The 219,729-nt window shown below is 35.0% G+C and overlaps 12 protein-coding genes across 21 annotated transcripts; 7 read left to right on the top strand and 5 right to left on the bottom strand.

Annotated features, from left to right (window-relative positions):
• Window positions 1–1,843: 1,843 nt before the first annotated feature.
• LOC126777024 (transient receptor potential channel pyrexia-like) lies at window positions 1,844–18,398 on the top strand. The gene is made up of 11 exons (XM_050499849.1): window positions 1,844–1,947; window positions 6,685–6,805; window positions 6,928–7,122; window positions 7,977–8,194; window positions 13,337–13,518; window positions 14,678–14,859; window positions 14,939–15,164; window positions 15,246–15,404; window positions 15,800–16,915; window positions 16,999–17,259; window positions 17,505–18,398. Exons 1-11 carry the CDS (start codon window positions 1,932–1,934, stop codon window positions 18,366–18,368), a joined length of 3,540 nt encoding a protein of 1,179 aa, XP_050355806.1. The 5' UTR covers window positions 1,844–1,931; the 3' UTR covers window positions 18,369–18,398.
• Window positions 18,399–26,894: 8,496 nt separating this feature from the next.
• LOC126777126 (uncharacterized) lies at window positions 26,895–30,427 on the top strand. The gene is made up of 5 exons (XM_050500023.1): window positions 26,895–27,030; window positions 28,149–28,230; window positions 28,733–28,833; window positions 30,124–30,287; window positions 30,384–30,427. Exons 1-4 carry the CDS (start codon window positions 26,986–26,988, stop codon window positions 30,274–30,276), a joined length of 381 nt encoding a protein of 126 aa, XP_050355980.1. The 5' UTR covers window positions 26,895–26,985; the 3' UTR covers window positions 30,277–30,287; window positions 30,384–30,427.
• Window positions 30,428–35,286: 4,859 nt separating this feature from the next.
• LOC126777089 (KH domain-containing, RNA-binding, signal transduction-associated protein 2-like) lies at window positions 35,287–42,566 on the top strand. 3 transcript variants are annotated; one of them, XM_050499975.1, is made up of 7 exons: window positions 35,287–35,618; window positions 36,919–37,043; window positions 37,431–37,540; window positions 37,824–38,029; window positions 39,653–39,822; window positions 40,122–40,376; window positions 41,958–42,566. In XM_050499975.1, exons 1-6 carry the CDS (start codon window positions 35,408–35,410, stop codon window positions 40,350–40,352), a joined length of 1,053 nt encoding a protein of 350 aa, XP_050355932.1. In that variant the 5' UTR covers window positions 35,287–35,407; the 3' UTR covers window positions 40,353–40,376; window positions 41,958–42,566. The 3 variants fall into 3 exon arrangements, with proteins under 3 accessions (XP_050355932.1, XP_050355929.1, XP_050355930.1); XM_050499972.1 differs by having other exon boundaries at window positions 40,122–40,348; window positions 41,958–42,565; XM_050499973.1 differs by having other exon boundaries at window positions 40,122–40,361; window positions 41,958–42,564.
• Window positions 42,567–47,648: 5,082 nt separating this feature from the next.
• Window positions 47,649–48,655, bottom strand: LOC126777129 (dynein light chain roadblock-type 2-like). Its single transcript, XM_050500026.1, has 4 exons — window positions 48,560–48,655; window positions 48,416–48,494; window positions 48,209–48,309; window positions 47,649–48,028 (listed from the first exon to the last, which is right to left on the bottom strand). The coding sequence occupies exons 1-4, from the start codon at window positions 48,560–48,562 to the stop codon at window positions 47,918–47,920; spliced, it is 294 nt and encodes a 97-aa protein (XP_050355983.1). The 5' UTR covers window positions 48,563–48,655; the 3' UTR covers window positions 47,649–47,917.
• A 298-nt stretch (window positions 48,656–48,953) lies between these two features.
• Window positions 48,954–62,947, top strand: LOC126777072 (guanine nucleotide exchange factor rei-2-like). Its single transcript, XM_050499942.1, has 10 exons — window positions 48,954–49,139; window positions 49,640–49,831; window positions 50,715–50,900; window positions 50,986–51,107; window positions 53,096–53,277; window positions 53,933–54,108; window positions 54,859–55,090; window positions 55,271–55,403; window positions 55,580–55,721; window positions 62,383–62,947. The coding sequence occupies exons 1-9, from the start codon at window positions 49,089–49,091 to the stop codon at window positions 55,698–55,700; spliced, it is 1,395 nt and encodes a 464-aa protein (XP_050355899.1). The 5' UTR covers window positions 48,954–49,088; the 3' UTR covers window positions 55,701–55,721; window positions 62,383–62,947.
• A 5,693-nt stretch (window positions 62,948–68,640) lies between these two features.
• On the bottom strand, window positions 68,641–116,862 carry LOC126777079 (zinc transporter 2-like). Its single transcript, XM_050499960.1, has 10 exons — window positions 116,523–116,862; window positions 82,876–83,004; window positions 78,872–79,034; window positions 77,325–77,516; window positions 76,684–76,849; window positions 75,608–75,701; window positions 74,212–74,336; window positions 73,826–73,941; window positions 73,502–73,680; window positions 68,641–72,429 (listed from the first exon to the last, which is right to left on the bottom strand). The coding sequence occupies exons 1-9, from the start codon at window positions 116,652–116,654 to the stop codon at window positions 73,529–73,531; spliced, it is 1,269 nt and encodes a 422-aa protein (XP_050355917.1). The 5' UTR covers window positions 116,655–116,862; the 3' UTR covers window positions 68,641–72,429; window positions 73,502–73,528.
• Window positions 116,863–120,155: 3,293 nt separating this feature from the next.
• On the bottom strand, window positions 120,156–133,788 carry LOC126777050 (phosphatidylinositol-3-phosphatase SAC1). The gene is made up of 14 exons (XM_050499903.1): window positions 133,588–133,788; window positions 132,745–132,839; window positions 131,674–131,792; window positions 130,552–130,644; window positions 129,779–129,910; window positions 129,589–129,697; window positions 128,481–128,596; window positions 127,865–128,089; window positions 127,266–127,433; window positions 126,860–127,066; window positions 125,768–125,935; window positions 123,746–123,847; window positions 123,248–123,384; window positions 120,156–123,079 (listed from the first exon to the last, which is right to left on the bottom strand). The coding sequence occupies exons 1-14, from the start codon at window positions 133,623–133,625 to the stop codon at window positions 122,998–123,000; spliced, it is 1,791 nt and encodes a 596-aa protein (XP_050355860.1). The 5' UTR covers window positions 133,626–133,788; the 3' UTR covers window positions 120,156–122,997.
• A 235-nt stretch (window positions 133,789–134,023) lies between these two features.
• LOC126777040 (probable ATP-dependent RNA helicase DDX27) lies at window positions 134,024–152,593 on the top strand. The gene is made up of 15 exons (XM_050499887.1): window positions 134,024–134,234; window positions 134,506–134,592; window positions 135,260–135,398; window positions 144,143–144,243; window positions 144,881–145,076; window positions 145,528–145,676; window positions 146,469–146,552; window positions 147,145–147,272; window positions 148,399–148,596; window positions 149,802–149,946; window positions 150,222–150,404; window positions 150,777–150,957; window positions 151,271–151,474; window positions 151,575–151,720; window positions 152,259–152,593. The coding sequence occupies exons 1-15, from the start codon at window positions 134,142–134,144 to the stop codon at window positions 152,574–152,576; spliced, it is 2,352 nt and encodes a 783-aa protein (XP_050355844.1). The 5' UTR covers window positions 134,024–134,141; the 3' UTR covers window positions 152,577–152,593.
• Window positions 152,594–154,178: 1,585 nt separating this feature from the next.
• Window positions 154,179–171,296, top strand: LOC126777027 (uncharacterized). 8 transcript variants are annotated; one of them, XM_050499854.1, is made up of 16 exons: window positions 154,179–154,685; window positions 157,276–157,512; window positions 157,810–157,917; window positions 158,856–159,077; window positions 159,522–159,790; window positions 160,355–160,452; window positions 160,541–160,688; window positions 160,763–160,917; window positions 165,034–165,205; window positions 165,319–165,435; window positions 165,550–165,695; window positions 166,041–166,194; window positions 166,350–166,670; window positions 166,883–166,978; window positions 167,068–167,406; window positions 167,732–171,296. In XM_050499854.1, exons 1-16 carry the CDS (start codon window positions 154,526–154,528, stop codon window positions 167,855–167,857), a joined length of 2,868 nt encoding a protein of 955 aa, XP_050355811.1. In that variant the 5' UTR covers window positions 154,179–154,525; the 3' UTR covers window positions 167,858–171,296. The 8 variants fall into 8 exon arrangements, with proteins under 8 accessions (XP_050355811.1, XP_050355812.1, XP_050355815.1 ...); XM_050499855.1 differs by having other exon boundaries at window positions 167,068–167,346; XM_050499858.1 differs by having other exon boundaries at window positions 167,068–167,286.
• Window positions 171,261–180,213, bottom strand: LOC126777070 (trifunctional enzyme subunit beta, mitochondrial). Its single transcript, XM_050499939.1, has 12 exons — window positions 180,167–180,213; window positions 179,974–180,085; window positions 179,403–179,574; window positions 175,335–175,522; window positions 174,807–174,994; window positions 174,210–174,384; window positions 173,564–173,694; window positions 173,298–173,399; window positions 172,676–172,789; window positions 172,376–172,450; window positions 172,051–172,128; window positions 171,261–171,529 (listed from the first exon to the last, which is right to left on the bottom strand). Exons 2-12 carry the CDS (start codon window positions 180,035–180,037, stop codon window positions 171,395–171,397), a joined length of 1,422 nt encoding a protein of 473 aa, XP_050355896.1. The 5' UTR covers window positions 180,038–180,085; window positions 180,167–180,213; the 3' UTR covers window positions 171,261–171,394.
• A 272-nt stretch (window positions 180,214–180,485) lies between these two features.
• Window positions 180,486–217,256, top strand: LOC126777021 (putative vitellogenin receptor). Its single transcript, XM_050499843.1, has 36 exons — window positions 180,486–180,559; window positions 180,862–181,055; window positions 184,159–184,319; window positions 184,444–184,561; window positions 185,043–185,207; window positions 185,479–185,730; window positions 186,292–186,389; window positions 186,572–186,679; window positions 187,455–187,639; window positions 188,182–188,374; window positions 188,861–189,023; window positions 189,272–189,418; window positions 189,587–189,736; window positions 191,623–191,748; window positions 192,179–192,323; window positions 192,835–192,944; window positions 193,289–193,381; window positions 193,478–193,630; window positions 193,930–194,247; window positions 194,694–194,795; window positions 199,878–200,037; window positions 200,493–200,578; window positions 201,054–201,202; window positions 201,968–202,044; window positions 202,375–202,562; window positions 203,867–204,016; window positions 204,171–204,372; window positions 209,754–209,906; window positions 210,655–210,766; window positions 210,990–211,109; window positions 211,396–211,619; window positions 212,925–213,249; window positions 213,592–213,743; window positions 214,921–215,004; window positions 215,501–215,585; window positions 216,216–217,256. The coding sequence occupies exons 2-36, from the start codon at window positions 180,863–180,865 to the stop codon at window positions 216,309–216,311; spliced, it is 5,343 nt and encodes a 1,780-aa protein (XP_050355800.1). The 5' UTR covers window positions 180,486–180,559; window position 180,862; the 3' UTR covers window positions 216,312–217,256.
• A 684-nt stretch (window positions 217,257–217,940) lies between these two features.
• LOC126777082 (26S proteasome regulatory subunit 8) lies at window positions 217,941–219,332 on the bottom strand. The gene has a single exon (XM_050499963.1). The coding sequence runs from the start codon at window positions 219,213–219,215 to the stop codon at window positions 218,007–218,009; it is 1,209 nt and encodes a 402-aa protein (XP_050355920.1). The 5' UTR covers window positions 219,216–219,332; the 3' UTR covers window positions 217,941–218,006.
• Between the last annotated feature and the right edge of the window lie 397 nt (window positions 219,333–219,729).

The following is a 219,729-nucleotide window of genomic DNA, read 5'->3' on the forward strand; positions in this document are numbered from 1 at the left end:
TAAGTAATAAACTTTTCAGCTATACAATCAGGCCCAGACTTAGAAATCCAAGGCCCCTTTGACATTTGAGACCCCCTAATAAAATGTTATTATTTTTGCTGGGTTGGGCCGTTGTTTATAATACTAGTATAAATAAGTGGTAACAGAAAACCTTCCTTAGCCACACAATAGCCGATAAATAGCAAAGCAATATGCGTCAATCATAATTATTTCTACCTTACCGATATTGTGGAGTATCTCATCCTTATCACAGATAAGTAAGTAACCATAGACTTAAATAAAAAACAGACATGGGTATAAATATGTTGCTTGCATTAATTGCGAGATTAATTTTATCATTACTGATAATAATTAGCACTTCAACTATTATAAATAAATACTTGTTATGTCTTTCTGTTTGTTTTTAAAATATATTTTTTTGTTTTTGTACAATTAACCAATGTTACCGAATAACTTGGCACGTTTCGGAATTGTTTAACTTTAATTGTTTCCTCATAGATATAATATTAAGTTAAATGTTAATAAGCTTTTCTTTTCAGTTGTTTTTTAAGGTTGATTTAGTTCGTGCAACGGACTAGGGGGGTTCACAGTACCCTGGGAACCCTCCCTAGAGAGAGGTCCGCATAGGCGAGTCGGCCGTCAGAGCGTCACGGTAGCATGTAAAAGCAATCCCGTGGTGGTCCTCGTTAAGACGGAAAAGGTACCGCTGGTTTTTAGTGGGTATTCCGAACATCCCCACTGGGTATGGGTATTCCCCACTAAAAACCAGCGGTACCTGTTTCCTCACAATGATTTCCTTCACCGTCAAGCACGAGTTGAATTATAATCACAAATTAAGCACATGAAAATTCAGTGGTGCTTGCTCAGATTTGAACCCACGATCATCGGTTAAGATTCACGCGTTCTTACCACTAGGCCATTTCTTCATAATGTAATAATAGACATTAAAAGGCTTATTATCTTATAAATCTATGATGCATTATTACAGTTTAATGACTCACTTCGTATTTACATTGTCACGCACACAAACACAATAGATCGTATATTACTATTTATAGAAGCATTTATATGCTAATTGTTCAAGTTTTTTTTACATATATTCCAAGTATGGTAATAAGCTTCAATATATATCTTGAAGCAAATATATATTTTAAAAAGTTACGTTAATAAGATCGATATAGAAAAATTTGAAATTGTATTTAGTTAATTTCTTAAAATTAAATTAAATCTTTTTTATTTTTTTTACGAAATAATAAACTTTACTCAAAACGAATTTTATGATATTTTTTTTAAACTAAGTAATAAACCAACGAGCCTTTAAAAAAATATATAACACCAGTAGTTTTTCATGATTAATATCTTGTCGCGACTTTCAAAGCGATCTTCAATGCCGTGTCTTCTTCTTTCAAATGTCAAATCAATAATGAAAGAAAGAGATGAATCGGTGTTCAACTAAACACTCGCTATAATATTAGTATATCGAAATTTAAATTGAAACCAAAATTTATTTCTAAATCACAGCAAATTTATCTCGTCCTTGTCTTAATTGTATACAATAAAACGTTATAACATACATTGTCAAAACTGTATCTGTATTATTCTAAGATAAATAAAATCACCATTAGAGCGAAGAGCAACACGAATAATTTGTTTACATTGCATAACATGCCTTATTAATATATATAGACATTTCTAATTCAAACGAGACAGTATAAGGACTATAAGTATTTAAATATTGTATAATTTGCCAATTCTGAACATTTTAAAGGCACAATTCTGATGTCGTTGAAGGAAATTGATAAGGAACGTTCCGTTACTTCGATACTTGTCACACGATTAAACATTCGAATTAAACACAATTCGAACGTGAGCGTTACGCGACGTGTTATTATTTGTGTAATTAATGTTATTAAACTACAAAAGTACGTAAGATGTCTACATCTAGAGGTACGTTGTTTTTTATTTTAATGATATTTTGTTTTCTTTAATATCTAAGACAGCTAATTCTTAACCATTAACAGTGTTGAATGTATTAATCATTTTTATATTTAGTAGTAAATAGTAACTGTAAATGACCCACTGCTGGGCTGATCTCTCCTCTCGAGGGGGTTTGGAGGTTATACCACCACGCCGCTTCAACGAGGGTTGATAGATACACGTGTTTCAGTTTTTCATCCGACACATGCAGGGTTCCTCGCGATATTTTCCGTCGTTCTTCTTCTTATTATTATTATTAAACGTCCTTTCTGTTCTTATTATTAAACATTCTCTACATTATTTACCGAGTTAGAACTTCAAATTACTTATACTTTAGTAACGTTTCTGTGTACTTTCTTAAGGATAGTCTTTTTAGACAGTGTAAAAAAAACGACTTGTTTGCCGATAAAAAACCAATATATATAACTAGTTTTGTCTCGCTGCTTCGCTCACATGGTGGGTCTCTGTTAGGTTCATCGAAAATAGTTCAGTGGTTTAGACGTGAAAGCGTAACATACAGACAGAGTTACTTTCGCATTTATATAATTTATATAGACAGGAACATATATAAAATGTCACAGCTCTATCGACGCCCCTTAACGATATGACTGTTATAAATACTATAAAGGTCTACTACACAGTAATTTTTACGGTTTAACACCAACCATTCTGACCTATTTCGTAAAAAAAAAAAATCAGGCAGACCAACTTATATTGGACGTAATTGACTATTAACTTATCATGTGAAGGTTCAATATCGAAATAGATTGCTAGTCTTTTGTACGAGTAAAATGTGATATATTTGAAACATGCCATCTCAAGAATCTAATATCGATATGATTAAAATTGCTACTTTTGGCATTTATTCTCTACTACTTACCTTCGCCCGCGTGGGTAGGGGAGGTATTGGGGAAGGGTTTTAAATAAAAGAGCTCTATAGCTTTGGTTCAAGTTTGCTTCATACTAAATTTCATCAAAATCGGGTCAGTGCTCTAGCCGGGAAAACGTATAATAATAATATTAGTAAGATGTCACTTCATTAATCACCCCTGAAATATAAAAACCGACTTATGGCGATACGCTTTGTATTTCGATGCGCTTTTTCTTGAAGTGTTATAACTATTATGGCCAAAGATGTTCTGACATTCCACGACCGTTTCCTGCGATGCGTTTCGAGTTTATTCTTACACAATAGCCTTACAGGATAGAAAAATAATGCTGTTTTTTTTAATGTCAACTTAATGATTTGTAAAAAAAACAAATCAACGTTTAACTAAACAAAAGTTATACTAAGTTACATTATAATAAGGTCCGTTATATTCAAAATCTTCTTAATTAATTTCTAAAACGATAACTCATGCTAATTTATTTCCATAACTTACGAGATGTAATATGATTATTAATAGTAATACCTACAATAGATTATATATATCATACATAAAACATATATATACTATGTCATGTGATATGCGACATTGCCTATAATAATTATACTATTTAAAGGATAAACGGATCAAAATAGCGTAACAACGTATGTGAGTTTTTAACCTTTGGCGTGTGAGATACGACGTAATTTTTAACAAAAATATTTCAAACTTGGCCTATTAAAATAAAACATTGAAAGGTAAATAAGGCTTATTATTATTATTATTATTACTGTAGAAGACTATACAGATGATAAATGGTTTTAGTAATCTTAGATATTGTAGGCAAGATTATTTAACAAATAATTAAAATGTATTTAATTAACGTGCCTATTTATGTATATTGTTTTTTTTATAGAATCGGGAAGTGGACGAGCATATGGGCCACCCGATGGTAAGTGATCACCAACGCCCATAGACATTGGCATTATAAGAAATGTTAAACATCGCTTACATCGCCAATGCGTCACCAACCTTGGGAATTAAGATGCTATGTCCCTTGTGCCTGTGAATACACTGGCTCACTCACCCTTCAAACCGGACCACAAAAATTTGAGTACTGCTGTTTTGCGGTAGAATATCTGATGAGTGGGTGGTACCTACCCAGAGGAACTTGCACAAAGCCCTATCACCAGTAACTACTTAGTTTCGCCGGTTTTTAAGTAGAATCTACATTCCGAATAGTAGTTAGATTTACATTTAATTTAATCCTGTAATATGACCAAATTGCTTATTAAAGCCTACTAGAACTAAAAAAAAAAATTTTAAAATGTATACTTAAAAAATCTTTAAAGTTTAACTTTGATCCCAATTCAATTTATTTTGTAACACGATAAGGCCTTAAGTGCGAAACCATTAACAGAGTTAACATACCACTAAAAGCCGTAAACCACTCTACACCACTCCTTAACGAAATGGTATATAATGGTAAAAAAATACATAACTTCATTGTTGTTAAAAAAGGTGCAGCGTGAATACATTGTATGTATTGAAACAATGTGTGTGCTCTGTGATGTCGTTTCAACATTTTTAAATACAGATCAGTGAGATTAGACAAGTTATAACACAGCTATTCTTTAAAAATGAACTCGATAATCACCGCAGAAAATGACTGTGCATTATCATATAAGTATAATAATTATATATCTGCGTAATTGACGCTATTTTTATGCGATTGTTTAAATATTTCGCGAGTGAGATACGATCTGATTTCTTACAGCATGCTGTGTCCCTGGGGTGAGTTTTTAAACGTATTCGATAGCTTAACGTTAACTGGGGTTTGGGTGGAATTCCGATTATTGTCACCAGACGGCGCTGTCCTCATTCGATACAAACAGTTAACGACAACACTATCGAATATGTAAAAAAACTCGCACTAGTTACAATCGTTTACTAATTATGTTAAAAAATAACATATGAGTTTGATTTACCACGTGGCTAAACATTAACGAATAACAAACGATAGAAATCGTTTCGACTCCAATCGAATGCATTTTTTTCCAAATTCGCAAAAATCCTGAAGCCTTAGCCCAGCCATGGGATATTCACAGGATGTTAATTTTCTTTTTTTATTAATGTACTTAATATCAAAGCGTCCGCCTCTGAGCAGAAGTGCCCTTCCTTCTAAAAAGGTTTCGAACTAATTCAACAATGATGAATTATTAACATAAATTAACTATATGAAAACGCAGAGACGCCTGCATAGATTTAAACAATTCTCAGTTAAGATTCAAAAGTTTTATTCACTACCTCGAATCTTTGCCTTTCTTCTTTCTTTCTTCTTTATTTAATGCAACTTTCCTATAAAAGGTTCTTTATAGCTTATTAGTACTTTGTATATCGTGTCAAGCCAGCTCGAAATGTAGATTCTAGCGAGAACCGACCAGAAACTGAGTTATATGACTTACAATTAATTATTATTTCTTATATATAAGTCAATCAATATAATATTTATTCTATCCTCCTTTCTTTAAATTTGTCAAGAAAACATATTTGCGTTTGTTATTAAACAAATGTTAAACATCAAATCTGTTAACATAATGGCGTTTAGATGATAATATAATTTACGTGTACAAGTAAGCGACTAATAAAATATGTTTGCGATACATGCTCCTGCGCATCTCTATCGCGACCTTCGCTGGCCTGTTTAAGCAAATATTTATTTCCGATTTAGTCACGCGATAACTTTAAAGAGGTTATATTCCAATATATGCTAATAAAAAATAAAAAAATCATAGTGAAACAGTGTTATAAGCAGTTCACGTTCAGTTATGTAGTGAGCCATACAAGTGCTTAGTAATTTTGTGAGTCACAATGACATCTTAGCTTAAAGCGAACAGTAAATTAAAAAATTAACGCATTTATATGTTTGTTTGTTTGATTTATGAAGTTCAATTAAATGTGGAGGAAAGGAAGATTCGCAAGTTTATGTTTTAGAGGTAATAGTTTAATTTATATTTTAATTGAAAAATTAGGGTTTGTCCCATTTTTTTTATCAAAACCAGCGGCACCTACGCCGTCTTTGCGGCAACGGTACGAGGTCGCTTGTGCTTGCTACTCTGATTTTGTCCCCTGTACGTACACACAAGAGACTGTTTCATCGGTTAATGACTAGCCTTATAACTGCAGACGCAGAGATCTGGCAACAAAGAGTTATTTGGTTTTTCTGACGGGATCTTCTCAATTGCAGCCAAGAGTCTGACAATTGGCTATGTGTACATCCCCGTAGAGGAAATAAAAAGCACATAAAGCAATTGGTCCAACACCTTCAACCCGTCTATGTCCCATCGGATTATGAAAGCGAAAGAAAACAGTGCACTTGTGTTTGCGCCCCTGTGAACTATAATAAGTTCTGCATGTTCTAGTCTCCCTTGAGAACCCCAATACTCAAGGAAGGAATTCTCAAGGGAGGAACGGCCGTAACTAAAATATTTAATAGAACCTTTTTATCATCGCTTACTTAAAGTATATACTCTATATCTTCGCTGATTATAAATTGGCTTAAAATGATAAATGCAGAATTAATTGAAAAATAACTCAATTGGGCTTTCTATTTGAAGTTTAGTTATTAATAAAGTAATACTTAAAACACTTACAAATTATATAATTAAATAATAACGATGATAGTAATTGGCGGACAATTAATATGTCTTTTTTCATTTCTCATTTCACATGTAAAACCCCAATATACACAACAGTAGTGGCAGATTAGGAATATGTAAATGCACAAAAACATTTGAATTTTCCTGTACTGTTAAAAATAATTATAAGGATAACATTCCAGATGTAGAGAAGGGACCACCGGAAGGAGATGAGAACGAAACGCCGCTACTTCCTCCAAACGATAACGGTAGATTGCGACCTATCAGACCACAAAAATCACACGTAAAAGACAATGGAGCTTCGTGAGTATAAACGATAGGAATCTTTGATTTTGTTGTCTGTTAAAATCCTATATTAAAATAAAATAATTATATAAGACATTATTATATAATTTAGTCATTAATTCTCAAGAAGTTATTTACAGATCACCCTCCCGTCATCCTGCCTTAAAAAAGCTAAATTTGGAACCGCCATCAGTAATATCCACACCAGACGACACGCCAGCCCCAGATACGTGTGAGTGGCCCAAGAAATGGAGACGAAGTGATAGGAGGCTAAGGCGGCTCAACACTGAATTACTGGAAGCGATCGAGGCTCATAAAGTAGAAGAAGTCGAAAGGTATGAACAATCATTATAACTCTTGCTTATGATGTTGATTGATGATGGCCGATATCAGAAATAGTGATACTAGCCAACTGAGCACCTTCTCGTGTTGTATCCTGGGAATAGTTGCTAGTAGTTTTTTTTTTAATATCCTGGGACATTTTTCACACACGGCCATCTGATCCCAAATTAAGCTTGTACAGAACTTGTACTATGGAAACCAGACAACTGATATACTACATATACTACTTTTTTGTAAATACATACTTATATAGATAATTACATCCAGACTCAGGACAAACAGACATGTTCATGCAAACAAATATTTGTCCTGGGTGGGAATCGAACCCACAACCTTCGGCGTGAAAGGCAAGCATCCACCAACCACGCCAACCGGCTCGACACAAGTAGTTAATACTCTTCAGCGCTTGCTGACTGTGCCGAACCCTCTCAGCTCAAGCGTTTCCTTGTCTCAGCCCTATAGACACATAACCTCCCACTGTGCGATTGTGCGGTCTCACGCATCTTACAGAATGACACCTATCACGTGATAGGTATATATATATATATATTTTGTTATAAGTTAGAAAGTGTTAACATGTATTCCTTGTTATTGTTATTAGGTGTTAGATGTAGTTGTTAGGTTGGCATGGTTGATAAAAAAAAACGCCGAAGGTTGTGGGTTCGATTCCCATCCAGGGCAGACATTTGTGTGCATGAACATGTCTGTTTGTCCTGAGCCTGAGTGTAATTGTAAAAGTAATATATGTAGTATATCAGTTAACTGGTTTCCATAGTACAAGCTCTGCTTAGTTTGGGATCAGATGGCCGTGTGTGAATAATATCCCAGGATATTATTATTATTATAGGTTGCTGAGAGCTGGAGCGAATCCAAACGCAACATGCCGCCTCGATCTCGTATCAGCATGCCACTTAGCGGCCCTAGCGGGTGGCGATACCCTGGACCTTCTCATCAAACACGGCGCGGAAAAGAACAGACAGGATCGACTCGGCCGAACACCGCTACACTTAGCCGCCTACGCGGGAAACGCGAGGCAGATGGCGATACTGTTGGATTTTCCAGAAGGTATGTTGAATTTTTTTTATAAGCCATACATATAAATGCATATATAACTTTATTTATTTATTTTATGTATCTTCAATTCTTCTTCGGATATTCCAGTAGGCTCTTGTGAGCACTTTTGAGTCATTTTACAAAATAAAATTACCGGTAATGCTAATGTTATGCTACAGTTTGGAATTTAGATTCAACCGAGAAGAACCGCCAAGAAACTCGGATCACTCTTTTACGACAATGGAGTTACATAGATAATTAAATACAATTGAATTATTATTTATACTGCATGGATCAACGAATACTCAAAGTGTAAATAAAAAAATAAAAATAATCACATATAAAATATAAAGCGACTACGTGTAATGATGTATATGACTACTCCATACGTAGTGACGTATTGAATTAAAAAAGATTTTATTAAATATTGTATGTAAGAAATGTTATGAAAATTGAATTAGAACGAAAATATTCCAAATTAAATTGCTTTTTTTCTTTAAAAACTTAATTTCAAAACCACACGTGAAAATCAATACGGCCCGTGCACACGAGGTATTTTGTTCAGGGCGATTATATTTAAACACTTCAATAATACGTCCTACGAACATGTGTCGATCTCACTGTGCATACGGTCATTGATTAAAAACGCGTTTACGCCACTTTTTTTTTATAGAATAGGAAGGCGGACGAGCATATGGGACACCTGATGGTAAGTGGTCACCAAACGCTCTTAGACATTGGCATTGAAAGAAAAGTTAACCATCGCTTACATCACCAATGCGCCACCAACCTTGGGAACTAAGATGTTATGTCCCTTGTGCCTGTAATTACACTGGCTCACTCACCTTTCAAACCGGAACACAACAATACCAAGTACTGCTGTTTTGCGGTAGAATATCTGATGAGTGGGTGGTACCTACCCAGACGAGCTTGCACAAAGCTCTACCACCAGAAAAATAATCAAGAAAACCAGACAGACAAGTCCCACAGAATATTATACAAAAATGAACTAAAATGTTCGCCAACATCCTAACCTTCGGGACGACAACGCGATTAAAATTGTACTCTACAGCGCATAAAAAAACGCATTGTGTTTCACGCACAATTTATAATACAAAACAGGTGTTATAATAGATTTTAACGCACTAAAAAACATTTCGCAATGGGAGTGAATGCTATGTGTGCAGCTCCTAAAACTAATGCTTTCAATTGCGTCTCATGACCACGATTAAATGGAATTCGTGATCGGGTGCCACCACAGCCTCCGATTTCCTTGTCACCAACCGCAGGACCATCAACTCATCCGTTACATCCTGCAACCGTTACAGACAATATATGATCATTACTTGAATTAGACGAAACAAACACTAAAATGTTTGGTACATTAATAAGTACAATATAATTAAAATCATAGAGTAAATAAACAGTCTTATCAAATATAAATAAGGTACCACTTATTTCATTATTTAAATTTCGAATTAAGCCTTTATCTATATATATACGACAGGTGGCTTAATGGTGGTTTGTTCAGCTGTGTGACTTGCGAGTAATTGAAGACATGAGATTGAAGACATATTTTATGACATATTACAGATGTTATGTCCCTACATATATTTCCTTACGATTTTCATTCGAATTATATTAAAAAATCTGCTTATTTCGTCACTAAATATTACATTAATTTATTTTCTATTTGTACAAATACACGAACCGACGGAATACGGTTTTATGTTCTTATTATTTATTAATGATTTTTTCCGTAAGCTTTATATAATTTTTCACAGATAATATAAATCATTTCAACACTGTTTATGACACAAAATATAATTTCCAAACACACACATCAATTCAAACATTCGCAAAATAAGAATTGAAATATCGATGCTCATTTCTATAAAATTACAAATTGAATCACCTTCATCAGCTCATGTTTTCAATTAATAAAAAAGATATTACTTACGATTTCCTTCAAAGCATTGGATGCGTGATGAGATAAATTTCTCATATGCGTTGAGTACGTGGCTGCTGTCAAACTGTCCAATGTTGTCGTTTCCGGAAAACCTACAATGACCGTTTAGTCCAAATTCATATATTCCTCTTTTTTAAATAAAATATAAAAATCTATACTGAATAATTTTGAATATATGTAAAATAAATAGAGTTCTATAAACAATTTAAAAAAAACATAAACTTTATTCCTATAAGAAATCGCTTAAACGTCATAAGCATGTAAATATATAAGACGAAGAAAAATGTTATCAAAGAAAACGCTATTTAGAAAAACGATAAAATAAAAATTAAAATATTCTTTATTCAAATAGAATCTTAAACGCAATTTTGAATCGTAACGTTACAGTATTAAGTTGAAAAAGATATCACCGATTCGGATTAAGTTAAATATGTTTTTGTTGAATTTAAGTTATTTATGGATAAAGTAACTTTCCAATGGTGAAACAAATATTAAAATCAGTTCAATAGTTTCAGAGCTTATCGATTATATATACAAAAATCTTTATTTTTTATAACATAAAAAACACAAAAGATTAATTAGCTGTTACGTTTGAACTAACCTTCACAGTTAACTATAATAGAACCGACGACGTTGCCGTTTTCGTTAATCCTCATCATTGTGTTGGTCGCTAGATTTCCCTGCAGTAATTAAATCGGATAAAAGACATGAATAAAATCAAGTTTATTTAACATTGCTTAAAACGTTTTCACTTTTGATAAATAATTTATCACAAAGAACATTAATTAAAAAGTGAAACTAGTAAGTCCCACTGCTGGGCATTTACGGGTCGTTTGGGCAAAGTCCTAAGAAGTCTGAATATATGCATGTCTGGATATGTACCCAAAAGATTCCGTCAAATTTTACGTCTTCTAACCTCTACGCCATCTTGGATCAATAATGTTATTTTGCAAGACATTAAACTAAATTAGGCTTACCATTAACAATTTTTAAAATTATAAATGCATAAGTAATTGTAGCTGTTCGTTCTTAACACGACTAAACTACTGAATTTATCGTAGTTAAGTTTTACATAAATATTGCCTGGAACCTTTAAGAAGAACATAAAAAATGCCATTAACAAGAAAATGAGTTTACGAGGTATTCGCAACGATGAGCCGGTGCTAAATAAACGAAGTGGTAGTATTAAGTTGTATTGCAAAATTTGGCTTCTTAATTAAAGTGGAAAATAAAAGTTTTAGAGGCCAATAACGTTTTACAATTTAAAATTTATGATACTCTTAAACCACGAAACGCGTTAGACTTTCAGCGATACTTACCATGAAATTCTGGGCTATTTCCATGATTTATTATAAGAAAGCCTTAAAGCTTTAATAAAAATTCTACGCAATTTATGTAAGTAAATGTTTTCTGCTGTGTCAATCAACTGTCAAAAAGTAATCATAAAATTTATGGTTAATACCGAGCTCATTGATATAGCACATATAGATAGCCAGCACTTCAATTATGCCACTTGGAGTATACCGTGATAAATCAAATACTAAAATAAGTTTTTATGTAAACATTTTTTTTTTTAGAAATTTTATTATTGAATTAAAATTTTAAAATAATGCTTACGCTATGTTTGGGAACTCAAAAAGTAAGGAACACACCACCACTGTATGTAAACTCCTTTATTCTCCTCAATTTTATTCACACCGATACAAATCGCTACCGAGTATAAGGTCTAAGAAAAATAACTTGACAGCGCGATTTAACTGGCATACAGCGCCATCTATTATTGCCTTAAGGAACTAAAATAAAATTAATATATTAAATGAACAAACACGCTAACTTCTAACTTAGAAAATAGATCGTTTAGATTAATATTTTAGATAAAAAATTATATACAATTAATATTTATCTGTATTATTATTATTTCAATACTACAGTTACCATATTTATATACGTTAAACTTTCGCTATTTATGTTTAAAATTCATCCATTACTTTCCAAGTGCGAGTATCAAATGCGAGTTGTTTTACTTATTTGATAGCGTTGACGTTAATTTGTATACAACTAGCGCTTTACCCGTGGTTTCGCTCTCGTCATAATTTAGAATTGCTAAATACCAATTTCTAAAGTTATTTCCTCAAAGATGAAAGATTGTCAACTTTCATCGCTTATAACCCTTAAGTTAATTCATAGTATTAGTTCCAGTGCCATCCATTGATATGTTAGTCAGTTTTCAATCAATTATATATATATATAAAGTTTCCGATTATTGTCACAAGATGGCGCTGTTTTCATTCCATACAAATCGCAACGTAAACGCTATCGAATACGTAAAAAGCTCGCACAAAGCTCATAACTATGACAAACAAATATAAACATAATAATATACAGACGTAAAGTATATACATTGTGGTTACGAGCGCACCTCTGTCGAAATGTCGGGCGAAATAATAAAACGAAGGTACGCCAGCGAAGGTCTCTTCCATAAAATTTATTATTTTAAGCGGTAAGAGTATTAAATAATTTTATAAAAAAAAAAATTGAATGTCTTTGTTAGCATTATTAGACTTATTCATTAAATTAAAAAAATGTATAAAGACGCATTAAGTTCTTATATTTCTCTGTGTAATTTATATAATCGTTGGTGAGTCTGTTAGTGTCGTGTAACTTCTAAAAAAGTTGAACTTGAACAATTTTTTTTTTCAAGTCGTTGTTTTTAAGTTATCAACGAATTATATGTGTGTTGAATAATATCCGCTATATCAATTGGCTTAATTATTTCCAAAATTACAAAGCTAGGTTCGCATGGGTATGTCCCAAATTAAAAATATATAGCTCTTAATTTTATAATTTCTGTAGCAAAAATAGATTTAATCATAATGAAAGCTTAATAAACTTCAATAATTCATCATCATCATCATGTCAGCTGAAAGACGTCCACTAATGGACAAAGGCCTCCTCCAAGGATTTCCATGTTGGCCGGTCTTGCGCTGCCCGCATCCAACGGCTTCCCGAGATTCTTTTTATCGGTCGGTCGGTCGGTCCACCTTGTCCTGCTCACGCTGCGTCTTTCGTTTCGCGGTCGTCACTCGTGAACCTTTCTGCCCCAGCGGCCGTCAGTTCCGCGGGCGATGTGCAATCATTCACACCCTTCAATAATTAAAAAACATATAACAAACTTAAAATTTCAGATATTCAAAGGCGTGTAGACAACGACGATATGTCGTCGGAAGCCGAAGAAGATGTTAAAAAGATAAGCCAACGTACCAAAGAAATGGTCAACGTGGGCTGTGACTTAGGCGATGTGGACATGATTCTACCCAAAACTTGGAAAGACAATATTGATCATAATTGCATGGACATCAAAGGGTCTGTAAGTTAACAATATGTATTTCAACAATAAAATAAACAATAGAAAATTATCCGTAATTATAATTCACCTAAGATTTTTTTATTACATAACGATCTGATAGGATTAAATCCCCTGTGAATAAAAATGTGTATGTCCGTCTTAATAGTAACCCACCAGGTTCTGCAAGGTCCTGCTATTCTATAAGAACTCAATTGAAAATCGATTTACGGTGATTCGTTATTTTGACGTGTTTGCCATTAATTGTTATAACTAATACAATCAATAAAACTTTCTGACATTACTCATTCTGCAGTAAGTTTCAAGTTTGTGTTAAGAATATGTCAAAACTATAGAAAGTATTAAAAAATTTCTATAATATTATCCCGATATCTTTCATAATATTGACAGTCCGCCTCAAGGCGTCTATTGTCAGTTAACCTAGTGACAATTAATAATAATAATAATATTGTCCTCCAGACCAATTTCGGCCACAGTGACCAATCTCAAGAGAGCCATTAGCCAAAAATGGGCAGGAGATATTATAGTGCACAAGAGTGTCACTCAATCACATACTTCACTCTAATAATCCGATGGGACGGCAATCCGACACGACCGGAAAGAGTTACTTACGTGTTTTCCGAGGCACAGGAGTGTACTACACACTTTCAACTTTCAAACTTCGGGCTGCTATTTAGAATTTTCGACAGAAAAACTCAATAACTTTTTATTGGCCCTACCTGGAACTTTAACCCAGGACCTCCGGGTCGGCGGCTTTACCTCAAGCCACTAGACCAAAGAGGCAGTCGACGTAGGCGACAATTAATACGTAAATAGTGTATAGATGACTAAACCAAAACATAAACAATTAGTAACGATAATACAGTTTGTTCTCACAGAATAGCTATATTGTATACCATACCGAATTGCAAAGAGATTATTCAAAAAAACGTTATCGTATGTTAAAAATCAAACTGATTTTATTATTAAAATAAATTTGAATATATGTTGGAGACAGGGATATATTTTATGTATTATTTAAACAGAATACATAAGTGGTTATGTACAAAACCAGAGTAAGTTTTTTCACGTCTCGTGCATTCAAACATTAGGCAAAAACAAAAGGAAACCTTTAATCGATACGTTATTGATAATTTTGAATAAATAAATTCCTTACTTTCAGCTTCCATTACTACAACCTGGCTGGACGCCTCTCCACGTGGCCGCGTCGTGCGCTCGTAGACACTGCACTAGATTGCTGTTAGCAGCTGGAGCTAACCCTAATGTTCTAGACCTCACGGGCCGAACACCTTTAGATGTAGCAGGTCTAGCTCATTATCACGAGAAAAATATCAACTCTTCAAAGTAAATATGTTTAAAAAAATAATGTATTAATTAGAATTTACACCAAACTCTGTAACATAAACTATTAATATATTTGTAGTTTTACAGAGGTTGTAAAAATGCTCCTTAACGCTGGTAGCCAATACAACAGCATGAAGGGTAATGGCTTAAACGTGGATACACCCTTACATATAGCTGCTGAGCTAGGAAATCTCGATTGTATTAAAGAACTTTTGGATGCTGGCGTATCCATAAATTGTCTCAACTCATCTGGCCAAACGCCTTTACATGTTTGTGTTAAGAATGAGCTGGAAGAACCATTACAGGTATTTATGAAATATTTAGAAACTAAATGTTTAAATCAAAAAACTTAAATTCAGAGAATTATTATTCTAACATTGTTCCAGATTTTAGCTAACTATGCAAATAAGGATGTGGATCCTCTAACAGCGATGGTAGATGTTAAAGATAAGGATGGGTATACTGTTTTGCAAGCAGCTGTAAAGGCGGCGTGGGTGCCAGGCGTTTGCATCGCTTTAGAATCAGGAGCAGACGTTACAATGAAGGTAACATATCTGTTATCAAGGATATAAGGAGATTCCTTATAATAAATGTCTTAAATGTATGAGAACTTAAGCGAAAATGGTCTCGTACTAGTGATTAAATGAGAAATAACTTCAAAATATCAATAAATAAATAAAATACCATTTAAGTTCACTCTTTCGGAATATTCATAGAAGTAAATTCTAGTAAGTATAATCTTACAGACCACAAGCCATAACGTTCAGGTTCGAGCGGGAGCTGGCTCACACTATAAAGCAAAGATGTGAATAGTTTTCGCATTACTGTATACATTAATTTGGGCAATAATATCTGATATGCTCCAGAAGCGGAACAGCTACTTCTCCTTAGTGTGATTTATTATATTTACAATGTCTATCAGCGTATTTTAATATTACAGGCAAACGACGGAGAAACTCCCATACATTCAGCTGCAACGCTTGGAAATTTAGACGTTCTTAACGAAATACTTAGTCTGGCGAAACAGAAAGATTTTATTGATTATCAAAACGAAGAGGGCGAAACACCGTTAATCAAAGCAATAATAAATGGACATTTAAATTGTGTAGAAGCTATCCTTAATGATGGAGCGTCTATCAAATTAACAATGAAAGGTGATGTAAACGTATTACATATAGCAGCTGAATACGGACACATAGATATATTAAAATTTTTAATTGAGTATGACGAGAATGCCACGGATGAAATGATCAATGCTTTAACAACACCCGATAGAAGAGGATTTGGTCCAATCCACTTTTCAGTATTTAACAACAATACAGACTGCTTAAGTTATTTAATATCGAAAAATGCGGATATAAGATTAAGAACAACGTCAAGCCCACACAAATCATCAACTCCTTTACATTTAGCGGCGATGAAAAATTATGAAGAAATTGCAAAAATTATATTAAACAATGACAGGACTACTCTTCATGAAGTTAACAGTATAGGTTGGTATCCTTTACATACTGCTGGTCACCACGGAAGCAGAGATCTCGTAGCACTTCTTTTGCGAGAAGGAGCTGATCTATCAGGATACACTGATGGCCCCAAGAAGTACAGAAGAACAGCAATTGATATGATTATAAACAATATCTCAAAACCAACAACATTTTTCGAAGACATTTTCGATTCATATATATCTGCGAATTCGAACAATTTTCAAGATTCTAAATGTGAAGTGACTGTAGACTACAGGATATTAATGCCAACGATCTGTGAAATGGAACAAATGAAAGTTATAGAAGCTCTCTTAAAAACTGGGAACAGGCACGGCCAGAGAAAACTTCTAGTACATCCTTTAGTGGAAAGTTTTCTGTATCTTAAATGGAAGGCCTTATTACCATTTTTCTATACCATAATAGCTGTATATTCCCTTTTTGTGAGTTCGCTTACAATTTTCATTATAGGAGTATTCTTTTACAAAGATACCAATGCAAGGCCACCACCGTTTCTTAATCCGAATATATGGGGATACATAGTATACACCACGATAGGCTTAATAATAATACAGGTGAGTTGAGTTATATATATGCTGATAACTTAATAATTATATACTTATATAAATAGCAAAATATTACATTTCTTTGTTTATAGGAATTATTCTACATGAATATAAAGAGCACGAGATATTTTTTACAACTTGAAACTTGGATCAAGTTTTTTTCCATAGCGTTGTCAGCCATTCTTCCGCTAACTATTGCTCTTGTCTCATTGGCAACAGCTGAGTGGCCTAGACATGTCGCTACTTGTGCGTTGCTGTTGTCGTGGATAGAGCTTATGTTTTTGTTATCGAGATTCCCAAATTGGGGATACTACGTACTTATGTTTGGAAAAGTTGCCGCAAATGTGATAAAGGTAATTGTTTTTACTATATTTATCAGACTATATATGCTTTTTATTTAGTTGTTATTGTATGTAAGCCATTATGTTATATAAATGTTTATGCATATATTTACAGATTAATTGCTTTTGTCCACCCAAAGGTAGTTTGAAAGAGACCACTGTTTAGCCATAAGATTACCTATATATTTATATTATACAAAATTTAAATACATAATATAATATTTATCACTATTAATATTTATGACTTTTAATTTCAGATTCTTCTGACTTTTGCCTTTTTAGTTATTGGATTCTCACTAAGTTTTATGATACAATTCCATTCAGAAATACCATTCGATGGTCCTTGGGCTGCCATAGTCAAAACGATGGTCATGATGACATCAGAATTTGATTATTCAGCCTTGTTCGACAAAGAACACACCCAAGAACTCGCAACGTCATTAATTATAGTAAGATTAATTTTTGTGATCTTTCTTATTTTGGCTGCAATCGTCCTCATGAATTTAATGGTTGGTGTTGCTGTAAACGACATCAATGATTTAGAAATATTAGGTAACATTCGAAGGCTCGCAAAGCAAGTTGAATTTCTGGGAACATTAGATAACTTGGTATATAACAAATTCGTTGGTAAGATTCTACCAAATCGTTTAAGTAAAAGTATTAGAAATAAAAGAAAAGTTATGGGCGTTATGTCGTTTTGTCCGGGAAAACCAAGATGGCGAATACATAAATCTTTACCAACTCGCATACGTAATGCTATCATGGACAAAGCCCAGCAACAGAAGAAACAAATGGAAATGGAAACTAATATGGAATCATTCAGAATGAAAATTGACGAAATGTATGAGGCTATAACGAAGAAGAAAGAAGAAAAAGTTAAACCAGAAATTATTAGGAGAGAAGTTAGAGGAATGCAAAGACTTAAATACGACGAAATAATGGATCGCCTTAATAATTTAGACGAAGGTGTTACAAAAGTAAAGGGCCAAGTTACAGAATACATAGAAGATACAAAATGTCCTATAGAAGAGATGAATGTCAAAATGGACCAAATATCTTTAGAAATTGAAGATATTAAACAATTCTTAAGAAGATTGGAGGCAAAACTTGGCAGCTTATAATTGTTATTTAAAATTACAATAGAATATTTTTTATAAAAAAAAGATTTTATTTTCATTTCATTCTTCTAATTATAACTTTTTATAAGCGGAATGTACTTGTACATTAGGCATTATTTTATCTAATAAATTGAACTGTAGCATCCGAAACTTCGAATATATTGATAAAATATTACTTAGAAAGTTTCACACTGACACTACGGATCCTCATATATAATTCGAGGTCTTGGTCAGTTTTCTTAAGACAAGCTAGCGTCTAGCTCTACCTTACAATCGATACTGAAGTTTTCATGTATCTAGAACTCGAAACATATAAATTTTTCAAGACATCGCTGTATTCTTGAAGTAAAATATGCTGAACGGTGAATTATTAAATGTTCATTTCGTTGAGTTTTCTTTAAAATGCAGAGGTAGTACGCCGTGTTTGTTTCTTATCTTGATATCAAGACAAGACAGATAAATAAAATTAATGGTGTTTTTATAATCAGCTTAGCTAATGATTTTAACATATACCACGTTTATAGCTACGTATGTACGCATACACATATCTATATAATATACATATGTATGTTATTCGTAAAATGACATGGATACAAGTATATATACATCATAAATAATAAAAAAAAACAGAAAAAACTAATATAAATACGACCGAATCCCAAGCAATTTAATTAATTGTAGTAACTTCGACACCGTTCAAAGTAGAATTTGACCTCTTAAACTTTTCTGTTGAGAAATTTTAAGTAGCAACCCGGAGTCAGGTAGTGTTTTCTTTCCCGTGCTTCGAAAAGTACGATATAACTTTTATCAAGCGCTTAAACTCTTCAATCGACTGTTACACATTGAAATATTGCGCTTAAATACGACCTTTGAATATTATAATTCTAATTGTGCCAAAAAACTCTCTTCAAAACACTCGTTATAAAACATTAATAACAATAATAACAAACGTACTCGATTTCACCGAATCTAACTTTTCATCTCAATAACAATTCTCAACTTCTCTCCGAAACTCGTGAAAAAGAGATAAAAAATATTTCGACCAACAATTACACCATCTTTCACGGATAATGGCGCAAAGTTTACACAGCAATAAACAGGAACTCTTGGGGAGGACGCTGCAGACTTAAACCACTACATTAAAACATCCATAAAATTGCTTTAATTAAAGGAACTTAGAATATGGGCTTGTAAGTATAGCAAACTAGTTTCTGGCCGCGATTTCACCTGCCTGTGCTGGAGGGCAAATATTTTGTACCCTACGTCCTTTTCTGTAAATAAAAACTAAGTATTAGCCCAGACAGCTGTCTGGGCTAGGCACCAGTGATTAGAATTCGCGCGAGGAGTGTCGGAGGTCGAGATAACTTTCGCCCTCAAGGAAAGCTTCGCTCACTCACGAACGGATCACAGCACGGGAATGACTGCAGGTGCTTTATATCAACACGATCCCACAGCCTCTCAGATGCGTGACGAGGACGGCCATCACTGTGATTTAAGTGGGTAAAAATTCTACTCATCCCGGGTATTTCTGACATCCATCCACTGCATGAAAAAATTAATTAGAATGAAACCCAAACACCACTAAATTTTCATTTGCTCAATTGCTCGGCGGTGAAGGAAAAGACCGTGAGAAAAGTGGTTTTTTATGCAGCGTTATGGAAAAAGGTCCAAGTTGCGAGGACATTTACAGGCTTGTTATATTTAACGCACTTTTAATAAAACATATTCAATTATTCTATTTTTAAATTCTCATTAGTTAAGGAAAACACATATAAACCCTTTACTGCATCAAAGTCGCAATTAGTCGCTGTGACTGATTCACTTCCAATTATATGTCCCATTGGACATTGAGACAACTGATACTTCACTTGTGTTATGTCCTGCGTAGTATACGGTGCATTTAAAATTGGACCAGAAGAACTATAAATCACTACATATTACATAACGCCGTTACCAAGTCGCCGTTGCCGCGTTTATCTGTCTCTCTGAACGCAATAAACTCAAAAACTACGGAACGGATTATGACACCGTACCGTACGTGTCCCACTGCTGGGCTAAAGGCCTCCTCTCCTCTTTTTGAGGAGAAGGTTTGGAGCTTATTCCACCACGCTGCTCCAATGCAGGTTGGTAGAATTCACATGTGGCAGAATTTCAGTGAAATTAGACACATGCAGGTTTCCTCAAGATGTTTTCCTTCACCGTAAAGCACGAGATAAATTATAATCACAAATTAAGCACATGAAAATTCAGTGGTGCTTGCCCGGGTTTGAAACCACGATCATCGGTTAAGATTCACGCGTTCATACCACAGGGCCATCTCGGCTTTTTTATTATGACACGGTTTTTACCAATGGACGGAGCGATGTGTGAGAAAGGTTTAGTTGTATAATTAATTAAGTGTTGTGCAAATTTTATGTAATAAAACGAGGATTGTTGAAGATATCGGAAAAATACGACGACTAAACGAGGAGCTTTATAAGCGTACGCCGCGTAAATCAAAAGATTTCTATTGGTTAGCTCTATTGATTAGAACTACATATATTTATTACAATAGTACATTATTTTACTCGATCGATATCAATATAGTGACGAGCCGGTTGGCGCTTGCCTTTCACGCCAATGGTTGCGGGTTCGATTCCCACCCAGGACAGGTATTTGTGTGCATGTCTGTTTGTCCTGAGTCTGGGTGTAATTATCTATATAAGTATGTATTTACAAAAGAAAAATAGTATATGTAGTATATCAGTTGTCTGGTTTCCAAAGTACAAGCTCTGCTTAGTTTGGGATCAGATGGCCGTGTGTGAAAAATGTCCCAGGATAATATTATTATATTATAATATACATAGATAGTAATACGATATTAAGTAGAGTTCAAAAGGTTTATATCTTGTAGATAAAGGAAAACGGCTTCTTAAAGAAATAATTCTACTACATTAAATCATTGCTTCATCTTTTATTTTGAATTAATATTACATAGTACAAGTAGCTAATATTGCTTATAAATTTCTAACATACACAGTGAAGCTGATACAAATTGAATAACGCCTTGGTTAGTTCCTCACCACTTACTATATTAGGACACAGGTGCAGCCTCCGCCATCGATCTATTACAAAGGCAATCATAACAATCATAATATCGTTCCCGATTTTACCCATTATCAATATTGAAAAAAGATTTGTTTTTAAATGCCACGTATCGATTATTCTTTCAAAACTGGTCTAAGCTTGTGTAAATTACTATGAAGTCATAGAATGTCATAGAACTTTTTATTTTGAAGGTTAATGCGTTCAATAATTTAATATTTTTTAAATAATCCGTAATTTTATAATTATCAGCCGTAGTGTTTGGATACAATATAATTCAACAATAAATATATAACAGAAGCTTTACATTTACCTTGCAAATAACGGAGGATCGACAAAAGTTTCGTCCGAATTAGTAGGTAACAATTTTGACGTTTGTAACTTTTCCGCAAACGACGTCGGTTTTAGAAGATTTGACGCCGCAGGCATTATCGTGCAACACGCTCCAGGGAAAAATAAATATTAATTTAGTATAAGAAAATAGTAAATGACTTTTTCTCTAATAGTTCATTTGATTATTGTGCAAGCCCAGGTTACTACAACCCACTCATCATATTTTCTAGCGCCAAACATCAATACTTAGTTTTGCTGTGTTCAGCTTTGAAGGGTGACTGATTGAGAGCCAGTGTAGATACAGACAAGAATCACATCACAAAATAACTTAATTTCTCAGATTGGTGATGTAATGACGATATAAGGGATGGTATATATCTTACAGTACCAATGTCAATGTGAAGTGGTGACCACTTACCATTAAGTGGCCCATTAGGCGATCTACCTACCTGTTTTACATAAAAAAATAAATAAAAAAGTATGTTGCTATTTTCAAAAAATAATTAACTAATTACATATATAAAAGAATTCTTTTTATTTTTACGTAATCAGATTACTATATAATAAGCTGTAGGTAACATCGTTTTACATATTTATATGCTCAATGGTGACGACATAGTAAGAAAACTGCAGTCGAATGAAATTATATCTAGTTTATCCACAAACCCTATCTGAAGCAGCTTGGAGCACCACGTCTCCACTAAAGCCTTATAAATATTAGCTTATATTTTGAATTAATTTATAAACATTTATTTATACTAAAATACATGTAATGATATATAGATAAGAATATCCATAGAAAAATATTATACCTAAAACTATTAAGAAACATTAACTCATATTCTAAATAAAAAAAATAATATTAATAAAAAAAAACAATCAATTTATTCAATAATTGGAACGTGATTAAATTCATGTTTTATGATGAGTACTTTCCGTGTTCAATCCACGCGAAGAATAGCGCTACAGTGAGCTTTTATTTATATATATAATATATTATATGTATATTTTTTATTCAAATTTTGTTTGAAAATTTACTATTAATTATCTACATTGTAGCGCTTACAAAAAAAAATTGTCTATGGTTCCCTTTCTTGCTCTTTATTAAAAATTTAAAAATAAAAGAAGCAATGACCCAATATATTCAGATTTAGATAATTTATGTAATATCTTAGTAATAAAAAAATATGTAAGCTGTGGAATAACATTGAAAAGAATAGTGATACATAATTATCGACTCCTGTATTTTATCGAACGTTACAATCATCCACAAACGAATAAAATAATGTAGGATACACTATATTATCTGTGATATTTTATTAACATTTAATATTAACAAGGGCAAGGAATACTAGTAATTTTTATTGACGTTAATCAAACGTGGTTGCCGTATTTAACTGAATTCACTGGTGGTAGAGCTTTGTGCAAGCTCGTCTGGGTAGGTAACAACCCACTCATCAGATATTTTACCGCAAAACAGCAGTACTTGGTATTGTTGTGTTCTGGTTTGTAGGGTGAGTGAGCCGGTGTAATAACAGGTACAAGGGATATAACATCTTAGTTCCCAAGGTTGGTGGCGCATTAGTGATGTAAGGAATGGTTAACATTTCTTACAATGCCAATGTCTATGGGCGTTGGTGGCCACTTACCATCAGGTGAATATGCTCGTCCGCCTTCCTATTCTATTAAAAAAAACTTCCATCACGGATTACAATAACTGACTTGACTGTCTCGTTGGTCTAGTGGCTGGATGTAAGGGCGCACACCTGGAGGTCCTGGGTACAAGTCCCAGGTCGGGCTAATAAAAAGTTATTGAGATTTTCTGCCGAAAATTCTAAATAACAGCCCGGAGTCTGGAAATTGGAAGTGTGTGCACTCCCGTGCCTCGGAAAGCACGTAAAGCCGTTAATCCTGCGCCTGAACTCTTTCCGGTCGTGTCGGATTGCCGTCCCATCGAATTATAAGAGTTGAAAATAGAGAGTGCACCTGTGTTTGCGCACACACTTGTGCACTATTATATATCCGACCGACCGACCGGACCCAGTAGAGCGAGAGGAGCGATCGCTGTAGGCGCCAGATAAAAAAGGCGCGAAAATGACAAAACCAACACCACGGGTACATAAGCGTTGTTAGATTTTTATAAATGTAGTAATTATTATTTATATAACATTATCTGTAATGCAATTTATGTGAAGTTTTAAGTCGACCAAATTCCGCTGAAAGAATCTCAAGAACGGAATCGTATTATCAGACATTTATAATATGCGACACTAATTATAATTATTATAACATTTAAAGTATTACTGTCAGCTTACAATAATTCACAATTACCTCTGTCTGTTTATTTAAGTCCTTTTCAAAATGTACACGAATATTATAAATGCGAAAGTAACTCTGCATTTGTTACCCTTTCACGTCTAAGGCTGAACCGATTTTGATGTTATTTGAAACGCATAAACCCCAACGACGAACACATGATATTAACTGTTCCCCCCTCCTTAACGCGAGCGAAACTGCAGGCGTAGATAAGTTTCTTATAAAACAAAAATAATCATATTATAAAATATAAATACATTCATACGATATTATAAGAATTTATGTTTTTTTTTATCGACAGTGTTGTACGGTTGTTTACGTTACGTTTTAATCAAGTAATTCATTTTTATTGAGCGTCATGCCTTTTCCCGCCGTCTCTCTGGTGACGTCATGTCTCCCTCACGTGTGCGTGGCCCTAGTGCTATATAATTCGCCGCTATATACTATTATAGTTATATAAATATATAGTTTTATTTTATTAACGAAACTTTGCTTATATACATTTATTGATTTTCTTCAATTCTTTTAATAACCATCTTTCTTGAAATAGAAATATTAGCAGAGCCCGTTTTATGAATATTACTAATATTACTATTTATCTATCTAATAAAGCGTAAAGCGTTAGGGGTGGAGACGACAATGCTAGGGATCAGAATCGAACCTGCGACTTTCACATCGCTAGATGAACGGTAAACCATTGCGCTATTGATGCATCTAATCAATTTCGACGCATCTTATTATATCAAATCTGTTTTTGGCTCCATATATATTTTTTTAATCAATGTTTTTTTATACCGCTTCATATCGTGGACAGTGAGCTTTAGGTTCGTTTAAACGAATGACAACTTTCAGAGCCACAGAGCGCCGATTGAAAGCAACGAATATTAATTAAAACTTTTATTTTAACAAAAATTAATGCTTCTCGAACTTTGTTGCCAGTTTATTTGCGACAATAATTATTTTCTATCAATTAAATCAATTAAGTCAATTAAGATACTAATACAGTCCCGAAATTGGAGATCCAAGGGCCCTAAATATTTTCTAATTTTCATTGAATCCCCTAATCCAGTGTTTCCCAACGTGAGGCCCACGCCCCACAGGGGCAACTTGATAGTTAAGGGGGCAATTTAAAAATGGACTCGACACGACTTCTTCGCTTTGTGTTATTTAAATGAAATGCTAGATACCGATATCTAATTTAACAAAAAAGGCAAATTCTTAAACAAATGCTATAAATAATTGTTAGGTACAATTTCGTTTGACGTTACCAAAATATCAACTGGGTAATTAGTCGTCAAGTGAACTTCGTCGGGGATTCACCACAATTTCATAGTGATTTCTTCCTAAAACTTTTCATTTATATTTCTTAAGAGAATAAAACAATTTTTAACGGTTAAAAATTATGTATGGGGAGCATAAAAATTTTAGAAATGTTAAGGGGCATGACACTGCCCTAATCTGAAGAGGTTAGGGTAAAATTATATTATTTTTGGTTCGGGCCTTCGACTGGCGAGGCCCCTAGTCTAGTCTAGCCTTGTAACAGGGATAAAATTAAGGCCGTTCTAATACATATTTATAATATTTTCTGAGATCTATCCTTTAGATAGAGTTAAAACATACTGATTTATGAATATAACGTGTATGTCTTATGTATTGAATTATATATTATGTATAAAAAAACCTATTATTTACTAAAATTTCTTCACAAATGAAAGGTGCAAAATCATTTAATCAAAGTCGGTTTTAAATCAAAACATTTCGGTTTTCTTTAGAATGACAGCGAATTACTAGGATGGGGACGCGACCCCGCTCGCGTGGTGCTATTAACTACCCTGAGTCCTTTTCTGTATGACAATGTGTAAGCAAAAATTCTTGACAATCGTTGAGTAGTTAAGACGTGAAAGTATAACAAACAAACAAAGAACTTTCGCTTTTATAATATCATTAAGGAAGACTTATTGCTATTTAATTAATTATTATAATTTTTATATTAGTGATTATTATGTATTATTAGATATTTTCCGAGCCGCCGAGGCCGAGACGACCTATTGGAAAGAACGCGTGAATCTTAATTGATGATCGTGAGTTCAAACCTGCCCGGGCTTAGGAGCACCACTGAATTGTCTTGTGCTAAATTTGTTATTATAATTCATCTCATCAAAACACGATGTTTACCTTCACCGTCTAGTACGAGATGAAGAAGCACGATCGTGAGGAAACCTGCATGTGTCGAATTTTACTGAAATTCTGCCACCACCAACCCGCATTGGAGCAGCGTGGTGTAATAAGCTCCACACCTTATCCTCAAAAGGGGAGAGAAGGCCTTAGTCAGCAGTTTCATTCATGTAATATTTTTTTATAGAATAGGAATACAAGCATATGAGTCACCCGATGGTAAGTGGTCACCAACGCCCATATACATTGTAAGAAATATCATCGCTTACATCACCAATGCGCCACCAACCTTGGGAGCTCAGAAGTTATGGCCTTTGTGCCTGTAATTACACTGGCTCACTCACCCTTCAAACCGGAACACAACAATAATAAGTACTGCTGTTTTGCGGTAGAATATCTGATGAGTGGGTGGTACCTAACCAGGCGAGCTTGCACAAAGCTCTACCATCGGTAAATTAAAGTAAATTATTATTTATCTTTAAATTTTTACTTCGAATTTTGATACATACCCAGGTATTTATGTACATATCATATAATATTACACCAGTAAGAATTATTACTAATATTCGTTTCTGTTCAGTTCGAATAGGATAATCTTATAATTTATCTGTAGCCGACCAACTTGATTTATAACAATACTTACATTTGTGTTATTATAATATTTTCTGAAAAATAAAATTATATTTTTTATACATTTACTTTTTTAAATAAAATGCCAGCATATAAAAAGAAAATCGCCAAGAAAGACGTCCCGAGTGTGAGATTACATTTTATTAATATCAGTTTTCATCAGTTCATACTAGTATTGTATAAAAGTGAGCTTGCTTTTGCGTTGTTTGTGTCTGTTTGTCTTGGATTTCTGCTTATATCTTGTAATATCTCCAGACCAGATCTGAATTGGGAAGTAATAAATCGCAATCTTTATTAACAGAGAACAGCCGAAAAGGAACTTTATATATGTTAAATTTGAGTTTCAACGACGATCATACATTTTCTACTATATAATATAAATAATAATAATTATGTCCTCCAGACCGATTTTGGCCATGGCGGCCAGAGAGATTAGCCAACTACGCAGGAGATGTTATAGTGCACAGATGCACTCTCTGTTCCCTAACTCTCATAATCCGATGGGACGGGTCTCCGACACGACCGGAAAGAGTTTAGGCGCAGGACCTTTACGTGCTTTCCGACTCCGGACTGCTAGTGAGAATTTTCTGACAGAAAAACCCAATAACTTTTTATTGGCTCGACCTGGGAAATGAACCTTGGCCTTACATCAAGCCACTAGACCAACGAGGCAGTCACTGTATAATATACGATTTGCGTAAAATAGTGAGTTCTTAGTGAGCATCTCCGTCTGGGAGTAAATGTGACAAATTTCAAGTTGATCAAGAGAATAGTTTAGCATACCTCGTGACGAGTGATATTTCGCTTAAATATATATAGATATAGAGAGATATATGCGCTGTCACGATGTGACTTAACAGTCTGTCAGTAAATCCACAATCCATTTTTCTTATATAGAAAAGGCCAGGCATATAGTAAGCAATGTAACTACAGGCACAAGGGACATAAAATCTTTATAGTTCTCAAAGCTTAGTGGCGCCTTTGCTAAGGAATGGTTTATATTTCTTACAGTACTTATGTCGATAGGTTGTGGTGACCACTTGCCATCAGTGCGCCTGCCGATTTCATAAAAAAATAATAATAATAATAGAATAACATTTTTGCGGTGTAATCAGCTAAAAATGAATTCAGCTAATATTTTTCATTCGATTAAATTATTACTACGTCACTAGAAACTTCAAATCCCAAACGTCATCGTACGCGCGCTACGTGAAAAAGATAATAAAGTCACAACATAATTTTCAGGAATTCGACTCGAGCACGGTGAATACAATAAAACGCATTGAAAAAAATTCAAATGTAGTAGGAGTTATGCACTTTCACAGAGGTATGTTTACGTTAAAAAAACTACTACTACTATACTATACTTTCGTTTTTTTTTTAATAATAATTAACGTTTTAACTTAAATTGCAGTCATATTATTAGTATCTTAATTTTATTGTCTATGGTCGATAATGTTACCAACTTCAAGTTTAATTTGCAATAATTTAATTTAACTTATTAGTAGAATCGAATTATCGAATCAACGAATAATCAAATTAACATGTATAATTAAATTACTGTTTTTAAAATGAATTTAAGAAGATCTTCTAATTAATATTCCATAGATTTTTTTAAATTAGCTTAGAAAGTTAAAAAAGTAAAAAAGATTGTTTGTGGTCAGTATTCCACCATCCATACGTAGCCAATCATAAGACCTAAAATGTTACCTATATCTATTGTTTTTGTTAATACACTGGTGATTAGGTGGTACCTATACACAAAAATCTACCACTAGCAAATGTGGTAGGTATATAAGAAGAAAATGTATTCATATAATGTGTTTCAGGTAACGTTCAACTGTGCACTGCACCAGAGAGTATGACACTGATATTAACAAAAAAAATACCGACTTTAACGTCTACCATCCATTACAGTATCGGTGAAATAGTAAGTTATTTGCTTACTAATATTACATCATTAACAATTATTTACTTAAATAATAAAAACATGTTCAATATTTCCATGAAATCATATATATGTTAATGTCCCACTGCTGGGCTAACGCCTCCTCCCCCTTTTGAGGAGAAGGTTTGGAGCTTATTCCACCACGCTGCTCCAATGTGGGTTGGTAGAATACACATGTGGCAGAATTTCAATGAAATTAGACACATGCAGGTTTCCTCACGATGTTTTCCTTCACCGTTAAGCACGAGATGAATTATAAACACAAATTAAGCACATGAAAATTCAGTGGTGCTTGCCCGGGTTTGAACCCACGATCATCGGTTAAGATTCACGCGTTCTTACCACTAGGCCATCGCGGCTTATATATATGTTCGTTTATATATGTTTATATAATATATATGTTTTTTGTTATTCGTTTGATGATCAGTTAATTGAATATTTTGCAAATTAAGAGAATGTAATCAATACGATCGACGTTTTTCGCCGTCGTTTAAATTCTGGCAAGCACCATTGCGTTTATTCTCCATTTATAATTCATTTCGTGCTCGGTGGTGAAAAATATCACGGGGATACCTACATATGTGGGATGTAAATCTGCCACATGTCTATCTGTCTCAGATAACCCCCAAACCATCACCTCAATGTACACGTGTCAGATTAAATTCGATCCATCAATCTACATTGGAGCAACGTGGTAGAATAAGTACCACACTCTATTTTTAAAAGCGAAGGGAGCCTTTGACGTTTTATGTATCATTCACGAACAGCAGTACTATTCTGTAAGAACTCACTTCATTACTCATCCGTCAAATGTTGACAGCCGACTTATGGTGATATACTATTTTGATAGCCTGTGAATGTCCACTGTTGGGCTAAAGGACTCCTCTCCTCTTTTTTGGAGAGAAGATTTGGAGCTTATTCCACCACGCTGCTCCAATGCGGGTTGGTGGAATATACATGTGGCAGAATTTTAGTGAAATTAGACGCATGTGTCTAATTTCACTAAAATTTTCCTCAAAGGTTTCCTCACGATGTTTTCCTTCACCGTAAAGCACGAGATTAATTATAATTACAAATTAAGCACATGAAAATTCAGTGGTGCTTACCCGGGTTTGAACCCACGATCATCGGTTAAGATTCACGCGTTCTTACCACTGGGCCATCTCGCGTTTTCTGCGGTGATTTTCGAGTTTGTATTATATACTGTAAGAGTATAGTCCAATGTCATTGTCTCTTATAACATATTACTGAACATAACATTTGGACATACAGGATATCTTGGATGAATTGGTCGCTTATCGAATCGTGACCAACTCGATTGAAATCATGGCGGTCGCAGATAAAGAGTTCACGAGTTGTGTAATACAAAGGTTAACGAAACAGAAACAACCAAGAAAACAACACTTAAAAGGAGAAATAATTTAAAAAAAAAACAAGTAATTTAATTATAATTAATTGTGACGTATCATTAACCATTTTTACGAAGTATTTTAGCTCGCTAACTTCTTTCCTGGTTTTATTTTCTTTCATAGATAACAATTATGAAAATAGTATCCAATTTATTAAAAGATTCGCATGATGAATGGCTTGTCAGAACCGTAAGTAGCTTTTTATTATGACTTTTACTTTTTTTTTGTGAAAAAAACAATATTTTACGGAGAAGTTTTTTTAAAATGCTTTTAAAGTTATTTCATTTTTTAATTCAGTTAAAAATACGAAGGTATTATTCTTAACAGCCTATTTTTATTTTCATTTTTGAGTGAGTAATAAATTCTACGTAGTCTCTCACTGGCGACAGCTGCGGTGAGAGGAAGTTAGGGAAAGTGATATCGTATTATACATAAGCCACAGTGAAATACCAAATTTGTTCTCGCCCCTCTATCTATTATATACTATTAGGTACAATGTAAATAACATGGTAAAAGTTATCGATATCATAACTGTTGCGTAGTCGGTACTTACCCTTATGGGATACGGATTCACGCCCTTACAAGCAAACACGCCACAGCCATGTAAACAAACCATTTCATGTCACCGCCCATTGAATTTGGCGCCGTAAGAAATATGAACCATTCTTTAGATCAGCTATGCGCCGCCAATGTTGTTATGTTGATCAAAATGTTACGTCCCTTGTGCCTGAAGTTACACGGCAAAGCCCTACCACCAAGGAATAAAATAATATAATCTATAAATAATAATAATCTGAAAAATATGTTTTTATTACACAGACGGCATCCCTGAATGAAATTAATCCTGTAGTTGATAGAATAATGGAAGATGACTCCGTTGAAGGGGTTATCATGACTAATAAAGAAGGTATTAATATTATTTAAGGCTTTATCTCAACATTACACTACTACAATACAATTTACTTTATCAATAGCCAATCATTGTCCACTGCTGAACATAGGCCTCTCCCAAGGTGCGCCAAGTCGTCGTCCCCCATAAACATCTTACCCCCCTACTGCGCTCGCCAACACGCCTGCCCAGCGCGGCGAGTATGGGCAAACCCTCCTCAATGGCAGATTACTTTATTCATTTAACTCTAATCCTAACGTTGATTTTTCTTTAAATAAATAATAATAATATAATTAAAATAAGAATATAAATAATATAATTTTTTTTTAAGTAATTACTCGAACGAATACTAATATTATAAATGTGAAAGTGAGTTTGTTACTATGAGTGATTGTAATCTTATGGGTGGAGATTGGAGAATTTCTTGAGACCCAGGATTTGCCTCCAAAACCTCGGAATCTGTAGCCTTGTAACTTTACCAGTAGACTACCATAACAGTCTGTGAATATCCCCCTACTGGGCTAAAGACCTCCTCTCCCTTTTTTGAGGAGAAGGTTTGGAGCTTATTCCACCACACTGCTCCAGTGCGGGTTGGTAGAATACACATGTGGCAGAATTTCAGTGAAATCAGACACATGCAGATTTCCTCACGATGTTTTCCTTCGCCGTAAAGCACGAGATGAATTATAATCACAAATTAAGCATATGAAAATTCCGTGGTGTTTGCTCGGGTTTGAACCCACGATCATCGGTAAAGATTCACGCGTTCTTACCACTGGGCCATCTCGGCTTATACCAGTAGACTAACGAGGCATCAAACTGGAAAAAATAGTGTTTTATCAAAAAAAAAATCTTACCCAAAAAATCTAACTTATTACCATAATTTAGTAAATGATGTCAATTAAGCTCAATCGTTTTCAGGGATACCAATTTTAACAAACGTAAATCTAATGGGCGCCACAAACTACGGCCTCGCTATGAAGCGCTTGGGAGAAATGACTCAAATGAGTACTAAGGAAATTGTAATAGTCACTTATTATTATTAGTACATATGCATACAGGGCCAGGGTCCCTTGATCAGGGTACAGTTAGAATGTCTTTCAGCGCATTTTGTCGACGCTTTCACTTCACATAAATTGCATTACAGTTAATGTTATGTAAATAATAATTACCACATTTATAAAAGTCAAACAACGCTTATGTACCCCTTGAAAATTATTAATGATATTTTCGCGCCCTTTGCTACCTGACGCCTAGAGCGATCGCTCCTCTCGCTCTACATCAGGGCCGATACTGTACGAATAAAACTTTTATATTACCTATTTGTTGCCTTCGCACGGGTGAAATAATCGATCAATAAAAAAATAATGGATATATTTTTAATCCAACCACGATCGCATCTATTTGCATTTTGCAGCGTTATTTTTAACCGACAACGACGACGCAAGTGAAACTCTCCATTGTGACGGTTTGCACTCTTTCTATGGAAAATATCATCTGTTCACCTGTAGCCCCTACCACCAAAAGCATTCAATTTTTTTTTTTTTATAGAATAGGAAGGTGGACGAGCATATGGGCCACCTGATGGTAAGTGGTCACCAAACGCCCTTAGACATTGGCATTGTAAGAAATGTCAACCATCGCTTATAGCCAATGCGCCACCAACCTTGGGAACTAAGATTTTATGTCCCTTGTGCCTGTAATTACACTGGCTCACTCACCCTTCAAACCGGAACACAACAATACTAAGTACTGCTGTTTAGCGGTTGAATATGTGATGAGTGGGTGGTACCTACCCAGACGGGCTTGTGCAGTCCTACCACCAAGCAATTGTATTGTACTTTACCATAGTGTTAAAACTTTTGATAATTTACTTGTCAGTATCATGGAATAAGCTCCAAGCCTTCTGCTCAAAAAAGGGAGAGGAGGCCTTAGCCCAACAGTGGGATATAACAGGCTGTTACTGTATCGTTCAAAACATTTTGTAAATAAAACGACAATGAGTAGCGTTTGACTAAATTAAATTTCATATTTACGTTTTAAACGTTTTTAATTGAGTTTTTTTTTTCAGGATATTTTTGACAATGTTTTAGTATTGCGGCTAATAACTAAGAAAGTTGAAATAATGGTGGCTCCAAATTTTGAATTTAATATAATTGTTATGCAACACGCAAGAGACTCCAGTAAATCAACAAAATTTGACAATAAAAAACTTAAAAAATAGTAGCAATTTTAACTATTTAACTTATGTACAACCTTATTTTTATACATAAAATAATTAATTATATGTAAAATCTTAAAACTTTGTACTACAATAAAATTATTAAAATGATTATATTTTGTTTACAATTTCTATACGTAGGTATAAACAATATTATTTTTGTCTTTGTCATTGTGTGCTTGTGGCCCTTGCATCGTCGGGTCGTGGGTCCATGTTCGTACTTCATTTTAAAAATTTGAAACAAATTCAGGACAAGCCAAGCTTAGGACGTGTGCTTTAGAACGGAAAGTGCTTCTGCTCGTAGCACTTGGTTTATTGTCCCATTGGTGGGATGGTCTTAGCTGAACTTATAGAGTAGCAGTACACTTGCTTATATAGTTAAAAATCTATCACTAGTTCTAAAAAAATTACCCCAGTCCCCAGATTTGAGAAGAATCCTTAAGAGAGAAAGTTTTTAATAACTTTTACAATTAATTATATATTATATTACATTTAGTACTTGAAACAGCCCAAAGACGATCATTTTGTTCTATCAACTAAAAGTCTACTTTTATAGTAACCTTTAGTATCTCAACGTATATTATATTTATACGCCTTAGATATATCACGAAATTCACAAAGAGTCTGTAATTCCTCCCAGATTTCAAAAATATATATATTTAATGAGCTCAATACCGGCATCGAACATCGCGATAAACCCTTGTGAATTGAAATTATTAAGCAGCCAGCTTTTGTATATCAATATATACAAGCAATCGATAAAATAGTTTTGATGTTCAACTAACTCGACCGGCGATCAATAATCTGACTGTATTTAATAAATGAATGAGATATATTAACGTCAATCATTAAATTATCTTTGTAACTAATATCTACAACTTTATAAACATAAAGTATTTAAATTGAAAGCAAATGTACGTGATAAATGCTAATTAAGTAACCATTCGAAATTCATGGAGATTGAAATTGCCATAAAATTCCAAAAAAAGTTGTCACACGCTTGATAAAAAATGTCGCCTTAACGTGTTGATTATTGAATTAATTTAATGTTATATAATTAAAGAAAATAACATTAATACATTTTTCTTACTATTATTATAATATATAGCAATAAATTATATAGTTTACGCGCCACGCACACGGGGTAGAAGAAAGTATAAGAGAACGTCATGCCGTCTGTCATCAGGGCATACAAGTCGATCTTACTGCAAGGCTTGCTAATAGATGTTTTATTAAAAAAATATTGTCAACTGTTACATTTAATTCGAACATTATAATTTTATTAACATTATAATTGCGGTTCCGCTATTATTAATATGTAGTTTATTTAATTCTATTTACATGCGGTGTATTATACGTACGTACTTCGACCTTGTTAAAAGCACGGATTTCCTTAAAGGAACTTTGAGCCAGACATTTATCAATAATTTAAAATATAAATTATATACAAAAGTTTAGTCTCTTATTAAGAAAAGCTGTTGAAAAGAATCTTCAATAAACATTACTGGTACGGTTCATTGCACTGACAATATTGCAAACTTTTAATTTATCAATTAGGCGCTTCCACGGCATTAAACTTTAAACAAATTTTATTTCTACAAAACTACATCGTTATCCGAATAAATATGATTATTCATATATATGAATATATATATATATATATATATATATATATATATATATATATATATATATATATATATATTACATTGAAACCATTACCAGCAATTCGCACTAGGGCCCGAACACTCACATTATTTTTTTTTGCAAAACAGCCTGTTAAAAATTATTTTCTGGCAACATCAACCGAACCATAACTACTGTGACCGGATATAATGAACTATGACATTGTTATGATTTGTTCTCTGTACCTAGAGTCTATAATCTATATCTTTTGACTTTTCTATTCTCTTTGGTTTAAGCGTCACTTCACTTGGTTAGATAAATTAAAGCTGACATTGTGTCTGTATGACGCATAAATTGTGTTTTTTGTATATAGAACATTTTATCAAATCTTAAGATAAACAAATATACAAAATGGCAGAGAAATACGACAAAAATGGTTATAACAGTAGTGATTTTAAAAGAAATGCGAGTCAAGATATAGCAGAACATGATCACGAACAAGATGGCGAAGAGGGGTCAAAACTTAATGAAAAAGCCGGCGAATATATGAGAGAACTGTTGAGTGAAAAAATTAAATTGAATAACTCAAAGTTTCCTATTTCATCCCGTCTTATTGACGCAGGTTTGTTTTTATTTATCAGCTTTTATTTATTCAATAACTATTATCTAAATTTCAACATTTATACGTAGAAGGTAGAAAAAAACATGCATTATCGTCCATTAGCATTTAATATATTATAGTTAACAATCATAAAATGTAGTTTGTAGTAATTAGTTAGTATGTAGCACGATCATAATGATATAATAATTACAAAATTTGGATCGTGTATTTATTATTATCATTTCTTAGATTTAATTTTAGATAAAACAAATATTCAGCATGTTAAATTGCGTTGATAAGAGTAATGACAAGTCAAGTAAAGTGAGATCATTGACCCCCCCCAAAAAGACACTAATTAACGGTACTTGTTCAGACGCGTTATCAATCACCTCACTTCTATTTGAAATGCAATGTTAATATGCATTTCAATAAGTAAAATAAAATTTTAAGAAATTAAAATATTAACTGTTACTTTTTAATACATACTATGCAATATTATGTATTTACAGAAAAATATTAATGATTTTGTGAGAATATGTGATACTAATAACAATACTTGTACCAAGCACAAACTAATTACTCCTGTTACTCAACTATATTGAGTCAGTAACTCTTTTGTGGTGCGATGTATACGGCTCTACAACAGGATTCCAAAAAGCGTTCAAAATGCCTCAGTTGCTAAATTTAAAAAAAATGTAAAGGAATGCTTGTGTTCTAAAGGTTATACAATTTATGGATGATAACACACCTTGAGACTATCGCTGTCTGCCTTTTTTTACATTTTGTAAATGAAATATGATAAAAAGAAAACCTGCCGAGTTTCTTTTGCTGGTTCTTCTCAGGGCTGGGTGTTTCTTTACCAAACCGGTAGTAGTTTCTAGTTTGACTATCAATAAGTAAATGTTTAATAAAGTAATTTTAATGTGAATTTGATTTGAAAATTTAAATACACTTCTACAAATCGAAAATTGTATAAATTTGTATAGAGAAACAAATATGAATAAACAAGCAGAATCCTTTTTAAATGCATTAATTTAATCCATATATGAAATTAAATTTAATAAAATATAGTAACTTTTCCGTACTAAACATTGTTCAATACCCAAACCAAACCTTGGAAGTTTTATATATATATAAACAAGTATTGTGCCTTAAAATCAATATCATACTGTTCAATTAAGATATTTCTTCTCTTTTGATATTGATCAACCGACTAAAAAGTATAAAAATATTTTCTTATTATAACGAAGTTATTGTGTTTCTTCTAATATAATAGCATTGTTGTAAAAGATTCAATAATAAGCTGTAATTGATGTTTTAGAAGTTGCAAAAGTCCAGGCATCAGGACGTGTTCCGGCAAAGGACTTTAAATATCTAGACGTCTACAAGGAAAAAGCCGTCAAAGTAACGGTCAAAGTGTTAGTACCTGTCAAAGAACACCCTAAGGTAAGTTACGTATATGTTTAGCCTGGAATTAGGGGCTGTGAGATATTATCAATAAAACAATCCTACTCCAAGAATTTAAAAAACTCCATAAAAAAATTATGATAATTGACTGTATGTAACTATAACCACACAACATGTATATATTTCCATCTCTAACAAAAGTTACATTGCATACCTTTTCGTTGTCTTTTTTATTTAACTGAAGTCAATATCTGTGCTGAAACTTACTCATTGCTAACTGACCAAATTAGATTATGCATACCGAGGATAGGCTCTATTAAATCCCCAGCCAATCCAACAAGAGAGGAGTATTTAGCACAACAGGGCCATTCATATTTATTGTATGTTAAATAAAGACTATAATTTAAGTGCCCTTTATGTTATTAGGTGAACTTTGTTGGCAAACTTTTGGGACCGAAAGGTAATACAATGAAACAATTGCAAGAAGAAACCATGTGCAAAATGGCTGTACTCGGCAGAGGATCCATGAGAGACAGGTAAGAACGATATTACTATTATAGTATAAATACATATCTTTGTTCATTGAGGTATAATTTAAATTTTCTCAATGTAATATATATGTTGAGCAAAGTATATAATAGTTCATCCGTGTTAAACATTTCTGTACATCGTAGGTTGTTGTTAAATAGCCTTTACCCTTCCTTCTTGTTCCTTAATAAGATAATAATTCCTTAAAGACAGCTAAATTGAACAAGGTGTCGATTTAAAAATAAAGCTATAATAGGTAAGTTATGATGCCAATTTATTAAATATTTACAGACAAAAAGAAGAGGAACTCCGTAACTCTCTTGATCCGAAATATGCGCATTTATCTGATGAGCTGCATGTAGAGGTATCTGCAATGGCACCACCAGCAGAAGCTCATGCCAGAATCGCTTATGCCCTGGCAGAGGTCAAGAAATACCTTATTCCTGATGCCAACGATATGATCCGACAGACGCAAATGCGAGAGATTATGGAGAGAGGTTTGTATTACTTAATTATATCATACTAGGGGCTCTCCCGACTTCAAATGTTATAAAAGTCAAGTCCAAAGATCTCTACTATCTCTCACATTACAATTACGGTTGAAATTTTCTAAAACCTTTACTTGTAAAATTCTTATTTAAAAAAATAGAATGATTTACTAAATTTTCTCAGTAGGTATCTTTAGCGCAGTCAGGACAAATGTTTTTTTAAGTAATGATTAATTGACACTAAGAGTTTGGAAGTAAGCTGTTGTGGCGGCTTGTTTGTAATTGAGTCGGTTGGCGTGGTTGGTGAATGCTTGCCTTTCACGCCGAAGGTTGTGGGTTCGATTCCCACCCAGGACAGATATTTGTGTGCATGAACATGTCTGTTTGTCCTGAGTCTGGGTGTAATTATCTATATAAGTATGTATTTACAAAAGAAAAATAGTATATCAGTTGTCTGGTTTCCATAGTACAAGCTCTGTACAAGCTTAATTTGGGATCAGATGGCCGTGTGTGAAAAATGTCCCAAGATATTATTGTATTATGAACCGCCAAAAGTTCTTGATTAATCTGTCTTTACTTATAAGACTATACTATAAATTTTATTTTACTTTCAAATTTCCGATAACAACTTCGCCGACATTCAAAATGCCATTTTTTCACAGTTCATAATGAATATCACATATTATTTAAGATCTCGACCGACTACATCACGTCAATTCTATAGCATAGCTGTTAATTTGTGTTACTCCAACAGTGGTTAGGTTTATACGTTATAGGGGCTAAGTCCTATGTATGGTCCTCATCAGATATTCTACCGCAAAACAGCAGTACTTGATATTGTTTTTTTCCGGTTTGAAGGTTGAGTGAGCCAGTGTAATTACAAGCAAAAGGGACATAACATCTTAGTTCCCAAGGTTGGTGGCGCATTGGTGATGTAAGCGATGGTTAACATTTCTTACAATGCCAATGTCTATGGGCATTGGTGACAAATTATCGTCAGGTGGCCCATATGCTTCGCCTTCCTACTCTATAAAAAATAAAAAAACATTACATGACATACGTACCTTATCTATATATGAGCAAAAGTTCTCACTTGAAATCTGGTCACCAAAATAATTTGAATCAGAGGCTCTAAAACTTAACACTACCATAATGTTTTATAAAGTCAATGGCTCAGAAACATCAACATACAATAAAAAAAAACTCATGGAAAAATCCACCTGCCAGATATGGGGAGGAAGCAGCCTTTGCTAGATGTGACCGATAGCAAGAGTGTTGTATACAGTGCTTGCACCGTCACAAAACGTTCCTTCTCCTACCAAGATCCCGTGCTTAGGATGTCAGGTCAGGTCTATTATTATTCCATTGGGATAAATTAGGGGGGGGGGGAGTTGATGACGATAACATTTTGAAAATCGTATTTCTGACCTGGTGTAGTATATGTCGTTGCTTTTAATTATGATGTGTATATGACGCTCCTAATTAGTATTAGAAAAAAATGTATTTATAGTGTTATTATATTGAATGAGAGTCGATAAAAATATGGTAGAAAAAATTAACTATAATTATACACTTCACAAATACACCCATAACCCACACCGCAAATATAAATATAAATGGTCATTGTTCCAGGTGCACCACCACCACCACTCCCAGCGCCCCGCTCTGCGGCGCCACGCATGCCCCCCGCGCCGATGAGGCCCATGCCGGCTAAGACAAAGGTCTTCAGCATACTGGACCGAGCGCGGTCCGCCATGGAGACGTCGTATTCGTATGAAGATCCTTATGCTGTAGCAGAACCGGTAAAAGCTTACATTATATTTATAAATTTGTTGTCAATATAATGATTTCAAGAGAGGACCAAGATGGCTCAATGCTTAAATCCAGGTAAATACTACTAAGTTTTTCTGTCACAAACATTTAGTAAATTATTTTATACCATTACATTGTTTGTTATATATATATGTAACATAATAAAAATATAATGATGTTGTTTTATTTAATTATTGAAGTTGCCTTTTATAATATTATAACTTCTAAAAATTATACATATAGAAAAATACATAATACTATGTGTACTCACTAATTATATTTACATCAGATGTACACGCGCTCCGCGCCGGTGCCGCGCGGACCCCCCCGCGCCGCGCCCGAGCCCGAGTACTACTACGAGCGCGGCCAGGAGCGCTACTACGAGGACGACTCGTACTACAAGGAGGAGCCCCGGGAGTACAAGGCGTCGGCGCGCGACGTGGGCACGCGGCGGCCGGGCCCGTCGCACGCGCCGCGCCACTACGCGCGCGCCTCGCCCTACGCGCGCGCGCCCAAGTAGTGCCGCGCTGTTCGTACTTTACTAGTGTGTGGAACGAGCTCCTAACGATTGACGACTCCGGTATATCTGACGTGACCGTTAATCTCTTGATAGGCCATAAAATGTTTTTAAATTGTCGCGATAACAATTAACCGACTTTCATTTTATTAATAAACGCATTTTTTTTATATCTTCATTTCTGTACATACGGGTGATAGCTTAATACTTAATGGAACCTAACGAGTATAGAATATTATCTATATAATATATCCCCACGAAATAATCATAAAAATACTATACGCTGTGCTAATACTTAATCTAGATCTAGAAAAACTAGGACCAGCTACTACAAGCTGTTGATATAGTGATACTAGCGATTATTATATATTTCGGTCGCGATCCCGCTCATTCTCGGCTAAAAATCGGGCCTAATTTTCGGTCTCGTTCTTATGAACGCCGATAATATCGGCCATCGTCCAGATTGCTCGTGGTCCGACAAATTATTGATTCTGAGGCTATCGCTCCATGTATCGACGCGTGCACAAATTCAATGCACGTTACTCGCGTTTTTGCTACCAAGCGCCGCTATATTAGATTTTTAAGTTATAATATTGTTCTGTTCAATTTTCATTACTAAATTTTGTATATGTATTTCAAATAAGTCTTTTCTTCGTATTATTTCTAGATATTTTTATAATATAATTTTTAACATACTAAATGTTACTGCGTAAAAAAAAACAAAAATAGGTCGAACATTAGCGTTTAAATTATACAAATTAACAATAGTAAAGTACATAATACTATGTGTACTTACTAATTTAATTTGCGTTTTTCTTTTGCGTAAATGCAAAGAAAAAAAGAATTCATGTCAGCGGCATACTTATTATTGTATTTATTTCAAATTATATATAAGCAAATGGTGAGCTAGAATACAAAAAATCGAGACGCCAAAATAATATAAATTCTTATAGAGTGAAAACTCCCCTTCGAATGTATGGTCACGTTAGATATCCACCCACAATGACATTACTGTTTATATAAAAATGGACTTACATAGACATTACTTTAAATTTTTTATTTTGGGACGTAAATATCTAATATTGTATATTTATCAAAATATAGTTATTTCTTTTAATTTTAATATATAGACAATAATATCAGACATTTTTGTCGCACATATCCATTTCAAAATTATGAAATGAATTCACTTATTGAGATTGATAGTTTCATTATAAAAAGATTTTCGAATTGTGTGATTTGAAAATACAAAAAACTGGCTCACACACGAGTTACATAGAATTGAATTCTATTGTTCATGTATGAAATGAATAACTCAATTATAATTTAAGGTCCTTATACAAAGACCATTAGTGACAATTTTGTTGTAAGTGATGACAGATGACCCTTACTAAATCTGACTATCAAAACATTCGACAGTCTCATATCGTTAAACTCTTAGACACGCACATATTTTTTGTTGAGCTTTTTAATAAGATTCTGATTAATTTAATAAGATTCTGATTAATTTTATTTTGCTCGTATGATCAATTTTGATATTATTTGACAAATTAATAAGATATTATTTTATTATAAAATCATATTCATATTACGATGATATATTTTCAGGACAACGCAGAAGAAACATTCACATAAGATGGGTGAGTAAATAACAACTAAACCGGAATGGCAAAAATAAGCCAATAAAACTGGATTCAAAATTCAAAAAAGGATAATATGACAACATCGTTATATCGAAAAACTTAATGTATGACAAAAATACAAAAATAAAAAAAATTGTATCAAAAAGAATATGTAAAATATACTGATTATAAATTAATAATTATAAAAAAAATCAAAATGTGAACTTTCTGTGTCATAATGCATGAGCATTGCTTAAAAATAATTTGATAGAAATTAGTTTGGTTAAAAGAACAAATTCACGTTTTAAGCAGTAGTTTTTACTTGACAACTTATAATAATGTTAAATTTTTAAAAATAAATGTTTCAACATTTTTAATCTAGATATATTAAATACTAGAATTAGTTTAATCGTAGGCTTACTAATCCTTAAATTATGTAATTAAAGTCTTAACAAAACTACTCTTCAAACTCGGCAACAAGAAGATAAAATAATATGTATTGGAGAAATTGTGTGACTTAGAAATAAAATTACTTAAAAAAAAGCAAAGCGTAATTTTAATTTATTAAACTGCGGGAAAATTTAGGCAACCCTTATGTAAAATGATTCAAAACAACAACTTTTTTTCAATAACATATCAATTTCAATATCTAATAATAAAGTTTATGAAACGTTTATTTTCACTTTTATTATAAATTAAATGTTATCTAGAAATAATAATTGAATTAATATGTATAGTGTAAGGAAAATTATAAAGAAAGTGCAACTTTTTTTTCAACGAGTTTCAATGTACTTCGCGCCATCAGTACAAAAATTAATGTTTTATAAAATGGCGGTACACGCTAGAACTTTTTATGGTAAATGGAAAAAAAATTAAAAGGTCTTAAATTATTTTAACATAAATGCTGTACACATAAAAGTTTTTAATCTTTGACTTAATTTTGTAAGAAACCTAGGAAAAGATAAATCAATGTCAATTTTTTTTGTTCATTTTCAAGTAATACGCATACACGTTATAAATTTTAAATAATACACTGTAAAATTTCAAATAATATTTTCTGTCGAAATTTAAGTAAGTAATGACAGCTAAAATTGTGAGACAAGAGTTATTAAATTAAAAGTTCTAACTATATTTAAAAAGTTATAAAAAACTTATACATTCGTATTTTGAAGTAATAAAACAGTCCGAACATCGAGGTGGTCAGAGGACAAACCAAACATGTCTAAAATTTAAAGGTAAGCAGATACATTTTGTAAATTATACATAAAAAGATTTAATCGTGACAAATTTAAATTTTCTATTAAATGTATTTTATTTAGACAGAAAACCTTATAAATTAAAGTTGTCTAAAACCAAAATTGAAAATAATTACAAATAACAAACGAAATAAAAACATTAAAAGTATTGCAGTTTTAAAATATCATACTATAATGCACATTAATGTATATATATATATATATTGATTTAATATTAATATAAAATGAGAAGCATTTTTGTCGGAAATAGTTATACTAATATATTTTTTATTGTATGTAAATTAAGTAAAAAATATTTATATTATATGCACGAGAATTCGAATTTCTAAATTATTTATGAAATTCAAAGATCAGGAAAGAATCAAGAAGACACCCACGGCAAAGAAAAACTTCTACAGATTAAAAATAAACCGATATACTATAGTCCTCATCCAAATAAGGTAAGTAAAAATAATACAACCTTACTGAAAAACATATCAACTTTGACATGAAAGAGTTTCCATAAACTAATTCACATATTTATACATCCGTTTCAAACCACAGCTCAAAACATTTTCATATTCAATATACACTGGCCTCCAAAAAAATCGACCCACCTACATTTTTTGTAAAAAAGCTATCGTATGGTTTTAAACTACCACATATTTATATTTTTTAAGATTGATAATGAAAAAATGCAATTGTAGGATTGTACAAAAACAGAAATAGTGCGCAAAAAATAGGTTTTTAGGTAAATATGTGACAAAACACGAAAACACAAAATTTTACGCAATTTTATTTTTTTGTGTACAAAACGATTATGCCGTTTGTTTTTAAATTTGGGTGCCTAAATCTTACTATAATAGGGAGTGTTTCCTCCTCTTGACCTAATCACTGCCTGCATACGCCTATTAAGTGACCTGATTAGCTTTTTAATGTCTTCCTGTGGGGTCCGTTGCCATTCTTCAGTTAGGGCAGCTTCCAGTTGATTCAGGGTTTCTGGAATTGGATTTCGTGCTCGAACCGTACGTTTTAGCTGGTCCCAGAGGTGCTCTATCGGGTTTAAGTCCGGACTATTGGCTGGTCACTGCATAACTGGAATTTCGACTTCCCTGAGATAGTCTTTAACAATTCTAGCGACGTGAGGTCGTGCGTTGTCGTGCATAAGTTGGAAATTATCTCCAATATATCCAGCGTAAGGCATCACATGAGGCTCCAGAATGTCCGTTATGTAAGTTTCAGCATTAACAGCACGATTACGGAAAAAAACCAGCTCTGTGCGTCCCGTCAAAGAAATACCTCCCCAAAACATTGTAGAGCCTCCACCAAATCGGACTGTTTCTCGACTGCAACACTGAGAGTAGCGTTCTCCTGGCCTTCGCATGACGTTACGTCGTCCATCAGAGCCTAGAGACATTCGGCTTTCATCACTGAACAATACTGTCTCCCATTGGTCCAGTGTCCAATCGACGTGCTGCCTAGCAAATTGTAGTCTTGCTTGTCGATGGGATGCTGTGAGTTTTGGTCCTGTTGCTGGCTTGTGAGGGGTTAAGTTTTGCTCTCGAAGTCTACTTCTTACAGTATTTTCACTCACAGACACTCCACGACTTTCTCGGAGTCTACCTTGAACGTCAACAGCCGAAAGATGTCGGTTTCTTAAAGACGTCAAACCAATAAAACGGTCATCGGTCGGGTTCGTGACACGCCCCCTGCCAGATCCTGGTCTCCGGCGATACTCCCCAGTCTCCAAGTAGCGTTTGTACACTCTTCGCACCGCTGAACGACTTAATTTTAGTGTTCTAGCCACATTTCGCTGACTTAACCCCTCATGAATAAGAGCTACGACTTGAGCAGCTTCTGCTTCAGTAGTATCCATTTTTTATGTTTAAACTTATTAAAATTATTGTTTCAACAAAGTTTCATACACTTAATCAATAATAAACATCGAACCGAGATGACTCCGCGTTAAGAACTGGAAATAAACTAACCATGCACTTTGTGCACAAAGTAACGTTTTCTTATCAATACTTTAAAAATATTCCAAATATCCTCAATAACACTTACAACTCCTCCAAATCAATATCAAGTGGGTAATAAAATGTTAACTGTATGTCCCATAAGTAAAACAATCCACCTAGGTCGTCGCATAGTTAAGATAACAACTTTGTAAGTAAAAAAATACGGGTGGGTCGATTTTTTTGGCGGCCAGTGTATGTTGAAAGTAACTTATAAGGGCAAAAATGTAAGGCTGTTGTTTAATCTACCAGCCACACAACAATGGACAGAGTAAATCTCTTTCCAATTTAATAAAGGTCGTAATTTCTAAAGGAGGATTTAATCGATTGAATTACGTCCGGAAATAGTACTTTCGTCACATAGACAAAATTCAAACAAACCAATTTACTTCTACGTTTGTGTGTTTCTCCATTAACATTCAACTAAGAAAAAAAGTACATTTCATTTGGGCACATTGATTTTGTTCCGTTCAGAATTTGAAAAAAATATAGACGGTTTCATTTAAAGTTCTATCTAGCCTCACAAACCAAATATCGATGTTATTGAAAGCCGGGCTCTGACGTGAGTTATCATGTGTTACATTCATTTTTATTATTCATCTCGAGCTTGGCGGCGAAGGCAAACGTTCCTGAAGAATCCTCCATGGTATGGATCAAAATCTGCCATATATATAATCACATACCAAAATAGCCTTAGCCCAGCTGTTAGATATTCACTGAAACTTTACACTTTTTTTGTATATTATTATGTTTTTCTTATTTCAACCAATATCACTCTTATTTCGCACGCTTTTCACTAGTTTTTTTCACTAGCCTCATTACATAATCAAATTTTGTTATAATTCCCAAAGCTTTCATTATATATGTGTATATTAACTTTCATATTATATATAATATTTTATTTAAAAAAAACTTTTTAATCCATTTTTATTTCATATTTTATTTTTAATAAAAAACATTTTTCCAACATGTTGTTTCATTTACAATCCTGACATTTAATTTTTTTTGTGTATTAATATTCTTACAACAAAAAAGCCGGTGTATTTTTAAATTCGGCGAATGAAAAAATAACCTCGCGCAGCCCTTTACATAAAACACTCCCTGTGTTAACACAATCAACTTGCAGAATCCGGGTTGTTACTAAAAATTTCTTGTCACATGACTCTGGAAAACTAGCCCGTTGGTTCAGTGGGGTTCGTTTCATTATGTAATTATTTTAAATATTCCATGCGATTAATAGCTTTGCTACATTATCCCACAGACTGAATTTTCATTTTCTTAACAATTCGACTATTTCAATTTTATTAAATGATTCGTTTCCAATTATTTCATCGCGAAATAGCCTAGATGGCCTAGTGGTTAGAACGCGTGAATCTTAATCGATGATCATGGGTTCAAACCAGACCAAGCACTACTGATTTGTCATGTGCTTGTGTTTATAATTCGTCTCATGCTTAACGGTGAAAGAAAAGATCGTGAGAAACCTGCATATGTCTAATTTCACTAAAATTCTGCCACATGTGTATTCCACCAACCTGCATTGGAGCAGTGTGGTGAAATAAGCTCTAAACCTCAAAAAAAAGGCCTTAGCTCAGCAGTGGGACATTCAAAGGCTGTTACTTTTTTTTTTTTTATAGAATACGAAGGTGGACGAGCATATGGGCCACCTGATGGTAAGTGGTCACCAAACGCCCTTAGACATTGGCATTGTAAGAAATGTCAACCATCGCTTATAGCCAATGCGCCACCAACCTTGGGAACTAAGATTTTATGTCCCTTGTGCCTGTAATTACACTGGCTCACTCACCCTTCAAACCGGAACACAATAATATCAAGTACTGCTGTTTTGCGGTAAAATATCTGATGAGTGGATGGTACCTACCCAGACGAGCTTGCACAAAGCCCTACCACCAGTAAAAATACTATACTATACTTTACTTGTATATGGCTTTACTTATAAACTGATTTTTCCCCTTCTGTTCTTATTGATTTTACATTTGAAAGAAGACACATTGTATAATTAGTCACCCGCTTAACGTTTCTAAAGTAAGACTGATAGTTTTACTATACCCAAACAGTACATAATTATAACACATTTAATTTATGACTTATTTATTTGAAGTAATTAACTTATTACCTAAACATGAGAACATAAATTAATGAATATGAAAAGTTCTATATAATTAATGTGAATATACGAAAACCAATATATATTTTAATTAGATACATTACACATCTTGATTAATAAATACATCCCTGGTTTTCCCATTTGTTTTATATTACGGTAATGTTAAAAAAAATGTTGCCAGCACAAAAATAAACAGTAATTAAATATTTTTTTAAATACCACATTTTGCTATGAGTATAAATTTTTACATAAATCATTTTTTTTTTATATTAACTTTAAACTTAAACAGCCTTAATCTATTTGTTGATAAATATCTGTATTTTTCTTTGATCTTTTTATCTTTACAGGATGTTGGGGTACACATTGAGAACATAACCGATTCAATTCTTGGAAGTAAAGCCACAAGAAATAGTCATGATTGCAGTGGACTACATACAAAATAGAATATGAAAGTAATGTCAAGTGGTCAGACATGAGAAATTGTTATGTGGCTTTAGAACATGGGTGCAACAATATATTAGCACATGATAATTACATTTAAGCTTAATTAATCTTATATATAAGCAGACTAGTCCAATGTGTTCTGAATGACAATTAATATGAATTCCCGATCCGGTGCAATCAATATCTCGTGCCTTCTACTTCTCACCCTTAAAAATGTCAGCTCATTTGTAGAATCCTGAAAGTTTTGATTTTAAGTTAAACCTGTTTGTTTTTAGTAAAATGCGTAGATTATGTGGGTAATGTATTTTTAATAAATCAATTTTAGAATTTAATCTGAATAAATATGCTTATATTATATATAAGGCTATAATAACTAAAATGAGACAAAAAAATACATTTTAAAAAGTTAATTTACCATTTCACGGACAACATTTTTAGCTTTTTCTGTAAGTTGACCGATTAATCCGGCATACAGAACAGAATTTGCGTTATCCAAAGAACTCTTAATTGGAATACCTGCAAAAGACAGTAAGTATTAAGTCATGAAATAATTTATTAATTTATTTGTTTAGTGGATCAATATTATGACAAGTTACTAAGGTAATAAATAAATTGATCAAACCTTCGTGGTTAACGATGACGACACCGATTACACCTTTATGGGCTTGAATTCTTTTGATAGTTTCCTCTACTTCGGTCGCCTGAAACATAAAACGATGTATTCACATGCAAATAAACGAGTTATTGTTAAAAGTTATGTTTATACCATTTTTAAAATCGTTTACAATCGTAAAGCTTAAAGTTATGTTTGGAATCGGATGTACTCCTGTTAGTGTTACTTTCGCATTTTAATGACAGACACAACGAGAACTGTCACTGAAAAATAACAGTGTTACTAGTTATAATAAGGGTGTATTACTTAAAAAAAAACTTTGAAATACCCCATTACAATGAAAAAAAAAACTATTGAGGAAAATGAATTGATAATAATACTAATTACTTAATTTGAAAAATTTATTTTGAAGTATGTAGTTGCGAATTTTTTTTTTATTAAAATTAAGAATTACTTATAATGCTAGTGGCAATACTCTGAAACTTGACATTTACCATAGATTATAGAAAAAAACAATAAGTAAAACCGCAGGTGGAACGAGGCTTTGTATATTAATTTTTGTGCCCAATATTCGCTTTTTAGCGATGGCGTTGAGTAGTTACATCGAACAAAAGCAATAAACCGTGTATGAAGTTATGCATTGAATGTAACTTTGGCTAAAATGTATGTTATTTGAGAGACAATGAGCGATAGTGCCGCCGAATGCTCTGAAACATTAGATCCTCGAGTACAGGTAAAAGTAATCGATATTATAAATTACTTTAAAACACAATGCGAAGAATAGATTATTTTTTATTGTAGGTGGTAATCTTGATCAATTGATATAAATACGCGGAAGAAGTTAATTATGATATAAATAAACTCATGAATGAGAAAGAATAAAATTGTTATGCAATTACAGGTGTTTTAATTCATAAGTATTTATTTGTTTATAACATTTTAATAACGTTTTTTCTCCTTTGTTCAAAACCGGAGTTTGTGTTGTACACGTACAAAACATTATGCCAATTTTTTATTTAGTGTTTATCTTTCTTATCATTATAATTAATTTCTTATAGTATAAAATAAATAATACCGCAATTATTGTTTTATTAAAGGTAATAAATGCAATATATTATAGCAACTACTAACTAATAAATACTAAATTGTTCTAAAACCATTGCAGATATATTGTAATAAATTAAACAGGTTTTACTTTGTTCTTAGTAGTTATAGTTTTTTTTTACTTCTCAGATTGAGTTGGAGAGGCTTAACACAGCAACAGATGAAATAAACAGACTTGAAGTTGAGTTAGATGAGGCACGTCTTGCCTTCCGTCGACTGCTCGCAGAAGGCCACTTGAGAATACAGCAGCTAACTAAGAAACTTGGCACAAGTGTTCATAAAGCACGGCCTTATTATGAAGCTAGGTTTAGAGCTAATATTGTAAGTATTAAATCAAAATAAAATTTCTATTTAAATAGACTTACAACTTTGCAGTTGACAAGTGATATCATCAACATATAACTAAAATAATTGTTATAAAATATTTCATCAAATGTAACTGTACTGTAACAGCCTGTGAATGTCCCACTGCTGGGCTAAAGGCCTCCTCTCCTCTTTTTGAAGAGAAGGTTTGGAGCTTATTCCACCACGCTGCTCCAATGCGGGTTGGTGGAATACACATGTGGCAGAATTTCAGTGAAATTAGACACATGCAGGTTTCCTCACGATGTTTTCCTTCACCGTAAAGCACGAGATGAATTGTAATCACAAATTAAGCACATGAAAATTCAGTGGTGCTTGCCCGGGTTTGAACCCACGATCATCGGTTAAGATTCACATGTTCTTACCACTGGGCCATCTCGGCATCAAATAGTTTTTGATAATATATAACTATTGCTCGTTTGGCACATTTGTGTCGTGACATTTTAATAATCACTTTTTTTATTTATATAGCAATTTTTTTCTTTCCTGTTTTTAATTGATGAGGCCAGTTACATTATGTACAATATGTAGCTGGCAATGTTTAATCGTAGTAAAAATAACAATTTCTTGGGTAATATGTGATTTTGTAATATTTGTATTATCTAACATATTAGATATTAAGAAACAATGATATTGTAAATGTAAAAACAGATTAAGAACAAACTAATGAAGACATTTTTAAGACCAAAAATATTAGGTACCTTTACAATTATAATTTTTTTGTTTCTCTTTCGCACCCTCATCATATGAGCGTGATAAAACATAATACTGATAAATTTTCTTCAAAAATAGTGGTAAATAAATCTTGACATCTCACATAAATTTGGTAATTGTTCCACAGACCTCGCAGGAGCTGCAAACAGCCAATCTCGCATATGACAAGGCAAACAGTGCCCATGCAGCTGCTCGTGAAATGGTCTACTTGGCAGAACAGGGCTTGGCAAGACTCGCAGAGGGTTCAGGTGGCCTCACACTTGATCCCGCCTGGCAGGAGATGCTCAATCATGCAACCCATCGTGTTAACCAGGTATAGTTTAATAATTTCAATAAGATAAACATAAAATTCCATCAAATATTCAACTTCATAAATTTGCAACAATTTAATTATGAAGGCCGAGTCAGACCGTGCGTGTGCCACGGTGACGCAGCGGTCTAAAGCCGCGACACACAGGGCGGCAGCTACGCTAGTGCAGCAGCTGCAGAATGGCTTAAAACGACACATAGCCAAGTCAAGGTAAGGATGCTAATGTTACTACCTATTAATTTTAAAATCTATCAAAGATCCGTAAAAATACAGCTTATGCCTCATAAAAAAATTAAAAAAAAATCATATTACTTGTATGATTTTTTTACATAATGTAAGCTTGTAATATAAAACTTCACATGCATGTACATATATAGCTAATGAAAGTAACAAATTTCAAAGTAAACAAAAAAAATTCATACATAATAAGCTATTTATTGTATCTTTACTTCTATACTATTATTATAAATACGAAAGTAACTGCAGTCTGTTACGCTTTCACGTTTGAACCACTGAACCGATTTTGATGCAATTTTGTATGAAGCCGTATCACTAACGAAGGACATGGGCAACTTTTTTAACCTCTCCCTCTAAAACGCGAGCGATGCCACTGGTGAAAACAAGTAATATATATTATTTAAATTCGCACGTAACAAAGTGAAACAATAGACAAATGACACACGAATAATGTTGCCATTATTAAAAAAAAGGCTAAAACGTGTAAAACTCTTTCGTCATGCTTCCTAAGTAGTTTGGAGCACTAATACTCACTCAAAGCCGATCTATTTCTTATTTCTTTGCTTGTTTAGTTTGCACATTTCTATTCCAGGCGCTCGGCGACATCGCGTCCAGTTTGGTATATTTTTTTACATTTTTTTTTTTTTGTGCATATTAACACCTTAGTCTTTTCACCTTAATTCGCTTGTAATTAGATCATTGCATGATTTTGAATTTCTTTTTTCTTTAAAGTAAAATTAAAATAGTTTGAAATAAAATTTAATTTTAATAAATACTTAGTGGTAGGGCTTTCTGCCGAGATGGCCCAGTGGTAAGAACGCGTGAATCTTAACCGATGATCGTGGGTTCAAACCCGGGCAAGCACCACTGAATTTTCATGTGCTTAATTTGTGATTATAATTCATCTCGTGCTTTACGGTGAAGGAAAACATCGTGAGGAAACCTGCATGTGTCTAATTTCACTGAAATTCTGCCACATGTGTATTCCACCAACCCGCATTGGAGCAGCGTGGTGGAATAAGCTCCAAACCTTCTCCTCAAAAAGAGGAGAGGAGGCCTTTAGCCCAGCAGTGGGACATTCACAGGCTGTTACAGGGCTTTCTGTAAGCCCGTCTGAATAGGTACCACTCACTCATCAGATAGCATCAGGCACCCAAGTATCAAGTTTGGTGGCGCAGCAATACTTGCATTGTTGTGTTCCTGTTTAAAGGGTAAGTGAGCCAGTGGAAGTACAGGCTTGTCCCTTGTGGGACTTAACATCTCGGTACCCAAGTTTGATGGCGCATTGACAATGTAAGGAATGGTTAATATTTATTACAGCTTCAATCTATAGGCGGTGGTGACTCACCATCAGGTGGCACATATGTCCGTTCGCCTCCTTATTTCATAAAAAAAAATATTATAAAAGAAATCGAAAATTCGCTTACAGATTTATGAATTGTCTACGATTATGAGTATATGTAATGTATCAGAGTTAAACGGCTCGTTACTCGTAAATCAAAAACGATCAGTTACTAAAATACAATAACGATTCGTTAAATATAGGAATCGAACAAAAGTAGCATCTTAGACTTAATCGTTTACTATACATGGAATGGCGTAAAGAGGTTAAAACCAGTCTCTAGATAAAGGTGACCATTCAAAACAATTAACTCGTTTTTCTAGACAACCTCCTTGGAATTAATTTAAAAAATAACCTTTTTTTAAATCATTGTCTTACAATAATTGTCAATTAAATTAAAGAATATCCAATTAAACAATTATATTTTGTTACGTCTATAGTATATTTCAACGGTAGGAGTAAAGATGAAAAAACCTAAAATGTCAATATTTTTCGCGATTATATAAACTACAAAGAATTTTTGATTGATATATCTTTAAAGTTGTTTTTTCATTTTTATTTCCCCTGCCATAGGGATCGAGTATACGCACATTTCTCCATTGATCAACAATATTTTCAGACCCTATTTTGAGGAGAAGGCCCGCATAAATGCCGCACTGGAGGCTCAGAAGGCAAGGATCCAGGCTTTAGAGGAGCAAGTCGCTGAAGCTAAGCAGAAGTATTCGACAGCTCTCAGGAACTTGGAGAGGATATCTGATGAAATACATCGACATAGATCTAGAAGACAGTCTACCAAGAATGGTATGATTTCTGACACAGTAATAGGCGTGTAAATCCCTCAATCCCACTGCTGGGTAAAAACCTTTTCAAAAGATGCTCTTGAGGATAAGGTTCAGTGATGCATACATTGGATACACGTGTGGCAATATTTAACCCGGCACTTGCAAAATTAGATTTATTCTGGTTTTCTCACGATGTTTTCCTTCATCAGCGAACATTAGAAAAATTATAAACATCAATCGAGCACCCGAAAACCGCGTGCTTGTCTGGGTTCGAACACGTAATCTTTTTCAAAGTTCGAGTAAATTTAATAAGAACAACAAAATAGTCATAAATAATACGAGTTGAGTTTAGTCGCAGCAGACGCGGGCCAGTCACCTTCAATCAAAGTTGACAGGTTTGTCGCATACAATGCTATTGTTATATATAACGAGAGTAATTTATAATTGATAAATACCAATTTCCATCGTTCTTTCTTCAAAAATAAAGAATTTTCATAGAAACTTATATGCCCTTTATACTACTACCAAAATATTCGAAAAACCTTCCCTACTGTGTAAAAGGAACCCGTATGCAAATTTTCACGGTACTAGCCCCGGTGGTTTGGGCTGTGCGTTGATATATAGAGAGATCAACAATATTGACGTCCTTAAAATATAATCGTTTACAATTTCAGACATAGACCGTTCAACAATAACGGACACAGCGAGCGAGTCGAACGCGAGCGAGACGCTGGAGGAGCTGTGCGCGCACAATAACGATGAAAACGTGCGCGAGTGGCTGCGCAGAGCGGACCGCAGCGACCCCGACACCTGGACCGAGATCGACCTTGACTACTCCAGCCCCGAGGAGGTCAAACTGCTGTTATATATATTGGATTTTTTTTTTATAGAATAGGAAGGCAGACGAGCATATGGGCCACCTGATGGTAAGTCACCAACGCCCATAGACATTGGCATTGTAAAAATGTTAACCATCGTTTACATCACCAATGCGTCACCAACTTTAGGAACTAAGATGTTATTTCCCTTGTGCCTATAATTACACTGGCTAACTCACCTTCAAACCGGAATACAACAATACCAAGTACTGCTGTTTTGCGGTAGAATATCGGATGAGTTTGAAATTGGAGTAGGTTGAATTATCCGGCGAGGAGAAAATATTCCAATAAAATACGACCACATTATAATTACTCTGCTGTAACAATCAACTTTAATTAAACTATTACAATTTCAAAAAGTCACAAAAGATTGATGAATTAATTCCTGATTGAAACTATTATGGCCGCCTAACACGTGGATGGTTGTACGCGGGGGAATCGACTTCTGCTGCGTCGTCAAATATATTTGTCTTGATCATTATATTTGAAAAAAAAATGTTGAATTAGTAACTATTTAATTGAGTATTCATTGCAAAATATTATATATAATTTAACGATTTATAGTTTCATTTGTATTTGATATATTAAAAAAGATTTTTGAACATACAATTACATACATATACCTTTATTCATGTCTCCTTACACCTCTATAAAACTAGCATATAAGAAAAAATTAATCAAAGATGGTTTAACAAGCAGATGTGAACTTTACTCTCCCACAGATAAGTTTCGAAAAATGTTCGCTACGTCCGCGGTCGTCCCCGGACAAGTCTCCCCCCAGCCCCCCCTCGTGCCGCGCGTCGGCCGCCTCCCCGCGCCGCATCATCCAGCGCGCGCGGGACGCGCGGGACGCGCGGGACGCCGCCCTGCGCGCGCACCTGCAGCACGGGCGCCGGCCCAGCCTCGACGCGCTGCTGCACGACACCGGCGAGAAGGTCAAGGAAATGTTCCAGGGTGAGTCACGCTCCGCGATGAGCTCTCGTGCTCTCCACTCCATCTGTCACTTTAACGAGATTTAATGACCTAAACATATTTAGTGATCAGTCGTCGATGTCTGTACGCCGTTTTTTCTATAGCGACGTCACACGAGGTGTTTTTGAATATTGTAATCGGTAATCGGTACTCGCTCCGCAGGGCTGTCGCTGTTCGGCGAGCGGCGCGGCTCGGGCTCGGCGCCGCGCAGCCCGCGCGCGCGCCGCTCGCCCGCGCCCGACGCCGCGTCGTCCGCCTCCGACGAGCGCTACTCCGACACCGACAGCCTGCCCAGGTACCCGAGCGAGCGGACGCTCGACGAGCACGCTTGCGTCTGAGAATTTGCTAAAAAATACAAATAGTTGTCTAAAGTCACAAACACTCGCCTGCCTTATTAAATGTGACTGAACTCTACTTACTCACTTAAAGTAATATTCGAGGCACACGAGTCTATATCACGCTCTGTTGCAGCGTGGAGATGCTGACGGACGATCAGATAGCGTCGCTGATGCTGGACGCGCAGCTGGAGGCGGTCTGCGAGCGGCTGGCCGGCGTGTCGCGCTCGCCGCACTCGCCCGAGGCGCGGTTTTGAACCTTCCCGCTCTACAATAAGGTATCATTTGCGAAGACCCGAACACCATGCTTTGAGATATAACAGAGCTCCAAGACCGGAGAATTAAAAATTGCCTATAGTTAATACTATTAAAGTAAGAGAAATGATAAATAATTTGTGTAATATGTTTTATGTAAAATGTTCACATTGAAATATACGGTGGTGTAAACCACGATTTTAACCCTTATTAACTTAACGATAAAGTTGAATTTTCAATGTTATAAAATTGACGTATAAGTATGTTTTTACATTGACGTAATAGATGTAGGATTATGAACCTTGTAGTTGTGTGATAACGTTCAATTTATGATGATATAAAATGTCGCAGTGTGTATACGTTGATCCATGTTGGGATTTTTAGAAGCATTTTTAAAACGATTTTATACCTTATTGTTTGAGTGATAAGATAACATTTGCGTTGTATTTCAATGTTGTCAAAACGCGTGTATTAAAAACTTAACATTATTATTTATGTAAAATGAAATAACGCAACTATGAAGGTAGTTCGCGTAATGATTTAAACAAAACGAATTAAACACGCATCGGTGTGATATACCCGCACACTTTTTTTTTTTAAATTGATATTGAATTAATGATTCAATAATATAGTGATAACAATAGTATTCCAAAGCATATCAAGTATTCCTAAATAAAAATCAGTAAAATTGAAACATTTAATAATAATAATATGAACACTTGAATGTTTTAGTAGAGTTAGTTTTGTCCTGCACCTAATCTCTCTACAAATTATCGTACCATGATGGGGGGGGGGGGGCAAATAGAGTGACCTTGTGCTAATCCTGCGCAGTTGGCTAATCCTCGCTCAAGAATATATCATATGTAACACTTACCTAAGCTAAAGTGGGAGTACATACTAGCAACGAATCGCTATTAGGACAACACGCATTTGGAAGCAGTAATCATAGGGGGCAAATGCTCTCAACTTTCTGGAGAAACTTCTTGATGAACTCTTTCTTTAAGAAACAGCCTCAACGGAAGTGGACGTGGCGAAGCCCAGACGCTTTGATTAGAAACGAGATTGACTTGATTATGACGGACAAGAGGCGAATATTTAGAGATGTCTCTGTGATCACAAGGTTCAATACCGGAAGTGATCACCGACTTATACGAGGCACTCTAAATATTGACTACAAGCTCGAGCGCGCCCGTCTAATGAGGTCTACACTCCGACCAAAACTGCTCCAAGCCGTGGAGTCTAGTACATTTCAATTAAAACTGGAAAATTATATATAATTTAATATAAACGATTCGCTGCCTTGGAAACCAACACTGACGTTGACATCAAGCAAGAACTCGACCAAGTGGTGGGTATCCTTAAGGACGAGGGGACGAAATTCTATCCAGCGCAAAACACCGGCAAGAGGTCCAAACTTTCGGGAGAGTCAAAACGACGTAAAAACCCTACAGTCACTTCGTCAGATCTTAATAAAAAAATTTCAAAGCTAGTAAGACGCAACCTCCGAAACTCCAATACACGCTCTATAAAAGAAGCGATTGAGCAAAATCGGGGGTCGAAAGTCTTTGTTCAAAAACTAGGTCGAAGCCATCTGACGAAGCTGACCACTTCCAAGGGAAAAGTCGTCGCCTCTAAGCTCGAGATTCTTAGGGAAGTTCAGGAGTTCTACGGTAAATTATATACATCAGTAGCGCCTCGTCCTCAACCAGACCCTGGGGATCCTAGAGCCACTTTAGCCCCCTTCACAGAAGAGTTCCCAGAAGTAAGCCAAGACGAAATCGTGATGGCTTTGTGAAGACCGAAGAGTATAATCAGCCCCTGTGCTTAGCATTTGTGGACTATGAGAAGGCTTTTGACTCTATTGAGACCTGGTCTGTTCTGGAGTCCTTACAACGGTGCCGAATCGATTGGCGATACATCCAAGTGCTAAAAGGCCTGCATGACGCCGCTGTTATGACCGTCAAAGTACAGAATCAGCAGTCTGACCCTATCCTCTTGCATCGAGGAGTGAGACAAGGGGATGTCATTTCACCGAAATTGTTCACTAATGCATTAGAGGATATGTTCAAGACGCTGCACTGGGAAGGGCGGAGCATAAACATAAACGGCGAGAACCTTTCGCACTTGAGATTTGCAGACCATATCATCATCGTGGCAGAAACCGTGCAGGACATGCAATATATGCTGAGCAGCCTGGCTGATTCTTCTGCTCGAATTGGTCTCCGGATGAACTTGGAAAAAACCAAGATAATGTTCAACGAACACGTCAGTCCGGAACCAATAGCTCTTAACGGAGTTCCTCTCGAAGTTGTTCAGGAGTATGTGTACCTTAGGCAAACTTTGCAGTTGGGTCGAAACAACCTCGAGGGGGAAGCACGAAGAAGAGTACAGCTGGGCTGGGCAGCGTATAGAAAACTCGGTCAAGTCTTTTCGTCACGAATACCGCAATGCTTGAAGACAAAAGTCTTCAACGAGTGCGTCTTACCGGTTATGACCTACGGAGCCGAGACGTGGACACTGACAGTGCGTTTGGTCCACCATTTTAAGGTCGCTCAGCGAGCTATGGAGAGGGCTATGCTCGGAGTTTCTTTGAAGGATCGAATCCCAAATGTGGTGATCCGACAGAGAACCAAGGTCGACCAAAGGATTAGTAAGCTGAAGTACAGTGGGCTGGACACATATGTCGCAGAACCGACGACCGTTGGAGTAGACGCGTTCTGGAGTGGAGACCACGCCTTGGCAAACGTAGCGTAGGATACCCTCCAGCTAGGTGGAGTGACGATATACGCAAGGTGGCTAGCAGCGGTTGGAGATTAAGAGCTGTAAATCGAGCTCAGTGGCGTGCCATTGGAAAGACCTATGTCCAGCAGTGGACGCGAAAAGGGTGATGATGATGATGATGTTGAACACTTACCTTATATATTGGTTATTTACCACTGCCTGACATAATAAAGTAAAATAAAAAGTATATAAAAAGCAATATTATATATTAAAAAATGACCAGAGACAAATTTAAAAGTACGTTTATTTATTATAAGAAACTTATTTTAAGCATAATAAGTAAGGATAAATTTCTTCTAAAATTTATTTCAAGTACATATATAAAATTTATTTCGATGATTACATAGCTAAATAAAAAAATGCGTCGGGAGGAATGTTACACTCGGGCACAATTAAATAATTAACAACATTTGATAGTAATTAAATGACAAATAAAAAAAAATAAGAATTGCGAGTATATTTAAAAAAAAAATGAAAATAAATATCACGCGTAAACGAATACAGCTGTCGCGCACGTCGTACGTTTATATGTAGTATAGCCACTATATACAACACTATTCCGCTTAACTACTTGCGATAGAATATATATATGCAAGACAGCAGTACTTGGTATTGTTGTGTTCCGGTTTGAAGGGTGAGTGAGCCAGTGTAATTACAGGCACAAGGGACATAACATCTTAGTTCCCAAGGTTAGTGGCGCATTGGTGATGTAAGCGATGGTTAGCATTTTTTACAATGCCAATGTATATGTGCGTTGGTGACCACTTACCATCAGGTGGCCCATATGCTCGTCCGTATTTCCTGTTCACTATATCCATAAAAAATCCATTATAATTTTACTTTCAAAGTTTCGATAACAATTTACAACGAAAATCATAGAGTATACAAGATCTCGACCAATGATATCGCTTCAATTCAAGGTCAAACTTGTCTATTGGTCTTAACTCCTCTTGCGGTTGGAATAGGCTATAGACATACAAACAAAAAAAGTCGAGATGGCCTAGTTAGAACGCGTGAATCTTAACCGATGATCGTGGGTTCAAATCCAGGCAAGCACCACTGAATTTTCATGTGCTTGATTTGTGTTTATAATTCATCTCGTGCTTGACGGTGAAGGAAAACATCATGCAGGTTGCATATGTCTAATTTCATTGAAATTATGCCTCATGTGTATTCTACCAACCCGCATTGGAGCAGCGTGGTAGAATAAGATCAAAATCTTCTTCTCAAAAGGGAGAGGAGGCCTTAGCCCAGCAGTGGGACAATAACAGGCTGTTACTATACTGTTATTATACAAACAAACAAACAAACATTACATGCAATATTGTTAGTGTCGCGTCTCATTCACTTGTTTGGAGTGTAACGTGCGTTTAACTTCATTCCAATAAAAAATATATATGTGAAGGTTGTTGATAAAGAAAAACTAAATATTTTAGAATCATTTTTAAAACCACGCTTGTGTACAGTATTTATATTTTATGCGCAGTTACAAACACTCATTTGATATTTCCTATATAAATCTAATCACGCGTTTTATAGGATAATTAGATGTACGATACGATGGAATTGAGCGCTTAATATCAATTGAATAAGGTACACATTAGCATCGCAGTTAGTTTTAGTAATCGCAATAAATTTCGATAATAATGCCATAAGCGTTGCCTATACTTGCCTAGTTTATTTTATATTTATGCTAGATATTATCTTAATATAGATATAAGTATGGCAAATTATATTAGAAAACGAATAAAGAACATTTTTAATTACTAATAATCAAGTTCCTGTAAAGAACCGCTCTCCGTCTACAAAATTAAATCTCTTTAACTATTTATTCGTAAACATTTATTTTTTAATTATTTAAACAGATGAATTAAGCATTAATGCTCCAGGTGGACAATTCTACTAATCTATTTATATAACGATACGTTCCCGATTCAATTCCAATCCAACTTTGGCTATTCTATATTTATTCGGATCGAAACCGAACCGATATGACGTTGATATATACCGTTGTGTCAAAACCAAACATAATTGTTAGCTTTTATGCCAAAAAAAAGCCGAGATGGCCCAGTGGTAAGAACGCGTGAATCTTAACCGATGATCGTGATTTCAAACCCGGGCAAGCATCACTGAATTTTCATTTGCTTAATTTGTGATTATAATTCATCTCGTGCTTGACGGTGACGGAAAACATCGTGAGCAAACCTGCATGTGTCTAATTTGACGGAAATTCTGCCACATATGTATTCCACCAAACCGCAATCGAGCAGTGTGGTGGAATAAGCTCCAAACCTTCTCCTCAAAAAAAGGGAGAGGAGGCCTTTAGTTCAGCAGTGGGACATTCACAGGCTGTAACTTTACTTTTTATTTTTTTATGCCAATAGTCGATAATTAAATTAAAAAATAGAAAAACGAATAAACCGCAACGATTCCGCTTCGATACGATTGCGATAAAGTGACAATTTGTTAGTAGAATTGATCCCCAGTGTTATTAATTCCAAGTAAATTCGTACACTAAAGGTTGACAGCGGAGATAGTAATGAATGAATGATGAACGAATGATCAACTTTTAAAGATAGATATTATCCATTCGTCTATATACCAACTGGAAGAATAAATTGAAATTGAAAGGTTATAACATACGCAAGAGCAGCTCACGTGCCGTAAAAATTTATAGCAAGGTTCCTCCAGGATCCAGGACATTGTATTCGTAGTAGGCACTTGCCATTTAAAATTCTATTAATTAAATGGTGCCTAATATGTAAATATATAAAATACGCCATTTATACGCTTTTAATAACAAGCATGCTAGTTGTAACCCTTGCTCTTTTCGTGTTATATGATAAAAAAACCACAATTTTTATATATAATATATTAAAATTGTGTGTATAGCACGACAAGGTATTTTGACATTCGAATGACATTGACAGGGGCCTAGTAGGTTTAGGGATACCAGTTAATGAAACCTTATTTTTAGGGAACATATTAATCGCTTATTATTGAAATTTGTTTCATTGATGGCATGTTCAGCTTGCTCTAGCGATTCTTCGTAAGTACTTAAACAAACGCCTGCAGTACTATTCTGTAAGAAATCACTTCATTACATACATACATGATATGGGCGGCTACGTGATGAGGCGGATGATCCAGAGGTCTATGTGATGCTCTGGTCCACGTGCCTCATACGCGATCAATTCAATTTCCTATTTTATTTTATCTCAATATATGTATTATTTGCTCTTTTTATGTCATATAATTGGCTCATTCTTAATTTCTATATATTTTAATTATTATTATTTTTATGATTGTGATTCTAATTATTAATGTATATTATGTAATGTTATGTTTAATTATCATGTACCAAAAGTATGGGCCTTGTTGCCTGAGGAATAAAGATATTATTATTATTACTCACCCGTGGAATATTGACAACCGACTTTTGGTGACATACTATTTCGATGCGTGTATTCTTGATATGTCATAATCGTTATGGCCGATGTCGCATATCACTTTCTGACGTTTCACGACCGATTTCTGCGGTGAGTTTCGAGATTTCACTTAAAGAATAGCCATACTGAAAAACGTAAAATATATTCCATAAAATGATAATGATATGAGTGGGAATGTAGGATTCATAATTTATTGCAGCGGCTGTCAAAATATGTAACTTGACTTTATGTCAAAGTGAATAAAAGTTTTGACGTGACAAAATATCCTTGTCGCACTGTACATTACATATATATAAACAATTCACTATTAACATGTAATTCTAAGGTTTATATATTAATCATTAATGTGAAGAGGAATAATAAAAATTGTGATTTTTAAAGGGAAGTAATATTAAAGTAGGAATCGCTAGTTAGCTCAAGTAAGAATACTTTATAAATATATATTATATTTCAGATAACAAATACTTGAATAAGAAATTGTATTGTTGCGGTAGCGGTGAGGGGTTGAATAACCCAAGATGATGATGAGTTTCGAAGGTGTCGAAAACAAAAGATGCAGTAGGTTCTCAATTCGAATTGCATGTAATGTCTTAAGTGAATGTACTGGCATCGAGGAGAAGGGGTACGGGTACAATATTTAAATTTAACCAATCGTGGCCCATGAAAGGTGTGACGTTGTTTGGTATGAGGTATGTAGCTGTGTATCCCGTACCCGAGATGTCGCTACCCGTTCTAAGCTTGAGAGGACGTATGAACAAGTATAAAAGATTAAATTTCGTTTTTTTTTTTTATGTCTTCACAATATAATGAGTTGCAACTTCAGAGCGAGAATGTTACTTTGCGCCTAAATACAATATTACAGATAATAAAAACTATGGAATTATTTAGATATTTTTTTCAGAGAAATTTGAACTAACGACTAGCTGCAACTTCAGGGCGGTAATTTTTATATTGTGTCAATTAATACTATTATAAAACTTTTATAACTTAACCAATTGATATATAAAAACTTTTTTGTTTTAAAGAATACTCATAACGTCTTTAGTATTATTATTTTATGTTCTAACAGTATTATTTTGACATTAAAAACATTACTTTTTATTTGAAAGTTTAATATAATTTATTGTAAACTTTTTAATATTATATATTTGCTTTGTTATTACGCAAATTTCATATAGAATTGAGCAATTATTTATAGATTTAGCTCTGCTATAGCAATAATTAGCTTTGAATTGTCTTATCATAGTACAGCGCTGGCTTTAGCATTACATTTTTAAGACAATTGGCACGATGTTTAGATATAGTGTTAGAATGAGATAAACGATAATTCTTTATTTAAAAAAAAATGTAATTTTGCCTGTCAGTTGTGTGTGTGAATAATAACGGAATACTAAGTAATAAATCCTGTAGCTAAAGCTGGTGCTGCTTCATAAACAATAAATCAAATTAAAAAAAAAACCATTTGTCTATATTAATGGTACCGTCATATATAACTTTATATAATAATAAAATGAACGTCATATTATGTATAAAATTGGATCTCATTGAAAAAAAAAGCAATAATTAAACATATAATAATGTGTTGGCAACAAGAATTATACAAGGTTGCTTAATATTATGTACATGACAAAACAATTGCATTTATAATATATAAGCTCATCTAGATTATTACAATGTAGTGTATATTTGAAAATGATATATAATAAATAAACAATCGTTTTTTAGTTGTCTGTAAGCACATCTTGGTAGCATTTCAAACAGACATATTTTGTATTGTTGTTTCCGGTTTAAAGGATGAGTATGCCAGTTTAACTACAGGCATTAGGAATTAACGTCTTAGCTACGTATTTAAATTTTAAAAAAAAAACGAGACGTTATCATCATTCCTATAAGTTTTTAGGTTACATGTGACTTTGAAATATTTGTAATTTTTTTTATTTATCTACAAATCGTTTGTTGATTATAGTAACCGAATATTAAACACACATATGTACTGGGTATTTTATATTTTTTTATCGTAAATGGAATAATGATAATATATGTATAACTTTAATAGTGGTTTTCTTTTTTTTTTTTAATTGTACTCAGGTTATGTAAGAAGTAAAAAAAAAAAAAATTTCACATAAAATACATAGGCGCCTTGAAAAAATAATTTACTTATATAATTTTTATATTATTCTCCCCTTAATATTAAATATTATTTAAAATGTTATTTATACGAGAAAAATATTAAGAGATATTTTATTTATTTTTGAGTGTCTTCCATTATAATGTTTTATTATAATCATTCAATACGATATTTAATCTGAAATGAATATTATATAAAATCTATGTATTTAATTATATAGAATTAAGTAAATGTATTATATAAGTATATCCGTTTTGAATATATTTCTTAATGAATTAACATATATGTACATGAAACGAATTCATGGTTTAATGAGAACATTCGATTCTGGTATTTTTTTTTTTGTATTTTTATAGAGTATGATTTATTATCTATGTGTTGTTTTAGTGTAGCCATGCGAAAATATTATTTAAAAAAATAAATTCAATATATTAATATTATTATATCCTTGTTTCGCAAATGTTTTGTAAAATACAGATTTCTCTCCTTCTGTCTTCGTTGATTTGTCATTGGAAAGAATAAGACAGCATTGTTTAACAAATCATTTATATGATATTTATTTATATAAAATACAAAAAAAGACAGAACAACTAATTATAGGTAAACAGCGCTTGTAATTGAACATAAAAAAATAAAAAGTAAACAACATCTAAATAGACTGTTACAATCAAAGAAGGAGTAACGATAAACAAACTTCATATTTATATCCACTTTCATTTTACTACCAATATTCCAATAGCAACTTCGAAATTCAAAACGGCATTTTTTCATAAATCCAAAATGAATATTGGAGGGCCGCAGAAACAGCAGAAAGGCTACCGAACAATCAGTTCGGAAATTTCCCGCGTAATTATGATTAGCTGAAAACTGTTACCATACAAAAAAAAAATATTTTTAATGTAATGCCTGACGGCTCTGAATACGAGTCATTTGAACCAGTCGTACAAAAAAATAAACACTAAAGTCATTGTGAATTAAGTAAACGAATGTGATGTGTAATAATCTAATTAAAACGTATTTATTTGAGATACGAATGGAAAACTTACATAATTGTGATTAGAAACGTGTCGCGGGCCGCACAAATGGTAGCCCTGTCATACATTATTCAACCAATTATATCGCGTTAATTCGATGTTCAAAGTTATTCATTTGTCTTTAATCCTCTTGTGGTTGGAATACGCTATAGATATTGTTTTTTTTTTTTTTTTAATTGTTACATTTTAATTATTTATTTATACGTTAAAGAGAGTACAGTGAAAATACAAGTAATATAAAGAGATATATTCAAAACTATTAAGTTGTATAAGACACATTAATGATTCGAACATACCTGGTGAGCGAAGCGCGAGCTTGTAACGCTTTACGCTACGGCCACACCTTGTGCTTGGGTATTGAATTTTTTTATTGAGACTCGAGTTATATGTGTTTAATTAGAACAAGTAATCTTGAAATATTTATAATGTAGTTAATGACTATTCAACGGTTAGTCAGCTGGAATATAATAATGTGAATATTTTGAAATAGCATTGCTATAATGCTTTAGCCATTTAGTTTAAAATAAGGATAAGTTGTATGAAAATAAAAGCATAATATGACAGGAGATGATTAGGCTTTGACACATGAAGCAAAGCGTGGTGAAGTAAGTTCCAAGCCTTTTCGAAAAGGAGAGGAGCCTTGGCCCAGCAGTGGGATATTTACAAGTTGTTATTTTTTTTTACTTCTTGCGCATTGATTTATAATATTTTATTGATAGATTTACATCGCAGTATGTCTGAGTATTTAGATGTGTATCAGAACAACAAGGCTATTTTTTATACCTATACCAGTGCAATCAATATCTTAGTTTCTTGGTAGCACAGGTGTGACCGTACCTTTACAGATATAAAAGATAATGCTTTTACATGTGTGTTCGTTTCCTAATCATAAGGCTCGCTTCATACGCTTTTTAAATTGTGCTAGCACAAATTGTGATTGAATAGTTTATGCGGTTTAAATATGTGTGTTTTTTTAATTAAAGAAATTTGTTGGTTAGTGAAGGTGGACGATTATTGAGTGTATTAAGCTATTTTTTTTAAATTAATATTTGTATTTAATCATTCATTCATTGCAATCAGTATCGACTCAAGATTTTTAATCTCCTATACATTTATAGATATTACTCTTCCCAAACTAAATTAATTTTAGAATATTATTAGCATTTATTTAATACAAAAATGAATTCAATTAAATATTTTTTTCAATTATGGTTAAACTTATCTCCATGTCACATGTTCTCTGATAAAAAATGTACAGATTTATTATAATATACCTAACTACTGAAATTCCAAAATGGTCTCTCTATTAGAAAATATTATTACTATACAATACTCTTAAAATACATGTAGTAAAGTTAAAAAAAGAATTATAACGAAAATAATATTTCGTTTTCATTATAATTGTTAATTTGGTTCTATTGGAATACTTAGATATTTCAAAGAAATATTACAGATGGCGCTAATGTCTGTATCCACGAAATTTTACATGACGTGTACTCCTATATTTACTATTATATATTTTATTAAATACATATGTATAAACTTCTATATAATAAAATGTAAAGCTTATATACAATCAATATTTATTATCGTTCACATTCAAAATTGATTATTTCTAAATAATAAGTATATGAGCAACGGTAACATGGCTGTGATGCCAAAATTACTAATTTTATGTATTAATTTTTATTATTATTGCGACGATGTGTATTTTTTTATTATTTGCAATCAAATTGGCTGTTAATTTATGTATTTTCAAGCCATTTAAGTGTTGTAAGTAACAGCTTCCTATTTTATTCAAGAGTGTAAGTTTATAAGCTAGACATATCCTGTAACTTAAGCAATACTACCAACCCACTGTATTGAAATGAGAAACGCATCTCAACACGAACACGCACACGTGCACGAAATTATTTATGTTTTTCTGTGTGCGTGGATGTGTGTATTTAATCGATGTCAGTGGGGTTTTAACTTTGTATGTCATGAACAGTGAACAGCTCCGCTAGATGGCGCTATTTTATTTTCATCCACAGAACTTAAGCTAGGCCTGTCCAGTAAAAACAAAATAATATTGCCAGATGTAATTTTATATGTATTAATTAATAATTGAGAAATCATATATTCTTTTGGATAAAATTTTGTTTATTTTAACCGATTGTAATCGTTCTAACATTTTATAATAGAATGAGATATGAATTTGTATTTAATTAAAAACATAATGTTTAATGATACGCGAAAATAGTTTTAATATATTATTATTTTCGCCGTTGTGATATTACTCTGTACAAACGTTAGCCATAATACATTAGATTAGATTATTACATACGTGTGTTATGTACATATTGAGTTGAACGACTTGCCTTCAGATGAATAAATATAAACATGTAGTTAACTATTGTTTTATTTCATATTATAATTCCACGTGGACGTGGCTCCCTCAGATCCAAATATTCTAAAATTGAATCTCGGATAAAAAAATTTTCCCCATCGTTTTGCACCAATTGGTCTTTTCTAAATGTCATTGATATTGTATATCATTCACTTTTTATTTAAAACGTACATTCAAACAATGTATCGGTCTGTTTTAATTTTCGGAAATAAAAAATAATAACGGATCCGAACCGGAATAAAGTTCTAATTAATTTCTTATCAGAATTTATACTACAAATATATATTTTTATTTATAAGATAACACAATCTTTAGAAACAAGACTTATCTAGTTTTTTATTTATTTTGAGAATGAGTTTTAGTACTTTCTTCATTCATAATGGAGGAAACCGAATAGAAACGTTCCTATTGGTTAGACGCGCGACTACAGCGCCACATGCATTGAACTAATAGAAATAAGTTACTTAATTAATATAAAATGTATGATTAGTTTTAATTAATAATTTTTAATTAAGATTTCGCCGATTGATTTTTTATTATAACAATGATATTATTTAATTTTGACATTTTTAAAAATTACTGATGATTTTTTGTTACCTTTAATTTGAATTTGATTAGATTGAATCTGGAAGTGCTATGTACACTTGTAATTGACATGCACGTTAGATATACGGTTATTGTTTTATAAATTAATCTTTTCAATGCTTTATATGTATGTTGTAAGTGTGATATTACAAATAAATAAATAAACTAATGGTTTAGAAAATAAAAGCGTAACAAACAAAGAATTTTCCTGATGCAAGCTTTATGCAGGCCCGTCTGGGTGGGTACTACCCACTCATCAGATATTAAGCCGCTAGCAGCTAAGCAGCAATAGTTAGATTTGATGCGTTCTGGTTTGAAGGGTGAGTACACTGTAACTACAGGCACAAGGGACATAACATCTCGGTTACCAAGGTTGGTGGCGCATTGGCAATGTAAGGAAATGTTACTATTTCTTACATCGCTAATGTCTATGGGCGGTGTAGCTGTCTCATTTGCTCATCTGCCTGCCTATAAAATAAAAAAAGAACTTTCGCATTTAGCATTATTTATTTTCGCAAGTCAAGCTTGTAAAAAAAAAACGAAAAATATTTCAATTTTTTTATTAATTACACTACACTTGTTACAACAGATTACATACACGGACGGCAAATACATTGACATAGAACAAAACAGCTAATAAATTATAATAAAATTAACAATTTACACAGCGGCTAATTCGACTGACACTTCATTTAAACCAACATTATAGCACGAGATAAGTTTTCGTACAATAATTTAACGTACCCCTTTTTAACATTAAAGCGTAATTGCTTCGAAACGAATATTTAAATAACAGTCAATATTAGATAGAATTTCATGAAAATAAAATAGAAAAATATAATTTAGAAGAATTAAAAAATAGTTAAATAAAAAACGACTTAAGATTGTAATATAATATTAACATAAACATTGTTGAATAATTATAATTCGGTATGGGATTAAGGTCGAATTGATTAACTTATAATGTCTATCTTGGACAGCGAATCGGAAAATATGTCCGCCTTTTCATAAGCCTCGAGAATAATACTCGTGTCAATTATTTAAGATTCAAATAATCTTTTTTTTTTAAACGCGCAAACATCTACGTCTTACTAAAAATAAATATAATAATACCTATAAAACTATCACAATAAATTCACTATTTGAGCATGTAATTGTATTCATTTATGTTTAATTAAAATGTAGATGCAATTTTACAATTTGCAAATAGAACTTAATATTAGAAAAAAAGAGTAATTTTCTTTGGAAAATAAATAGTCTTATAATGTAATATTTACAGTAAGTACACGATTGCTAAACAAATATATAATTACGTAAATATTTACTACTTAATTAATATTACCAATATTATATTTTATGACCTTGCAATTGATTCATTTCTCTTTAATACTGAATGAAGTTTATAAAAGTTTTTTTTTTTTCATAATAATAATTATTTTCGAATATTAAATTTCGAATAATCGTGAAATTTATATTCTTTTTAAACATTTTTAAAATTACATTTAACCTGACATCGGCGATTATGACAGATGTTCGCGCCAAAACATTTTTGTTTTAAACAAAAATAACAGAACGATAAGATTACTGAAATTCTGTTAAACATCAAATGTTAGTATATAATGTATTAATAATAATGCCGAAATAACTGAAGTAATTAATTTTTAAATAAAATAAATCATCTGACATTAACATATATGTAAGACAGTGCTAGACATATTTTATATATTTGAAAAAAAAAAATAGAATATGTATAAACTCGTCTTTTCTACGACAGAAATTTACAGATTATATATGTATAATCTGAAACGCAGATGAATTATATTTCAGAATATTTTTTTCAAGCATCACATTAATAATTAAGTCTTATTTATATCGAGAACAATTTACTCAAACGTATCGAACATGAACGCACTATATTGACTTTTACATAATTAGAATAAACTCATAAAACATTACATAATATTTTGGTCAAAATCTTTGTACAATTTCAATGTGACCACAATTAAAAATTAACATTCTCAAATTAACATAAATAATTAAATTAAATAATATATTTAATAAAATAAAGTAAATATTTTCATAACATAAATTCAATTTGTACAAAATAAATAAGTACATTAAAACTATGAACATGCAATAATTATGATTGTGAATATATTGGATGTTCATTATTAATGGTGATGTTTGATGATCAAAGTTGGGACGTGTGATGTAGAGGCTGAATGACATATTACAAGAAAATAATAAAGTATGAATGTGAATTACTATATGACAAGAGGGAAAAGGGGGTAAATGAGGATATGACTAGAGACAGTTGAATGGAAGAGAAATACACAATGTTATGAAGTATAAGGGATTTTTTTTTTAAATCCTATTTAAACTAAATATATTTACAGAAATTATGTACTAACAATCAATAATAACTCGTAAGCCTCATGATCAAAATTGTGCGTTCTCATTATCCACTAGAGAATGTTAACATTTAATACTTCAAAAATAATTAATTTTCTTATATCTAAAAAACATTATGCGAGTCAACAAGTGTCTTTAAATTTACAACAAAGCTTCATTAATAATCAAATAGTTATATATTTAAACTTATACTAAATATTCATAATATAATTGTCAAATACATGATTTCCATTACAAACTTTGGCACTTTAAATACTATAGAGGTCGCGCTAATCCACCTTCTAAATAAGGGTGTTTGGGATGTCTCCCCATAAAGATCTCACGAATGCGCCTGGGCGTACATCTTCAAGAAAAAATGTCGCCTTAAACGACAAAGCGATAGCAGTTAAGACTATATGTAATTATTTATCACGTTTGAATATTAATTAAATTTTCTTTGGTGATCTTTATCATGACTATTGCTTCAAAACATTAAAAATATAATTTCAAAATGTCATTTTTTATAACGTCGTTAAAAAAATTGATTGTCACCTATAATTCGCCTAATCAAGAATTGTAGACGAACTGTCAAAGTCAACTGACATTTACAGATCACTATCAACTGACTGACAGAAAGCTGTCAAATTTGACTAAAATTACTTGACACGACTAAAGATATTGCTATCTCTTTCTACAGTTTAAAAAGGATAGCAAGCCTTTTATAGACCTGCCAAAGTTCAGAAACGACTAAACGTGTGTAGCTTAGAATATAAATAAGCACGTTATCGAGCCCAGTACAGGGCGATATCTCAAAACCTGTTATATTAGAAAATTGTTTTATTACTTGCATATTATTACTCTATGGATTGCAGAAAATACCAATATGTATAGACATGACAAGTGATCTATTATTAACAAATCATAGACTATATAAATCGCTTCGAATCGAATCGAATGAATTCGTCTATGCCCGCTGGTATTTGGTAGATATCAGTCAAAGATCCTATAAGTAAGCATGTTATAACTTAGAAATCATCTTAACGCGACCGCACTATTTACAATTAGCAGTTATAAAGAATTACAAAATAACTTGTACTCAGATAAAAAAATAGCTTCTGTGTGTATGAATTTAAAATAAATAGATTTTTAAAGAAAAAATTTTCATTGCACAAGCGGTTTCTATTTGAAATATGACAATTTAACTTAACTAATATCTCGCTACTGTCAATGGAAAAGGTCGTTACAATAATTAAATTCGAATTTAAAACTTGTTAATTAATTAAACAAAAATGCTATAAATATTAGTTTGTATGTATTTGTATGTTAATCTATGGCTAAATATCTCGGAGTGGGTTCTTCGAGTGAGATGGCTAATTAGCCATAAGACAGTCTCTTTTACAATACAATTAAATTTTTATACAAAGTTAAAAGAAGAGAGCAACGGCCTGTGAATTACCCACAGCTAGGCTTAGGCCACTCCCTTTGAGGAGATGGTTTGGTACTTATTCCACCACGCTTATCCAATGCAGGTTTGTAGATATTGTGTTAGAATTGAATTAGACACTTGCAGGTTCCCTCTCAATATTTTCCTTCACCGTAGCACGAGATGCATTATAAACACAAATTAAGCACGTGAAAATTCAGTGGTGTTTGTCAGAGTTTGGACATGATTGCACGTACGACCTTTTACACGAACAGCGACAAAATTTATTTGAAAGCTTCAAATAACCGTCTTACAATTAATTTGTTATATATTAATACTTCTTGGAATGTTCCGTTCCCCGTAACCGTCATTTATCTTACACATAACACATCCAATTTTTCCCCCCATTTGGATCATTTCTACTGTCTCTGTCTCTCTTCAACTTAATAACATATATAATTTCATCTCATATTCACATTATTTCTTATTTATTACTTCTTTGTTGTGTTAAACTCGCCCGGTGGTCGCGCTCAGCCGCATTATTCTACATCCTGTAACGTAAATCTTGTTAAAAATTAATATTAATTAGGGAGGGGGGGGGGATGGCGGCGTAGGGGAATCGTTGTGTTCGGCGTGCAGATGCAAGTGAAATTGGTGATTAGGCTCATCATTTTTTGTGTCTAGAAGATAAGGAATGGCGACGGGTTTAAAACTCATGGTACATTTAATACTTATGTTACTGGTGGTAGAGTTTTGTGCAAGCTCGTCTGGGTAGGTACCACCCACTCATCAGATATCATACTGCAAAACAGTAGTACTTGGTATTGTTGTGTTCCGGTTTGAAGGGTGAGTGAGCCAGTGTAATAATTACAGGCACAAGGGACATAACATCTTAGTTCCCAAGGTTGGTGGCGCATTGGCGATGTATAACCATCGCTGGTTAACATTTCTTACGATGCCAATGTCTAAGGGCGTTGGTGACCACTTATCATATGCTGGCCCGCCTTCCTATTCTATATAAAAAAAAGGCTTATTTCATACTGTATAATTGTAAATGATGATTATATAAGAGTACCTACTGAGTTTCTTGCAGGTTCTTATCAGTAGAATCTAAATTCCGAGCCGGTGATAGTTTTATATTTAATTAATTACTGTAACTTGACGATGCAAAACCTGCCTCTATGACCTTGATATACTTGAATAAATAATTATTTGATTTAATTTGATGTTAAGTGGTTGGTTACGTGATAGTAGTGTCAATGCTCACTTTGCTATCGCCTAGCATAAGCGTTCCCACAAGAGCCTGGTGACAGCGACAGCTGATCATGTCAGAGACATATCAGTGGATTGACAGATGTAACAAGGTAACATGATGGTAGGTACCACTTAGTGTAACTAGAAGAACACTACGACAAGATTGCAACAGTACCAATAGCCGATTATGTGGTGGATTTTTTTTTATCTACGCCAGGAGGACAAATAACTCTACTCCACCTGATGGTAAGTGGTAGTAGAGTCCAAACGCGACGACGGCCAGTACAGACGGGAAAAACGTTCTGCACTGGCCGCCTTCGCCTTGCCGGCCCGCAAGATGCCTCTTCACGCCTCGTTTGTGATGCTCACCGGCTAGCGGCTCAGCGTGCACAGGGGTCAGGGCACGGCGGCAGGCTGCCTGCAGTGCCGGCACGTGGTCATGCAGCTGGAATATCGCTCCACTTGGAAAGCAGCGCTGGCGACATTAAACTGACTGCGCGCCAGCTGCTGGCAGCTATGGAGGACGGCCTCCCAGTCGGCCAGTTCATCTGAAAATAGATAATATAAACTGTTATTATTTTAAATTACATAAGTATATGAATTATTATGAAGTGGTCGAAATAAGAACACAAACGCATGAGTTTTCTTTGCAGAGGAACATACAGACATTTTAATAAAAACAAATCAACTTACCAATAGCAATGTGTGCTGTTAAAACGGTGTGGTGGGTCGACAGAGCCCACGCATGGACGGAGTGTACGTGCCGCACGCCGTTCACAGCTGACAGTGAGGCTACACATTCTCTGTACCTAATGAAAAGATTTAATTTTAGTAATATAATTAATGTGAACGTCTGTAATAAAGTCTGTAATCAATAAGAAAGTGTAACGCTTCTATATTGAATAAAGATTTTTGACATTGACTTTGACTTTGTACGATGACCACAATAACTATCAACATAAACTATCCACTAAGGGCATTTACTATAGACTTTTTTTTGCTAACGCTACCCGCTGTTTACAACGCGTCGTTAGCTCATTCGTCAGGAATGCAAATAAGCGCTCTTGCGCGGCACCCACCGGAAGTGCGCGGGCACGGCCTGCATGAGCATGGCGAGCGCGTCGCGCACCACGCGCGCCGACGTCAGCAGCACCAGCACGCCGAACACGAACGTGCACACCGGGTCCACCACCTTCGCGTCGGGCTAAGGGCACGCATAGTGGGAGGGTAGAGTACAGCGTTGAAAAGGCGAAGAGATAATCCTCACAACACTGATCTCCATGTTGTAAGCAAAATAAAAAACAAAATTAAATTGTGCTCAGCATTTGCCATCATCAAAAAAAGATTTATTAAAAATAAAAAAAGATATCCTGGGAAATTATTCTCACATACCCATCTGATTCCAAACTAATAAGAGTGTGTACTATGGAAACCAGACAACTGATATACTACATATATTACTTTTCTTTTGTAAATACATACTTATATAGAAAATAACACCAAGACTCAGGACAAACAGGCATGTTTATGCACACGAATGTCTGTCCTGGGTGGGAATCGAATCCACCACGCCAACCGGCCCAATAAGTTTAATAATATTAAACAATAATACTTAAAATTACTACACATCGTATCGTTATAAGTCAATTGTCTACAAATTACTTATCATTCAGTCATGTAGAACTGTTTTAAGTTTATGTTGCAAAATTTGAAAATTGAAATTAATTAAAAGCTTGTAAAAATCCTTGAAAGTAAACAAAGTAATTATTATTATTATTATTTTTTTATAGAATAGGAAGGTGGACGAGCATATGGGCCACCTGATGGTAAGTGGTCACCAAACGCCCTTAGACATTGGCATTGTAAGAAATGTCAACCATCGCTTATAGCCAATGCGCCACCAACATGGGAACTAAGATTTTATGTCCCTTGTGCCTGTAATTACACTGGCTCACTCACCCTTCAAACCGGAACACAACAATATCAAGTATTGCTGTTTTGCGGTAGAATATCTGATGAGTGGGTGGTACCTACCCAGACGAGCTTTTAATTAATGAAAACACTAACGGATTTACCAATAAATATTCTTTAGTGATGCGATTAGTTCAACAATGCTGTGTCTTCCTCTTATATAGATATTTGTTAACAGTACAGTAACAGTAACGGCCTGGGAATGTCCCACTGCTGGGCTAAGGCTTTTTCTTTTCTTTGAGAGGAGGAGAAGACTTGGAGCTTATTCCACCATGCTGCTCCAATGCGGGTAGGTGAAATATAAATTTGGCAGAATTTCGATGAAATTAGACACATGCAGGTTTTCTCACGATGTTTTCCTTCACCGTCAAGCGCGAGATGGATTATAAACACAAATTCAGTGATACTTGTCCGGGTTTGAACCCATCGGTTAAGATTCACGCGTTCAAACCACTAGGCCATCTCGGCCTATATTTGTTGATATGGTCAAAACTATAGACTTACATATATTTTGATGAGTACAGCAGCGAGCAGTACCCCGCAGCTCTGGATGAGATCACCGATCACATGGATTAAGGCGGCTCGGAGATTTATATTTCTGTAAATGAAATAATAGAATACAGATAAATTATATAAATATATAATAAATCAATTAAATATCAAGTAAGTTGGTTATCAAAAATAAATTTGATTGATATAAGTTATGTTTGTACTTGTAAACTTTGAGAGTAAGATAAGCTTTCGCTTAATTTCATTCATCTGGTAGTAACGAAGTGGTCCGGACCAAACGACAAGAAAACCGTGGGCTGTTTATATCACTTAAATAGCTTCAAGCAAACTGGAAAAATAATGCCTATGAAAGATGGAAGGGACGGCGGGAGATGGAGGATTTTACTCAAATTGGATCCCATAGTACTATCCCATAGACTAAAAGGCCATACGAATACCAACAGGGTTGATTATATAAACAATGGATTCTTCTTTCAAGCGTCAAATCAGTGATGACAAAAAGAGAAAACTATACACCCGGTAAAGTTGATATTTAAGTTTTTTTTACAATTAATAGGCCAGCGTTTGACCATTGACTTGCCTGATGTTAAGCATCGACACGGTCTAAGATGTAGCACGCTTGCCTAAAAGAAACCTGTTTACTCTGGATTTGAAGACACCAACATTGTACCTATCAGGAAATACGGACTCGGGCAAAGCATTCCATAGTTTTGCAGTGCGAATGATGAATGTGGATTCAAAGCGCTTCGTACGTAGGCGGGGAATTTCCACTGTTTGTGGCCGTTCGATAGTAAAAATAGATAATAAAAAGAATTAGTTCGTGTAATTCCTGAGCACATTCTCCGACATGTATCCGATAGAAGACTGAGAGTGATGCAACCACACGTCGATGTTCAAGACTTCGGAGCCTAGACTCGACCAATGCGTCGTCTCCTATCAACTTTCTGGCACGCCTCTCAATCAACTCTAGAGCTTGAAGGTGGTTCTTGGCAGAGCTATCCCAAAAGTGGTTAAAATTAATTTAATTAAAAGTTATCTTTTAACTAGAATGAACTTCGCCACACACCGACCTGGCCTTGGAGCTGGCCACGTGCGCGTCTGCGCCGGCGAGGTCCTTCATGCCGTAGTCTCCGTTGGCGAGCGCGCCGTTGCTCTGCTTGTGCCGCCGGAACAGCTGGAAACGCCGCGCCTCGTGCGCGTGCGAGCACGCCGCGCCGCCGTGCGAGTGGTGGTGGGCTGCCGATTTCATTTCATCTAAGTTAATGTCTGTCACTGTCCCACAGCTGGGCGAAGAAGTATCGCTTTGAATGATGCTCCCATACTGATTTTTTTAATAATTTTGTTACAAAATTTATATATCATTCGACTAATTAAACTGCAAATTTTTCCTGGATGTTTTCATAGAACTATTGCAAAGAAGTAATAGTAATTTATATCATAATCAATAGTTTATCATACCAAACACAGATACAAAAAACCTAGATAAATATAATCTCTACGTGCGTTAAATCGCAATATGAACAATAAGTAAGTGGTGAACACCGTCCATAGACATTAAGAAACACAGTAGAAAACATTCACTTTTAGTCAATGAATCCGCGTCCCATGTTCTTAAACTAAGTTATACGCTATATATAAGGAACACAATACAAAATATTGCTGTTCATCGATAGACTATCCGATGTGCGGTCCCCCCCCCTTATCAACTCACCAATGTCCGACGCGCAGCCGTGCAGCACCAACGCCAGCACCACGTTGAAGGCCACACCACAGCCCGACACGATCATCATCATGTCGGGCTCGATCTGGTAATCACCCGTGTGTATGCGCAGCGCTGCCACGTACACGAACACTCCCGTCAGGACCCATATCAGCAGAACCGACGTCATTGCGCCCAATACCTCTGGCAATTTTATATATTAGATATAAAAGCAAGTATATTATATTAATAATACTTCATGGCGACCACGACCGCTCTGACAAGAGTGACACGACGAAGAAGAATATTATAATTGCGTTTTCAGGATTGGCATAACCAGGTGCACTCCCCTTTATATATACTCAGTGTTCCCCGAAGCAAAAGTAATAATAATAATATCCTGGGACATTTTTCACACACGGCCATCTGATCCCAAATTAAGCTTGTACAAAGCTTGTGCTATGGAAACCAGACAACTGATATACTACATATACTACTTTTCTTTTGTAAATACATACTTATATATATAATTACACCCAGACTCAGGACTCGAACCCACAACCTTCGGCGTGAAAGGCAAGTGTTCTACCAACCACGCCAACCGGCTCGTCAAAAGTACATTTATATTTTTCGTTTTTTTAATAAACAAAGGTTAACTATGGTAAATAATGTCAGTCACGGTAGCATGCGCGCACAATCCCGAGGTATTCCGAAGTTCGACGACTGGACACAGGCGAGCTCCACATAGAACCCCCCCCCCCCCAATACATTGAGATACGCGTGAATAACGAAACATAAGCGACCTTAACTCGGATTATTATATTTATCACATATGTCTTACAAAGAGATATGTATTAAATATAGTAAATATTTCAAAGAGATATAGATAAGATATAATCCAGCAGGTGTATGTTATGATAATATGAACTGTTAAGAACAAAACGTGACTTCTTTGAATTTGTGCTGAATTGTTAGCTTGTATGCTAATCATGAGGGTCCAGCACTTATCCAGCTACCCAGCAGTGAAATGTGAACCGACTTATAAAGTTGTATAGTATAGTAACAGCCTGATAATGTCCCACTGCGGCGCAAAGGCCTCCTCCCCCTTTTGAGGAAAAGGTTTGGAGCTTATTCCACCACGCTGCTCCAGTGCGGATTGGTAGAATACACATTTGGCAGAATTTCAATGAAATTAGACACATGGTTTTCTCACGATGTTTTCCTTCACCGTCAAGCACGAGATGAATTATAAACACAAATTAAGCACATGATCACCGGTTAAGATTGACGCGTTCTAACCACTAGGCCATCTCGGCTCGACTTATATATGTTATTATTATAATGGCCGATGTCCCCTGTCACTTTCTGATAATTCACGACCGTTTTCTGCAGTGAGTTTGTAGTTTGTTCTTACAGAACAACCCTACAGCTTCCCGGGTTGGACTAATAAAATGTTTTTTCTTTAATATCGGAAAATGAATACTGAAGAACGTTAACTCGAGTGTATAATAATTTCTATGTCGAATGCAATTATTTAACATTATTGGATCTGTTCTTACCAGCTCTCCTATATCCATAAGACATATTCGCGGTAGGCTGTCTGCCAGCGCAGCGGAAAGCGAGAATCGCCAGCGCGAAGCCACCGCAGTCGCTTAACATATGGGCCGCATCGCTCATCACGGACAGGCTGCCTGCCAAGTAACCACCGACCAGCTCGCAAATCTGAAATCAAAAACATGTGTACTATAACTCCATTAAGTGTTTCTCGTGGTTTTGGAGTATCTTTTCCATTATTTGTATCCATGTTATTTTGATTCTCCTGCTATTTTTTATATGTATGCATCTAAGTACTCGGTCGATGGTATTGGCTAATTTAGACTATGGGCGTCAAATGATTTCAGCGTAAGATTTCGAGTGTCATGCCTTTTTTAGTTTTAGACACATTTTTTTTATTTTATTTACAGGCAGCATCACAGTCTAATTTTTGGGATTATTGTAACTATGAAAGTATTAATTGTTCGACGACTTTATTGATTCGGAACGTTGTGTGCCAATTTATTTATTCCCTCCCACAGATATTTATGTTACTTTTTTATGTACCTTAATAATAAATACATTTGTGTGTTGGAGGCAGGAGTAAAAATTAAGGTCGCCCTGTACTAAGGGACTCCTTAGTCCAGGGCTTTTAGATTAGGAACTATTTATTTATTTCATTTAGTTAATAGGAGAAAGGCCAATTGTCTTCCTTAAAGGTGTATTATTGGTTTTCGTGGGATTCTAGATTTCTAGGCTGTTCTGGGTGGTATTCAGACAGTACAGTCTGCCTAGTGCAAGTCAGTTTTTCACGCACGTCGTTCATTTTATTTGTTCAGTATGCGAGTATTTTTTTACTTATTCGAAGGCATTTACGTTAACAGGGACGTTCAAGGATTTGTGTGTGTGTGTGTAATTCCATACAAATAGCTATTTTTTTAATAAGAGCAACAATCGACTCAATTTGTTAGTTATTTTCTATGTTAGTAAGTTAATTTCAACCTTCCACCGTCGTAACCGTTCAACGCCATCGAATATGTAAAAAAAAACTCGCATTCTGAACAAAAAAAAAATGAACGAATTAAAAAAGTAAAAAACTAACTCATATTCTCAATTTATTTCTAGATAAATTCAATAAACATGTACGAAAAGACACCATATAAAATAATTTTATTCATATCGAAATTCATATCTAAGATTTCTTTTGTCTTGACTTCGCTATCAACCGACTTCAAAAATAACTGATTAGGTGTTGTGAATATTTCAATATTATTATTAAGTTTTTAAATTGTCTTCATTCATGCATGTTTTATGTTATGTTAATAAGCCGAGATGGCCTAGTGGTAAGAACGCGTGAATCTTAACCGATGATCGTGGGTTCAAACCCGGGCAAGCACCACTGAATTTTCATTTGCTTAATTTGTGTTTATAATTCATCTCGTGCTTAACGGTGAAGGAAAACATCGTGAGGAAACCTGCATGTGTCTAATTTCATTGAAATTCTGCCACATGTGTATTCTACCAACCCGCATTGGAGCAGCGTGGTGGAATAAGCTCCAAACCTTCTCCTCAAAAGGGAGAGGAGGCCTTAGCCCAGCAGTGGGACATTAACAGGCTGTTACTGTGACTACTGTGATGTTTTAACTAGAATATCTTAACTTTGGCTGTTCAGTTAAACAATTATTTCGCTCTTTCTGTCATCATTGATTTGAAATTCGAAAGAAGAAGACACAGCATTGTATAACTAATCAACGCTACACAACGTTTATAAGTAAGGTAAGGTCTTTAAATAAGTGTTAAGTTTTTATACTTAATAAAGATAAGCTCTTAAAATTACTAATAAAATGAGAGCATGAGGTGTGGTACACCCTCAAAATATTAAATATAAAAATTGACTGCCTCGTTGGTCTGTCGTCGGAGGTCCTGGGTTCAATCCCCAGGTCGGGCAAATAAAAAGTTATTGGATTTTTCTGTCAGAAAATTGTCAGTAGCATCCCGGAGTCTGGAAGTTGGAAGTGTGTACACTCCCGTGCCTCGGAAAGCACGTAAAGCCATTGGTCCTGCGCCTAAACTCTTTCCGGTCGTGTCGGATTGCCGTCCCATCGGATTATGAGAGTGAGGGAAGAGAGAGTGTACCTGTGTTTGCGCACACACTTGTGCACTATAATATCTCCTACGCAGTTGAATAATCTCTCTTGAGCTTGGCCGACGTGGCCGAAACCAGTCTGGAGGACATTATTATAAAAATTAACATATAACGACATATGTACAATAACATGCAACAGACATAAATATTATACAATATCCTCAGTATGTTAAAATAGCGAAAGGGGATAAATCCTTTGAATTCGACATCGCTGATATTCATACGTCTTTATATATCAAAATGCATATGATATGAAGTGCCCTTTTTATACCTTATATAAAAATTACAGTCTCCTAATATTTTACTATTTCGTTTGGTTTGTCAACAACGATTGACTAAATTGTACAGCGTAAAATAAAACATACCAATATATAATAAAATTTTCGTATCATGACAGAAAGACGAGATATTGCAAAATAAATTTACCCCATTTTTCAAGATGGCGGATAAATCTCACACGAAAGCCTTAAAATACGAAATGACAACGATAACTCCATATACCGTTGATTCATTGAGGCTACTGGCAATAAATTAAAAAAAAAAAACAGTCCATCAACAAATTCCATTGTTCAATATAAAATCATTATTCGAGACATGTACGCAGCGAGACAACAAAGACGAAATTACACGGCAATAGAGCGATCGATGCCCGGATTAAATCTCGAAGGGGGGATTCGGGTGGTGGGAGATGACAGACGTTGATGCAAAAGTCACAAGGACGAGGTTGACGTCTAGCAAGAATTAATTAATTCAGAGAGAATCGAAGAGAATCTGTATCTAATATTATAAATGCGAAAGTAACTGTTTGTTTGTTGCGTTTTCACGGCTAAACCATTTTGATGAAATTCGGTATGAAGAAAGCTTGAACCCCGAGGACATAGGCTACTTTTTAAACACCTGCCCTCCATAACTTGCGGACGAAGCCGCGTGCAAAAACTAGTGTCATATAAATCAAAATCACTTTTATCAAGTTTGCTTTTCAAACGTAATTTTAAATGGTCATTTTACAAGAATATTGTTATTTATATATAATTAAAATGCATCGTTGATCTAAGGCATAACGCATACGGCTGCAGGTCCAAATCAAGAAATTCTCAGATGCGAATTCGGAATAGTGTTGTATTATAAATTAAGATTATATTAATCAAGAACTGTTTGCAGTTTATAATATATTCGTAGTAGAGCTTTTAGCGAATCTTATGGAATATGTAAATCTAAGTTTTGTTTATATGAACTTCTTCGACTGGAATATGCACACACTCGTACTACGCAGTAGTGCACCGGGCTCCGGGCTACGTCAGGAAATGTGGGTCAATTAAAATACTAATAAATCATTATACCATACATTTTGGACATTCATATGCCTGTTTATAAATGTCGTTGGATTAAAAACAATAGCCAATAAATAAAAGAAAACCTACGTATATGTATTATTAAAATAAAATACAATAATATTGTAATAATATTTTAATATATGTAGACTGCACGCGCAAAGGTATAAAATCTATTTATTTACTTTAGGTCTCATACTATTTCAGTCCCAGTTACTTTTTTTGAGTTTTAGTAAATTTATTTTAGTGTTTTTTTCGTATATATGTATAGCTAGCGAGATTCCTTGGTCCCTACCACAGTGTAGTTGAAAAAAAAAAAATATGCGCGCTAATTTAAACCGCCATTTTGTTGGTGGACTGAAAGGTACATTAATTAATTCATAATTGACATGACTTGTGTTAGTTGAATGTGTTCTATTGTGTTATTTGGATTTTTAAGAGTAATTGAGTGAGTAATTTTCATTACTTAGAAGTTTTTATAAAATTACTTCTGGACGCTAAATATATATTTTATTTATGTGTCCAATGTACATATTATGTTATTTTTACTTACCATAAAAACAGCGCATAGTATAAGTGCACAGACGAGTTGAGGAACAGCACTGGGAGGTTCAGGTCTCGTCCAGTGACAGTGTTCGTCCGACTCGCTGGGCGGCGCCACCGGCACCTCAGTATAACTCTCCTGCGACAGAAAAAATAATATTCTAAATTTAAATATAAAATGTGAGACAAACTTTACTTCAACTCTAAGACATTGATAAATAAAAGGAGGTATAAGACCAAAGCGGACCTCGAGAGCGGACCTTTGCTTCTAAATTAAAAAAAGTCCTTGCTACTCTAAATTCTAAATTGCAATACTAATTCTTTCATTTAAGTTAAATAAATGTGGTCATCATAGGACGCTCGGTAGTTGGGAGGCGTAACTTATAAATAAAACATAACTTCGTTAATAATATATGTATGTATTTTTTTCTTATTATAATAATAATATATAGCAAGGACCTATAGAGTATATGTGCACCAATCGCCAAGTACGCACACATACAGGGAGAACAGTGGCGGAGAGACAAGACTGCATATAAGAGCGCCATGCTGTTTCATCATTACCCCCAAGGCGCGCCATTAGACGTTTCACATCAAAACATTTTATTATTTATATACTAGTCAATTTTAAGATATATTTTATTCAATATAACAAGTTCAGATGCATGTATGCACAATATTTACGTGCCTATTTATGTTTTGCTCGGACCCAAATCTTTAATATTCAACTAACGATAAAACTCACTTTTTTATATAATAGGAAGGCGGACGAGCATTTGGGCCACCTGATGATAAGTGGTCACCAACGCCCATAGACATTGGCATTGTAAGAAATGTTAACTATCGCTTACATCACCAATGCGCCACAAACCTTGTGAACTAAGATGGTATGTCCCTTGTGCCTGTAATTACACTGGCTCACTCACCCTTCAAACCGGAACACAACAATACCAGGTACTGCTGTTTTGCGGTAGAATATCTGATAAGTAGGTGGTACCTACCCAGACTAGCTTGCATTAAGCTCTACCACCAGTAAAACTTCTACCAATGAGCAATATCGGATCATAGCCGTAATAAGCACGAAGCTGTTGATGCCTACAAAAGCAGTTTAACGGACCTCGAACGGGACGCATTTCATTTTTCAGTTCAACGAAGCGAATATAATCCGTTATCGATTCTTACATTCTAATATTCTCTATTACGATACTGTGTTGATATTATTATGTATTAAGATTTATATAAATGTATATACCATATAGAATACATAAACAGACGTATATGTTTATCTTTATATATATCATAATTCATTATAATATGTATATACAATTGATAAAATTCAGTGGTTCCTAATTGCAAATCGCATTGAATCACTATTACAAAGCAAAGTCCCTCGTCACGTGTGTCTGTCTTTTTGAACGCGATAAACTCAAAAACTATACAACGGATTTTCATACGGTTTTCACCAATTGTCGGAGTAATTCCTAATATATGTAAATTGGATTAAATTTGGAAAAATAAACATGCCGACTGGGAGCTTTAGTAGTGCCCTGTAAACCAATAGTTATATGTATATGATATAAGCATTCAAAGCCGGGGCGGGTGGCTAGTATAACAAAAGTTTGTTTATCCTCATCCCTCATACCATTATTTTAATGGATTGCCATTTGTAAGACAAGCACAATGCGAAACATTTTTATAAAAGTGCTCTGGCTAAATATAAGTCGAAGGCGGTTACTACAAGTTACAACTCATCTTATTTACATTTATTTAAAAGTATAAATAACATTGTTTCCGGTCGTGTCGGATTGCCGTCCCATTAGATTGACCTATTTATTTATTTTGAGCAGATTACAAGAGTTATATATTTTGCACTATACTTTATACTTGTGCACTATAATATCTCTTGCGCAGTTGGCTAATCTCTCTTGAGACTGGCCGCCGTGGTCGAAATCGGTCCAGAGGACATTATTATTATCATGTTCAGAATAATTTGTGTTTGCAATTAAACTCGTGCAATTAGTCAAATATATAACTGTGTATGTAATTCTGACACATGTATGTACGAGTATAAACACCGACCTGCACCGAAACAGACTTAATTTGTGTTTATAATTCATCTCGTGCTTAACGGTGAAGGAAAACATCGTGAGGAAACCTGCATGTGTCTAATTTCATTGAAATTCTGCCACATGTGTATTCTACCAACCCGCATTGGAGCAGCGTGGTGGAATAAGCTCCAAACCTTCTCCTCAAAAGGGAGAGGAGGCCTTAGCCCAGCAGTGGGACATTAACAGGCTGTTACTGTGACTACTGTGATGTTTTAACTAGAATATCTTAACTTTGGCTGTTCAGTTAAACAATTATTTCGCTCTTTCTGTCATCATTGATTTGAAATTCGAAAGAAGAAGACACAGCATTGTATAACTAATCAACGCTACACAACGTTTATAAGTAAGGTAAGGTCTTTAAATAAGTGTTAAGTTTTTATACTTAATAAAGATAAGCTCTTAAAATTACTAATAAAATGAGAGCATGAGGTGTGGTACACCCTCAAAATATTAAATATAAAAATTGACTGCCTCGTTGGTCTGTCGTCGGAGGTCCTGGGTTCAATCCCCAGGTCGGGCAAATAAAAAGTTATTGGATTTTTCTGTCAGAAAATTGTCAGTAGCATCCCGGAGTCTGGAAGTTGGAAGTGTGTACACTCCCGTGCCTCGGAAAGCACGTAAAGCCATTGGTCCTGCGCCTAAACTCTTTCCGGTCGTGTCGGATTGCCGTCCCATCGGATTATGAGAGTGAGGGAAGAGAGAGTGTACCTGTGTTTGCGCACACACTTGTGCACTATAATATCTCCTACGCAGTTGAATAATCTCTCTTGAGCTTGGCCGACGTGGCCGAAACCAGTCTGGAGGACATTATTATAAAAATTAACATATAACGACATATGTACAATAACATGCAACAGACATAAATATTATACAATATCCTCAGTATGTTAAAATAGCGAAAGGGGATAAATCCTTTGAATTCGACATCGCTGATATTCATACGTCTTTATATATCAAAATGCATATGATATGAAGTGCCCTTTTTATACCTTATATAAAAATTACAGTCTCCTAATATTTTACTATTTCGTTTGGTTTGTCAACAACGATTGACTAAATTGTACAGCGTAAAATAAAACATACCAATATATAATAAAATTTTCGTATCATGACAGAAAGACGAGATATTGCAAAATAAATTTACCCCATTTTTCAAGATGGCGGATAAATCTCACACGAAAGCCTTAAAATACGAAATGACAACGATAACTCCATATACCGTTGATTCATTGAGGCTACTGGCAATAAATTAAAAAAAAAAAACAGTCCATCAACAAATTCCATTGTTCAATATAAAATCATTATTCGAGACATGTACGCAGCGAGACAACAAAGACGAAATTACACGGCAATAGAGCGATCGATGCCCGGATTAAATCTCGAAGGGGGGATTCGGGTGGTGGGAGATGACAGACGTTGATGCAAAAGTCACAAGGACGAGGTTGACGTCTAGCAAGAATTAATTAATTCAGAGAGAATCGAAGAGAATCTGTATCTAATATTATAAATGCGAAAGTAACTGTTTGTTTGTTGCGTTTTCACGGCTAAACCATTTTGATGAAATTCGGTATGAAGAAAGCTTGAACCCCGAGGACATAGGCTACTTTTTAAACACCTGCCCTCCATAACTTGCGGACGAAGCCGCGTGCAAAAACTAGTGTCATATAAATCAAAATCACTTTTATCAAGTTTGCTTTTCAAACGTAATTTTAAATGGTCATTTTACAAGAATATTGTTATTTATATATAATTAAAATGCATCGTTGATCTAAGGCATAACGCATACGGCTGCAGGTCCAAATCAAGAAATTCTCAGATGCGAATTCGGAATAGTGTTGTATTATAAATTAAGATTATATTAATCAAGAACTGTTTGCAGTTTATAATATATTCGTAGTAGAGCTTTTAGCGAATCTTATGGAATATGTAAAAGACATTGATAAATAAAAGGAGGTATAAGACCAAAGCGGACCTCGAGAGCGGACCTTTGCTTCTAAATTAAAAAAAGTCCTTGCTACTCTAAATTCTAAATTGCAATACTAATTCTTTCATTTAAGTTAAATAAATGTGGTCATCATAGGACGCTCGGTAGTTGGGAGGCGTAACTTATAAATAAAACATAACTTCGTTAATAATATATGTATGTATTTTTTTCTTATTATAATAATAATATATAGCAAGGACCTATAGAGTATATGTGCACCAATCGCCAAGTACGCACACATACAGGGAGAACAGTGGCGGAGAGACAAGACTGCATATAAGAGCGCCATGCTGTTTCATCATTACCCCCAAGGCGCGCCATTAGACGTTTCACATCAAAACATTTTATTATTTATATACTAGTCAATTTTAAGATATATTTTATTCAATATAACAAGTTCAGATGCATGTATGCACAATATTTACGTGCCTATTTATGTTTTGCTCGGACCCAAATCTTTAATATTCAACTAACGATAAAACTCACTTTTTTATATAATAGGAAGGCGGACGAGCATTTGGGCCACCTGATGATAAGTGGTCACCAACGCCCATAGACATTGGCATTGTAAGAAATGTTAACTATCGCTTACATCACCAATGCGCCACAAACCTTGTGAACTAAGATGGTATGTCCCTTGTGCCTGTAATTACACTGGCTCACTCACCCTTCAAACCGGAACACAACAATACCAGGTACTGCTGTTTTGCGGTAGAATATCTGATAAGTAGGTGGTACCTACCCAGACTAGCTTGCATTAAGCTCTACCACCAGTAAAACTTCTACCAATGAGCAATATCGGATCATAGCCGTAATAAGCACGAAGCTGTTGATGCCTACAAAAGCAGTTTAACGGACCTCGAACGGGACGCATTTCATTTTTCAGTTCAACGAAGCGAATATAATCCGTTATCGATTCTTACATTCTAATATTCTCTATTACGATACTGTGTTGATATTATTATGTATTAAGATTTATATAAATGTATATACCATATAGAATACATAAACAGACGTATATGTTTATCTTTATATATATCATAATTCATTATAATATGTATATACAATTGATAAAATTCAGTGGTTCCTAATTGCAAATCGCATTGAATCACTATTACAAAGCAAAGTCCCTCGTCACGTGTGTCTGTCTTTTTGAACGCGATAAACTCAAAAACTATACAACGGATTTTCATACGGTTTTCACCAATTGTCGGAGTAATTCCTAATATATGTAAATTGGATTAAATTTGGAAAAATAAACATGCCGACTGGGAGCTTTAGTAGTGCCCTGTAAACCAATAGTTATATGTATATGATATAAGCATTCAAAGCCGGGGCGGGTGGCTAGTATAACAAAAGTTTGTTTATCCTCATCCCTCATACCATTATTTTAATGGATTGCCATTTGTAAGACAAGCACAATGCGAAACATTTTTATAAAAGTGCTCTGGCTAAATATAAGTCGAAGGCGGTTACTACAAGTTACAACTCATCTTATTTACATTTATTTAAAAGTATAAATAACATTGTTTCCGGTCGTGTCGGATTGCCGTCCCATTAGATTGACCTATTTATTTATTTTGAGCAGATTACAAGAGTTATATATTTTGCACTATACTTTATACTTGTGCACTATAATATCTCTTGCGCAGTTGGCTAATCTCTCTTGAGACTGGCCGCCGTGGTCGAAATCGGTCCAGAGGACATTATTATTATCATGTTCAGAATAATTTGTGTTTGCAATTAAACTCGTGCAATTAGTCAAATATATAACTGTGTATGTAATTCTGACACATGTATGTACGAGTATAAACACCGACCTGCACCGAAACAGACTTGTGGAATAAGCACCAAACCTTCCGAAAAGCGCAACATCGGGCGGTGAATACATATATTTTTTTATTTACCGTCAAATGTGGGTTCGCTGCAATAGTTTGTTTATCATTGTTTGCAACCAAACTATACTAAAACTACTCCTTACTTAATACCTTATACTTAACCCTTTGCGTAATGTGATATTTTGGCGCAGGAGGTTGATTCGTAATCCTTACAACGAGTTGGCAAGTGAAACGATTTGTTAAGTTTATAATAGAAAAATATATTAGGGTATTAGAATAAAACGTGACAGACGTTCTCTACGTAACATTTAACATACAAAATGGAAATTAAAAAACAAAAAATTAAAACGATGATGAACAAGATCGTTTCCCGCCATAACCTTTTAATCAAAGTGAAGATATCAAGTCTGTAGCTGTCACATTTCAATCGTCCCGAAGTTGTTTGCAATTCTTGCACGATAAATTAACGATATTTTCTTTCGAGATTATATTTTATATATATAAATATATATATCTCTCTCTCTCGTTCTATTTTTAACTAAATAATAATCTAAATATCTTTTTAATATTTTAAATACAACTCAAACTTTCATTCCTTCAAAAAATAATTATTTTGAAGAGTTAGATTATACGTAATACAACATCTTATCCATATTACGATTACTTACCAATAGTGAAGTTGCTTAAGATTAATCCAGAAGACACTCTTCTCCAGTAGAAAGTAACAAGTTCAAACATACATAATATTTCGACAACAGAGTCGAACCCGGAACTTTTGTCTACTTCGTTTATGGACATAAAGTAAGATAAATTTAACATCATTTTATAATTTTTTTAGCTTGGACCTCTTGGCTGTTTTACCAAACCATGGATACCTACAGTTGCGCCAGAATATCACCGCCACCCATAAGCATTGGCTTTGTAAAAAGTATAAGCATTCCCTTACATCGACAAATTGCTGTTTAGCGATGGAATATTTGATGAACGGGTGGTACCTACCCAGACGAGTTTACAAAGAACCCTACCATTAAATCTTCAAAAGCAATCTTCGTTAAAATGTCCCTTAAATACCTAGTCGTTTAAAACATTAATGGTTCCAACTTTAAAAGCGACCAAGTTAAAAGACGAACTCACAAACAAGAAAACTTACTTAATCTTTGGCAAAGATGAATTATTTATCTCATAAATATAGTTGATAAACAAGATAAGTTCACGTCTTAGGTGTCGGAGATTCATCTCAAAGTTAAGAACTTAAGAACAATGAATATTTTAATTTGGAATTTTAAGCCTTTATTTTTCTACCAACCCGCATTGGAGCAGCGTGATGGAATAAGCTCCAAATCTTCTCCTCAAAAGGGAGAGGAGGCCTTAGCCCAGCAGTGGGACATTAACAGGCTGTTATTGTTGTATTGTTGTAAGCCTTTATTTAACGAATCATTAATCAGTAACTGTTTGTTTTTTTATTACGAGCGTTGCTCACTAGTGGTTCACTGGTTGTAGGGCTTTGTGCAATCAATTCGTGCTCATCTGGGTACGTACCCCCCCACTCATCATATATTCTACCGCAAAACAGCAGTATTTGGTATTGTAGTGTTCCGGTTTGAAGGGTGAGTGAGCTAGTGTAATTACAGGCACAAGGGACATAACATCTTAGTTCCCAAGGTTGGTGGCGCATTGGCGATGTAAGCGATGGTTAAAATTTCTTACAATTCCAATATCTATGGACGTTGGTGACCACTTACCATTAGGTGGCCCATATGCTCGTCTGCTTATCTATTCTATAAAAAGGCTGTTGAAGTCGTTCCTATATATGACTATGTCATATACATGCGAACACATTCTAACTAATATTATTAATGCGAAAGTGAGTTCGTTTTCTTATTTTGCTTGCACGATTAAACTACTCAACCGAACATTATGAAACTTTGCATACATTCAGGAGTACAGAAGAGGTCATACGATACCTAACCCCCCCCCCCCATACCCCGTCACACGCAAGCGAAGCCAACTAGTAAACAATAAAGACTAATTAAAATCATATGTTACTTATCAGGATATAACGCCGATGGGTCTATCTCGGCTAAAAGTTAAATACATGGATATAAAAATATCGTCAACGGTTACGCAATAATTCGAAACATGTCTAAAAGCAAATCATTGAAATCCTTGTTACAAATAAAACACTGTGAGAGTTGAGAACAGACGCGGACTTCGTAAGAAATCACTTATCTTTAGAGGATCGAACCTTTCCGGTTGATTGGACGTTCGCAGCCTCATTACGTAACGTTTTTTCTAAGACAGATCAATGTACTGTATATTTAAATTTACTAATGGTAACTCATTTAACGAAATTCGATCGTAATTCCTTGCTAATAAAAATGAGTATTGACAACATAAAACGCAAAAGCACTGGCGCGATAGAAATTACTTTTTTTTTAAATGGTTTCTCCTGTCTTCCTGATAATGGAAGTTGTGTAGTAAACCAATTTAAAATACACAAACAATAAAAAAATACCGTTTTATTCTTCAAACACATGGAATAATCATGTCAATTATGATAAAATTATAAAAGATGAAATATGAAGATTAAATATAAGAAATAAAAATACATTCTATTTTCAAGGATAGAAATATAAAAGCATAAAATTTTCTCCATAGACAATAATCACGACATCCTGTAATCTTTACATTTCTGATTAATACTTGGTTATTTTGACACAAACTAGATAATTAATTATATTTACAAATAATCTACAGCTGTCTCTAGGTTTCTTTTTATTACTGTAATGATAAAAACTCTATATACAAAAAAAACACATTTCCTATCGCATGTCACCCAGACTTCAAACATACATCATTGTCATCATCAAGAAACATCTTAAATCAGTCAGATGTCGCGCTGTTGAAACGAGACGACTTCGCAAAAAATAATGGCAGTACTTTGTATTAATTATCATATTCCAGTTAAAAGAACTATACGATATTTTAAAGAATAACTAGTAAAATAATATTTAAGCGAAATACATATTTAAATACAATACGACCGATCGTGGTAGATAGAAAAAGCATAGGAAAATGATCGCGGAATGAAATTTGGCTGACTTTCAGGCTCTTATGAGGTCAAAATGTCTTAAATTTTTTTTCTGTATATGCTGTCAGCTCTATTAGCCTTGACAGAATCGCCGTCCGGACGAATACTAAGACTCAAGATGTTGAGAACCCACTTAAGATCTTAGAATTCACAGATCCCAGTTCCTAAGGGTGCCTCTATCAAGCCGGTCGTCCAGAGCTTAGGTTGTCGTTTTATAATATTTCTCCTGTATCCTTAGGTTGTTGTGCAGAAATTACTTTTCAGCAACAAGACCGATTATTTATACAGCTTTATAGGGAACACACCTTACAGTAACAGCCTGTAAATGTCCCACTGCTGGGCTAAGGCCTCCTCTCCCTTTTTTGAGGAAAAGGTTTGGAGCTTATTCCACCACGCTGCTCCAGTGCGGGTTGGTAGAATACACATGTGGCAGAATTTCGATGAAATTAGACACATGCAGGTTTCCTCACGATGTTTTCCTTCACCGAAAAGCACGAGATGAATTATAAACAGAAATTAAGCACATGTAAATTCAGAGGTGCTTTCCCGGGTTTGAACCCACGTTCATCGGTTAAGATTCACGCGTTCTTACCACTGGGCCATCTCGACTTATTACACACCTTATAACATTGTATTCCCTTTATAGGAACAATAAAATACTTTACAAAAAAAAATCGGACTCATCTTTATATCAAATCTCAATTAGCAATTCCTAATCTCAAGGCGAAAAACGCACCAGCCTTGTCACGATTAGACGTTATATAAAGAAGAATTGAGTCTTTAAACAAATAACTATTATTTTAAAGATCAGGTTCTATGAGAAACAAGCACCAAACCTTCTTCTGTGAATGAGAGGAAGCTTAGCCAAGCGGTGGGACAATTAAGTTTTCGTACTTTATCCTATTAATTCGGGTTTGAGCATCATCATCGTCGTCTGTATTTTTTGTCACATAATAATAGTGACCTACTTACCGATTTCGGCTACGGCGGCCAATCTCAAGAGAGATTAGTCAACTGCGCAGGAGATATTAGTGCGTGTGCAAACAAATGTTGCACTCTCTATTACCTAACTCATAATCCGATGGGACAGCAATCCGACACAACCGGAAAGAGTTCAGGCTCATGACCAACGGCTTTACGTGCTTTCCGAGGCACGGGAGTGTACACATTTACTACAGACTCCGGGCTGCTGCTGAGAATTTTCCACTGAAAAACTCAATAACTTTTTATTGGCCGGACCTGGGGTTTGAACCCAGGACCTCCGGGTCTGCGGCCTTACATGTACCACTAGACCAACGACGCAGTCACATAACATTACCATTGAATATAATATATTGCACCAATGACCGAGCGATCGATTTATTGTTATTTATTGAAGAGGAGGGAAAATTACAAAAGAAATTGTTTCCTATAACTATATCAAGTAAACAAGTTCTATCTGTTATAGGAAAGTGCAAGTCGCGTTAGGAACCTGTATTACGACTACAGCATTCTCTGCGTAGTTTTATTACCTGACCGGACTTTGCACTAGTAAAAATACATTTATATTTTACATACTACAATATATTATTTATAAATATCATAATAAAGTAAGTTAATATTTATTTTATCTAAAAGTAAAAAAAAAAGTAAACAACCTGTAAATATTTAAACGTTTGGAGTTTATTATATTACCACCACGCTGATCTAATGCGGGTCGGTGGTTACACATGTGCCAGAATGTCAGTGAAATTAGACACGTGCAGGTTTTCTCACGATATTTTTCCTTCACCGCCGAGCACGATATTAATTATAAGCACTTTAGCACATGAAAATTGAGCGTTGGCTCGATGTGTTTGAACCCGCCAATCGTCAGCTAAGTAGCACGCATTCTAATCACTAGACAAGCTCTATCTTATCTATATATAATGATATTATTATATTATATATATAAACAAGCAAAAAGACAAACAGTTCAGTACCTTTTACTGCATTTTTTGTAATTTGTTATTTTTTGTTGATATAAACGATGTCATGATCAATAAAAAAATATGGATATTAAATCAGTAAAAACAATTCGAAACCTACAAATTCATGTGCGTTTCCCTCAAAATTTTCAATAATAATTATGGTCGAATTTCACTTAACGCAGAACACTGCCAATACAAATATAATAACGAATATCGGTGTCTGCGTCTGTTTGAGATTAATATACTTCGAAACCGCATTACCGATTGCCTTGAAAGTCAGCACATATAACTCGCCGCTAGATGGCGCTGTAGCACACCAACTTCTATACCGTTCAATCAATCATCATAACTATTGGTAAACTAGTACCCGTACCCCTTTTCACCCGCGTATATAGAGTTGAGGGATAATTCAGGTGTTAAATATTAAAAACACTTCAAGCTTGCTTCGTACCAAATATTAACAAAATCGATTCAGTGGTTAAGACGGAAAAGCGTATCAAACACATATACATTTAGTTACTTTCGCATTTATAATATTGGTATATATAGACCACATGTATAGTACATGCAAGTGTGTAGTACATACAAGTGACTATTTAGTTTTTTTTTTTCAACAGACCATACATTTTAAGACATTTTTGTAAATGGAAACTTTGTTGGTTAAGTAATAGAATTAAACTGACAAACGTTTGTTTCCCCAAATAAAAATAAAAATATCTAGATATATATTCTCAAAAAGCTCTACATATATTCTGCTGGGAGATTTTCCTGACCTAGATCCGGAACCAATAAATATTCCCATATTCAACAATCCGTATTATTTTAGCGCTTCAGATTGTAATCAACGGTATTTCAATTTGTGCAATACTCGGATTCTATATTTAACAAATCGTTATTGTACATCCGTTTTTTTTTATCTAAACTAATATTATAAATGCTAATATAACTGTATGTCTGTTACGCTTTCAAGGCTAAACCACTTAATCGATTTTGGTAAAATTTGGTATGAAACAAACTTGAACCCCAAAGACGGATAGGGGTTGTTTTTACCGAATACTCGCCCATCTCCCCCTAAAACGCGAGCGACATTGCGGGAGAATAATGGTATAATATATCCTGTGACATTTTTTCACACAAGGCCATCTGATCCCAAATTAAGCTTGTACAGAGCTTTTACTATGGAAACCAGACAACTGATATACTATTTTTCTTTTGTAAATACATACTTATATAGATAATTACACCCAGACTCAGGACAAACAGACATGTTCATGCACACAATTATCTGTCCTGGGTGGGAATCGAACCCACGACCTTCAACGTGAAAGGTAAGCCAACAACCACGCCAACCGGCTCGTCAGACGATATGGTACGTAAGTGGTATATACATTAGCGCTGTAAGAAATACTAACAGTCCCTAAATCGCCAATGCGCCATCAACTTTGGGTTGCAATGCTATGTTCCTTGTGCCTGTAGATACTCTAGCCCTTCAAACCGGATTACAACAATACTAAGCACTGCTGCTTGGCGGGTGAGACGCACCCAGACGGGCTTGCACCAAGCGCTAGTAACCGATAGCTTTTTAAGTGCTTACGTCACATACATATAAATTCGAAACCTACGAAGCGTTTTTATTGGGACACTTAAATTACGCTTCGTAGACTAATCGTTTCTTGAATATGATAACCGGACATAAAATAAATTATTTATTATGAATATCGATATTTATTGAAACTCGCTTTTATGGCTTGTTGCAATGCTTGTTGCAATACTGGTCGAATGTTATGCGATCCAATAAGAAGAAAGAATAGAAAACTTTATTGATTACTTCATACGTACAATGTTTCGTCTTATTCGTTTCAAAGACATAACTACTTTGAAAGAACGAGACAGGATATATGTAGTTATTACATTAGACGACTTACGTACTTATACGTTTGACAAAGAGTGAAAATAGATTTTGGCACAATTTCATTATATTTATAATATCTAAATTTTTGAGGATAATCTTCAGATGTTTTAGTATAATTTCCAATTAATTTCAACAATTCTTACGCTTATTTAATTTGTATATTATTATTAATAATCACCTTATAATATTAATTAGTTATAAATGATTTTTTTTCTGTAAAAAATTGCATTTGCGTTCATAAAAGACATTACACGTAGGTCATCTTTAAAAGCTTATATAAATACAAAATGAGCCAAATCGTTAGACGTTTCCGAGGCACACAAAATATAATACGAAAATGCTCATTTGCAAAGATTTCAATATTACATTTTCTTATATACGTTTCTATACAAAAAACCCAATAATTCGTTATCAGTTCGACCCAGAGTTCCATTTTTAAAAACCAATGAGAAAACGTCACACAGACTTGTTTTATTTACAACCAGTCCGTAATGTTAAGCGAGCCAACGACCAATTAGGAGGAAAATATCCCACTACCCGCGCCAAGCAATTTACTCGCTGTTACGTAATACCTACATAGTGTTTGGAAAAAATCTAGGCTAAGAGTTAAATTGGAAAGCGGAAATGGTATTTATTACGTTTATTTTGCAATACATTTTTTTTTTGTTTTTGTATCTCCAGACGTGTTGTCCGTGCCTTTGGTATATTTATATTATTTTAATGCGATTTTAATTATTACCAAGCAGAATCACAATCTACGTTTCAGGATTAAAAAATATTGACGTCGCAGAGTTCAGATGACTAACTAATGACTCTGAGTGTGTGCCATTTGACTTCTTCAGAGGAATTAATTGTCTTATTGGGATTGTTTTAGTCTGATTTCCTCTGATCCGGGTGGTATTCTGCGTCTTACCATCTCTCAACCATATCTCTATTACGGATCGCCATTTTTAGGTTCAAATCTCGAATCTCCTTGGTAGTCGCCATTTGTGCATTTTGTGCGATGTTGTGCGTTTGTGTGTTCGTTAACTAGTTTAATGATTGTTTTGCGTTAGAATTAGTCACGTATATACCAATACCAGTAGAAATGCTTTTTTGAGAAAATATGTTTTTTTAATACTGTTTAACGTACGAATCGAAAAAATTATCTTGTCTATCAATGCATCAGAGTCGGATGAATTTATCTTCATGAAAAGATATTTTCAAATATGAGTGAGGATCCATAGTAGTCATTTTTTGTCAGCCCTCGCAGATCTATTAGATGACTATACTTATGTTTACAGAATTACTTGTTTACCCTATGTCCTTTTCGGTACAGAAAAAAACACCACCAATCTCCTTTTATTTTTAATCATAAAATCATAGAAATTGGTAGGCATATTGCGCTATATCATCCTTATTTATGTAGACACCAACATTCTTACAAAGCCTCGTCTTCAATCGCAAGAGAAGCCGTGGACGTAAGCCAGTTGTAACAAAAACCTAAATCAACTTGACGTCCGCACCCGACTTAAAATTGAGTAATAAAAGACTTAGAAATTGATTTGTTCATTAGCACTAATGACATTGATATCTTATATACCACAGAACATTGGCTCTTAAAATACCAATTAATGTTTAATGTTAATGGTCACCAGTTAGCTAATCTGGTCAGTAGAAATATAGCAATACGCGGTGGCTCATTAATAGTCATCAGTAAAAAAATCAAGTTTAAAGAACCTAAGGATGTTGTGAGCCTTTCTATTGAGCAGACTATTGAAATAGCCTGTGCAAAGCTTGAGCGTGTCATTGTTTAATGCGTATACAGACCTCCCAGTGGGTTATATGAATTATTTGAGAAAGTAATGGAAAATGTACCGTTAAAATTATGTGGCTCTAATAAATATATCTTTGTTTGCGGTGATTTCAACGTCAACTTATTAACTTATTACTAGAAAACTGTAGTATAAGTATTAGATTCAGATCTCTATCAAATTCATATAACCTTGTTATCTTGTTCCTAGAGCCAACCAGAATCACTGGATCGATTGCTACATGTATTGATAATATTTACTAATTGTGTACCACATCATAAACATATTATAAATATATTAAGTTAATGGTTAATGGTCGGACCATTGTGGACAGTTGGCCTCACTTAATTCAAAAATAAAAATTAATAATTAAGAAATAAAACAAACATATGTACCAATCAATATGAATCGAATGCAGAAGTTCAGAAGTAATATTATGGCAAAACTCTCATATTTACCATTACATGACAATTCTAATGTGTTTTATAACATTATTTTTAAATTAATTAAAATGAATTCAATGCCATATTTACTTCAAAGACAGACAATTCAAGGAGTTTTCTCACATTTAATGATTGGGCGACTGATGGAATTCATAAGAGTAGGCAAAGGTTGTATGAACTATATAATGCAAGGACTTTTACTGGTGGTAGGGCTTTGTGCAAGCTCGTCTGGGTAGGTACCAACCGCTCATCAGATATTCTACCGCAAATTAGCAGTACTTGATATTGTTGTGTTCCGGTTTGAAGGGTGAGTGAGCCAGTGTAATTACAGGCACAAGGGACATAAAATCTTAGTTCCCAAGGCGCATTGGCTATGTAAGCGATGGTTGACATTTCTTACAATGCCAATGTCTAAAGGCGTTAGTGACGACTTACCATCAGGTGGCCCATATGCTCGTCCGCCTTCCTATTCTATAAAAAAAAATCACAACCGGTCCCCTTTTTTCATTAACCATGTAAGTGCTTACTCTAAATTATTTAAACGAGTGTGCTCAATTGCCAAGTCGTTGCACATTAAAAAAAAATCGTAGACGCACCAAATAAAATAAAAATGTCGTGGAAAATTATTAATTGCGGAACCGGAAGAGTTAAAAATAACATCTCTGATTTCAACCTATCCATTGATAATAAGCCAATTAATTCTGATCGGGATGTTGCTACTCTTTTTGAAAATTTTTTTACTGACGTTGCAATTTCGACTACCAAATCACTCAATTCCTCTCCTACCGTCGCTGAATCGTTACTAAATGGAATATTTGCTTTAACTTTAATACTGTAAGTGTTAAAGATATAATAAGAACTTTCAACTCATTGGATGTTAAGAAAACGGCCGATCTGTGGGGTATCTCTGTTAAGGTCGTCAGGTCGGTTATTGATGTAATTGCACCTTATCTCGTTATTATATTTAATAATTGTATTCTTAGTGGCGTGTTTCCTGACCTAATATAAGGTAATTCCAATTTTCAAATCTGGTAGTACTTCAGACCCCAACAATTATAGACCCATCTCTGTACTACCAACGCTTAGCAAGATTTTTGAAAAATGAATGCTCAACCAAATGTTAGTACATTTTGATACATACAAGTTGCTGCACAATAAACAATTTGGCTTTACAAGGGGTCGCTCGACAACCGATGCTGGTGTCGAGCTCGTTAAAAATATTTATAGAGCCTGGGAAGAGTCACAGGATGCCATAGGGATATTTTGTGACTTCTCTAAGGCTTATGATTGTGTGCAACATGACACGTTGATCAGGAAGCTACGTCACTATGGGATTAAAGACACAGCACTCAGCCTCCTGATTTCGTATTTGAGCAATCGGATTCAGAGGGTTGACATAAATGGAAAGAGATCTCCCAGGGCTCCAGTTGGTGTGGGGGTCCCTCAAGGATCTATTCTTAGTCCATTTCTGTTCCTCATTTATATAAATGACTTGCCACATCTACTAAATAACAAACATGAGATAGTATTGTTTGCTGATGACACTTCCTTGATTTTTAAAATAAAAAGACGTTTATTAATGTATGACGAGGTCAAAAATGCTCTCTCTGAAATAGTACATTGGTTTAGTGCTAATATATTACTGTTAAACAGTAAAAAGTCTAAATGTATTAAATTTAGTACTCGCACCGTGAAATTTGTAAAAACGAATGTACTTTTAAATGGGGAATTTCTTGGTATCACCATAGATTCTAAGCTTCAATGGGGCCCTCATATTAATAAATTGGCAAATAGACTCAGCTCTGCAGCTTTCGCAGTAAAAAAAATTAGAATGTTGACTGATGTAGATACGGCTCGCCTAGTGTATTTTAGTTATTTCCACAGTATAATGTCTTATGGCATTCTAATCTGGGGTAATGCAGCCGATATTATACGATTTTTGTACTGCAGAAGAGGGTTATTCGTGCAATTTATAACCTGAGCTTAAATTTAAAACCTGAATTTAAAGAAATTAAAATAATGACTGTCACTTCTCAATATATATTTGATAATGTTATGTACTTTGACTTTGACACACACAAATATGTCCGTCCGTCCATCCGTGCATCGAGCTGGCGACGTAAAGCATTTAATTATCTCGGGTTAAGTCCTATTCATTATTTAACCCGATAGTTAACTCAGTTACCTCGTTAACCCATCGCTGCACGCTATCTCGTGATCTCTGACTTTACGGTGAGGTTTAAACGAACGATTAATAATGCAAGATTGTAGGGAACGGAGATATATGTAGTTTACGCGTGTATGACAGAGACGCACTGACATAATAAATAACTCACAAGAATTTAAAAAAAGTGTAAATAACAAATGTTACGCTGACGTCATCTGACGCTCGAAATCTTACGCTTACTCGTCTGACGCTCGAAGTGTCAGTTAACGTGTTTACATATAAAAAATAATGTCATATTTGTGCAAGCTCGTCTGGGTAGGTACCACCCACTCCCCAGATATTCTACCGCAAAACAGCAGTACTTGGTATTGTTATATTCCGGTTTGAAGGGTGAGTGAGGTGGCCCATATGCTCGTCCGCCTTCCTATTCTATAAAAATATATTTAAAAAGACTAAGCGTTATTAATATGATTACCATAGACGCGTATTTCCGTTGTACGCAAGGCCAGATGTACATCGCAAGGTTGTGTTGCTAATCGCATATAATTTTAACCGACATCGACATTAAAAAGGGAAGTTTATTTTTTGCACTCGTCTGTATATACACGATTTCTATACTTCTTTAACGTGCGATTGGCTGCTTAAGACGTTGATTGTTTAAGTTATATTATTAAGAAAATATTATAATATTATATTAGTAAGAATTCTTATGTATTAATAGAACAAGTTTATTACTTTTATTCATTATGTTCTTTGATTTTTCAGATAAAACTATATAATTTGAAAAAGATTAAATAATAATCAATGCACGAACAAAGTACCGACTCTCAAAAAAGGCTCTCCTAAAAAATTTTAGTTATAAATCTAAGTTATTTTCTTTTCCTTTCACGTAAAAAATATTTAAAAGATTTTTATAACACTTATATAATAATTTATTTCCTAGGTCTCCTATATAGGTAACTTTTATCTTTGTAAATTTATCACAATTTTTATTTAATAAATTACATAATTTTAATATATATGTGCGATATCATGAGTGCGAGTGTTGTGTGTTCTTGCTTCTTTGTGTGTGTATGTGCCATTGTTTTGAGATTCTTATAATAAAGTATGGTTTAATAAATGTTACGTTTCGTTATAATCTAATTTGAATAAGGTCGGTGTGACTAACTTCACTTTCTTCAGTGTCAAATGGTAACGTTTAAACTGCGGTTGAATTATACAGCGAAGTTACCATCCGGTAAGAATATTGTTTTTTTTTTTTTAATTTAATTTTTAAATTGTGGAATTTGACAAATAATTCCTACGTTGCATAATCTATAAGGTAAGTGTCGATGTTTCGAATAATAATGAGTATATATAATTTAATATAAATTTCAAAATAGCGACAAAAATACACCTTACCTTTAAACAGCTGACCTTTTAATAAAATGTTATAAAGAGGTAACTTCAAACGTTTTTAACTCGCAACGTAAGGCAATTCAGCGTAAAGTCATTTATTCTAAGGAGCTTATATACATGGCTTATGTAAAGCCGATTAAAACTTATCTCGACGTCAACACTGAACGTAAACATGGTTTTTTAGATGCAATCTGTTTTTGATTCTTGATAATATTGTTTAACATAACCATTTAATATTTCTTAGTACCAGCGTCTACGAGTGGTGATGACCAGTCACCACCATATGGCCTATTGGCGGTCTTTTTTTTATAGCATAAAATGGCGGATATGGGCATTGGCGGCATTGGCATTGTAAGAAATGTTAACCATCGCTTACGTCACCAATGTGCCACCAACCTTGGGAACTAAGATGTTATGTCTCTTGTGCCTGTAATTACACTGGCTCAACAATACCAAGTACTGCTATTTTGCGGTAGAATAACTAATGAGTGGGTGATACCTACCCAGACGAGCATCCACAAAGCTCTCCCACCAGTAATACTAACTAGGTCTGCCTACTGACTTTAAATAAAATGCAACCGTTTCGAAATTGTTTTAGTATACATACTCTTAACCAATTAAAATGAATATGTTAATTATTTACAATAAAATATCCTGTATGAAATTAGCCTATATATTATAATAGACTAGAGACTCTGACGACATTAATGCAAAATTTTATGATTATAATATTAACGTCGCTGAAACTAGCCTACAGAGCTAGCCGACAGATGACATTCCTGAGCCTAAACTTTTCTACGCGACTGTACTGTACTTTGTTGCTTATATAACTCTTGAACGCGTTAACTTAGAAACTTGAAATTTTGTATGCAAGTCAATAAAAGACACCCAACAGAGATAGTTATGCAGAAAAATGCAGCGCAGAAATTTTTTGCATTTTTTTTTAATTTTTCCTGCGGTAAAGTAAGCGCGGTCTATTGAGCATGGCTACTATGCATATAACTTGCATACAAAATTTAAGCAACAAAGTACATTACAGTATCAGTAAGATTTTCTAGGTATATATACATATATACCTAGAAAATCTTAAACAGAATAATATTATTAATTTAAATTTTAATATAAGCTGTTAATTTAGTTAATTAATTTTAATTATCTGCGGCGTTTTATTTTATTAAATAGGAAGTCAACGCTGTATACAATTTTGTTTCTTATTCTAGACTAAAATAAATAACTTAAATATAAAAATTGCATACCTCACTTATAGGCTAACTTAACATGCGTAGGAATAAAAAAAAAGTACATTCTTTGTTATAAAACTTAAAAAAGAACTAAATTACGTAAGCAACAAAAAAAAAGAAAGAGGACCTATTTATAAAAACAAAATAAAACATGCAAAAATTATAACAAAAAAAAAGAAGTAATGGTCGTTATAAAAAATTGTCAAATTAATGTAAATAAACAAATTTATGAACTTACTATGACATACATATTAAAAGTATTTACATATTAAATTAAATAAACAAAGGGTAACGCTAAGAGGTTAGATACTTTTTAATTTGTCTTTTATTTATATTTTTATATGGTCAAATACTCTGCCTGAGGTGTGTATGAGGGTGTATTGACTTTGCAAAGTCGGAACTGAGTGTTATATGTTTACATCCTTGTGTTTATATAACGATTTTCGCTGTTTCTATAAAAAAAATGGTCTATATTACTGTGAATCATGATAATATTGTTATAAATATATTACTGTAAGCAACCCTACTCAAAAACATCCCGTATGGCGATCCCGCAGGGCTTCATATTTATAAAAAATATTAAATGTTTGACAAGAAACGTATGACAAATGATCAATCTACACCAAAACGATTCAAAATCTATTCTAGTGACTGACATTACTATAACATACGAGTTTTATAACATATCAATTGAATTACATAAATATTATGTAACAAATTTAAAAAGATTAGAAATGCTACAAAACACTTTCATCCACTTATGCCTTTTAATTTGTCCCTATACACATTCACAGCTTAAAACGTAGTGGATTAATGGTCTATGTAATAATGTCCTCCAGACCGATATCAGGCATGGCGGCAAATCTCAAGACCGATTAGCCAACTACGCAGGATATATTATAGTGCACAAGTGTGTGCGCAAACTCAGGTGCACTCTCTATTCCTTAACTCTCATAATCTGATGGGACGGCAATCCGACACGACCGGAAAGAGTTCAGGCGCAGGACCAACGGCTTAACGTGCTTTCCGAGGCACGGAAGTGTACACACTTACAACTTCCAGACTCGGGGCTGCTACTGAGAATTTCTGACAGAAAAACCCAATAACTTTTTAGTGGCCCGACCTGGGAATTGAACCCAGGACCTCCGGGTGTGCGTTCTTACATCCAGCCACTAGACCAACGAGGCAGTCAAGTCAGTTATTGTAATACACCTCGAAGGTACAAGTGTGCCAACTATGAATTTGCAACTAGACCTTTAAATAAATATGCATCGATTTCCCGCTAAATATTTTTCTGACATGGCTCTCGCACTTATCAATAATACATTCCGATTTCATTTATATTTTGATTCATTTCTTCTATAAAAAACAATCTTAAATCTTATGATAATTTTTGCTGAAAATTTACGTGTCTAGTTTGACTATGCATTGTTATATATAGGGTTGCAAGTACTATGAACATAATGACGGTAGTGGGATTTCTTTTTCGATTGTATGTATAATGTTGGGCCTATTGGCCGCTACAGCGTCATCGGGCGTGAGGGCGAGTTCTAGACTCCGCCTTGAAATTTGAGACTTCTCGGGTTCCACGACGTCTGCCTGGTCTGGTCTATGTACACGAATAACTAATTAATTCAAAAACTTAAAACTGCTAATAATAAAAATACTATTTCAAATCATCTTCTTGTTTTATAACGCCTACTTACACTTATCAAATGATTAATACACTATTCGCAATTTGCTAAAGTCAAAACTTCTTAATATCGTTGGGAATAGATTCATGGCTTCGTGTCACCGACATGCTAATGTAAATATAATTAAATCGTTGAAAGTACAAATATTATCGTGGAAATTAATGAGGATAACAATTATTGCAATTAATGTAAATGCTAACAGTATATACAAATAACATAAGTGTATTTAACTATTATTTAAATAAATTAAGCTGTATTAATATTTTGTACCGAGTTTGCGACATACTGTTTATTTTGACGAATAAAAAGCTATATAATAAAAAAGGGGTAGACTTATTACTCGGGAGTGCCAATAGATGTGGAAATTGGACAAATATTAAAAAGAGTTTCAAGATTTCACTTCTATCGGCAATCCCTAGAACCGCTTGTTTGAAAATGTTCTGGATTTTATAATTTATAACTTTTTTATGTTTGAACGTAATGATATTAGGCCATATTACACATACATATAATTTAGGTACTAAAATTAAAATGAAATATTACGGAAGCCGAGATGGCCCAGTGGTAAGAACGCATGAATCCTTACCGATGATTGTGGGTTCAAACCCGGGCAAGCACCACTGAATTTTCATGTGCTTAATTTGTGATTATAATTCATCTCGTGTTTTTTACGGTAAAGGAAAACATCGTAAGGAAACCTGCACGTGTCTAATTTCACTGAAAATTCTGCCACAAATGTATTCCACCAACCCGCATTGGAGCAGCGTGTTGAAATAAGCTCCAAACCTTCTTCTCAAAAAGGTAGAAGAGGCCTTTAGCCCAGCAGTGGGACATGCACAGGCTGTCGCATACATACATTACGGTTTAATTCATGAAATAAATTATTTATGGAAACAGTAGTTTGTTCAAAAATAATGATAACTAATTTTTCAAAAGCAATTTCACATTTTTGTTTTTTTTATCAGTCTAGGCATAAGTCGCCCTAATAAATAACGTTCGATACGGTTTTAAGCAATGGAAAAACATATTTGACATACCCACACACACTATAACACACATTATACATACAAATGTATGTTTATATTGCTATGTAGTCCACGCACGTCCACTAATACAAGGCTTTAACCGTATAAGCGTTGCCTTCATATTAGATTCACGGTGTACAAGTTACTTTGATTATAAATTACTTTTCGATAACATACAATCAAAAACAAAGCCATAATATTTCATTTCAATATAATTAAGAATATATAGTTAAGAATCGATACGTCAAACGATTGTTATTCTCTATCCGGGACTACAGTTTTCCGAGCAAGAAAATTAAAGTATCAATCCTTAATAACAAAATTTTATTTTTATTTAAAAAAAATGAAAAAGTTCATGATAACTGTAGCTCAATTCAATTATCACACAGTGAAATAACCATACTACACAACATAATAACTTTCATCATTTTAAGATTGTTATAAACACTTATTTATTTATATATATATATATATACACGCGTTAGAAAAAAACGACAACATTTCGTTTAAGGAATTAAACAGTTCCTTTTTTGTTCATTTAACTCTTTCATTCAAATTGACATGTCTATATAAAAGAATGAAACAAAACTGACGAATAAATTCATTAGTGAACCGATCCAACGATGTTTGTTTATTGGCATTTGGCGCAGAATGATTTTTCACTTGAGTGAATGTTCTTCAGAGTGAACATATGTCGGGCGATGATAGTGTACAGAATGGCGAACAGAGGGATCACATGACTCGTTGCTAGTTGCACAATAATATTTACATAAGTCTAATAATTGTAAGAACTGTTAAGTTTTTAACATTACTTATAAAACAGTTTGTTTATATTATTAAAAATTATATGCGCTGATCATAATATTTTTTTTATATCCTGGGACTTTATTCACACCCAGCCATCTGATCGCAAACTAAGCAGAGCTTGTACTATGGAAACAAGACAACTGATATACTAAGAATACTACTTTTCTTTTGTAAATACATACTTATATAGACAATTATACCCAGAATCAGGACAAACAGACATGTTCATGCACACATATGTCTGTCCTGAGTGGGAATCGAACCCACAACCTTCGGTGTGAAAGGCAAGTATCTACCAACTACGCCAACCGGACAACAATTTGGCTAGGTTTATTATAAACTAGCTTCCGCCCGTGCCCGTGCATGATTAAATCTCTATCTCGGTTTCAAATTACCTTCTTTCATTCGTGATAAACTGTATAACAAATGACTTTCTAGAAGGTTCTTCGGGATATAAAAATACATTCAATAACATGACGATTATCATGGACATATAATATCCATCTTGAATAACGAATATTTTAACCGAAATCAACATCACAAGTTACACAAATTCAACACAAACATTTTCAATTAGAAATAAAATCTGCGACCTGGTACCAAAAGGTTAATAACCAAAATAGAAATAATACTTTTAATAACCAACATAAAAAAAACAGATGATATAAATATAACGTTATATATAACGTAATATGTCTATTTGTATGAGTAATGTTAGTCTTATGTCGATTAAGCACAAATATATTTTTAATGATTTAACAAATGGCAGAATGTGGTATACATTTGACTCAATTTCCTTTGTCCCTTTTAGCACCAGACCACAGAATTGTTAACAATAATAGAAAAAAACAACGACCAAACTCACTCGAATCTGTTTCATCTTGACGGCAACGATGAAAATTTATTATAATTTATACAATAACAACGTCGTAGAATCAAAGCGAATTGTAAATTAAATTTTATGTCACTGCGGCGACAGACTTTATATCATAATGAGTCAAGAAATGCGGGTAGGGGTGGAAATATTCTGATTGTTTCTGGGTGATTTAGTTTGTTATGAAAATTGCTTTTACTAAATATTAACAAGATGTCGAAATTAAAATCAAACGTTAAAACAAGTTTACTTTCACAATTTTATGATACTGGCTGTGCTGTCTCATCTTCTTATGAGTGAAATAAAAATTTATTTTGTTAAAAAATCTTGGATTCTAAATCGCAGCGACCATCAATTGGTCCAGACTTTTAGATCAGCGATTCGCCCAGAAGATATATATATATATATATATATATATATATGATTAATATTAAGTTTAATTAAATAAAATAGTGAGAACGTTATTAAATTCCAACAACAATTTTTTTTAATCAATTATATATATTTTTTGTACATATGGCAACTTTTAAAAAAGCACGTGTTAACGCGCTCACAGTAAGAAAAGCCAGTGCCCTACCCAGAACATGTGAATTATAATTATTAAATCAAAATATCGATCAAAAAAAAAACTCATATCTGAATATAGTTTAATCCATGCACCCCACTCTTTTTTCCATTGTCTACAGTGTAGGTGTACAATTTAAGCCGTAATAGTGGGGCGCGTCTTCGTGAATGGAACTAACTATAGCTGCATGAAAAAGTACACAAAATAATGTTTTATGCGCTTAATTTGTCTTTATAATTCATCTCTTGCTCGGCGGTAAAGAAAATCATTGTGTCTGTTGAAAGTCTGTAACATGTTTGACACCAACCCGCTTATAAGCAGGCGGAATTTTCTTAAAAGCCAAGTTGGCTAAGGATTATGGCGGCAAAATAAACTTAAAAATTGTATGGACCCATTATACCGACTCGCTAAAAAAACCTAATTTAATTCTTATATACATTATTCGCGCTTTACAGGGAGTGAGTAAGGGAATAGCAATTATGCACAGACCTAACGCACTCAAGGTATCAAATCCCTTCATATAAACGGCTTGTTTGTAACAACATCGTTACAACATTGTGGCAATTTCTTTCTAAAAATGTATCTAAAATAAAAAAAAATACTCTATCATTATTAAGCACCATCCTCACAAAAGAAAGAAATAGCAATATATTTACTCCTGTTATAATTTTGATTGATTGTGTTACACAGCATTAGCTCAAATGTTTACCAAAATTCGATTATAAATGACATATTTGACGACCCAATTATTTGCTTCATGAAGCGCATTAAAACGGTCACGTTTTCAAAGATCAAATTAAATTTTATCGGAAATCACTCGCAAATGCAATAATATAGTTTAATCGAAACGATGCCTAAATAGCTTAACGGTATATAGTGATTTGAAATTCGTAGGTTCGATTCTTATCCTTGAAAGTCGCGATTCAATGTCCGCTTCGAATAAAATCTAAACATTATCCAATACAATAGAGGTATGATGGTACCACTTAGGAGATATACTGATTCCACCCTTATTTTGTAATGTCGGTTAATAGAATAAAATAATGACTTTCATACTTGTACAAATAATAAACAATCCCGCCGTTTTTTGGCTGTGTGAACTTGGAACCTTAGCAATTCGTTTGTAGTAGCGTTAATTTCGTTTGTAGTACCTTCTATTCGTTTGTAGTAGCGTTAATTTCGTTTGTAGTAACCTCTTTTCGTTTGTAGTACCTTCTATTCGTTTGTAGTAGCGGTCATTTCGTTTGTAATAACCTCTTTTCGTTTGTAGTAGCGTTAATTTCGTTTGTAGTAGCGTTAATTTCGTTTGTAGTACCTCTTCTTCGTATGTAGTAACGGTTATTTCGTTTATAGTAACTCGGTATATCTCATTATCGTTCGTATTTATTTTGAGAAAGAAAAATAACTTATTTAAGAGTTTTAAAAAAAAATTTTTTTTTACTTAAATTTTTTTTTTTTTGCTTCAACTACAAACGATTTTTTTTTCACTACAATCAACTACAAACGATTCACTTCAAGAATCCACCATTCATTTTGAGTGTTGACAAAACTGGGGGATGAGTTTTTTTCGATGTCCTCTAATTTTTTGTAGAGCAAAAAATTTTACTACAATCAACTAACATCATTTACTTAACATACTTTTCTATAGTCGATGGTAGATTTAAAAGATGTTGCCTTTAAACAGAGTAGCGTTAATGAGCATTTCATAATTATTCAAATAAGTACCGCTATTTTAAATTCAATAATATTAGGCGTCATAATTTTGTACGTTTGCATTAATAAGTAATAAAAAAAGAATGTAACGTATTGTTTATGTAATTATATTTTTTATTATAAAAAGGTTTTATTTAACTCGAAAAGTTTGTTATATTGTTTATGTCAAATCTTATAAGATGAATAAATGAAGAACCACTTCCTCTTATCATAAGGAGTTAATTTTTAATGTTGATTCAGGATTATCTCCAGACGAATGAACTCATCGTCTTCAAAAAACGAGAGCATAAACATGTTCTTTGTATTTATCGTTTTTATTAGTGGTAGGGCTTTGTGCAAGCTCGTCTGGGTAGGTACCACCCACTCATCAGATATTCTACAGCAAAACAGCAGTACTTGGTATTGTTGTCTTCCGGTTTGTAGGGTGAATGAGTGAGCTAGTGTTATTGCAGCCACAAGGACATAACATCTTAGTTCCCAAGGTTGGTGGCGCATTGGCGATGTAAGCGACGGTTATCATTTCTTACAATGCCAATGTCTATGGGCATCAGTGTTCACTTACCATTAGGTGGCACATATGCTCGTCCGCCTACCGATACTATAAAAAAAAGCTGATATATGAACAATATGAAAAATAAAAGACTATATATATAATCAGAGATTGTGTGTTTGATCGATTTATTGATTGACGTCATTTATGATTTGAACCAATAATTTATTAATATAAGTATGAAATACATAACTCACAGTATATTTAACTATATAATAACTTTAATATTTAACTTATCGTTATTATACATCAGTAACCGAACGTTTCTGAGTTCGTAATAGACAATGAGCTGCTAATTCTATTCCATGTACTCCATGACATTCTTATTATAGAAAAAAAATCTTCACGTTATAGCGACGACATAGCGTCACTAATCTCGTTACGACGTGGACGTATGACGTCAGAGATTATTATTAGCTACCAGTAGTTTAAGAATACAATACTTAAATGGACGTGACGGATAAGCGCCCTTCAAGAAAATCTGGCGCCTTACACAGTCACATCACAGTTAATCGAAAAACGCTGGCACCATCCGATGAAGAAACGAAACCCTAATATAGTTAGAATATACCCTTGTCTATCCGTGTGTCTACCACAGCTATTACAACGAAACTAGAAACGAACTTATATATATATAGCATATCAACGAAAACAGAGATCCTTTGAAGTCATAGACGGCAAGTATTAATTCCAAAGATATCGCAGTTAATGTCAACGATATTAAATAAGTAAAAAAAATCTCGTACTAGACACACATATCACGGATGTATAGCATAAACGAATAAATTTAGGACTTAAATTGGAAAATCACACACACATTCATATTAGTTTTCGCCCGCTTGTTTGGGAGGGAGCAGATATAAGGTATAAAAAAGTAGCCTTTCTTGAGGTTCAAGCTTATAATAACAAACTTCATCAAAATCGTTTCAGTGGTTTAGCTATGAAAGTCTAACTCACAGACAGAGTTACTTTCGCATTTATAATATTAGTATAAATTAATATACATTAGTATTATAAAATATTTTCCATATAAATTACAATATTATGTATACAGGATAATAAAGCGAGGAGTGTCTTTGTTCTTTTTCGTGTAATATATTTTATACGTAAATTAAAAGTATCTGTTACCTGTCAGGTCTTTGTGTTGGCCCCGTCAGGGTTGTTCGCGGGTTATTCTTAGATTAAACGTCAATACTTTTTAATACCGTGTTGCGGTTTGAATGGGGAGTGCGCCGGTGTAATTACAGACACAAGAATCATCAAATCCATTAACTGATTAACGGTAAAAATAAGTAAAGTAACAAAAAAAAAGCCCGTAAATGTCTACTTGTCTAAAGCTGGAGGAGGTCTGGAGTTTATCCCATCACGCTGCTTCAATGCGGATAAGTGAGCACAAATGTGGCAGACACATGCAAGTGTATTCTCGTGGTGTTTTTTTTCACCAGCGAGAATAAAATGAATTATAAACTAAAATTAAACACATGAAAGCACAGTGATTGCCTTCATTTGAGTCAGCAATCATCGTTTGTCAGGAGTTCAGAACAGTGGCGGGGCAAAATCTAAATTTTATGGGGTCAAGATACATTTTGCGAGACCCTCTGCTTAGACTGAATATAAACATATTTAGTAATGTCAATATATCGTGGACCACAGCCACGTCAACCACGTCTTACACTGTCTCTGGTACAAAAAAGTATATGTGGTACCAAACATCTCCCGCATATAAGCGAAATACCCAATATATATAATAGGTGAATTTCCCATTACCAATGGGGGCGGAAAGGCAAAAACTAGTAATTTACAGAAAAATCGTTCTAATCTAAAACTACATCAACAGCATGAATAATACATAAATGTTATAATATATTTTAAAGATAATCACAGTTCGTGCAAGCTTGTTCTATAACATTAGACTTAAGCGTGTGGCGCCGACACAATGTGCCGGATATCCGTTTCATGATAGCTTACTTTAAAATAATGTATACTTTTTGTTATCAAACACTAAAATAAAAAAAACTGTAATAACCTAATCATATTAATATTAAAATAAAAATAAAAATTGTCATGCGTTTGTTTTGAAGGATTAAGAAATAATTAGAAATTAATATAAAATGGATGATGATAATAATAATGACGATATTGATTTCAGCCAAGGCGGCCATTCTCAAGGAAGATTATCCAATTTCGCAGGACATATCACAGTGAAACCCAAAGTTTATATATTGATCATAATCAGACCGGGATTGAACCCAGAAGCTCGGTATTTGCAGGCTTTTAAACTAGCCACTAGACTCGTGTTAGGATATTTTAAAATATCTAGATCGTAAGCAACAGCCCGTGTATATGCTACTTCTGGGCATAAGTATTCGGAATGAATACTTATTTACGAAGTAGGTAGGTTTCTTCGTGTACTCTTTACTGTCGAGCAATCCTTAATAATATAAACGGAAACGTGAGTTTGTTTGTTACGCTTTCACGTCTGAACCAGTCAACCGATCATCATCTTATTTTGCATACACGTTGTCAAGGAACAGAGAAGGACAAAGGGTAACAACCCCCCCCCCCTCTCATGGGCGAAGCCAAAGGCGGAAACTAGTTAATTATAAATCTGAATAAAGCCCACGAAAACTCGATTTAAATCCCTTATCTTCGATTAAGATCCGCTAAGACATCTACTACTCCATCATGGTTCTGTATATTGATTAAATATACACTTGAATTTTATTATTGTATATATTAATATTAACATTTTGCTTATAACTATTTTACATACCGCTTTCTTTTAAGAGAATATGTAAAATTGAACGAATATTATTTCCATACAATGTCTATTGTATAATAAAAAATGTTTTATGCTGATAAAAGTATTAAGGACGATATTGGGTCTGAAAGTTACAAATTAAAAAAAAGACGCGCCACAATACACTCTGTATGCGCATCGAGCGAAGCCATTGTTCGAAATTTAATTAATAAAAAACTCGACTTGGCAATACCCCGCTGATAATAACAATTTTTGACTATGGCTCCCAAAAAGGTAGAAATTCATTTTGACGTAAAAACGTAATAAACAAAATGAAACGGTAAAAAAATATCGCTACTGCCAAAATTGAATTTCGTTACTAAATTAATTACCAAGGTAATTTAAGTGGGTCGAACACGGTGCACTAACTGTGTGTATTAAGAGGTGCCTGTGATAAATTCTCACCGAGGGCCGGATTAAGCTTCGTTATAGAGGCCCTAGTAAGTCTCTGGGCCTTACGTTATACGAGTGGATACGTGGAGCACAACTCGTGGGAGGCAGCGGATACGTACGTGAAATCGATCCCACACCATCTCTAATATATGTCGAGGTCAGTCATGGCTGGCGTTTAATGGGAAAACATCGCACATAAGACGATTACTTGATTCCCTCAGAAATCGGGTGACTTCAGGATCCAGAAGTATTTGGTTAAAATTTAAGGACGGGCCTATATATAAGACGTTATTAGGCTTTTCTATTAAGGTTATTCTTAGTTTTAAGCTCCGTGCGTTTAAAATATAGCCATGTTTTCATCTCTTTCTCCCTCTCTCGGTCGGAAAGCACGTAAAGCCTCTTTACATCTGAACTAATTTCAGTTGTATCGGATTGCCATCGCACCGGACTATGAGCATGAGCCTGTATTAGCATGGTTTAAGAGTTAAGTATAAAAAAAACGTAGCATTTCATTCCTTTCTTAGTTTCAAGCTTGCTTCATACCAAATTTCACTAAAGGTTCAGTGATATAGCGCAACAGAAAAACAGAGTTACTTTCGCATATAATAACTAAGGTAATAATACTATGGTATAGAAATATATATTATGATACGGGTAATTTAAATAACGATTTAAAGAATTCCTCCGATATATACTACAATAACAAACTTATTACATAAATTTACATGTTTAATGTATGAATTTATCTAACAAATAGAAAATTATCAAAACAGTTACAGAGAAAAACTACACGTTTAAGTAACGCGCTTGTAACGACGCGACGAATAAACGTGGCTTATATAATTAGACTTGCGACGATATTATTGTAATTATAGCAGTAATAACGTAACAAACATTACATTTGTGAATTATTACGACAGAACTAATCAAAGATATCAAGATTAAACCATAGACAATTTACTACTTTTTAATGATTATTTGTTCCTAAGAATTTGCTTTAGCGTACAAAATGCGCAATTTAAGTTGGTCGGCCTGCAGCGCCATTCTGTAAGAACCCACTTCACCCGTTAAATGTTGACAACCAATTCTGATGCGTGTATTCTTGAAATGTTATAATTATTATGGTCAATGTCGCATACCACTTTCTGACATTTCACGGCCGTTTTTGACGGTGAGTTTTAAGTTTATTCAGAACTAGATCTCAACAAGCAATCCGCAATGCTCATAAAGAGAATTCAAAGTCTATCAGTTTCCCATCCTAAAGAGTATCTGTCAATGTTCTTGTTGCCAGATTAAAAATATAGATTATTATTGATGAATATAAAAAAATGACAGACACTCTCCAGTAATACTTAATAATAATTTGTATCACATCTAATAGTATAAATTACAATCTGACTTAGTCTTATAATTCTTACAGAAAAGCTTGACTGTATAAGGTTTGTCTTGGAGAAATAGCTAATTATATAGCTCATGCTACACAACAATTAGAAATTTGTAGATATAACAAATACAACACTGAAAATACATACAACGGGATAAATTACATTGTTCAACTTAAGCAATGCAATTCATAAAAAAATATTATCAGTAAATAGTTATGCAACTTTTTATGTTTTTCATAAAATAAATATTATTGAAATATATGCATTTGGTATGGAAATTCCAAGTTAAAATAGAGTTAACTTTGTATGTGTTATGTGATAAGCTAGCAGTTGTTACATATACACATACTGTATACATTATATGTAGTAATTGGCAAGAAAAAGTCATATCTTTGGAGCCACTGCCAGCCAACATTTTAATTATATATTTAGATAGTTACACTTGTTCAGGGAGATATATGTATTTATTTAATTGTAAAAATTATTCCAAAATAAAACGCATAATGATAAAAAAAAATTACTTACAATTGATCCATATATGGACACATAAAAATTATTACAAAAGGGATCATTAAAATTTATTATAACAAGAGAAAATAACAAAACAATATCAACTCAAAACTAAATTTAAAATATATTTCATAAATATATAACTGAAATTCGTGATAGCTTCGAAACGGCACATTACATTTTGGACAATGTCCAAATTAATCAATTTAAAAGTAGCTCACTAAGTAAGTCACTGCTTATAGTAGAAACAATTGGGATACATTTTTAAGTGCTACTCTCCTTTTATAATGTTTTATATGTGTTCTATATTGAATAGAGATTTTGATTAAAAAAAATAAATAATTCTATGAGGAAATATTTTATTTGCTATAGTCCAAGTGCAGTTAGTACATTACAGTAACAGCCTGTGAATGTCTTACTGCTGGGCTAAGGCCTCCTTTTTTTTTTTTTTTTGAGGAAAAGTTTGGAGCTTCCTCCTCCATGCTACTCCAATGCGGTTGGTGGAATACACATGTGAGAGAATTTCAGTGAAATTTGAAAGGTGCAGGTTTTCCTCATGATGTTTCCCTTAATCGTCAAGCACGAGATGAATTATTCTTGTACATACTATTTAATAAATAAGGTAGCCTTAAATGTGCATTATTTATCATATCATTTAAAATATTATAATAACTCAGTAGTAGGACTTTATGCAAGCCCATCTAGGTAGATACAATCCACTCTTCATATATTCAACCACCAAACAGCCATACATAGTGTTGTGTTTCAATTTCAATGATGAGTGAGTAAGTAATACTACAAACGTAAGGGACATAACTTCTCGGTTTCCAAGTTGGTGAAACATTGGCAAAGTTATGGATGTTTAATATTTTTTATGGCGCCAAAGCACCGGTGACCACTTACCATCAGGTGGCCCATAAAAGAAATTCTAAAATACAAAGAGAATTGGAATAAGTATTTCATTAATAAAAAAGTAAGATTTTCCATCATATATTTGGTTTGTTAGTCTTATCACTGTTATCTGTTAATGAATATTGCAGTTTATATGAACAATATTTATTTAACAACAATATTAATTTTTATACCTTGCATACCTAGTCAGAACGAATATAAAAATAATAATAAAACATTATGTTGCAGTTTTTTGATTATTACACTTATTTTTTTTTATTAAGTATTGTTATTTAAATTATCTCTTCAATATAAATAAAAACAAACATTAGTGTTAAATAACTATTATCACGAGTAAATGATTAAAAAGCGATTACAAACTTTAACGTCACAATTATATTTTTTTCTCCCAAACGTCATATTATTGCAAAACAAACGTTTTGAGAACAAACACAACTCAATGCTATATTTAAAAAACACAATAACTTGCGCAAACATCGTCAAATACAATGCCTAATTCACGTACCTCTGATAATAATGGAGCTCTGTCTAAGTGTTCTGAGGAAGCAAAGGCTGACTCGTAATAAGTTCCCCGGTTTCTGGATTCATATCTGGAGCCTCCCTCGTCCCACATCCGAGCTTCCAATTCATCAGACATTCTGGCGCCTCGATAGCCGCAGAATCTCTTCACTTTTTACACATTTTTGTTATTTTTAACACGGAAAAGAGATAGAAAACAACAGCTTACTTCTTTTAATTCGTTTTTTTATTTTATTTACACATAGGAAAATAATATTTGACACAGTTTTTATTTAATAAAAATACACAGTGCGACAGTAAAATTAAAAAAGACCACTATACTTAGAGTAATAATCACGACTGAAGGAAAATGAAAATGTATTATGATTGCCCGTTAGATGCTGGGTTGCTATCTACAAAATATTGTACAATAAAAAATACTGTCTAATTTGTATGTAGAGTAAATATGTCCAAAAACAGTAAGTTTTTAAGTCATATTATTTCTTTACTATCCAGTGACTATAAGAATAGTATTATTATATTACCTATAATATTATAATCATTTTGAATTAATAAAAAATTAAAAATACCTTGATTGTTTTAATTTTTTATACACTGGCACTTTTGACACTATGTTAAAAATTTGGACCTCTTACGCTTAGCTTACGCTTTCTAGCTTGGTATATATTGCAGTGATATTAAACCTCTTTAGTTTATATTATTTTATAAGTCATTTATTAATGTCATATGTCAAAAGATTATTTTCCGACTTACTCTCCGATTCGCGAATTATGCTTTAGCATGGACCATTAAAAAAAATACCTTAGATATTAAATAATCAATCAACTATAATATTTAACAAAAACAATAACAACTTATTGCGGGACTGTACAAATGAAAGAGACAGACACAGAAACAAACACGAGAGCGGATGCACAGCGCATTGTACAGATTGGTCATGGTCACCTTATTTCGCATCCTAGGGGCTCCCGTAGCTTCTGGCGTCTGACCAAGTCTGTGCAAAACAATTTCTGCCAACCTTCGCTGCCACCGCTCAGAAATCCGGACGGATCGCTAGCTCACAGTCCGCAGGAGAAAGCCGACCTCCTGGCTAAACTCTTTGCCGACAACTCTGTGATCGATGATTGTAGTGCGCAGCCACCAACAATACCTTCATGTGGCCACACGATGCCTGACATCAAAATCAGGCAACGTGATGTGCGTGCGGAGCTGCAATCACTTGATATACGGAAAGCTAGCGGTCCTGATGGAATACCAGCCATTGTGCTGAAGAAGTGCGCGGCGGAGCTGTCTCCTGTGTTAACGCGCCTGTTCCAACTTTCTCTCTCTTCGGGATGTGTGCTGGAGGCTTGGAGAAGAGCTAATGTGCAAGCGGTTCCCAAAAAAGGGGATCGGTCAGACTCGGCAAATTATCGGCCAATAGCTATCATCTCAGTACTTTGTAAGGTGATGGAACGGATTCTAAACAACCAACTGATCCATTACCTAGAAGATCGCCGTCTAATTAATGATCGTCAGTACGGGTTTCGACCAAAACGGTCCACAGGTGATCTTCTAGCGTACGTAACACACCTCTGGGGTGAAGCTATCGACAAGCATGGAGAATCGTTGGCTGTCAGCCTCGATATCTCCAAGGCTTTCGACAGGGTCTGGCACAGAAGTCTTCTCTCCAAGCTACCGGCATATGGTCTGCCTGCTCAGCTATGCACCTGGATTGCCAGCTTCCTACACAAGCGTAGCCTTCGTTTTTTAGTAGATGGTTGCGCTTCACAATTCTATGTAGTGAATGCTGGGGTCCCCCAGGGATCTGTGCTATCTCCCACACTCTTTCTTTTGCATATCAATGATATGCTCTCCCTTGGGAACATACATTGCTATGCAGATGATAGTACAGTGCATGGTGGATACCACGGACGCACAGTGGCTGGGCGGGCGGAAACTGAGGAGAGGCGGGAGAATCTTGTCATTGAACTCGATAGGACGTTAGAGCTCATTGCCAAATGGGGTTCTGATAATCTTGTTGAGTTTAATGCCAAGAAAACACAGGTATGCGCTCTCACAGCGAAAAAGTCACCATTTTACCCTCATCCCTCCCTCTGTGGCATACCGCTGATGATACAAAGCAAAATCGCCATGCTGGGGATGGACGTTCGCTGCGACCTTAGTCCAAGGGATTACATCGAGGCTATTATAAAAACAGCTTCACGAAAACTCGGAGTTCTGAACAAGGTGCGGCGTTTTTTCACGCCGCAACAACTGTGCCTGTTATACAAAACACAGGTACGGTCTTGCGTTGAAAGTTGCTCGCACCTTTGGGATGGCTCCGCTAAGTACCTACTGGAGGCCTTGGACCGGTTGCAGCGACGTGCAGTACGCATTATTGGCGACGTAAAGGTCCCAAACACCCTTGAACCTTTACAATTGCGTCGCGAGATAGCAGCACTGAGCGCTTTCTATCGACTGTATCACGGCGAGTGCTCTGAGGAATTATTCTCTCTAATTCCTGCTTACCCTTCCTTCTTAAGTCCACGCGAGCTGGTTCTCGATATCACCGCCTAACTGTGACATCAATTCCATCGCGCACAAAGAAATTTGGCAACTCCTTTCTTTGTCGCACTACCAAAAAATGGAATTCCTTACCAGCTCACGTGTTCCCCTCCTCATACAACCCGGGTTCCTTCAAACGAGGCGTGAAGAGGCATCTTGCGGGCCGGCAAGGCGGTGACGACTAGTACAGAACATTCTTCCCGACTGTACTGGCCGTCGTCGCGTTTGGACTCTACTTCTTCAAAAATGCTAGTTATGTTGTTTATTCTAAAATAAATAAAATAAAATAGTGTTGCCAGCATTTAATCCTAAGTATCTTTACTACTAATACAAACGCGAAAGTAACTGTGTCTGTTTGTTACGCTTTCACGGCTAAACCACTGAACCGATTTTGATAACATTTGGCATGAAGCAAGCTTGAGCCCCGAGAAAGGACATAGACCACTTTATTATACCTAACACTAATGCGAAAGTGAGTTTATTTGTTGATGATGGTTTCACAACTTAGCTACTCAACCGATCATCGTGTAATTTTGCATAAGTGTTAAAAGAGTATACACTATACGTAATATATAGGCGATAACGAGTGGTTTATACTTTTGACAATGCTGTTTTGACCAGTCCCGGGTTTATGTCGAGGCTTACAACGCATCGGCCTAGGGGCCCCACCCAGCCAAAAATAATATTATAGTTTTAGTCTAACCGCTTTGGAATGGGCGTAATGTCTTGGTACCTAGAGCCTTGGATCTCTATATCCGGGCCTGGTCTTGACACACACCAATTACGCACGATATATTATAGTTCACAAATGCTCAGACAGTCTTGAGGCTTACTGGTTTTCTGAGGGATGGAACAGTAAACACTGCATACGAACATATCTCGGATTTGCTATTGAAAATTTATTGACAGAAAACGACACGGGATTTGATCCCAGGACCTCGAGATCAACAGCATTAAAAATAGCCCACAGTCATGCAAATGTCTAAATCTACAACATAAATAAAAAAAGGTTATGATTAATAAACAATAGCATTAGAAATATAAATAGGATTGACTAAAAAAAAAACACAAATAATTTGACAATTTATTGAAATAATAAAACCTTCATAAAATTACACATAATCATAAGTTAATTATCGTAAAATTCCGGCGAACGAACACTCCGTCGCACTTTCAATGGAAATTCATGCTTAAATACATCTAAAAAATATACATAACAAAATTGATATCTTTTTAGAAATAACATTACTATTATTTTTTAAGTAACCATCTATAAAATTATGTTATTAATTTTTGCTAAAACTATCTTTAAAAGCATTTGTTTTTATGTACTTATATTCTGGTGTTTTTATTTTAATTAATCGTTTTATTATAATTAAATACGATTATAGTATACGGTGTTCTGCGTACGTAATTTTTGTTATATTTAATTATAAAACATTGTGATTATGGCGGGAAATGTCAAAACAATGACGACTTTATTTATTTTTTCTTATTCAACAAAAGTATCGATTCATAAGTATTATATTGTAACAAGCTACTCGGTCCCTAGTTACTACAGCATAAATAAATTGTAATAAATGACTTTTTATTTATTTATTTTTTTTGTCTAAAATTATAATGGAAATTGTGTAATAATTTAAATAGGGATTAAACATTTTTATTTCATAGCTAATTAAGAAATTATTATAAGATAGCAGTAGACATAAAATCTTAAAAAAATATGCGTTTTTTAATATTATTCCAATTATTATTATATATTATTATATATGTATATTTATTTTCATACAATGAGGTATGTTCAATAGTAAAACAGGAATTAAAAGCTTTTGCTAATATTTCTATTGACATTTAATATTAAATTATGAATAATTCAATATTCACATTCACAATGAAATTTAATTTTTGGTCGTGAATAAACAAAGGTATATGGAATTTAAAAAATGGCATATAAATATATGTTAGCTCATGTTATTCCTAAAGATATCATAATGCCAGCTCGCGTGTCGTCTAAACCTTTTATATTGAAATGTTTCACACAAATATTGGAAAAAATATATAAACTTATTAGTTTTTAATCGAAAAATCTAATTTGGCATAATATTATCTAGTTCTGATAATTATCTAATATATATATATTCATGTGAAACATTTGTCTTTTTCATGTACTAATACACTTCAAAACAAATCAATTTGTTCAGTTTTTTTTTTTTGCATAAAAGCAAATAGCATAGACACTATGCCATAAATTAGGTTTAATCAACTATTATATATTTAGCTACTAACATAACATACATTTGGTTCACTTACAATTAAAAACCAACTATTGCCGTCTATTTTAATGGCATTACAAAGTTTTTTTAACGTTCAAAGTGATTATCTCAAGGTAGGAATAACTACACACCATTTAAGCTGCCCAATAAAATTTTCAATCAAGTCATATCACCCATCAGAGCATATATGCATGTATGAGGCAATAGTAGTCTTAGACAAAATACATAATGAAATATTGATTCATTTGGAAGTAAGCAAAAAAAAATACCTCTAAAGAGACCTCGGAATGTTCCCATTATTTCTCTCATAGAAATAGTGAACCAAATGTAGTTTGTTAATTTATTATGGAATGGATTCAATATTTATCACAATAAGGTGCATCAAGGATAAATTACTTCTATATCATTATAAAAGCGATAATATTAAAGAGGTAAACATGAAAATGCACTCTATTATGTGAAGGATAAGATTCACATTCGAGTATCAGAATTATTATATATTTCTATAAAATATATTTAGAACAATCTCGAAGCTGTACAAGGGTGTTTGTAATAATCAGTGATGGTCATGTATTTCTCTTCGAATGTACAAATTACTAGAGAAATTGTATTGAAAATTTAAGTTGATTTCGTTGCTTAGTAAATCGAAAATATTATTATTAGTATATAATTAAAAGAGAAAAACTGATTTATTCTAGAAAGCAGATAGTTTGACAATATAAATGTTTAAATTTTTCAACCCAATCCAATACCCCCAAAAACCTGAATTAATGTTAGTTTTTAGTACCAATTCTATTGTACTCAATCTCTTAATTAATTTGATAGGAATAAAAGATTTGCCATCCCTTTTTATCACACACAAAATATTTAGATAGCAATATTTGTTTACAATACAATTCGCACCAATAACTCGAAGAATAAAAATCGTTGACAAATTCAAATGGAGAACGATTAGTTTTTTTTTTTATATAATTTAATAATGTATGTAATTTTTAATTATTACAAAATATTGAATATTTTAAACAGATATATTTTTCTATTTTCACATTTGTTCTTAAATAGAAGCTTTTTCAAAATCTGAAATTCTTTAAAATGTATATTTTATCTATTATTGCTTTTGAGTTTTGACGAAAGAGTTTAGTTATGAGGACACGTATTAGTTATTCAATTAGATAATTTTGAATTTTTGACATCTATCCGTAAATTTTATCACACAAAAACAATAGAGTCCCTATTCAAATCCCCTCACCGTTTTAAAAAAAAGTAGAAATGATAGGAAGTTTCTGATTATGTTACGTTACGTAGCACAATCATAAATTTCAGGCTGAATAATTGAATAACGGTGTTGAGTATTACAACATGCTTTATTATGTGAATATTAAATGTGACTCGTACACATTCTGATTCTCACTTTCTATGGAAAGTGAGTGTCACCAAGCGTTATGACACTCGGTGGAACTTTGCTTGTTTGTGTGACATAATTTAGGGAAAAATAGTAAAAATATCGAAAAAAAAAAACATTATAAACAGGTGTAAGTACATTCGATGCGAGTATAGATCTGAAATTTATCAAAATAAGTTAAGAAGGTACCAGTTCCTCTGCGGGGTGTCAGACGACGACTACGAGCGGCAGCTCTTGGATCATAACGAGGACGGAGGCGGCGCGCGAGACGCGACCAGCGCGCTGTCCAGGCGCGGCCAGTCCACGTACTCCGTGCCGTGCCTGCGGGCACATGCGCGGATTATATTGGTAACGCTCTCGTACAATCCGATAGAGATAAGGATCAACGACTTTATTACAAATTTAATACTTAAAAAGTCAAAAAAAAAATTTTGGTACGACCCAGGGTTTGAACCAATGATCATTTATAATGTATAAAATAAAGTTTACTTGAATATGAAGGAGAGCGTGGCTCCGACGGCGGCTCCCCAGAACATGAGGTAGAGCAGCAGCTCCGTGGAGCTGCGCGTGGGCAGTGCGGCGCTCGCGCAGAACATCGACACCGCCACCAACAACACCGACGGGAACTGCACCGACACAGAAATATATTATGAAAGTAGTCTTAACTAACCTCAAGTACTGGTGTGTATTTATATATATAAACATTCACTTTTATATATCACGCATATTATATAAATATATATTAATGTATTACTAAAAGTGTTTTTTTTTTCTTTTGATAAATGTTCACACCAGTTCTTATATAAATTCTTAAGATTTAAAACAAGTCACAGCGTTCCAAAAATGTTTGTATTATACAGACAATAAAAGTTTAAAATTTATGTGCAAACCATTTACCGGTCTACAGTTCTACTACGAATTAATTAAAAATAAATCATCAATATATATATATATAACATAAATATATTAACAGATAACATAACTCACTGTTAAGTATTTCCAATCTCTATGACTACGCAGGGGACAAAGGGCGGTGTTGCCCTCGCCTTCAACTATGACGTACTTCCCTAGGAACAAGTCCAGCGAATCCTGTAAACAAATACAAAATCGTACTAAAAACCTATCTCTGTAACCCTACCTATTTGCTTCCTTCAGATTTAATTCTGTCCATTCTTAATGTTATAATTGTTTGTATTGTGAATAGATATTTATTTGATTTGATTTGATTTATTTATTTGGGAAACATACAGCATAATATAATACATAAAATTTAGTAACAAAATAACTTTCACTTAAGCCAACAAAGTTTCCACTTATACAAACAAACATGGAGTGAACCTAACGATAACAAGTTATTTAACAATTTATTAAGATATATGAATAAAGTATTAAAAATAATTTAAAACAGAAAAAAAAAAAAAAAAAAAAAACGATAAGTATATTACTGACAAATACAGTTTTTTAGAGCTTCTTTGAACTTAAATAAATTTTCGTTAAATATATCTATACTAGTGTAGCGTTTATTATGATTGTCACATGCTCTTACTAAAAAGCGATTTTTAGCATAGTTCGTTCTACACATTGGGACATAAAAGGTATGTTTTGAACGGGCAATGGAATGTGAGCACTTATATGTATCGTTGTGTATGTATTGTTTATTTATATATATGTATGTATAATGCACTCGCCCGTTGTGCGAGTATCTTAACGCAGGGTTGTCTGGAAGAGATCACTACTTGAGTGATAAGACCGCCCTTGCACGCATCATGTTGAGGTTCGCAATTTTATTTACATAGCATGGCTTCTCTTGAACTTTTGTTTTTGTTTTTCTTTTTTTTTTTTACTCATGTTTGTATTTTCTTTTTCCTTGTGTGTGCAATAAAGATGTTTAATAAGAATAATAATACAATATAACATTCTTTGACTTAGCACCAACGCTACATAAACATAATTACGCGAACAATGTTATTTTTAAAATAAATTTTAATTAATTGCTAAATCTATACAAATAAATAAAATTCAAGTGTCTGTCTGTGTGTGTATTTCATAATAACTGCCTCTTTTTCAGTTCTAATAAGTTATCAAAACCAAACAAACCATTGTGTCTGTCTGTTTGTCCGGGATAATCTTCAAAACTGTTAATAATTACAAATGCAAATAGCCGAATTATTATAAGGAGTATTCCAAGTTACCGTTTAGTATTTATAACATCAAATTCAGTTAAGTTTATCAAAAAATATACTAACTTAAACTTACTCACATATTTATTTCATATATAATACAAATTGAACGCGTGTAAATTGCGGACGCAGATATTACATAATAAAAAATATACAGTACAAAAATAACACAATTTCAGTCACGCTGGGACGTAGGTTACCTTTTTGAGTTCACGCACGCATATCTATAATAATAATAATAATAATATCCTGGGACATTTTTCACACACGGCCATCTGATCCCAAGTTAAGCTTGTACAAAGCTCGTGCTATGGAAACCAGACAACTGATATACTACATATACTACTTTTCTTTTTGTAAATACATACTTATATAGATAATTACACCCAGACTCAGGACAAACAGACATGTTCATGCACACAAATGTCTGTCCTGGGTGGGAATCGAACCCACAAAATTCGGCGTGAAAGGCAAGTGTTCTACCAACCACGCCAACCGGCTCGTCGAATATCTCTGTGCATAGTATCGCATTAATTGCATGAAAGGGACGATTTGAATAGGGTTATGTATCAAGCTACCCATATGTTCAAATACGAAAATATATAATTAATATACCAAATCATGATATATTTTTTTCATATATATAGAATGGGAATGGCGGACGAGCATATGGGCCACCTGATGGTAAGTGATCACCAACGCCCATAGACAATTGGCATTGTAAGAAATGTTAACCATCACTTACAACATCAATGCGCCACCAACCTTGGGAACTAAGATGTTATGTTCCTTGTGCCTGTAATTACATATATAGATATATTTAAGGTACCTGTCTGAAGCCGTCACTGAAGTTATTCTTATAGTATCTGGTGAGGGAGTTGATCCCGTCCTTCAGCAAACCGAGTCGTGTACGCTTGCCCGTTCTGGTGAAATCTGTCTTCAGTGCTCCCGTGCCCGAATACTGTGTTGATATCATATCCGCGTGGTCAGCCCATACCTGTTAACATTCATTGATAAATAGGGTGCATATATTCTACCTAAGACAGATTTTTAAATTAAAAAAAAAAGAAAAAAAAGTGAAATATGTCAATATATAAATAGTAAGTATTTAACTAAATAATGTAAAATATAGAATCTCTGGATGTTCTATTAATTAAGGCACAAAAGCTGATAGAAAAAAAGGATAACTATTCATGATACAACAAACCTATTATATGTTTGGACCGGTTGTAAGACACTGGACCTGCAGTTGTATTGAATTAATTTATTTGTCCTAGTGTAGTTTTCTTTGGATTAAAGAATCATATAACTTAATTACAGTAACAGGCTGTTAATGTCCCACTGTTGGGCTAAGGCCTCCTCTCCCTTTTTCAGGAGAAGGTTTGGAGCTTATTCCACAACGCTGCTCCAATGCGGGTTGATAGAATACACATGTAGCATAATTTCAATGAAATTAGACACATGCAGGTTTCCTTACGATGTTTTTCTTCACCGTCAAGCACGAGATGAATTATAATCATAAATTAAGCACATGAAAATTCCGTGGTGCTTGCCCGGGTTTGAACCCACGATCGTCGGTTAAGATTCACGCGTTCTAACCACTAGGCCATCTCGGCTTATTTACAATTTAATAATAATAATATCCTGGGACATTTTTCACACACGGCCATCTGATTCCAAATTAAGCTTGTGCTATGGAAACCAGACAACTGATATACTACATATACGACTTTTCTTTTGTAAATACATACTTATATAGATAATTACACCCAGACTCAGGACAAACAGACATATTCATGCACACAAATGTCTGTCCTGGGTGGGAATCGAACCCACAACCTTCGGCGTGAAAGGCAAGTATCTACCAACCACGCCAACCGGCTCGTCAAATAAATATAATTAATACTAATAATACACTCACAGAGTTAAACAGCATATCCAAATGTGGATGTTGATCGTCCACGGTAATGACCGCTAGCAATCTTAGCACAGCACTCAGCTGTCTCTTGGCTAGGAGACTCTGCACTACGTTGGTTCTATCCAAGCAGTCCACACAGTTGGTGCGGAAGACGCCACTTTGACGAAGGAGGACCGTGCCTCCTCGAGATAGGAAGTAACCGAATTCAGTCTGTAAAGAAAACGATGAGAGATTAGCATCAGGGGAATTAGGGATGATTTAAATTAATAAGCAATGAGTTATGTAATTTTAGTATGAATGCATGGCAACTATAAGACAGTTATAACCTTTAGTAACCATACACATTATTATGCGGGCGCACGTGTTTGTGCGTGTGTGTGTGTACGTGTGCGTGCGTGTGCGCGGGTACCTGCTCGTGCGCGACGCGGTCCATGAGCACGGCGAGGCGGTCGTAGCGCATGCCGCGACACTCGGCGTGGAAGTCGAACGGCTCGTAGCGCACGGCGGGCAGCGCGGCCGCCGCCACCGCCGCGCGGTAGCCGCGCTCCAGCGACTCCTCCTTGCCGTGCTGGTCGATCTGGTGACATCCGCCGGTATCAAGCTCGCTTCCCTTCTCACCGCGCACGATTATTCTTAATGACGGACCGGTTGGCGTGGTCGGTGGATACTTGCCTTTTACGCCGAAGGTCGTGGGTTCGATTCCCACCCAGGACAGACACTTGTGTGCATGGACATGTCTGTTTGTCCTTAGTCTGGGTGTAATTATTTGTATAAGTATGTATTTACAAAATAAAAGTAGTATTTGTAGTATATCACTTGTCTGGTTTACATAGTACAAGCTCTGCTTTGTTTGATAATGTCCCAGGATATTATATTAATGCATGTCGGCTTGTATAAGCAGTTCAATCAAAAATTAGTTTCAATTCAAAGTTCCAACGAATGACCGAATGGATAACGATTATCCATTCGGTTTTAAAACACTTATAATAGCAACGAATAAAATCTTACCAAATTAAGGAGAACTTGGTTTCCATATTTCTGGAGCTGATCTCTCAAATGCCTGGTGTAAGCGGCGACGTGATCCTCAGACGAAAGCGCCATCGCCGGCTTGTACTTGAGGTTCGGGTACTGGGTCCAGAACAGAGGGATGGAACCTCGGGTTTGGACGAAGGACGACTTCTCTCCACCACGCTCAACTATTTGTTCGGTTTCTACGAAATTCGCTACATTGCCCTGAGATAATAAATATCATTCATTGCGTCAAAGTTGCTAAAAGAAAATTTTTATTATCTTAAAATTTAATTTTGTAAAAATTGTAACATAAAAATTTCATATACTATACTATTTGTTATTATACTTAATTGAGTCATATAATAGTGAGTGGTTTTTTTTTAAATATATTTTCCGGGAGGGCAAATGACTCTACTCCACCTGGTGGTAAGTGGTAGTAGAGTCCAAACGCGACGACGGCCAGTACAGTCGGGAAGAATGTTCTGCACTAGCCGCCTTCGCCTTTCCGGCCCGCAAGATGCCTCTTCACACCTCGTTTGAAGGAACCCAGGTCGTAAGAGGAGGGGCACTTTTGACCATAGGCACTAATACTATGAGAAATAACTTTACTAACCTGGGAATCGATTCCTCGCATGAACAGCCTCGTACCAGCTCTGTCAACGCTCCGCCGCGACACCAACGACCACGCCAGCTGATGACCGTTTACCGTCACGCGATTTATTGCCACAACTATCTCACTCATTAAGGAATTCATACAATATTTAAAATATAGAAAGAATAATCTCGTATTTAGATAGCCGTACATAATCCAATTTTCAAAGTACTTAATGTGATCATTTTTACCAGAGCTCACTGCGCAGACTGTAGGATTGAACGCACGTATGTATTTGCAGTTGGGTCGAAACAACTTCGAGGGGGAAACACGAAGAAGAGTACAGCTGGACTGGGCAGCGTATGGAAAACTCGATCAAGTCTTTTCGTCACAAATACCGCAATGCTTGAAGACAAAAGTCTTCAACGAGTGCGTCTTACCGGTTATGACCTACGGAGCCGAGACGTGGACACTGACAGTGCGTTTGGTCCACCATTTAAAGGTCGCTCAGCGAGCTATGGAGAGGGCTATGCTCGGAGTTTCTCTGAAGGATCGAATCCCAAATGTGGTGATCCGACAGAGAACCAAGGTTATCGACCAAAGGATTAGTAAGCTGAAGTGGCAGTGGGCTGGACATATATGTCGCAGAACCGACGACCGTTGGAGTAGACGCGTTCTGGAGTGGAGACCACGCCTTGGCATACGTAGCGTAGGACGCCCCCTAGCTAGGTGGAGTGACGATATACGCAAGGCGGCTGGCAGCGGTTGGAGATTAAGAGCTGAAAATCGAGCTCAGTGGCGTGCCATTGGAGAGACCTATGTCCAGCAGTGGACATGATGTAAGCTGTATATGATATGAGCGCCCGTATTTGCGTGCGTGTGTGAGCGCGCACGCACGTGTGTGTATGTGTGTGTATGAATACAGATGCACTATACATTCACTCTCATAATCCAATTGGATATCAATCCTACAAAAACGTTATCACGAGAGCGTAAACACTACTAACTTCCAATCTCCGTGCTGCCCTTAATAACTTTTTTTTACCCGGCCCCTGATTTCACTTCGGTAACAACAGCCTTATAAGCTAGCCTTGAACAATGCTGGATTCGATGTATTTGAAAAGGATACAGCCCTGTATGATAGGTAAAGCAAATCTTGCGAACTGTTGGTGGGAGTAGTCTTTGAGGAGATGACCGTTCCAAAGGAAACGAGAATCCGCACGGCTGGCTAGCGACATCTAGAAGTTAAGACATATACTATAAAGTGATGTTTGTCAAAACGTTTTAGGAAAACCAAATTAATATTATTATTATTATACCTTATGGAAATCTGGTGGAACCGAATGCAGTCTCTGCATTGTGTGCGTCAAGTCATATCCATATGAGAAATATATGCCAGGCGTCTGTAACGCCAACTTGAGCATGCGTTCGTAAGTGTTGTTGTCTTCTATCTAAGAAAGAAAATAAAAAAATTAGCCAGGCTCGATGTATTGACGTTTGCTCAAAAATTATAACGATGTTTCTGCTAGGTTTTTATGACCAATTCGTCATTATAATATATAAAATTAAATCACAAATATATAATGACCAGATTGCAGCAGACTGATAGGTCACTTTTTACTGATATTTATGGAAAAACATGGATGCATTTTTAAATAAAATCAAAAATTTATATAAACCCCGACACAAAATCTTTAAAAAGTTAGAAATCAATTGTCTTTGTTGGCTCTTTCTTTATATTAAGTACGTAGTAATATTTGAATACAAGCATCATCGCTTCGGGAACTGCAAATTAAAAACCATTGGTTCTGTGAAAGTCGGTAACAGCTTTCTGTCAAGTAGACATTGAGCTGATGATCTTTGAAAGCCTCAAGAGAACTTTCTCTTTCATAGATAAGAATCCCGATTACACCTATTACAAGCAGATAAAAAAAATCTCATATAAATCAGTTCATTCGTTCAGGAACTACGATGATATATGTACAGATAAGCTTATAGCAAATAGGGGGGGTCTTATAACTATACCTCTGTTGTATAATTTGTTGCATCAATACTATATTATTATACTTTTGGATTTATGAATAAGACATACTTGCTTATTAGTCAAATGAGTTGTTGACCGTGAATACGGTATGATGTCTGTGCCGGCCAATTGATATATATCTTGCCCATTTATCTTGCCTACCTGCAATTAAAGAGATTATTTGTACTACACACTCTTACACTCACTTTGCAGTTTTTAATAAAATAACATAAGGAAATTACTAATAAAATTATATGTTTTATGTACAGTTCATACATATTTTAATAAAAATATTTTATTATATAATTCTTAGATAATAGACATATAACGACTGCAAATGATAATAATTGAAAGGAAGTTAGAAGAAAAACCTATTAAATATACTTAATACTTAAATCTTTTAAATATAAAAATTCAGATGTGTGAATGACCACATTAAGACAAGTGATCACTGCTGATAGAAATTGAGAGAATAAGCAGCCGACGCACCATCATTACAAACTAAGATATCCCATGTGCAATTATCTATAGTGGTAGTAGTATAAAGAGCCAGTGGCCCAGTGGTAAGAATGCGTGAATCCTAACCGATGATCGTGGGTTCAAACCCGGGCAAGCACCACTGAATTTTCATGTGCTTAATTTGTGATTATAATTCATCTCATGCTTTACGGTGAAGGGAAACATCTTGAGGAAACCTGCATGTGTCTAATTTCACTGAAAATCTGCCACAAGTGTATTCCACCAACCTGCATTGGAGCAGCATGGTGGAATAAGCTCCTTCTCCTCAAAAAGAGGAGAGGAGGCCTTTAGCCCAGTAGTGGAACATTCACGGGCTGTTACGGTATATTGGATAACTAACTCACGAAAACAGATCACAACACAATAATTGATTGTTATTTGGCAGTAAAAAATTGGATTGGTGGTACCCTGATGGGCTCTCATGTCCTGCTGCCAAGTATAGCACTTTTAACGAATACATTTCTGTTTAATGTCTCCCTTTATTTTTGAATAATTCTTTCTGTCATTATTTAAAATCTAATTAATAATCATTGATTATTTACTGATTGCCAGTATTGTCACAATAATCCTTGACAAGTACTCTTAAAAACTTGCAAAACCTTATCCACAGAAAATATGTATATATATGTGCCAACTTTCAATGGCATAAGATATAGTAAGTGAATCACTCACCAATATCCGATACTTAGCAATAACTAAATATAGTCCTGATATAAGCTTTATGGAACCAAGAAAACCACAGACTGGCTTATATGCATTTGGAGGTATGGGTATCTTCACTGCATTTATATCTGAAAGGATTTTAGTTGAATTAATTTTAAATAACAATAACCATGGTTATGGAGTTTTTCTTTTTTTTTTAATATAAAGGCAAAAGTTAAAATGCCATCTGAGGTTGAGTGATGACCACTAGACAGCTTAAACATTTATTATTTCGTTTATTTGCTGGAGGAAATATTATATATTAGAAATAAATAAATAATTTAAGTAGTTACACTAACGATAAAATGATCAATGATGAATCACAACTTTTTTCAAATAAAATCCCTGATTTAGTATCTTCAATTTTTTATAGTATATTTGTAATTACAAAAATAAAGTATTAAAAAAGAAAATAAGTGTGGATAGCTATAAATTTTTTTCAAGGCGGTCACTTAAAACCAGTGGTAGCCTTTTTTTTATTTATTTGGCACTAATAACTAATAACAAACAGTAAATGCAATACATTATTATACAAAAATAAAGCTGGACTATAATATTTCACAATGCATGCACAGACAGCATAAGTAGACAGTATAAGGTTTAGTTTAGAGTTAAAAAATAAGATGGAGTTTGAAATTCAGAAAACAAAAAGTTAAGCATTCTAAGTATTCTATTCTGAAGTATTTAGTAAAAAAAAATTTCAATATTTTTTTAAACCATTCAATAAGGTGAGTAATCAGCCTCTTGCAACATGATGTTGCACAGACACCATATTTATTTATTTTTCTTCTTTTATTATACAATAATATAGTTTTTCTTTTCATTTTATCATGAAGTTTATGTGTATCTTTGTAACTCAGTTTTTTGTTTGTAATAAATGTTGAGAATTACAGCTCATTCTACCATGACAAGTGAAGGGCACTTGTAGTTGTCAAGGAAGAATGTTCATTTTTATTAGTACTTATTAATTTGTAACATTTTAGTGTGCATGTTAAAAAAGATGTAGACTTCACATATGAATTATAAATGTGTATAAATTACCTTTAACAGTTGCCTCTCCAGTAATTCTATCAATCACCAAAATTTCTGTCGGGTTAATTGTTGGTTCAAAGTAAAATTTATCAGATGTTGTGTACCTGAAATTATTATATTATATAAAAATTATTTATCAGAAAATATTTTGAGCCTAATACTATACGTTACGTTAAGCCGAGATAGCATAGTGGTTAGAACGCGTGAATATTAACCGATGATTGTGGGTTCAAACCCGAGTAAGCACCACTGAATTTTCATGTGCTTAATTTGTGATTATAATTCATCTCGTGCTTGACGGTGAAGGAAAACATCATGAGGAAACCTGCATCTGTCTAATTTCATTGAAATGATGTCACATGTGTATTCTACCAACCCCCATAGGAGCAGCGTAGTGGAATAAGCTCTAAACCTTCTCCTCAAAAAGGGAGAGGAGGCCTTAGCCCAGCAGTGGGACATTAACAGGCTGTTACTGTACTGTACCATACGTTAATATATTTAATAGGCATCTTATTTTTTTGTTTTGATAAAGTTTTTGGTAAAAAATTAAATATTGATACTATGAATATATTCCAATTTTATTAAAAGAATAAAACAATGTGTACAAATTTTAACGTCGGTGAATCATCCGGAGAAAATATTATATTATTTATCTATTTAAAATAATAAGATTTTATTTATAATAGAAATATTAGTTCATAAATATGCACGATACAAATAACATTACAATTCATGATAATTGGCTCGTAAGCACGACCAAACCTAATCATTATCAAGTAAGTCTTTTGATTCCGAAAAAATCCTAATGCAATTAGCAACCAGCCCCTTTAAAATTAAAAAAAATATACTCACAACTTGATGTCGTCATGAATTAACAATTGATCTGCCATTTTATATAAATTCCCGCTGTATGCTGTTAGTTTACCTATATCATAGTATTTGCAATATAAGCTCTTGGAACTTAAATAAATTAACTAGCATTACAGGTAGTTAACGATTAAAAGTGTGGAAATTACAACACGAAATGATTATGGTCAGGGTGACAATTTTATCATTGCCAATATCTTATCTGTCACTTTGACAAAAGAAACGATATTAAATTTTTAGTGATTTTATAAATATTGATTTTAAAATATAAAACTAGATTTTTTTAGAAACCTACATTCAGATTCGTAAAAAATATTATTAGAAAAAATAATTTAAATGGTTTCCAAATTCTGTAATATTATTATATAGTATATATAACGAGATACTATGCTACTCTATGTCAGAATCGTACATTCGTAAACTAAACTGTAACATGTGTTTTTGAAAGCTAACTTAACCTCAAACACCGTGCTATCATGAGTGAATTTTGTTTATGAATTATTTAATTAATTACTTAAGACTTCATAAACACTATTAAAATGGAAGTAGAAGGTTATCCAGGGCTTATCAAAACAATCAACGATGATGAAGAAGTTGAGGATTTCTCAGAAGAATCCGATGTTGAGGAAGACGTAAGATTATTATTTTCATCAACTTAGTCTTCTTCTTATTTTGTATATATTACGTAAAAATACTTAATGTTTCACCTTTTGTTTAATTTTACATACTCTGAGTACTTTTATACCACTATAAACATTGTGAATGACGGTTATAGTACCAAAAGATCTAACTTCGTATAATTAGATTTATTAATAAAAGTACATATGTAATATCCCAAAATATTATGTATAATTAAAATCTTTCATTTATATTACATAATACAATTCATGTGTATATTTTTAGTATCAACCAACAAAACAAAAAGTAAAAAGAAAAGCAGACTTCGATCCACAATTTAAGTTTGTCTCTTCCGTTGAAGAATACAATAAGGCAAGTATTTTAGTTTTATCAGAAAAATACAGTAACAAATAAATTATTGTAAATTAATTTGTTTGTCCTGCATTTAAACTGGCGCCGTCCGATAGGACCATAAGAGCACCTGTGTTTGTGTACACACTTGTGAACTATAATATGCCCTGCACACTTGGCTACTCTTAATTAAAGATGGCTGTCACAACTAAAATCTGTCGAAAGGACATTTATCAATTATTGTTATTGCTAGATGAGCTCAAATTTTCTTTTTACATTTATCACTAAAAAAGCCGAGATGGCCCAGGGGTAAGAATGCGTGAATCTTAACCGATGATCGTGGGTTCAAACCTGGGCAAGCACCACTGAATTTTCATGTGCTTAATTTGTTATTATAATTCAGCTCGTGCTTGACGATGAAGGAAACATCCTTGACGGATAAGGAAATTCTGCCACATGTGTATTTCACCAACCCGCATTGGAGCAGCGTGGTGGAATAAGCTCAAAACCTTCTCCTCAAAAAGGGAGAGGAGGCCTTAGCCCAGCAGTGGGACATTCACAGGCTGTTACTGTTACTGTATTTATCACTATTCCCAGTGTAAATATTTATTTACAATTAGTTGGTTAAGTATCTTTATTCTAATGCTCGATATCATATGTATATGAAGTATCATTTATAACATTTTAGGATCCTTGGGATGATTTACAAAGGTATGTGAGAAGAAATGTGAAGAGAACACTTGATCAAAAGATAGAACTTAAGAGAGCTGAAGCCAAAGTAAGAGGCAATGTTGATGTCGACACAGATTCAGAGGCTGAAGCAAAGGGTTTATTTTATTTTTATTTTATTTTATTTATATTTGGGAAACATACAGTGTGTTATTACATAGAATTAAGGAATTATTACTAAATCATAAACCAATAAAGTTTCCACTTAAAAATAGTACAAATGTTAGAGTATGCATGTAAAAAAGACAACAGAAAGAGACAAAAATACAATGCAATCTACGAGTACAATCAAATCGACTAATTACAAATTTAAAAAAAAAAAAAAAAATCAAGAAGTTAAATTACAATAATATTAATGAACATAAATATAAACAATGTCATTAAAAATATTTAAATTTGATTTCAACAATTAAAGTAACATCATAAATCATCAATTTATGGCAAGTAATTGATTCAATATACATATACATTATTAATTTACAAAAAAATATCAATTTTATTAATTATTTATTAAACAAGTATTCTTTCAATAATTTTCTTATTTTATTAACATTCTCTGTTTTAAAAAAATCAATTTCGCTAAATCGTTTATTGTAATCGGTGCAGGCTCTGTATACAAATATATTTTGCGCATACTTGCTTCGGGTGAGTGACGGATTAAAAAGTAAGCACTTACGTGTGGTGATTCGAGAGCATCGGAAACTAATACAACCTAAGAGAAACGGGGAATCAACTAAATTATTAATTAATTTAAATAAGAATATTTGATCTCTGATCGCTCTTCTGTCAGCGAGTGATAACGTAATTAAGCATTCATTATTATGTATAAATTCCTTAAAACGCACAAATCTTATAAATTTATTTTGGACTCTTTCCAATCGGTGTATGTATGTTTTGTAATGCGGATTCCAAACAGTGGAAGCGTATTCGAGGATAGGTCGTACAAAGGAATTATATAGAAGAGTTAGGGTACTAGTTTTCTTGAAATCTTTCGACGTTCTAAACACAAAACCAAGCATTCGACAAGCTTTAGCCACTGTCTTACTTATATGCAAACCGAAGGTCAACTTATTGTCCAGATGTATACCCAGGTCTCTCACCTCGGTCACTTTATTAATCTCAACACCGTCTAGACGATAATCATATATAGTAAGATCGCGTTTCCGTGAAAAAGGAATGACGCTACATTTATTTATATTTAAATATAGAGAATTGTGTTTACAATATAGACACAATCTGTCTAGATCCTCTTGCAAAAGTGAGCAATCCAACGGAGTCGCAATCTCTCTACAAATTTTCATATCGTCTGCGTATAACAGAATACATGAGTTTTTAATTATGCCATTGACGTCATTAATATATAAATTGAAAAGCAGGGGGCCAAGGTGAGATCCCTGAGGTACACCTGAAGAGACAGGAAAGAAGGATGAGCAATAACCTTTGATTGTCACAGCCTGGCTACGGTTTCGAAGGTATGAACTTATCCACCGAAGCAAATCGCCGTGTATACCGACTTCTTTCAATTTTTTAAGTAATATGTTATGTGAAATTTTATCAAAAGCCTTGGAGAAGTCGGTATAAACTACATCTACCTGGTTGCCCTTATCCATAGATGAAGAAACACGGTGCACTAACTCACAGAGGTTGGACTCTGTCGATCTACAGTTAACAAATCCATGTTGTTGTTCAAGAATAACTGGACGTAATAAAGGAAAGATAGAATCATAGATAATTTTCTCAAAAGTTTTCGCTATGACGCATAATTTAGAAATAGGTCTATAATTCTTTATGTCGTGCTTATTACCTGATTTGAATATTGGTACTATATATGATCGCTTCCATACAGAAGGCATATTACCAGTAGTCAACGATTTATTGAATAACAAATAGATCGGATATGATAGAGTAGCGCGACATGATTTTAAAAATAAAGGAGGAATGCCATCAGGCCCGTATCCCTTTCTGATATCAAGACCTTTAAGATAGCATTCGACCATCTCTTGTGTAATAGTTATAGAGCAAATACTTAAATGCGTCTTGGATGATACATTATCTAAATCATGATCAGAAATGCCAGAAACTGTCGCTTCATAGACCGAATTAAAGTATTGGCTGAAAAGTTGACAAACATCATTGCCACCAGTAGCAACTGAATCATTATAAAACATAGTTTCAGGGAAGCAATTAGAAGCATGTTTCGATTTAACAAAAGTCCAGAAAAATTTACTGTTCTTTTTAATTTGAATTTCGGAATAATTAATGTAACTGTCGTAGCAATAAATCTGAACCCTTTTTTGTCTTTCCCGCAATAAACAAAAAGTATCATAGTCCATATTTCTGTTGTACATTTTCCATTTTTTGTGATATTTAAGTTTTTCAGCAATAATCTTTACTAAGGATTTTGAGTACCAGAATGGATAATGACGGTTGCATACAACAGTTTTTGTTGGCACCATTTCACGTATAACATTGTTAACCGTTTCATAAAATAAATCTACTGCTTTTGTAATATCTGATTCACTAAGGAGATCAAACCAATCAATGTCACCCAGAGCTCTATTAACTGCTGTATAATCGGCTATATGAAACATGCGTATGGTGCGAGAAGCCTTAGAAATTGCACGCGGTACGGTTATCTTAGGTAAAATGAGTAATGTAGGATGATGTGAGTCTTCGGGTACAAGTGGGTCGCTGTGTCTTACTATTGAACATTCACAATTACTTATAACTAAGTCGAGAAATCTATTATTAATATTAGGTACTGTATTGTATTGCTTTAAGTTATTAAAATTCAGAAAATGGTATATAGAGTCAATAAGAATGTCATTGTCAGAAATATTCTGAAGATCCATACTATTCTGGCAGTAACTCCATTTAGCATTTGAAATGTTAAAATCTCCCAATATTAAAAAAATGTCGTCAGGATTATAAATGAGTTCTGACGATACTAATTCAAAAAACTCGCATAATGTTTCATAGTGGTATTTACCATGAGGGAAATAACAACAGTATATATGCACTAATCTAGATGTTGGTAGCAAGTTAATTGATAAGCTAACTTTGATCACTTCAGACGCAGAATTTGTCAAATTTATTTTAGATGAGGAGTGAATATTGAGATGAAATCTTATAGCTATCAGAACTCCGCCACCTAAGCTATTTCCTCGTAAAGTGTAATCACGATCGCTTCTGTATACAGAATACCGTGTGTCGAAGAATTCCGAATCAAATAGAGACTCATTCAGCCAGGTTTCGCTAAGACATATAATATCACAGTCAACATGAATAAGGTTCCTATAAAAAATATTAGTTTTAGATCTGAGTCCGCGAACGTTTTGATAAATAATACTAAGATCCCTAGCCATTATAAGCGGAAAAGGCAATTGTGCACAATAAAATATCATTTAAAATATTTGCTAATTGTTCAGCAAATGTACTAGTAACACCTGATAAGTGATTACCGCTCTCTTGCAAATAATATAATTGAATAATGTAGCTGCGAAGTGCCCAATACGCTCTTAGCAATATAAGCATTAAGTATATTATTCTAGAAGCAAGTACAGCGAAATACACTTGGAATAAACATAACAAATAAGGATAATGATACATAAATAAAATGCAGTATAAGAATATTGAATAGCCATACAGAGCCTGCCTTATAACATACAAAATAACAACAAGAGAATACAACAAAATATAGGAAATACTTTTTTTGCAATATACGATAGTACTTAAACAATTTTTTTTACATCACAAGAATTAACTATATGTAAAACCGGACTGGTATCATTTCGGCGTACCATTATGCAACAATTTTTAACCCATACGTATCTATAGGATTTTTCTTTACAAGTCTTCTTTACCAATTGTAGCAGTAACTTATTTGTACTTGTAAGATGATCATTGAAATAAATATTCTTGTTATTTGATAAGAAGCCGATGTCATGGCATTTCAATTTAAGTTTTCTCACTCGAGACAGAAAGTCATCTTTTTTCCAGCGACAAAGGAATTTTACAATAATAGGTTTAGCTCTTTTAACATCTTTGTCCTTAGAAGCAACTCTTGTGATGAAATCTATGTCTGTATTAACATTGAGGTTGAAGTCGGCCTTGCCAGCGATGTCCTGTAAAATGGTGAATAGGTTTTCGTTTTTTTTTTCGGGTATTCCATATATCTCTACGTTGGATCTACGGGACCATTGCTCGCGGCTATTGTTTTCGACTTCGATGGCTTCTACCATTGACTTAAGAGAATTGACTTCCAGACACTGCTCAGATATACGTTTGATTTCAGTCTCGCTGTTATTTATTCTTTTATTAAATTCTTCAAATTTGTTATTTAAGAATTCTAAGCAGTTTTTAAAGCTGGAAACCTCTTCTCGTAGATTTTTTAAGTCATTTTGCAAAGGAGCAATGGTAGATTTAAGCTCGGTTCTGAGGATAGCGATTTCTGAGGATATTATTAATTTCACTTGATCCAAAAATGAAGCATTGTAATCATCGGGTTGGTAGGATATATCCATAGTAGAGGTCGAACCACCTCTGCGCAGTGTGATGTTCTCGTTGTAGTTTAATGTTGTATTTTGTTTGTGACCGCGTACAGGTGTATTATCACTGTTTATTTGTCTGGGTAAGGTACGCAAGCAATCCGGGCATATCCATTTGTTTCTATTTTGCGTTAAGTTTTTATTTGTACCCGTAGGATTAAGACAATTGTAGTGATAATTTTGACCGCAACTGTCGCATGTAACTACCTCGGTGGCGCCCCCTGACGTTGATTTGCAGCAGGCGTACTTCATTTAGATAAATAATTATTCACAAATAAATATGAAAATATTTTTTTGCGCTTGGCTGAGGTTTGAACCTAGAACGCACGAGATGCGTTCAAAGGGCGAGCGCAAAAAGCAGTCACAGTTGCCACAGGGCCATGCGGTGTTTGATTAAACGGGCGAAATTGTAGACCTCATGTGACGTAGAGACCCACACCAACAGGGTTCAATGACCAAGACCGTATGATTGCAATCAAAGTCAATTCAATGTCACTGATTTGTTACCACTTGCCGTTTTTACTCGTAAATAAGTAAAGAATCCTTTCACAAAGCACTTTGGATTGATTATCAAGGTTCAAGTTAACACTAAATAATATAATTAACGAAAAAACATTAAGAATTAATTACGAAAATACTGGATTAAAATTTTTAAACGGGGAACAAAAAACACAGCACCAGCTCTAACAGACAGCGCGCGCGCAACTGTTGTTATCATTTATACTTCATTTAAAATTGTATCAAGATAATTGAGACATTTGGACATGCTGCATTATGGTTGAGTGGTGTTTGAGCCAGTGTATAAGCTCAAGGGACATAACATCTTAGTTGTCAAGGTTGGTGACCCATTGACAGTAGAAGGAATAGTTAATATTTATATGGTGATGATGGTGGCTTACCGTGGAGTACCGGCTTAGAATAGTACTCCCCCAATCTCATCCCGTGGGTGTCGTAAGAGGCGACTGAGGGACGGGGAAAAGGGGGGATGGGCAGCAGCGTCCCCCCTCCCATAAACATCTTACCCCCTACTGCGCTCGCCAACACGCCTGCCCAGCGCGGCGAGTATGGGCAAACCACCTCCCTAAATGGCAGATGCGCCCAAAAAAAGGCCCCCAGTTACCGGCAAGCCCGCTAGGCCCGACCAAGGTAGCGGTCGCGGTATCGGCAGGGCAGGGGGTGCTAAGAATCACCGGTTCACGGCAGGCTACCGTATAAAACGACTGAAAATGGCAACGTATAATGGACGCTCGATGAGGCTGGACCATCACCATCGAATTAGAAGTAGAGTTAAGTCATATAAACTGGCATATACTGGGGTTATCTGAAGTCCGAAGACAGGGGGAGGACACGATAACTCTAGAGTCCGGTAACTTACTCTACTTCCGCGAAGGTGATAACCTCTCCCAGGGTGGTGTCGGTTTTCTAGTCAAAAAGGATCTCATTAGCAGCATTGTGGAAATCAGTAGTGTGTCGAACCGGGTAGCGTACCTTGTCCTAAAACTTTCCGACAGGTACTCCCTGAAAGTTGTACAGGTATATGCGCCAACTTCGACATACTCTGATGATGTGGTCGAAGCGATGTACGAGGACATCGCAAAGGCCCTCAACGACACCTCGAGGGCCCACTACAATGTTGTTATGGGAGACTTTAATGCTAAAGTGGGAGTACAAGATAGCGGTGAATCGAAAGTCGGACCTTACGGCTTGGGCTGCAGAAATCACAGGGGGCAAATGCTGGTAAACTTTCTCGAAGCGCAGGGGCTTTTTTTTTTTGATGAATTCTTTCTTTCAAAAGAAGCCTCAGAGGAGGTGGACCTGGCGAAGCCCCGATAACGTGACAAGGAACGAGATAGACTTTATCATCTCGAATAAAAGGCACATATTTAGAGATGTTTCAGTGATCAACAGGTTTAATACCGGAAGTGATCACCGCTTGGTTCGAGGCACTCTAAATATCAACTTAAAAGCCGAAAGATCGAGAATGATGAGGTCTACTCTCCGACCTACCATGCTCCAAGCTGCTCAAGGCTCCGAAAAGTTCCAAATGGAACTTCAAAATCAATTCACCGCGTTGGAAACCATAAGCAGCATTGATGAGAGAACCGACACGCTGGTCAAAATACTGCAAAACACATCCCGCAAGTGTTTTCCGCCACAGAGAAGAGACAACGCACCAAAACTCTCTGCTGAGACACTCGAGCTCATGAGAAAACGACGAGAACTACCATCGTTTTTGTCAGATAAGGCCTTAAACCGAACAATAAAAACGCTGACGCGACGCGATCTCCGACGCTCCAATACCCGTGCCATCAAGGCTGCGATTGAGCAAAATCGGGGATCGAAAGTGTTCGCTCGCAAGTTTGGGAGGCCGCGTTTGACAAAACTTAAAACTGAAAATGGTGGGGTCGTTACCTCTAGGCCTGAGATTATCGGAGAAGTAGAGAGGTTTTATGGGCAGTTGTTCTCTTCAAGATCGGATAAACCCATGGGAATCAGTATTGATGACCAGCGCGCCCCTCTTATGCGCCATTACTCCGAGGAGCTCCCGGTCGTTGACCAAGGAGAGATTAGGGCGGCTCTAGAACAGCTTAAAAACAACAAATCTCCGGGAGATGACGGAATCACAACAGAGTTGCTTAAGGCAGGCGGGACTCCGGTCCTGAAAGAGCTAGCAAGCCTCTTTAATTCCGTCATCCAACATGGCAAGACCCCGGAAACGTGGAGCGGGAGTGAGGTGGTACTGTTTTTCAAGAAAGGTGATAAAACCCTCTTGAAAAACTACAGACTAATCTCCCTCCTGAGTCACGTGTATAAGCTGTTCTCAAGAGTCGTCACGAACCGTCTCGCCAGACGACTTGACGAGTTCCAGCCCCCAGAGCAAGCCGGCTTTCGATCAGGCTACAGCACCGTGGACCACATCCATACTGTTCGGCAGATTGTGCAGAAGACCGAAGAGTACAATCAGCCGCTGTGTATGGCATTTGTGGACTACGAGAAAGCCTTCGACTCCATCGAAACCTGGGCAGTGCTCGACTCATTGCAGAGATGTCATATCGATTGGAGATATATCGAGGTACTGAGATGTCTGTACAACGCCGCTACAATGACTGTCCACATCCAGGACTGTAAGACGAAGGCGATCCAACTGCGCAGAGGGGTGAGACAGGGGGATGTAATATCCCCGAAACTGTTCACCAACGCGTTGGAAGACGTTTTCAAAACGCTGGATTGGACTAGGTATGGAGTCAATGTAAACGGCGAGTACATCTCACACCTTCGATTTGCCGACGATATCGTCATCATAGCAGAGTCGCTGGAACAACTCACCGAAATGCTGCGTAGCCTAGGCGAGTCTTCCCGGTGTGTCGGTCTCGGCATGAACTTGGACAAGACCAAGGTCATGTTCAATAGGCATGTCGTGCCGGGACCGATATACGTCGAGGGGAAACCTCTCGAAGTTGTTAGTGAATATACCTACCTAGGACAGATTATACAAATCGGTAGGAACAACTTCGAGAAGGAAGCCGATCGAAGAATTCGCTTGGGATGGGCAGCATTTGGCAACCTTCGTCAAGTCCTCAAGTCGTCTATACCGCAATGTTTGAAGACGAAAGTCTTCAACCAATGCGTCTTACCTGCCATGACATACGGTGCCGAAACGTGGACACTAAGTGCGGGACTAGTCCACAAATTCAAAGTCGCTCAGCGTGCTATGGAGCGAGCTATGCTCGGAGTATCTTTGAAGGATAAGATCAGAAATGAGATTATCCGGAAAAGAACCGGAGTCACCGACATAGCTTGCAAAATTAGCAGGCTGAAGTGGCAGTGGGCTGGTCACGTATGTCGTAGGACCGATGGCCGTTGGAGCAGACGAGTCCTAGAGTGGAGACCGCGAATCGGCAAGCGCAGCGTAGGGCGCCCTCCAGCCAGGTGGACCGACGACCTTAAGAAGGTGGCGGGCACCAACTGGATGCGGAAGGCGGAGGACAGGGAGCTTTGGCGCACCTTGGGAGAGGCCTATGTTCAGCAGTGGACAACGATTGGCTGTTGATTGATTGATTGATTGATTGATGGTGGCTATTAATATTTATATAATAAAAATATTAACTCCTTTAACCTTTTACTAAGACATTTATAAGCTAAGTCACATAGTGTAAATAATTTTTTTATTGTTATGTACTTTAATAAATGATTTAATTACATTTCATGTCAATTAATGATTAAGTATCTCTCATATAATGTTCAATATCATATGTATATGAAATATCAATATTTCAATAAAAACTTTGTTATAGATGTTGATGTGGACGAAATGGAAATATCGGATGATGAGCTAAAAAAAGATGCAATCAAAACAAAAGAGAAGAAATTGACTAAAAAGCAGAAACAGAAACAGGTAAGATAAATTAATTAAACTGATATTATAAGTACGAGAAGAACTTGGTATGTCTGACTGTTACCTCATTACAACTATACTATGAACCAATACATTTCTCATGTTTGGGTATGGTATAATTAATAATCAAAAATCATCAAATATTCTTAGAAAGTAACAATTTGTTATTATTTTTTTTTTTAATTTAGCAATTACTTTACTGTTACTGGTGGTAGGGCTTTGTGCAAGCTCGTCTGGGTAGGTACCACCCACTCATCAGATATTCTACCGCAAAACAGCAATACTTGATATTGTTGTGTTCCGGTTTGAAGGGTGAGTGAGCCAGTGTAATCACAGGCACAAGGGACATAAAATCTTAGTTCCCAAGGTTGGTGGCGCATTGGATATGTAAGCGATGGTTGACATTTCTTACAATGCCAATGTCTAAGAGCGTTGGTGACCACTTACCATCAGGTGGCCCATATGCTCGTCCGCCTTCCTTTTCTATAAAAAAAAAAAAAAAATTACTGCCTGTATAATAATATTTTGTTAATATAGAACTTATTATTTTCACCATTTTGTGATACAAGTTCGTATATTTTCATTGTCACACTTTATGGTATTCCAAGCTTGTATAATTAATTTTTTTTGTGTTTAGGAATTAGAAGATGAAGAGAAAGAAGGTGCCCGAATTGAATGCGATGAAGACTTCTTCGAAGAACCTCCAGCATATGATGAGCAAGCATCCTTTTACATGATGAACCTTTCACGGCCATTACTCAAAGCTATTGGGACCCTAAACTACGTTCACCCTACACCTGTACAAGCTGCTACAATACCTATTGCTTTATTAGGTATGTTTATATATATAAATAAATATTTGTTTGTACATTTTTGTTATTATAACTGTAATATCCGTATCCGTAACAGCCTGTGAATGTCCCACTGCTGGGCTAAAGGCCTCCTCTCCTCTTTTTGAGGAGAAGGTTTGGAGCTTATTCCACCACGCTGCTCCAATGCGGGTTGGTAGAATTCACATGTGGCAGAATTTCAGTGAAATTAGACACATGCAGGTTTCCTCACGATGTTTTCCTTCACCGTAAAGCACGAGATGAATTATAATCACAAATTAAGCACATGAAAATTCAGTGGTGCTTGCCCGGGTTTGAACCCACGATCATCGGTTAAGATTCACGCGTTCTTACCACAGGGCCATCTTGGCTTTTTTTTAATGACTGTAATATCAATAAGGTTTAAATAAAATTAGTATACTTTAATTATATTTATTTTCATATTTGTTACCAGGCAAAGACATATGCGCATGCGCAGCTACCGGTACGGGTAAGACAGCAGCCTACATGCTACCCATTCTAGAGCGGTTGCTGTACAAGGCGGTGTCGGAGCGCGTCACTCGCGTGCTTGTGTTGGTGCCTACGCGTGAGCTCGGAGCGCAGGTACTTCAGAATTTCTGATATTATTATGTTAATGAATTAATTGTATATGAGATGCTTCGTAATGAAAAGGTTGCAGGGTTCATTCCTTTGTCATTGTCACACTCAATCAGCATAAGATTTCACTCTTGCTGAAGGATATTTAAGAATATTGTTAACATATAAAAACTATTTTCATCCTCATTTTTAATTTTAAAGGTCCTCAACCAGTGGTCGTTTTTTTTTAATGTCAATCAGTAACAAAATAGACTTAATTAGACAAAAATAAATTGAATATATTAGATAATACCTAAATATATATGTATTTTATTTGTATGATTTATTTATAGCTTTCAAATTGTTCGGAAACAATAAATCCTTAGTTACTTTCATTTACTTAAAGGTATCAAGGAGGAGATTGTTTTTGTGACTATGGATACCCATCTGAGATTGTAAAATCTATTTGAATAATATACTGATGATAGGGCTTTACTGGTGATAAGGCTTTGTGCAATCTCATCTTAATAGGTATCACTCATTCATCAGATATTCTACCACAAAACAGCAGTACTTGATACTGTTGTGTTCCGTTTAGAAGGATGAGTGAGCCAGTATAACATACACAAGAGACATAACATCTTAGTTCCCAAGGCGATGTAAGCAATGGTTAACATTTCTTACAATGCCAATGTCTATGGGCGTTGGTGACATCTTACCATCAATTGGCCCATATGCTCGTATCTCTCTCGTATCTTGTATATGCTCTATAAAATAAATTAAAAATTATATTAAAAGTATAAATGTTTTCATGTCTAGGTGCATACGGTTACTCGTCAGCTCTCTCAGAACACAACGGTCACTATTGGATTGTCTGTCGGAGGATTGGATGTCAAATATCAGGTAAAATATATTTAATTATTAAATGCAATCGTCCGTTTTAACTACCCGACCCCCGCAATCGAGATCTAAAATAATCTGTGGTATTCATTATGGATTTGTTCGTTCGTCTGGGTAGGTACCACCCACTGATCAGATATTCTACCGCAAAACAGCAATACTTGATATTGTTGTGTTCCGGTTTGAAGGGTGAGTGAGCCAGTGTAATTACAGGCACAAGGGACATAAAATCTTAGTTCCCAAGGTTGGTGGCGCATTGGCTATAAGCGATGGTTGACATTTCTTACAATGCCAATGTCTAAGAGCGTTTGGTGACCACTTACCATCAGGTGGCCCATATGCTCGTCCACCTTCCTATTCTATATATAAAAAAAAAAAATTGTTATCGGAACTTTGTAAGTAAAGTTGAAGTGGATATAGATAGTTAAGTGGATTAGTGTTGTATTTATAAATAAAGATATATTAATGAAGAACAGTGTTAGTACGTAATATAACAGAGCTCTTAGCAAATCACATGGAATATGTAAAACTTAGATTTGTTTATCTTCATCCTTCTGCCGTTGGAATTTAATACAGGTTTGTAAATTTTCAACAGGAAAGCGTTTTGCGTCGCAACCCGGATATAGTAATAGCAACACCGGGACGTCTCATAGACCACATTAGGAACACGCCATCGTTTGGGCTGCATTCCATTGAGGTTCTCGTGCTCGACGAGGCTGACAGGTAACATTATTTTTTACAAGCAATTTAAATATATATGTCGCGGATTCAAATGGATTGCCATTTTCGTCCAATATATTGATTTTATTAAATCAATCAGTGCGCACGTCCGGCGCTGGCGCTGTCCTGAGAGCAAGAGACCAAGGGAGTCACGAGACAAAATGATCGCACGCGCTACTGACAGATACTCCATTATATTTTATATTTCCATCAGTCGGCTACATAATAAAATAGGCACCCGTCTTATGTTTTTCACACTTGACGTCTGACAACCGACCAACGTACATGACATACATCACGTTGTGTACCGTACCGTACCGTAACAGCCTGTGAATGTCCCACTGCTGGGCTAAAGGCCTCCTCTCCTCTTTTTGAGGAGAAGGTTTGGAGCTTATTCCACCACGCTGCTCCAATGCGGGTTGGTAGAATTCACATGTGGCAGAACTTCAGTGAAATTAGACACATGCAGGTTTCCTCACGATGTTTTCCTTCACCGTAAAGCACGAGATGAATTATAATCACAAATTAAGCACATCACGTTGTGTGGTGTTGCTATTTTAATAAGTGACCTCGTATACCCGCTTAAATTTATTATCTGACGTATATGTATATTATTAAGCCATGACATACATAGATAAAATAATTATAATATTTTTAACACAGTTTCTCTTCTTTTTTTAAGTAAGAAGGTTTGCATAACTATGCACGGGTCTGAGCCAAGTGCAAAACCAGGGGAGTTAGGAACTATCTGACTAGACGACACATATTTAAAAGTGTGTACGTGGATTTATGGATTCAGCGTTTATAAACTGCCATGGAGACTGTGATGTATGACTACTGTAAAAAATAGAACTATACACACCATTTTAGTATTCTTAACTAACCTTTGTATTGTCATTGATGAATCAGTGTACTTGGATATTTGTTCGTATTATATATACTAAAACATGCTAATCTTAACCGAACATTTCCAAACGTCCTGTGAAATCTTGAAAAAAAAATTTAGTTTTTATGTAATTAATTTGTGTTTATAATTCATCTCTTTCTCTGTAATGGAGAAAAAGTCTATGTTATATTTGTTACATTAATTTGTATTTAATTATTTATTCAATTCATGATCAATTTCCAGAATGCTGGACGAGTACTTCGCAGAACAGATGAAGGAGATTATCCGTCAGTGTTCACCGAAACGACAGACAATGCTGTTCTCGGCCACTATGAGTGAGGAGGTGAAGGACTTGGCAGCGGTGTCGCTCAATAAACCGGTCAAATTGTTCCTGGATTCGAATAAGGATGTCGCTTTCAATTTACGACAAGAGTTTGTTAGGTATTATTTTTGTATATACTTTATTGCAACGAAAAACCATCATTATTGCGATTATAGCACAGTAATCAGAGTACGAAGTGGTAGCACTTTGGTAAATACCATCCATCCATGTAGAATATCTGACATTACCATTACATAAACGAAAAGTAAATTTGTAATATACTCAGGTGACGTCACGGTCAGATGTAGCGAGCTCTTCTATGCAATTAATCTCGATTGTTAACTTCATTATTTATTTATTTTATTTATTTATTAATCCTTTATTGCACACACTTTTACTGGTGGTAGGGCTTTGTGCAAGCTCGTCTGGGTAGGTACCACCCACTCATCAGATATTCTACCGCAAAACAGCAATACTTGATATTGTTGTGTTCCGGTTTGAAGGGTGAGTTAGCCAGTGTAATTACAGGCACAAGGGACATAAAATCTTAGTTCCCAAGGTTGGTGGCGCATTGGCTATAAGCGATGGTTGACATTTCTTACAATGCCAATGTCTAAGGGCGTTTGGTGACCACTTACCATCAGGTGGCCCATATGCTCGTCCTCCTTCCTATTCTATAAAAAAAAAAAAAAAACACTTTACAAACATTTAGTAACATATAATAGCAAGTAGAACATGTAGTATGCAAAGGCGGCCTCATCACTTATGGTGATCTCTTCCAGGCGACCTCTGTGAAGAGAAATGTCCTATGTATTTTTTAGCCAGGATCACAAATCGGGCATAGTGTGCGAACAACTTATACTTTAAATTTTTATTAATGTTTATAATTGCATTTTTATGTTAATCTTTTGGTATACAATAATATCTATATTATTTAAATTATAATTCTATATAACATTTCGACAGAACAAACGGAAATCGATTTTAACCATATAAAAATAGGGTTTATTATATTTTAATTTATCGACGAGCCGGTTGGCGCGGTTGGTAGATACTTGCCTTTCACACCGACGGTCGTGGGTTCGATTCCCATCAAGGACAGACATTTGTGTGCATGAACATGTCTGTTTGCCCTAAGACTGGGTGTAATTATCTATATAAGTATGTATTTACAAAAGAAAAGTAGTATATGTAGTATATCAGTTGTCTGGTTTCCATAGCACGAGCTCTGCTTAGTTTGCGATCAGATAGCCGTGTGTGAATAACGTCCCAGGATATTATTATTTCAGTTATATTCTAAAAATTAACTTGAATTGCACTTTAGGATCCGTAAAGAGCGTGAGTCGGACCGCGAAGCGATCCTGGCAGCGCTCGTGTGCCGCACGTTCCGCGACCGAGCCGTCATCTTCGTGCAGACCAAGAAGCAGGCGCACCGCCTGCACGTCGCGCTGGGCCTGCTCGGGGTCAAGGTACGCGGAACACTCTATTAGCTATCTCACTCACTCGCGTAGTTAAATGGGACAGCAATCCGATAGTCTGCTGTTCATGGTACGGGAGTGTAAACACTGCCAACTTTTCCAGCTGTTCCTGAAATAAGGACAATAATTATCTAAATTTAAAACATAAATGTAACTGTCTAGCATAAGAGGTATTTTGAATTTTTACTAAGGTTGGGGCGGGGGGTTGTACTGTATTTATATAATATTTTTACCTAAATTTACTAATGAAGGTGCCATTTTTAAAGGTGGCTGAATTACACGGAGCTCTCAACCAGCCACAGCGCTTGGACTCGCTGAAGCGCTTCAAAGATGAGCAAGTGGACGTGTTGGTGGCCACCGACGTCGCCGCCCGTGGGCTCGATATACCGGGAGTGAAAACTGTTCTTAATTTCACGCTACCCGCTACTTTGGAGCACTATATCCACAGAGTAAGTTGGAACTTATTTAAATATTACTTTATACACGTTACTATTAAAATCATTTATATACGAAGTTGTAAAGTTTTTTTTATTATACATTGACTTGTCTATTTATTATAGCAAATCTGGAAAACTTATTAAGATTTCATCAACCAATCTAAATTTACAGAAATACCAAATAATATATTCACATGAAAATACGTAATTATCTCATTGTGACAGTCGACTATAGACAGTAATTTCAACTGTTTAAATTAGTAGTAATTATCCCGAAACTGGATAGAACTTGTCTTGTTTTTGTATTGGACTTAGTGGCATTGTGTCACGTGATTTAGATTAGAATAAAGCTAACATACATACTTACTTTACATAATTCTTTAGGTGGGGCGAACGGCGCGTGCGGGCCGCGCCGGCGTGTCGGTGTCGCTGGCGGGCGAGGCGGAGCGCGCGCTCGTCAAGGCCATCGTGCGCCGCGCGCGCCGCCCCGTCAAGAGCCGCCAGGTGCCGCCCGACATCGTCGCCAAGTACCGCCTCAAGCTCGAGCGGCTGGAGACCGAGATCGGTGCGTTCCTCTCATGTGAAAATCACTTATTTCGTTATCACTGCCAACCATTTTAATTTTATATCCCTCATCCTAGTATTCAAAAAACTGCAATACAAAGTATCGCCTCTGGGCATTATATTGGGTATAAAAATTGAATAATGGGTGGTACCCCACCTCAGTTAAGGCGGGCATTCGTTTTGTTTTGACATTTTTAATTTAAATGAAAGAAAAATAAATATTGAAGTATATTTAAAAAGATTCGCGAAAAACCACTTATCAATTGCTGGAAATACTTCAAGCGAAGGCATTACTCAAATATAAACTGTTACAGCTACAATCTTGGATGAGGAATACGCTGAGAAACAACTGAAAAAGATGGAAAAACAAACAGCTAAATTAGAAGGCTCAATTAAGAAGGAAGATGGTCCAATTGGTCCTAAGTTTGAAACCCAGCGACAGCACGACTGGTTCCAGACCCCTAAACAAAAACGGGAGGAGAAAGAGAGACTCGCTTTGACATTACATCCAGGCAAAGGTAATTAATTATTTTTGTTTTATTTAATTACTAGAGATAAACATCATGAAAAAATTTATAATAAAATTTTATCAATAACTCGACCAAAATTTTTTTTCAGCTGGACAGACACAAAAAGGCAAAGGCAAGAAACGAAAGAATGATGACGAATCTGATGATGACGATAACAAGAAAAAGAAGAAGAAGGTAACAAAACATACTCCTAAGGATACAGCTGAAGAAAGAGTCAGACGAGAGATGGAAAAGGTATGTACAATCATACATATCTTTAATCATGACACACTATGAGCCTTCGCTAACTGTTACTTAAAGCAAGGAGTGCTTTAGTGTAGATTTATTGGTACAATCAACTAAAGCGAGCGAGTGTTAAATAATTATAAAAAGTCTCTTAAGTGTTTCAGTAAGCTTCGTATTCAAATTAATTTACATAAAGTATGTAAAAAAAAATATCAATGTAAAAAACACAGACTGGATTATTAAGACTATTAAATAATGAAGATAGAATGCAATCTCCTTTGTACAGTACAGATACCAGTTACAAATATTGTCATGGCCTATTTAATATTTATGTATGTGTTAGATTTACCAGAGCTGTGTTATAGATATATTTTGTTATTTATTGTAAATGACTGTACATACATCATGCTCTTGTTTGGCATTAAAGCAAAACATTGTTAGGCAATCTGAATGTCTCATGAAATTCTGCTTTTCATTTGGTTCAGTATCATATAAGTGTAGATGTAAGATGTAATACTGAATCTTAATAAGCAACATATTTTTACAGGTAGCGCTATTACAATCAAGAATGGTGAAACGCAAGAAGAAGCTGCGAAGGATACGTGCCATTGATGACGATGATGACCGACCAGCTCCAAATAAGAACAAACAAACAAAGAAAAGAAAGAAACAGACAAACTTTGCTAGTGAATTTACAGATACTTCTAAAGCTTCAACGAAACGATTACGTTACGATGCAAACAGAGTTCAAAAAGGTAAACCTTTGCAGAACGGTAAAAGCAAACCTATGAAGGGAAAACCCAAGGGAAAAACATTCGGAAAACCGCAGGGACCAAACCAAGGTGCTCGTAAAAGGAATAAATAATTTTTGAGTTTTATTTGTGATTTTATTTTCTGGTTGTGTTATAGTTATTTTTTTATTTCATTTTGGTTGGCAGACTGGGCGATGGTCCCCCTTATGGTGAATGATCAATAGGCCATAGGCATTGGCAACATAAGCAATATTAACCATCCCACATAGCACACTTACATTGTTGATTCACCGCCAATCTTGAGAACACATCTTATGTTGCGTCTATTATACTAGCTCACTTACCCTTTAAACCCGAACACAACAATACTAAGTATTGCTGTTTGGCGGCAGAATAAGTGATGAGTGGGTGGTACCTACACAGATGGGTTTGCACAGCCATACCACCAAATAAAGTAGCAATTTGATACCTTAACTCTATCTGTGCAAACTTTGTTGATTGGCTATTCCGTTCATGCTGCTGTGATTTAAATATACACTACTATTATATTTATTTAATATGTCAGACATTAAATCAAAGCGAAACAGTTGTAAATTATATTAGCTATGTTTGAATTGTAATAATTATTATTATAGAAATTGTTAGTATTTTTTTTTCATTAGCATTAGGTCTAATGCGTGGTATCAAAGAGCAATGCTTTCTATATATTAAAACGCTTCGAACATATAATCTATTTTTATGAAGAAGTTAAAAATTGTTTTAAGAAAAATAAAGTACAACTAAAAACTTTCATAAAATGTTATGCACGGTGTCTGAATATTTATTACGGCCCATAATTATTTATATGTATATACTCATGATTAATACGAAAAATAAGTTAAAAGATTATTAAAAAAACAAAGACAATTAATATTTCAGCATTTTATATATACAGGCTAGGGTGTATACAATCAAATCGATAATCAAGATATTATGTTGCGCATTCACTACCTAGGTAGCTACCTAGTCTATCAAAAAGTGAATAATCAAATAGACAAAGACAAGAGTATATAATCGTAATCTACTCTGTTTTTATTATTTTTCAATTTTTATGGACTCTCATGGCCATTTCAATAATATTCATTTTTATGAGATCTATTACCTAGATACCCCGTTGATTTCCCGATCAAAGAATTTCCCGTATAAAATAAAAAATGGACGCGATTGTTTAGGCTTAGCATGAGTTTTAAACTAAAAAAAATTCTTCATTTATGAATTTTGAACTCAACACAATAAAAATAAATTAAAATATTTTCATTATAAACTAACTAACTAACTTAATATAAATAAGTTAACTTGATGTAATTTGATTTATTTATTGATATCAATCATAAAGCCATTATGTTGTACATGTTGTATGGTCACATTTTTGCAACTCTGATCTTTGTGAATGTGTTATAAAGATTTTTTGTGTGTGTAACAGTTTTTTTTCCTTAATTCGAAAAAATTAAAGGCTAAGTCAAACAGTGTTTCTTTTTTTAATTTTTAAGCCGAGTCTACATGAACATAAAAAAAATATATATTTATGTTTTTTTAACCAACATAATTTATATAATTTTTAAGAGCATTTTATTATTGTTACCTACATATTTGAAATTAATTAAAAATCGTGACTAAATTCAGAGACGAAACGTGTGCGGTAATGTAATAGACAATAGTAGACAAACAGTGTGGCGTCGTCGGACCGGATGTTGTTTATGACCGACATTTTCCTTTGGAAATTGTATTTGGGCTTAAATTGTATATAATTTGGCTATTTTACTAGTAAATATTTAATATCTGGTATAATTAAATATAATAACATGTTCTTATAAAGCAGGGATGTAAAATAGGTAGATGTTTAATAAACTCTAAGTTCATTTTAGCAAAAGTTTTTTTCTCTTTCAATATAGCGGGAAATCTTCGTTGTGACGCGCACAATATCTGATAATTTGTAAGGTGAAGCAGTGAAGTGTCGTAACGGATTGTTATGTGGTTATTTACGCTTTGACAGTGGATCTCGATATTATATTTAGATTTGACAATGTCGGACGAAATGGCGGTGGGTGATAAAGCATCAAAAGATGAACAAAAACTAGACGGCGGCGAGACGGAAACAGAGACCATGGAGACCGCTGATGCTTCAGAGCCTCAAGCAGAACCTTCATCCCCTGGATCTGAAGCGACATCGGGACATATTGAAGGTAATTTGACTTTCACATAACCTCTTATCTGCTTGTTGACATACATTCATCACATCTCCTTCTATCAGATTCTTACTTTGTAAAATCTATTGTAAGAATAACTAAATTTGATTAAATAATTGCTATTTATACTTTAGTAAATCATCAGTCAATTTATCAGCAATTAAATCTTGCTGTTTGTAAATATACCAATTACAATTTCTTGAGAAATCATGTAAATTGCAAATGCTAGTTTGAAATCTAACTGTTTCAGTCAAATGTTGTAATTGCTTTAGCGTTACTATTACTCTGATAGAGATTCATTTTTCAGCATTCCTATTTCAGCTTCAACCATATGGTAGAACACAACTATGTACTTGTATAATACAATTCAATGTGCTTTTATGTAATTCTGTTCTAATTAACATTTATTAATTGATGTATGACAAAATCTAAAGTTGAATAATAAGTCGACTTTCAAATGATTTGTACCGATCATTAATACTTTTTTTACATCAGTAGTATATAGTCAAATAGATGTCACAAGCACTTTTGAATTTATATACAGGATTAAATTGATATCAAAGCCACCTCGGAATATGATGAATTGTATCTATTGAGAAGACATAGTGAAAAATTCAATACTTACTCTTTTCCTCAAATGATATAACATTTATTAACTATATAATATGTTTAAAAAAAGCAAGACAGCCCAGTAGCTAAAACTTCAGATTCTTAAACAGAGATTACAGAAATCAACCAGACAAGCGTCCCTAAGTTTTTATGACCTTATTTTTGTTTTTAAATCGATTTCAGGTATAACGGTAAAGGAAAAGAGGACAATATTTCCACCTGTTTATCTACATGGAATAGGCTTTAATTCTTTTTAAAGGCTTGGCCTTTACCCAGCAGTCAATTAATAGCTGTTACTTAACAGTTTTATATAATAATATTAATGTATTTTGTATAGAATAAATAAATAAGTCCTTTTTATCATCTGTATAGTTGTTTTAAATGAAATTGTTCAGTATAATTATGATACTTATGCATTATTGTTGCAAATGGAATCTTTACCGTTTGTTGGATGTTTAAGAAAATTATATGTAGGTTGTTCTCGGTAGAATTTCGATTCCTAATTCCTACTAGTTAATATTTAATTTAATCCTTTAAAATGACTTTTCTAAAGTGCTGCTTGTTTGAGAAAAACATATATTTTTTTGATTGTGTTTTAATTGATATGATATTGAGATTGGTAATTTTTTTCTTATGTATATTTTTTAATTTCTGATAAACTTCCTATTTGAATATTTACAGAACATATTACAATGAAGAATGTTCTTTGATATGACTATTTGGAAATAATGATTGTAAAACTAAAGTGAAAAAATGGGAAAAAACTTATAAATTAATATCTCAGAATGAAATCAAGTCCAGCTGTAAGAGAAAAATAAATTGGATGTCACTTAACAATCAGCAAATCAATCTTGTAATACTCAATACTGGTGGTAGGGTTTTGTGCAAGCTCATCTGGGTAGGTACCACCCACTCATCAGATATTCTACCGCAAAACAACAATACTTGATATTGTTGTGTTCCGGTTTGAAGGGTGAGTGAGCCAGTGTAATTACAGGCACAAGGGACATAAAATCTTAGTTCCCAAGGTTGGTGGCGCATTGGCTATGTAAGCGATGGTTGACATTTCTTACAATGCCAATGTCTAAGGGTGTTTGGTGACCACTTACCATCAGGTGGCCCATATGCTCGTCCGTCTTCCTATTTTATAAAACACAAATTTGATTTTAAAATTGCCAACACACTGTTAGTGTTACTGTCGTTTTTTATTCATTATAGATAAATGCCTATTTAACCTATTTCATTAGCCTGTGTAATGTCATGAAAATAATATTGGGATGTTTAAGTTTGTGGAATGGGTAATTTATCTTTTAATTAATACTATACATACATAATAATATAATATCTAATTAATTACTACATAAGAAATATTTAGCACGAACTTTTTAAATGGATAAAAATCATCTTTTAATATATAACATAAATAAGTTATACTATTGATGTTATTAAATAATATATAGTTTTATATGTTAGTTTTACCATTAAAAATCTTACGTCCGTGTATTTCTCGCAAATGAGCCATGCAGTTTTGTCAAATATTGTTTAATAATGATTTATATATAAAGGAGCTATTTGTGCGATAACAAAGATCATCTTGATTATATTTTAGGTCTACTTTATATACTTTCATTATGAAATTGTACAATATAATCTTGGTATGTTTCATTACACAGCCATAAAAGTATATTTAATACACACATCATATTTACAAACTTTTTTGCTGTCTTACTTTGCTATTGGCATAGCATTTGTTGAATTAAGAATAACATTTTTAAAAAGCTAAGAGGATTAGGGCTCAATATCTTAGGATCTAAGGGATTGATGGCAGCACTCAATACATTGACAAATTTTATAATCTGACAACTTGCAAATTTACCGAGTGTTTATTTGTGTTTGATTTTTCTTTCCAAAAAAAAATATAAATATACAATGTTTATAATTCATGTTACTAAACGAAAAACAACTTTTTTTTTATTAGATGAATCTGCTGTGGAAAAAGATGAATCAAGAGATAATTTCCAAACAACCGATTTACCTATAATGGAAGAACCAGAAACTGAAGAGACGACGGAAGAACAGAAGGAACCTGATGAGGAAGTAACAAGAGGCATCAAGCGTAGAGCATCCGCAGCATTTAGTGATGGCGGAGATGAAGAATTTAAAGGTTTTGACAGTTGCGAGAAAAGCAGTACCGCAGATTACAGTCGTATTATTGGTAAGTCCGAAACCATTTTACCTTTTAAGCATGATTGAATTTTAATTTTAATAATACTGTCATTATATACAGATATCATTTATAAATGACTTGATATATAACTGAAAAAAAAAATTTGACACTTATTAACATGTTTTTGATATCAAACAACTTTTTAAAAATATTAATTTCGAAATAGGTCTTAGAAATTTGAAATTGTAATGATATATTATAAATGTATTAGAAACGTATCTAAAATTTCAACTAATATATTATTTTTTTCATAACAAATCGTTATTGTTATTCCATGCTTATCAGAAGAGGAGAGCAAAGTTATACGGAGAACATCCACATCTAGTGATGATGGTTTCAAAGGTTTTGACCTTACTGAGCACAATAGTTTGACTGGATATTGTCAAGTTTTAGGTAAGCGAGTCCAGGGAACTGGTGATGTGCCCAGTTATTTTAAAATTGGAAGAAGCACTTTCATACATCATATTCCTTCGTTACCACCAATTTTGATTCATATGAATGTTACTAAAACACACTTTATTAACTTCCTTTATGGACTACTTAGAAATTTTATATACATAATTTATTATATACTTAAAAGTTTATATCACAACTGCCTCGCTGGGTAGCGGGTAGTGTAACAGTTGTAGATCCTGAAGTCCTTGGTTCAAATCCTGGGATGAGACAATAAACTTAATTGGTCTTTCTGCTAATAAAATCTCAGCTAATAAAATTGGCAGAGTTGAGTGTAGGAATTAATGTAAACTTTTGGATTTTGAATCTGATCTCTTTTCTTTTAAAAACTCTTCCATTGGATACTTAAATGTCTTTTAAAGTTCCAGTTTTTGATTAATTAATTGTTTAATTAAATTGATATTATATTTAAATTATGTTAAAGATTATTTATTCGAGTTTTGTAAATGTCAAAAGGTTTTATTTATCATAACAGGAGCTTCAATGAGAGAAAATATTTTGCGATAGATAGACAGAAAACATTTGCATAAAACTTCTTTTATGCAAATGTTTTTTTTTTTCAACTATCTATCATAAGTCTATGTCATGTCTGTGGTATGTGTTAATTGTAGATAATTTATATATTTATAGTCTGTGTTTATATAACAGTACTACTATTTATATTATACTATTTTTATTTATTTTTTATTTATTTATTTATATACTATTATTTATTTTTTAAGTTATTGGGATATAAAGGTAATTGAACTTAAATTATTTTATTTTAGAATTTGGGTTATATTTTTAATGACTTAATGGACCTATTACTCAATGATTAAGTAAGTGTTTATTGCAATTTAAAACAAAAAAAAATAATAAACAATTCTTGTTAATTACAGAGCGCTTGGAAGCTGAGGTGTCAGCTGCCGTCAAGACATACACACCAGTCCGTAGCGTCATGGCTAGCCCAGCGATCAGAGCCAGTAAACGAGCTCGCCAAGACACAGGTGGGTGTACCAAGTGGTCTGAACATCTCGAGGCGGAGGTGACTGCCTTCGTGAGAAGCTTCTCAGATGAAAACGGGGATACAGTGGCTGCGAAGCGTCAGCGGCGGGGTACTGGTGAGAATAGTACCTGTTGTATTCAGTAATGACTGGCTGATTGTCCATTTTTGGTACAACAGAGGAGCAGTTATCCAGATTTTGATTCTATTGTTTTCTAATACAATGTTTCTGGTTATACCTACATTATATAGATATATAGATTTGGTATAATTTTTTAAATCATGTATAGTAATCAAAATAATCTGAAGAATCATTCGTCTGGATAATCTAGGCTCTGCTGTACTATTAACTATAGTCATTGGAATGAGTCGCTAACAAAAAGGTGTAACTAATGGGCAAGGCTAATGATATACAATATACGAATATGCTCGCTATATAAATGTGATAGTCAGCCCGCTAGTAGTTACACACATATATATTTATATATATATGTATATAGAATATGATAGTACAAACGTTGTCCGTTTAAGTTTATAATGATAGTTTCACTGAACCCTGTAGATAGTTCGCGGCCGTCGTCGGCGCTGTCGTCGCGCTCGGACGGCGACGGCGCGCTGTCGACGGACGCGTCGTCGTCGCCGGCGGCGCGCGGCGGGCGGCGCGCCACGGTGGAGATGTCGGCGCCGGCGCTGCGCGTGCCGCTCGAGCGCGGCTGGCGGCGCGAGCTGGTGTACCGCGCCGTGGGCGCCTCGGCCGACGCGTCCAGCCGCCGCAACGCCGACATCTACTACTACACGCCGCAAGGGAAGAAGCTGCGCTCCACGAGGGAGGTCTGTACCGCGTGACATGTTAGACCACTGTGCAGCGGACGAATGATTAATATTTGACATTTATGACATTAATGACAAGCCGTTTGGCGTGGTTGGTAAATACTTGCCTTTCACGTCGAAGGTTGTGGGTTCGATTCCCACCCAGAACAGACATTTCTGTGCATGAATATGTCTGTTTGTCCTGAGTCTCGGTGTAATTATCTATATAAGTATGTAATTTACAAAAGAAAAGTAGTATATGTAGTATATCAGTTGTCTGGTTCCCATAGCACAAGCTTTGTACAAGTTTAATTTGGGATCAGATGACCGTGTGTGAAAATGTCCCAAGATATTATTATTATTATTATTATATTTCTTTGAGTTTCAATTCTAATGGGCGGTGTTTCCATCAGGTGGTCCATTTGTCAGTCTGACTTCCTAACGTTGCTTAAAATTATTAAAAATTATAAAAAAAAAAAAAAAAATTTAAATAAAATTATCCATTGATGCAATGATCCGATGAGACATTTTTAATATATGGTTGATTTCTTAGATATATTTGTTAAAATGAAATGTTTATTTTAGGTTGCCGAACATCTGTCAGGAACAGGTCTTACATTAGACAACTTCTCTTTCTTCAAAGAACCTTTGGGAATTGATGATCCTGAAAAAGAAATTATACGGTTAGTTAAAATTGCTCTAAAAATATAATAAACAGTAAAATTTTCATAATATATGATATAAAACTAAAAAGTAAATATTGTCTTACAGTGATGCTAAAGTCATCAGACGTGTAGAGTCCCCGGTACCAGTTGTGCCACCACCAGTGTTGGATGGCAAGAGGACACCAAAGCCCAAACCTCCCAAAGGTGCTAGTCCTGAACCTGCTACTCATAAGTCGCCACCTGGTAAACTTAAGGTATTTATTATCTATATTTAACTTGTTTATAATATAAAAAAAACTGTTTTAATCACATTTTCTATAATATTTAGGTTAAATCAATGGGTTCCCGGCTAAGCAGTAATGGTACCACTCCAAAGCCAGCAAAAAAAGCACCGACTCCACAACAACAGCCGCAAGCACAACAGCAACAGCAGATGTCAGCACCAGCAGACAACAACAATACTGCAGCTTGGAAAAAGCCCAGGTATGATTTCAATAGCATGTGTTCTTTAATAATAAGAGTAATTACATACATGAATAAGTAATTATAATTAATTGTTGCCATTACCATTTTATGTGAAATATTTAGAATAAATGGATTATTAAGTTAATCATCTTGATAGCATACACATACGTTTGAGTGGTTCACGGTATAAATAAATTTCAATATTATTTTATTGTATTTGAATACACAAAAAAAATGGATTGATTTTTATTCGTCTTTGAAAAGCACATGAATTATTCGTTTGGTATTTATAGTGCAAGTGCTCTTAAGGTAATTATACTGTTTTAAAGTCTTAAATTAAAAATCATGAAATGCTATATATCGCAAACGACGGGTTAATTGACAAAGGTTTGGCAATTAACCCTCGCATGCGGGTACTGAGCGCTGGCGGCGCAGGTAACACTGTGGTACGGCAGGGGCCCGCTGCCGCCGCAGCCGCAGACGCAGTCGCAGCCGCGTCCTGTGCAACCTGCGCAACCTTCGCACCTAGCCTCTGCGCATACTACTCAAGTTGCGCACCCCACACATTCTGCGCACACTGCGCATCTCGCGCAGGTTACTCACAACCCTGCTCCGCAAGCTCCGGAAAGGGAGCCCATCCCGGTGCATCACCATCAGGTATTTTTTTGTCGTATTCGTAAGATATTATTTATGGCTTTAGAGCCGTAATAGAAAATGTGCCTTGGTCAATAATGATTGGGCAAGGAAGTAAAAAAAAAAATCGGTTTTTATTCTTTAATTTTATAAAACAGTAGTAATTGCCTCATAAAAGATATATTAACCAGCCTACAGTAATAGCCTGTGAATGTCCCACTGCTGGGCTAAGGCCTCCTCTCCCTTTTTGAGGAGAAGGCATGAGCTTATTCCACCACGCTGCTCCAATGCGTAACCAACCTAAGCATAGTACTATTTTTAAAGTAATATTTTTTTTTGCAAATATAGAAAAATATAAAGGAATAATGTTTAATATTAATAAACATCCACAGCAACAGGTGGCGCGCCAAGTGCAGCAGCCGTGCTCGATGTCGTGCGGGCGCGGCGCCGTCCCGTCGCTGGCGTGCGACGCGTGCCTGTGCCTGTACCACCCCGTCTGTGTGGGTTACCCCGCCGCGCCCGACCGCTTCCTGTGCAAAGTTTGTACTTTTGTATTCGTTCAATAACAAGGCGGACGTGAAATAAGAGGCCGTATCTGCCTGTAGATATTCCTGAAGAAATAATCAAAATCAAGATATTTCCATTTAAGTATGCTCCGAGTTTCTTGTCAATTCCTGTAGATAGAATTCATATTCTGAAGTTTTGGTAGTTTTCAATTTATCTTGAAAAGTGATGATTCATCTTTTAAAATGGTGATTACAGGAGCCGCCTTTAACAAAATCTATTTTTGATTTTATTTCCAAATGATATATACAGTAGGTTGATAAAGATTTTAGTACATTTACTGACTTATTTATGGCCATGTAACAACAAACACTGGTGTTAGGGCTTTGTGCAAGCTCGTCTGGGTAGGTACCACCCACTCATCAGATATTCTACTGCAAAACAGCAGTACTTGATATTGTTGTGTTCCGGTTTGAAGGGTGAGTGAGCCAGTGTAATTACAGGCACAAGGGACATAAAATCTTAGTTCCCAAGGTTGGTGGCACATTGGATATGTAATCGATGGTTGACAATTCTTACAATGTCAATGTCTAAGGGCGTTAGTGACCACTTACCATCAGGTGGCCCGTATGCTCGTCCCCCTTCCTATTCTATATAAAAAAAAAAACAAAGTTTCATAGCTACTCAATATTTAACACAAAGATTTAAGGCTATAGTTTGAATGGGATTGTATGAAACGGATGGAAGTTATGTGCATATTTGTTTAGGTTTTAAAATTTGCCGAGTTTAATTTTTTTTTTCAATTCAATAATTGTTTTTTTTTTTTTCAGAACTGTCGTAAATCAACATCACCACCACTGGAACCTTCGCAACTCGCCCATAATAAAATAGGCGTCACCACCAGTGCGACCCAATTAACCAACGCCCCACCAACCATGTCTAACACTGGTGCCAGACGACTACCGGTCCCGGTACCGGCGAAAGTGCCGAAGAATGACAAAAGAGTACTCTTGAGGATGAAGGTAAATGATTTCTATGTACTTTTAACATATTCAGTTGCATATCAAAACATCAAATTTATGACATACGAGCTCTATGTCTCTTCAATTTATCAGTAAATTATTACTAGAAACAATTTGCATCAAAAATTATTTATATTTATTGATCTAATGCATACCAAATGTCATGGCTATCTTTGAACGGTTTACAGTTGATGCGTTGCGGCGCCATCTAGCGGCGAGTTACAACAAAGTAGATTTTTAAGATATCTATATACAATATGATTTGACAAAACACAAACGGAAGCTGGTCTGTTTCCGATGGACACTATATAATAATAATATCTGTATAAATGTGCGCGACAGGTGGCGGGCGGCGGGCCGGACGGCGAGCGCGTGTGGGCGGTGGCGAAGGGCGCTCCGCCGCGGCCCGCGCTGCCGCAGTCGCTGGCCGTGCTCAACGGACGCAGGTTCATTGTCGTCGCGCGTGCCAGCCCCCAGTGAAGTCACACCTGTACCTGCCCTGTGTGCTTGAGGCATAAACTTATTTTTTTTTTGTTAGCAAATAACATTATATGCCAAAACAGAACAAAAAAACATAGGACTTGAAAAAACAACTGGAAAAATAAATGCTTTAGTTTTTTTGTCAAAATAATTTATAGAAATTCACTTTTAATATGTGATCTGTAAACAAATGGCTTAAATGATTAAAAAGAAAAGATTTAGTAAATGTGGCATGTTTTGGTTCAAATTGTAACACATATACCTACCAAAGCGCATTGGTGCTTGATTGTAGAATATCTTATAACATTTACTTAGGAATCTATTGTTATAATAAAATTACTTTTTATCAATTTTCTCAGTCAAATTAATATATTATTTTTCTTTACAGATGACCGACAACAGAAAACATTGTGTTTGAAATAGATACTATGTACATAATAACTATAATGGATTTTTTTTTAAATATATATTTATTTAAAGTTATAAAAAAGGAAGACTGTATCGGGAACTATGATTAAAATTAGTTGCAAAAATTGTCTGCATTACGGTATATTACTCATAAGCTAGTTACATTCAATTTTTAATATTACTATATGAAGTTTAGCACATCAATTTATACAATTAATAATAATAGCAAACTATATAGTTTTTAAATACAATTGTCATACAAACATAAAAAATAAATCAATAACCTATAAATATTCTATTTTAAGTAGAAATACTAATGAAAAGAGGAGTAAAGATAAAATAAACAACTTTGACTTTGAACTGATATGACGCTATTGGTCGAGATCTAAAAATGTCTATGGTATTAATTGTGGATTAATGAAAAAATGGCGTTATGTATTTCGGCGAATTTGTATTCGGAACTTTTGAAGTTTGAGTGCACTATATAGCAAAGCTAGTAAAAAAATCTTAAATTTGTTTATCTATACTTCTTGTGCCGTCAAAGTAGGTCGTATGTTAACGTACATTCAAAGCTTACGAAATTATATATACTTCTTGTAGATCAGACCTTATTTGTCGACTCAAGTGTACAGATTGAGTATCAAATGTATTTAAATTAAGCGTTAATTGGTACAAAATTCCATTTTTATATCTATAAAGAAACGATTGTCAAAATGTGATATTATTACCCATTATATTTAGTTTAGTATATTTTTAAGGATAGCGGTAATTTTAAGTTGTATTATTTATGTAAGTGTTGCTGTATGACGTTGGGGCGGTGATATGTTACGAATGAGAAATGTTTAAAATTTAAAGTGTTCGTTTTAATTTTTACTTTCGTAAACCTTAAGGAAATTATCGGTAAGTTTTTTTAACATCAGTATTATTATTGTCTTAAGTAATCGGCGTGAACCACTCAAATGTATGTTTAGATTATATTTTAAGGTATATAAAGTTTTTATATTACTAACGATTGATATGCAATAGAGTTAGTATATTATGGAAATCGAATATTTGTATTAATGGTAACCGTTCGTTCCCGTGCCAGCGAGGCGCCCAAGGCGCTGCGCGCGCGCGCGCTGGCCAACGGCGCCGCGTCGCCGCCCGCCGCGCCCGCGCCGTCCCCGCGCCGCCGCGGCCGCCCGCGCCTCGACGACGCCGACCACTTCACCGCCTTCCACGCGCGCGCTCGCGCCGCCGACTACAACGTGGCCGTGCAGGTACGCCGTGCCGAAACTGTTTAGTGCTCAGTTATTTACTATTTATATTTTTAGTGTCGGTAAATTCATATAAGACAATCAAAACAATTATTAACGAGGTCTTGTTTTTTCAGATATTTCAATATCTTGGAATGCGCGACGTAGCCCGCTGCGCACGAGTGTGTCGGCTGTGGCGCCAGCTAGCGTCCGCGCCGGCGCTCTGGAGGCACGTGCGGATGAAAAACTCACATGTAAGTAATTATTATTTGAATGTGTTCAAAGACTTCTCTCAATTATATATGTGTGAACATACACACACCGCTACACCTTCTTAATTTTAATAATATTCTTTCATATTCATGCAGGTCAGCGACTGGGCAGGCTTGTGTGCAGCGTTAAAGAGTCACGGCACGAGATGGTTGGACTTGCGTAAGATGTTGCTACCACCTAACGACACCGTATTTTGGGATCACTTTGCTGAACACATCGGTTCCGTGGATACACTCGAGAGGTATACTATAACTTTATATTTTAAATCTTTACTCATATAAATGCAAAAGTTACTCTGTCCGTATGTTTGGTTGTTACGAATTGCTACGGCCAAGCCATTGAATTTTGATTAAATTTGGTATGAAACAATCTGGAACTCCAAAGACACGGGCTACTTTTTAAATCTAGTACCGCCCCCCTAATACACGGGCGATCCCTGCTAGTACACAATAAATTAATGAATAACATTGTTGAATTTAATAAAGTATTATTTTATCTCTTGTTAACAGTAATGTATTTAATATTGATGCGTGTGTATAGAATGGCGTGTAATACGAGGAAGGTATAAGAGACAGTCCTATTCCAGATTGGAGCTGTGTCGGTGCCCGGCGCGCGCGGTGGAGGCGGCGTGCGAGCGCCTACCCGGCCTGCGCGCGCTGGCCGCGCCCGCCATCCGCGACGCGCGCCTCGACCCCGCGCCGCTCGCGCGCCTGCCGCGCCTCGAGCTCCTGCGCCTCAAGGTGATTATATACATATGATCACATATTAAAACGCACATTCATTAATTAATTGCTGAAAAAAGACTGACTTTGGAATTTCTTCAAAAGTGGTTGTAAGAGCCTACCTCGATAAAGTATATAAAAATACCAATAACAGTTTTTTGTTTTTGTTACAGAGCCTAACTGGACTATCCTTAACCCGAGACCTACATTCCCTGTCTTCTCTATCACGTCTCCAACATTTATCACTAACATCGATCAAGGAGCTTGGTTGGTGTGCATGTGAAGTAGTCGGACAGCTTGAACAGCTAGAATCACTCGAGCTAGGTGAATGTTCCTTCGGTGGATCGTTCGCAACAGCCCTGGGCAAGTTGGTTAAACTCCGGAGGTTGCGGTTAGAGCGAGGAGTGTCTCACTGTGCCGCACCGGCACTTCTAAGAGCACTCTCAGCGTTGCCAAAGTTAACCAGACTCGAACTTGTTAATTTTGATGTTAAGGTCAGCATATAATTATAGTTTATATTTTGTTTTACGGATGTTTAGTTTAATTCTGATTTCTCTCTGTCTGACACATCGATTTGACATTCGAAAGAAAAAGACATCATTGTTAAACTTATCACCCCTAAAACAACGTTTATATGCAATGTTAATTGCACTAAATAATATTATAATGCTAAATAATATTTTGTAAATGTTTTTTTTTGCTGCAGGTTGGATTCGACGATGCTCTCGCGGAGTGTAAAAACATTCAGAGACTGCTCATTATACCGACATATGTGTCACAATCAGCGACAACCAATAAACAGGTAAGCTGCTTATGAAAAAATGCAGTTTACATTTTCTAAAAGTATAATAATATTATTACTGTTTACAAACAATTTATTATTCCTTGCAGGTATTAAGTGGTGTACTTCGACTGAAGGATACTTTGACGCATTTGATGTGGGGCGTGACTATCGAGTTGCTTCGCGTTACTGAATTATTCATAGACCAGTGTGAAGCTGGAGAAGGCGAAGGCAAGCGGCGCGACGTCGGCGAGTGCATTCCTGTACTGAAACCGGTACCCGGGTGTCGCCTGCCCGACGATCATCGCACCGTGGTCGGCCCGCCGCAGGTACACACCGCCCGCCAATCGCCGCCCGACGAACAACGCACCGTGGCTGGCCCTCCGCAGGTACACACCGCTCGCCCTTCGTCGAACGTCGAACGACGCACCGCAATTGGCACGCCGCAGGTATACAACGTCCGCCATTCGTATACCGACGATCACGTCTCCGTGGTCGACACGGAATAGGTACTAATCGCGCCCTACATGTTGCCTGGCGTCCACTGCATCGTTGCCCGCCTGAAGTTGCACACCGCCTTATACTCTCGACGACTACTGCACTGTAGATGTGTAGTCACAGGTACACAACATTCGCTTACCGACGCCTACTGCTACGTGGCTAGCTCGCCACAAACTACTCCACTAGCCTTCCAACGATCATGTCACCAAAGAGCATTAGTTAAATATCTTTAAAAAAATTAATCATCAGTAAAAAAAAAATAACATTTTCCAGGTGGAAATACTCCCGATCCCGACTCTACAACGGCTCCTGTCAGCTCAACTGCCGAACACCAAACTCAAATTGCTGCGCATCCCCTTCCACGCTACTTGGCGGCAGTCACTCGCAGACTTTCAGTAGCGTACACCCGCAACGCTGTACTTGTTCAGGATCCTTGTACGCACATCAAGGCATATATTACTGACAAACATATACAAAAGTGGGGTCAGTCATAGACTATATATAAATAAAATGTCAGTCGTGTTCCGGGCGGGGGTCTGTGTTACGAAAAGGACTACGATTTTATTGAGTTAAAAAATACACTCGAGAAGGGTTAACTTCAGTGCTTAGACAACATGCAGTTTTTACTTAAAGTTTTTGGATAATATAGAGTCAATAAAATGATATCAAAATTGGCACGTAAATATACAATTATTATATTTAAATAAGGAAGTTAATTATTATATTTGAAAAGGAAATATTGTCAGTGGGCTGATAATTTGCAATACTTGAAGTAAGATGAGGGTGCAGATTATATAATCGAAAATTTTATAATAAAAAGATAAAACTGTGTTTGAAGTTACTGATTATAAGAAAATGAGTACAATAAATAAATGTTTTCAAAACTATCATTTAAAAGAAAAATAATGTATGATTTTTTGTATCAATTTAATTTCATTTCGAATCAAATGGAAATAAAAAAAGGTTTGTCAAATTTAAAATAAAACAAAATATATCCAAATATCGTTTAAAAGGAATGAAATAATATTAATCTAACATTTCATTTTTTGTATTAATAATACACTTTATTTAATTAAATAACCATTTGAAATACAAGTAATCATATCTAACCTAAAATACCGTCTGTATTTTTAGCCTTTAACACATTATAAAAAAAAAACAATATAACAATAGTTTAAACAAACCTGTGGGTGTTCTTATAGTCTTTAAGTCGTAGCGAGAGATATATTTTTATTCAAATTCATCCATTTCATATTATTATATGACGCAATGAAATAACTATATAAAGTTAAATGATTAACTTCTTAGTTTTAATGTATCTAAGGTTGTAAATATTATATCGATCAGCCTGTAGTTTTGACCTTTACCATAGATGCATGATATATTCATATTGTTTTTAAAAAAGGCGCGCTTGTCACCGAAATGGCGGGAATTATCCTTAAAAATGACAGAACATTGACGTATTTTTTTCTAAAAAAATTTATATTGTTGCTATAAGTTCCTATTGTAAAATTTTCTTCTATTACTTTACGAATTTTGTTTCGATTTTAAGCTATTTTAATTGCTTCTGATAAAAAGAACTCGTTTCCGCCATTTCGACTAGCTTATTTCTCACACTTTATAATATCTGCCACATAAATTCTGACAACAGAGAATAATATATTGTGTTATGAAAATCAAAAATACGCCTTAACATACATGTTATTCAAAATTTAAAATATTTCTAGCTTAGAAGCTTACAAGTCAGCATTCACTCAATTAGGTTTTTGAATAATAAATAATGACAAAATACATAGATTTTTTATACAAGTACTAACTACTATTAGATGTATTACTGTATCGAAAATAGATTTCAGAAAATATGCTACAATGTTTTTGTGGTAAATTATTTATCTTCAAAAGTACCAATTGGTGATATATTTCTCATTCATGTACATTTTAAATAATGTTTAATTTCAATTTTCTTGTTTTATGACAAATGTGTTATGAAACTGTGATTTTATTATTTGACATATTAGTATTCGACTATTAAACAGAATGTTGTAAAATTGTGATTATTTCTAATGTAACAAGCTTCTATCTCAATTAAATTAGCTAAGATGATAGTAAAAAAATGTAATAAAAAACAATTAAAACTATCGTACCTAAATACCATTTATCTAGTATTTTTACGATTACACTCCAATAAAGAATTCGTATTGATTGAATCCAAATTACCTGATAAATAAAATAGATATAAATAACTAATATATATGTAGAAAAATACGTTTATTGGCGAGAGTGTAATCATCTAAAAAACAAAATATAGTTTTAGATATTATAGCTTTTATAAAAAAAAAAATCATATTCGGTAGTTTTTATAGAAGAATGAATATTTAACGACATTTTAAGCAATATGTAACACCAACAATATAGCAGAAAAAAAGCTGTGACAATTAATTAATAACTTTATTAAAATATATTAAGGTTGAATAACATGGAGGCGTTTATATTTTTTAAATTATTCGAATTGAATCCGTTAATGATACGCAAGCCTAGCTTCGTAGCTTAGACAATGGTCTATTGTTTATAATCTCCTTTTGAAAGATGATTTGTATTTTTACTGTAGTTTTTAGTTCGAGTATGTCTGGTTGGCGCCCTTGTAAATATGTATAATTTGTATCGGCGCCCGCCGCGACCGGCTCCGTTTATTAGTTTAATATAAATACTAGTAAATATAGGCGACTCAATAAATCGTTGCCCTGTAATCATTGTTTCATTTCCCCTTATCAAGATAAGCTATGACAGGCAAGGTGTGATACTGTTTTATATATAAAGAGTATGGTTTATGTATGATTGTAGCAAATACATGATCGTTCACTGGCAGTGAGTGTTATGCACCGACTAACAAATTTTAAAAATAATGTTGAATATTTAAATTAATATTATGTAATTGGCCTTTGGCTACATGCAATAATTATCATGAGGTTCTGTTCTGGTATAATGGTGAGCCAGTGAAAAAAAATAATGTATATAAAAAGTAACATCACATGACAGCGTATTGGCTAAGATAACACTGATGTCTTTTTGGGTATTAGAAACCATTACCATCGGAATTCCATTGCTTATATACCTTTCTATGATCAATAGAAAATATAAATTGTACTCGTCAATTACAAGTATAAAGGTATTGGATATTCCATGAATATATTATGTATGTATTATAGTTTATTTAATATTTGCTATTATATACAAATATGTAAATCACTGGTTAAGTAAATACCCAATGTATTTTTATAGTGTTTTATTTATGTTGTCATGTAATATGAAAGATGTTTTTTATAAGATGAAATAAATGTTACAAGAAATAAAACATCTTTTATTGTTTTATATTTATTAAACAGTTCTATAAATAATCATCAAAATACATTTTCTCTTAACTACTAAATACATGAGTGATTAACATAATTTCGACCCCATCGATTTTGATATTACATAAACGAGAACCACAAATTATTGCATACAAATATTTTGGCTTGTTAGGAAGATATAGAATTTTCACAAAAATATAATTCTAAATTAAGAGTAATGATTAATAACCAAGGTTAAACTGATTCGATTTTGGTAAAATACACATTTGTAGTGTTATTTACGACTTATAGTAGACTAAGCACCTTTATTTTCTTTTCCAAATTCAAATGTCAGTCAGTAGATATTAAAAATACAGAAAGTATTTTTTTAGAATGTAAACATACAAATTTTAGTGTAGTTATTAATTTAGTAATTTGAGTTGGGATTTATGATATGAAAAAAAAAAAACTCGTCCGTTCGTGACATACGCACAATCTGAACTAGTAAATTCAAATATAATTTTATTCTTATAAAAATCGCACTATATATACTATAGATTCTGTAGAAAATTGAATATTATACGCATCGTTACTCTCCTGCGATGGTCTAGTTGGGTGTAGCGTCGGGATGCCTCTCCAGGAGCATGGCGACTCCCTGCCCGCCGGCCGCGCACGCGGAGATCAGTCCGATCTGGCCGTCTTCGCGCACGAGTCTATGCGCAGTGTGCATAGCCAGTCGCACCTGGAACAATCAAAATTATAATTTATGTTATATTGAAGTGGACTTTTGAATAGCTACCACGGGTCGGACATTTAGACTATACCTAAGAACCAGCAAAAAACTTTAGAACAATTCTACATTCGGATACAACATTTGTATTAATAAAAAATATCCCTTAGATGTTATCTATACTAATATTAAAAGTGTGAAAGTAACGCTGTCTTTATGTTACGCTTTCACGGTTAATCCGCTGAACCGATTTTGATGAAATTTTGTATGAAGCAAGCTTGAACCCCAATGACATAGGCAACCTTGTTACCTAATATCTAACTCTCTAGCTCTTGAACACGGGCGAAAACTCCTCTTTAATTTTTCCTCAATTACAGTTATATTACTTTCAATGGCTTGTATGCTTTTGTGTGTCAGAATAGAGTATGTTTTCCTATGTGTATTAAGCTCATATACTATAGAAATTGATGTAATGAAAACATTAAGCGGTATAACCAACTTAAAAAAATTGTATTGTAAAAGAAAATATTTACCCCAGTGGCTGCGAAGGGATGACCAATAGACAGGGAACCACCCCATTTGTTCCATTTGTCTAAATCGGGAGAACCCACCTGTGAACATGTGCATTAGGCATATTAGAAAATCAGCTTTGTAGAGACAATATCAATTTCTCAATGTATACAAGTTCAAGGTCATTGACTTCTACTTTGACTTGTGAGTTAAGTCTAAAAAGTATTTAATAATCAAAAATAAAGTTTTTTTTTTCTTGTAACACTGTAAGTAAACTTTCGTCAGCAAATATTAGAAAGTATAATAGTTTTTTTTTATTTCAGATTGGCATAATAGAATATAACAAACCTTAGATTGACGTCCAAGATAAGTCTGAGCGAACCAATCAGAGTCCAGTGCCTTCAAGTTGGACAAAATTTGACCCTAGGGAAATACAGAGTATTAGTAAGGAATAAGTATATATAGTGTTTAATTCTATCTATGTTTTGTTTATATGCTACAAGATATGACAATTGTATGAATATATTATTTATGTATTAAATAAGAATTGAATTAATCTTCAATAAAATATTAATATTGAAATCATTTACTAGTTTGCATTATAAATAATTATAGTTTAAGAAATATCTGCAATATGTAGAGACTTACAGCAAAAGCCTCGTGAATCTCCCAGGTGTCGATGTCGCTGAGCTTGAGTCCGGCTTTGTCCAGGATCTTGGGGATGCCGTAGGCGGGTCCGAGCAGCAGCTGGTCCACGGGGTCCTGACATAATGGAAATTAAATCGTAATTATTTCGTATCATCATAATATTCAGCCCGCATTAATCCACTGCTGGACATAGGCCTCCTAACAGGCGCGCCAGTTCTCCCGGTCCAGTGCTAGTCGCATCCATTGAGCACCCGCCATCTTCCTAAAATCGTCTGAACATCGGGCGGGTGGTCTGCTTGTCACTGGCCTTTTTGCTTCTAGGCCATCACTCCGTGACGACTTTAGTCCACCTTCCGTCTTCTCGTCTGGCCAAGTGTCCAGCCCATCTCCACTTTAACCTCGTGTTACGCTTCCCAATATCTTTCTTTCGACTATATCTGCCCAATATCTGACTTTCGTCTTTCGTCGGATTTCTGGATTATTATTCTGGATTATTTCGTATATTTTCTGTTTATTAATGACTATGCATCTTGATGTAATGTAATGTTAACCTTTATAAAATTAGAAATATGACATGTACAGTGCTATATATAGTATTTATATATCATATAAGTGAACTTACTTGAGCAACATAGGTGAAGTCCCGGACATAGGCCTTGGGCTTCAGACCGAGCTCCTTGGCCTTCGCCTCCGACATGACGAGACACGCCGACGCGCCGTCCGTCTGTATCACATTTATTATTATCATTAAGTTTATCATGGATATATTACATTTTAATATTCTGGGAATCTATATATTGTTTTAAATGAACAATTATCCAAAGTATTTTTTTGAGTGTAACAGCTATTCTCTGGATATGATAAAATAAATAATATTCGGTAACTTACGAGGAAGGAGGCGTTGGCGGCAGTGACGGTGCCGTGTGGCTTGATGAAAGCCGGCCTCAGCTTGGCGAGCTGCTCCGGAGTCGACACTCGGATCCCGTTGTCTTTCTCGACCAAAGCGTCCTTACCTTCCACTGTGAACAATATGTTATAGTTTTACTTTTAAATTTTAGTCTGCGTTAGTATGAGCCATATATTATATTGTCAAAACGATCTGGGTGTTTCTTTTCCGAACCGGTGGTAGTTTCTAGTTTGACTATAAATAAGTGTATTGTTTCAATGTTGAATAAAGTATTTTGATTTTTGATCCTATAGTCGATCTCTACAGAGGACAAGGGGAACTACGCCCAGTGAGGCAAGAGGAATAACACACACCGACCCCGCCGGCGGGGTCGTCGACCCTCATACGTTACGTCCCGTCAACGCCTAGGTGTTTATAACGCACACGTCCGTCCCTCCCGATTTCAACGGCGCCCTAAGCCGAGGTCCGGCCTCATAGGAGGCACCCTTAGGACGCCCGTCTCTCTTGAGCTTCTAGTGGCTCCTAACATCCCGCCCGGTGACGCTGTAGAGGCCAGAAGGGCCAACAGCAATACACAGTCCGAAAAAAAAACAGGCAAGTGGAGCTCATTAGTGCAGGGCGGGTCACCTTTGACGGGGATGAGGTCGGTGAAGTACCCGGCCTGCTGCGCGGCGGCCGCCAGCTTGTGCGAGCGCAGCGCGTACTCGTCCTGCTCCGCGCGCGACGCGCCGAACGCGGCCGCCAGCCGGTCCGCGCTGTGGCCCATCGTCTCGCCCGACGAGAACTCGGCCACGGCCGGCAGCTGCGTTATTCATTTATTTTATGATTATTCATAGCATAACAAAAAAGTCGAGATGGCCCAGTGGTTAGAACGCGTGAATCTTAGCCGATGATCGTGGGTTCAAACCCGGGCAAGCACCGCTGAATTTTCATGTGCTTAATTTGTGATTAGTACGAGATGAATTATTCATCTCGTACTTGACGGTGAAGGAAAACATCGTGACACCCGCATTGGAGCAGCGTGGTGGAATAAGCTCCAAACATTCTTCACAAAAAGGGAGAGGAGGCCTTATCCCAGCAGTGGGACATTAACAGACTGTTACTGTTCATAACTGGAAGGGAACACTTTATGGGATAAGTCCACTTTGGTACATTAATTTTATATAGCATTAAGTATTCCATTTTATCATAAAAAGTGATCATTCACACATATTTTCACCATACCTCAGGTGCAAAGAAATCAGGTCGAATGCTGGCTATCAACGAGAGCCTCTGAGCCGGAGTCTTGGCCCGGTTCAGCCGCAGCAGCAAGGCCCGCATCTTGCGCGAGTGTCGGATGGGCACGTCCGACATGAACTCCACTCCACCAGCCACGATCACATCGTAGGCGCCGGCTGCTATCATGCCCACGCCTGGAACAGCCAAATATGTCACCTTCGTCTTCTATTTAGGCTATACCTATCTACTCACATCATCTTGTGCCATATTCCACATTAATACTGTTATTTAATACAATTAATTTGTTAATCAAATTATTCTTACAAAACAACTTTGTCCAAACTGTTAACAAATTACTTATAAAATAGATACTAATAATTGTTTAACTTTAATTTTTTTTTTTTATTAACGATAAATAAAGTTAAGTTTGTGTAAAATGTTTAGAGATTTAAGAAACTATTCGTCAATAAGTCTAAGAAAAGCATTAATATATGTCATTTTAAAATAAATATAAGTGTGATTATTTCAACACACCAGTAGTAATAGCTTGGTTGGATGATATGCAAGCCATTGTGACGGTGTGAGCCGGGGTCTTGTCACTAAAACCGGCAGCCAGAGCAGCTTCCCGTCCAATGTTGGATGTCTTCACCTCCTGGATGACTGTGCCATAGACAATGTAGTCTATAACGTCCTTGGATACACCGGTTTTCTGGAGCAGGCCACTATGCATAGGAAATAATAAAATTTATTTTTAAGTAAGCTTGATCTCCAAATATGTTATTTTATATCTGTTTTTAAATATTGTATTAAAGTAAAGTAACAGTCACTATAGTCTATTCCAATCACAACAGGAGTAGATATAAAATTAAATATTCCAAGTGATTTGCTGATAACTCCACTATAACCACTCCGCTACAAACAGTTCTTGATTTTTACTTACACTTAATAGGCAAGCGTTTGACCGATGACTTGCCTGATCTTAAGCTTCGACTCACGAGTTCACTCTGGATTTGAAAACACAAACATTGTACCTATCAGGAAATACGGACTCAGGCAAAGCATTCCACAGTTTCGTAGTGCGATCGATGAATGTGGATTCAAAGCGCTTCGTACGTAGGCGGAAAATTTTTACTGTGTACCTATGGCGCTTTGGTCGCGTTTGCCTGGCCGTTCGATAGTAAAAAGGGGTGGAAGGAATCAGTTCGTGCAATTCCTGAGCACATTCTCCGAAATGTATCCGATAGAAGACTGAAAGTGATGCAACCACACGTCGATGTTCAAGACTTTGGAGTCTAGACTCGACCAATGTGTCGTCTCCTGACACGCCTCTCAATCAACTCTAGAGCCCGAAGGTGGTGCTTAACAGAGCCGTCCCAAAGGTGAGAGAAGTACTCCATACAAGACCTCACCTGTGCTTTGTATTAGCTGAGCAGTGGTTCTGGAGTAAAGTAACGTATCACCTTGGAGAGAATACCAAGCTTTCGAGCGGCTATTTGGGCTTTGGACTCAATAAAAGAGCCGAAATTTACAGTCGACGTGAGACTAACGCCAAGAAGGTCAAAGTGTTCAGTTATACGTACGGACACATTTCGGAAAGAGGGCTGAAATTCCGTCTTTTTGGCGGAAAACAAACACGCCTGCGTCTTGGTTGCATTGAACATGATCAAATTGGCATCGCCCCAATCAGACACTGCCTTAAGGGTCACGCTCAGGCGCTCTATCATGGCCTCTCTCTGAGCCTGAATTTGGGCCTCACTAGCTCGCGCGTTGGATTTGTAGCTCTCGACAACTGTGGGTTACATGGATACCAGGCATCAGCAGATCATTAATGTGCAGCAGAAATAGTGTAGCCGAGAGCACTGACCCCTGGGGAACACCGGAATTTATAGCCATTTGATCCAACGAGTGACCATCAACCACCACTCGTAACGATCGGTTCCTCGGGAAGTCTGAAATCCACGCACAAAGGTTAGCAGGCAGGCCATATACTTGGTGATAATGCCATCATGCCAAACCCTGTCAAAGGCCTTCGAGATATCTTAAGAATCAGCAAGTGCCTAACCGTGTTTCCCGATGGCCTCACTCCAGATGTGTGTGACGTACACCAGAAGATCACCAGTGGACCGATTTCGTCGAAATTCGTACTGTCGGTCACTGAGAAGGTCATTGGCTTCCAGATATGTCAGAAGCCTAGTATTAAGGATACTGTCCATTGTCTTGCAAAGAATGGACGTAACCGAGATGGGCCTGTAATGGGCAGGGTCAGCTCGACTACCCTTTTTAGGCACGGATTGTACGTTAACAAGCTTCCAGGACTTAGGCACTTGACCGGTCTTAAAAGAGAGGCGAAAAAGTTATATTATATCTCGGTATATTATTTTAGTTTTGTCACTAATTTTAGATTTTTTAACTAGATATTATTTATTCATTTGTATATAAATAATATGTAATATTTGTAAAATAAATAGAAAGTTGCCTAAGCATCCGGTAAAGATGTTACTATCATGTAACATAAGATAACGAAAAATATTTAATATTATATTTATTTAAAACTTATCGTAAGTTGTTATTTTTAATTACATATATTTAAAAAAATAAATTTATACTAAAAAATATATTTTAATATCATTTATATAAAGTTGATAGTAATTTTGGCTATAAGGTAAAATAAGAGTTTTGCGTTGAGAGCTCAGAAATTGAATCAGATTAAACTTTTTTTTAATAATTGTTTTTTTTTTTCTTTTTTTCCAGCAATCTATATAACATATATCTATTAAAATTAATATAAAATACGGTATAATGAGTACTCATATATAATATATAATACCGTACTTAATCATTAATTCCCACCCACTCATTCGTAATTCGTAATCTGACGAGTCGGTTGGCGTGGTTGGTAAGATACCTGCCTTTCACGCCGGAGGTTGTGGATTCGATTCCCACCCAGGACAGACATTTGTGTGCATGAACATGTCTGTTTGTCGTGAGTCTGGGTGTAATTATCTATATAAGTATGCATTTACAAAAGAAAAATAGTATATGTAGTATATCAGTTGTCTGGTTTCCATAGCACAAGCTCTGCTTAATTTAAGATCAGAGGGCCGTGTGTGAATAATGTCCCAAGATATTATTATTATAGATATTATTGTATAATTTCTTCCATACTAATTTCACTCAAGTGTTATGTCAATTCAGGGTCAAAGTCGTTTATTGACCTTATTTCCTATTCCCATTGGAATAGACTATACAAGTTGATATGGCCCAGTGGTTAGAACCCGAGCAATCACTGAATTTTCATGTGCTCAATTTGTGTTTTTAATTCATCTCGTGTTTGACGGTGAAGGAAAACACAATGAGGAAACCTGTATGTTTCTAATTTCACTGATATAGCAGTGGCATGGTGGAATAAGCTTCAAACCTTTTTCTCAAAATGGAGAGGAGGCCTTAGCCCATCTGTGGGGCATTTAGAGACTGTACAGTACAGTAAAAGTAACAGCTTGTGAATGTCCCACTGCTGAGCTAAAATGGGACTGTGAGACTTCCTTCCCTATTGAGGAGAAGGTTTTTTGAGCCTACTCTAACACTCCGTTCCAACACTGGTTGGTGGAAACACATGGCAGATTTCCACACCACCACATCCATGTCTCCTCACAATGTTTGCCTTCACCGTCGAGCATGAGATGAATTATTAACAAAAATTTAGCACAGAGTCATTTGAACTAGGAATTGGTTAAGATAAACTATTCATCTTCTAACCCCTAGGCCATCATAGCTAAATTTTTTTTGTATAATTAAGTGATAAACTATTGCATATGGTGTAATCTGGTGGTAGAGCTTTGTGCAAGCTCGTCTGGGTAGGTACCACCCACTCATCAGATATTCTACCGCAAAACAGCAGTACTTGGTATTGTTGTGTTCCGGTTTGAAGGGTGAATGAGCCAGTGTAATTACAGGCACAAGGGACATAACATCTTAGTTCCCAAGGTTGGTGGCGCATTGGTGATGTATGCGATGGTTAACATTTCTTACAATGCCAATGTCTAAGGGCGTTTGGTGACCACTTAGCATCAGGTGGCCCATATGTTCGTCCGCCTTCCTATTCTATAAAAAAAAATCTGTAGTATGCAAAAAATGTAATAATAAAAAAATATCAAAGTTTCAAATTCAATAAGTGTTGAGTAAAAGATTCTATAGTCTTCAATAAAACTCACTTAGCAGTGAGATGCAATACATCCTCTCTCTGTAAAGCCTAGGGTGGTATTCAATTGTATTAAATTTAGTATAGAAATAGTTTTCTAGTAATATATTATGTTCAACATCTCAATATTTACATGTATGTATATAGTATTTGAAGGGATATACTATATAATGAGAAGGAAATGACATTAACCACCTTTGAAGACAAATAGTGTACAATTGCAAATGAGTTTTAATAGACAAATAGCTGTCTTATAAAGCTTCTGTCTTATAAAATCAAAAAGAAAATTTGCTCAAATAATCAAATCCAGACTTAATGTGATTTAATCATTAAAAAAAACAATGAAGTAGTTCTGATATGAAATTAGTTATAGTCATTATATAGTTATATTATTATGTACTTACAGTAATGAATGCCTGGCCAGTTCATGTGGCATCATCTTGGCGTAGTCGGTAAACGAAACCAAGAATGGTGTTCTGACTCCGTCCACAAGTACTACATTCTTGCCGGTCTTATCAGACAGCGTCTTCTTCTGTTGTAAAGCTGCTCCGACACTGAGAGCTCGCCTGGCAGTATCTACATATTGATTTGAAATTCAAGGATCATAAAACATCAAACTCGTAAAAAGAGTTTCTTATAAATAATTGAAAGATCCCAAAATACATTGGTGTTTTAGTGTTATAACTACTAATACATACTTAAAGCTTTTATTCCCAAAACTATTCAATGTAAAACCATAATTTGTGCTTGATATATTCATAAATAGTCAGAACAAAGTCCAGTTATTATTAATATAATTGATAATTATTGCCAACTTTCGAGTCCAAAGTTTACTCTTCATGAATGAAGTTAAAATACTCCATAATAACGATTTTTTTGTGAAAATGAAATAAGATTTATTTTAATGATTTGTATATGTTGATATTATCATTTGTATATACTGTTAATAAATATTTATTAATATAAAAAAGTTACCGAATTTCGCGGTGGAAGTAGGACGAGTTGCTTTTATAAAAGATTTTGCCACTTGCGATGCCATGACTCTCTTTATATGAATACCGGATTTCACTGAATTTGCTAATTATTTCTGCAAAAATAAATACAAATTAAAAATATTACAACACCCAATAAAAAGTTAATAAAAACTACTAGAAAGTTGGACTCTGACCTGTCAGTGAGAGACATCCACTTAGCAAGAATTCGTTCGAAAACTGACAGACGAACAATGTAAGACAGATGTTATATAATATTATATAAAAGTGGAAGACATTTTTCATTATTTCTAATTGTTTTCCATATAAAATAAAAGCTGTAAAAAAATATTAATGATGAGATCTAATAAGAATAAATAAGTTTAATGTTTTTTTGTCTGATATTTGCATTTCAGGAGATCTGTATATCTATTAAAATTTAATGTTTGTAGCGGGTAGTTAAACATTTTTAGCTATTTCGCCTTTTAGCATACTCATTCTCTACTGAAGTCACAGCTACGTGAACATAGTTATTTTTTATTGAAATATAAAAAAAAAATTACTCTGCAGTTTTTAACGTTTTATTGTAGGTAAGTTCCAATTATATATAATTAAATACGCGTATTTAATTTAATTCTGGTTTAGTTTTATAAAATTTGAATTTACTTTACGGTATAAGGACGAGGAACAAATATCTATACATAAAGTAAAATGATATTATCATAAAAAGATTTGTATACCGCGGTATTATTTAAAAAAATATTTTCTACGCATATCATTTTTTCTCGCATGTCAACCACTTTAATCCGTTAAAGCGAATTTTTTTATTGAAAAGAACCTGTGATATACATCGAAACGTTTAAATGTACATTAAAAATTATTGTTCTATTAGGATGGCAGTCCTACTAATAATTTTAACGTGGCTGGTGACGTGTCAAGGAGAATTCATTGATGATATGCAATCGTTCGATCCTGAATGTCTCGTGGAGGGTGCCTTTTTCTGTCTTGGTGGAGGTTGCATATCTCAAGATAAATATTGCGACGGTAATCGCGATTGTGAAGATGGAAGCGATGAGAATTTTTGTTGTGAGTAATTTTTTTTTAATTTACCTGTTGTCGCCTAGCTATTAGACAAGTGCCATGCCACTTTCTTATTTTTAATAAGCAAAATTAAAAGGTAAATAATGAGAAGATGTAATTTTGAATTTTCATCTCGTGTTTTACGGTGAAGGAAAACATCGTGAGGAAACCTGCATGTGTCTAATTTCACTGAAATTCTGCCACATGTGTATTCCACCAACCTGCATTGGAGCAACGTGGAATAAGCTCCAAACCTTCTCCTCAAAAAGAGGAGAGAAGGCCTTTAGCCCAGCAGTGGGACATTCACATTCTGTTACGGTTACGGTAATTTTGAAAAAGGAACTAGGTTGGCCATTCCGTACAAAGTTTAAACACGCTCACAATTTATTATACTTCGAGATTTGATTGACAAAAAATAAAATAATTAGAGGGATAGAAACTTTTTGATTTTGTTGTTAATTTTAATATTTAATTTTGGAACCTATTTTAATATATTTTTAATTTTAAGCCAGAATAATATAATAATTTAACAAGACTAAAATCTGAATCGCTCTTTCTAATATCCTGAAACAGTAATTTACAAATAACTGACATAATATAAATAATTATTATGAAAGTTCGCAAGTATATTTTTTACTGGGCTTTATGCGAGTTCGTCTGGGTAGAAACCACCCACTCATTAGATATTCTACATTGGGAACTAAGATTGGTGGCGCATTGGCGATTTAAGCGATGATTTACATTACTTACAATGCCAATGTCTATAGGCGTTGGGGACCACTTACCATCAGGTGGCCAATTTGCTCGTCCGTCTACCTATTCTATAAAAAAAATGCTGTGTAAAATTTATCGAATTATGTATATCTTAAGGTTGATCTACCCAGGCAATGTTTTAAATATTTCGTAAATAGGTTTATTTAAGTATTATAAAAATTAATATTAGCGTCTATTTTAGTTTGATATCGCCGAATTTGTAACGTAAAAATCTAATAACTCGAAATCTGCGGTCTTATATCCAGCTACTAGACCAACAGTCATATACCCACATTTATAATATTTACGTATTAAATATCTATCTTTTATTTATTAACTTTGATTATATACTTATTTTAAATTAAATGCAAATATTTTATTACGGAAAAGGTATAAACATAACCATGAAAATATTTTTTAGATTTTTTTTTTATAATTTCGTTATGTATTAACAGCAAACAGATAATATCAGAAATACTTTAAATGTCAAAATAGACTTCATTTATATGTACTAAAAATATAAAAGGAAATAAAATCGGTCCGAGAGGAATTCCCATTACGAAAACATATACTATTGTAATAACGGAAACTTATTGAGTTTAGTCTTAAATGTAAAACGATAAGCTTTATATTTAAAATATTTATTTAAAAAAACTCTATATGAGGTCATCTTGGTTACAAAAGAGTGTCATGTGAGTGATTAAAAAAAAAACACCTTAATGTGATTAATAAATAAAGCCGAGCCAGCGCACTGAGAATATTAATATCAATTAATATTTCATAAACAATAATAATATTAAGGCATGTTTTCGCTGAGTATTATATTTTTCTAAGGACGATAATAAAAGTAGCTTAAAGTTATTTATCATTGGGTATTAGTATCAATTTTTATTTGGAGCGGGAAACACGGTATCACGAAATTAAACAATGAATAGTGCTTTCTTGTTAATTATATGGGGCTATTTTCTCGTTTATTATATACATCTTAAAAATAAAACATTTTGCATTTAATTTTAATATCGGTTTATTTATATACTGTACCGTCATTTAGAAGCTACGCATAATGGAAATAAAAATACGATATGCTCTCTATAGAAGGTCTATGGGATTAAGAAAAGTGACTATGTGTTTGTGTAGTACATTAAAATAAGGTGGAACATCAGATTATCTTAGAGTTTCTTTATCCCGATATATTTTCGACGCTATTCTGCTTATGGAAGCCTTGGTCCCTATTATTATTTTATTTACTTTTACTGGTGGTAGGGCTTTGTGCAAGCTCGTCTGGGTAGGTACCACCCACTCATCAGATATTCTACCGCAAAACAGCAATACTTGATATTGTTGTGTTCCGGTTTGAAGGGTGAGTGAGCCAGTGTAATTACAGGCACAAGGGACATAAAATCTTAGTTTCCAAGGTTGGTGGCGCATTGGCTATAAGCGATGGTTGACATTTCTTGCAATGCCAATGTCTAAGGGCGTTTGGTGACCACTTACCATCAGGTGGCCCATATGCTCGTCCACCTTCCTGTTCTATAAAAAAAAAAAATTATTATCCATCCATCTATACGTCTCCTTAACGCTATACTAAATCTGAGAATGTATATCCAAAAGTTTTTGCCACCCTTGCCTCTACAACTGACATATTTTTACATGGCAGTCCTACTACTGGTTGGAGGAGTTTATTTTCTCGCTGGACAAAACGCGTTTACGCGTTTCCCCCACATGAGTATGAGGATATGCGAGACTCACCGTTACAGGGGGCGGACTGACTGTTTTACTCTAGAATGTGAAATTTTGCTGCACCGTTAAATTTACTATGACAGGTCATCGGCAAAATTTGTTGCCGACTTCTATCTGTAAAACATCAGAAAACCGTCAAGAAGAAATCTTTTTGATTTCTTTGAGCCGCCAAATTTGCCGCCCTAGGCTGAAGCCTACTCTACTTGCTGGTAAATCCGCCACTGGGTCACGCCCTTTATCTAACGGTCTGGGGGAGATCTTGGGGTCTTTTCGCGATACAATCGCCATTTGTAAATGCTACCTTTCTAAACGCTTAGTTTTTTTTTCTGTATATAAAAAAGAAACATATGTATTGTAACAATATAGCCTCGTATTTGTAGTATTTCTTCTGAATGGCAGCTACTTAATGGATTTAAATGGAGTTCGGCTAAAGAGTAGATCTTATTGAGAGAATCTGAAAACGACAGAGGTTTTCAGGAAATTATTGTACCTTACATAAAGGTGGTTGCATATTTGAAAAGGAAATAAATCTGAAGACAAAGAGCCAAAGATGTCGTACTAGTACTGGCGGTATTGATAAATGTGCTTTTTATAAATCTAAATAATGTTTTACCAGTTAACCACACTCCGGACGCCTTGTTCTGCAACGAGACGCACCAATTCATGTGCGGAGATGGGCAGAAGTGTGTGCCAAGTGCCTGGGTGTGCAACAACGAGACGGATTGTAATGATGGCAGTGATGAGGTCAACTGCACTATGCTTGTTGAGCATGAAAACGTAAGTTGTTAAGATTTTGCTCTAAGCATTGTTTGTAGCGGTAATTGTTTCTTATAAACATAGTTATGTGTATGTGTTTAGTATATATAGTTATATCGTCAATTTGTTCGCTCTTGGTTTGCAGTCCACGTGCAAAGGATTCCTCTGTGATAATGGAAAGCGGTGCATATCGAAATTCTGGATGTGCGATGGTGATTACGATTGCGATGATAAATCTGACGAAGACTTTGAAAATAATTGTCGTGAGTTACTTTGCGTTAATCTCAATCTTTAATGCAGCTCTGGGTAGAGCGAGAGAGTAATCTAGGCACCATGTGACAAGGAGAGTTAAAATTCGACTTTTGACCTTGACTTTAGTTTATTGATAAATAACATTTTCTAGTTATCATATGAGATACATAAGACAGACTCCAATGGCCGTAATTTTTTAAGATCAGGTAATAAATATATTATATCTATGGCGCTTATATCGGTAGGAATTTAAATATATGGGGGGATCCATGGGTGTCAGAAGACAGTGATGCATCTACTCAGGGTAGGGTAAATGGCTATGGTCAACTCAATTGCTATGCTATTATATGCTATTAGGCGATGAGGCGTTAAGCTTTGTTTTCATCGCTTGCCTGGTCTTTAAATAATTTTATTTATATATAGTGTAACTGTTTAATAATTTAGCGATTTATTTTCGATCAAATCCTTAAATTAATGTGATATTATTTTCAGGTCATAAATATCATTCAAATTTTTTAAGTGATGTTACGCCATGTAATCGTCAATTTGGGAAGATCGCGTGCTTGGATAATTCGTATTGTCTGCCCCTTGATCATATGTGCGACGGTCTAAAAGACTGCCGAGACGGTAGTGATGAAGGAACGTTTTGCGACAAGTGTAAGTAAAATAAACGCTTATAATATTATACGTGACTTTCAGCCAAGTAGCGGCTGAGCTAGGCAACCACACTCCTTTTAGAAAATCTGTGTTCAAGTCAGAAAATACGATTGATACGATATGGTAATATTTTAATGTACTTATTTAATTATCATTTGCAAAACTGCATTAGGCCCGAAGGTGCCTGTAAGAAATCAATGCAAATTTTAGTTATGTAATAAAGTTTTATCAATATATTTATATAACAACGTTGATTTTAAATTCATTTTAGGGCACACCCAGTGTACGAACTTCACGTGTCCAAAAGATGCACATTGCAAACCGCAACGTACAGGGCCAACTTGTGTATGCCTTGGCTATTTGAAGTACAATGACACCACCAAGCAATGCGATTTAACAAACGAGTGCTTGCAGGAAATGCCAGTTTGTTCTCAAAAGTGTCATAATAAAGGAAACTACTTTTTGTGCTCTTGCGATGTTGGTTATTCCACGGATATGAGTGCCTACTTGTGCTTTGCTCCAGGTAAGAAATTTTCCCTTGTTTATACTTTGTCACCATCAACTGTAATAGCTTGCAAGGGACTATCGTCATAGCTCTATATGATTCCTCAGTTTTCTTCCCTTGAGCACGTCGCTTCGCGGTGTACTTATTTACTTTACTTGGTATCTAGGCAGGTACCAACCGCTGATCAGATATTCTATCGCTAAACAGCAATTAGAAAGTTTTGTTAAAATCCGGTTTTAAGGGTGAGTGAGGCCTGTATAACTATAGACACAGAGGTCATAACATCTTAGTACCCAAGGTTGGTGGTAAATTGGTGACGACAGGAGCAGTTAATATGTCTTATATCGCCAATTTCTATGGGCGGTGCTGACCACTTATATGGCCATAAAAAAAGTTATATGCGGTTGTTAAATTGCAGTGAATTATTTCGTCATGTTTCTTATAATTAATTGTAAAAAAAGATTAGTTTTTTATGCTCTTTTTTTAATTATACTTAATTTACTATTAATTAATTTGTTCATGCATGCAAAGTTACCTTTTATCACTTTATTGATCGGTGAGATTTCTTTTTTTTTTCAGATCCGGAGGCGTTGTTGTTTTTTAGTACAAAAAACGATATACGTTACTTGAAAGTGAAGTCAAAAGAGGAGGTCATTGTTGCGACAGGAATCAAACAGGTTAATAATTTTATAGGCTTAAAACCTGGTAGGAATCAATACCATCAATATTACAAAAAGAGGCCATATTGTTATGTGCCAACCAACATCTGATTATTGTTTCTATTCTGATTGCCGAAAGGTAACTGAAATTGGAACTTTTAGCAAATGGACACTGATTAAATTTCGTTTAAAAATTCCAGGCTCATGGTGTATCCTTTGATGGGACTTATTTGTATTGGGTGGAGACAGCACAAGGTCATCAGGCCATCATGAGGGCACAGCTGCATAACATCGCTGAGTCCAAACAGGTATGCTTATTCGAAAGTGTATTTTAATCAATCATTTTTAATTCACTTCTCTATGGATTTCCTCTAATATCTTGAGATATTTCCGCGATTTAGGCGAATATTACTGGTGGTAGGGATTTGTGCAAGCTCGTGTGGGTAGGTATCACCCACTCATCAGATATTCTACCGCAAAACAGCAGTACTTGTTATTGTTGTGTTCCGGTTTGAAGGGTGAGTGAGCCAGTGTAATTAAAGGCACAAGGGATATAACATCTTAGTTCCCAAGGTTGGTGGCGCATTGGCTATGTAAGCGATGGTTGACATTTCTTACAATGCCATTGTCTAAGGGCGTTTGGTGACCACTTACCATCAGGTGGCCCATATGCTCGTCCACCATCCTTATCAATAAAAAAAAAGTTTATTTTGAAATGTAGCCAATTACGAAAATTATCCTTTAGAGCTCGATTATTAAACAAAAATACCTCTTTGGTAATCTTACAAAATTTTCAGTGGTTTCGGTTTTACAGATACCTCTCATTATTTTAATAATCTATTATGTATGTATGTATATATGTATGTAGTATGCAATATCTTAGTTAAGCATTCAAAACAAATTCATTTTACTCATACCTTTTAGAGATACACGACCTTAAGTTCCTTTAAAATTATCTTGCACAATGAAATATCGTAAAAAATATATGAATCATCAAAACTATACTACCTACTTTCAGTAAAAAGATTAACAATGAAGCGACTTCTAATATATAGTCTATTCTTAATGCAATTGCGTCTCTAGGTATTAGCAGCTTTCGGTATCGAAGACCCAGGAGACATAGCGGTGGACTTCCTCGGAGGCAACATATACTTCAGCGACACAGCGAGAGGAATCATCACAGTGTGTCTCACAGACGGCTCCCTGTGTACCACTCTACCAGCAAAAACAAAAAATCCTAGATTTGTCACCTTAGATCCTACTCAAGGGTAAGAAGTTGTTAGTAGTTCTGTGTATAGGGGACACTCACACTTACTATCATTCAGCGTTATAATTCGGTTACTTAATTCCAATTATTGGGGGTCGGTGCAGGTTTTTCCTTCAAATCACATCTAATTCTTACTCACTTACTCATTTAGCTTTATTCAATTATTCCATTAATGATATATTATGTTAGTCTGTACGGATGTTTACTCATGTTCACGCTTCATCCTTACTAATATTAAAATGCGATAGTGAATTTGTTTATTTATTTTAACATTTAATTTACTCAAAGTCCATACAAATCAGGGGCACAGACAAGGACATAGGGTACCTATTACCTGCCTCTCCTTATACAGGCTGGTGAAAACTAGTTAAGTAATTTTGGTACTCAAAATTATGATTACGTCATGCTGCAAGACAAAATTTTATGCGTAGCACCGGATTCACCCGTTCAGAATGTAACTAAAATAACTTAGTAAATTACTCACACTAGTAATATTCTTTATTAATCAAACTTGAAAATATTAAGTTTCCAATTTTTTGTTAGATTAATGTACTGGGCGGATTGGCACGACAAGGCCGTTATCATGTCAGCTAAGATGGACGGTTCTCAATCGGATACCCTGGTTGACAACTTAAGTTCTTTCGCCACTGGTTTAGCTCTGGACTCTTCAAATGGAAGACTTTACTTCGTGGATCGGACTGTCAAAGTTGTTAGGTTGGAGGACAAGGTTGTTTATGTAAGTAGAAGTTGATGGTGTTGAAAGTTTTTATCACAAAAAATTATATTCTTCTTTATTTGCAAGTTTAGTCTGCCTTCTTTGGAAACTTTACTTTTAGTAAATAATATAGACTTCCTAAGTTTGTAGATATTCTCATATAAAAGTTATAAGGCTTTAAGGCTTTTGTAACGTCTGTTATTTTATTTTATTTCTTTTACTGTAACTGTTTTGCCAATACGTAAGCTTTTAGTTACTATCATAAAACAATGATCGTCGTTTCAAAAAGCATTTAAAAAATCAAAACAAATAAAATTGAAGAAATCTTCTTCTTAAATTATGTGGTGGGCTATTATATTCTCAAATTTTACCTTCATTGTGATTTCGATATCTCAACGTTCTATTGGGTAATTAATCTTTGTAGTGTTATTAACGGAAACATCATTCGTTAATTAGGGATCTGTATTGTTGCTAAAACCTTCTATTCCTTATTTCTATTTCTTCTAGTTCTTATTCAAAGAGCCCTTCCACCATCCTTATTCGCTGGCCGTGTTCGAGAACACAGTGTATTGGAGTGACTGGACTACCAACACGATTCTAACTGCGGACAAGCTACACGGCACCTCGTTCAACAGAAACATACTACTTGGAATGGATATGCCTGTGTTTGGTAAGTTATATCCATTGGAAACTGACGTGCTTTCTCGTTTTTGACGTTCCCCAAGAAATTGTATATAATGAAATCGAATCAAAATATCCATTATACGAGTTTAAACCACTTTTGAATCTAGAACTTAATAATAATAATATACTTGAATAAACTCAATAAAATCAATAATTATATTTAATCTGTCATCAATCAGGATCACCACGACCTTACTAATATGTTTAACTTCATTGTCTGATGATCTGTTACAGATATGCACCTCTACCATCCAATTCTGATGAACAATACTCAGAACCCATGTAACCACGACCAATGCGCCATCTGTCTGGTCACCTCCAACACGACTCACGTTTGCGCCTGCCCGGATACAATGGAAATGATGGGAGATCATTGCCAGGGTAAGTGAAGAAGAATTTATTAATCATATTTTTATAGGAGGCCAGTAAATCTATTTTAGAGATAGAATGTTCAAATGGACGAAGGACTCTAAAGAAATCCAGACTCGACCCCATGGTATGCATATACTTATCTAGAAACCAGTCCCTGATGAGGTCGGGTGTCCGCAGTGCGCGCGGGCGAGCGGCCGCAGTTCGCGCTGGTGGGAGCGGGCGCGCACGTGACGCGCGTACGCCGTGACGTCATCGGCAATCCGGAGCTGCACGACACGCACCTCGACGTCGGCCGGCTGCAGGCGCTCGCCTACGACAGCTACAGAGGTCAGTGGGTACATGCCGCAGCCGTCCATGGGGAGACACACACATAATTGTTACAATTACGTTTATTATGTACATTTTTACGATTGCTAAACTTACTATATTTTCCCTTTATTTTTATGACTATAACTGACCCGTGCCCACTTCATTAGGCGGTAAACATTTTTACTTGTGATGAAATTATGATTGCGGTCTGGTTAGTGCCGAGTGCTATGATTTATTTCCTGAATGCCAAGTCGCGTTGGCCGAACATTAATAAAATTGTCTGGCGTATTTGATATTTTAAATTATCTCTTTAACTATACAACCAATATTGTACATACTACCAATATTGTATATACATACTGTAAATAAAGAATTTTATCGAAATAAAATTTTCTTGGTGATAAAGAAATTTATTTATAAATAGATTGACGTGTTGTATATGAAAAAAAACGTCTAATAGAAATATCATTCAATAGATCACACGGTCGCGGTTACCTATGTGGTATTATCTTACTATTTGTCCAAATTACATGCAGTAAAAGGGAAAAATCTTTTGTTTTAATTTTATATTGATAAGAATTCATAATTGTTGGTAATATGACCAATAAACATGACCTAACGATTTAAATTATTTTTTTAATATAAAAACTACTTTTGTGACTTAAATACAATAGTTAACTATACGCTGCCGCTGACTTTTTTATAGGCATTATCAAGTTCTACAACTTTTCTCTACAATTCAATCATATATCTCTCATCGTTAAGGCAGCGGTTGTAAGAAACTTTTTTGTTCGACCATTTTTTCTCCGACTTACTTTGCAAATCCGACTACCCCAAAAAAGTCTTAATTTTTGGATTTAATTAATCGGATTTTGAATTTCGGATTTCATCGGATTAATATATATGTGGCTTTCTAGCGGTAAAGGAATTTTCAAAATCGGTAGTAGATCCAGAGATTACCCCCTACAACCTCACAAACTTTACCTCTTTATAATATTAGGATAGACATAAAAATTAATTTTGCTACATATATCTGTTTGATATTAATACACTTCGATACTGATTGATCGGACACCTTGAAAGTTTAACATATATGTTTGTTTTCATGAAGGTTTTTATAACATCGACTTTGTTGTTACTCGTCGTTCGATGGAGCATATTATATACATATGCTTCTATATATAATTACTAAAATCACTATGCATTGTTTCTTACGCTTTCATGTTTTTACTATTCCACCAATCATCATGAAATTTTGCATACACGTTGTCAGGGGTACATAAAAGGATAATGAGTAACTAACAAGTATACTGGAGAAAGTTTTAGTATATAACATTATTATATAATTGTTATCGTTATTATTGGGCTCTAGTTTCTGTTTGTACACCTATACATTTACGTATTCATCGTCACTGAGCTTCCTGAGCCGTGATGGCCCAATGATTAGAGCGCGTGAATCTCAACCGATGATCGTGGTTTCAAACCCGGGCAAGCACCACTGAATTTTCATGTGCTTAATTTGTGTTTATAATTCATCTCGTGCTTGACGGTGAAGAAAACATCGTGAGGAAACCCGCATTGGAGCAGCGTGGTGGAATAAGCTCCAAACCTTCTCCGGAAAAAAAAGGAGAAGAGGCCTTAGACCAGCAGTGGGACATTCACAGGCCGTTACTGAGTTTACTAACATAGACCTTGCTCACACGCAGGCTTAATGCGGACTGTCCAAAATTTTCTCTATGAAAGATATCGAGATGACATCATAGACAGTTTATAGTACTTTTTATAGTTATGACATATTCATCCGCTTTATATTTAGACAATTGACGTGACAGGCGTGTATTTCATATTCTTGTAATATACTAACTGATAAAGTTAATTATTTAACGTTAAAATAAAACTTACAGATACCCTATACATTTATGACAGTCAGCATAAATCAATCAACTACATGAATATGAGCGAATTTACGCTCGGAATTACGCACGTGCTCATGTCCAAGGGCCTGGAAAACGTTGTCGATATGGATTACGGTGAGTTTTGTTTAATCACATCTTTTTTTTAAGTTTAAGTAGGCAGGCGTAACTTGGATTAAAAAAACACGTATTATATTGTTTCGTTCATTACCACTGCGCCACCAACTTTGGGAACTAAGATGTTATGTCCCTGGTGACCGTAGTTACATTGGCTTGCTCACCCTTTAAGCCTACAACGATATTAAATATTGCTATTTGGGGGTAGAATTTCTTAGATGGTACCTTTACAGACGATCTTGCACAAACTACCGCCAATCAGTTTTCTATTAATATTGGCAAGGGATTAGGAATTTTACATGAGTTTATTCGTACCATTAATAAGCTTTGTAAATATATTAATAATTTCTCACTTCTAAATAAATCTGCACAAGCCATGTAAGACCAGCTTAGCGGATATTCCATAATATTTTATTACAATTTAAACCAGATTTCGTTACGGACAATCTGTACATCCTCGACGCTGGACGTCGACTCATAGAAGTCGTTTCTCTAAGTACCAGACGCAGCGCGATAATTTACCACTTTACACATGAAGAGATACCTATGAGCTTCTGTGTGTTATCTGATTATGGGTAAGTGTTAAAAGCTTTTTTCTATAATAGTGAGAGGAACGGTCGTGGTATGATTTTCTTTCTTTTATGTAAAAAAATCGAGAATTATGCAATCGTATAGTTACATATCACATGCGCACTCTACTCTCTTACTCGAACATGAGTCTGATGGGTAGCAATCAATATTACCAAAGACAGTTAGGGCGCCAAGACTAAGGGCTTCATGAATAGAGGAGCGGGTGTCTATCTTATTACGGGCTGCTACTAATATTTTTGCTACAGAAAAATTATTGTAATTTTTGATTGGTTGACGCGCGATTGGAACCCAGGGATCTGTAGGCTTTTAAGCCACCAGACCCCGAAGAAGTTAATTGTTTATGAATATAACTATTATTTTTATACTGAGTACAATCAAGCGTATTAAGAATTATGTAAAAAAAATAGAAAATATGGTATTTCTTTAGTAAGACACTCATCATCAATCTACTTTTTATATAATCTTTTTATTTAATTTCCATATTTTTTCCAATAGGAAAATGCTGGTCGCAGTTTTGGAGGGTGATGAAAACAATGAAATTCACATAGACTCCATAACATTGGACGGCGAAGACAGGCAACATGTTCTCTTGAACAATATTGTTGGTAAGTTTGGAGGAGAAAGGCAGAAAATACTTTTTTATTAAATAGATAGAGAGGGCGGGCATATAGCGCTGTTAGAAATAATAAAAATTTCCCACATTGCCATTCCGCAACCAACCTTTCGAACTAAGATATTATGTCCCATGTGCCTGTAGTTACACTAGCTCCCTCACCCTTCAAACCAGACGGACTGGCACGAAGCCCTACCAAGTGACCTATAACAGCCCACTTAACAAACGTATACGATTGTAACATATAGGATACAGATTCAATTGACTTTAAAAAAAAATGCTCAAATATTTTGCCCACTTTTTGGAGTTCCAAGTTAATGATGATTGTAACCCCAGGTCCGAACATTCGCATCAGCTATTCTCCCGAGTTGAACCTCGTGTACATGTCTGATGAAGGCAGGGGCGCAATAGATGTCATGCATCCAGAAGGTGAGTGTAATCATAAGCAGAAATAGAAAGAAGCTTTCCAGAAACTGGTTGTTGTTAAACAAAATTATGCTATATTTAATTATTTTTTATAATCAGGTAAAGGCAGAGAGGTATTTAGAGAAGTGATAACAACTATCGGTAGTGTGGCTGCGACCAGCACACACCTGTTCTGGACAGATAGACACTCGTCCAGACTGTACTGGGCTGATGTCCACGAGGCTACACATAGGATCCGGCGTATTGAATTATGTTAGTAAATATATATACACACTATCCTTACAATATATATGTTCAAATAATATTCGAACGGTAGTTATTAATAAAAAAAAAACTTTTCTGGTGTTTGCTATGAATTACTTTTATATTGAAGCTAGTATAAACATTTTAGTAATTCAAGTTTATTTACTTCTTTTAAACAAAATTAATCCAATGTTGTATAAAAACAGGATTGACAGATTTATATCCCAGTACAATATTACTAATACTAATAAATAATTTAATTAAAATATATGGTATCAAAGAATGTATATAAGAGTTGAACATTCTAGCAATATTCCCGAACGACACAAGCCTGCACGTGCTCGCGACGTCCCTGCCCCCGCGGGACGAGTTCGGCGCGCACGCGTGCGGGGCGGGCCGCACGCCGTGCGCGCACGTGTGCGTGCAGACGCGGCGCGGGGATACTTCGGGGCATCGCTGTGTGTGCTCGCCCGGGTTCAAGATGGTGAGCGGAGAATGCTTGGAAATCACGCACTGTCGCTCCAATGAGATGTACTGCCATAGGAGCAATCAGTGCTTCCTCGAGACTGCGAAATGTAATGGGGTCAATGACTGCACGTATGGGGAGGATGAAGAAGGATGCGCTGGTAAGTAAATTGATCGTTTTCATTAAGCGGTCATGTATAAGATGGTTAAATTTATTGATCGATCGGTCTTATATTTTGAAATGAAATAATAATAATAATAATAATGAGCTCCATAAAATTTCAGCTGATTTTTTTGCTGTTCTTACTAAAATTTCAAATCAAGACGAAGGATAAAAATAGTATAATACTAACTACATAAAATATATACAAAACAAAATGAATTTAAATAAAACATTTGTTAGAAAGATATAAAAAGTAGTAGCTAAATACTTATATCAAAATCTGGCTTGTGAATATTATTACAAAAATTATATCAAAAATAGCTCGTTTTGAGTTGTCTTCCGCCAAAAGTGAATTAATTTTTAAAACCAATCTGACGTAATGACGTTCGGAAATTTTGACTTATTTTGCTTATAATAATCGATTATACATATTTTATTTTTCAGTACCTATAACACAGTCTCCACCACTTTGTAAACCGGATCAAAAGAATTGCCACGGTGTCTGTATATCGAAAAATGATATTTGCAAAGGAAATACGAGCGTGGGTGAGTCGCTGAGTTTTTTTTTTTCTTAATACAGTAACAGTAACAGCCTGTTAATGTCCCACTGCTGGGCTAAGGCCTCCTCTCCCTTTTGAGGAGAAGGTTTGGAGCTTATTCCACCACGCTGCTCCAATGCGGGTTGGTAGAATACACATGTGGCAGAATTTCAATGAAATTAGACACATGCAGGTTTCCTCACGATGTTTTCCTTCACCGTTAAGCACGAGATGAATTATAAACACAAATTAAGCACATGAAAATTCAGTGGTGCTTGCCCGGGTTTGAACCCACGATCATCGGTTAAGATTCACGCGTTCTTACCACTAGGCCATCTCGGCTTTTTTTTTTCTTAATGGCACTTCACTTTTATGAAGTACTCTCCCCGACATGGAGGTCGGAGACCTTGTCCACTTTCTTTTGTTTTTTTTTTATTTCATTTTACTTTTTCTATTTTGATTTGTTTTATATGTCTTTGTTTCTTTCAATGTTTTTTTTTCCTGATGTAGTTGCAGAATTCTAAAAATTTGTCTCTTTTTATCTTGTCTTCTTATATGTTTTGTATTTCAGTAATTTTTATGTTACAATTAATTTGGACTTCTGCATCCATTCGGGTTATCTGGTGCCTAAGGCATTCGGTCAACAAGTGGATGATTGTTTCCTCCTTATCGTCGTCGTATTGACCGAATCCCCGTGACCTATCTTAGTCTACGATAGAGCAGGTGTCATCTTAATTTTTCTTATTATTTGATAAGCTTTCGTTGCATTTGGGAGGAAGATCTTAGTGACTCCTGCTGTGTCTGCTTCTTAGTATCGGTAATCCCATTTTTGTAATGTTTCTTTTCTCAAGGTATGTTTTATATAGAACAGTGGGCATTTGTCGTAATTGGCGGCAGTCTTGCTTTTTAATGCCGCTTCTTTCGCCAATTCGTCTGCACGCTCATTCCCCCAAATTCTTTTACCCAAAAAAATTCGTGGGTTGTGTTGTTTTTCGCGAGGTCCTGGACCTTTCTTTTTATATCCACTGCGATCTTGTTCGTTGTGGTTTGATCTTCTAGCGTTTGTAACGCTGACTTCGAGTCGCTTATAATCTTTACGGATTTTTTCCTCAGCTTGGCCGCTAGGTTCGTGGCTTTGTACAGGGCGTACATCTGGTACACTGAGCAGTAGGGAGACAAGGTGTATTTTTTGGTCGTCACCATCTCCGCATCAAGACGTTAGCGCCGCTTCCACTCGTCCCTCGATTTTGCTGCCATCCGTGAACATCATAATTTCCCCGTCGTCAGTTCAATCAAATTTCGCTGGGCCAACGTCTCTGAAACTTGAGAAAACGATCCTCCGTTCCTCCGCCGGATGCGGCGCTTTGAGGTGATTCGCCTTGTTCTCAATTTTCCTTCCCTTCAATACTTCCTGCGGCATACCACGCTTGGCCTCATACAGAGCCGCAGCTTCCTGTACTCACAAATCCAGCGGGAGAAGACCCGATAGGATTAGCGCGGCTTTCAGCGATACTGTTCGGTATGCTTTGCATATTTTTTGCGCAAATCCTCTCTGGACTCTATTTAAGCTCTTTTTCGATGTGATCTTCTCGACAGCTGGGTACCGGCACACTCGCAGCATACAGTATACTAGACTCTATTACAGCAAGGTACATTGTCCGGATTATCTCTGTATTCAATCCCCATTTTATTTTGGCTGTCCTTGCTAGCATTTTGTATTAATTTGTTATTTTTTTGCAGATATGCGAGATGTACGTATTGAAGGTTACTTTGGAGTCTATTGTAACAGCCAATAATTTTATATTGTCCCTAACAGTCCTGCCTTCAAGGTAGCTGCTTATAATTCCGCGGAGATTTGTTGGACAGCCGTAATCAGCTAGTCTGTATAGTATGGCTGGCCACCATGCGCTATCGAAAGCATATATCTAGTGACACCATTAAGCAAATTTGTTTTCTTTTAATAATGCTTCTAATATGCTGTACCAGATCATAGAGGGCGCCTTCCGTACTTCGCTGTGGCATGAAACCATACTGCCTGGGGCTACATTTGGGCAACAGATGCCATCTGATTCTCCTGACTATCATCTTCTCCAATATCTTGCCCATTACAGGTAGTAGACCAATCGGACTGTACGTTTTCGTAGTACTACTAACGTAGCTTGCCTCCATGATGCTGGGAAGTATGATAGGCGGAAGCATCTGTTGAATAGTTCCAACAAGAGCCCACTTTCCGACTCGATCGCCTCCATGCATATGTCCGTGGTGAAGCCGTCCACTCCTGGGGCTTTTTTGGGGTTGAATGATTTTGCCGCAAACCAGAGCTCCTCTTCAGTAAACAGTGGATCTGTAGCTTCTCCAGTTCCTGGAGCAGCTGCCGCTCTCTCTCTTACCTTTATATGATCTTTGTTGTCGTCCTTTTTATCGTCCTCCTGAAAGAAGGTCCGAGCAATAAGTTCGACGGAGTTCTAGGTCTTAATACGGTGCCGTTAACCATCATTGGTTGGTCTTCTTTTTTCACTTCGGACTTACGAATCACCCTATAGACCCCATCCCAGAAGCTCTCTCTCTCTCTCTTGCTTGCTGCAGTACCTCTTCCAGCTCTCATTTTGGGCTAGCTCCGCTTCTTGCTCGTATTCCTTTTTGGTTTGTAAATACCTTTCAACTACATCTCTACGACATTGTGCGACTTTGTGCTGCACCCGGAATTCATCTCTTCATCGTCGCGGAATTTTATATTTTTTCTTTGTCTTAATTTTTTGTATTGTTTTGTTGCATGTTTTTATTTTAATTATTGCCAATCTACTGTTTTCGTATTATATTTCCGGGTTGAGTTATTTGTTTTGTTTTTGATTTTTATTTCTGCTTTAATACTAATGCGACCACGTGTTCCCCTCCTCTTACAACCCGGGTTCCTTCAAACGAGGCGTGAAGAGGCATCTTGCGGGCCGGCAAGGCGAAGGCGGCTAGTGCAGAACGTTTTTCCCGTCTGTACTGGCCGTCGTCGCGTTTGGACTCTACTACCACTTACCATCAGGTGGAGTAGAGTCATTTGCCCTCCCGGCGAATATAAAAAAAAAAAAGACCAGCATTATGGTCAGAGCTAGTGACTCCTTGGTCTACTTTCCAGTCCATAATATGTTCTATTATGTTATGGCTGCAAGCGGTTATATCCACGTAACTCTGACAGATGGTGCCATTCCGAATCGTGAAGAAGGTATGAACTGTTCCTTCATTTAAGATATGCAGTCTCAACTCCTCCACCATTCCCGAAAGTGCCTCACCTCTATGGTCCTCCCTGTCACTTCCCCACTATGTACTCCAGGCATTAACGTCTCCTCCCAGCAGCACTGCATTTACGCCCGTTTCTGCTACTGCTGCTCTCGCTTGTTGGAGGTACGGATCAATTGGGCTTATGTCTTTAAAGTAGATCGAAATCGCCCCTATTCTCCATTTTTGAGTACTGGGAACTACGATTGCTATATTCTCAGTAGTTGATCCCGGATGACTGATTATATCAATATCATCATCGAAGACCAAAATGGCCGACTTTACTGGTTTCGTTGTACCCTGAGTGCACTTGATGATCCTATTTCCTGATCTTGGAGCTATTTATTTTGACCTCCTGATCCCCCATACGGCTCTTGTACAAGAGCGACAGCTACCTTCCTCTTCTCAACCTCTACAACCAATTCCAGAGCCAGCCTTTTTCTCTGGAGTTTCGCTTGCAAAAACAGCATATTTTTTGGGCTGCCTTCCTCGCCTTAGCAGTATGCCACGCTCGACCTCGCCAGCCTGTCCCATTTCCGACGCACTGGGCAGTCGTCGTTAAAACTGTCGTGGTCAGTATTTTTAAAATTTCCACGCTGGCAGCTTATGCAGGTCGGCGGGCTCCCTGCTAGTCAATCCGGGCAGTATTTACGGAGGTCCTGCGTTGTGAATGCACAGGTCGATTTCCGTCTTGCAGTTTCTTCACCTGTGCCCAAACTCGAGGCATTTCGTGCATTGAATCAGAGGTGACCAGTCTTCCACCGGTACCCTTTGAAGGTCGGTATGAAGTTTTCCTGCGTTTATTAGTGCTCTCCAAAGGGCCGGTGACACCTGCATCACCACGTGATTTTGGATTTGTTTCCTTACTCGCATCCTATATTTGATAATAGCCCTATACTCTTTGTGTGTTTTGTGTTTTAATCGAGCTTAGAATATTCTCGTCGCTAGTATATGTAAGTAGGTTTCGCAGGATTACGAGAAGGTCTTTGTTCCTTCGCTCATCGATCTTCAACTTTGAACCTACCAACATTTTCGACACTCTATCTAGCTCCTTTTTTTCACAGCAACCCTGAACCACTTTTTGGTCGCGCACCTTCCTCAGTCTGTTCACCCTGATGCCGGATAATCTTGCATCAATTGTCTCTCGTAGCTTTCTCACCACATCGTCTGACGTATCAACTACGTCCTCCCATGAGATGACTAACGAGTGGACAGATTGGGTTCGGTTCGCCACTGGTGCAGTGGCGGCTTTTGATGCGTACGTGGCATGCTCCTTTTCTAATATCTGGTTTGTTTGTATCATTATGTTTATCTGTTCTACCTGCATTTTTATTTATTTTATTTCCTTCTTTGTTTCCTCAGCTATCTTTGTCTGATTCTCGATATACTGCAAGATGTGTTGTTGTTGTTTTACACATTCCTCCTTTTATTCACTGTTCTGTTCATTTTTTGCCTGAGATTCCATGCTCTCCAACGCTCTTTGTATAAGTTATTTCACTTCGCTGATCCTTAATACTATTTCGTACATTTCACCTAAACTTGCGATTACCGTTTCCTTTATTTGCGTTTTGATATTTCTCGATTGTTCTAACTGCGGAGTCGCTGAGTTAAATTATACATATTATATTGTATTTATAATAGTTTACTAAATAGCCAATAAATATTTCGAGGTGTTGCTGTTTTACAAGGGATAAGGCATTTTATCAAGCAAGTCACTCCATAATTAATTTGTAGATAAAAATTATACCCAGCTTCAACCGCACATTCACGCGATTTTTACGCACGGACGACATTTGCATAAAAAGATGTCATTGTGTGTCAGTGGGCACAGCGCGGTGCGCGGCGGGGGAGATGGCGTGCGCGTCGGGCGCGCTGTGCGTGTCGCGCACGCTGGCGTGCGACGGGCGCGCTGACTGCCCCGACGGCTCCGACGAGAGCCCGGCTGCCTGCGACACCGGCACCTGCTTCCGCACCGAGTTCATGTCGGTATCGCCCGGTATCCGTCACTGTGTTATTTATATATAATAAAAAACAGACGCCGGCGTTCATATATAGTCTATTGGCATATAGTGGCAGGACGAGCAAAGAAACACAAACCCTACATTTACATTTTCCATAAAATTTGCTAATAACTTTACCACATAAGGTATTTAAAATAGTTTTTGATTAATATCAAATTTTTATTTAAAATAAACCTAGTTTACAACCAAAGTTCTGATAACAACTTCACGATCATACAAAACGCCAATTTTACCGAATTAGATCTCGATCGATGATATCATTCAAAGCCAAAATGTTTATATATTGTTCATTTATATATACATATACATATGAAATACACATATATATACATATTTACATTGATAATAAGTCCATGTTGACACTTTCAATCGTTTTGAAATTATCGGTATAAAACTTTATACGACTTACTCATTAGGTGTGGATCTGGCAATTGTATCCCTATCACGTGGCACTGTGATGGTGGGGAAGACTGCGCTGATGGTTCTGACGAAATCAATTGTGGTGAGATTTTGCGGTTTTAATTGGTAGGGTTTTGTGCAACTCCTCTGAGGAAGTATCAGTTTCTACTTTTACGTAACACATTCTACCGCCAAATAACAATTTTAGTGTTGTTCTATTCTGGTTTGAAGGGCGACTGAGCCATTGTAACTATAGGTAGAAGGGACATAACACCTTAGTTCCCAAGACTAGTGGCACAATGGCAGCGTAAGAGATAGTTAATATTTCTTTCAATACCAATGTCTATGGGCGGAGGTGTCCAGTTACCATGAGGTGGCCCATTAGACAGTCTATCTACCTAATTAAAAATATTTAAATATAAGTACATCAATTAAAATTATTGTAAAGTACTATCAAAAGTATTATATTGTCTAGGTCTTTTTTAGTTGTAACTTATAGAAATTTTGTCTGACATAGGTCAGACAGAATAGGTCTCTGGTCAGAGAAAATGGTAGTTAATTAAATTATTTTGTTTCAGAAAGCAATGAGTATCTTTGTCCAGAAAACTTGTTCCAATGCAAAAATAACACTTGTATAGATTTGTCCAAACGTTGCGATGGCAAGTATGATTGTGAGCATCACGATGATGAAGATGACTGCGACACTACGGAGTTGTTTGAAGAGTCGGTGAGTTCTTGAGCCTAGAAGCTCATTCGTCCCAAAAGAACTAACATTTGTCTTTTGGGAAAACAAAATTGAATGCAATAGAACATTGTAAAATAAAACATAATTCTTTTTTTCCGTGGCTTAAAGGAAGATATCTACTTTATTGTAGAGTTCATGCAAAATTTGAATCTATAAATTTCTTTTTATTGGGCAGCAGCAGTATCCTTTCCTCTTGACGGGAGGTTTTGGAGATCATGCCACTAAGCTGCACAAGTGCGAGTCGGAAAAAAGACATTTTGCGGAATTTTATCCGACACATGCAGTTTGTCTTACGTTGGTTTCTTACACTAAGCACTTATTTTAAGCACCTACAGCCGTTGGTCCGGCGCCTAAACTCTTTTCCGTCGTGTCGGATTACCAACCTTTTATCGCATAAAACTGAGGCACTAGAGAGTCACCTGTGTTTGCGCACACACTTGTGCAATATAATATGTCCTGCGTAATTGGCTAATCTCTCTTGAGTTGGCCGCCGTGGCCGAAATCGGTCCAGAAGACATTCCTACACCGCCAAGCACGAGATAAAGTAAGAACATATAATAAGGTCGCTTAATCTCGTAACCTCGGCTGAACAAAAACTCGCGGAAAAACTAACATGAAACGTATAGGTTATGTAAAAAATAACCTAGGCGTGTCATGTTAGTTATTTAGGGAGTAATTCACATTACGACCTGTGGTAGCGCTTGAAAAGTATTTGTTAAAGTCTATTTGAAACATTTGCATTGACAGGAAAACGTGCTGACGTGTATGCCTTGGGAGTACGCGTGCGAACACAACAGTAGCATCTGCTTGCCCATGACAGCTCGGTTAGATATACTGAAGAATTAATTTTTATTTTTTGCATATTTGTATTATTTTTTAATGTATCAGTTATTATAACTTGGGTTGCCGGAGAGTGTACAGCAAGATTTTGGATACCATTGGAAAGTCTAAAATTAGTTTTTTAATTTTTTTAAAACACACTGTATAATAAGGAGCTACATACAGGATAAAGCTAGTTTGTAGCAATTGTTTTTTTTTAAATTTATATTATTTACTATATAGCAGACAGCATATGCCTTATGCGAGTATATTAATTATTAGAAACAGATACCAACGAATAAATACATATTTTAATAGTCGTTTGTAAATAACAGTTGCAACGGCAAAGTTGATTGTCCTGGAGGAACGGACGAGACTGGCTGCTACCTGCACTGCTTATCGTTCAAGGAGTTTTACTACTCCTGCAAGCAGGAGTTCAAGTGCTTGGCCGAGCAGCGCTGGTGTAATGGGCATGTTGACTGTTCGGACGGCTCCGACGAAACCCCGGAGGCTTGTGCGAGGAGTGAGTGTTTATATATAATAATTGGTTTTATTGTACATACACTAAGGAAATAAATTTTAACATTAATGATTTTTAAATTTAAGTAGTGTCACAATGGTACCTTGTACCTTTAGGAAATCGCTATAGCGATCGGAGCCGCCTTTGCGCGTTTTTAAACTGCTGAATAACTTGTGATATAATGATGTTTAACGAATTGGGATCTCCAACCGAATCTTTAGACACGGTGTTGTCAGCATAGCTAACCTCACCCTCTTTATCCATTATAAATTTAATAAAATGAGAATTTAATAAAAAATGTGAATTTAAGAAAATGAGAATTTAATAAAATAATTAATGAAAACCACGGACAATGTATAACAATTTTTAATGTACAAAACACTTTCCTTATTCTTAATAAAATCTGAGTTGTACTCACACAGTGAATCCACACCTTGCCTCGACGATGATTGCCCAGAAAGTAAAGTCCTCGAATTCCCGTTGACCCCTCTAGCAACCATCGCCTGCGGTGCTCAGCGACGGCTATCCTCTCAAGATGGCCGTCACTCAGTTAATACACTCGCTTTTAAAAGAATGAAATTAAAGTTAAGAATATTATTGCAACCCAATTTTAATTTATTAAATTATGAAACCATTTTTAAGAATTATTTAAACACTGCTTAGAATTTTAGAATATAAAAATAATAATAAAAACATTTTAAAACTGCAAACAAAGTTTGCCGGCTGAGAATAAATTTTAAAACTATTACTTTTGATGTTACAGAAATTCATTAGCAAAAATAACCATTGTTACTTATAAATTGTAAGGTTAATTTTAGCAATCATTTTGTTAATTTAGAACGTAAAATTAATAAGCAAAACATCTTTAACAACAACTAACGGTGTTAACGGAACTTGCCGTTTTATGATAACTTAAATAATGCAACTTATTTACTTAAATGTAATCAAATTAACTAAACAATGATGTGTTGTTTTTTATAAATCCAGATAATAGTTTTACAATTGAATTTTTAATGTAATGATTAACTTTTTAACAAATAAGGAGTAATTGTTCGTCTCTTAAAAGAGTACTCAACCATTACATCTTCTTTTTAATATTACCTAGTCAAATCATACATTTTAATCATAACATTACTTAGTAAAATATACTTGTAAATTAATTTAGTAATAATCAACATAATTAAGATTTAGGAAAGAGTTTTATGATTTTACGGCGACATGTTTTATATATTTATATATTTATTTCGTACATATTTTATATAAGTTAAACGACAACATAACATAATAATACATTCTATCGTCCGTAGTGAACAAAACCAAGCCCGTCGACCCGTCCCAGCAAGCGGACAGCTGCAGCAAGGGCTACCGCTGCGACAACGGCCAGTGCGTGGAGTGGTCGCGCGTGTGCGACGGCGTGCGCGACTGTGCCGACGGCTCCGACGAGGGGGGGCTCTGTGGTGAGGATTATTTCATTTATTATTATATAAATTTCACAAATTTTGAAATAATCGAGCGAATCTCTAGTGTTTAAGTGTGTCACAATCGGATAAAAACGCGAAATGTTGCCAACGGCTGGTGCAATTGAGAGGTAATGGTAAATAATTCTCGCAGGAAGTCCGTGTGCGCACAAGGCGTGCTCGCACGCGTGCCAGCCCAGCCCGCGCGGCGCGCAGTGCGCGTGCCCGCGCGGGTTCTTGGCGGCCGGGCGCGCGTGCCGCGACGTGGACGAGTGCGCGCTGGGCGCGTGCTCGCACGCGTGCCGCAACGTGCCCGGCTCCTTCGTGTGCGCGTGCCACGCGGGCTACGCGCTCAGGTAGGCGTATATTGGCCTCGGTAAATTTTCTGTATCTAATATTGTTTATAAACCAACGTTTTAATATTATAAACTTCAGAAGTTAAAAGTTAGATATGAGAAGTTTTTACAAATTTACATTTTACACCGCTATTCGAGATTATTTAATATATTGTAATGTAAAACGAAACCTTTTCGATTATAAAAATATATCCCAGAAATAAAGTCTTGCTTAAGTTATTCCTGCGTGAATAAGATTTTGTTGGCAGATATTTATGTTCGGCCAGATGTCTGACGTTAACTTAAGATAATGTTTTGTAATAGGGTGGTACCATTCGATTTGTTAGGGCAATTAAGCGCGTGATGCTAGCGCTAAACAAAAAAAGCATGAGATAAATTAAAAACATAAATTAATCATATAAAAATTGGGGTTAAAGAAACTTTATTCTCATCAAGAAACACATTCACTAACATGAGAACATAATATTACTACAACAATTGCCAAGCGGCGCGGCAAAGCATTATGTATACATGATATTATTAAATGATAGACAATTTTGAAATACAATTTCGAAGAGGGTATCTGTGAAAACTTTGCATAATTGTCAATAGACTAGTCTTATCGCAAATACACGGATTAAGTACAGCTAGGAAGTTGTATGAGTGAGTGAGAATTCATTATTATTGATTTTATTTTATATTTAAATAAATATATTTATTTTTTATTGCTACTTTTTATACTATTAAATTTAATAAATAATTTTACATTATTAAATAGTTTGTTTCATATTATGTATTTTGTTATATTATATTATTTTCAACATGTATTTTTAACAATCTCTTAAACTGATGCATACTTTTCGCTTCTTTAATATTTTTTGGTAAATTAATAAATCGTTTTGCTCCGTCAAACAAAATATTTTTCTTCCCATTGTTAATAGTACGAGGTTTTGATAGTTTTATGTTATTAGCGTTTCTTAATTTCATTCTTTGTGATTGTTGGTTTTTATTCAATTGTATTTCTGTGTGTATATTTTTATCTATTTTTTTTTTATTAGTATGCAAATAAAGTAATTGTAAGTTTGAGCAACATTCATTATTTTTGTATCTTTGTAAACTTTTTGAGTTGATGTAAAAAAGTCGTAATTAAAAAGTGTTTTTACTTATTTGTTCTGCTTAACTTGTAATTGCGGTAAGTTTTTTGGGGTCCGCTGTACCCCAGATTTCTATTAAATAGTCTAAATGTGGTTTGATTAGGGAGTTATAAATGGTACACTTTACTTGGCGTGGAAGACATCTAGTAATATTTCTTATAATTCCGTTTAATGATGTTTTTTTGAATTTGCTTTTAATTTTGTCAAGATATGGTTTCCAAGTTAAGTGGCTATCGAAAATTAATCCTAAGTACTTTTTTTCCCTACTTTATTTATAATTTGATTATTTATCATTAATGTCTTGTGGTGTGTTATTTTCTTATTTTTGGCTGAAAAAATTATACAATTTGTTTTAGTAGTATTTATTGTTAGTAGGTTATATCGGAACTAGATATTTAAATTATTTAAGTCTTCTTGGGCTTCTGGATGGGTGAGTATGGATAGAGTTACCAAAATAAAACAGAGAAGTGTCATCAGCGTAAAGAGTAACGTCACCTTTTAATCCAATGTTTTGGATGTTGTTTATATATATAAGAAATAGCAGGGGTCCCAGTATCGATCCTTGTGGTATACCAAACGTTATATTTTTAGGATTGCTTTGACTTTACCAATTTTAACAATCTGAACTCTGTTAGTGAGATAAGATTTAAAAATGTTATATGCAACTCCTGTTATACCGATGGCCGCTAACTTTTGTAATAACAGATTGTGGCTTATAGTGTGTATGTGTCAAAAGCTTTTTTAAGGTTAATAAATGTTCCTAAGGCTATTTGTTTGTTATCAATATTTGTTTTATTTTTGTAATCAAATCTACTGCTGCGGATAGAGCATTAGATTTTTGTTAAAAACCGTACTGTTTATTACATAAGAAATTTTGATTTCTTAAATATGTTTCTAAGCGATTATATATAATCCTTTTATAAATTTTTGACATAATCGTAAGAACCGATATGGGCCGATAATTACTGGGATCGGATTGACTTCCTGTCTTAAATATTTTCGTGACTTTGGCAATTTTGAGACTATCTGGAAATGTTCCATCTTTACTATTTTTATTGATACAGCTAGTAAATTTTTCAACTATTAAGTTTGAAATACACTTTGGAGATTTAGTAAATATGCCATCTATTCCTGAACTAGTATTGGGATCTAACTTCCGTATGATTAGCTACCAGCCACTTTTCTGTAGTCGGTGTAAGTTGGGTTAGCGTGGTTGTTTTAGATGAAGGCTTACAATATATATCGAATTATTACTGTGATAATGTTTAGGGGTTTGATTAGCTAATGCCGATCCTACATTTGAAAAAAAGTCGTTAAAGCATTCACAGATACCTCTTACGTCCGTTACACATTTGTCCAATATTTGAAGTTTGTTTGGAGCTACGATTTCCTTATGTTTGTTATTGGTGAGACTTTTTATTAAATTCTGCATTTTTTTAGGTTTGTTCTTGTAATTATTAAAGGCACGAAGATAGAAATTACTTTTTGTTTCTTGTATTTTTAGAGTAAATTCAATTCAATTTTTTATAAAAAGTTCTTTACATTTTTCATCATGAGGATTATTTTTGTAACAAGTTCATAAAATGTTCCGTTGATTAATTTTATTTACAATTTTTTTATTTATCCATTTTTGTCTAGGTGGGTTCAATATTTTAGTTTTGGTTATTTTACTTTTTAATACTCGTAGTAATTTTTTTTCCAATATTCGATACTCACAGTTTTTTATGTCACTTTGTTTACTTTCCATTATTTTGTACATCTCGCTGTAGTTAACTGCATCATATTTAATAGAAGGTGTAGAGATAGTTCTTCTTCATTTCCAGATATATATGTTTGTGATCCGACATCGGTGTATTTATTATGGCAAAGTGGAATTTGTTTTCTTTTAAATTGGAACATACGTGATCAATAATGGTATTGGTAGTGGCTGTTTCTCTAGTACAGTAATCTAGATTAATGTTACTCAAAATATTATATCCATTTTCTTGTAAGATTTCTTTCTAGGACATAGTCAAGTTATCTGAGCTTAAAAGGTTATAGTTGAAGTCTCCAAAAACGATTCTTCTCTACCTGTGATGCAGCTGGTAACTATAAGGGTCGAGAAAGTTTTTAGCATTTTTCAATGTTGGTTTTCTGTATATAACTCCGATATCCAGAGAATAATTCTTAAGATGTAATACCCAGAGGTAATAATTGTCATCCAAGCATTTTTCATCGATTAAATAATGATTTAGGTTCTTCTGTATAAAAAGAGAAACTCCACCACCTCGTGCATTACACCGGTGATTGAAATAGTCTACATAACCAGTTATTTGGAGTATTTTAGCTTCATAGTTTGATTTAATCCACGTTTCCGTCACAAGAATTACATCCGGAGGATTTTTAAATGACTGACCTACACATTTTAGTTCATCTAATTTGGTTGACTTAACAAGGCTCCCAGCATTTGTATAAAGAAATCTAATAGATTTTTTGCTACTTAGGATATTTTCATAAGAATCAGTAATCTGGTAGGAGATAATATTATGTAAAGGTGAAATATATTTATTGTTTTGATTAGTTTCTAATTTTCTTAGTTTTTTGGTGTAGATTCAGTGATTTTAGGAACTCCTTTTATATATTTTATAATAAGATGCTTATTGCGTTTGTCGTGTTCGTATTTAAGTTTTTTTTGTAAGTCTTTTAAATGCTTTTGCTGTAAAGGTGTCTGATCATAATATATTTTTAAATCAGTTAGACTTTTCTTCTTGCGTAATAAGGTTGATGTTGTTTCTTTTGTTTTAAATATTATTTTAATAGGACGGTTATATTTAGGCTCATATTTTCCAACCCGAAAGATTCTTTCAGGTTTTGGACACTCTGTAACAATTCTTTTTAAGGCTTTGCTTACTTCTGTCTTATCTTTCTCTATTCTTTCATATTTATTGGTTGCAACTTGTTCCGGAATTCCAACAAGTATTGTATTTTTACTTCTTAATTCTCGTACATCAATTTCTGTTATTACATTTTCACTGATATTAAAAGAATCTTTTTCTAAAGATGCATCAGTTTTTTCAACCAAAGATCGAAGGTTTTCTATTTTACTCTCTAGAGTTATATTTTTATTTCTTAAATACGTTAGGTCATTTTTAATCATATCTTGTTCTAATGTAAGAGTCTCAATAACTCAATAGTCGACTTTATATCACTTAGTTGTGTTTCAATTACAGTAATATCATCCGTGATTTTTTCGATGAAGTTTTTTTGACTGTTACTTATTAATGTTAATGTTGACATAATATTAGACATTTGCTGCCGTATTTCACTCAATTCATTCCTTATATGGTCATCCTGTTCATAATGCTTCCGTTTGCTGTTGTTTTAGTTGCGCCCGAAAATTCTTCTTTCGAATTAACTTTTGTAAGGTTTGGTTGGGAGTCACTCCGTACTACGCTTGTGGCACTTCCAGTCGGAGATCTTGCTACACTCATGTTGTTCTGTGTAACTTACGTATAACGTTGTGCGTAGAGGACGAAAAATTATGAGCTCGTCTCGTTTCGCCGAGGTGGTGACCCCTCACCTAATCATATTTTTAACACTAATCATTCTGAAAATACATACAATTATGATACATTTATTTATTTATTTATTTGTAAAAGCATACTTACAACATAAATATATTTATATACGTATTGACAAATGAACTTATAAAAAATATAGTATATCTAACATGCATGACAATTACAAGTATAGATTCAATTTCCAGATTAAATATAATCGAAACCAAATTAAAAGTAACAAAAAAATAAATTATAAATTAATGTCATTGTTATAATAAGATGACATTAAGCCAAAATGGCATGGAGATGGATAGTGGTTAGAACGCGTGAATCTTAACCGATAATTGTGGGTTAACTAGCACTACTAAATTTTCATGTGCTTAATTTTTGTTTATAATTCATCTTGTGCTTGAAGGTGAAGGAAAACATCGTGAGGAAACATGCATCTGTCTAATTTTATTGAAATTTTGCCACATGTGTATTCTACCAATCCGCATTGGAGCAGCATGGTGCAATAAGCTCCAAAGCTTCTCCTCAAAAAGGAAAGAGGCCTTGGCCCAGCAATAGGACATTAACAGGCTGTTACTTACTTACTTTTTAATAATAAAAAATCATTTGGCAATATCATGACTGAAAATATTAAAAGATTTCGCTATACAAACACTGTACACTTATTAAGTATTCTATGTCGTTATTACATTCTAACCAGATCCGATCGTCGCTCCTGCAAAGCAGTCCGCGGCCGTCTCGCTGTACTATATACTAAACGTAGTTCCGTGTGGTCCATGAGCAGTCACACCCACAGCCTCCGGTACCACGACAAGGATGATAACGAGATCAGCGATGTTGATGTTGCTGTCAGGTTTGATTCGTTAACATTTATTTTAATAATATTAAATGCTGTTCATCTTGCTGTGACTGATGTAAATACTTCAATTAGTCTTTGTTGGTAGATGCTACTCTGGTGGTAGAGCCTTGTGCAAGCTCGTCTGGGTAGGTACCACCCACTCATTAGATATTCTACCGCAAAACAGCAGTACTTGGTATTGTTGTGTTCCGGTTTAAAGGGTGAGTGAGCCAGTGTAATTACAGGCACAAGGGACGTAACATCTTAGTTCCCAAGGTTGTTGGCACATTGGTGATGTAAGCGCTGGTTAACATTTCTTACAATGCCAATGTCTATGGGCGTTGGTGACCATTTACCATCAGGTGTCCCTTATGCTCGTCCGCCTTCCTATTCTATAAAAAAAATCTATGTACTATTCACGTATTAATCGCCACTGAGTTAATTGACATAGACCTTGCTCACGCCTCACACGCAGCCTTGAGGCGAACTTTCAACACTATCTATGAAAGATATCTAGATGAGATCATAGGACAATTTTTAGTATTCTTTATAGTTTCGACATATTCCTAATAGAGGGTTAATTGTTTTGTGGAAATTACGTATGTAACATTTTAAAACTGTTATAGAGGCAGTTCTTTGGTATATAGGAGTAGTTCAAAAAAAAATCATAATTGTTGGTTTGCTCTATCTCTTTATGTTATAAAATTTCATTATAATAAGTATTTTTATGTAACTCTCAACGAAAACCGAAGTTGTATTTCAGGAGTGGGAAAATGTACGTAGCATCAAGTCAAACGGGGAAGCTGCTCGAGGTGAACCTGCATGACAAAGGATCACCAGTCAGTGTTATCACCAACGTTGGGATTCCTACCAAGGTATGTTTTTCACCTGCTGAGTACATCGTTGTTCTCTATCAATAAAGCCGCGAATTCTGAATTCCTGAGTCCGAATCCCGGTCAAGCTAATAAAAACAATGTTTTTTTTAAATAATTCTCACTAGCAGCTTAGATTCTGGAAGCTGGCAGTGTTTATACTCCTGTGCCTCGGAGAGCACGTAAAGCCGTTGGTTCTGCGCTTGAACTTGTTCGAATGTTACAGGTGTCGGTGGAGTGGGTGACAGGTAACGTGTACTTCAGCGACGGTTTCGGCCACGTGCGTACGTGTCACTTCCGGCGCCGGCGGTGCGCGCGCTTACTGCGACTGCCGTCGACGGCGCAGGTGAGGAAGATGCATATACATTAGAATTTACAGCTGCTCACAGTTACGATTCAAGAATTTTATAATTCATATTGTCTTCGACGTATGAAAACCTTCCACGTGTATACCCGCCAACTCGTATTGGAGCAGCTTTTTGGAAAAAACTCGTAACCAAATCCTCAAGAGGAGACCTTAGCCCAGCAGTGGAGCTTTTACAGAATTACTATATACTACTACGCAGTTAAGCTATATAGAATAAGTCATGATTATATTGACTAGGTAATGAAAATTATCACTAATCCATCAGGTAACCTCCCTGGTGGTGGACCCCGCGAACTATAAAATGTTCTTCTGCGTCAGCGAGGGATCAGAAGCCATCGTACGATCAGCCTCCCTCTCAGGTCGAAACATATCAGACTTGACGTCAGTGACCAGCTGTTCTGGTCTCGCCGCTGATTCCTTCTCTAAGGTTCTCTATATCGCAAGTGATCCCTCAAGTATCATGCAAGTGGATTATGATGGCAAAGTAATGTAAGTACTTGAAAAGATCTAGGATTCATATTATTAACTATACTTATATACTAATATTATTAAGAGGTAAAGTTTGTGACGTTGTAGGGGGTAATATCTGGATCTACTTAACCGATTTTGAAAATTCTTTTACCAATAGAAATCCACATTATTTGCGAGTGTCATAGGCTATATATTAACCCGAAATATGAAAATACTTTTTCGTGGTAGTACGATTTGCAAAGTAAGTCGGAGAAATAATGGTCGAACGAAAACATTTCTTACGAACGCTGCCTTAACTGTAAGAGATATATGATTGAGTTCTAGAAAAAAGTTGTAGAGCTTGATAATGCCGACAAAAAAATTCAGCGACATTATAACTCTAACTTTTATATTTAAGTCACAAAAAGTAGTTTTTTATATTAAAAAAATAAGTTAAATCGTTATGTCATGTTTATTGGTCATATAATAAACAATTATGAATTCTTATCAAAATAAGTAAACTTATCGTCTCAAGTGCTTAAAACAAGAGGCTTTTTCCCTTTTATTGCATGTAATTTGGACCAATGATTAAAGAATCAAAACGACATAGGTATGGAACCGCGACTGTGTCGTTATCTATTTCGTGATATTTCCATTAGGTGGTTTTTTTCATATAAAACACGTCAACCTATTTAAAAATAAATTCCTTTATTACCATGGAAATTTTATTTAGATAAAATTCGTTTTAACAGTTTGTATATTGGTTGTATAGTTTAAGCGATAATTTAAAATATCAAATACGCGAGACAATTTTATTAATGTTCGGCCAATCGATCACGAATAAAAATGTTTACCGCCCAACGAAGTGGGCACGGGTCAGCAAGTTATTAAATATTGTGCTTTCACTTCGCTTCGTATTTTGCTTCATAATTATGGGCCCTATAATATTTAACGTCGAACGTTCGTTAATAATCATAACGGTTTTATTGTTATTATTGGTCTTTAGTCTTTGTATATACGCCTATATATTATTCAAGTATTGATTATCACTGAGATAACTGACACCTTTCTCACACGCAGGCTTGAGGCGGATTGTCAATACTCGATGGCTTATGAAAGATATCGATATAAGATATATAACAATTTTTAGTACTTTTTATGGTTTTGACATATTCCTTAACAATAACAAGAACATGCAATTTTTGCTTGATCTTTAGGTAACCTATCGCCAAGTGAAGTTTATTTCAACTATTACTTCTTAAAATGTACCATTGTAACTTAAAGATCTAAATGTGTTATCAATTGAGTTACTATTTTCTAAATCTAGTCAATTATCGTTTACAGGATGACGATTTTCTCAAATAATCCAACCATTCAATCTCCTCACAATCTCGCGCTGTTCGAAGACCACCTGTACCTTCTCAGTGGCACCCATCTCATCCGCTGCCTGCTGTTCAGCACCAAGACTTGCAGCCCATACAGTCACTTGCCCAACGGCACTGCATTCGTGATCCAGCACGAGAGCGTCCAGAGGGATGACGTCTACGACGATTGCGATACGATCACTTGTTCCAATATTTGCGTGATGGAGTTCACGGGTCCACAGTGCGTGTGCCATGACGGGACTTGGACTAGTGATGGGACCTGTCCGCAAGTCGAGGATAATGAGGTGGGTTAAGATCTACCGTAAGAACAAAAGTACATGAGAAAAGATCATATTACTGATTAAATGTGCATACTTTAAACCATGGGTGACGCATTTATCGATCGAACACGAAGTGCCTCAACGGCCCATGGGGTGATGGGGAACCGAAGCGCTAGCAAAAGCATTTCTAAGCAGACATACAGTTAACAAACTGCGCCAAAATAAATGTGATAAGCGAATGACTGATGAAATGTGTAAACTATATTTAATACATTGAATTGTCATTGTTAAAAATCGCAGTTAGCTGTGCTTTTAATATTTTGTACATAATATTATTTAAAATGGTACTTTTATGCATGTGTTTAGCTGGCGCAGTTCGAAGGTGCAGTGGTTCGAACGAACTCGACCCGCACGTTGCCCATGGTGGTGGTGACGTTGGTAGCGATGCTGTTCGCTCTTTACGTGTGTCTGTTCGTACGTCGGCTCACGAAGAAGAAGAAGGCAGAGAACTATATGCAGTAAGTTGATACGAAAATAGATATCGTATGAATAAAATATCTAATACTCTCAGTCGACTAATACTTTGTCCTATGTCCTTGTACGATCTATAAAAACAATTTATACTAAATAATTACCGTACCGTACCGTAACAGCCTGTGAATGTCCCACTGCTGGGCTAAAGGCCTCCTCTCCTCTTTTTGAGGAGAAGGTTTTGGAGCTTATTCCACCACGCTGCTCCAATGCGGGTTGGTAGAATTTACATGTGGCAGAATTTCAGTGAAATTAGACACATGCAGGTTTCCTTACGATGTTTTCCTTCACCGTAAAGCACGAGATGAATTATAATCACAAATTAAGCACATGAAAATTCAGTGGTGCTTGCCCGGGTTTGAACCCACGATCATTGGTTAAGATTCAAGCGTTCTTACCACAGGGCCATCTCGGCTTCACTAAATAATTATAAATGCGAAAAAGAACTTTGTTTTTTATAAGTATGTTATATAACTACCTATATATCCGATATGGCCCAGTGGTAAGAACGCGTGAATCTTAACCGATTATCGTGGGTTCAAACCCGGGAAAACACCATTGAATTTTCATGTGCTTAATTTGTGATTATAATTCATCTCGTGCTATACGGTGTAGGAAAACATCGTGAGGAAACCTGCATGTGTTTAATTTCACTGAAATTCTGCCACATGTGTATTCCACCAAACCGCATTGGAGCAGGGAGCAGATCCTCAAAAAGGGAGAGGAGGCCTTAGCCCAGCAGTGGAACATTCACAGTTACTGTTATATAACTACCACATACCTATACGTATATTGATTACCACGGTTGAGCAGCAGTAGTAGTATCATGATGAAATTTTGTATACACATTGTCATTGGGGTACAGAAAAGAACATAGGAATCCACCACCTGCCATGCGGTCCCCTAACAAGCGGGCGAAGATGCAGTCGAAAGTAAAGACTCAAAAAATGGGTTTTTACCGCTTATTTCTATGTATATAGTCTACTTGATGAGTTGCTGACCGTTTTCGGTCAGGGCAGTAATTTTAATTCTAGAAATGCTGTGCTGGAAATATTTTAGTGCGTGCAAATGTGTGCGCAAACAATATGCACTCTCATGATGTGACACGATGCGAAGCTTTCGTTTAAATGTTTTTATTTTATTATCTGTGAATTCTTATTGCAGAGTGCGGTACCATAACACGCCAGACGGAATCACACAACTGTCTAACCCCATCATAGATATGCCGGAAGCAGGTTATATTATCAAGTGAGTTGATTTTTATTGTTATTAATAATAAAAATTAGCTTAAAAAATAAAATGGGAAAACTAAAAAAGACTACGCTTTTAATATATACACAGTACATACGTATAGTAGATCGTCAATATTAATTCATCGGTCCGGCAAAAGATCTACCTCGAAGCTTTTCAGAAGAAACTTGGTGAAATTACTCCGATTTGATTTCAAGCCAGAGCAAACGCCATTAATTATTTCATGGTGCTTATCTTTTTGTTAATTAATTCACAAATATAGATAGATAGTGAGGCAAAATCTGAAAGCGTTGACTGCAATTCTACCACAATACACCAATGGTGGAGGAAAGAGCTCCACATCCATTTCTTAAAAGGAAAGGAATCCACCAAGTTACACGTTGTTTATTTATTTTTTTAATTAAATCTTATATTACATATATGAGATAAGGCAGTACGATCCAGTAACACATTTTTAATATTTTTTTAGATTATAATAATTTCATTTTTTCAGCGGCATGGGCCACGAATTTGTAAATCCACTACAATTCGTAAGAAACATGTGGCAAGAGTCCTTCTATAAGAAATCTAAGCCAATTGTAAGTTTATTGCTCTTACATATGGTTATTGACTTGAAATTTAATTTAATGCTTATTATTTTTAGATTTAGTAGCTGTATTCTATTAGAACATATGTTTTTTTTTAAATATAAATTAGATAAGCGGGCGGGGAAATCAACCACCTGAACTTAAGTTGTCACCACCACCCATAGACATAATTAACCGTGCCTTACATCGCGAATGCGACACTAGCTTTTGTAATTATTATAAGCTTCCCATTATCCCTTATGCTTGCAGTTACACTTCACCCTTCAAACTAGACCATAACAGTACTTGGTATTGTTATTTAGCGGTAGAATATAGATGAGTGGTTGGTGTCTACCCAGACGGGCTTGCACTAAGCACTACTACCAAGTATCAAAAAAATGCAACTAATGTTTCTGTAGTGTCATATTTAAATATAAGCTAGGTTCCAATAAAAATTTACAGTAGCTAGTGGCAAGCTTGTACGGATGGAGGGGATGAATTTATGAGCTCGGATTCCCATTTTTACTTAATATAGTATAGAACCAATGAAACCGACCTTAAAAAAAATCAGGAGTACGTCATTTATTGTATAGTAAGTAGATTTCAGTGTACATATCATTTTCTAAATGTTTTTTTTTTCAGGGCACATCAGGTTTGTCGTTTGATACACACCAAGATCTCTCCGATACCGAGTCTGATATAGATGTGAGAGAAAACAGAAGAATGATTAAAAATTAAATAATTTTATTAATTATATTCTGCTGGTCAGAATTGTATAAATATGTTAAATATAATGACATTCCAACAAATGGACCATCCGCGATCTAGAGTCAGAAGTAACAGAGAAAAAAAATTCGAAAAGAGATACAATCTTTTTCAATTGGTTCAATCTCACTAAGTACTGATGACTTAGGATGTTGCCATACCAATCGATTGATCTTCGCTCGATACGATTCATCGACGCCGGTAGTGTGGTAGCTTTGGCTGATCAACGGATACTGCTCGATAAAAAATTGGATTCAACTTCGATAAATCAACGTATGCTCTTCCATCAGTATTGCCTAAAATGTATCGATGTTTTTGTATATAAGTAGAAACGGTCGATCGACATCAACTATCCCATTATACCATCAATCGACATACAGTCGATTAGTGTTGTAACAAATCGTCGATCGGGGTTGACTCTCAATTCTAACGCCGATGGATTGGTCTGGTAACACCCTTATGAATTAAATTTTAATCATCTGTATAATATGATTTAACCAAGTAAACATTTTTCGTCAATCTTGTAATGTCCATTTGTTGGTAGGTCAGCGGTTATATTATATATAATTAAGTGATTACTAGTTGGTATTACAACTAACTGTTATAAAGAGTTAATTATGTAAGAGCATAATTAATACTCTTTTGTTAATTAATATTGTAATTGTTTATATTAAAATAAATAATAATTAATGTTTTGTTATTTATACATTTCTTAATTAAATACCCTTCCAGACAGATAAGACAAACATACATAGTACCTCGATTATCCGAACCAATTGGGACTAAAGACTAGTTCGGATAATCAAAATGTGGGTTTTTGGGACAAGATCATAAACAACACATTTTTACATAAAACAGCACATACATTCATTAAAAATTGACATATATATTAACGTTGATATGTTTTTTTTTTTAATATTTACAAAATGGTCAAGCCCGTTTGCCGTTTGAGAAGTTGCGTGCGTTGGGCAACATTCTTCATGTCTCGAAATATTCGAGACCAGCTTCAAAAGCACAACGTCAACGGTCGGATAAACTGAGTCATAGTTCGGGTAAACGACGTACTATTGTATTTGTAATATAAAACTAAATATTTTTATAATAATATATATAAATTAACTATAGTGGTTGGGAAGCATAGAATAGAAAAGATTCATGATTTCAAATTCATTTCATATATATTATGTGTATATAATACATTTCCTATTTGGCTGCAAAGCAGTAAAATTATGTAAATTAATCTTATTTATTTGTTGTAATTTATGTCTTTAGTATACTAATATTCACTTTCTTAGTATTGTCATATAATTAATAAAGAATCGTGTAAATAATTGCAGTATGCTGTGATATATTAAATAATAATAAAAGCCTATATACAAAAATAGGTTGTTTTTGTTTGCAATCAATAAATTGTTGTATCCTTTATTTGATACATTTGAAACTATATATCATTTTCGTTGGAGTTATAACGTTTGGTTTAACAATCAACACACTGGGGGTATGAGTTTATATAATTGCTTACAATTAAATTTAAAAGGCATTCAATCCCATATTAAGAAATTTATGCAAACAAAGGAAAATACAACAAATAAAACAAGAATGTAGGATGAATTTATTTATTATCTAGTACATAAAAGTTAAGTATTGAAGAACACAAAGAAAAGTAAATTACTTCCATAATTTCTTGATAGACATGTTTTTCTCAGAATCCTTTTGCATTACCTTGGCTACTGCCATTTCAAAGTCTTCTTGGGTGACGTGGACTCTACGTTCCCGGAGAGCATACATGCCCGCTTCTGTACATACTCCCTTCACCTCCGCACCAGATGCCCCTGGCATCAGCTCTGCTATTTTACGTAGGTTAATACCTCTTGTAAGATTCATTTTACGAGAGTGAATTTTCAGAATGTCCAAACGAGCTTCTTCATTTGGTGGGGGGAATTCAATCTTTCTGTCGATACGACCAGGTCTCAATAGTGCCGGGTCAAGAATATCAATACGATTGGTAGCCATGATGACTTTGATGTTCTTTGTCGCTTCAAACCCATCCAACTGATTTAGAAGCTCCAACATGGTCCTCTGTACTTCCGAGTCACCTCCACTTCCAGACTCAATACGAGAGGAACCGATAGAATCAATTTCATCCATGAAAATGATAGATGGAGCATGTTCTCTAGCCATAACAAAGAGTTCTCTGACCATTCGACTTCCTTCACCGATGAATTTCTGCACAAGCTCTGAACCTGAGACTCGGATGAAGGTACACTCAGTGTGGTGGGCCACGGCACGCGCTAACAACGTCTTACCAGTACCCGGTGGACCATACAGTAGCACTCCCTTGGGCTGTGCAATACCCAATGCATCAAACAACTCAGGATGCTTTACTGGTAGTTCTATCACCTCTTTGATCTCTTTAATTTGCTTATCCAAGCCTCCTACCATTTCATAAGTTGAATCTGGAACTTTTTCGACCATCATAAGAGATACTAAAGGATCGACTTTGTTTGGCAATATTTTATGAAGAGTGTAGCTTTCATTTCGCAGTGCGACACGGCAGTTCGCAGTTACATCATTGATATCAACGTTTTTGTCTAAATCTACTACGAACTTGCCTTCAGGATGTACTTTTACCAATACTTTCTTTTTATCCATAGGTTTGACGACTTCTCCGACATAGGAGCCTTGCTCTTGCAGGAGTTGCAGTTCTTCACGTAACATGCGAACTTTAGCGTTTAGCTCATTTCGCTGGGCTTGCAGACGTCGAAGATTTTGAGACTTTTCGGCTACGATTAACTGTAGTTCTTCGATTTTTGTTGTGTAGTACGGCCGAAATCCTTCGCCTTTCACGGAGTCCACCTCCATTTTAGTAAGCGTCATGGTGATATTTTTCTGTTACATGAATTAAATCAAGAAATATATTTCAGTTGTTTGAAACGGCAATCAGTTTATTAGACAACGCAGATGAATGAATTTCAAGTAAGATGACAATGACAGCTATATTTTCCAAGTCACTGTGTGAGCACAGAGTATATAAGCCAATTTTGTAAGTGTGGCATACTAAAGAACAACAAGCAAAAAAATATATCGAAAGTTTTATTTGAATATAATAAATAAAGAGAAAAAGAAAAAAAATGTTTTTTTTAATCTTCTAATTAATTTTCATACAAATGTAAGGCACATATCTAAATCCAGTCAATATACAGTACAAACCGCAATCCGCAATAAAGTAAAGTAGTAAAGATTAAGATTAAGAATGTTTGGAGTCGAAAAATAAAGAAAACCTCATGATGAAATTCAATTTATATTCTACCCTTGTTAAAAAGTATGTTGGTTATAAACACAATAATTGTAAATAGCTATTTTTATCCAGCGAGTGTCGCTTTACTTTGTA

Source organism: Nymphalis io, chromosome 22 (genome assembly GCF_905147045.1).
Source record: "Nymphalis io chromosome 22, ilAglIoxx1.1, whole genome shotgun sequence".
Classification (NCBI taxonomy): Eukaryota; Metazoa; Arthropoda; class Insecta; order Lepidoptera; family Nymphalidae; genus Nymphalis; species Nymphalis io.

What these genes read in the sequence shown, in the direction of transcription:
- LOC126777024 (XM_050499849.1), top strand. An exon ending in AAAGTAGAAGAAGTCGAAAG is followed by an intron (nt 7,123 to 7,976) that starts GTATGAACAATC and finishes TTATTATTATAG; the next exon opens with GTTGCTGAGAGCTGGAGCGA. An exon ending in AGCTGGAAGAACCATTACAG is followed by an intron (nt 15,165 to 15,245) that starts GTATTTATGAAA and finishes ACATTGTTCCAG; the next exon opens with ATTTTAGCTAACTATGCAAA.
- LOC126777126 (XM_050500023.1), top strand. Translation starts at nt 26,986, where the DNA reads ATGCCAGCATATAAAAAGAAAATCGCCAAGAAAGACGTCCCGAGT. An exon ending in CCAAGAAAGACGTCCCGAGT is followed by an intron (nt 27,031 to 28,148) that starts GTGAGATTACAT and finishes CATAATTTTCAG; the next exon opens with GAATTCGACTCGAGCACGGT. An exon ending in ATTACAGTATCGGTGAAATA is followed by an intron (nt 28,834 to 30,123) that starts GTAAGTTATTTG and finishes TTGGACATACAG; the next exon opens with GATATCTTGGATGAATTGGT.
- LOC126777089 (XM_050499972.1), top strand. Translation starts at nt 35,408, where the DNA reads ATGGCAGAGAAATACGACAAAAATGGTTATAACAGTAGTGATTTTAAA. An exon ending in AGAGGATCCATGAGAGACAG is followed by an intron (nt 37,541 to 37,823) that starts GTAAGAACGATA and finishes AAATATTTACAG; the next exon opens with ACAAAAAGAAGAGGAACTCC. An exon ending in CTTATGCTGTAGCAGAACCG is followed by an intron (nt 39,823 to 40,121) that starts GTAAAAGCTTAC and finishes TATTTACATCAG; the next exon opens with ATGTACACGCGCTCCGCGCC.
- LOC126777129 (XM_050500026.1), bottom strand. An exon ending in CGTCATCGTTAACCACGAAG is followed by an intron (nt 48,310 to 48,415) that starts GTTTGATCAATT and finishes TGTCTTTTGCAG; the next exon opens with GTATTCCAATTAAGAGTTCT. An exon ending in AAAATGTTGTCCGTGAAATG is followed by an intron (nt 48,029 to 48,208) that starts GTAAATTAACTT and finishes CAAAACTTTCAG; the next exon opens with GATTCTACAAATGAGCTGAC.
- LOC126777072 (XM_050499942.1), top strand. Translation starts at nt 49,089, where the DNA reads ATGAGCGATAGTGCCGCCGAATGCTCTGAAACATTAGATCCTCGAGTA. An exon ending in GGTCAAGGAAATGTTCCAGG is followed by an intron (nt 55,091 to 55,270) that starts GTGAGTCACGCT and finishes CTCGCTCCGCAG; the next exon opens with GGCTGTCGCTGTTCGGCGAG. An exon ending in GACACCGACAGCCTGCCCAG is followed by an intron (nt 55,404 to 55,579) that starts GTACCCGAGCGA and finishes GCTCTGTTGCAG; the next exon opens with CGTGGAGATGCTGACGGACG.
- LOC126777079 (XM_050499960.1), bottom strand. Translation starts at nt 116,654, where the DNA reads ATGTCTGATGAATTGGAAGCTCGGATGTGGGACGAGGGAGGCTCCAGA. An exon ending in TTATGGATATAGGAGAGCTG is followed by an intron (nt 77,517 to 78,871) that starts GTAAGAACAGAT and finishes TAAAATTGCCAG; the next exon opens with AGGTATTGGGCGCAATGACG. An exon ending in CTGTACTCATCAAAATATAT is followed by an intron (nt 74,337 to 75,607) that starts GTAAGTCTATAG and finishes GCGTGCCCTTAG; the next exon opens with CCCGACGCGAAGGTGGTGGA.
- LOC126777050 (XM_050499903.1), bottom strand. Translation starts at nt 133,625, where the DNA reads ATGGCAGATCAATTGTTAATTCATGACGACATCAAGTT. An exon ending in TGGATATGCTGTTTAACTCT is followed by an intron (nt 125,936 to 126,859) that starts GTGAGTGTATTA and finishes GAATGTTAACAG; the next exon opens with GTATGGGCTGACCACGCGGA. An exon ending in GAGATTGGAAATACTTAACA is followed by an intron (nt 123,385 to 123,745) that starts GTGAGTTATGTT and finishes GTGTCGGTGCAG; the next exon opens with TTCCCGTCGGTGTTGTTGGT.
- LOC126777040 (XM_050499887.1), top strand. Translation starts at nt 134,142, where the DNA reads ATGGAAGTAGAAGGTTATCCAGGGCTTATCAAAACAATCAACGATGAT. An exon ending in AATCCGATGTTGAGGAAGAC is followed by an intron (nt 134,235 to 134,505) that starts GTAAGATTATTA and finishes GTATATTTTTAG; the next exon opens with TATCAACCAACAAAACAAAA. An exon ending in CCGTTGAAGAATACAATAAG is followed by an intron (nt 134,593 to 135,259) that starts GCAAGTATTTTA and finishes ATAACATTTTAG; the next exon opens with GATCCTTGGGATGATTTACA.
- LOC126777027 (XM_050499854.1), top strand. Translation starts at nt 154,526, where the DNA reads ATGTCGGACGAAATGGCGGTGGGTGATAAAGCATCAAAAGATGAACAA. An exon ending in TGGATATTGTCAAGTTTTAG is followed by an intron (nt 157,918 to 158,855) that starts GTAAGCGAGTCC and finishes TGTTAATTACAG; the next exon opens with AGCGCTTGGAAGCTGAGGTG. An exon ending in GCGTCAGCGGCGGGGTACTG is followed by an intron (nt 159,078 to 159,521) that starts GTGAGAATAGTA and finishes TGAACCCTGTAG; the next exon opens with ATAGTTCGCGGCCGTCGTCG.
- LOC126777070 (XM_050499939.1), bottom strand. Translation starts at nt 180,037, where the DNA reads ATGGCATCGCAAGTGGCAAAATCTTTTATAAAAGCAACTCGTCCTACT. An exon ending in CGACCTCATCCCCGTCAAAG is followed by an intron (nt 173,695 to 174,209) that starts GTGACCCGCCCT and finishes TATTGTTCACAG; the next exon opens with TGGAAGGTAAGGACGCTTTG. An exon ending in ATCCCTTCGCAGCCACTGGG is followed by an intron (nt 171,530 to 172,050) that starts GTAAATATTTTC and finishes TGATTGTTCCAG; the next exon opens with GTGCGACTGGCTATGCACAC.
- LOC126777021 (XM_050499843.1), top strand. Translation starts at nt 180,863, where the DNA reads ATGGCAGTCCTACTAATAATTTTAACGTGGCTGGTGACGTGTCAAGGA. An exon ending in ACATCGCTGAGTCCAAACAG is followed by an intron (nt 186,680 to 187,454) that starts GTATGCTTATTC and finishes TTGCGTCTCTAG; the next exon opens with GTATTAGCAGCTTTCGGTAT. An exon ending in CGGAGTTGTTTGAAGAGTCG is followed by an intron (nt 201,203 to 201,967) that starts GTGAGTTCTTGA and finishes TTGCATTGACAG; the next exon opens with GAAAACGTGCTGACGTGTAT.
- LOC126777082 (XM_050499963.1), bottom strand. Translation starts at nt 219,215, where the DNA reads ATGACGCTTACTAAAATGGAGGTGGACTCCGTGAAAGGCGAAGGATTT.